At 44.3% G+C, this 240,408-nt stretch overlaps 1 protein-coding gene across 4 annotated transcripts; it reads right to left on the reverse strand.

The window, feature by feature from the left end:
• Positions 1 to 398: 398 nt before the first annotated feature.
• LOC137306415 (spectrin beta chain, non-erythrocytic 1-like) lies at positions 399 to 235,968 on the reverse strand. 4 transcript variants are annotated; one of them, XM_067975592.1, is made up of 38 exons: positions 235,938 to 235,968; positions 215,797 to 215,927; positions 163,854 to 164,045; positions 71,549 to 71,700; positions 66,492 to 66,665; positions 59,125 to 59,216; positions 57,326 to 57,406; positions 56,662 to 56,777; positions 55,512 to 55,624; positions 54,732 to 54,919; positions 52,850 to 52,967; positions 50,781 to 50,939; positions 44,806 to 45,108; positions 43,423 to 43,576; positions 41,046 to 41,916; positions 39,683 to 39,820; positions 36,857 to 37,613; positions 35,927 to 36,129; positions 34,306 to 34,396; positions 31,735 to 31,881; positions 30,357 to 30,620; positions 29,286 to 29,510; positions 27,989 to 28,078; positions 27,389 to 27,667; positions 26,302 to 26,432; positions 25,168 to 25,372; positions 23,903 to 24,277; positions 23,151 to 23,395; positions 20,987 to 21,125; positions 19,952 to 20,036; positions 19,014 to 19,210; positions 17,773 to 17,924; positions 16,196 to 16,268; positions 11,831 to 11,887; positions 7,507 to 7,721; positions 4,703 to 4,876; positions 3,415 to 3,457; positions 399 to 2,029 (listed from the first exon to the last, which is right to left on the reverse strand). In XM_067975592.1, the coding sequence occupies exons 3-38, from the start codon at positions 164,011 to 164,013 to the stop codon at positions 1,811 to 1,813; spliced, it is 7,185 nt and encodes a 2,394-aa protein (XP_067831693.1). In that variant the 5' UTR covers positions 164,014 to 164,045; positions 215,797 to 215,927; positions 235,938 to 235,968; the 3' UTR covers positions 399 to 1,810. The 4 variants fall into 4 exon arrangements, with proteins under 4 accessions (XP_067831693.1, XP_067831696.1, XP_067831694.1 ...); XM_067975595.1 differs by lacking the exon at positions 11,831 to 11,887 and having other exon boundaries at positions 235,938 to 235,967; XM_067975593.1 differs by lacking the exons at positions 215,797 to 215,927; positions 235,938 to 235,968 and adding an exon at positions 180,353 to 180,404.
• Positions 235,969 to 240,408: the final 4,440 nt, after the last annotated feature.

The raw sequence follows: 240,408 nt of genomic DNA on the forward strand, positions 1-240,408 counted from the left end.
CTAGTATTGAGTCCCAGCAACTATTTAGAAACACTTTGGTTACTTAACTCAAACGGATCTCTGATTTGATCAACGGTAAGATACACCTGTTTCTGTAGAGTACCATCTGACAGTGGCAATAACTTTCCATAAAGCCCGTCTCCCTACCTCTTTCTCTTCCTTCAAAAGCCTTCTCACGAAATACCTTTTCGACCATTCGCTCACCTCCCCTAACGTCCCTCCTACTTCCTGCTCGCTGCCCACCGTTCCTCCCGTGAAGCGCGGCAGGACGTTTTGTAAGCGTGAAAGGCGCTAGGTAACTTGTAGCTCGGCGCTGCTGGCTCTCAGCTGGCGCAAAGAGGCAGCCTCGGAGGTATCGCAGCACAAGAAAGAAATGACAAGAGTTAGCGGGACAAAGGTGAATTTAAAACTTTTTAATGGAAGATAACGCAAGGTTTTAACCTAATGTTAAAATGTTCAGAACTGAGCCGAGTGAATAGAAATCCTCTGGAGAGGAGAGGCTGGCCCATCTCCTAACAAACAGCAATACAAGAGCAACCATTAGTGTACACTCACTCCAACACCTCCAGCAGCACATTCTGTAATGTGGTCTACACCAAGCTATGGAGGTTTCCAGTTTTAAATCGGTGCTGGGTGGCAGCTGCTGTTGGCTGTAAAGGTTGAGGGTAGATGCTTATATTGGAAATAAAACTTAAAAGCTATTAAAGAAAAAAAAACCCACGTTGAATTAATCTACAATTTTCACTACAACCACTTAGTAAATAGAATATTTTGACAAGTTTTGTAATGTGTGTATATGTGTATCTGTTTTCCTTTAAAGCAATAATCCATTTCAACACCTGATACAGCACAGGCCTGCGAGAGAGAAAGAAAGAAAGTTTGGCAAGTTGGAGTTCTATTCACATTAAGAGCGGATTTGTTTTTTTTTTAAAAACGTTTCATCAGGTTAACATTGCAGGATGACGATGAGGGAGGAGTGGCTGACACATGCTGTCTAACCATCTAACACGGACAAAGAAAAGCGTCCAAAATCAGGTCTGATGCTCTCCCCTACCACCCCCTTCCCACCATCCCCCTGCATCGCATTTCCTGTTGAAAAGATTCAACAACTTGTTTTCAATAAATACACAAATATTCTAATGTTGTGTTTACCCCCTTTAGACGTTAATTAACAGTTTGTGTCCCCATCCCGCACTCTGGTTAAGTGGGGGGAAAGGGGGGAGGGGAGAGGGAAAAACAGGTGACTGTTTGCTGGTTGCTTGTGAGATACATATTTCCAACTCTGTCTCATTTTGCCTGCTGTTCAGATAGACAGCAGCCACCCTCCTGCTTGGCCGAGCTGGGAGAAGAGACAAGTTAACTGCAAGCTTCTGCTTGGAGGCCCATTAGTCTTTCAAACAGTGAAAAGCCCACAGAGCCATCTCGTCACATTTCAAACCATCGGAAAGCCAGCCAGACACCCGACATATTCAGCTCAGCCGACAGAATTTACACTTCGGTGCTGATAAAAGCACGGCTATTATATGGCTGTGGCGGTTTCTCTCTCTCGACTACCTTAAAGTAATCGAGAATGATCTCTCGTGGTGCTTTAGAAATGTCCCACTAACCATTCCTGAAGTGTTGGCGTTTTGTTTCCCCATTGATAAAATTGAGTGTTTTTTTTTAAAATTTCCCCCCCCATCCCCCGGGAATGTCAGGCACAGAGTCATTCGGAACAAGCTGGAATCGACTGGAATGACTGACGTGCGAAGTGTGGAACTAGTGGTGACTTTAGACTTTTTTTTTTACAATGCAGCTTTTGAATCATTTTCTATTTTTTCTTGAAGAAGCTGAATCTCTTCTCTCGGTCTTTCTCCTTTCCGTCCTTGTCTCGCCGCAGGGTGACTGTCTCACCACTGTTGGGAGATATGGGAGGCATCGTCATCGCTCGGGTCAGGCCCTGGGGACTGACAGGATAGCGGTCGTCTTGATTGGTGGAGCTGGTGGAAATGGATGTTGAGATCCCATCGATCCAGCTACTCATTTCGGCCTGCAAAAACACAAGCAGGTGAGTAGAAGCAATTCATTTGTGCCTGTTCTACCTCAGTGTTCTCCCCTCCTCTCTTGAAGGAACATACACAATTACACGGGCTGGTAGCTCACCCAACCACCTACTGTCTGTGTTGTGAGGCTAGATGGTGAATGTTGGCAGGCTATTTGACCATGGAGATCATCACAGCAGAGCTCAACCCTGTTTCTATCCTATACCCATTCACTTGTACTTTCCAGCAGGAATCACGGGATAGCGATCAGTAGCAAAAGTCCTGACTGATATATTCCCTTCCTAGCCCAAACCGTGGAGCATAATAGTTGTGCTGTCCTGGCTGAGATCAGCTAACTGAACACAAATTGGGAATTCGACGTGGACCGTCCTGGTCTGTATGGCGTGGTGCAACACCAGGGGGGATGCAGTCACCAGTAGTGAACTATTGGAACAGACTACGTAATTCCAGGAATTGAAACCAATGACCACAGTCCCTATATTCAGGATGACACAGAACCGATTATATCTTCTCCCAGCTGTTTGAAAACATGAATAACAGACTAGCGAATACTGAGGAATAACAAGGTGTGCAGTATCACCATCCGTAACATTTAGAACAATGTAATTTCGGAGAATACCCTTCCCCTTTAAATGGCACAATAGCCTCACCATTACTTTCGATCACATCAAACACCCAGTGTCAGCATCAAGCACTCCCAAAGCTCAGGTACAGCACAGGTTAAAGGAAGAATGAAGATTTCTTTGCTCTGTCCCAACAACGTACCTCAGCCCCAACTTCAGAAGAACACCTCTTGCTGCCATCAGTACGTCATTTCCCATCTCGTGGCCTTGAGTCAGATCGCCAAATAATACTGAAGTTGGGGTAGCTTTGCGCTCTGGGTCCATACCCACAAGGAACTTGATCGATATCACCTAAAGCTAATTTCATATAGAATCCCTATCTAAAGGTCCTCAGCAGCCAGAAGAGACTTTCCTTCCGTCAGCCTAGGTTGGATTTGAACCCAGATTCCAGAGGTAAAGTGGTAGTGTCTGATCCACTACGCCGCCCAGTCCCTAAGGGAAAGGGTTAACAAATTTTCATCTTTTCTGCTGTGTAGTACGTGTATGTATTCAGCAGGCTGCAGGTTACATATGCCTGTGGCTCCGTGGTGTAACTGTGCAATGTTCCTGCATATTCAGCAGGCTACAGGTTACATACGTGTTGTGTATCTCCCCCATGTAACTGTGCAACGTTCCTTTGTGTTTGGCAGGGAGAGGGTTAAACGCGCCTGGGTCTCCGCTGTGTAACTGCAGTGTTCCAGGGTGTTCAGCAGGGTCAGGGTTAAGACACTGCCACCGTTTTCATCAAATCGCAAACAGCTGACACTTACCTCGTCCTTGGCCTGGAACAGGAACTCCTTCCCTTCGCTGAGTCTGTGATCAAAAATAAATTTATTGAGCAATCACTGTAGTACTAACAGCGACAATGTCATGATTCTGTACAATTCAATCAAAGTTTTCACCCTTGAGTGTAGCTTTGCCAGATTATGGCTGACATATTGTCATCTACTCATTTCAGTATGTTTGAAGTTTAGTGTTGAGGGCAGCCCAGTGAGTGTAGGGGGTTTTTCCCATGACTATTTTTGTGATTTTTTTTTCTCTCATAGCACTAGAGCTGTCAGTGCTGGTAACAGAACAATTTCCCATTTCACAAGGTAACATGGATGAAGGAGGCCAGTTAGCTCATCCAGAAAAAGAAAATGACATCTAACTGAACCTGAGTCCTCTTCTACTTTCGTGGCACGCCATGAAGTAGTTTTCTAGATTAATCTTTTCTGTATCATTTCAAACCTTATACAGCTCTATAAAGTGCTCTCTCATCATCTCCTCAATAGCCCAAGTTTCTTCAGTCTGTCCTCATACTTAATCTTCAGCCTCATGGCTCTTCTGTAGCATGCAAAGTCAGCGTCAAGTATTCCCAGCTCAGTTAGATGCAGAGTAAAGCTCCCTTTGCTCTAGCCCAACAATGGGGTTGAATTTCTGCGGGGGTTCTCCCGATTATTCATCGTTACTTTAGCAGAAGTCTCGCGGAAACCCTGGAGAAATGGCGTTTGATACGACTCTCCGGGGATCTCCGTGGACCTTCCACCGAAGTTACGGTGGATGCTTGGGAGAAGCCCTGCGGAAATTGAGCCCCAAAGTGACTAAACCCCCAACCCCGAAAGATTGCCACCTTGAAGAGTTAGATGTGAAAGGGACCAATAAACAAGATAACCTTATCCTGGTGTGCAGCAGCCAGCACTGGAAGGGAAGGCACTTCTCGGATGAGGCTTACGTACACAGCAGGAGTAGGGGGAAGACAATCTGACCAGTACGACTCCTGTATGCTGCCAAACTATTAAAGCTACAGGGATCCAACGATTCTCGTCACTATTTGGATGACAGCCTATTCATTTGTATCAGTGTGACTCTGATCTACAATGTTGTGGGTTCGACCTCCACTAATGTACTAGGGTTTCAATGCATAATCCAGGCAGATACTTAGTTATAGTAATGAGTTGCCGGTACACACGTTGTTACATGTGGCTGTGTGCTATACAAGTGTTTGGACGCGCCACTGTGCAATATTGAGGGAGTGGTGCACCATGTTATGGGGACAGTGTGTGACACGAATCTTACCTAAGTTTGAAGACGTTTTTTCTCTTCTTATAATCATGTGCCAACTCACACGTGGCGTCTGTCAGGCTGACTGGAACCTCTCCATGGTATGGGATGCCGCTGCTGGCATTCTTGGAATCTTTATAAAACCCAAGGCTCCTATTCCTTAGTACGCAGTACACGTTCTGCCATGACCTGCAGGTGGAGCAATGCAGCAGTTAGGGCGACTGGTTCATATGTAGCAGTGAATCGTAAATCAGGTTAGAGCAGTGCCTACACTAGCTAAAAGATAATAATTTGGATGTGCCTGGCACTGGATGCCTAGTGGGTATCTCGGCATCTGCTATATACCATAGATATATGCCGTAAACTGGGTGAACTGTGTGCTGGAGAGGGAGGGAGAGTCCATCTGCTGCAAGATACACATATAACTGTTTGGGGTGGGGGGGGCATGGGCAGGGGTGGGGGGGAAGAGTCTGTGTAGATGTTGATAGGTGACCGCACTCGCATGTGTGTTGGACGTTTGAGGGAATTCATGCAATTACACGCATAGAACTATAAATATATAAATTCAAGTTGTTGTTAAATAACTGTTTCTAGGAGCTGTATAAAAGTCTAATATAGTGCATGATGTGTTGTAGACTGGGATATCTTAGGTGCCTTTCTTTTAAGAAGATTATAATAGAGGCTGTGGTACATTAATTCATTTGAGCCAATTCTCAATCTCTCAATTTGAGCCAATTAAACACATACTTTGGTTCGGTCTTCACAAAGAAGGACACAAATAACCTCCCAGAAATGTTAGGGAACCAAGGGTCTAATGAGAGGGAGGAACTGAAGGAAACCAATATTAGTAAAAAAAAGTGCTAGGGAAATTAATGGGGCTAAAGGCTGACAAATCCCCAGGGCCTGATAATCTACATCCCAGAGTACTAAAGGAAGTGGCCCTGGAAATAGTGGATGCATTGGTGATCATCTTCCAAAATTCTATAGACTCTGGAACAGTTCCTACAGATTGGAGGGTGGCAAATGTAACCCCACTATTTAACAAAGGAGGGAGAGAAAAAACAAGGAATTACAGACCAGTTAGCCTAACATCAGTAGTGGGGAAAATTATAAAAGATCTGATAACAGAACACTTGGAGGGCATTAACAGGATTGGACAAAGTCAGCATGGGTTTATGGAAGGGAAATCATGCTTAACAAATCTACTGGAGTTTTTTGAGGATGCAACTAGTAGAATAGATTGGGGAGAACCAGTGGATGTGGTGTACTTGGATTTTCAAAAGACTTTTGATAAGGTCCCACACAAGAGGTTAGTGTGCAAAATTAAAGCACATGGGATTGGGGGGAATATACTGGCATGAATTGAGAATTGGTTGACAGACAGGAAACAGAGAGTAGGAATAAACGGGTCTTTTTCCGGGTGGCAGGCAGTGATTAGTGGGGTACCGCAGGGATCAGTGCTTGGGCCCCAGCTATTCACAATATATATCAATGATTTGGATGAGGAAACTAAATGTAACATTTCCAAGTTTGCAGACAACACAAAGCTGGGATGGAATGTGAGCTGTGAGGAGGATGCAAAGAGGCTCCAATGTGATTTAGATAAGTTGGGTGAGTGGGCAAGAACATGGCAGATGCAGTATAACGTGGATAAATGTGAGGTTATCCACTTTGATTGTAAAAACAGAAAGGCAGATTATTATCTGAATGGTGATAGATTGGGAAAAAGGGAGGTGCAACGAGACCTGGGTGTCCTTGTACACCAGTCACTGAAAGCGAGCATTCAGGTGCAGCAAGCAGTTAGGAAGGCGAATGGTATGTTGGCCTTCATTGCAAGAGGATGTGAGTACGGGAGCAGGGATGCCTTACTGCAGTTATAACAGGGCCTTGGTGAGACCACATCTGGAGTAGTGTGTGCAGTTTTGGTCTCCTTATCTGAGGAAGGATGACCTTGCCATGGAGGGAGTGCAACGAAGGTTTACCAGACTGATTCCTGGGATGGCAGTACTGACGCATTAGGAGAGATTGGGTCGGCTAAGCCTATATTCACTAGAGTTTAGAAGAATGAGAGATGATCTCATCGAAACATATAAAATTCTAACAGGACTAGACAGACTAGATGCAGGGAGGATGTTCCCGATGGCTGGGGAGTCCAGAACCAGGGGTCACAGTCTCAGGATGCGGGATATGCCATTTAGAACATAGAGGAGGAGAAATTTCTTCACTTCGAGGGTGGACCTGTGGAATTCTCTACCACAGAAGGCAGTGGAGGCCAAGTCATTAGATGTATTCAAGAAGGAGATAGATATATTTCTTAATGCTAAAGGGATCAAGGGATATGGGGAAAAAGCGGGAACAGGGTACTGAGTTAGACGGTCAGCCATGATCATTTTGAATGGCGGAGCAGGCCCGAAGGGCCGAATGACCTACTCTTGCTCCTATTTTCTATGTTGCTATGAGAGACTATGATATTTCATAATATCATAATTGGTGAGAGGTTGTGGAATATCAGAATGTCAGTGAATGAGTGGCCATGCATCAGTGTGTTGTGGTGTCTGTGATATATCAAGAGTGCTGCACTGAGTGACTGTCTGCAGTATAGCAGTACTGTGATGAGCTGCAGGTACACGAAGTATGACATGAATATTCCCTTAGTAACAATGGGCAGGGAAGGGAAGTATAGGGAAGGTGCTGCTCCCTGCTTTGATTTCTCTCCCAGACCACTCCTGGTGAGAGTCTGTCGTACGTTGTTACATGTTGCTGTTTGATATACAAGTGTTTGTACATGCCAGTTGATTTTGGTGTCACTAGCCTCTTACCTGCTCGAGGCTTTCTTGTTGTGTGACTCCCATTCGTGTTTACGACACAAAATACCTTCCAGCTGTACCGTAGCTGCGTCCTGTGCCTTGCTGGGCAGGGTGCCGACAGACCCTGGGTGTGGAGATGATTGTGGGATCTTCTTGGCGGGACTGTGGTCCTTTTTTGAATCTGTTGCTGTGCTTGTCCCATTAATGGGCTCTGATGCTTCAGAGAGCTAAGAAAAAAAGGCAGAAACATTACACCCGAGATTAGAGGCACTTCAATCATCAAAATCCCATTGAAGAATCCCGGTTACTGATCTAACTGTGAAGGACGATGTGGCGTCCTCATCTTTCAGTGAATACAAAAAACATTTACTCCACGCCCATCATTAAACACAAAAATAAATCCTTGGAGTCAGGCCACTCATGCTCAGCTTATCCTTTGATGGAATAGTTTATATTCCAAACTATTTATTTTGTTTGACTTTTTTGTGTGAATTTTGTGCTCATCAGGGTGTGTGATGTTAATGCTGGGGAACGAAAGAGTCAATTTCAAGCACTCCCACAGCAGATACAGAATAAAACTCCTTCTACACTGTCCCATCAAACACTCCCAGGGCAGGTACAGGGTTAGATACAGAGTAAAGCTCCCTCTACACTGTCCCATCAAACACTCCCAGGGCAGGTACAGCACGGGTTAGATACAGAGTAAAGCTCCCTCTACACAGTCCCATCGAACACTCCCAGGGCAGGTACAGGGTGAGATACAGAGTAAAGCTCCCTCTACACTGTCCCATCAAACATTCCCAGGGCAGGTACAGGGTTAGATACAGAGTAAAGCTCCCTTTACACTGTCCCATCAAACACTCCCAGGGCAGGTACAGGGTTAGATACAGAGTAAAGCTCCCTCTATACAGTCCCATCGAACACTCCCAGGGCAGGTACAGCACGGGTTAGTTACAGAGAAAAGCTCCCTCTACACTGTCCTATCAAACACTCCCAGGGCAGGTACAGCACGGGTTAGTTACAGAGAAAAGCTCGCTCTACACTGTCCCCATCAAACACTCCCAGGGCAGGTACAGCACGGGTTAGTTACAGAGTAAAGCTCGCTCTGCACTGCCTCAACTATGTTCCTCAAAGCCATCCTCAGCTGAGTGCTGCCTACTGCACCAGTGTGATGTTTTCCCATTTCCCACACTATCTGTGGCCTCTGAGTGAAATTTCCAATTAGTGCCAAATAAGGGCCATGCCAACCAGGAACTGAGTTCAGACCGATTGAGGGCTGTGATGATTTCTGCAGTGAAATACCATGTCGACATTCATTGCCCAGGCTCAAAAATGATGAATGTCAAGGTACTGGAGAGCTGTCAGCACTCGTGGAGCACTCACCCCTTCAGGAGAGGAAGGGCAGTAAATTGGCAACTGTACAATCTGAGGGCAATGAATTGCTGCCTCGTAAAGTGCTTCATTGTATTATTGTTAACTCTTCTGGAGAAATACGTGCTTTAAAAAAAGTAAAAACTATGCTTTCCTTTTGTGTGTACTCTAGCCTGATTTTGCGAGAATGGTGAAATCAGGGTTGAACTGGCCCGAGGTGCGCTGCACCTATGACTGCAGCTCAGATGGCTGACCGGGCCAAAGTCTGCGACGCTAGTTGAAGCTAGAGGCTAGTGATACATGTATGTTCTGCAGATTGGGTGCCCCCTGGGGAAGCTTGGAAGGATGTGGTAGGAAGAAAGCTGAATGCTGTGGGAACCTGTCCCTGTTGCAGACGTTGTATGCCAGCAACTCGTCCTGCAGCAGATGGCACAATTCTGAAATAGCCTCTCTTAAGAGGGCAGGTGATGAAAACAGATCTCGTCTGACATCTCCAGGTCGAGGGTCTATAATGTTGAGCACTGGGGTATTTATGGGTGTTGACCAGAACCCCTCAGGCGGGTCATTGCACCCGCATTTGTTGGCCCCTCATGAACTCCTCTTTCTCATCTAAACCATACAGTGCACAGAACCCCAAAAGAAATGCGCGTTTTCAGTACTTTCAGGTGCGATTTAAATGCCAGCAGCGAGAAAGAACAATGAAGAAAAGTACTGGCAGGAAAAACTCCCCACAAAAATTGAGAGAAGAAGATTTAGCAAAAAAAACTATTGCTTGCAGCAAAATCTAATTGAAACATGAAAAAAAAAAGAAAACTTGTAGAAACGTGGCAACAACCAGAAACCTAAACAAGCAGGCGAGGCCCTAGGATTACCTACACACCCATTTTATGTGGGCCCGGTGCATGCGGGGGTCACAACGTTCTGCAATAAACCTTCCATTCAAATGAGGCTGGCGCTTGCCTGATGTGGAGGAGCCTCACCTATGCATGCGCAGGTGGGCAATATGATTCACTGCGGATCGGGCGCGAGCAATGTCGCGATCGACGCCTTCCACCACAGCAAGCCTCTGTGCTGCTGGCGGAGTATCGGATAATCGGCCCCAGTAACCTGGTTTGGGAATGGTTGTCTGGGATCACCATCTGGTGGGCAAGAAGGAAACTACACCGGAATACTCAGGCTGGTTAAAACAGAAAACGCCTAACAAAAATCACAGCAGCTCCTTTGAAGAAAATGACGAGTGAATCTCCCGAGCAGTTGCTACTGCTAAGTTGGATGATCTGGGTTTTTTTTTAAGGACAGGGGCATTATACGTTGTGAAGTGAAATGTGTGATTCTGCCTCTAAGTTGGAGCTGTGTGCCTTCACGGTCTATTTGCACTGAACAGGCACATCCTGAGGTCAGTCAGAGGATAATTTAGTAACATCTTGAGGTGGTTGCTTCAGGTCAGATTAAAAAAAAGTACTGGGGAGTACAGAACAAGGGAGTGTGCGGGGGGCGGAGGGGAGGGCATAACCTTAAAATTAGAGCTAGGCTCTTCAGGGGTGATGTCAGGAAGCACTTCTTCACACAAAGGGGAGTTGAAATCTGGGTCTCTCTCCCCCCAAAAAGATGTTGAGGCTGGGGGTCAATTGAAAACTGATAGATTTTAATTAGGTAAGAGAATTAAGTGTTACGGAACCAAGGCGGGTAGATGGAGTTAAGATACAGATCAGCCATGATCTAATTGAAGGGTGGTTCAGGTTCGAGGAGCTGAATGGCCTCCTCCTGTTCCCACGTTCCTAAGTAATGACTGGCTTTAAAAGATTGCTTTGCATCTAAGAAAGTATACAGTGACTCAAAACATTTGTACATATAGACTAGTAGATGTACCCTGGCTTTGCTCATGCCTAGTCAAAGGATACATGGTTTTAAAGCAATATGGGTGTTATGTCATGTAAGCTACACTGCACCATCAGGGCCGTTGGTTTTTCTAGACATTTTCCTCACCTTCGGTTCATTTATTTCCTGCTGCTTTACTTTAAGCCCATCAACTAAGTGTGACAGGATGTACAGACGTCATTCAGTCCCCATTTTAAAGTCATCCATTCTGTCTTTATTTCTGTATTTCAATTATAAATTCCCATGTCCACATTTATAATGGAAACTGCCTTTGATTTATCGCCTTTATTGGGGGAAAAGAGTGTAATAACAGCCTGACAAGTACACCCAGTCAGTGTTAAAATCAGGACCTCTGTGTTGGGAGGTGGCATATTTGTGCATTTCCAATATTTTCTGTTTTTATTTCAAATTTCCAGCTGTTTGATTTTATATTAGGCGGGTTATTTAGTAGCTCCAGATTTAATCTGGAATCAGTTACTGCCGTCTCCTACAAAATGATCGCACAGGAGTCTGCAGCCTAGTGCAGGAGGAGCATGCCGGAAACAGGTAACACTGATATGTCTGCAGTCTCCTGCAGGACAGTTAAATAGAATTTACAGCACAGAAGCAGGCCATTCGGTCCAACTGATCCATGCCAGTGTTTTATGCTCCACGTGAGCCTCCTTCCACTCTACTTCATCTCACCCTGTCAGCATATCCTTCTTTGCCTTTCTCCCTCATCTACACATCCAACTTTCCCTTAAAGGCATCTATGTTATTCGCCTCAACTACTCCTTGTGGTAGTGAGTTCCACAATCTTACCACTCCCTGGATAATGAAATTACTCCTGAATTCTGTATTGGATTTATTAGTGACTATCTTATATTTATCACCCCTAGTTTTGGACTCCCCCACAAGTGCAAACACCTTCTCTACATCTATACGCAGTCGAACCCCTTCATAATTTTAAAGACCTCTATTAGGTCACCCCTGAGCCTTCCCTTTTCTAGAGAAAAGAGCCCCAGCCATACGACCAAAATGTATAGCAGAGATAAAGGTAAAATCGAAAGCTAGGAAGAAAAGTAGCGAGGAAGCAGAAAGCACTTACTGTCACAGTCACATGTGATGATACACCATCTCTCAGTTGCCTGAAATCTTCTGACGGCTGAAAGAATGGAGTAACACCCATTAAAATGAAAGAAAGGTGCAATATGAGATTAGAAAACTCCTTCCCAGAGCCTGAGAGAATAAGGTTGAGTTTATATTAGCAAAACAACTGAATAGTCCAGCAGAGTACGTCCGCACCACACTTTTGGCCAACCTGACCCAACTAGCATCAACCTTAAGGTTCAACTTTGTATCTCGCTGTTTCATTATTGGATTTGCCAGTAGGAAAGTTTTGCATCAATTTGCAAGACAATGGGCTCGATGTTACCAGGCCTGCGGGTTGGGTTTCGGGAGCGTGGTCAACACGCTCGGTGAAATTAGTGGGTTGCCCGCGCGATCGTAGCAGGCAACACACTAATAGGAATCAATTACCTGCTCCTCCGGGGTCCGCGCGTCGGGCGGGCTGCACATGCGCAGTACGATCTGTCAGCTGGAGGCGCTCTATTTAAAGGGGCAGTCCTCCACTGACAGATGCTGCAACCAATGGAACAAATTACAGCATGGAGCAGCCCAGGGGGAAGGCTGCTCCCAGTTTAATGATGCCTCACCCCAGGTATCATCAGATGGGGTGAGGAGGAGGGCGAAGACAGAGATCTTCCACCCGGCGGGCGGGAGGAAGCGGCCAGCCTCTGCCACCAAGAAGGCCTGGCTCGAGGTGGCAGAGGGGGTCACCTGCGCAACCAACATATCGCCCACCTGCATACAGTGCAGGAGGCGCTGCAATGACCTCAGTAGGTCAGCCACAGTGAGAACACGAAGTCTTTCCCCTACACTCCATCTGCCACAACACTGCCCCAACCCCACATCTCCTTCGGCACCGCCAACACTACTCTGTCACATCACCCCTCATACCCACTCAAACCCCATCCTCATCTTACCTCCACCTACTCACCTCGCCAGTACTCATCCTGCCACTAACACGCGACCCAATCCTCATACAATCTCATGGCTCTATCCCATACTCACCCTCTCGTGCATCTCCCTCACGGCCAGCCTCACTCAACCTGCCACCACCTGTGCTGCAGCCACAGGGCATGCATCACATATGTGCAGTAGGCAGCGTAAGGCAAATGTTTCGTGAGCATGAAGGGGGTGCACAAGGGTGTCGGAGGGTTTGCCATGGGTGTTACCTATATTGAATTTCAGAGCAACAAACAGCACACATTATATTGGCACCACCACTGCCATGTCTCCGCGAATCCTGTCTGTTGTGTCCAATAATGCCCGCTCCTGGGTATCACTATGAGGACCCACCACTGATGCCACCCATCGTGTTACTGCAGAGTAGGTGCAGGTGTATTTGCAGGGCTCTTCCGCGCAGACGACTGAGAGACATCGGCGGTGTAGCCGGCTGCACCCTGGAAGGATGCGGAGGAGAAGTTGTGGAGGGCAGTGGTGACTTTGACAGCGACAGGTAAGCAGTTGGTGCTGGGACCAGCCAGGAGCAGCTCGGCATGAAAGAGCCTGCAGATCTCCACGACTACATGTCGAGCGAATCTGCGCCTCCGTGTGCACTGCTGCTCGGAGAGGTCCGGGGAGCTGCGCCTCGGTCTGTGGACCCTGTGGCGAGGGTAGTGCCCTCTGCGATGCGTCTCTCTCTGCGGTAGCCCTCCCTCCTGCTGTGCAGGTGGGCGTGCAACAACACCGTGTTGGGGGGCTCCACGTCTCTGCGGCGGACGGCGTGGACTGCGAGGCTGCTGGGGCTGGTCATGCTGTTCGTCCTCCGAGGGTGTCCACGCACCACCCATCTGGCAGGTGTTGGTCTGAGGGGTTGTGCAGGGTAGGTGGGTGGTTCCTCGGACTGGGGCTGCGGTTTCGTGTCGGTCTGTCCTCTGGCTTGGCGGGGGGTGGTGGGGGGCAGGGGTTGCCCTATGTGACGCGGTGGCCTCCTGCGTGGGTGAGGGCTCTCCCCCGTGGAGTGCACCTTGGCACCTGCCACAGGCTGCTGGCTGCAACACGCCTGGTTGGAGGGAGACTGTTTCCCCCAGTGTGTGAAACACTCTGCGACGCAGGTAAAATCCCACACTTCCTGTTTTGACAGCTGATTCAGCTCATTAACTGACCTCAATAAGCAAGGTAAGTACTCTCAAGTGGAACCCCGCTGGCTTTAATTGCCTGCGGGATTCCCACCAGCGGGGGCCACGCACGCAGCCCCGCACGTCATTGGGGAACCCGGAAGTGGTCGGGATCGCGGCGCGATCCGGTCACGTGACCACATATCGGGATTTTCGGGGCCCCCCCGCTGGAAACCCGACCCTAAAATCGAGCCCAATCTGTCCAAATCAGTTTTCTCCCCACCCCAACCCTTCTGCCCTCCTCTCCTGAAGGCACCTCTTAAAGCCTAGCCATTTCAGAAGGCTATTCAACCATGGGGCGCATCACAGCTGAGCCTGGTCCTGTCCTCATGTGACCTCCGCATTTACCCATTTTCCAGCAGGTATTATGATTAGAGGTCGGAAGCGGGAATCCTGGGTGATTTCACCACCTCTCAAGCTCACGGACACAGAGTTTAATTGTACTTCTCCCTACTGATGCCGCAGGACAAAGCAGCTAACTCATAGTAATTCCTCCCGCAACAAAAAAGGCAATGTTTTATAATTCAGCTATAAACGGAGCAATTTGTTGATAAGTTCTAAAAATGCGCAACTTTATATCCATCAAGGAAAGTACAATGGCAAGAATGAAATCCAAATTCCCCAAATGACAAAGCTACAATGTCAGTCACAACAAGGTGGTGTAATTTGTTCCAGGGGACGGTAACTCTCCAGGTAGGTCCTGTCACTGCTAAGAGTCGAAATGTTCTGATGAAGAGTCTCCACCCAGAACGTTAGCCTATCTTCTCTTTGGGATGCCAATGGATCTGTTGTGCAATTCCTGGCACTGGTGGCTACTAACAAGAGCTCCCCCATCACAGATTCTATTATTTCCACCTTAGTTAACTGGTCTTGTTAGAGATTAATTGGAAACAGTTTCTGTGACTGTCCCGTAAATCTTACTGAGTATTACGTACACAGCAGTCTTGAAAACTGAAAAGATTCTGAATAATCTACAAATAGAGAGCTACTCTTTCCCCACAGATGTTTCTCCTGGAGATGCTGACCCCTTGCTAGCGTACGGTTCCACGAGTTTTACCCCTCCCTCCCTCTCCCCCCCCCTGCTTTGATCGGGTCGAGGGGTCGAATGGCCTACTCCCTCTTAATTCGTATGTATACCTCACCCAACTGGCTATTCTTCATGCATGAGCCCAGACGCTGAGTGCTGGCAGGCTGTTCGACTGTGGGGCAACGTTATAGCTGAGTCTGACATGCACTTTCCAACAGTGGTCACTGGATAGTGATCAGGGACAGAAATCCTTGGTTTTCCTCCCTCTCTAGCCCAAGGGCACTAAGGCCAATTGTAGAGGCCCTGGCGGTTTCCTGGCTGAGGCCATATAGCTCAGCACTAGAGAAACCTAGGAATTTCTACGGTTAGATTTTCTGCCCCTTTGACGACGAATGGCCAATAGAATCTAGTCCCAGCTAGTCTGTACAGTTCACTACCACAGATGGTGGCGCATTTAGTCATTAGGGCACTGATGGAGCTCAAGCAGGAAAGGACTTAGTCTCAGCACCTCTCTGTAGAGTTCCCTTGCTCTTTAATAGAAAATATAGCAATGTAACATTGTTAATTCTCATTTGAGGATGAACAATGGCATCTGCGATTGGAACAGAAGCAAATCTCTACCTGTTTATTTACAAGTCTTGGTTTCTGTCCATTCAGCAATTTACAGAAATCGGAAACATCACGACAACGACAAAAACTTGCATTGATATAGCGCCTTTAACTTAGTAAAACATCCCAAGGTGCTTCACAGAAGCGTAATCAGACAAAATTTGACACTGAGCCACATAAGGAGCTATTTGGACAGGTGACCAAAAGCTGATCAAAGAGGTAGGTTTTAAAGAGCGACTTAAAGGAGAGAAAGGTGGAGAGGTTTAGGGAGGGAATGCCAGAGATTAGCGCTAGCCAGCTGAAGGCACGGCCACCAATGGAGGAGCAAAGGAAATCGGGGATGCGTAAGAGGCCAGAATTGGTGAATCTCAGAGGATTGTAGGGCTTGGAGGAGGTTACAGAGCTAGGGAAGGGCGAGGCCATGGAGGGATTTGAATACAACGCCTCCATGTGCTCCACAGCTGTGTGCTGCTGACCACATGGGTCCCAATCGTGAAAATCATAGACTCGTGTTGTCTACAGCTGCCCGTTGCTGCCTTTTGTGGACAGTGGGTCCCACTGAGTGGCTCACGGAGGACGGTTTTCTGTGACTTACCTGCGGTGACTCCATGTCTGAGTGCACTCCGTTCTGAGCGATGGGCTCCAGGTGATTAACCATCTCACCATCCCTGAAAATAACAAATAAAAGCCCAAAATTAATTAGAGTGAGCCATTGAGGAGATTGCTGGTGAATCGGAACCACTCTACATGGTTTCTAGTTGCTGCAATATAAAATCCTCCCACTTTTAGGTCTCTTTACGAAATGGACAATTGTTGGGACATTGTGCGGGCAGACAGCCTGCTCTCGTACTTTAAGGATGATGTGGAGATGCCGGTGATGGACTGGGGTTGACAAATGTAAGGAATCTTACAACACCAGGTTATAGTCCAACTATAACCTGGTGTTGTAAGATTCCTTACATTCGTACTTTAAGGAGGTATGTGATTTGGTGGCTGGGTTGAAGAATCCCCAGTTAATTTCATCTGGAAGCATCCCGGCTGACAGATAGAAGAGATTTTCACCCCATCAGTTTGGATTCAAACCCATGTCCCAGAGTTTGAAAGGACAGAAGAAACACAAAGGAACCATTAAGAGATCATGAAAGGAGAAGCCACTATAGGCCATGCTCATGAACCTGACAGAGGCTGGTAATACATTGGGATTGGCACAGGTCTGGGAGCAAGCTGCCTGCCTGGACTCCTAGACGAGTTAGTGTATAAGAACATAAGAAATAGGAGCAGGGGTCAGCCACACGGCCCCTTGAGACAGCTCCGTCATTCAACAAGATCATGGCTGATCTTCGACCTCAACTCCACTTTCCTGCGCTATCCACATATCCCGTGACTCCCTTAGTGTCCAAAAATCTATCGATCTCAATCTTAAATATATTCAACAACTGAGCAGCCACAGCCTTCTGGGGTAGAGAATTCCAAAGATTCACAACCCTTTGAGTGAAGACATTTTTCCTCATCTCGGTCCTAAACAGCCGACCTCTTATCTATATAGGGGGAGCAAAGTTGAGACATGAGAAGATACGCAAATACCGTTGAAGGATCCTTTAACAGAGTGTGATAATTACAACATGACTAATACCTACTTTAACTTGCAGGGTTGCCTCAGAAAAGGCATCAGAGGTAGTCCTGTAAAATACCTGGCACTGGTACTATGCGAGGCACATGAACCCGCCCTGAGAGGTCATTTTCTGCAGGTACCTTTGTCTGCAAAGGCTGGTAGTACTTGCAGCAGGATCACCTTGATCCTGGCTGTGGGTGGCTTAGCTTTCAGCCTGCCAGTAGAGGGCAAGGATGCACTTTCACCACTGCTGCCTATACGGACCTTCTCCTGACACCGGCAGCAGTCCAGACCCGAATGACAAAGTCACAAATGCTTTTTAACTAATTGCACATGTGTATCATTTGCCCATTTCCTGTTACTTTAAAAGTTGCATTCACAACTTCCAGGCAACTGCGCAGGAACAAACCTTTAGTACGCACAGTTCTGTTGACAAATGTGTAAATGGGGACGATTTAGGAACCAACACAATTACAGAATATAAAAGGGACATTCCCGTTGTCCACATGTGATGGGAACTTCTCCCCAGTGCTAAAGGCCTGACTGGTAGGTGCTATTACCGTGCCAATTCATTCTGCTGTGCCCGACTCCTGGCCTCCGGGCTGTCCTCTGCTATCACAGAGACATGTGGTGTGGGGGGCGAGGGTGGCGGAGGTGGTTTTCTCTTCCGCTCCTCCTCCTCCTGTATGCGGCGAATCTCGTGTTGCTCCAGCTGTAATAAACGATGGAATGCTAAGGCGTCGTTTTCACTAAACAAAGGCAACCAGTATCTCAGGGGAACATTATCCCTATTACAAAGCAAAACAACTACATGGCAGGAAACGAGAACGCTCTAGTAACTCTTCCCTTGTAAACTGCTGCCCAGTCTCTTTACGGGACCCTTGCTAGATACAATTAATCGTTCATTCATTATTTCTCCCGTTTGCATGTGTCAAAGTTTTTCTGCCACCAATTTTATCCTTATCCTTTCCCAGCTCTTCCAACTCTTGCTGGAGTATAGTTGCACAGGTGCCAGCAGCCCTCACTTTAGTGGCCAATCTTCATGTGCAAACATTGACACTGAGCGTCAGCAGGCTAATCGACAATGGACAGGGTCACAGCCATGGCTGTTCCTGTTGTTACCCAACATATATGTACGTTCTTGCAGGAATCCCTGGAAAGCAATCCAAAGTGGGAATGCTGGTTGATTTCCCCCCACTCTGCCCAACGAGGGGATTGAGGCCCCTAACCACTGCCTCAGCTGAGATCAACTAACAGTACAGACTGAGGATCAAACCCTTGGGACTATGCGACTTAGGGTGTATCTATACGGCACTGATTGAATGGAGAACGAATTGCTAGAGTTCATTTTGTGCCTGGAGAAACAACTCACAATTGGTCTTCCTGCTCTTACTTGTTGGGTTTCGAATTACTCTGAAGTCTGTTGATATTATTGATTCATGTTGTATGTGTGTCATCGCGACACTTGCAATGCATGCACACCCGGCAACGTGTAAAATTTTCCAGCAATGAAAAACATTTCATATATATCCCGAGGTGGTTCATCTGATTTGTTATGACTTTTTGTGCCTGTTTTGCTGACTAAGTTCCAGGATATGCTGATAGGGTGAGATGAAGTAGGGCAGGAGGAGGCTTGTGTGGAGCATAAACACTGGCAAGGACCAATTGAGCCGAATGGCTTGTTTCTCTGCTGTACATTCTATGTAATGGCCATTTAGGTGAGGTTCTAGTGGGCAGTCAGCACTTTCAGGAGAGTTGGGGAGAAAACTGGAAGAAAACAACAGAGTAATACTATACTCACTGTCGTCAGTTTTTCCAGGGCCAGGAAACGCTCGTCCCACGCAGCGGCCGACTTCTCAAACCCTTCATGTCGCTTGATCAGGTTCTCGGCATCATCAACACTACTTCCTATGTCAGCTGCTCTGACGTACGGCTCCTGACTTGCCAGCCAGGCCTCTGCAACCGCTGCATCCCTACCAAACTGGAGAACTTCCATCACTGGCGGGAGAGAGAATGCAGTACTGTCAGTTCCAACTCAGTCGATAATATCTTCAATATATTGAAGAAAATTTCATAAAATCTGACGGTTGACTAGTGTTTCAAACTCGATTAATCCAATATAGATATGGATATAATCTCGATACAGGCTCGTGACACGCTTTGCACCGTGTTGGGCCTATCCTGAAGGAAAAAAGCCACCATTTTAAAACCGAAAACACAGCCAGCTTCTACATCAAAGCCATCGCAGGCTGCTCTGGGTGAAAGGACGAGATGAAGTAGGGTGGAAGGAGGCTCATGTGGAGCATAAATATAAATACCGACTTAAGACCAGTTGGGCTGAATGGCCGGTTTCTGTGATGTACAGTCTACGAAAATCCATGAAACTGACATATTAGGAACAGTTTTATGCTGTGGGCCCATCCACAATTGGAACTAGGTTGAGGCTGCCCCAACTCATTTCACATAGTACCCTTACAACCAGTAGATAGGGGAGACTTTCATCCCAGCATTATGGGCTGGATTCACACCTTGCTCCCCAGAGGTGAAAGGCCTGTAATTTCATACATTGCACCACACATCATCTGGATTTAGTGCCAAAGAGCAGTTTTGTACAGTGGAACTATTGTCCTTCAATGAACACAGCAACGCACAGAGCACAAGACAAGTTTTGTGGGTTTGTCAATCCCTGATGGAGGCTTCCTACTGACTACTTCAATACACGGTATTCAGTATTCTCACCCAGCTGCAGCCAGTCTTCCTTCTCCTTCCACTTATCGTTAATTTCTTTCCTCCTTGCCTGGAGCTGGGACAACTTCTCTGCAATCTAACAGAACACGGAAAGAAAGCAGAATAATAGTCTTGAACATATAATGGGTATTTGTAATAAACTGATTGGTGTGTTCTAGTATTTTGACCTTTTTGTCTTATACAACAGTAGAAAGCAGGTCACTTTTGCGGCAGGGAGCTAAGGGACTGTTTCGTAGTTTTAATATTTGTGCCTATAATGTGTATATTAGTAAGGGCATTACTAAGACAAGTGATCTGTTATCGCTCAAATACCAGCCCCATCACTGCCTCTAGGACTCACGTAATGTTGCTGTACTATATGCGGTAAAGAACAATATCCAGCACTTATATCTCCCCGCTCTCCCCGCCCCCCTCCCCAGCTCAGTGTCGCTCATTATCCAGCGCACTGGGACTTCCCTTGTACACGACGAGGACTATAAGAAATGAAAGTTGCTGTTATATATTGTGTGTAACACAGTGAAACATCCCGAGGTGCTTCACAGGGTGGAGGAGGAAACAGACTCCAAGCGGTGGTTAAAAGAGTTGGGGGATGTGACAGAAGGTATGGTCGTTTTGAGGTGTTTTGCTGAAGGTGAGAATGGTGTAGCGAGGTGGTGAGGTTTGCGAAGAGAACTTCAGAATACAGAGGCCCGCTGGCTAATAGTGGAGTGGACGGGGACAGGGGCTTGCAGTAGACCAGAGATGGAAGGCTGCGGGGTCTTAGGTGGGACGTAGGCCTGGAGAGGTGGAGTGGCACCAGCCCATGGAGGGGGTTTGGTAAGTGTAGAGGTTTGCAAGGTTTGTTGCAGGATGTTGTGTCATGCCAAATCACATGCCTTAATTGTTACCATCATGTTTTATCGTCATAGCAACGGGGCATGCAGGAATAACGGTGGAAAGAAAGCGCACAGAAATAACCGCTGTACTGTAATTCAAATAGTGTTAATAACCTTTAGAAATGTCTTTTTGAACGAAGGATTACACTACCTCATCTGAAGCATAGTGGTTCTTGGCCAAGAGGGCATTGCCCATCTCAATGCTCGCTGTAAAGCTGTCGTCCCGGGCATCGATTTCGGACTTGATCCCCTGATGGTTCTTTATGGTCAGATCCGCTGAAGAGACGTCCCTACAAGGTGACAATGCAACGGTTCAGTTAGGTAGAACACGCACTCAACCAACGTTTAACCTCTGCAGTGCCCTCTGCAAATCAAGGCTGGAGATTCCCACTGGTCAACCAGCAGGTGGGGGAAGGAGAGGTACTTTTTGGATTTGGCCAATCTGTAAACCAAAGCAGCTTGCACCAACACCCCCGTGTCCATCCCATCTCTAATCCTTAGCTGTTACTTTCTTGCTGCACCTTATCCTTTGTGGCCGGTTCTGGTATTTCCTTCTCTCCGTCCAACCTCTTCATTTGGACCAAAGGTGAGTTTTCTTTCCTTTTAGTAATTAATTTCCTCACTGGATAGTGATCAGGAACTCTGGCTGACTCTTCCCCTCCCTAGCCCAGTGAGGCAAAATCAGTTGCAGCACCTTCCTGGCTCCGATCAGCTAACTCAACACAGACCAGGGATAAGGACGTAAGAAATACAAGCAGGAGTAGGCCATACGGCCCCTCGAGCCTGCTCTGCCCTCAACTCTCAATCTCACCCAATATGACAACATGATGGCCAATGTGGGAAATGGAAAAATGCTACTCTGTTGTGGTGGAGGGGCACTCCTCTGAGGTTGGGGTTGAAGAACATTATTGGGATAGAATCGAGGGAGTTTTACACTGTATTTAACTGCTACAGCTGATTTAGGTTTGTTTGATGCTGGTACAGAGTGCTTGAAACAGGAAAGTGTTCCGATCCTCAACATTAACAATCTTTGACAAAAAGAAAAACTTATCGTTGAAAAATCTCAAAGCACTTAACAGAATGAATTACTCAGGATCTTTTATTCACTATGGCTCAGTACCATACCACATACCCACTGAACCACTGAGGGAGCCTAACATCACTCATCAACGTTAGTGACAAGGTCTCTTTAAATTACTGATGTTACACTTTACTTCCTACAGTTTGTAAATGGACACTTGCCCATTCTCAGAGGGCACTAAATTGGGCCTAATGTGCAGGAATGAAGTTAGAAAATGCTTCTACACGCAAAGGGTGGGAGACATTTGGAATGCTCTTCTGCAGACGGCAGTTGATGCCAGCTCAGTTGTGAAAGTTAAATCTGAGATTGATAGATTTCTGTGAACCAAGGGTATTAAGGGAAATGGGGCTAAGGCGGGTATATGGAGTTAGGTCACAGGTCCACCATGATCTCACTGAATGGCGGAACAGGCTCGAGAGGCTAAATTCCACTGCCACTTGCTGCCTCTTGATATGGGCCACCTTCTCCTGCAAGAAAGTGGGACGTGTGTCTGGGCGATGCGCCTGTCATGGTTGAATAGATGCCAGTGTGTGTAGCCTGTGAGTTGTGGGTCAGCACCCAGAATCAACAGCTTTTTGGGAAGAGTGTTACAGATTTCCACTACCCTCGTGTGTGAAAAAATGCTTCCTTATTTCATTCCCTGCTCTTCTTCAAATACTGCCATAGGATCTTTAATTTCCACATAAACGGCGTGCCGGCCTCAATTTAAGGATCATCCCAAGAATGGCAGCATTACCTCAGTACCGTGTGGAGTGTCCGCCCATATTATGAGCTCTACGTCTGGTTTGGGGCTCAAAGTGCCAACCATGTGACCCAGAGACGAGATTGCAACCAGCTGAGTGAGCCAAGCTGACCAAATTCAAGTGCACAATTAATTAGAATGTGGAACTTGCTACCACATGGAGTTGTTGAGGCGAATAGCGTAGCTGCATTTAAGGGGAAGCTAGATAAGCACATGAGAAAGGAATAGAATTATATGCTGATAGGGTTAGATGAAGTAGGGTGGGAGGAAGCTCGTATGGAGCATAAAGACTGGCACGGACCTGTTGGGCCAAATGGCCTGTGTCTGTGCTGTAAATTCTATGTACTGATCATAATATTCATAGAATTGTTCTTTAAAGAAATAAACCCCTTCTCATATGCGTGGGGCTCTGGGCATGATTTTCCGAAAGGAACTCAAGGGATCAGCTACCCACCCCATCCCTCCCTTGAGTGCAGCAGTTAATAAAACTACCTCGGCTTCTCCTGGGTATCCATTTGTCTATTGACGTCGTCCATCCACAGCATCAGGGCCCGTACAAGGTTGAAGAAGCGGAACTTTTCGACAGAGTCCGAGAGGAGTTGTTTGCGTCCGTTGCTGGCATTGAGGAGGGCATTCCAGGCCTCCACAACGGTGTCCTCGTGTCGCTGGATGTCCTCGGCCTTTTCGCCAGCATAGGCTGACCGCAGGCGAGCAGCATCGTCCTGAACCTGTTTCACCTGCGTTACAAAAAAATGGGAAACCAACGTCAAAGGGAAAGGCAAACGTGCAAGGAAAGGTAGGGCGCCAAAATGGTCAACAGCGACAACAAACGGAAATTAAGGAATGAGGACGACTGCAGCAGTAGAAGTTGTTTAAAAGTGGCAATCTCTTTCAAGACATCTTTTACAGAGGGAATCTCACCATCAAAACCCCAGGGAACTGGAAATTATAAGTGATTTTTTTAATATTCCTTCCACATCCTTTTAAAATTCAGGCTCTGGGAAAGTATCAAAAGCTTGAAATTGACAGATAGAGACAGCACTGAAAAATGCACCAGAACTGGAAGGTTATTCTTATAGTAGGAACAGACAGAGGTGAGGTAAGAGAAAGGATGAGAGAGATAGGAGATGGAGAGATGGAGGAGAGGTAGAAAGAGAATACGAAAGCAAGAAGGAAGGAGAAGAAGGAGGGAGAAAGATGACGCAGAAAGGAGAGAAACAGTGATCTGCATATTCTGCATGTACCTGCGTGCTCAGAGCCTGTATGTCGTGCTCATACGTGGTGTGCATCCGGTGCATTCTCTCTACCGTGTTTAGATCACGACCCACTTCCTCTGGCAGCTGCTTTTCCTTCTCCTGAATGCGGCCGAGCGTCTCCTTGGCATCGTGGTAGAAGCTGTGCAGCTCATACGAGGCGGCCAGCATCTGCGTCCGGGTGTCGATGAGCTCCAGCAGGTCAGCCCAGGCCTCATTCAGCCCGTCCTTCCACTCAGCAATGGTGGCGTTTTCCGAGTGACCCAGGTCAATCTGCTCGTCCGCCATGCAGTTCACAGAGTCCACGCGCTCCTGGCCGATGTTGCTGGTGTCACGAGCCAATTCACGAAAGTTATCTCGCAACATCTGTACAAAGAATGGCGGGATTCACTCTCGGTCAACGAGCGTGATTCATTTGAACAGACTTAAATCTGGATAGAACTGTTGGCAATATCAGCAGACACACAGTTTAGCAGTTTTGTACAACATTCCTCTGCTATTTTAATGAAAGTGTTCACCCGTTTGTTTATTTGGTTGTATGCTGCAGAAACTCACGCCAAGAATTCTTATCTCGCTGGCTCAGCATGCACAGACCAGAAAGTCCCACATTTTCCTAAGCCAGGGTTAGTAGTATGAGCATTACAATTAGCCTCAGTGCTTCCGACGTGGGGAGAGAGATCAGCCAGGGTTCTTGCTCTTGATCGCAATCCAGTGAGCATTTGCTGGAACCTGTGGATGTGAGATGAGGATCATTGGGCTTGACGGTGATGCACCCCATGGTTGCAAATCGCACCATCACTCATTGTCCAGGCTCACGTGAACCACTGCCATCTGGGCGAGGTACCAGAGTGGACCTGTATCTCAAAGAGGGGATGAACCCTCAAAATTAGGAGCAAGGTAATGAAGAGAAGTTAGAAAAACTCGGACTCTGCTGCACTGAAAAGAAGTGAATGAGAGGGAACTTTATAGAGCTGCGATACTAAGTATGATACTAAGCACTATTTCAAGCTAAACCACAACAGCAAGACAAGGGGATACGGGAAACAGTTCTTCACACACAGCGAGACCTGGAATGGACTCCGGGCACGGAAGTGGATGGATAAACTGTGGAGCCATTCTCGAGGCAGCTAGATACGGCGGTATGGGAATCGTGGGATAAGGAAGGATGAGGTAAATGGGCTGATGGCCGCGTTCATCTGTACTTATTTCAATCTGTTGGTTTACAAGAGGAAAAAAAAGGTAGGCCCTTTACTCACAGTGACGTGCTCATAATCCTGACCCAGCTCATGGGAGCCAGCCACTATCTCCCGCTCCGCGATCCACTGCTCTAGGTCATCCACTTCCCGTTTGAGTTGACAGAGCCGTAACCGCTCCTGCAGTTTTTCCCTCCGTTCCTCCGCCAGATCCTTCAGTCCAGCGTATAATTTATCCACCTGTGACTGCCTCAGAGTAATTCGGTCACTACACAATCCAAAAAAATTAAAAATCATCTTAGGGAGGACGAAAAACCACGAATGCCTAATGCTGCAAATCAGAAATAAATTCTGAGAGAAAGATAGGCTGATGTTTTGGGTGGGACCTTTCATCAGATAGTAATTACTATAGCTCCTTACGGTCAAACAATAAATTGAATCAAATGGAGGTATTACTAAGAGATAATAGGATGGGCTTGCCTCTTAGTTGCACCTCAGGGACGTCAGGGACAGTGAAGAGGAAAAAAGGGGGCTGAGCCCCAATACATCAGTTGTCCGTCCATGCTGCCCCAGCCCGAGAATTCCAGGGGCTTCACCGGGACTATGCATGGATTATGCACAGGCCCAGCATTCACATTTCAATGAGGTAGGTGGGGAGCACTCTTTGTGTGGGACCATTAGGTGTCCCAGAGAAGAGGCAACTGAAGAAACCTGGTGCAAGGGCTTCCGCCTAGCCCCTGCAGATCAGAGGGTTTGTGGGTGTCCTGGGGCGTAGCCTGAAGTGACGATTAGAGACAGGCAAGTGCTGACCGGTGTTTCCACCCCTCCCTCCCACGGATGATCTTCTGGCTGTTGCCAGTCGGAGGAGGGAACCCGACCTGGGGGGCAGCAGCCAGTAGGGCCCAATGCTAACGGCTAGGGACGCAGCTCCTGTTGCATGTCCTCCTCTCCGGCAGTGGCCCTAGCCAGGGGGTGAGCCAGTGCTCAAGCCACGCAATGGCCTGGGAGAGTAAAACCACTGGATCCTCTCCCCTAACAGGCTCAGCACACCTGAGGCACGCTGCACCTGTCAGGAACCCAGAGAGGGAAATAGATACAGGGTAATATTCCACAAAATGACAGGACTCACTCCTGATGCACAGCTCACACATAAATGGAAACACCCACAAAGTGCTACTGTATATTGATGGCACTGACCTCTCAGGATGGTTGCTTGTTACCAGATTCCTGCTCAAGTTGGAAAGTTGGTGAATGGTCTGTGCATAATCCTCCAGCGACTGCTCCACCACCTGGTGTTTCTTTACCATCGCCATTGCACTCTGTTCATCCTTTTTACACATGACAACACAGTCAAACAGAGCATAATAATTCACAAATACAATACCACAATAGAAGTGTTGTAATAAAAATTAAACAGTTTAACCAAAAATGTTCTTTTTGCAGAGACGGTACTGTTTCTCTTTGGGTAGCTGACAGTGACTTTCAAAAATTAAGAGAGGGATTCCCCAACCAGGACGGTGTCTGTATTTGCAGGAGGTCCCCAGGAGTGTGTCCATAGTTGGAAAAGGTCCTTGGGAACAAATCAATAGTTGCAGGGGGTCCTTAACGGTGTTTTAATAGTTGCAAGAGGTTCTTGGGAGTATGTCAATATTTGCAGGGCTCCCTGGGAGTATGTCAATGTTTGCAGGACTCCCTGGGAGTATGTCAATGTTTGCAGGACTCCCTGGGAGTATGTCAATGTTTGCAGGACTCCCTGGGAGTATGTCAATGTTTGCAGGACTCCTTGGGAGTATGTCAATGTTTGCAGGGGATCCTTGGGAGTATGTCAATATTTGCAGGGGATCCTTGGGAGTATGTCAATATTTGTAGGGGGAACCCCCACAAAGAAAAGTTTGGCGGCCTCTATTTGCTAGATTCAGGGTCAAGGAATTTTCATTTCAAATATTAATGGGACAGTCTAGTGACAGTACTTTCTGAGCTGCAACTTCCCTGTCAGTAGTATGATTTCCAGGCTGGTCCAAAGTTGAGCCCCCAGTCACTTTAAACAGAACCACTCCAGGATGCTACCTGTTGCTAACATTATGGAGAGGCTAGGACAGGAGGAAAGCTGACCTGGCTGGCTTCCATAGGTCAGAAAATTAACTCTATTTTAAAAAGAAACGTCAAACATGATTTTTAAAAAATTAACCCACCCCGCAAATACAAAATAGGGGAGTTCACATAATGGCAACTGCTCTCCCTAGACTTTCCTTCATCTTTAATTAAGCTGATAATTCTTTAGCACCTTAGCCCTCTCTTCCGACATCATATGAAGCTCCTGTTCTCCCATCCAGGCCTCAGCTTCAGCAGCATCGAAGTAGAACTGCTGAGCCTTGTGAGACTCCTGCAGACGGACATTACGTTTGTCTCCCTCCTCGATTAGCTCCGTCCACATCCCCTGCAGGTCTCCCAAGCGCGCTCTTAGCACCTCTGAATCTATGCGCCCTGCTTTGGCCATGGTTTCCCCACGGTCCGCGATATCGTCAATTCGGGGCTGGTGTCCCTGGATCTCCTTCTGCAGGGTCTGAGGAACAAAGTGAAATGTTAAGAAATACTGCTAACTGCTTCTTCATTTCATAACTATCTTCCACCTACACACTTTCACAGATATACACATCGCACCACTGTGCTAATAGAGTGCTCGTAATCTAACGCTTCACAGAGTAAAGGTTGTACAGTAGTTTGTTTCTGTAATGGTTGGTGAAACTGCACATGTACAAGACACATTAGGGCTATTATTCAACACTATTACGGTCGGAGCAGCTGTTTAGTGAGTCCTTTGGTGCCCTGTTAAAAAGTGGAGTGTGTGTACAACTAAATGGCCCGTGTCTAGTTCTCGTCTCACCTGGTTCTTTTTAATGAGCAGCTGCACAGTTGGCAGGTTGTTCCCATGGTCCGTTGAGGTTGCCAGTGGCATCCGCTCATTTACCCACAGCTGGAGAGAGAGAGAGAGAGAGAGAGAGAGAGAGAAATGAGATTGGAACAATTACCGCAGTGTTAACTATTCTGCAGGTTTACAAGACTCTAAACTCTTAAAAAAAAAATTGGTGATCCGATCTTCAAAAGCAGGGCTCAATTTTTTTTTTTCGTAGTGCTGTTACAGTCAGGTCAGTGGTGAAATTAAAAACATTCACTCCCCTGGTGTTCAACAGGTAAATGCATCGCTGGTACCGGCCAAAAGGTCCTAGGTTTGATTTCCTGGTCTGCTGATCTCAGTGTCAGTTTGTCTCAGGCCTTTGGGTCAGAACATTGTGGGTTCAAGCCCCCCACTCCAGGCCTTGAGCACTTAATCTAGATTGACACTCCAGCGCAGTAATGAGGGAGCGCAGAGACGTCGGATGAGATGCTAAAGCCCCATTGCCTCTTCCTGCGCACATAAAAAGCTCTTCAAAGAAGTTCTCTTGGTTTCCTGGCCAACATTCTACATTCAACCAACTCCAAAAAAACAATTAACTAGTCATTCATCCCATTTACTGTCTTTAGGACCTGTCTGTGTGCAATTTAGCTGCAACATTTGCCTAAGTAACAACAGTGACTGCATTTCAAAAGTAGTTCAGTGGGACGTCCCGAGGCGCTACATAAATGCAAGTCTTTTCTTTGCTAGTTTGGATGACAGTTGGCCTGTAACTGGCCCCAGTGGAAATAAATCATCTGTGATTATCTCCAGATCAATATCCAGTGACTCCTGATAGAGCGCACGGGTGCGATGCTGTTGGCTGACAATAGGGTTAAGCACTGCTATGATGCCCTACAGTGTCAAACGGTACTTTTTACTCGGCTGAAGAATGGCCAGCTGGACAAGGTACTGGACAAGATGTTGCCACAGGTGAGACTGCAGCCCAGCAAGAGTCACTGGGGCAGAATTCCTTGATCCTGCGTGTTTTGGATTGACCGGGTGCAACGCACAGAGGAAAAACGGGCGGGGAGAGGCGAATGCCCATAAAAGGAGCCTGTCCAATTTAAATTAACAGATGGAAAACCAGATACGGTCCTACCCGTCCAATTTTCCTCCATTCACCATTGGAGGCACAGGCACACAAAAATCTGCCCCATTGCTTTCAGGAAGCCAGTGGCGAAAAGGGAGTACAAGTAGAAATGAGTATGTTTGCCAGTAAAAGATGCATGTTAAGAACGGTACTTACAATTTCGTCCTCCAAATCCCTGTTGAATTGATGGCCCTCTTTGGATGCCATCAGATTGTTGCGTCTCTCTTGGATAGGTTCTAGCAGCTCCTGGAATCTCTCCTCCACTCTCTTCTGTTTGGAGTCCAGCTCCACAATGTTTGTATCCTCCTGCCCTAGGGCCTGCGCCTGACGCTTCAGCTCCTCCACCTCCTTCTGACGGACTTGCATCTGATTCTCCAGCATCTTCAAGGGACGAGCAGGGGGAAATAATTAGAAATTTAGGGATTAGGAAGGGAAGTAGGGCAAAACTTTTCACACAGTTGCAGAATAAGTCGGCAGGGAGCAGTTTTGAAGCAGTATAGTTAAGTTCAAGGGACGACTGGATACGTTTCTGGAGGGAGAAGGGTTTCAATGACATGGAGGAAAAGTGGGGGTGAGCCAAGAAAAAGGGATGCGATTATTTGAGGCTAATGGCTAAACTTCCTAATGCTCTTGTCACATACACTGTACAGATCATGGAGGGAATCAAAGTTTATTTCATGCAAATGGCTATATGCTATATCGTGAAGTTACAGCTGAATGTTAGCAAGGTGCTAAACGTGGAAACAATTAAGAAAGGCCTATTGTTACTCCACACTTTCAAGGTATAACCTACTCACTGAGCACTGATGTGAAATTATTTTTCATTACTGAATATTTTGGGTTGTCTAACCATCAAAGAGGAGCTGACAACTTGGGGCATTTTATGATCCAGCTCAGCGTGTGGTCAGATTCAACTCCCTCAAATTCCTTCCCCACCCGACAAATACAAGGTTAAATATAAAAGATGTACAACAGAGAGCAAGAGAAACTTTACGCAGAGTCGTGAGGCTGTGCAATTCACTTCCAGGATTAGTAGTTGAGGCAGAAACTATGTCAAGATTAGACTGGATAGGTGGACGAAGGAAAAGGGGGTTGAAGGGATATGGGAGCAGGGTGGGTAAATGTGATTAGGACTATTTGCTCACGTGGAGGGTAAATGCCAGCATGGACTGCTTGGGCTGAACGGCCTGTTTCCGTGTTGTAGGACACAATCTATAGCACCCATACCTGCTGCTTTTTCAACAGGATGCTGACACTAGTCAGATCCTTGCCGTGATCATCAGACTGCAGTTGTGCATCCAGGTTATTGAGCCAGATGTCCAGGTCTGCGCAGCTCTGTGTGAAGAGCTCAGTGCGGTTGGCATCAAAAAGACACTGAGCTTTGGTCTTGGTGGTGGATTCCAGCTCATCCCAGAGTCTGTGCAGATTACTGAGTTTCTCCTCCACAATGGGTTCAGTATCTGGCTTCTCAGAAATCAGTTGCTTCCCATCCTGCACAACAAGGTAGATCAGTTAAGAAAGTGTGTCTGTCAGTGGTTTAATGATTACTTAACTAACCAGCAGTCACATTAATATAACAGTGGGTGGCAATCTCCTTAGTAATGGCTGTTGTACAAGTTCTACCCTTGGTCAGTGTTGAATTATAGCTAGGGCTGCAACTAGGGAGCTGTGACTGGTCTCAGTACCTCCGGAGGCAGTGAGGGGCGAACAAAAACTAATCAGCCAGGCTTCCCATTCCCGATCACTCAACAGTGACTCCAGCTGGAAGTGCATGAAGGACAAGGACGAGATCAGGCTGAGTCGTGATGCCATCCACAGTCAAATACTCTGCCGATACTCGCCGTCTGGAGTCACACATGGAGCATGATTATTTGGGACAAAGTGCAAAAGGGCCGCCCACGGCAATGGAATTGTACCTCAGCAAGAGTCAGAACCTTCAGGAGTAAAGGGGAGAAAATTGGCAAATAGGTGATTCAAAAAGAAAAAACAAACGATACAAGGCTAGTTCTAACAAAGGGACATGTATAGTTTATAGTAATATAGACGCAAGTCTGCTGGAAATTGATTTATTAAATGTAGCTTCCTCCCCAACGATGTTGATAGTCCCTTCTCTCTCTAATGCCCCATTCACACACAGAAACCCAGCCAGATGCTCCAAGGAATTTGCCAACCATGCTCTGAGACCAGCTACTACGAGGTACGGCCAAGCATTACTTTGCCTGTTTAATCGTTCAGCTCGCCTCCACTGAGCATGTTTCCCTCCTCACAATCTGGCTGACATTGGGACTGACACTTGTCTTCACCTGGCACAGCAGGTTGGTGCCACCCACAAGCCAAGCTGCCGGGCCACCCACAAGACAGCAGTAGTAAGAGGAAGAATGTGTTGTTTTGTTATACCATATCTGCTGTTTTTATCTCTTCGCATAGCTTCAAATCGTAACTCACTGTAAAAAAACTAACAGACATTGTGCCCTGCCTGAACAGATTTGGATGATCTTTCTTTGGTCCTGGATAAACCATCTTTTCTACCTTTATTTTTACATGTACTTATGGAAAATAAACGTGGTATCTTTGGACAACATTAAGCTTGCTCAGAAATGGTTACCTTGTCTATCTTGTCCAGCCAGTCTTTGTTGGAGGCGAGCTCTGCCATGAAGGCCTGGTGCTTCTGCCACTTGGTGTGAAGATTCCGAGCCTCATCGTACGACATATCTTGGGCCGTCAACATCTTTTCGTTGATCCAGAGTGTGAGCTGGGCAAAACAGTAGAAAGAAAGTAAAACATAGTAACATTCGGAACAGGAGGCCATTCAGCCCCTCAGGCCTGTTCCGCCATTCAATTAGATTGTGGCTGATCTGCACCTCAACTCCATTTACCCGCCTTTGCTCCATAATCCCTTGATACCCTTACCCAACAAAAATCTATCGATCTCGGTCGGAAACACCAATTATCCCCCAGTGTCCGCTGCCTTTTGATGGGGGTGAGTTCCAAATTTCTAATACTCTTTGTGTGGAAAAAGTGCTTCCTGATTTCATTCCTGAATGACCTTTCTCTAATTTTAAGATTACGTCCCCTTGTTCTTGATTTCCCCGGCAAGAACATCAGCAAGGTGCAGAGAGTCAGGTGAATAAAGTTGACTCAGTGTTTGCTCAAGAAATGATTCACTGATTTATGCTGCATTCATATTACAGCGTTGTCACCAGAGACAATGCCCAGTGCAATGGCAGCATATTAAACAAAATTAGTCGATGCTAGTGTCTCTGGCGGCAAGGAGGCCCATTTCAAGATGAGAAGAGTTTCCCCCCAGCATTGCCAAAGGTAGTGCATGCCATGGGTCACCTTTATTTGGCCATTGTCAGCTGCCCACTCAGGCCAGCAATGTAATCTGTACTTTAATGACATTGGAGGCGATCTGCAGGCAGAAAAATTAAAGTCTCAATTCCATCTTTTAAACAGCTGCACACGCACATACATGCTTGCCCCTGCAGCAAAGGGTTAAGTTTTGGAAACGGCAGTGTGTATCTTCACGCCCCTATCACCTCTTGTTCTTTGCCATTTCAGGTACAGGATTAGGGTTGTGAAGGATACATTTTGGACGGACCCGAGTAAGTATTTCTTTATACAGATCAACAGGTTACCAGGAAGGGTGGTTGAGGCCAGGTCACTGGACTCATTTGAGTAACAAATGGATACTGGAATGACAGCATGGTTGGTATTCTGAAAGGATGAGATCAAAAATGCTGAACCTATCTTGTGAATTAAAACCAAAAGCAGGGATGAGCAGTAGAGGTCAGTGACCATAAAACGTACCTTCCGTGTTGTCATTAGGCTCATTTAGTACAATGCTACATTTTAGAGAGATTGCACTTAAGTTAATCCACTTGAATGGTGTGACAATGCACTTATTTTGTGATGTTTTCAATCCATCATCTCAACTTATTCCACCAGTGCCCGACCTGTAGCCACCTGTACTTCACTCTAGTGTTATGCAGCTCAGTACCCTCTCTCCAGACACAATATATAATTCAACTGCTGGGCGATTTTCACAGTTCAAATGGACATGGCATGAAAGTTTCACACACCTTCCACGACACTTTACTGAAACCCTGGTCCTCGCCCCTGCTGCGCGAATGCTGGCTGCCCTTTTAGCCACCAAACCCTTCCCTCTGGGATGTGCTCTTTAAGAGTATGGCATTTCCACCTCCCTACATCAGCCATCGTTGTGCATGTAAGAAGGTGGAAATTTAGGTGGAAAATACAGACCAGAATCATAAACACTATTTAAATATTTAGAAATGCTTCCTTCAATTAATGCCAGACTATGAGCGTTTTATGCTCAGTGGGAACTGGATCGGGCCAAACACACTTGTTCCCTTGATTCACTTTTTTATGTGCACGAACAGGCTCACCTGTAGCGTAGGATTTTTATACAGACCAGAACCATAAGCGCTGTTTAAATATTTATAAATGCTTCCTTCTTTTAAGTCGTTCTTTCGTTATTGCTTTGTAGGCCTGTTCCCAGGGATCTGTCAATGCTGTTCAATAAATGGCCATTCGGAGATGCACAAGAGCAGCTCTTGTCGTAAGAGTTGATTCGTGATTACTCTCAACCACTCAAACTGGCATTTTCTCTGCTTCAGTTTAGGTGAAATTATGATACTCAGGCAGCAAGTCTTGCTACTGTATGAAGGATACTGCACTGAATCAGTTATCATCCAATGTCCGTGAGGAATGCTTGACTTTCAGTGATGTCCCCGGGGTGACTTCAAATTGAGAGCATGGTTCCATGTCTTGTAATTACTCGGTGCAGCAAGCTACTGGATCAAGACTCTGTCCCATTGACCTGGCTAACTTCATACAGCACAGAAGGAAGCCATTCAGACCATCTTGAAAAAGTTATCCAATATCCACTCCTCTGCTCTTTCCCCATAGCCCTGCAAATTTTTCCTTTTTAAGTATATATCTAATTCCCTTTTTAAAGTTACTACTGAATCTGCTGTAAGCTCTGAAGAGCATGATCTCCAATGTTTACGAGATAGACTCAGGTGAGGTGGACCATTTGGCCTGTTCATTTATAAAGACACTAAAACACTCCCATCATGGAATCCATAGTTCAACTCCTGTATGTACTGAGTACCCAGGACTGCACATCCCAGCTAACTGAAATAAAAGTTACCTCCTGGCAATCTTGAAGGAATTTCTGCAGCTCCAGGTTGTCCTTGAGCCGACTGGCAAGCTCGCTGGCAGTTTTGCGATTCCTTCCGTGCCTGAAATCATAACATTTGAAGATAAATTTGAACTTGAATCGACAGTGGTACTAACAGGTAGGAAACCTGCAGAACATACAGGAGCCCCAATTCTCCAAACCTACAATTAAAGGAGAAGGAATACCTAGGGCAAATACTTTCTATTGAAAGTGATCTTAAAAAAAAAAAATTCTACTAATAAAAAAAAAATCTACAGATATATAACTCTTTAATCATGTTGTCAAAATGTCTCAAATCAATTCACATAATGAATTTTCTTTGAAAGCAGTATTTGCTGCACAGACAGAAACAGCAGCTATCTGTGGCAACATTATTCCACCAACGGCAAGGAGCTGAATAACTAGTTAAACTGTATTTTTTTTTAACTGGTGTAGGTTGAGGGAGGATTGTTAGCCAGGGCGCTGGCAGAACGCCTAGCTTTTAATGTCTCATAACAAGGACGGCAACTCTTGACGATGCAGCACTCCCTCAGCACTGCAACGGAGTGTCTGTATAGATTATGCACTCACAAAGGGAAGAAAATTACATGTTTCAACTGGAGCGGGGATGATGGGACAATGACAGAGCTTCGACAGCAATGAAGTCAGAAATACTGTTACAGTACAGTCCTCACCACTTAAAATGTCCATGTTCAAAATGGGCAGTCGCTTATATCGGCTGCTTATAACTGTTAATCATTTGCATTAACGTCAATTTCAAAGTTGCCGGTTATAGTGTCTTAAGTGCTGCGTTTATTTTGTAAACAATCTTACAACACCAAGTTATAGTCCAACAATTTTATTTGAAAATCACAAGCTTTCGGAGGCTTCCTCCTTCGTCAGGTGAATGTCAGGAAATCCTGACATTCACCTGACGAAGGAGGAAGCCTCCGAAAGCTTGTGATTTTCAAATAAAATTGTTGGACTATAATTTGGTGTTGTAAGATTGTTTACATTTGTCAACCCCAGTCCATCACCGGCATCTCCACATCATGGCGTTTATTTTGGGCAGAAATTCCAGGAATTTTGATCTATTGCTCTGCACTGCATGGTTGTGTTTATCATCACTCCTATAGGAGCAACAAATGTTACAAATACCCTTTAAGGGGAAGTATTTAGAGGGGACAGGTAGAGAATTTACTGAAATCTTTTGGAAAAACTAGCAGGACTTGCATCTCGCTTTAGGTACGGCGATGAAAACTAAGATCCCCTGGTTAACAGCACCCCTCAATCAGCTGACAGGATACAGCAAATCCTAACTTTTTCCGGCACTCCGGGTCCCCTGATGTTACATACGTTACACCTGCCATTGCGTATAACGGGCAAATCGTCTTCGAACGAACGTGCTCGCTGTTAAGCGATGGGGAGTGTAATTCAAATCTTTTAACGCTTTACACTAAAATATAGGACGGAATTTTCCAAGGGACCCCACCACCGCCAGCACATGCAGGCAGCAGGTGGCGTATCAGAAGCATAACCCACAGTTTTCCAATACGCTGCCAGTGGTGCAGTCTTGGACAATTCTGCCGATAAAGTATGGGGGCAAACCAACCGTTCATCGATGGAGTCCACTTTCTCCTGGACTTTGTCAGCGTGGACATTCCTCTCGCCGACGAGCTTTTTGCCTGAATCCACCACACTGTTGATCTTCTCCTCATTGGCATCCATGGTGGTCTCAATGTCCTCGTGTTTCTTGATGGCAGCCTCGGCCATCTCCAGGGTGCCAGGCATCTCTGTGTGTGAAAGCATGTACTCCTGAAATAAAGGGAAACAAATCATAAGGAACGGAGCGGCCAGAATTGCTTATTTATTTTTCTCTCCTGAAGGTATGATTCCACCATCAGGCCTCCTGTACCTCTCCTATTATTCATGTGGCGGGGCATCACAGCTGAGCCTCCTCTTGTCCTTGCCTGGCACAATTTCAGCAGGAGTCGGTGGATAGAGATCAGTAGCGGACACTTTGGCTGATTTTTTCTCCTCCCTAAGCCAGGTGCACAGAGGCCAATTGAGACTCCCCAGACCACTGACCCAGCTGGGATCAGCTAACTCAGCACAGATTGGGGATGGAACCTCATCGGCATTCATAGAATCGTACAGCATAGAAGGAGGTCATTCGGCTCACCTTGCCTGTGCCGGCTCTTCGAAAGAGCTATCCAATTAGTCCTACTCCCTGGCTCTTTCCCCTATGGCCCTGCAATTTTTTCCCCTTCAAGTGTACATCGAATTCCCCTTTGAAAGTTACTATCGAATCTGCTTCCACCGCCCTTTCAGGCAGTGAATTCTAAATCATAACAACACGCTGCGTAAAAAAATTTCTCCTCATCTCCCTTCCTGGCTATTTTGTCAAATCTGTGTCCTCTGGTTACCAACCCTCCTCCAGTGGAAACAGTTACTCGCTATTTACTCTTAACACAACCGATATTATTCTACTAATATTAGTCCTGGCTCTGTGGCTGTGCATTCCATTCATTCGCTACTATACCTGATTATTAAGGAACCCTTCCGCTTGTTTGACATCACGCAGGAAGATCTGATACCCGTACACTTGTGCCAGGAGGTTATGCCTGTTCTCCCACATCTGGCTCAGTTCATTCCATCCTGTATCAAGAGCCTGCAGCCGCTGGTGCAGGAACATGTATTGGGCATCGGTCTGGTCTTGTGTCACCACCTCCCCGACATTTCGCATCCTCTCGTAATCATTTTTGTAGTTATCAATCTCATTCTTGATGTTTTCGTGCTGGGTGAGGAGCTTCTCCGCATCTGTCAATGACGTGGCCACATCCTCCGAAGCGATGGCGGTCTGTGTTCGAGACAGCCATGACTGGAAGTCATCCAAGTCCCTCAGGAATTCCTGCAGCTTGCTGGCTTCTCCCAACGACTCCTCCCGTTTCTTCATGGTGTCCTTCAGGTCCTCCCACACGCTGTTGATTTCTGAAAGCTTGGCCAAGATGGCCTCTGCCTGCTCTGGATGTTCTGAGGCCAGTGCTTCAGCTTCTTTCTGCAAGTCGTCCAGTTTGCCCTGAATGGCCTCCAGATCCCGCTCCATGCCAGTCAACTTGCGCTGAAGGGCCATGACTCCGGCCAGGTCGTTTCCGAGACTCTGGGTTGACTCGATGACTTTGGTCTTCTCTTTAATCCATGATTTAGTCTCATTGCACTCAAGGTGGTAATTCTGAATGCTGAGGGCAGAGCTGAGCGCTTCCTTCTTCTGATCCGCCAGGCCACGGAACTGATCCCAACTGAAACAGGTAAATTAGGAAATTATCAAAGTTAGTTTGATTTGGGCATAAACTCAGGATTAGCACTAGAGGACCGATTTTATGAGTGTGTGTTCTCAGTGTGAAGCCTTGTCCGCCAGGCGTGCATGTCAGGAAATCAATGGACCGAAAATTGGGGGCAAGTGTACCTGCGGTTTCCCAATACGTGTGGTTCCTCACAAGGAGCACAATTTCCTAAAGTTGACACACTCCCAGAGACACCCCCTGTAAATACTGACACACTCTCAGGGATCCCCCTGTAAACACTGACACAATTCCGGGGACCCCCTGTACATACTGACACATTCCTGGGGACCTCCTATAAACACTGACACATTCCTGGGGACCTCTTGTGAACACTGACACGCTCTCGGGGACCTCCTGTGAACACTGACACGCTCTCGGGGACCTCCTGTGAACACTGACACGCTCTCGGGGACCCCCTGTGAACACTGACACGCTCTCGGGGACCTCCTGTGAACACTGACACGCTCTCGGGGACCTCCTGTGAACACTGACACGCTCTCGGGGACCTCCTGTGAACACTGACACGCTCTCGGGGACCTCCTGTGAACACTGACACGCTCTCGGGGACCTCCTGTGAACACTGACACGCTCTCGGGGACCTCCTGTGAACACTGACACGCTCTCGGGAACCTCCTGTGAACACTGACACGCTCTCGGGGACCTCCTGTGAACACTGACACGATCTCGGGGACCTCCTGTGAACACTGACACGCTCTCGGGGACCTCCTGAGCGCACTGACACGCTCTCGGGGACCTCCTGAGCGCACTGACACGCTCTCGGGGACCTCCTTTGAACACTGACACGCTCTCGGGGACCTCCTGTGAACACTGACACGATCTCGGGGACCTCCTGTGAACACTGACACGCTCTCGGGGACCTACTGTGAACACTGACACGCTCTCGGGGACCTCCTGTGAACACTGACACGCTCTCGGGGACCTCCTGTGAACACTGACACGCTCTCGGGGACCTCCTGTGAACACTGACACGCTCTCGGGGACCTCCTGTGAACACTGACACGCTCTCGGGGACCTCCTGTGAACACTGACACGCTCTCGGGGACCTCCTGTGAACACTGACACGCTCTCGGGGACCTCCTGTGAACACTGACACGCTCTCGGGGACCTCCTGTGAACACTGACACGCTCTCGGGGACCTCCTGTGAACACTGACACGCTCTCGGGGACCTCCTGTGAACACTGACACGCTCTCGGGGACCTCCTGTGAACACTGACACGCTCTCGGGGACCTCCTGTGAACACTGACACGCTCTCGGGGACCTCCTGTGAACACTGACACGCTCTCGGGGACCTCCTGTGAACACTGACACAATCTCGGGGACCTCCTGTGAACACTGACACAATCTCGGGGACCTCCTGTGAACACTGACACAATCTCGGGGACCTCCTGTGAACACTGACACACTCCCGGGACTTCCTGTAAACACGGACAAGCTCCTGGAGACTTCATGTAAACACTGACATACTCTCGGGGACCACCTGTAAATAATGACACACTCCCAGGGACCTCCTGTCAATACTGACACATTCCCGGGGACCCCCTTGTAATGACTGACACACTCTCAGGGCTCCCTACAAATACTGACACACGCTCAGGGCCCCCCGTAATAATGACACACTCCTGAGTACCCACTGCAAACATTGATTTCGCTCAGGCATTTATGTTTTAAAATTTGTGTTTTTATTGAGAAACCTAAGTGCGGGTTTAGATGTAGCACATTACAACAGTTGAAAGGAGTAGGAGAGAAGGGGAGGTAAATCAGCAAGTATAGAACAGGCAGCTAAATTAAAATAAAAGATGGAAATTGGAGGAAAGTAACCAGAAAAATAACAGGAAACAGTGCACAGACAATGCATAAATGAGTTGTGTACATTCTATTAAAACTGACAGATAACTTGGGTGAGAGTAGACAAAGAAATTCCCTTGGTGTTTATTTCTAGTGGCAGTTCTGCTGTCCTTATTTACAATGTCAGCAGCCTCTGTACTACTGCGTTAGGCTCACCTGCAATTCAACTGGTCTTTCATGCCAATGACCTCGTCTTTGTTGCGATGCTCGCTGCTTAGTAACTGACTGGCAACTTCATTGACCGCTGTGATGCGGGATGCCTGGGTGTTCATCTCTGGCTCAAGTGTTTCAAACCTAATAGTAAAGCAAAACAAAAATCAAACGAAAGTAAGTTTATTCAACTTCAGTGCATGAGAAGAGTAGCGTGCATTTATGTACAACAACAACTTGCAGTTCTATAGCGCCTTTAACGTAGTAAAACGACCCACGGCGCTTCACAGGAGCGATTATCAAACAAAATTTGACACCAAGCCACATAAGGAGATATTAGGACAGGTGACCAAAAGCTCGGTCAAAGAAGTAGGATTTAAGGAGCTTCTTAAAGGAAGAGAGAGGGGTTCAGGAAGGGAATTCCAGAGCTTAAGGCCTAGTACAGTACATAGCACCTTACTGCATCTTCAGGACATCAAAACCAATCAATCACTTTTGAAATGCCGTTACTTGTTGTTTTGTAGGCAAACTCAACAACCACTTTGTGTACAGCAAGGTCTCAGAGATGAACTATCAGTTAATCCGTTTGCAGTGGTGTTGTTGAGGAGGGAAGGAATATTAGCTAGGGTGCTGGGAGAACTTCCTGGCCTCCTTCAAATACTGGCATCCTTTGTCATTTTAAAAGTTTCCATTAAATCTCATCTTAGTCTTCTCTGCTCCAGTGGATATAGTCCCAGTGTCTCAGGTCTCCTTGTAACTAGTTTCCCATTCCCAGCATCATCCTGGTGGACCTAATGGGTCACTCTGGTTTTAATGTCCTGCCCAGAATGGAGTACCCAAAACTGCACACATGACTATATCCACTGGAACGGAGAAGACTAAGATGCGATTTAATAGAAACTTTTAAAATTTCAAAGGATGCCGAATGAGCGAACAGGGCAAGACTATTGGGGAGTCAGTGAAGAGGAGGTCATCAATTTAAAATTGTCACTAAGATAGTAAGCAGCGAGGGTAGGAGAAATTTCTTTACTCAGAGGGCAGTTGGAGCATGGAATACTTTTCCACACAGTGCGGCCAAGGCAGAAACCATCGTATCTTTTAAGGGAAAATTGGATAAATATTTGAAAGGGGCAATGAGGAGAGAGCAGGGAAGTGGGATTAGTTTTGGATTGCTCTAGCAAAGAGCTGGCACAGGCACAGCCTCCTTCTGTGCTGTATACTTCCATAACTCTTTGAACCCCATGGTCTAGTACGAGTCAGTGCCTTGTGGAGGTGAAGAATGCCCATTGCCAGGCTACACTTGCACTCAGAGTTCACTAAATTTATTAACTTTGTTTATTAAAAAACAGATTTACTTTGGCTGTCATACCTGTGCTGAACAACCTCCAAGTCCTCAAGTTTCTGAGGGATCTCCATGGCATTCAGCCACTGCTCTTTCTCATCGATCCAAAGCGTACAGGCATCCGCCTCACTAAACATCTTGTAAAGTGCCAACGCATCCTGCAGCGTCTGCTTCCGCTGCTGTGCCAGGGCAACCAGCTCCTCGTATCCCTGCTCAATGACAGGCAGCCTGCCGTCTACCTCGGGAGAGTGGGCAAAGTCAGCCGGCAGACTGCGGGCCTGCTCGTGCAAGGCATCGATGGTAGGTCTGTGGTTGTGAATTTCCTCCTCCACGTCCTTGTGCTTTCTGGCCAGTGTTTGCGTGGAGTACTCGTCATGGCCAACGTCGCTGCTGGACACGATGCGCAGGGTGTCAAGAATCCAAGCGTCAATGTCATTGGCATCAGCCTGGAATTGGTACAGATTGGAGGTCTCGTCCAGTCTCTGCTCTCGGAGGGCTGCCAACTCTTCCAAGTGTGCCCATAGCTCTCGAATGTCCGTGATTTTCTCCTCGACTTCCCTGGCTCCAAAGTGTCCCTCTTCAATTAGGCCCTCTCCCTCTCTTATTGTTTGCTGCAGGGGACCACTGCGGCCACTCATCTCGTCCTTGAAAGCGTTATGTTTGCTGATCAGCAGCATGACGTTGGTCAGATCCTTTCCGCAATCTTCTGACGACATGATCTGCTCTTTCTCCCGGATCCAGGACTCCTCTTCGCCCATCTCCCAGAAGAACTTCCAAAGGCGGCGGGACTCCTCGAGCTTCGCGCGACGTTCTGCCGCGAGCTTGCACAGCTCCTGATAGCAAAGGTCCAAGTGTGTGACACGGTCACGGACGATCTGAGGGTCACATGGTTTGTAACCTAGCAAAAAAAAGTTTACTATTTTAAATGTCATTTACGGAGAGAAGTGTAAATGACCCTTTTTCACCTGCTGGTTGTTCATTTACAGTTACCTTAATGGACACTTGGTGTAAACTGTGAGGACTATGCGTGCAATGTAACACTGCTCAGAATTGCTTCACCAGATTCCCCTCCCTGTTGTACGACAAGTGATTTGGTACGATGTGACGTACTGCGACAAATCCTGCACATTTTTACACTTACCGTGTACAGTGCCATTTGCTGCCTGAGTACTAAATGTTCCGGAGGTTGTGAAAATGCCAGATTCTGAGTGGATCCGTACAATAATAAAATCACCTGCACTAACCCTCAGCTCAAGCTGAAAAGGAAGTGTACTCGACCATCAGTCAGATCGCTCTAGCTGCTATTAGATAAGGTACGTGTAACACCTCCCCGTCACTGTTCACCCCTCAGTTTTAAGAGACACCCTCCTATCTGACATCATGGATAGATGATGGGACAGAACATTCTCGAGAGGATTTAGGGAAATTGGGATATTTGGGTAGAAAGCTCGTCTCGTTTAATGACAGCAGTGAGGGAAGTGTCACTAGAATCAGCTATAATGAAACCTGTCAATATGGGACCAGATAGTTCTCAATGCAGCTACGACTCTGAACAGGGTCATCAGCAGTCCTGTTCTGAATGGATACTCCTATGTCGGGGGTTATTTTTCAATCATACCCAGGCTACGTTACTGCCGCCTTGTAAAAATGCTCTGTACAGGTGTGAGGGGGCAGGCTTCTCATTCATTCATTCATAGACAAGCACACCCGTTTTGATGCAAATGCAACTTGCAGTTTTGGCCAGCATTTGCTAGGATGCAGCGATTAACCTCAAAAATAGATATTGTGACCACCAAGATGGTGGGTGATAGTGTGGAGCCTTGCCTTTTAGACTGCGGCACCTGACAATTTCAATATCAGAAACACGGATACAGTTGCAACGCTGTCACTAATCCAGCATTGCTTACTAACATCTTGTTGAGGATCACAATCCCAACCAATGTCTTGTTTGAGAGTCACTCTCAGGGATACTGATATACGGAGTGATAGAACACAGGTCTGCAGCTGCAAATGTCCCACAACGATTTCAACGATGTCATTATGGGCCGCATCAGGCACATGCCTGCAGGAACAGAAACAAAACCACAGGCCTAAGAGTTCTATTAACTAGTTCTATTTTGATGGGGTGCTTTCACTTGCTGTATGGAAGTTAGAATAACCCTGCCTCCTACAACAACATATCCTGGCCTTCTTTCGCAGGAGAGCAAGGAAAGGAGAATCACAGTTCGATCAACGTTCCTCAGCGGGGCAGGCTGTGCATGGAGGCCCAGAGGTCTACAGAGAGCCACGCTTGCAGGTAAGACAGGCTGAAAGGGGCCCCGGTGCCACATTCGAAGTATGATCACACTAAGCAAACCATGCTATCTCGGAGGAGTGTGAAACGCTAAGCATGCTTTGACCGTACCTTCCTCGCTGGTGGTGAATTTCTGAGCGCCAGTGTTAACTGTTTTAACCCGTTCGGCCTGGACTGCGATATCTGCCTCCACCAGTGTGTGAGTCTGAAGCAGATCCTCGACGCCATGCAGGTGTTTGCCGTAATCCTGTGACTGCAGGCGGCACTGAAAGAAAAGTTCAGACGCAAGGCTCAGTATCGGCATCGCAATTAAAGGGGCGCACATTCCTTTAACGACACTATGGAGGTGACTGATCATACCAAAAGCTTGTGGCTGTGTCATTTCCAAGCATGTTACACTACCATTTCTATACCATTACAAGTACCAACACGGACCAGTGTTGTCAGTCGGTGTACTTAGTGTATTGGTACCCGTACAATATATGAAAAACCACGCTTAGAACTGTCAAAATCCCAACGGTACTGGCACCAGCCTGAAAGTGGTACAGATTGGAAGAATTCATGAGATTGATACCCCTAGTTTATCACCTCAAACTGTTTGCATCACTACTGCCACCAGTGACAGAACTGTAAGCACCAGTACTTCACCCTAGGGTTACACAGCTGAAAATGTTCTCAGACACAGCCTACATTCGGAAAGGCAGAATTTAATAACAATCTTCAACCAGGTACAGAACTAAAATTGCACAGCCTGTGTGGGGAAAATAGAGGGGTTAATTTTCAACTTCGCTGCCCGAACGCTACCTTGGCCGAGCAGATCGCCCGCCCGTTATAGAACCTGCCTGATATTCATTCCATTGATTTAGTGGATTCTATAAGTAATAAATGATGTATTCCACCAGGTGGTGAAGTGGAAAATTACCCCCATAGTGTGTAGTAGCACCAACCAATACTGCGTTTTTCCAAGGTCCAACCCTCAATCTGAGCGAATCGCGTTAACACCAACCCACCCGCTATAAGCAGTGCGGACTGTACTTATTTTGAAGTATATCTTGGCAGTTAGGAAAATCAGAATCCAGTAACAGTCTCGAATAGAATCCCCCCCTCTCCTCTCCTCTTGATGCTTTAAGATCCTCATTTTCAAATCCCTCCACTGTCCAATTCTAACCTCACTAAGCCATGTCCCGCTGTATGTCCCAGCCTTTGCTTCTCTGCCACTGGATTAACTGCAGGTTCCCTGCTTTCTCCTCCCAACCACCCCTTTAGTCACTGTGTCCCTTGCTCTTTGAAACCCAAACTGCTTCATCTCATCACCTACTCATTCTTGCCTTCAAAAGCCTCTTTGACTGTGCTTTTGATCCATGCCCCATTCCCTTGATCCTTCACGTCTCCCACTTGGCATTCTCCTTGCCCTATTGTAAAGCGATCTCGGAGACAGACATTCTTTGAGGTGGTGTGCGCAGTAAAGAGGCGAGCTTGCTGATGCCGCCATACCTTCATGTCTTCCATCCAGTCCACGATGTGCAGCATTTCCTGAAACATCTTCTGCAGATCGAGGTTCATCATGAGGCGCTCGCGCCGATCATGCAGCAGTTCCCGCAGGTAGTCCCACAGCCGAATGACATTGTCCTTCCTGACTGTGATGCGCTTGATGTCGTAGTAATGCTCGGCCTCCAGCTCCTTGGCCACAGCCACCACTGCCTGTACGCGCTCGTTGTAGGCATTGATATCTGTCTCTATGGCCTCGTGCTTCCTTGTGGCAGCCTCCACTGCTGCTAGATCAATTCCAAAATTGTCCTTAAAACATGAGACAGAAGAAGTTCAATAAAAAAAAGCAACAAAAAAAAAGTGCAAATGCTGGGAATTGGAAACAAAAATCGAAAATGCAGGAAACACAGAAAATCAGTCAGCAACTGTGGAGAGAATGAGACAAGTTAATGTTCCAGGTGCAAACATCCATCCAAAAAATGAACAGCATTTGAACAGGTTAAGAACAAGAAGAGGGAAGGGGACACATACATAAGTGAGGAAGAATCAATTGCATGACCTGTTATTTGTTTGCTAGTTGGCGGAGATAATCTTTACATTAGATGACGGGACGAAGCATAAAAGCAATTAAAAACCCAAGAGAAACAAAAAGCGTGTGAACAGCTGAGATGGTGGAGGTAAATCGGGTCTGAAATTGAAACAGGAGAAGCTGGCAGAACAGAGTGGGACCCAACAGCCCGAAGACAAGAAAAGCAGACCAACACCAAGGGCGCAGACTCCTTCGCCAGCAGCATGTTCTGACCAAGGGTCTCCCTTCCCCCTGATGCCAACAGACCCAGACTTACTGACAAACGGAGGAGGGAAGAAAGACTTTGGTTTTACATACAGCAAAGCTGTGAATGCAATAATTAAGATTTCCTCAGGCTCGCGAAATCGTGAAAGCATACCAAATGGCGGGAATCCTCATGAACGCACTAACAGTATCGCTTCACCACCGACTGGTGCTAATTCTTCTGAGAAAAGTACATGGTTGGGGCATAGCTGTGGGAGCTTTACTTTGCTGCTGGCTGCAGTAAGCTTCAAACAAAAGCAGAAAATGCTGGAAGTAAGCAGCAGGTCAGTCAGTGTGTGGAAAAGAAATGTCAGGCCCACCGTCTCAGGTTGTAGTGAAAGTTTAACCGTCATCTTTTAAATGTTGTGTATTTCCTGTTTTTGTTTCAGATTCCCACTAAAAATGGGAGTGCACCATCTCTCTCCTGGGTGACCACAAAAGCTTCTGTTAATCACGTTAACACGTCTGAATAATCAAAGTCGAAATGCGCGCTGCTGAGGCAGAGAAAAGCCCGGATTGTTTGCTCGCGGCTGTTAAGTGTTCCGCTTTCCACAGCAACAGCGAGCCCCGAGTGTGCAGCACTAGGTTCCACCGTGTTTGCAACTTTGGCTGGAAATTTCCTCTGAACTGCTCCCGCTTTGCTGCCGTAACGTCACCGGATGCACGGCGGAAATCTTGTGCACGCACATAAACAGGGTTTCCTTTGCACTCCCGGTGAAGTTACAGAAGCGAAACAGCAGCAGCTCCAAGGAAATTCCCGGCCTTTATTTCTCACACGGATCACTGGTTTACAAAAACATTGAACTGAATTTTTGATAACATGGCTGCATTATTCAGTCATAAAGCATGACTGTTACAGAACTATGTATTCACTAGCTTATTGCTCACCTCGTGTGTCATGAGAACCAGTTTACTACTCACCCACTGTTTTATACAGAGCTGGCATACTGCCGCCTGCGTGTATTACCGGAAGCTGGTTTACTGCCCCCTGCGTGTATTACCGGCAGCTGGTTTACTGCCCCCTGCGTGTATTACCGGCAGCTGGTTTACTGCCCCCTGCGAGTATTACAGGGAGCTGGTTTACTGCCGCCTGCGTGTATTACCGGCAGCTGGTTTACTGCCCCCTGCGTGTATTACCGGCAGCTGGTTTACTGCCCCCTGCGAGTATTACAGGGAGCTGGTTTACTGTCCCCTGCGTGTATTACAGGGAGCTGGTTTACTGTCCCCTGCGTGTATTACCGAGAGCTGGTTTACTGTCCCCTGCGTGTATTACCGGGAGCTGGTTTACTGTCCCCTGCGTGTATTACCGGGAGCTGGTTTACTGCCCCCTGTGTGTATTACAGGGAGCTGGTTTACTGTCCCCTGCGTGTATTACAGGGAGCTGGTTTACTGCCCCCTGTGTGTATTACAGGGAGCTGGTTTACTGCCCCCTGTGTGTATTACCGGGAGCTGGTTTACTGTCCCCTGCGTGTATTACCGGGAGCTGGTTTACTGTCCCCTGCGTGTATTACCGGGAGCTGGTTTACTGTCCCCTGCGTGTATTACCGGGAGCTGGTTTACTGCCCCCTGTGTGTATTACAGGGAGCTGGTTTACTGCCCCCTGTGTGTATTACAGGGAGCTGGTTTACTGTCCCCTGCGTGTATTACAGGGAGCTGGTTTACTGCCCCCTGCGTGTATTACAGGGAGCTGGTTTACTGCCCCCTGCGAGTATTACAGGGAGCTGGTTTACTGCCCCCTGCGAGTATTACCGGGAGCTGGTTTACTGCCCCCTGCGAGTATTACAGGGAGCTGGTTTACTGCCCCCTGCGAGTATTACCGGGAGCTGGTTTACTGCCCCCTGCGAGTATTACAGGGAGCTGGTTTACTGCCCCCTGCGTGTATTACAGGGAGCTGGTTTACTGCCCCCTGCGAGTATTACAGGGAGCTGGTTTACTGCCCCCTGCGAGTATTACAGGGAGCTGGTTTACTGTCCCCTGCGAGTATTACAGGGAGCTGGTTTACTGCCCCCTGTGTGTATTACAGGGAGCTGGTTTACTGCCCCCTGCGTGTATTACCGGGAGCTGGTTTACTGCCCCCTGTGTGTATTACAGGGAGCTGGTTTACTGCCCCCTGCGTGTATTACCGGGAGCTGGTTTACTGTCCCCTGTGTGTATTACAGGGAGCTGGTTTACTGCCCCCTGCGTGTATTACAGGGAGCTGGTTTACTGCCGCCTGCGAGTATTACCGGGAGCTGGTTTACTGTCCCCTGTGTGTATTACCGGGAGCTGGTTTACTGTCCCCTGTGTGTATTACAGGGAGCTGGTTTACTGCCCCCTGTGTGTATTACAGGGAGCTGGTTTACTGTCCCCTGCGAGTATTACAGGGAGCTGGTTTACTGCCCCCTGTGTGTATTACAGGGAGCTGGTTTACTGCCCCCTGCGTGTATTACCGGGAGCTGGTTTACTGTCCCCTGCGTGTATTACAGGGAGCTGGTTTACTGCCCCCTGTGTGTATTACAGGGAGCTGGTTTACTGCCCCCTGCGTGTATTACCGGGAGCTGGTTTACTGCCCCCTGCGAGTATTACCGGGAGCTGGTTTACTGTCCCCTGCGAGTATTACCGGGAGCTGGTTTACTGCCCCCTGCGAGTATTACCGGGAGCTGGTTTACTGCCCCCTGTGTGTATTACAGGGAGCTGGTTTACTGCCCCCTGTGTGTATTACAGGGAGCTGGTTTACTGCCCCCTGCGTGTATTACAGGGAGCTGGTTTACTGTCCCCTGCGTGTATTACAGGGAGCTGGTTTACTGCCCCCTGCGAGTATTACAGGGAGCTGGTTTACTGTCCCCTGCGTGTATTACAGGGAGCTGGTTTACTGCCCCCTGCGAGTATTACAGGGAGCTGGTTTACTGTCCCCTGCGTGTATTACAGGGAGCTGGTTTACTGCCCCCTGCGAGTATTACAGGGAGCTGGTTTACTGTCCCCTGTGTGTATTACAGGGAGCTGGTTTACTGCCCCCTGCGAGTATTACCGGGAGCTGGTTTACTGCCCCCTGCGTGTATTACAGGGAGCTGGTTTACTGTCCCCTGCGTGTATTACAGGGAGCTGGTTTACTGCCCCCTGCGAGTATTACAGGGAGCTGGTTTACTGTCCCCTGCGTGTATTACCGGGAGCTGGTTTACTGCCCCCTGTGTGTATTACAGGGAGCTGGTTTACTGCCCCCTGCGTGTATTACAGGGAGCTGGTTTACTGCCCCCTGCGAGTATTACAGGGAGCTGGTTTACTGTCCCCTGCGTGTATTACAGGGAGCTGGTTTACTGTCCCCTGCGTGTATTACAGGGAGCTGGTTTACTGTCCCCTGCGAGTATTACCGGGAGCTGGTTTACTGTCCCCTGCGTGTATTACCGGGAGCTGGTTTACTGTCCCCTGCGAGTATTACCGGGAGCTGGTTTACTGTCCCCTGCGAGTATTACCGGGAGCTGGTTTACTGTCCCCTGCGAGTATTACCGGGAGCTGGTTTACTGTCCCCTGCGAGTATTACCGGGAGCTGGTTTACTGTCCCCTGCGAGTATTACCGGGAGCTGGTTTACTGTCCCCTGCGAGTATTACCGGGAGCTGGTTTACTGTCCCCTGCGAGTATTACCGGGAGCTGGTTTACTGTCCCCTGCGTGTATTACAGGGAGCTGGTTTACTGTCCCCTGCGAGTATTACCGGGAGCTGGTTTACTGTCCCCTGCGAGTATTACCGGGAGCTGGTTTACTGTCCCCTGCGAGTATTACCGGGAGCTGGTTTACTGTCCCCTGCGAGTATTACCGGGAGCTGGTTTACTGTCCCCTGCGAGTATTACCGGGAGCTGGTTTACTGTCCCCTGCGAGTATTACCGGGAGCTGGTTTACTGTCCCCTGCGAGTATTACCGGGAGCTGGTTTACTGTCCCCTGCGAGTATTACCGGGAGCTGGTTTACTGTCCCCTGCGAGTATTACCGGGAGCTGGTTTACTGTCCCCTGCGAGTATTACCGGGAGCTGGTTTACTGTCCCCTGCGAGTAATACAGGGAGCTGGTTTACTGCCCTCTGCTTGTGTTATTGGGAGCTGACTTACTGCCCCCTGCATGTATTACAGGGAGCTGGTTTACTGCCTCCTACGTGTTGTTACTGAGAGCTGGCTTACTGCCCTCTTTGGGTACTGGTGGGTGCCAATTTACTACTCACTGTGTGTTGAGAGGGCAGGCACCTGTAGGGTCTCTGAAAACCATAAGTGTTAGGTCATAGCCAGAGCTGATCTCTTAAATAACAACTCTCTTGAACGCTGCCAGCTAACGTACAGTCTCCTTATAAACAGTTACTGATTATAAATCATAATATTTGGAGAAGGATAGAGGAATCATTTTGTCTGCTTGTGCTGCTGTGCCACATTGTAGTGGGATGTCTCATATAAACAAAACACTGAGATGCATTGAAAGTCAGTCAGAACCGATGAAGTGTCCCATACAAATCGTCTTTCCTCTTTCAGATGCTGATGAAGCTGATGTGCATCTACAGTTTTTATTTCGGACTTACAGCGTTTGCAGTTTTTCTTTTTACCAGCAATATGTGTCATGCTATTGTGCGGGGAATTAATGAGTTGAGTTGCCTTGCTCAGCAGATTGGCGTGCTAACATTGTAGGAAGGATTTTATTGCCCTTGAGAGGGTACAGAGACAAGTAACAATGATGACTCTGGGTATCAGGAATTTTAAGCTCGCAGGAAAGGTTAAAGGAGTTTGGGTTTGTTTTCTCTGGGGGCAAAAGAGGCCCTGAGGCGACCTCGTTGAAGGTTTTCAAGATTATGAGGGAAATTGCCAAAGTGGATCCGGGGCAAATTGTTTACTGTGGTGCTGGGTTCAAATCCTAGGAGACACATGTTAAGAATCAGTAAGTTAGGAGTAAGAAGGGAAGTCACGCAGAACCTTTCATCCAAGGGGTAATCGAGCTGCAGAATAAGTTACCAGGGAAGGATATTGAATTGAATAATATAAATGGTATGAACTTGATGTGTTTCTGAAGAAAGGAATTGGAGAGGGGGGGATGGGGGTTGTGTTGTATGCAATGCTCCGCGGTTGCTGAGCTACTTGAACATTCCTCCCCTGTGCTGCTGTAAAGTCCCAGACCCTAGAGTGCACTGGTCTCTGGTTACCTGGGAAACAAGGCGCTGATTTTCACTCAGCCACGTCTCTCTCATGGCTGCTTTGCGATCAAACCGATGAGCAAGTTGTTCCAGTTTCTCCTGTCTGATGAGCTCTGTCCGCAACGCCAGCTCCCGCTCGTGCTCAGCTTTCTCCAGTCGTTCCCAGGCCTGATGAGGGGAGGGAAAAAAACAGGACGTAAAGGACACTGTAACCCCAACGTGGTGTTAGCATTTATTTTCATATACAGGTTCTTTCCATAGAGATAAACAGTATCAGAGCTCCCGGTGGGTAAAGGTACCACCTGCTGTAGCACTAAAGGACTAGGGTTTGATTCCTGGTCTGTGCTGAGCTAGTTGCTCTCAGCTAGGGCAGCAGTACAGGCATAAACAATTGGATTTGGCACCTCAGCGAGGAGGAAAATCAGCCACTGCTCCCGCTCCAGTAATCCCTGCTGGAAAGTACATGTATATATGGGTGTTAAGGGAGGACAGAATCAGACTCAGCTGTGACGGCGCCCAAGACTGAGCAGCCTGTCAATGCTCAATGTCTAGGGTCACATATGGGTGAGGTACCAGAGCTTAGCAAGAGATCATCCCTTCAGGAGAAGAAGGAAATTGGAGGATGAATAAAAGCCACTGTATGATTTAGGTAGTACAATGGCTTTGGCACACTGCTACAGGACAGAGATATTAACAGGGCGCATGTATTAGTGTGGCACTGTGTGATGGATTCACGGTGACAAATGTTCAAACAGTGAGATCCCGATCTCTACTGTGACACTTGAGGAGAGGCACTGGTACAAAATAGGGTGGAAGGGAGAGATGTTGAGCTGCTCTTCAGCTCCTCGCACTACATAGTGCTGCTGATCAGACATAGTAGTAGGAGCACGTCATTTGTGCACCCTCTCAGCCGGAGAGTGATCCATGGTGTACAGGGTCTAAATGGGGGGTGGGGGGGAAGGAAAAGAGAGAGGCAAAAGAGAGCTGGGAAAGTAATACTAACTGTCTGATTTGTTACTGCAAGTGCAATAAACTCACTCCTCCCAGCACAATTCTTCTATGGGTCTAGCTCTAAAGGAAATGGGAATTCGATAAAGTACTGAGGGAATGCTACACTGACGGAGGTGCCGTCTTTCAGATGAGACGTTAAACAGAGACCCAGACTGCCCTCTCAGGTGGATGTAAAAATCCCATGGCACTATTCCGAAGAAGAGCAGGGGAGTTCTCCCCAGTGTCCTGGGCCAATATTTATTCCTCAACCAACATCACTAAAAACAGGTTATCTGGTCATTATCACGTTGCTGTTTGTGGGAGCTTGCTGTGCACAAATTGGCTGCCGTGTTTCCTACATTGCAACAGTGACTACACTTCAAAAGTACTTCAGCAGCAGGCCAAGCACTTTAGGACATCCTGAGGTCATGAAAGGCGCTAAGTAAAAGCAAGTCTTTAAGCCTTAACTTTGGGTTTAACTGAGGGTTTAGATAAAATAAATAAAGAGAAACTGTTCCCATTGGCAGAAGGATCGAGAACCAGAGGACATAGATTTAAGGTGATTGGCAAAAGAACCAAAGGCCACATGAGGAAATACTTTTTTATGCAGCGAGTGGTTATGATCGGGAATGTGCTGCCTGAAAGGGTGGTAGAAGCAGATTCAATCATGGCTTTCAAAGAAGAACTGGATAAATACTTGAAGGGAAAAAATCTGCAGGGCTATGGGGAAAGAGTGGGGAAATGGGACTAATTGGATTGCTCTTACAAAGAGCTGGCATGGGCTCGATGGGCCAAATGGTCTCCTTCTGTGCTGTAACCATTCTATGATTCTAACACAGTGATGGTGCAGGGAGCCCAGTGTTTTTGGAGCTTCAGAGCAGCACTGACCATTGCAAAATAAGTAAAACAGGGACACACAAGGCTGTGGTGGGAAGAGAAAGGTTGGAGGCTGAAGATGAGAATGGGATCATCCAACAGATGAGAAACTTTTTATTGAAACTGGGCCATTTGGAGCAGTGATTCCATGCGGATCCTATCAGAATATTATACATTTAATTGACCATAAAGTCACGAGCAGAGTTCGTCACCTTGTTAATGTCAGAGATGAGTTTGCCCTCTCGTGGAATGTAGACTTTCTGGTTGTTCGCTCTCATTTTGCTTTGAATAGTGAAAAGCAGCACCTCTAGATTACCCTTCTCTGTAAACCTGTCAACGAAGCACCACAAGAATCTCACTTAACTGTTGTTATCGGCTCTGTAAAAGCAATTGCTGAGGTGAAAGAGGACCCTGACTGACTGCACCACCCAACTCCAACTGCACTTTAAAAAAAATGATTGGGCAAAACCTTTCAACTTCGCAGGGGGCATATACAGGGGGGGGTAGCGCACTGACCACGGGTTATACACCCTTAGGTCAATGTAAAGGATAATCGGGCGAGGTATTATGGGCTGCCAATCCACTATCGCCCGTTAGATGCCGAAGTTGAATGTTCCAGTGATAGTGTCCACTTCATTCCAAACCCCAGAAAACAGGTTTAACCTAAACCCTAAGGCGTTGAACTGGGCTGTGCACTATCAATAGGGGGCCTGAAATTCCAATAGTGCCGCTCCACTGGCAGAAAAGTGAAGGAGCAGACTCGGAGTCTGCCTAGGTTGGGAGCTCCACACCCATCCCTCATATATGGGGACGGGCTCATTTGCATCCTCTGTAAGGGAGCGTTAGTGAAGTCCGTCCCAAAACCGCTGCCAGCAAAAATCGGATCGGAGAGGCCAGGAAAGGGCCTAATGAGAAAGCAAAGTTTTTTAAATCTTCAGCTACCAATAAAGCCAATTGAAGATAATTAGTCTTCTCTGGATCGGTCACTTTTGGCTGCAAGACTTTTAGGGCTCTCGTGGGGCCTCAGCAGGACTGACGACAGCTCCCAACTGGCCGAGAGTTCTGCTGAGGCCTTTAAAGGACAAAGTAATGGACAGAATTCTCAGAGTAGTCTGGGAGTTCCTGCAGACACACTTCCTTGATGTGTGTGTGTGGCGAGGGGGTTGGCGGGGGAAAAAACAGATGAAAGAAAACGCCCCACACCCCAATGGGAAAAACGGGATCGATTCCAATACCCTTCCAAATGATACGGTGGGTTTCTGCCCAGTGCTTGATTGGAATCTTGGGCCTGAAATATTCAATGGTGACGTTCCAGTGCACTACAGAGTGGTACAATGTGGATTCAGCTTTGAGCGTTTTCCACACGGTGAGCTCCTAATTCTCAGCTTGGTCTGGCAGTAGAGACACAAAGTTGAGGTAAAAGGAGTAGAGACACAAAAGGTGGGACAATCAGCGAGTCACCCACACGTGCTTTCACGCACTTGCTAACAACCAGTTCAAAAGCAGCACTGCCAGAGACCCGAGTGCAGGTTACCTGCCTATTCTCTTGGTTTGGAAAGGGTATCAAACAGGGACGTGGCATAAGGAGAGGGAGTGGGGTGGAGAAAATACAAACCCTCAGCCCGAAAAAAAACATCTGGAAAACAAATATCAAAACTGTGAGTAACATATCTATCGAAATAAAATTGGGTAGAAGACGATTGCAATATTTAGCTGCTAAGGTGGAGCTGTGTTTAACTGACCTGTCCCTTTACAGGCATTGTTGAGTTACTGCCTGAGGGAAATAGCCACCTCCCGGGGTCAGTTTGAGAGTAATTGCGACTTGTAAATCACCGCCTTCTAGCCCTTGGGGAGAGGCCAAGTTATCAAGGTCAGAAAAACCAGGAGGGAATGACTGGCTTTTCTTCTCTTTTTTAAATAAAGCACTTTTGACACTTTGAAGTGTGATGATTGAAATGGGACACTTGCTAGATGTAAAATTTTTATATTTTTACATAATATGTATATATATATATATATATATATACACACACAGATACATATAGGTTCCATGGCCAATGCCTAACTGATCATGGGGTGCTCCAGCTTACTTACTTAGGTGGTTTCTCCACAGTGCGGTACGTGTTAAATGCCTGAAGCTGGTTCTGAACTCCGCTCAGTGAGTTTGCCAGTTTGCGGTCATTCAGTGTGATGATGGTGTACTCAATCCACTGCAGGAGGTCAGAGGCGAGAGTTTCATACTTGTCGATCATGTTGTCTGCCTCAATTGCATAGTCCAGCACCTGGAACACACGAACAGCAGAACTATTCAGTGGTACACGGTGCATCACAGAATGTATATAACAAACTGACCAACTAACGAAACCCTTGGGTAGTGATTCTGGTTAGTTGTCCCTGGTTAAAAAGTGGATAAGTGCACCACAGGGTGGTCATACTGAGACTTAAGAGACCAGAAATCTCTGCTCTGCGCTTAATTAACTGATCTCGGTTGTTGGGGTGCTACACTTTAATTGTGCCCCTACGCTATAAAGAGAAAAATCATCCAGGGCTCCAGTCCCGATCAATAGTCAGTGAGCGTGTTTGAACAGGCTCGGTTATGATGCCCCTGCAGTCAAATAGCTTGCTGATCAGTGTACAGCTCACAGTGGAATAATGGCCACTTGGGGAAGATACTCATGGAATGGTACCACAGTGAGGAGTCAATTCCTCAGGGGAAAGAGAGAAACTAAAAAATATTAACACTGTAACAGTCATGCAGAGAAAGATTATTTTTGAAGATAATATAGGTGGTGGGTATGATGTTGTCATTACAATCTTTGTTGATAGTACAGAACTCTCGTTTTTATTCCGCTGTATTCTCATCCCTCCTCATACCTTCCCAATACGTTTGCCTTCCACAGCCAGCGCCTTCATCTTGGAGAAATAGTGATAGTAAGTAGCAACATAAGTGATGATCGATTTCTCGTCGGGCTGGTCCACACTAACATCTGCGATGTGGGAGCAAAAACAGCTGGAGTGAGTGTGGCCCCTACACCTCACCAAATGCAACACAGTAAATACCCCCGTCAGAATCAAATCTCCAATGTAATGCAGTAACATTATTTATTGTTTTCTTCTGGTGTGTTACTCGGAGTCGAGAAACGCGGTCCCGTCGCATTCTGCTGTAATCTCTAGGCTCTGCTCTCTTTTTTTTTAAATCGAGATTTCCAAGTCAAGCGCCAAGTACACACTGCAGGATACCTCCAAAGTTGGCAAAAGTAGGAGAACAGATGAGGTATATCAAGCAGTAGTGGTAAGGTGACACATGCTCACTCATTGAGTCTGAGTCCTGTTAGGGTTTGGCAGGAATGAAAGGAAGACAAGTAAAGTTCAAGAGAGATTATAAAAATGAGAGAAAGAACGGAAAGAAAGAAGGAAAGAAGACAGAACAGAAAGCCAGAATAGAAGAAAAAGACAGACAGACCAGAAGAGAACAGAACAGACAGACCAGAAGAGAACAGAACAGACAGACCAGAACAGAACAGAAAGACAGGCAGACCAGAAAGACAGACTTACATTTATATAGCGCCTTTCACAACCTCAGGACATGGGAGTAGATGGCTGATGAGTAAATAAAAGGGCCTGACAACTACCTCAAGTCATGGAATATCCTTGTGTCTCTGAGAGGTGACAGTGATACTACTGCAGGTGATCCAAATCCCTCAATTATTCTCCCCAGTTTTTTGGCACCTTCTCCTTGGCAGGCAGTTGACTCGTGTCCAGGATTCTTCTCTGCCCCAATTTCCCCCTCCCAACCAGTGGGGCAGCATCCAGCCCACATCTTATGCCTCTCTCCCCTCAACGGCATGGCTGAAGCCAAGTTCCCAAAACGTAGGGAGCCGCAGAAACAAACACACAACTTGTCTCACTGGGGGCTAACACACTGCTCAATCACGTTCACTGAAGTTTTAATACAGACCTGTTAAACCCAGTAAATCACAAGCGTTAGGATTGAGTCTATGCCCGTATATGTGCCCCTATGTACCTTCAGGATCCAGTAGCTTGGTGAGTCCCAGCTGCTGCTCTGCCACATTGAAAGCATTCTGTAAGTTGTGGTGAGCATTCGACTTCTTTAGTTTGTCAAAATCAATCAGATCAGACCTGAAAGGGAAAAACAAAGATAAAGGTCCTATCTGTATGTAAAGCACAAGGCCTTATGTCACATGATTAAACTCGATTCTATGTAGGGTTAGACTATACTAAATATGTATTATTCCAACCTGATCTGGTACATGTTTTAATGGTGTGACCAGTGGGACAGGTCCAAGTTCATCGTAAACCTGAGAAACACCACTGGAGTCCCATATTGACATTGGGAATGTGTTCCCCTGTTGACTCAGTTGGTAAAGACAGCGTGTAACTCAGCTACACAGGCCAGGAAGGTCCCAGGTTCGATTCCCACTCTGTGCTGAGTTAACTGATCTCAGCGGGGAAGTGGTAACGTTTTCTACAATCCAGTTGGAAAGTACTCATGTGTGGACATTGGCCGAGGACAGGATTGGGCTCAGCTGGGATGCCTCTGCACACTTCAAAATTGGCATGTGCGATTGCTGAATATTTTACATTATTATATAGACAGTCAGATAATGCTGTCTTGGAGGACTCAGTTCTGCTAAAATCTCTCTGATGTCTGATGAAATGATACATACCTGTGTTTGTGGATAATTGCATTGAAGGCCAGTCCATCCCTCCAGCTTGTAGTGAAGTTGTGAACATTAACATTGGGGTACCTGCAAAATACAGAAAACAACCCAGTCTGTTGAAGAGTTCAGTTGAGTGTTAAATAGCCTTATTTTGGGGGGAGAAGCATCGAACAGGACCGTGGATGTTTGTACTCATCAAGAGGAGTGGAACATTTTCTCATTTTGGGCACCAGTGACAACACCAAACACTCTCAAGTCAGGAATAGCAATGGTTAGATTCAGAGTAAAGATCCCTCGAGACTGCCCCAACCCTACAAGAGTATTCTACCGCACCAGTGTACATTTTTTCCATTTCCTACACCGACCATTGCCGATTTATTACCTATTTGTGCTGACCCGGGGCAGTCTTGTGGTGTGCACTTATGCCCAACGGGAACAGGGTTGCAACAACCTGAACTTGTATCAGGAAGGAATCTTCGGCTGGGAATTTCCTCAGAGCTGCTCCTGCTCCGCCGCCGTAACTTCACTGGAAGTGAGGTGGAACAGGGGCAGCTCCGAAAAAATTCCCAGCCTTAGAGTCAGCAAAGAGAAGACTCTTTCATTCACCTGGTATGGGCTGGATTTGAACCCAGGGTTCTGGGGTCAGAGGGTAGTTTGCTAACCCCGGGCCATCAATCCCCTTGCACTTCTTTCAGGTGTTTTATTTTAATTCACTGTTCCTGATTCCTCACCCCCAAGATACTCTTATGCATCTACAATATCCTTTTCAGTCAGGACATGATGGTTCAGGCCAACCTCTTATGGATAAGTGAACATCGAAACCTTTAAAACAGTGCAGAGAAAGGCGATTAGGCTAATCAGAGGGTTGAATTATTTAAAAAGGTGACCTAATGGTGGTATATAAGATGCCAAGTGGAATACAGAAAATTAATCCTGAGCACTATTTCAAGTCAAACCATGACTGATGGACAAGGGGACACATGTACAAACTGAGAAAAGGCAAATTAAGGAAGCATTTCTTCACACAAAGGGTGACTAATGCCTGGAATGCTCCCCGGGTAGGATAACTGAATAGACGGACCTCCCTGATCAGTATTTATCTTTGTAACAACCTCAATCTTGTTGCCTGACTGGAGGTGTTTGAGTGAAAGAGTATATGCACGTTCTGTAGACGTGGGGACAGGGCAGGAGTCGAGTGACGCAGAAAACCAGAACACTTTATGCAGCTGTCTGACCAGAATCAATAATAAAAGACAGAGGCCAGCTCAGCAGCAATGAGTGCATGAAGGGGAGGGAGCTTTCAGAAATGTGAAAAGCTCCAGAACTGACAATTGCCATACGGGGCACAAGTTTTGAAGATCTCTCACAGGGTGACAGAGCCCAACCTTTCTGTCACTGGTTAGTAATTGTGCTCAGTTCAATAGGTTCAATCTGTCAAACTTGAGTAATATATTTCTGTGAGTGAATTTTTGCATGAGACATGATGGTGTTGGGGAAGGAGCACTTTTCCACCCAGTGTCAGTGCCAAACACTCATAGGACAGGGGTAGCACAGAAAGATACAGCATAAGGTTCCCTATACTCTACCCCAACAGTATGCCTCAGCTTCAACCCCATAACAGCATTCTAAGTAGAAATTTTATAAATGCTGGTTCGAATGAAGTGCCACACTCAAAACATTAATTTCTCTCGGTCAGACACTGATTAACCTGCTATGCATTTCCAGCATTTTCTGTTCTTTTTGGATATATACGTTACAAGGAGCTGCCATTCATTTCCCTTTGGCCTTTTTCCACTTGTGCTTACCCTGCCGTCTTCATTTGACACCAGAGCAGCAGTGCGTCCTTGGCAGATTTCTTTTCCTTGTTATCCTCTGTTTCGACACTGATATCCTGGATCTGTGGAAATAAAAGCCATGATAAGTAAAGTACATATAAGCAAAATCAAGGACTGTGTTACTTATTGCAGAACAAAACAAAAGCAAATCGTTGGGGCCTTCACATAACCTTAAACACTGACTCACTATGGGGAGTTCATTTACCCCTCCATGGCTATTTACCAGAGGGCTGCTGGTGCCTGCGAGGCAGCAAAGAGTCAATGCCTTCAGGAGAGGAGTGGGGGGAAAATAAGAAAACTGCTTTTTCAGTCAAGAGGCAGCACAGCTCAGTTTCCGGACTAACAGAAAAGACTGACTGATGAGGTAAAGCAACTGATGTGTAGCAACTGCATGACTGTGATATTAGTTCCTCCATTAATGCAGGGGAGATGTAGTGAGTGGGGCATGACTTACACAGGATTCTTTTTGACACAGGAATTTTTGATAAATAACAATGAGGGATGCTCACGATATACATGAATCTGAATGCTAGTTAACCTGAACAGACTGTTTAACCCTTTGCTGTCCCTAGAAAACAGCTTCCACAAGGTGAACAACTTTTTGAAGGAAGAAAAGTCTGCTGGGGAGAAGGTTTCAGCTGTTTCCTACTTGTATTTCAGCCCATTTTCTGCTGAAATCCTCATCCATGCCTTTGTCACCTCCGGACGCGACTAGCCCAATGCTCTCCTGGCTGGCCTCCCACCTACCGCACCCTCCGTAAGCGTTAGCTCGCCCAAAATTCTGCTGCCCTTATCCTACCCCACAACCGGTCCTGCTCACCCATCACCCCTGTACTTGCTGACCTACATTGGCTGCTGGTCCAATGCCTCAAATATAAAATTCTCATCCTCATGTTTAAATCCAGTCATGGCCTTGCTCCTCTGTAACCTGCTCCAGCCACACAACCCCTCCCCCAGAATTCTCCGTTCCTCTATCACCGGCCTTTAATATATCCCCTCCTTCCTTTGCCCCACCATTGGCGGCCGTGCCTTCAGCTGTCCAGGCTCCATGCTGTGGAATTCTCTCCCTAAACCCTCCTGCCTTTCCACCTCATTCTCTTTCTTTAAAGCCTTCCTTAAACCCCCCCCTCCCCCTTTAACCAAGCTTTTGGTCATTCCTCCTAATATCACCTTCGATTTTTGCCTGAAAACACCTCTGTGAGATGCCACGACACATTTTTCTATGTTAAAGGCACTACGTAAATGCAAGTTGTTATTGAAATCAGAAACATGTTCTTTTTATACAGGTTTTTGATTTCAGCGGAGAGGAAGTCTTAACCCTAGTGACCAAGCTGCTAAAGGCTGCAATCACCTCTGTGAGCTCAGTGCGATTTCCAGCCAATTTCAGAGTGAACATGGCAGTTCTGAACTTGGCCTGTAGAAAGTGGATGAAGGAAGCTGCAGACACAGATGGTGTTTGGGGCAAAACAAACACGAGGGAGAAATTATCAATGGAATATGCCACTTTCTATTTTAACAGCCATGGATCATAAATCTCCCTTTATGATGATTTTAGGTTACAAAGTGCAGGAATATGAAAGCGTTGATGTGCTTTATTGTGGGTCTTGTGAACGATCATCAGATTTGCCTGGTGCTTGCTTGAGAATGGCACCAGCTGATGGTGCAAATGTGGGGCAGTGGTGGCAAAAGGCCGGTACAAAGCTTCTCTCCCCAAATCAGGGACAGCAAAGTAAACGGGCACGTGGTGCCTCCTAAACCTAGACTCACTCGGCAGGGCAGCTGTACCAGTCACAAAGCTCACCCTGCCTTGCAGGGAATGTTGTGAGACATGCTGAGGCGTAACGCAATTATAATAATGCTTGCCCATCCTTCATGAAAATCTCTGCTCTGATGCGTTTACACAACCGCATGTGTTTCACTTTAGAAATAATCTCTGCCTTAGGGAAAATAACCATGAATTTCCTTTCACAACGTTGTCTGTCAACGTGATCCTATCAAGTTAATCATGCCTCTGTGACCTTTCATTTATCAGCACTGCTTTCACCCAGATGAAGCACAATAATAAGATGGCTTGATACTGGGGATCGAACAGTGTTACCAAATTTAGACTGGAAATACACGGAAGATCTGTCAGCTTCTGAAAGAAGAAAAAGGAAAGTTAAAGGTTCAGGTGGAGGCCCTTCATCAGAACCTTCTGAAGAGTCTCCACCCAAAACATTAACCTGTCTCTTCTTGTTTCAGATGCTGACAGACCTGCTGTTTATTTCAAGCAGTTTCCAGTTTTATTTCAGATTTGCAGCACTCCCAGGTTTTCTTTTTATCTATAACAACAATAAGTTGCATTTATATAACGCCTTTAACGTAGAAAAACACCCCAAGGCACTTTACAGAGGCGTAATCAGGCAAAAAAATGTCTGCCAAGCCAAAGGAGATATTAGAAGGGATGACCAAAAGCTTGGTCAAAGAGGTGGGTTTTAAAGGAGAGTCTTAAAGGAGGGGAGGGAGATGGGAGAGGTGAAGACATATAGGGAGGGAATTCCAGAGCGTGAGGCCTAGACGGCTGAAGGCACAGCCGGCAATGGTGTGGCGGAGGCAAGGGGGGGTAACACACAGAAACTGGTAATCATTTATAAAATAAATTCTCAAATCACTGTCAGTCAATAGATTGAACAGGCTGGGGCTCTTTTCTCTGTAAGAGGAGACCTGATAGTGGTCTTTAAAATTATGACGGCGTTCTATAGGATAGATGTGGAGAAACTGTTTCCACTTGTGGGTAAGTCCAGAACAAGGAAGCATAAATATAACATAGTCACCAACAGATCAAATAAAGAATTTAGGAGGAATTTCTTTATACAGAAAGTGATGAGAATGTGGAATTTACTGCCACATGGAGCGGTTGAAGCAGAAAGGATTCACGTATTTATGGAGAGGCTTAATGCATACATGAGGGAGAAGGGAATCGAGGGATACAGGGGCAGGGTGGGAAGAGGTAATTAGAGTGGGAGGAGGCTTGAGTGGAGTATAAACACTGGCATCGAATGTTGGGGCGAATGGCCTGTTTCTGTGCTGTAATTCTATGCTCTTCAAATCATGCAAGGGTAAATCACTGTCTCCCAGGACATGCTTGCTGGCAAGGGACGAAAATGAAACATCACTAACTTTCTATATGGTTACTCCTAGTGACTCAGTCATTTTTTGCCTGAAAAAAATGTCATTATCCATTGTGCGAGTGAAGTAATGTGAATACAATAGCAAGTTTGCTTTTTGCACAATTAAACTCCAATCGACAGATAATTGAATTAAGAAACGCAGAGTGCATATGACATGAAAAACACACTCTGCACTGCATTCATACACCAGTAACATACTCAGGGTTAATAAACTGATTAAGCTTCGCTTCCAAGATTTACCACATCATCCAAATCTCTTGCTGTGTTACCTCCTTGTAATATAAGTGACCCTACAAATATTAAACAACATCAGTTTCGAGAGGGTGTAGTGCGTTGGCACTTCAACATGTTCTAGATTGAGAGGATGGCACAGAAGGAACTGGGAAGAGCCCAGGCCTCTCCCGTAGGGAGGAAAAACGGGAAAAAAAGTCAGGGAGCAAGGAGTCCCAGTGTGTTCTCATGTACTTGATTTCAGCCAACTCAATAGGAGCACTACCAGATGACTAGGCTGAGGGGAGACCAGACAAAAATGAGGGGAGAAAAGTATATTCAAAATGGAGTGGGAGGAAATAGGTTAAAAACAAATAAATACATAATGATATCATTAAAAAAATCTACGCTTAGTGAAACTGCTTACAGTGAAATTCCCCAAGGAATATAACGCAAAGTGTAGTATTTTTTAAATACATTTTTCAATAACCTCAATTCCAATGCAAAAATATTCGAAGTATATGTAGGTGGAATATCATCGGCTTCTGACCTTGTTAGTTTCATTTCACCTCAGTTACATTCATCAAACATCAGCAGTAGGTTTTGGAATGAAATGTAATTATTACTAAGCTATTTTACAATTACATGCCATCATTGGAATAATATTTATTACACATCCTTCCACTGATATTTTCAGTCCCTGTTTCACAAAAGTGATTAGGAGCTAAAGTAATATTAAGAACTTGTAAGGCTCCCCCGGTGTCTCAGAGAATTTATCCAGGGAGTAGCTGATCTCAGCTGCATTGATGGTGGGGACACTAACCCTGGGTTAGGAAGGGGAAATTCAGCCAAGGTTCCTATTCCTGATCCCTGTCCAGTGAGCACGTGCTGAAAGGTTTGCATGTTTGGATGTCGGGTGACAACAGTATTGGGCTTGGCTGTGATGCCTGCCTACAGCTGAATAGCCCGCAAACACTCACTGCCTGGGTTCACACATGAGGAATGGCCACTCGGGCAGGTGGGGGTGTCTCAGTCTACGAACAATTCCATTTGATCTGTAGTAAGAGATTTAGTCAGTTTTAAATAAGGAATAATATACATTTGGAATGGTTATAAGGTAGTAATTGCATCAGGGGTTCAGGTAACATCATAAACTCAGAACCACAATGTGAATTCTTAGATGATGAAACCTATCTCAGTAACCTCCTCCAGCCCTACAACCCTCTGAAATCTCTGCGCTCCTCCAATTTTAGCCTCTTAAGCAGCTCCGATTTCCTTCGCTCCACCATTGGCGGCCGTGCCTTCAGCTGCCTAGGCTCCAAGCTCTGGAATTCCCTCCCTAAACCTCTTCATCTCTTTCTCCTCCTTTAAGTCGCTCCTTAAAACCTCCCTCTTTGACCAAGCTTTTGGTCACCTGTCTAATATCACTATATGTGATACGGTGTCAAATTTTGTCTGATAACGCTCCTGTGAAGCACCTTGGGGTGTTTTACTACGCCAAAGGCGCTACATAAATGCATGTTGTTGTTGATGTTACAGCCTTAAAGCATGGAATGAGAAACAGCTATACGGCCCATCAAACCCTCTCCTTCCACAGACCATTTACTACCTACTCTATCAAAGATCCCGTCATTTAATCTCCTGAAGGAAAGCTGTGTAAAATTTGCTCCTCATTCCCTAAGGTAAATGAATGAAACTCCAGATTCCATCTATCTGTCCTGTCACATCGGTTATTCGATCCTGACCTGTTGCATTCCACAGATGACTTTGCCAAACTCAAAGCAGCACAGAAACCATCAAATTTATCCCTAGACCCTTTAGTTCCATTCCTAACCAGATATTTATCCAGCTATTTTTTGAAGGAATTAATTTCAGCAGCATAAAATCATTTTACTGGGATCCTATTCCAGATATCCCTTATTTTGTGCAGAAAATACAAATCTTGCTATTCCTAGTTTTGCTTGAAGCTTGATCATTCTTGACTTGTGCCCTCTACTTCTCAGCTCAGAGTCTAAGTCATAAGCCTATATACAACTACATAGTGTATGCTTTTATAAACCTGGATCATGTTCTTTCTCATGTCCTTTCTTCAATGAAAAGTAATGCAGCATGCAAATCTCTCTTCACAACTGGAGGCCCAAGTCCTGGAATCATCCTTGTTGCTTTTCTCTAAAGCCTCTCCAACACATTCACGTCCTTTTGAAGGCAGTATGCCCTAAACTGCACACAATGTTCCAAATGTAGCCTCACTGATGATCTACACAAGGCTGGAATAACTTGTTCTGTTTTACAGTTAAATGCCCTTGAGGTGCAGCATCAGCCTTGTTGATAACAGGTTCACATGTCCCAGATACATCCAGTAAAATGGTCAATGATAGCACCCAAATCTATTTCTCTTTCCACATTTGCTTCATTATGTACATAATTCCTGCTAGAATATACTTCACATTTATCCACATGAAAATATATCTGCTATTCCTTGTCATCAGTTCAGGTTCCTTTGAATGCTATCAATTGTCCTTATATTTGTTACGTGGCATCATCAGCACCAAGTACTCTCCTCTATATTGACTGTGTTTCCAGCATTATTCTGTTAGTCACCAACTCCAAGTCACAGCTCTTTTCATTTGTCACCTTCTGCTTACTGTTGCTAAGCTGGTTTTCAATCCAATTAGATAATTTATTTCCCAAATGAAAACAGAAAATAGTGGAAGTACACAGCAAGTGAGGCAGCATATGTAGAGAGAGGAAGGTAGGGATAACGTTTTGGGTTCTGACAAAGGGCCATAGACCTGAAACGTTAATATTATGTTCACTGATCAATGAACATGTCTGCCACCTGGATACGGAAAGAAACTGTAAAGTAGATTGGAGTTTTCTTTTGTTACTATATGTCAGCACTCTTCAGTGTGATCTGAATAACATCAGAAAGTAAAAGATTGGAAAAGACTGCATTCCATCTAGCCAATCTCAAAAAATTATACCCCTCAATTATCCACTCTGTCAAAGATCTGTCCAATTCTCCCTTAAATTATTCCACATTGTTATTCCCTCAGCAATCTCATCCACGTGTTCCCCATGTATCAAGTAGTTACATGTAAAATGCCTATGTAACTTCCCTCTTGCAAGTTTGAGCTGGCATCACCTGGTTCTAGAGTTTGTGCCAATCTCCAACATAACAGCTAGGTTCAATTTATCTGTTCCGTTAAGGATTTTGAATACCTGAATAATATCTCTCCTGAGCCTTCTATTCTCCAGAGTAAACAATCCCAGGCTCTTAAACCTCTGCTCATCATCAAGTGTCTTAAGCTTGCTATAAATGTGAACACCCTTTTCTGGACTGTCTGCAATACCCGAATATCCTTGCCATAGTACAGCGACGAGAACTGTAAACACTACTCCGGGTGGGACCGTACCAATGTCTTGCACAGAGTTATCATCACTTCCTGGGTTTTGTGCCCTACCCCTGTCTATACATCCCACAATCTAGTTAGCTTTTCTTACCACTGCCAGACGCTGCGCTGTTGGTTTCAGTATCCACCAATATCCCTAAATCCGTCACGTGTTATATCTTATAGCCATTTAGTTTATGTTGCCACTGTTTATTTCCCTTCCATAGTCTCATTACCTTGTGTTTGCCCACACTGAATGCCATCAGCTCACCTCCGCAACCTAACCAGAGAGACAAGCACGAGACAAGCTGAATAGAAGTAGTGATTAGGATACACCAAGTTTGGGTTTCAAAAGCCATTATATTGTCAGAGAAAGGGAAGACTGAGAGAGGTAAGGAGTTCCATGGTTTTGAAATCCTAGGATAGAATGAGTTAGAATTGGAGACTAATTGTCTTTATAGACAACCACTGATTGGGATTTGTAATTCATTCACTATTTATACTAGATTAATTAGCAAGACCCTTCTCGAAACACAGTTGATGTAGCAGCTGTTGCACTAAGTACCTGAAACCGGAGGATGATGGTCCATATTAGGCCCAGAGTGAGGCGATGGTTCCCATCAACAATGTCATGCGAGCCCATGTTTTCCAGATGGACTTTCTGCTCCTTCAAGAATTGCAGGGCCTTATCCACATTCTCCAAACAGTGAATCCGCATCCGGCCTTTGGTGGGTTTGGGCTGGAAATAGAAGCAGAGATCTTACATGTTCAATATCACGAGGTCACTACATGAGTCTAATCCCTAAGGTATGGCAATCCAGTCACTTGCAGGACATGCAAGTTCATCAATGAAAAATGATTCAGTAAAACACCAAGTATTGATCAGACAGCCTCATAGCTTAACTGCGACACATTAGAGATCTGTCCAGTACTGGATGCCTCCCCCAAATCCTGCTTGGTGTTTGTTCACTCGTCCCTCCCCACTCCATTTTGTGATGCACCTTGGGGATATTTTGTTACATTAAAGCTGCTTTTCAAATGCGTGATATTGTTGTGGATTGCCAGGAAAGTACTGCAGGATTGTTGCACATTTGTACAGCTTCCTATCCGTGGGCATTAACACCTTCGGCGGGGGGGGGGGGGGGGGAGGGTGAATTATTAAATTAGTAAAACATTAATAACTGAGTACACAAAAGAGTATGATTTTAAAACTCAATATTTGTCATTAATTCCCACCTAGTTTCACATAAAAATAAATGTGACTTGGATATTATTCCCTGGATTCATCATTACATCATTTTTTCAAAAAAACGATCCATAAAAATAATTCTTCCTGTGCAGTCTGTGGAAGTTAAAATGTTTCATTAGGGATTAAGATATCTAATGATTAAATAGGAAGACTAATTGATATAATACACTCCCCGGTGCTGCTGACATTACATAAATGACCTGCTGCATTCCTGTCCCTAGCAAACACTTGTCATCGAGCAGAGAACACAATCATTCATCTTTATTTACACAAAGAAAGTTCATTTAACATGAGAAGGTTCAGAGCGCTAACGTGTGACTGATCCAGTCTGTAAACTGTAATTAATATGAGGTACACGTTCACTCACACAGGTCCTTTAAAGAGGTATAAATCTGTGTGCCTAATGAATGACTCACTCCATACCCCTGCTGTCATCAACCCACACCGACCTCATATCAGATCTGTTCTACACAGGGGTTCCAAGGAGCCTCATCACATTTAAGGGCTAATTCTGTTATGTTGTGCTCCCAGTGGGAAGACCTGCTTGTAGGGAACGTGCGTTCGAGATTCGGGTTACAGTGTTGTAGTCCTAGCTCTCATCCTTCAAGCACAGCTTTCCTGCAGGGAGCGTGGAATTAACCCTTTAATACCTAATAAAATTTGTGTATTGATAGTTTGCTGGCAGCACTGCCACCAAGTACACTGCCAATATAGGGGAGGTGAACTCTACATCTCTGAAGCCATCTGACAGTTGTCTTCAAACTTTTTTTTATGTGGGGTGCCCCCTGCAGATACTGACACACTCCTTGGGACTCGCTTAAAATACTTCCGGAAATCCCCCCGCAAATGCTCTTAACTTCTAAAAAAAAAATCAGGGTTGGCTGCTCAAAGGAAAACAGCGCTATCACCGCAGAAAGTGTTTTTTTTATTAGTGCACTGCAACAGAAATAACGTGTCAGTACTGTCAACAAATACAGAATTCTCCAGACACTGCGTTCATAAAGCCAATCTGCCCAACTCTAGACAGGCAGAAATCTGATGACCTTTCAGACCCCGGGATCTCCCCCAGGCTCAACCATGGTCTAAAATCTGAAATCACATGTGTCTGGGATCCAACTGTAGCTGGGTCCGAAGCCTGGTGGTCACAGGCAGTGCAAAACATGGACTCCCTTCTATTAGGCCTGATGAGCCCAACAGGGAGCAGCATCACGCTGGTAAGGAAAAACCTGGAATGCACCACTTAAATGGAAGGCTGCAACCTCTGAGCACTGCTCTCCCAGTACCGTCTACATCAATATAAAAACCCGTGAGAGGGAGTAGATGACTAAAAAAGACCAGGGAAATAGCTAGAGAGCGAAGACAGGCAGCAAGCAGAACAGGAACGCACGGCAGGATTTGTAAAGTGTGCAAACAAAGCAGTGTTTCGATGTATCCAATAGCAGTAGCGTAGAATATCTATGCTAAGGTGAAGAGAGAGGTGAACCCCATGCATTTAAGGGCACATTCCATGCTCCCAGGGAGTCCATCACAGGAGATAGTGAGTGCAGCCCGTGATTTTCTACTCCTTGAAATGAATGGTTAGATGAACACAGGCTACTTATCACACGATGCACTACCTGAGGACGGCTCCCCAATGAAAGCACCAAATTGGCCCTCTAAAATCTTCACTTAGTACTGAACCTCCCACGCCGTGGAAAAATAAAAAAACTGCAGTTGACATAGACCAGTTGGGCCGAATAGCTTGTTTCTGTGCTGTAAATTCTATACAATAATGGCGTTGAAACCGTGCTCTGCGATAATAAACACTATTATTATCGTGTTTATTTTAACTAAGATGTCAACCCATTTAAATTAACAGGTTAATATCCTTGTTAAATAGCAGAGAAAGGAAATTTCATACTAGTGCGCTTGCATGTCTGTTACTTTGATACAATAACAGCGGTAACTTGGATCCCCTGCCAATGGTTTACACGGCAAGAGGTGCTAGAAGAACAAATAGTGCAGCAGGCTAGGCCAAATTTTTTACTTGGTTTAGGTAAAGAGATCAAAAAGAGATATTCAACTTGGCAGCAGCTGCAGGTTTGACACATCAAACTGCAGCTTGGGAGGGTATCAGTTCATGAACTTCTCCCAGCTCTCAATTTAGGTTGGTGAAATTGATGTTGGTGTTGATGGGATGGAGAAGGGGTTCGAGCCAGGGGTAACCAGGAAATTCAAGTCTTACTGTATTGTTGATGGAGGAGACTTGCTGGAATCTAGGCATGCAGCATAGAGCATGTGCTACTGATCCTCTGTCGATAATGCTCATCGTTGTGTTTAATTGCAATTGAGCATGCTTACATGAAAAACGACCAGTTACCCTGTTTAATCTCCAGAACCACGTATCCCCAGTCCCGTGGCATGGCACTGCTGCCAAGAAAAACACCAGCAAAAGCATAATGTAATCCAGCTTAATTGAGCGAACATTCTGAATCACTTGGGGTGGTCTTAAAAAGGCTTTTTATTGAGGGGTTAGATGATTGGGGTCCAGTTCCGCTGAGGAGCATGTTTACGAAAATAAGGCCCCTTTTTATCTGATATTTTTAACAGACCTCTGAAATAAACAATCCATAAAAACTGATATCAGGAACAAAATAACCCGCTGTTAAGCAGCACAGAAGAAATATAGATTTCTACTCAGTCCGTAGCTTCCAGCTGATTTGGTATTTTCTCCCCGCTGCTCTTTTACTGTCTCCATGGTACTAGTCATTCCCCAGCCATGAGGGTGAGCTTGCAATTTTATCCATAAGCTCTGCCAATGCTGGTCTGGAACCAGACTCTGAGGAGGCGGGGGGCCGGCCTGGAGTTACTCACCCACTGATTTTCACTTATACCTGATGAGGAAACACTTATATACCTTCCTGCATCCACCCCCCTACCACAAACAGTATGACTGGTGTCGGGAGTATATTGTGTGTGGGGAATCAGACATATCACTCTGTTGTTTGCCATGTCAGTTCTTAACATACTAAACTAACTTAGCAGTCTCACATATCTCTTGTTTAAATTTTCTTTTGGGAGGAGGGAGAACCAAAACCTGCACTAGTGACTATACTTGAGTGCATAATCTAGGCTGATACTCCAGTGCCCGTATTGAGGGAGCACTGCATTGTCAGAGGTGCCATCTTTCAGATGAAACCATAAACCCAGGCTCTGTCGACATGTGAAGATGGATGTTAAAGGTCCCATGGCACTATTCAAAGAGAAGCATGGAATTCTCCATGTGTCCTGGCAAATACTCATCCATCAACCAACATCACCTGCCAACCGCTTGCCACTTTAATTCCCCGTCCCACTCCCACTCTGACCTCTCTGTCCTCGGCCTCTTACATTGTTCCAATGAAGCTCAACATAAGCTTGAGGAAAAGCACCTCATCTTTCATTTAGGCACTTTACAACCTTCCGCACTCAACACTGAATTCAATAATTTCAGATCATAACCACTGCTCCCATTTTTTCAGACAGCAAGTGCTGGTAATGGTTCTGCTGCTGCTATTTACAGCTACTCCTGATCAATCTTTTTGTTTCTTAACCTAGCCCATTATCACCTTCCTTGCCTTGCACCATCATCCCTTTTGTCATTTAATCACTCGTGCCCTCTGATCTTCCCTTTTCTTCTTCCCTCCCCCTTTCCCTGGCTCTGTACCCTCTCAAAAACTTTAATTCTTTTAACATCTTCCAGTTCGGACGAAAGGTCTTCGACCTGAAACGTTAACTCTGTTTCTTTCCCCACAGATGCTGCCTGACTTGCTGAGCTTCTCCAGTATGTTCTGTTTTTATATCACAAAAAACAGATTAACCAGTCATTAATTTTAACTGCTGTTTGTGGGACTTTGTAATGCACAAGTGGACAGCCATGTTTGCCTACATAACAACAGCGACTACACTTCAAAAGTAATTCATTGGTCATAAAGCACTTTGGGATAGCCTAAGGATATAAATAAATGCAAGTTTCTTTCCCTCCAGTAAAAAACAAAGCAATATTATTAAGAGGCAGCAAGTTACACAGCAAGTGAAAGGACCCTATTAATTGAGAACTATTCAATAGAACCAATGAGCTTGTAGTTTTTACTCATCCTGTAAGTAAGTGCCTGGCCAGCTGCCCACAACACGATCAAAATTAGTAGGTCATTCTTGGGAGAATCGCAGGCAGACCCATATCTCATCTCACTGTGCTGCAACGTGTTATAGTATTCTTGACTGCCCCTCAAACAAGACATTGGTTTGGGTTTGGGGTTGTGTTAACGGTAAATTGGTGAGTAACACTGGCCTAAAGCTATCTCGTCATATTGTTCCAACGATAGTCATAACGCTGCGAAGAGTTTTATACTGACCAGCTGTTCGCCAGACAGCACCTCTAGCAACCGGATCAGCATCCGTCCATCCCTCAGGTCCGTGTACAGGTCTGTGATTCGACAGGTCACTCTCGCTAAGTGCGAGTTCACCCATTTTGTGAATGTTTTCTTCTGCACTGCTTCACGCTCATCTGAAACAAAAAGGAGCATGTCGTCAAACTCTTAAACAGAAAAAGAACAGTGAATGACAAGAAAGGGAAGGAAATTAAACCCCATGTAAGGAACCACCTCATTTACAGAGAAAATGTTGGAAAAGGGCAGCAGGTCCATCAGCATCTGAAAGAGAAACTTGACTGGTGATGGCTCTCATCTGAAACATTAACCCATCTTTTCTGGCAAATGCTGGCATTTTCTGTTTTTATTCCAGATTTCTGGTACTCAGTTTATCTTTTTCTCTTGCCTCTATTCTCAGAGTATTAAACTGAACAGAGGAAAAGAAGCATGCAAAATGCAACAAAGGCCAGCAGAGATGTTAACAGAACATAATGTTATACACACGATGAACCTCAGAGACCTCAATCGTCTAAGATCTATGAGCAGTCAGTCAGTGTTAGAACAGAAAAATATTACAAAAGCCCGAACCAGAACTCAAACTCAGGGCCTTCTGACCTGCTGCTACACAGGGCAGTGCCATTAAGCAGTATGCCAGATAGTTGATTACTGGGAAATGCTCTACTTGAATTGAAACCATGGCTGGAAGAGAATTTCCACAATGCAGACAAAATCAGATTTTTGTGCCACTGAATGACTGATTAAATTAGCTGCTGTGTAATCTAAACAAGAACAACAGCAAGCAAATGAACAAAACATTGATTAGATTAGGAGGTGTTGCTTTCTCCAAATGCAAAGTGAGTAATTGCAGAACTTTTTATGCTTGGACCAGGAGTTCTTTACAATTAGAGTAAAGGCAGTTGGTCTATAGGAACTCTGCACAATGGGAATGAATGGAAAGGGATTTGGTCCATAGGGAGTGAATGAGCAACGGTTGATTCATTGGGATTCTACACACTTATCTTTGCAGCCTCGACTGCTTTTCTACTGCTTTGCTCCTGCAGACTGGGAAACAAATTCACCTCAGTAGGTGATGCCCTTTTTCTATGGAGGCAAGTATACCTACATTTATATTAGAGAGCTGCCTTCAACGTCATGGCTGTAATATAAATGGAGTATCAACGGCTTTCAGAGAGTCGATCAGTCATCTGCACAATTGCAAAAGTAACACCTCAGCACATCTGCTTTTCAACACAGAGAGCTCTCTCCACATTTCAACTTGTAATGTTTCTCTGATGTTGTTGAGATGTTTCAAGCACGTGACAACACGTTACTGAATCTGAGCGGCTGTTTATTATCTATGTATACAATTGTGTCAAAAGTTAAAATACCATCTGCTGATGCAAATACTTCGAGCCTGATTCTAAGCAGCATCACCAGACTCTGGTTCGAACCCAGAGAAATAAACTTTGGTAAATTTAGAAAATTCCTCCTCTCGCTAACATATACACCATGAGCACTTCCCCAGCCTCTAAACACTGCTGCTCTGTAACCAGCTGCTAGACAGTGTGCAATATTAGCTTCCAAGGGCGACTATTCTTTTTATTCCCCCCACAATATTCTCCTTTATTAAAGGCACTGGTGTACTAACCAACATCAAATTATCTGGTCATTATCACATTGCAGTTTGTGGGATCTTGCTGTGTGCAAATTAGCTGCAGTGTTTTCTACATTACAACAGTGACTACACTTCAAAAGTACTTAATTGGCTTTAAAGCACGTTGGGACACCCTGAGGTCGTGAAAGGCGCGATGTAAATGTATGTTCTTTCTTTTCTTTCTTTACTAGGGGACAATTCCATTTGTGCTGGGCTCAAGCGGTCCACTATCTAGATAGAGATTGTCCAGATTATTTAACTCTGTGGAGGGGATATTATGGCCTAGCCCGACCCTATCCTCACCTAAAATCCAAACACTTTTTTAGCAGGCACCACTGGCTAGTGCTGATTTTCCTCATTTTGACTGTGGCATTGAGACCAAATGAATCACCTCAACTGCTGTCCCAATTTAGATCAAATAACTCAGCACAGACTGTGCATCAAACCTGAGACCTTCCAGCTCTGTATGCCTTTGTCCCACAATGCACATACTGTCTGAACCATCAGAAAGGTAAGGAATTTGTATAATGCCTTTAACGACCTCTGGATGTTCCAGCGCACTTTATAGCCAATGAATTACTTTTGAAGTGTAGTCACTGTTGTAATGTAGGAAACGTGGCAGCCAATTTGCAGACAGCAAGATCCCACAAATAGCGATGAAATACTCAGGGCCTCGTCTCATCCAAAAGACGGCACCTCCGACAGTGCAGCACTCCCTCAGTGCTGCGCTGAAGTGTCAGCCTGGATTATGTGCTCAAATCTCTGGAGTGGAGATTGAACCCACAACCTTCTGACTCAGGCAAAAGTGCTACCCACTGAGGCAAGGCTGACAGCTCAGAGGAATGAAGAGAGGCAATTATCCTGATGTTTTCTCTGCGCTGTCCCGAGTTTCCAGGAGGGCAAGATGGCCTGGACAGAAAACTTCTAACCAGTATCACCCCATTCAGCAAGAGAAGTAGTTTCCAGGATGGACCAACCTCAGCCCCAAAATTGAGATGATGTACTACAAGGTACTGACATAACCACAAACTCTGTAACCAGGAGAGACAGACTCAAGCTCACAAGAGGGATGGTTTAAATTTAACTGCTTTACACAGAGAATGCAAAGAGGCTCCAATGTGATTTAATCAAGTTGGGTGAGTGGGCAAGAACATGGCAGATGCAGTATAACATGGATAAATGTGAGGTTATCCACTTTGGTTGTAAAAACAGAAAGACAGATTATTATCTGAATGGTGATAGATCGGGAAAAGGGGAGGTGCAACAAGACCTGGGTGTCCTTGTACACCAGTCGCTGAAAGCGAGCATTCAGGTGCAGCAAGCAGTTAGGAAGGCGAATGGTATGTTGGCGTTCATTGCAAGAGGATTTCAGTACAGGAACAGGGATGTCTTACTGCAGTTATACAGGGCCTTGGTGAAACCACATCTGGAGTAGTGTGCGCAGTTTTGGTCTCCTTATCTGAGGAAGGATGTCCTTGCCATGGAGGGAGTGCAACAAAGGTTTACCAGACTGATTCCTGGGATGGCAGGATTGACGTATGAGGAGAGATTGGGTCGACTAGGCCAATATTTACTAGAGTTTAGAAGAATGAGAGGTGATCTCATCGAAACATATAAAATTCTAACAGGACTAGACAGACTAGATGCAGGGAGGATGTTCCCGATGGCTGGGAAGTCCAGAACCAGGGGTCACAGTCTCAGGATATGGGGTATGCCATTTAGAACCGAGATGAGGAGAAATTTCTTCACTCAGAGGGTGGTAAACCTGTGGAATTCTCTACCACAGAAGGCAGTGGAGGCCAAGTCATTAGATGTATTCAAGAAGGAGATAGGTATATTTCTTAATGCTGAAGGGATCAAGGGATATGGGGAAAAAGCGGGAACAGGGTACTGAGTTAGACGATCAGCCATGATCATTTTGAATGGCGGAGCCGGCCCAAAGGGCCGAATGGCCTACTCTTGCTCCTATTTTCTATGTTTCTATGATCAATGTCTGGAACAGACCACCCAGAGCGATGGCGGAAGCGGATAAGTGTCAGCAAATTCAAGAAGGAGCTGGACAGATTTTGGTCAAAGAAATGCGTGGTGGGTATAAGAGATAGAATGGTGTATAGCATTTTTTTTAAACTTAAGGGACTGGCCAGATGGACCACTGTTCCTTTGCTGGTCATGAGCATTCCTCTGTTCTACGTATAACCTCATCTGAGAATCAGAAAAACCTCTCCACTGTTTAGTCAGTACTGGAGCTAGAAGCTAGCGATAACAATAGCCATGTCAGCGTAATTCAGAACTGGATGCCACATTCCAAATTATGGGTGTCATCACAGTACAAACGAGGTGCTGGTGGACTGAACAAAGGCGGCCGGTCTCTCTAAAGCCTCCGATTGAAATGCAAACGCCATTGGTTGCTAATGCTTATTGCACCAATCACGAAAATCTTTTCAGAGTATTAACTTTGATCTTTATTTCAGCGTTATAATGGCTTTGATGAGAAGGTCGGATGTTGAAACACCAGATTATGGTTTTTATTAAAAACTGCTGCACAAACAAATAGCTGTTACAGTGCTGTATTCAGAGCTGCCTGCGGCCATGGGTACTGTAGATAGCATCACTCTTTGAGTAATGCATGGCCCTGGGAGTGTCCTCACTGATGCCATTGCGATAACATTACAAAGTGCTGTTTCCATGGGGGTCTATCTAGGTGGGAACCATGGCTGAAAAAAAATATTAACAGCTACTGAAGGATTAATTCTTGGCAGCTGCACAATTTGCAATTTTCTCCAATTCTTTCCCGACAGCACTGACTCCTTGCCGGGATACGGTTTCACAGGCAGGGCTACCGTCTGCTACCACGCCCAGGTGACCATTCTTCATGTGTGAGCCTAGACAGTGAATGTTGGCAGGCTATTTTATCATGGAAGTCATCATAGCTGAACCCAATCCCATTCACTGCCCAACATCCACAAACATGCACTTTCTAAAAAGGGATCACTGGGTAGCACTCAGGAGCAGGAACTGTGGCTGATTTGCTTTCTCCTAGTCCAGGGGAACTAAGGCTATTTGAAGTACCGCAAGTGAGAACATCTAACTCAGCATAGCCTGGGAATGGAACTTGGGATCTTGTTGTCTGTATGACTCAGTACCAATATATGTGGTGCATTTTTCAATTGGCGCCTTGTGACAATTTTAACAATCAACACACCCATCATACAGCAAGCGGGTTGTTATAGGTTGACATAGAAAGTAGCCGTGAGGTCATTTTAAACCACTACAATGTAAAAAGCCAACTTTCTCCGTAGTTTTAGGGAGCTGATGCTCATTGGGCTATAGAATCTATTACAGTCTTTCAGCAGAGAGGAAGAGTAAGGAGGAAAAGCATCGGGACATACTGAAGGGTTTAGGGGTAAAGCTGTAATATGCTAATTTTGTAGTATGGGGCTGCAATATCAGAGGCAAAGGAGTAATATATTCCTATTCTGTTGAAAAACTGTTGGAATTGGAATGTGGCACATGCTGTACTTATTACATTTTGAAAGCAAAACTGAGCAAGGAAAATTACATTTTCAAAGATTATAAACTGAATATATTATAATAATGAATCAGAATTCTCAAACAGATTTTAATAAGTGAACTTCAGGCCTTTGAATGTGTCCATTTCCCAAATTATACAGCCTACTCCTGGTAATTTAAAATCATTTAATTTAAATTAATGGAATTAGCACTGAAAATGACTGAATTATCAGTAGACTTGCAACTAAAGGACGTGCTGATGAATCAGTACAAGACATAAGTTAGGCCATAGTTGCAGCACTGTGCGCAGATGTCAGCACCTCGTTACAGAAAACACATCGGAGCCAAGGAAACGGTACAACGTAGATTCACTACAATGATACCAGGGATGAGAGGATATACTTATGATGGAAACCTTGAAAATCTACAGCTGTATTCACAAGAGGGAAGGTGAAGGGGAGATAATAGAAGTGAAAGAGCTTGAGAGGGTTAAAAAGTGAAAGATTATTGGTAACAAGGGGGCATGAATAAAAGGGAGGTTAGAAGGAACACTTTCACACAAAGGGTTATTAGGATGTGGAATGCTTTACCATGTAAATCAAACATGGCCTGTGCATTAGTACATATGTTTGACCCATATATGTCAGATGAAGCATTTGTAAACTGCATGTCCATTATGTACTCCGTACCTGAGGCCTCAGGAGTTTGCGTAATATGAAAATGGACACTTGATTTATGCAAAGGGTCTGCACAATGCAGAGTTCCAAACATAACAGGGTGGCCATCACAGCAAGAGTTTTCTTTCTGGCCATTTCCTGTTAAGAGGCAACAAAACTCTTCTATTACCTGCTGCTAACAAAAGCTCTGCTTCAATAAAGGATAACAGACAGTCATGCAGGTCCCTATTTTTTTTCCCCTTATTAGCCCTTTGTGGTAACCACCAGGAGGGGTTGCCATTTACTTAATGTCAGCCCAGAACTTCCATTCCTTTCAAAACTTTCGGTAAATATGTTATTCAGCAGAGTACAAGCATAACCACGGAACACCTCAACATTTAGAAAGGAAAACTTGTATTTATACAGCACCTTATCACATCTTTGAGAAACGGGTCAAAGCGATTCCATAAATTACTTTCACACAAAGGGTTATTAGGATGTGGAATGTTACTGGTTGTCATGTGGGTAAGCAGGAGAAACTAATGCAGACCTTTGGTATAAAGTTTATATTTTAGAAACTTTTGTGCAACCCATTCAAAACCTGACAATCCATTCCAAAATTCCTCTAATGGGTATTTGTTACAGGAGTTAAGTCAGAGTGAGCGGGATGTACTGAGTGGGCTGCCCCAGGGCTCAGTGTTGGGACCACTACTGTTTCCAATTTACATCAATGACTTGGATTCAGAAAGTCAATACAAATTTGCAGAGGATACCAAACTAAGAGCAGTGAAATCAAAAGGAGGCAGCCCACGAATCAAAATCAGTTGGATAAAATATATACGTGGGCAGAGCAATGACAAATCAACATTAACGCAGACAAGCCCAGTTCAAAACTATATGTGGCAAGCCTAACCACATAGTGGTATGGCATGTTAAGTGCAGGCGTCATCGGTAAGTCTGTGAAACATTACAGGATGTAAAATGTACTGATGTCCTTATGTGGAGTAAGTTTCTCCTGAGCGATAGAGGGTTAAATGAACCATACCTTAATGTTTTTTTAAAATGTGAGTGGCACCAGGCAGTCATGCAATAGATCACCTCGTGGCTCCAGGCAGATACCCGGGAGCCTGAAGGACCGGTTCTGCTTCAGAATTCCATTTGATTAGCAATCTTATGGCGGAGTCTAGATCTCAGTGTTTGCGAGGAGGAAAAAAAGATGAAAATAAAGGAAAAGGGGGAGGAGGACAGAAGGACGTAGTGGACGATTCTGAGAGATTTCCCTGAAAGCTACAATACCTCTCGCACAGATCATGCACACAACCTACTTGAAAGATGGTCCTCCCATTTTTTTTTGCCTATGGATACAACTCCTATAGACTGTCTTCTACAGTACATGTCTGCAGGGCTCGTCTGCTGAGTGCTCCTGTGGGATCTAAGTGCAAGCTCTGCTACATTTAATACACTAAGAACTGTTGGCCTTAGCTGGATTAAGCGGTGGTATCTTTAATGGCATCCCCTCATTCCTCCACAGATTCTTGGCTTATGTCCGAATTTATGCTTCACTATCCCTGACTTGAAAATCACTGGTGCAGATGGAAAACTATCAACGTCCATCAAGGTCAAGATCACCTTCACAGCTGGTGACACAGTCCCATGTGGTTATTTAATTCAAGCAAAATAAATATATTCCCACTTTCCATTCTTGGATTCTTAGTGGAGATTTTTTTAAAAACTGCGCTGGAAATCTGAAATAAAAAAGGAGAAAGCAATGGGTAACATTTCAAGTGGATACCCCACATCAGAATGTGACTAATTAAGGGAATTCACTCATTACATCAAATTGTGTTTTTTTTCTGCTGCTAACAGGCCTGCTGTGCATTTCCAGCATTTTCTACTTTTATTTCTCCAATTCTTTGGGTAACAAGCTCTACCATTTGGACTCAGATAATATAATCCTGACCCATAATCCTCAGCAGTCGGTGGTAACCCCATCAATGGGTTAAATACAGAGTAAAGCTCCCTCTACACTGTCTCATCAAACACTCCCAAGACAGGTACAGCACGGGTTAGATAGAGTAAAGCTCCCTCTACACTGTCTCATCAAACACTCCCAGGGCAGGTACAGGGTTAGATACAGAGTAAAGCTCCCTCCACACTGTCCCATCAAACACTCCCAGGGCAGGTACAGCACGGGTTAGATACAGAGTAAAGCTCCCTCTACACTGTCTCATCAAACACTCCCAGGACAGGTACAGCACAGGTTAGATACAGAGTAAAGCTCCCTCTACACTGTCCTAACAACGTGCCTCAGTCCAAATCTCTAGTCCCCTACTGCACTATTGTGACATTTTTCCATTTGCCACGGCAGCTACCCCATTGCCTCTCGGAGTGAGATTACTAAATAAAGGGCAGTTTTGTGCTATGGGACTAGGAACTGGATTAAGACTGCCACTTCATATAGGACCTTTACAGCCAGCAAACAGATGATACTTTCAGTCTGGGCTCGATTTTAACCCGGGTCCCAGACATGAGGGGTCAGAGCCTAACTCACTACACTCCAAGTCACCTCTCTCGACCCTTCCGCTGTCTCTCATTTATCACACGTTTGTCCGTGAGCAAAAATTTCCTCCAACTAAATAACGGGAAGACCGAAGCCATTGTCTTTGGTCCCCGCCGCAAACTCCATTCCCTGGCCACCGACTCCATCCCTCTCCCTGGCCACTGTCTGAGGCTGAACTAGACCATTCACAATCTTGGCGTCCTATATGTCCCGACCAAATATCCGCCCCATCACCAAGACCGCTTACTTCCATCTCCGTAACATCGCCCCGTCTCCGCCCCTGCCTCAGCTCATCTGCTGCTGAAACCCTCATCCATGCCTTTGTTACCTCTAGACTCAACTGTTCCAATGCCTCCTGACTGGCCTCCCATCTTCCACCCTCCATAAACTTGAGCTCTTTCAAAACTGTGCTGCCCGTATTCCAACTCTCACCAAGTCCTATTCTCCCATCACCCCTGTGCTTGCTGACCTACATTACCGGTCTGAGAACGCCTGGATTTTAAAATTCTTATCCTTGTTTTCAAATCCCTCCATGGCCTCACCCCTCCCTATCTCTGTAACCTCCTCCAGCCCTACAACCCTCCGAGATCTCTGCGCTCCTCCAATTCTGGCCTCTTGCACATCCCCGATTTTAATCACTCCGCCACTGGAAGCCGTGCCTTCAGCTGCCCAGGCCCTAAGCTCTGGACTTCCCTCCCTAAACCTCACCGCTTCTCTCTCCTCCTTTAAGACGCTCCTTAAAACCTACATCTTTGACCAAGCTTTAGGTCACCTGTCCTACTGTCTCCTTATGCAGGTTGGTGCCAAATTTTGTTTGATAACGCTCCTGTGAAGCTCCTTGGGACATTTTACTACATTAAAGGCGCTGTATAAATGCAAGTTGTTGTTTTTTAGTCATTTAGCACTAAATCTTTGTAACAGGTATTTCTATTTCCTTCTTCTGGATTCCAACATTCTTACAAACATCGGACGGTAACAGTTTCAGATTTTTAAATGTTTATTGTTTTTGTACTCACATTAATGAGCCGTACTAAGTGACTGGGCCCATACCGGACCTTTTGTTTCTTTTAGTTGAGGATTTAAAAGAAAACAAGAATGAAAGGGGAAATAAGGATACAAGAACTGAATCAAAAGCCAGTTCGTTGGCAAGGCTCCTGAAGGACACACGATCTGGTTAAATTAGTCTATCAATGAGGCTACTGAGTGATAAATCCCCTGGGCAAACCAATTAAACAACAAGCCTCCTCAATGACACTCACTCTGGCCGAGGCAGCCTATCAATGAGCCTCCTGAATATGCTTTCTGGCCAAGCCAGTTCATCACAGAGTCTCCTGAGTGACATTCCTTCTGGCCAAACCCGTTCATCAGTGAGCCTCCTCGTTAACACTCTTTCTGGAACATTTTGCCTCATAAAAATATTGCTATCAGCCTGTCTCTTAGTCTCCTCGTGCCTCTTGATGTCTCCCACCCTCAAGAGGTTTTTTAAAGTGTACTGCCGTAATCAGATTTCCTAATTGCTTTTTCTTAAAATGGTAACAAGGAAAATTATCAGAACCCGGTTTTATTTAGGCTTGTTTTATCCAAAACGAATTTGAAAATGGGAATGATAGAAAACTGAAGCACCTGTAATAATGCCCAATTCACACTTTTGTTGCAGCTAAATTGTCACGTAACTGGCATAAATGATGAATACATCATCCAGCTGGGGTGTGCAGGGCTGAGTCAAAAAGGCTTAAAGATTTTCCAACGCCAGTTTTATAAACCAGAACATAAAAGGTCCTGTCAGATAGCTTGACTGAAATGTGTGGTGTCCTCCCTCGATTCAAGCTCACAAGCCTCAATCTGATCCAACTTTGGGTGGCAACCTGAGCACAACCCATTTCTTGTTGGCAGCTCTGACCCAACACGACTCCCATTGTTGACACGACACAAACCATCTCTCATGGGCAGCTCAACCCAATCCAAACGAACTTCCACTGACGTTGCACACATTCAAATGAATGAACTTCCAGCTCACAAATCAGCCGATCTTAATGAAAGGGCTGTCATATATGGAGTAATATCAATAAAACAAAAATACGTGCACAAAGCAGTGAATTAACTTACGTCTGAGGTAAATCGTAACACCCCAACTGAGCTCAGCTAGCAGCACAGATCAGATATCAAACCCAGGACCTAGAATCATAAAATGTTACAGCACAGAGGAAGGCCATTCGGCCCATCGTTCCTGTGCCGGCTCTTTGAAAGAGATATCCAATCAATCCCATTCCCCATGCCTTACCTTACAGCCCTGCAAATTTTTCCCTTTCAAGTATTTATCTAATTCCCTTTTGAAAGTTACTATTGAATCTGCTTCCATCACCCTTTCAGGCAGTGCAATCCAGATCATAACATATTCTGGTCTATATGACTGCAGTTACACACTGCCTTTACCAATTGAACCATCAGTGCACTCTAGTTTTAAATTTCTTGATCTGCTTTAATCCGCATGTTTCGGAGTGCTGGTAGATGAAAATGATTTGATACAGTGGTAAGTACTGTCCTGTTGTTCTGCTTGAGACTTCCCAATTAATGCTAAAAGTTTTACATAACACTTCACAATTGTATTTTAGCCAAAGTAAAGCTTGGGCTGCAGATTCTGAAAATGCACCAATCCATAGCTGCATGTGAAACCCCAAGTAGTGAGCAGGCAAACAGACCCTGGGGTTTAATCTCTCATCCCAAACTGGTCGTGAGCATCTATCCTGAGCTATGACTCACAGCTTAACTCCTTGGATATGCACTTGAAGTGCCGTAACCTACAAGGCTACGGACCAAGAGCTGGAAAGTGGGATTAGGCTGGATAGCTCTTTTTCAGCCGGCACAGACAAGATGGGCCGATTGGCCTCCTTCTGTGCCGTAAATTTCTATGATTCTATCCTCCTGTTCAATAATCCTGTAATAGGATGTAATGTTCTGTAAATAATATGACAATGGCAGAACAGTGCTGCTCTTTGTTTTCCAAGATGTACAGGTGGAACATTACTTCTTGTTCATGAACCCATGCTCAATATCTGTATTCACCCTTTCAATGTAAAACATGGTCGTGATCAAGTAGCACATTGTTTCCGTGATGGACTACAACCTAGTGACCCAACACACATTAATTTTGGTTCCCTCAGTTATGGAAGAACCCACGTGAAAATACCCTCACTAGGCCACCCCAATAGCTCAGTTCATAAATCAAGTTATGAGCTCCCCTGATGCCCAACTAGGTAAAGCCACCACTCAGAAAAGCACTAAGCTATACAGACCAGGTTTGTGGTTTGATCCAAGCTAGCTGATCTCGAGCACAACAGTAACTGGGGCATTAAAACTGACGCAGTGGATATGTGTGAATGACAAGTGAAGACAGGACTGGGCTCAGCTGTGATGCCATCCATAGTCAAATATCCTGCTGTCACTGTCTAAGCACACACATATTATTCAGGTCACTTGGTCGAGGTACCAGAGAACAAGCAGTAGCCATGGAAGTACACCCCCAGAATGAGTTCGTGCTATCAGAAGAAGGGGAGTGAGAAAATTTGAGAGGGGAGAAAGAATTGCACCCTCTAACACACTCTGTAATACTGAAACTATATAAACCACACTCCTAACTGTATCACAGACAAATGCTATTAACACCAGTCTATGACGCAAGAACCTTAAACACAGGACACCTTAACAAAACAAACATTAAAGGAATGGAGAAGACTTTGCCCTCCCATTTCTACTCATTTCTGCTAAGGCAATGCAAGGTTTTCAGAAAAATAGTCAACTGTGTCTCATTATTTATGGTGTACAATGACGTAATTTACAGGGGCAAAAACCTGATAAGTTGTGACAAGTGCATTTATCCTTGGGAATTTGGAACAGCGACGAGTGCACACCTGTTTGCCAAAGGGCTTGGCTCAATAAAAGGCTTCCTCAGGGAGTTTAATATTACAGATCCAAACTGTTTTTATAGACTGTTTAACAATCAGGGTGCGAACTGGAACTCAGCTTCCAACGGGTTGTAAAGCTGACCAGCTCCATGCAGTATCAACAGTAAAAGATATATATTTTGAACTACTTTGCTGAGTTTCGTATAGGATCATATTGACAACTATAGTTTCAGCATGTTGAGTCCAGTCACGGGTTAGTACAATCTCAGACAGGACAGCAGTTGGGGGCGTGCTCGGGTGGACAAAAAGCTTTCTTACACTTACTGCCTTGGCTCAAATCTGAGGAATAATCATTTGGGCAAGGCACTGCAGAGCAGCAGGTGCCTTCAGGGAAGGAGAGTTCGCAACATCTCCTGTCCTCCTGAAGTCTTTTACACTTCTCCACGATGTTGACCAAAACCTTTACTTTTGTGCTGTGAACAAGTTCCAATATTATGCTCCCTATGTCCAAGTCAAAAACATCTAAATGGACCTCACAATGACCCTTGGGATAAAGAGGCCATTTCCAACCTTCCTCCAATATGAGCAACATCCATTGATCATCACCCTTTGTTTCTTGTCTGTCAAACAACTTTCTATCCATGCTATTACATTGCTCTGTTTTTTCTTGCAACTAATGTCATACATCAAATGAATGTATTTCTTATGCACCACTGTTGGGTCAAGAATACCAAGTTGTTAGAATGTCAAGAATATTAGGTTTTCACCAGTTTATAATGCAGAAATGTTATTTTGATCAAAGACTTTCTTTAAATCTTCCGCAAACTATCTTCCAGAGACAAAACCTTTGAGTTGCAGCATAGAGAGAGAGAGAGAGAGAGAGAGAGAGATAAGTGAAATGGACAGTGGAAGAGAGAGGTAGAAACAAAAGGGGAGAATAAAGAGGAAGAGAATTTAAAAAAGAGGTGGGGAGAGACAGAAATAGAACTGCAGAAGGAAGTGAATAAAGAGAGGGGAAAATGAGCAAAATAATAAGTGTTATGTTACTAAAGAATAACTGGAGAATTAATGTCAACACATCTCTGAACACAGTGCACAAAGCAAGGTGCGAATTGCACCGACAGCAGTAACTTCTGCAGGTTTAGGAACAGGATAATCTGGCAAAGAATCCCATGTTTTCTTGCACTGGGAACAGAGCACAATCTTTTGATTATCACAAAACTATTTAGAACTAGTCAGAAATAATCACTATGCTCATTGCTTGCTTTACATGGAAAATGATCGGGGGTGTGTTACGACAAAAAATAGAGCGTTAAGATCAGTACTATACACTAGTTCTACATTTCAACGTTTAAAGTGTTGCAATACATTAGGGAAGAGTCAAAGGCGACAGTAGCATTGGTTCCATTTCCCTTTTCAGTTAGTGGCTTTTAGGTGGGCGGGTTATTGGAAATCATTCAGCAATGCCAAAGAGAAGTGCATTTCCACATAGCTAACACACAGATTCACTGAACCCTGCCCTTTTTTAAGCAATCGTGTCTGGTAGAAATGGTGTGCCCTAGAAATCCAATGTAGTTTGAGTTGGCATTCAATCACGATGCTGTCTCATTCCAAACTGGTTTAATTATAAGCAGCCTATTCAATAGTTATGGTACAAGATCCAGTCCACTGCTCCCAAAGGTTGGATACCTTTACCATGTTTTTCTTTTCATGAGCAGATAATTGATTTATTTATTCACTGAATTCTCAAGAGGTTACTTTCACCGATATATTTTATGAGGCTATTGTACATTTTGATTACCCAGTGCTCACTGGAGGGCTACCTTTATACATTCAGGTTCCTTGCAATGCAGAGTTGGGTATTGAAGTCATTTGCTTGTTCTTGGTGAGATAAGTGAGCCTCCAAGAACAGACTCCAACAGCAATCTGGTACAGAGGGGTGAAATTTCTGTCTCTTTTTATATGGTCATGGTGTTGTAGCTTCACTGGTGTTTTTCCTCAGTGTTCCAAGCTTATCACAGAATCTAGGTTTGTATTTATAGCGATGCGTTAACACAATAACTAAGCACTACTTTCGTAGCATTTAGTTACGCATATGTCCACATGCCTTGCTCCCGGACCATTACAGCCACTGTAGCGATTACAGATGGAACCAAGGCACGTTTTACAGGGATTCTTTCTGTGGCTAAACAATAGTTGTGCCCCTGGGGTATTACCAGGTCCCCCCACCATCTGCTTTCTCTTGAAGGTGCTGACTCTTGTTGGGAGTATGGTTCCACCAGCACCAGCAGCCCTTCAGTATCCTGCCCAAGTAGCCATTCTTCACGTGCAAGCCCAGACGGTGAGTGTCAGCAGGCTATTCCTCCGGAAGGCACTGCAGCTGGTCCCAATCCTGTCCTTTCCCGACGTGCACACCAAAGCACATTGCAGCAGGAATCACTGATTAGCGATGAGCCTTGAGAACACGGGCTGGGGACAGGGGGGAAATCCACCAGCTTTTTTTTATTTATCAGCAGACTTCAGCTACATTCCCTGGCATACATTATGGAATGCAATCCAGTGACAACAATTGGGGAGTTTCCGTGTTTTTTTTAAAAATGGGATGGAGAGCAATTATTTGAAGATTTTGATTTTTGGCAAATTTGCCAAAATATACAAGGTCAAACCGCACGGGCTGCTTTGCTGTAAGACATTTCATGATGCAATGCCAGGACACGTTCATGGGGCTGGCTGTAATTAAAACCAGTAAAACTCCTGGAATCATTTGGATGGAAGCGGATTGATGTTACTGGGCCCCACCTACAGCCACAAATTGGAACACCTGAATAGTTGACACAGTCGACGTGTGACCCTCGAATAGACATCAACCAAGGTATATCATCAAGGTAGTTCTGCAGCCTCTCAGAAACTACAGGCTACAGCTTGTAATGAATGCTGCACCATCTATAGAATTCAAATCAATCAAGCTGAAGTTGCCAATGCAGAAGTTCATTTTATTAGAATTCACTTTTAATTTGTTTCATTGGATTGGTACAGAGAATAAACAATTTATTTTGTTACCAGCAGGCACCAGAGTGATTAAGATCTTTCAACTTGACACATTTAGCGAAAAATCTAGTTGTAGAGCTATGGCCCGCTGTGCAGGACACACCAGCGAGGTAGGAAAGAATCAAAGAGCAGATAAAGTACATCAGGAAGTAGTGATTAGGTAACAACAAGCTTAAATATTAAATGTCTGTAGATTTAGGAAAGGGAAGGCAGAGGGAGATAAGGAGTTTCATAGTTTTGAGGACCTGGGAAAAATTAGTTAAGAGTTAGTGTCTGCTGGCTGACAAGAAAGAGATGAGTAGTTGCCCAAGTCCCCTCATCAATCGAATTGCATTTTGAAGAAGTGTGTCTTTAGAATACAAAAGACTCATGCACCACAAAATCCCACAAACAGCAACGGGTACTAATGACCAGATGGTGGTGTTGGTTGAGGGAGGAATGTTGGACAAGATACCAGCAGAATCCCCTGCTGTTTTTCACCCGAACAGTCACGCGGGGGCCTCGGCCGATTCTGTGCACTTTCCAGCAGGAGTCACTGGATGATGATCAGGAGCCTGATATTCTAGCCTGCCAACTTTAATGCATCACTGCCTTTACTCACTGAATCAGCGAAGTCAGCACAGAGCCAGGAATCAAACCTGGAACCTTCTAGTCTGTATAGCTCAGTGCTACACTGGGTGGTGCCTTCAATGCTACACAACATTTTAATCCTAAACTCCCATTATGTTTAGCTGGTGGTATTAACATGTCTGTGCTTTGCAGACTCCAGCCACAGGCTCTTTTTTTTTCACAACCTATTAAACCGTTATTGCATTATTAGGGCAACCAGGAAAAACTCTAATCAGGCTACAGTGCAACAGGTCACGGCCAAGAAAATGAGAAGTGGATATGCAGGATTTTAAAGCTGAATCATCATGAAAAGCAATAAGGTTTCAGACCTGGGAAGGCCGGTTATCCTCCTAGTTTCCACCTTGTAATTTTGTGTCTATAACTGAAATTCGTTTCAAATATCCATGACAACAAATATTATTAATGGGAGCTCATTGTTAGGGGCCCTTTTAAAATTCAGTTACAAATAATCAATATTCATGGTTTTCCCAATAGCTTTGTTTACACTGCTGAAGATACCTGCTGGGATCTGCAGCAGGTGGCTGCTGAGGACTTACTGCTTGCAGATAATACTTAGTACTGTCACTGTTGGTATTTTCCACTGCTTATGGTAAACCCTGCATATTTTATAACTTACAAGTCTCTTGATTTATCCGGGAAGATACATTCCTGTTGTAGGCAGTTAGGCAATCCGAAGGCACCGTGCCATTGCAGCACCAGGAGCAAGGGTTGGCAAAGTTGTGATTCTCTGGAATGCCCTACGTGCATTATTCTCGCACTTTTATGGCAGAAAAAATAACCATCTGCAAAAAAAGGCATCCAGCCCAGTGGTGAAGTGTATGGCAGATATTACAAATATACAACTTCCCGACTGCTAGCTTGAATCTTGGGCCAGTAATATTAAGTTATCACCTACAATTTACAAGCTTTTCCCCTTGCTGTGGAGTGTGTATAGAATGACAGAAAACTAGTTGTGTGATACAAGACTTGCTTATTTTTGACTGTATGTGAGCCACAGAAAAATTGCTATCATGAAATATTTTCTTTTAACAGGAGGTCATTTTTCAAGATTTATTACCTATTTTCCACCCCTCCTCTCCTGAAGGCATTCTCTCTCTCTGCTGGTGTACAATTCCATATTTCCCACCAGTAGCTTGGCCAAAGGACCATTATTTATGTCTGAGCCTAGACAGTAAGGTGTTTGCAGGTTATTCATGCATGGAGTTCCTCAGGGCTGAGCTGAATCCTGTTCTAGGGCAGTGTCCTAGGCCCAACCATCTTCAGCTGCTGAGTCAATAACCTTCCCTCCATCATAAGGTCAGAAATGGGGATGTTCACTGATGATTGCACAGTGTTCAGTTCCATTCGCAAACCCTCAAATAACGAAGCAGTCCGTGCCTACATGCAGCAAGACATGGACAACATCCAGGCTTGGGCTCATACGTGGCAAGTAATATTCGCGCCAGACAAGTGCCAGGCAATGACCATCTCCAACAAGAGAGTCTAACCACCTCCCCTTGACATTCAACGGCATTACCATCGCCGAATCCCCCACCATCAACATCCTGGGGGTCACCATTGACCAGAAACTTAACTGGACCAGCCATATAAATACTGTGGCTACAAGAGCAGGTCAGAGGCTGCGTATTCTGCGGCGAGTAACTCACCTCCTGACTCCCCAAAGCCTTTCCACCATCTACAAGGCACAAGTTAGGAGTGTGCACTGCTGCCAAACCCCAACACTGCCACCCAGCTCCATCAAACCCTAGGACCATCCAGCCAGTGTAAACCAAGTCCAAGATCACCCCTACTGCTAACTAAACCCTAACTCGCTTTTGTCAAACTGCTAAATCTCAGTAGATGCTAGATTTACTCTACAGGCTAGATAGACACAGGAGAAATATTCGTTCTATATACTATTATTAGTTATATATATCTTTAAAGGATATATATTGGACAGAGAATATTTGGTTTCGGATAACAATCTTTAAATTACTGCTCAGAAGTTGAGAGACACTGATTTGGCAAATGGCAGTCGTGCACTACAGGAAAATAGGTCACCGTGATGTTGGGATTTTGGGCAGTCCTTTTATGTGCATCCCAGCATTTAAATTATTTTCAGTGCTCCCAAATAGGAATTCTGATCCATACCGTAATATTTGTGAGGTGTAGTAATAAAATAAATATGCAGTTTCATAATACAAATGCTATTGACAAGTCATGATCCCATATCATTCCCTTCCACCAGTACTAAAGTTACAATTTCTTCCCCAATCCTGATTTTCTCTCTTCCTCTCCTAAGGCACAGACTCATGCTGTCGAAGAGTTCCATGGTACCACCAGCACTCAGGTATCTCACTTAATCTTTTACTATGGAAGGCAGCACAGTCCCAAACAATCCAGTTCTCACCTGTCACACACACACACACACACACACACACACACACACACACACACACGCGCGTGCGCGCGCAAAAGTTGATACAGCAGTCACAGGATTGCAAATAGCAGCAATAATTCTGGCTGATACGTTTCCCCTCCCTAGCCCAAGGGCACTGACAACTCCACCGCTGCCGCCCATCTTCAGATCAGCTAATGCGGCACAGAACTGGAATTGACTAGGGGTCTGGTCTGCACAACTAAGTACCAGACCAGGCAGTGTAGCTTACAAATTAAGTAATTATGAACAGCACACAGCACCTCAGATCAACTTCCAATAACTCAATACGTTTGATTAAACATAATAACTTGTGACGTTCTGATTCTACTGGATATTCACTATGTAGCAGCATTTTGTTAAGTACTCTACTGCTGTGCCTATTTTATCCAGCTGCTGACTGAACACCCTGATAAATTAGATCAAATTTTGATTTTTTAAAAATTCGTTCATGGGATGTGGGCGTCACTGGCAAGGCCAGCATTTATTGCCGATCCCTAATTGCCGTTGAGAAGGTGGTGGTGAGCCGCCTTCTTGAACCGCTGCAGTCCGTGTGGTGACGGTTCTCCCACAGTGCTGTTAGGAAGGGAGTTCCAGGATTTTGACCCAGCGAAGATGAGGGAACGGCGATATATTTCCAAGTCGGGATGGTGTGTGACTCGGAAGGGAACGTGCAGGCGGTGTTGTCCCATGTGCCTGCTGCCCTTGTCCTTCTAGGTGGTAGAGGTCGCGGGTTTGGGAGGTGCTGTCGAAGAAGCCTTGGCGAGTTGCTGCAGTGCATCCTGTGGATGGTACACACTGCAGCTGGTGGTGAAGGGAGTGAATGTTTAGGGTAGTGGATGGGGTGCCAATCAAGCGGGCAGCTTTGTCCTGGATGGTGTCAAGCTTCTTGAGTGTTGTTGGAGCTGCACTCATCCAGGCAAATGGAGAGTATTCCATCACACTCCTGACTTGTGCCTTGTAGATGGTGGAAAGGCTTTGGGGAGTCAGGAGGTGAGTTACTTGACGCAGAATGCCCAGCCTCTAAACTGCTCTTGTAGCCACAGTATTTATGTGGCTGGTCCAGTTAAGTTTCTGGTCAATGGTGACCCCCAGGATGTTGATTGTGGGGGATTAGGCAATGGTAATGCCGTTGAATGTCATGGGGAGGTAGTTAGACTCTCTCTTGTTGGAGATGGTCATTGCCTGGCACTTGTCTGGCACGAATGTTACTTTCCACTTATCAGCCCAAGCCTGGATGTTGTCCACGTCTTGCTGCGCGTGGGCACGGACTGCTTTATTATCAGAGGGGCTGCAAATGGAGCTGAACACTGTGCAATCATCAGTGAACATTCCCATTTCTGACCTTATGATGGAGGGAAGGTCATTGATGAAGCAGCTGAAGATGGTTGGGCCCAGGACACTACCCTGAGGAACTCCTGCAGCAATGTCCTGGGGCTGAGATGATTGGCCTCCAACAACCACTACCATCTTCCTTTGTGCTAGGTATGACTCCAGCCACTGGAGAGTTTTCCCCCTGATTCCCATTGACTTCAATTTTACTGGGGCTCCTTGGTGCCACACTCAGTCAAGTGCTGCCTTGATGTCAAGGGCAGTCACTCTCACCTCACCTCTGGAATTCAGCTCTTTTGTCCATGTTTGGACCAATGCTGTAACGAGGTCTGGAGCCGAGTGGTCCTGGCAGAACACAAACGGAGCATCGGTGAGCAGGTTATTGGTGAGTAAGTGCCGCTTGATAGCACTGTCGACAACACCTTCCATCGCTTTGCTTATGAGGCGGTATTGGCCGGATTGGATTTGTCCTGCTTTTTGTGGACAGGACATACCTGGGCAATTTTCCACATTGTCGGGTAGATGCCAGTGTTGTAGCTGTACTGGAACAGTTTGGCCAGAGGCGCAGCTAGTTCTGGAGCACAAGACTTCAGCACTACAGCCAGGATGTTGTCGGGGCCTATAGCCTTTCCTGTATCCAGTGCACTCAGCTGTTTCTTGATATCACGTGGAGTGAATCGAATTGGCTGAAGACTGGCTTTACAATGAAGATTACTTTACAATGGTTACTTCTATCCCTGAAATATCTAAACCTTCAAATTGAAGTACCTATTAGCATCTGTCAGAGATGACAAATTTTATTTCTAAAACTTTCAGAGCTCCCTCACTAGCATTAATATACTTGTCCGCTTATTGGTACCTTTACGAATGCATTGATGCACTAGATACCAGTTGCTGGTACCCAGTGCCTCAATGGAGTTGTAAGTGGTTACTATCATGAACCAAGAAAGAGTTAAATTTCTAACGCACCTTATCGTATATCAGAAACGTCTTAAAACACTTCATGTATACAACTATTTTGAAGTGCAGTGCTTGTTGTTATGGAGGGAAACACAGCAGCCATTTCCGCACAGCAGAGTCCCACAAATGAAGGACCAGTTAATTTTATTTTGAACGTGTTGGTCGAGGGAGAAATGTTGGCCAGCACACACGGTGAACTCTTTGCTCCCCTGCCAACAGAGCCATGGAACTTCTTTGTCCACTTGAACCACTTAAACGAGGGTATCTCTGGCAATGCAGCAGTTCCTCTGAAGACAAACATTACATGCAGTATTGCCCTATACAAAAACTTTATTGCTGACTCATCTTCTGTATGTATGTATTTAATATGCTGCAGCATGCTTCATAAGGTAACAGTTATCAGCCAGCATATTTCTTTATTTTCTTTTGCACGAAATATCAGATAAAGGGTTTAACTCTCTGAAGGCTGTTCCATTGTTGGTGAGACACTGAGCTGACGGGACAAGGCCCATAGTGCAGAAGACCACCAAGGATGTAAAGAGTAGAAGAGAAGATGAGACACATCAAAGCAGTGATTTGGTGAGGCCAAGCTTGGTTGTGAAAAGCCTGTACAATGTAGGAGGAAGGCAAGACTGAGAGAAGGAAGGGATACAAGTTTGAGTAGGAGACAGTGTGGGTTTTGACAATACAATTTTGCTACAATTATCCTAAGTAAATTACAACATCATATCTGCTTTAATATTGTCTAAACTGTAGACTAAAAGTGGGTCTGTCTCAATAGGGGAAGGAGGAAAGAGCTTACAAGGCAAGTTCAGTGGTAGATAGAAGCGAAAAATCAGAAAATTGCGATTGTAGTGTTACAGCTCTATCCCTGACTCGCACTCCCCTCTAGCAAGGTTCCTCTCCAAAGGCACGGTCTCAAAGAATATGCCCTTAAATAGTATGGATGATTCCATTTACTCCAATACTCTAACATATGAAGTACATCCTTACCTTTCTACTACACTAGCTTATATCAACCATATTCTCCAATGCAGGAGTCCAATCTGCCTCCACATTGTCACCATCTATCACAGGCCCACATCACCACCCTCTAATAAAAAGTCAGTCCTTTCTAACTCTATATTCTCACAATCTCCATCTCACTGATACTCCAGATTCTCAGTTTTCTCTTTAGGAAATCTTGCCTGCACCTGAGACTCTGATCCCCTCCTCACTTCCCAATAGGTGCGGCAAATTTTCAAAGACAGTACAAGTGGTTTCTGAACTGTATGCAAGCAGTGTTTGAGGAATCATAGCACGTCTGGCATTAAGGAAAGCATAGTTTCTACCGCATACTTGAAATTAAAAAAACTCACTCAGCCTTAAGATAATCAGCCAGCCTTAAGATAATCAGCCAGACATTAACGTCAGGAATGTAAATAAGCTGAGTAACCCATACTGTGCCAAAGGATCCCGTCCTGGCATGCTGTGAAAGTGCAGTTTCGTTTGCTGCTCTATACAGAAAGACAAATTTGCTGTACAGTTTAACTTCACATAGTCAAAAAACAGTCTGATTTCCCCATCCATAGTCATGGGGTATAAATGTTCACACCTGTTGCAGAAATCAAATTTGGTCCTTATATGCATTTCAAAAGTCTGTCTGATTCAAACACTGCTCACCCATCCTCTGGTATCTAACTAGAATGCAAACCATCCAGAGAAGCTGGGGTTGTTCTCCTTGGAGCAGAGAATGTTAAGGGGTGATTTAATAGAGGTGTTCAAAATCATGAAGGGTTTTGATACAGTAAATAAGGAGAAACTGTTTTCAGTGGCAGAAGGGTCAGTAACCAGAGGATACAGATTTAAGGTAATTGGCAAACGAACCAGAGGCGAGACGAGGAGACATTTTTTTTACGCAAGGAGTTGCTATGATCTGGAAGCGCCACCTGAAAAGGGTGGTGGAATCAGATTCAACAGTCACTTTCAAAAAGGAATTGGATATATACTTGAAGGGGAAAGAGCAGGGGGAGTGGGACTAATTGGATAGCTCTTTCAAAGAGCCGGTACAGGCACGATAGACCAAATGGCCTCCTTCTATGCTGTATCATTTTATGATTCTATGATCCACTGGCTGCATAGCAAGATCTCACACAACTGCATGATAAGCTTTAAAGCTCAACAACTACATTAATATAACACCCATCACATAATGCAATGTTCCAGGATGCTTTACAGGGGGAATAGTGGGATACAGAGCAGGAAGTAGGAGAGAAGTTAAGGTCAAAGAGGTAGGTTTTGAGAAGAATTTTGGAGGGGTGGGGGGGGTGGGGTTAGCGAAATGGCAAGGCAAAGAGGTTTAGGAAGAGAATTCCAGAGTGCAAGGTTTAAGGTGATTGAAGGCTCTGCCACCAATATGAATTGGTAGAAAAGCAAGACCTGCAGTAGACTGGAGTAGAAAAAGCAGTGCGATGAAGATGATTTCAGGGGTAGGGTGGAGTAAGGCCAGGGACCGATTTGAAAACAAGATTTTGAAGTTAAATATCCAACAATTATATCCTTTAAGTAATAAGTAACGATTTGGTTCAGTTGGTAGCACTGTCCCCTAAATCAGAAGGCCATGGGTTCAAGCCCCACTCCAGGACTTGAGCTCATAATTTGGGCTGACACTAACACTTGGGAACAGCTTGAGGATCTTCTCTGCACCACCCTCAGAACTTGAATATCTCAGTGACACAGTGCAGTTTGGCCAGTTGAATGATGTCATCTGACTTGTTTTGGTATCTGCTCCCACACGTCTCGCATTTTTGTGCTTAATTTGTCTGGTACACTGCTACACTTCCCGGGTGTGTCATCGTAATTACAACACAAACTGGTTGCAACAATGAAATGGTTAAATTAAACCATGACACTATCTCTCAGAAATGTGATAATGGCCTCTTGCTCACAGATCTCACAAAAGTCTGTGGGAGCTGCTGCTGATGGCCTGAACGTATCGCTACTCTTTAACGCTGCCAATTTATAACTGAGGCGTGTTCGTTTACACAATAAAATATTGCAAATAGTGCGCATTTTTCACTGTTAACCAGGATTTATGCTAATTAATTGGCTTGTAGGTGAGAAAGATTATAGCACATGGAACTACTGGCAGAGACAAGATAAGGAACATTAAATTTATTCCATCTTCTCACCTATTCTTTTCAATCCTGGTGCTGCTTTAAACCATGGGCCTTTCTCTTTCACCTAGCTTCCTCAATTAAAAAAAAAAGCACAGCAAAGTTACTTTGCAACCTGCAATATTTCACAGTCATTTGATTAAAGGTGCTTTTCTGTTGCTGCTCCAGTTTTGGGAGTCTGCTGCTATATCGGAGTCCCTGCTCCAGTTTTGGCAGTCTGGTGCCATACCAGCATCCATGCTCTGGTTTCAAGAGTCCGATGTTGTATCAGCTCCCTGCGCCACACTCCCCCATTTCCATTTCCATGGAATACCAGGCACACGGTGGCACAATGAATCCGACAGCAGTTCACAGCACCCATAAGAAAAAAAAATGGGTTTCTGTTGCTGCCTGAACAAGGGTGCGTCAACCAAGTTATATTTCCAAATGGCAGGAAGACCATCAGCTGTATCTTCAGACACCACAGGTAAAGTTGCTTATTAAAGCTTTACAGAGACTGTACTGTTGCTGGGAAAGCTTGTCATCCAAAAGAAACTTCTTGCATAATCCCATAAAATGCTTCCTTCATCAAACCTTCATTCTTAGTACATCAAGTGGTTTTGCTGCTCTGCAAAACAAGTGGGTCAAGCGTATCTCAAAAAGTTACTATTATCCCAACAGTCACAACAAAATTCAGGCACAACCGCTGGCCGCCCGTTCTCGCCTGAAAGTCAGGTGATTGGCAACGGAAAATCTGTTGAGCGTCTTGGACACCCATTTGTGCCCGATTCATTTTTCAGGCAGGCCCTTCAAATGGGCGCCCAGCACTCCTGCCCAAAGCAGGCAGACGGCCGTTTAAATAAGCTAATCAGGGTCCTGCACCAGGTGTACGACCCCGATTGCAATTTTCATGTACCAATGGGCAAAGTATGCACTGTGCAAGCTAACAAAGTGATGTTTTCATCTTTTGGAAGGGAGAGGAAATGTGGTGGGCATTCCATGTATTCTCTGGTGATTGTTAAATCATAGATGCATTTAAGGGGAAGCTAGATAAGTACACGAGGGAGAAAGAAATAGAAGGATATGCAGATAGGGTTAGATGAAGTAGGGTGGGAGGAGGCTTGTGTGGAGCATAAACACCGGCATAGATCTGTTGGCCAAATGGCCTGTTTCTGTGCTGTACATTCTATGCATGCTATTCCCAGGTGCTCTGGATGTTGAGCAGCCGAACCAGCGGCCCTTATAGGGACCACTGCACGCTGCTCAGAAAAAGGTACGCCTTCGGTTTTCTTATTAAAGATTTTTGTGGGGCAGGAGGAGCATTCATGAAATTCCACCCATGCCCCTCCTTCCCCAGGATTGGAATTTAAAGTTCTAAACAGGGCAAAATCCTGGTGGAGCCGAGTTCTGGCCCAAATTCCAGGCCCCGCTGAGCAGAAGTGGGACTTGTGCTCTCCGGCCCTAGGAATTTCAGAGGCAGGCGAGCAGAAAAATCTGCCCATGCCACCACCCCCCCCTCCACTCCCAACTGGGTTTTAAAGGTTCCGTTTAATGAGATGGAATCCTGTCAGAGCAGAGTCTCAGCCCATATTCCACCCCACCTCCAGCAGAAACTGGACTTATGCTCTCTCCATCCCCAGGAATTTCCGAGCTGAAGTGTTGGCAGACTACGATGGTGAAGAGCATCAGTCACCCATCACCCACACACCACATGCACCTTCCAGCAGGGGTCACTGGGTAGCAATCAGGAGCACAGAGCCTGGTTCATATTCACCTCTCTAAGCCAAAGGCTAATTGTAGCACCCCAACTGCTACACTGCCTAAGATCATCTAACCTAGCACAGACCGGGGATTGAACTCGGGATCTTCTGGGTGGTCTCTATCGTGACCTTGAGTTTTAAATTAGATCTTTGTGGCCACGCTCAATGCAGTGGGATTTTGTCCAAAACCTGTCACAAGTGGTAGGCTTTATAGAATCAGAATTTCACACAGGATTATCTGATTAAAGTGTTTAATTAAAGTATTGAAATACTTCAGCCATGAGAAGTGGAAGTGTAACTAATATCTCACCGTTTATAAACTAGGAAGTTACTTCATAGTTTGCTGAAAGCGATGCAGAAAAAGCGTTGTCTGAGCCAGTATTGTCCTTAGCATAAGAGTGGAGGGCCAGAAATGCAAGGCCAAGTCCTATTTCTGGCCTCCAACGATTCCTGTAGGGTCTGAGTTTCAGCAAACCGTAAACTTTTTAATTAATTTTTACATCCTATACATTGTAAGCTGTCTCAAGCACTAAACTGCGCATTGTTAAATTTAAGGTATTTATCAATAGAATTCAACAGAACCATTGCAGGTCTCAGAGTCTTGTGTAGCCTCGTGAACACTATTGTGCCTCAGTCGTTCTCCGAATTTAATTAGGGTGAAATTCTGCTGCATGATAGTAGCACACGGACATAGTATCGCAGTGTTAATTCCTTTATTAAAATAACGGACAGATGTACAAACACATATACTCACTTACACGTTGCGATTTCACCTTAAATGCTTTCAATCTTAAGAGCTGTAAAACTGATCCAACTATGATTAATTGAATAATACAGTAAAAGCTGTATGTCTAGCACATGTAGATGTCACACTTTATTACAGATACAAAACTATCTTGAAATCCTGGGTGCTTCTAAGCTGCAGCCTGAAACTGATAACACATTGGAATGTGCTAAGTTTCCTGACCAAACAACAATTAAACACTGACTGGCCTAAGCTGAGCTTACTGAACAGCAATTTGACTTTGTGGTCTTAAAGGGACACAGATCCACACTCGCAGAATAATATTTGTACATTCCTGCCTGTATAAAACAACGTATCATCTGGCCTACCTTCAACAATGCCACGAGAGATCCAATTTATAATGTTGTGCATTTGAAACTAAGTATATATTTTTTAAACCACTTCTGTTCAAGCTTGAGGATTTATATTGAGCGGGGCCATAGGAATGGGATTAAAACCAAAATGGACTATGGCAATGCTGCTTTTGTGCCTAGTTTGAGAACTTACTGAGCAAGTGGGTTGGAGTAGAGTCAGAATTTGACAAAGTTTCAGCATAACTGCACTTTACCTCAGTCAAAGGCCTGAGTTTAAAAATATTAAAGAAGAAAAGCTACGACTCCCACAGTAAGCAGTTTACATCCTGTGATGGACGAGAGATCTAACATGAATGTGGGAGGATTAGTAATTATATTTGATGTTATTTTTGGCAGAGCTCCTCTAGAGTTTATGGACGGACATTTTGAGGATAGTGGCATTTTTAAGCAGCCAATTTTTAAAACAGAGAATAACTAAAATTTAACAAAACAACACTGCAAGTTAATTATGTTGCATAATTTCATTCCCCCCACCCCCCAATTTTTTTTCTTTCGTCTCCCAAAGTGCTGACTCACAGTGGACCACAGTGTCAGGGATGCTGAATTTGCTCTAGTATCTCGTCCAAGTAGCCAGTCTTAATTTTTGAGCCTCGGCAGTGAGAATCATAAGGCTATTTGACTGTGAAGGGCATCGTTATTTGGTGATTTAATTGAAATGTCTAAAATGATAAAAGGATTTGATAGAGTAGATACAGAGAATCTATTTCCTCTGGTGGGGGAATCGAGAACAAGGGGCCACAATCTTAAAATTAGAGCTAGATTGTCAGGAGTGAAATTAGGGAACACTTTTTCACCCAAAGGGTAGTGGAAATGTGGAACTCTCTCTGCCAAAAGGCTGTGAATCAATTGAAATTTTCAAGACTGAGATCGACAGATTTTTATTAGGTAATGGTATCAAGAGATATGGATCAAAGGCAGGTAAATTAAGTTGAGGTACAGATCAGCCATGATCTAATTAAATGGTGGAACAGACTTGAGGGGCTGAATGGCCTACTCCTGTTCCAATGTTCCTATAGCCAACGCATGATCCTGGCCTCACTCACTTTTGCACAAATGTCACTGAATGGTTCAGGAGTAGGAACCCTGGCTGATATTTCCTTTTCCTAGTCAGGGGACCGTGCTGCCAATTTTAGTGTTGTTCCTGCTATATATTTTAAGAATTGGCTGCTTAAAATTAGTAACTGTGCTCAAAATATCCGTCACTAAACACAAGAAGACCAACAGCCAAAAATAACAAAATAAAATCCTGCTGCAAAGAATGTGGACACAGGTCCTGCGTGTCAGGATACTGAATGAAACACAACTAGAGTCGACTATGATGTTCCCTGTAGTGAAACAGCCTGCTAACATACACTTCCTGGACTCGTACGTGACGGACATCCACTTGAGCACCTAACACCCATGGAACCATACCCCAAAAGTCGGGGGGGAGGGGGGCATTATTTTAAACTAACCCAGCTGGGGGGGAGCAAATGAACGAAATTGGATTGGCCGCCCTATTTACACTGACCTCAATGGAAAGTAAACTCGGGCGGGCTGTAAAATGGGCAGCTGATTCAGTCCCGTCAGTTTCCCGCCGGGAGGGTAAGGTTATAATTATCCCCGGCGTCTTCAGGAGAGGAGGGCAGAAATTGGAAGCGGAAGTAAAAAAAAAAATCACAAATACAACATTAAGGGGGTTTGCAAGCGGCACTATTTGCATAATTTAACATTCTGACCTAATAATGACAAGCTGTTGACAAGAGGAGATCCAAGGTTATAAATCTTACCTGGAGCATCTGTGGCAGCTTAAACTACATGCAATTTTTCCTATTTCAAACATGAACATGAAGAAGTGGAACTGTGGGGCCTGTGGGTACAATATGTTTACTGTGTATACATGAAGCTTGCTGTGTGCCATCCTACCTACATACCTGTGCAACTACTGACACCTGATATCATCCTTTCAGGCCATTTACCGGACAGGTTTTATCAACTGCACTATCTGCCTTGCTGCGTAGTGCAGTTTTCAAATGTAACTTTCTCCTTGAGAGCAATTTTTCATTGACTCGTCACTGGCTTGATTTTCTGCCCCCTCCCAAAAGCAGAATCGCACTGAGGTGGAAGATCAGGAAGGATTCTGAATGCCGGCAGCAGGGGGCTGCTGTGAATCTCTCCAGAAAAGAGTACCAGTGGTTCAAATACTGACTAGTATTGGTAAACTGGAAAACTATCAGGTCAATGACAGATAGGAACCAATAGCTTATAGCCCCTTCTTATTTCGAGCTCTCCAACCCACTGAACCCCCTTCAGGTTTCTGCCCCTTGGTACCCATGGTTGTCACTGGGCACAATCAGCATATTGATATCTTTGGAATAGGAAAAATTGCACGTAATCCAAGGCATATTAAATGTTGCTTATGTGATGATATTAATTCTTCAAATTACTCTCCCATACCACAAGTCCTTCATCCTAGCGTTATACAGCTCAAAATGTCCTCTCCAGGAACAACCCAATCTAGGAAAAACAAAGGATTTGAATTTCCAGTCTGTGCTGCTTTTAGTGTACAGGTTAGCGGGTTTACATTAACTTCCTGCCACCATTTAATGCATTTGTTTGAAATGGATTAATGACTGCGAGGAAATAGCAACAGCATTAACCAATGTGCTAAAAATAGCTCACAGAGAGAATTAAACCCCAAAATCTATAATTGCATAGCTGGGTATTTTTCATAGTTCATGTGGATATTATACTTTTCACAAATCTACCATTATGCTTTAGAGGTACCCTTGTGACAAGACCAATTCCCAACACAGTATCAACTCACTCTGCCACCCCACCTCCCCAGAGGGATCTAGTGCCACTGTCCATTAATTCAAGTTGTGGGAGGCCAGCTGCCTCAGTATCTCTGTCACTTCCACAGCAAACATTACCTTCCAGTTAATTGTGACACTGAATAATATTACTTTCAGCCTCACAGACCTTAGAATAAAGCCTCTAATTGCAACAGAAATGCAGTGAAGCTGTCAAGAGTAATGAATGGCACAATTTGAAGATGATTGTTAAAGGCAGTCATTTGCAGTGAATGGCTTTGTACGGTTTGTATTATAATCTCAATGAATGATGATTGGTTACAGTACAGAAAGGTTGGACTGAGCTGAAAGGTTCACTGAACAAGGGTGTGAAATTGAGATTTTTTTTTAAAAGGAGCTGGTAGATTTTAAAATGACCTGCTCAGCCACACTTGCATGTGTTGGGGCTTCGAAGCATAGACTATTGAAGCTCCACTTCAAAACCCTGGAATTTATTTGCATAATTAAAAAATATTTTCCCTTCATAAAAGTTGCCCATCATGTGTAACACTGTCCTGCCTAAAGAGATCCTGCTCTAGACCAACACCACTCTTACGCTGGCTGGTAGGAGGTGTGGGAGCCGCTCTGAGGAAGACTCACCTGCTGATATCCTCATCTGCCCAACAGCATGGCTGAGATTGGAACTGGACTTGTGGGGAATCACAAGAGTAAAAACCCCATCTCACTGTCCTATGCTGCAATTTTAAATCTGCATAGAGATATATAAAATATCATAGGAATATACAAAGTGGCATAACAAAATCTAATTGAGAGTTTGCCTCTGACCAGCAGTTTTACAAGAATCCCCTGCATCATTTTAAAAAGCACTTATTTTCCTCAATCATACCTTCCACTTACTAGCTATATAAGCTGAACTACAAGCATAATATTGGTACAATGCAGTTTCACTTTGCACCAGTATTAAAGTTTTATAGTAAATCCGGAGTTAGAGCATGGCCTGACTCCAGAGTGAAGCAGAGCAGGACTCCCTGGAGGAGGAGGTATCACGTCACTCCACTCCACTCCCACTCCGTTCTGGAATCAGGTCAGGCTCAGACTTGCATCGCAACTTCACATTCAAAGCGATTCAACAAGCTAAATCAGGCTTTACAGTGCCAAAAATTCAACACGGTAACTTTCTTTAAACTTTTCTATCAATAAGTAATAATCACAAGTCAGGATTAGTTAACACCACGAAGAACGCAAATTAAAATTCTGTGTTAAAAGCTTCACATAAATTCAGAAGGACTGCAACAAACTCAGGGGAAATTCCTCTGGTCAATATGTGTAACATCATAAACATGGCAGGATTTCCTACGCTCACTGTTTTGTTTCAAAAGAAGGGGCAGACCGGTGAAGAAAAGCTAGGAGAGCAGTGCTTGGAGTCACTGTCTCCCATTCGGGCTCTGCTATTCTGGTGCCTCAGCATCAACATAAAAGCAGCCTGAAATGTATTGACCCCTAACTGCAACGCAGCACGTGCTTCTGTGAGGCCATAAATGTAATTAGCAACAGTTGGGGCATTCCACTTCCCCTCACACTCTCTCATGGGAAACTCTAATGTAAATATTACTTTCCAATAAACAATGTAATCGCACTTCCCAGAGGGTTTCAGCCTCTCTGTTTACACGCACCAACAGTATTGAAAATCAACAGCAAATTTCAGCGCTGCATTGTTTCCAACTAATGCCACATTCATGATTTGTTTTCACTTAATGTTTTAATACTTGGAAGCTCAAATGTTTGATTTTAAACTCAGGGTGAGTAAGTAGACAGAAGTCAGGCGCTCTTTGACCAAGAGAGCCAACTGAGCTTCTCTTGTGGATCTCACATAAAGTAATGTGGCACAAACCTCCCACCTCCTTGGCTGTAGAAATGATACATAGTGAAGAGAGACAAATGGGGCTCCTGAATATTCAGCGTTGTTTTTATCTGACTTTCAACAGTGAATTTTGCATTCTCAAACCACCCCCCATCCTAGTATAAAATAATCCATCCTAGGACAGACTTCATTCCTGGACCAATTCAGAGGTAGTCCCAGCAATCTGCATCTGACGTCATTTGATTATCCTTAGGTGGCATCTCCTTTCAAGATTCTACGGGATAGAGATAAACTGACACAACCCACAAACTCTAACCCGGGCGCACACATTCAGCTCAGAAAGGAGGAAGGTGAACAGACATTTAACTACTTCACACAGAGAGTTGCAAATGTGCGGATAGTGTCAAGGGGCAGCTGGATAATTTTCCGGCAAAAGAAATGATTACGTGGAACAAGGCACAGACGAGTAGAGTATTTTTTGAACTTTGAGGCCCCAGGAACTTTGGTCCTATAAATTCCTAGGTTTCTACCATGGTGTCAGACTCTGACACTGTGACATCATTCAAAGAGCAAAGGCAGCACTGCAATCACGGGGCTGCCAATAGCATGTGTTTATTAACTGTACTGGGACGCCGTACGAATATATATTACATGCACTGCAATCAGGAGGCTTTGTGCAGTAAGGGAAAGCGATCTCTAGTAGGATTGGATATTACTGGAGTTGATCTTAAGCAGACAGGAACTCATTTTTTAAAATGAAACCCATTTCTTTTTTTAAATAAATATATGGGCTGAAATATTTCGCTCCTGCACTCATCAGCCCACAATTTTGCACTCATTGAAGTGAACGGACAGAAAATAACAAGCTGGTGAGCACTGAGGCCATAAGATCCAAGTTAAGACTGGTCAAACTACCAGAACCTTTCCAACCCCAGGGCTGGGTCTGATCTCCAGGAAGTAACACGCGCTCCAAAACAGGTTCCACTGATGGCTCAGTTGTTTAAGGCAATAAACAAGAGGTTGTCAGCCGAGGTGGCAGCTAGGGTGCGTCACCAGGCTAGTGTGCCCCTGCGCTGGGGGAAATCAAGGCAGGGTTCCCACTCTTTATTACTATTACTTGTTGGTAAGTATATGTGTGCAAACATTGGGTGAGGACAGGATTATGTGGACAGAGCTCAGTTGTGGTATCCTCCATAGTCATACAGTTTGCCAACACTGACTTCCAAGGGTCACAAGTGAAAAGTGGCCATTAAGGCAAGATTGACTGATGCCCACAGAACCATAACCAAGCAGAGTCACGTCTTCAGAAAAGAAGGGGATAAAAGTTGTACAAGAGGTTTTATCACAGATAACTCAGTTTAAAAAAATACCACCAGTTCATAAATCCAAACCACCTAAGCTACTGAAATACTTTCAAACTGTCAGTCATCAATCATATCTCTACCTTTAAGTGGCACTTAAAGGCACAGTCTGACTCTTCAGAAAAGTAACTATCTCAGCACTAGCCACCACATTCTGGAGAGGAGGGATTAGCGAATCATAACCTGGGCTGCAATGGGATGCTAAAACTGGCCTCAATGAGCTGGATAGGAAGAGTAGCAGCCAGGGCTCGTGCTCCTGAACGCTTTACAGGGACCCCGCTGCCTGTGTGGGCAGTGGGAGAGGAGAGAATCGGGCTAAACTGTGACACACCCCTTCTCCCCATGATTAAATGCCAGCCGACACTTAATACTGATCCTCGGAGCCCAGATAGTAAGAGTAATAAAATTATCAATGGTGAAAAGTCTTGGGCAGATATGCATAGTTACAGGATTTCTTAAAAGCCAATCAGATAATGGAATCCTTTCATCCTCAAACCCCATATAAGGAAAACACTTCCAAACAACAATGTGCCAGCCATGCACAGGCTTTTCCTTCACGTTACAAGTGGCAACAGACCAGGACCCAAAGGCGCAGGACAATGTTTAATGACAAACAGTGTTTCTTCTTTCAAACCGCTATTTCATGATATGTAATCACTTTAATTCTGTAATTAAAAATTAGATGTTAGCTGTGGCTCTATGGGTAGCACTCTCACCTCTGATTCGAAAGGTTGTGAGTTCAAGTCCCACTCCAGAGATTTGAACACATAATCTAGGCTGATACTCCAATGCAGTACTGAGGGAGTGCTGCATAGTCAGGGGTGCCTTTAAACTGAGGCCCCATCTGCCCTCTCAGGTGGACGTAAAAGATGCCATGGCACTATTTCGTGCAAGGGTGTCCTGGGCCAATATTTATCCCTCAACCAACAGAGCTAAAAACAGATTATCTGGTGATTAATTCATTGCTGTTTGCGGGACTTTGCTGTACGAAAATTGGCTGCGGCGTTTCCTACATGACAACAGCGACTGCACTTCCAAGTACTTCATTGGTTGTAAAGAGCTTCGGGATCTCCTGAGGTCGTGAAAGGCGCTGTATAAATGCAAGTTCTTTCTTTAATTGATAGGTTCCATGCATGGCACATACCATTCGATAGAGAGCAACCACACACAGGTTTGTCAATACCAGTCTGTAACTAGCTGCTAGTGGACGCTCAATAGTGTCCTTGTGTTGAGCTCATCCAATGGCTAAGCAGATAAATGTAGCACCCAGAATGGTAGTGAGTTGTACAGACCAGGAAGGACCCCATTTTTGATTTCCCCACCTGGACCAGTTGTTGGGCCATTGCATTTGTCCTTGTTGCCACTGGGCTAGGGAGGGAAAAAATCAGCCAGATACGCACTCCTGAACATATCCAATGGTGTGTATGAATGGCAGAGAGGATAGGATTCTCAGCAGTATTATCTTCCACAATCAATTACCCTGAGACACTGGCCAGGTTCACAAATGGGAGTATGGCCAATTAAGCAAAGTACTGGAATGCTGTTAACAACCATGAATCCATAACCCAGCAAGAGTCAGGATTAAAAAATATATATTCCCCTGGGATGATTCTCATACTAGCTTTCCTTCCACCCGCCATGAGGATACAAATTGCCAATGAAACACAAAGTTGGTTTACAAGGGGAGACGGCTATGCAAAATTTGTCATTTTTACCCTTCTCCATTTTCTGCTCATTTGAAGCATTTGAAGACAGCCTCAATTAAAACTCCCATAATCAGCTAATCTCATCCTGATCGCAGGTGCCAACTCGGTGCGTGTAAACCAGACCCACCTTAAGGGCTGGTTTTCCATCAGCATTGATCAGGTGCATGCTGGTAAAACCCATATTTGGAGAGGCTCTTCCTAACACCTCATTTGCACTTGTAGCCGGAAAACAATAAACAGTTTATTGTCTGATATATTATCCCTTCATGCATTTGCATTGGCTGTGGGGCCACAAGACCAGAACCCAGCCCAGACTAACGTATGTGATCCCCCCTGCCTGCCACAACAATATGTCATCCAGGCTGTGTAACAGCAACGTTCTCCCGTCTGACTCTTCACCAGAGACCCACTCCAGAGGTTTAGGTAAAGCACCCAATTATTTTGTCATTCGCCATTCATCTCCCAAGTGAAATAAATTTGCCTTGCAAATAATTATCTCTCAAATTACATCAACAGGTGAATGTACTGAACAATCCCTTATGTGTGTAACTATTGCCTCCTACCAACTTCAAAAAAACACTGACAAAAGGGGATCCAGGTACAGAACCCCTGGTTCAATTCCACATCAAAGCTGCAGTGTCTTCAGATTAATTATTACAGAGGTGCATGGAGGTGGGATCAGTTTCAAAGACAGCCTCAATTCAAACTCCCATAATCAGCTAAACTCATCCTGATCGCAGGTGCCAACTCGGTGCGTGTAAACCAGACCCACCTTAAGGGTTGGTTTCCCACCAGCACTGATCAGGTGCATGCTGGTAAAACCCATATTTGGAGAGGCTCTTCCTAACACCTCATTTGCACTTGTAGCCGGAAAACAATAAACAGTTTATTGTCTGATATATTATCCCTTTCACCTCCAGTCTTTCTCTCTCAACTGCAAACTTTTTGGTGTCGATGGTAGCCATGCTGTGGAGATGCCGGTGATGGACTGGGGTTGACAATTGTAAACAATTTTACAACACCAAGTTATAGTCCAACAAATTTATTTTTAATCCCACAAGCTTTCGGGGGCTTCCTCCTTCCTCAGGCGGTGTGGAAATGACATTTTCGAAAATGTCATTTCCACACCGCCTGAGGAAGGGGGAAGCCCCCGAAAGCTTGTGGGATTAAAAATAAAATTGTTGGACTATAACTTGGTGTTGTAAAATTGTTTACAATTGCAAACTTTTTCATCATTCTTTTGTGCTCCTCTGAACTTTTTGCAGAGGGAGGAGGATGAAAAAGAGCAAGGTCAGAGGGGACCAAAGCATGGTCAAAATGGATGGTCTCATGGACATTTATGAAGGCAGAGAAGGTGGTGGCAAAGCAGAGATGCTGATGTAGGGAGTGCCAGAAGACATTGGCAAGGTGACTGAAGCACTGGCCACCGATGGTGGAGTGGAGGGAGTGGGGAACGAGAACTAAGCTGGTGTTGGAGGATTGGAATATCACATCCCAGTTTTGTAGAAATCAGTAATAATTCACCATCTCCAATTCCAATTCGCATTTATCTAGGATCCGAAACCTGTGGAACTTCTAACTTCCTTCAGTCTTTTCTTCTTCCTACAAACTACAGGCTTTTAAAATACCTAACCACTATTTCATGATTTATCTCGTCTTCTCTTTTACTTATTTTAAAATCTTTATGGAGTCTTGTATTTTGGGTATTGGCGTTTTTCCTGGGCCAGTGCCAGGGCAGGGGGAAGAGAAGTGAAATTAGAAGGGACTTTTTAAAAAAAACTCAAAATAAGAAAATGGTCCAAGAGCTGACTGGCTGACAACGTTATGCCTCGGTGAAGTGCTTGGGAACGTTTTTCTACTTTAAAGGTGCTACATATATGCAAGTTGTTGTTTCAATCATGACGTGATTTTCTGATAAATCAGATGACTTATACAGTACAACTATGTTCCAGCATCTGGGAGTGATTGCTACGCTTGGCTGCTATTATTCACTTTAATTTACTCACGTCATAAATGATCTGGATCTATCTAAACAGAACCATCAGCATCTGGATGCTAAGAGGCACAAATGACCCTATGCCGCAGGAGCACATGTTCACCAAGATTTCTCTGGTGTTGTTCAAAATCCAGACACAACTAGCTGACAGTTTTATCAGCAGTGAAAGCTCGTGTTTCTGCAAAGAAATGATCTTCGTTATCATGTAAATGTACGCATGTATTTTTCAGTACATTTTGCTGTTGATGGTAAGCTTCTTGACATATACAATACACGATAATCAGGGATAAGAAAAGGCTATTTGGCTCATTGAAACGCAGAGCCCTAGCCTTCCCATCGTAGCACCCAGCTGCACTAGACAATCTCTAATACCCTGCCTGGCTGATTATTCCAACCATTTATCATTCTTTAAGTACGGGAGTTTTTAACGATACCCTAAAGGTGGAAATAGAAAGGCTCCAATGCACACAGTGTTAATCAGGTTAGACACATCACAGGATACTGAGCAAAGAGTTCGAAACTGCACAGGACTGGACGGTATAACCTTTGTCTTCTGAAAGAATCCCCTTTTAATCTATTTAATCCTTCAGAGGGGGTGTTAAACCAAGCTCGCAGCTGTATGTTCCAGTAGTTCAGATTCCATACCACTGTCCGAAGGTGAGCACGGAGTTCTCGTAGTGCCCTGACCAACATCCCCTAATCAAGCAATACCACCTGAAAACAGTTTAACTAGTCATTCATGGCATTGCTATGTGTGGGATTCCATGAGCACACAGAATAACTGCTACTTTTATGTACATAATACTTCAAAGTTGTGGGAATCAAGTCTGATCATTATCAGTGCGCTATGTAAAATGCAGATTTTATTACTGTCATTAGACCTTCAACCACCCCATAAACACCCCACTCACCACACACCCACCCCATAAACACCCCACTCACTACACACCCACCCCATAAACACCCACTCACTACACACCCACCCCATAAACACCCCACTCACTACACACCCACCCCATAAACACCCCACTCACTACACACCCACCCCATAAACACCCCACTCACTACACACCCACCCCATAAACACCCCACTCACTACACACCCACCCCATAAACACCCCACTCACTACACACCCACCCCATAAACACCCCACTCACTAACAATAACCACCCAATAAATATGCAAAGAATCAATTGTTAATCACTGTAACGACTAGGGAAACAAACAAGTTATTATTGTGTTGGCATGTAATCCATTTCCCAGTAACACCATTCTATGTCAGCATGCCTTGGTCCTGCACATCAACGCAAAATCATCAAAATCTTTTACTTCGATTTTTGTTCCTTCCTGCCTTGAAGCCTCTTGCTGGGATGCAGTTCATTCTTGTCCCTTCTGATAAGCCACTGTTATGCTGAGAACCATACCAGTGGTGCTAGCTCCCAACATGTGATATAAAGAGGCCTTCCCAACCTTAGCTAATCCTTGTAAACAATTTTACAACACCAAGTTATAGTCCAGCAATTTTATTTTAAATTCACAAGCTTTCGGAGACTTCCTCCTTTAAAATAAAATTGCTGGACTATAACTTGGTGTTGTAAAATTGTTTACAATTGTCAACCCCAGTCCATCACCGGCATCTCCACATCATAGCTAATCCTAGCAGGTTTATTTACAGATTGCAGCTGGTTTATTTACAGGTTTATTTACAGATTGACGCACACATCAGGAGCTGGGACCACCAGCAGAGATCACATGCAACATTAAAACAAGCAGGGTGGGTGTCAGCAGGCTATATTATCATTGCAGCTATGGCTACACCTACACACACACACACTTTCCCACAGGAATCAGTGATCAGTGATCAGGAATGACTTGGACTTGGATGCACAGGGTACAATTTCCAAATTTGCAGATGATACAAAACTTGGGAGTGTAGTGAACAATGAGGAGGATAGCGATAGACTTCAAGAGGTTATAGACAGGCTGGTGGCATGGACATACACATGGCAGATTAAATTTAATGCAGAAAAATGCAAGGTGATACATTTCAGCAGGAAGAATGAGGAGAGGCAATATAAACTAAAGGACACAATTCTAAAAAGGGGTACAGGAACAGTGAGATCTGGATGTATATGTACACAAATCGCTGAAGATGGCAGGGCAGGTTGAGAAAGCAGTTAAAAAAGCATTTGAGATCCTAGGCTTTATAAATAGATGCACAGAGTACAAAAGCAAGGAATAACCTTTATAAAACACTGGTTCCACCACAAATAGAGTATTGTGTCCAGTTCTGGGCACTGCACTTTAGGAAAGATGTGAAGGCCTTAGAGAAAGTGCAGAAGAGATTTTACTAGAATGATTCCAGGGATGAGGGACTTTAGTTATGTGGATAGACTGGAGAAGCTGGGGTTGTTCTCCTTGGAACAGAGATGGTTGCGAGGGGATTTGATAGAGGTATTCAAAGTCATGAAGGGTTTAGACAGAGTAGATAGAGAGAAACTGTTCCCATTGGCGGAAGGGTCAAGAACCAGAGGACATAGATTTAAGGTGATTAGCAAAAGAACCAAAGGCAGCATGAGGAAAAACTATTTTACACAGCAAGTGGTTAGGATCTGGAATGCACTGCCAGAGGGGGTGGTGGAGGCAGATTCAATCATGGCTTTCAAAAGGGAACTGGATAAGTACTTGAAAGGAAAAAATGTTTAGGGCTACGGGGATAGGGCAGGGGAGTGGGACGAGCTGAATTATTCTTGCATAGAGCCGGCATGGACTAGATGGGCCGAATCTTTCTACGATTCTAGGATCAGAAGCTGTGGCTGCTAATTTGATTTCGCCTCTATAACTGCAGGGTGCTATGGGCACTGTAGCACCTTAACAGAGATCAATTAACTCAGTTCAGACCAGGCATAAAACCCGGGTCCTTCCTAGTCTGTAAGGTTCTAAACCACACACACGATGCGGTGCATTTACCCACTGAACCATAGTCGGAGCTAGCTCTTTTCTATTGTCAGAAATTTTGCTGGCTGTCTGTCCAAGGTCGGTGAGCAAGGCTCCATTGTTTAAGTACAGGTGTAAGGAAATGTTACATTTGTCCACCCCAGTCCATCACCGGCATCTCCACATCATAAGTACAGGTGGACAGAGCTCAGCTTTTCCCCATCCAACACTGAGATCGATAGATTTTTGGACACTAAGGGAATCAAGGGATATGGGGATAGGCCAGGAAAGTGGAGTTGAGGTAGAAGATCAGCCATGATCTTACTGATCGGCCTCCTCCTTATGTGAGTGGGCAGAATAATTGCATCTGCCTCCTTCCACCACTCTCACAGAGGCACCTACCCACAACTGCACAAACCACTGCAGTATAAATGGAGGGTCAGTGTGCCAGTAGAACGTCCGCCCTGATGACTTACTTGAAACACTCTTTCAGATTTGCTTTAGCAGTGGCTGATGGAAGTTTGGCAGCACTATGAAGAAACCCAACACTGACTATTTGTTGCCCTGGTATGTTTGTGATTAACCAAGCTCTTGCAAGTTTGTTTTGGATACCAAGTCCCTTGTCCCTGCCTCAAAAGAACGCCAGAGCCAGGGCCAAACACACCTGAGCACCTGCACAGATATGTTAGCTCAGGTTGCAGCTTGGCCTTGCCAGAAAACAAATCTTGAACAACACGTTTCTCTCAGGGTCAGGTGACTGACTCAATATAGCAGAGCACCACACTAACAAAGGACTGCAACAAAGGCTACTCAGGTCATTCTTTTAAAACTTACAACTAGGATTGTGTCGAGCACTTGTCAACCGGGTTACTTTCAGGTTAATTTTATTCATAGAAAAAGACTTGGATTTATATAGCGTCGTTCACATCCTGAAGATGTTCCAAAATGCTTCACAGCCAATGAATTACTTTTGAAACATGGTCACTGTAGTTTTGTAGGCAAACACAGCAGCCACTTTCCATTCAGCAAGGTCACACAAAGTGCAATGAAATAAAAACTAGTTAATCTGTTTTTGGTTGAGGGATGAATGTTGGCCAGAGTACCAAAGCTTCCTGCTCTTCTTCCAATAGAGCCATGGGATCCTTAACAGCCACCCATACAGACAGGGCTTCAGTTTAACATTTCTTCTTAAAAAAAACAATGACAATGTCGTAACCCTTCAGTACTGCACAGAAGAGACAGCCTAGTGTACGTGTGCTCAAGGCCCAGAGTGGGGATTGAAACCATAACCTCTGACTGGCAAGAGGGCCATCACCAAGCCCAGCTGACACTCATAAAACTAATATTTATGAATTCAAACTACTTGATCCTTGTTTACAATTCCCATCACGGCCTCACTCCTCCAAACCTCTGTAAGCTCCTTCAACCCCAAGTCCTAGCCTGTGCCCTACAATCCATTGACTAGTCTCTTATGTACTCTTCCCTCTATTCCTCTTTCAGGTGGCAACATTTTCAGCCATCTCAGTCCTACTCTTTGGAACTTCCTCCCTAATTCTCTTTGCCTTACTATTTCTCTCCCTGCTTTTAAAAGCCATTTAAAAACCTATTTTTCTTCATGCATTCGGTCATCTCACCTAAATCCTTCACTACTGCTCAGAGTCCACTCTTTCCTACGAGGTACTCTACAAGTACAAGTTGCTGTTTCATGGATTCCACATGGGTCCCTATGTTGTGAAAATTAAGCCACTGCAAATTTTTCCATACAGATCTCTCGTGCAACTTGCTCTCGCAAAAATTTGGTTAAGCTACTCACTGAATAAATTCCCTGAGCCATCAGGGACGGCTCTGAAAACTTAAGTAATTGATGAATCAATGTATCTGGCATGAGCAAACAACCAGACTGCACTTTCAGATCCTGTTCCCGACAAGACTGCCGGCATTGTCACAATAATCATATAAAATGTCAGGCACGTACACCATTTATATATTAAGAGATAGATATCTCCAGATCCCACTGCCCTTCTCCTAACCACACACGCACACACACAGGTGGATCTGGTCAGTGTTGTATTTTTTCTTTTCTTCTTTCTCAGCTCTGAGTTGTTCACTTGAATTCTGGAATATTCTGGTATTAATACTCCTTTGTCTCTCTCAGTCAGAGTCTAGCCTGTTGGGTTAATGGCTACTTAAAACAGCGCAAACAGGAAAATGGCACAAGCGGTTTGTATGAAAACAACACCGATCGTAATTTTTGCTCTGCAGTTGCCAATATTAGTGCTTAACATGTTCGTGTCACATTCCTTTGCCCACTATTTTAATGAGGAATTAACCTGAGCCAATTATTTAAGTAGTCAACTATAGCCCACAGAGGAATGGCATATAAGTGCATTAAGTGTACATCCACTAATAGTGTCAACATAAAAATAGGTACTGTGATGTAGGGGCTATGGTACTGGACTAACAACCCAAAGTTCATGGATTCAAATCCCACCACATGAAGTTGTAAAACTAAGTTCAGTAAATCAGGTCATTAATGGGCTAAAAACCCAATGATTCACTAATGTCCTTTAGAGACCTCGGGCCCACATGCATCTCCAATCCCACACTATGTGGTTCACTCTTAATGTCCTCTGAAGTGTCCTAGTAACAACAACAACAACAACAACAACCACCTAGTAAAAACTTCCCAATGCGCCAGCCAGTTGTAAAAATAATCACTAGCGATGGGCAATAAATTTGGTCTTGCCAGTGCCAGTCACATTCGGAGAACAAATTTTAATTTTAATTTCTACGGTTATATCGGCGAGTGATGGGGCTACACACTCAGCCTAGGTATTACCAAAATAAACGGTGGCCTGTATAACCAGAGGCAATACAGGTGGAAAGCCAACTGTTTAGCTGGATCTCAATGCCTCCAGAAGCAATAGGACCACCTCCATTTACTTTATGACCCTGCCACCAAAGTCAAGGCTGAAATCAACAGCACTGCTGTACTGTAAAAGGGCTATAATAATAATAATGAACGAAGTCCGCCTCTCAAACAGCCTCACCGGATTGAAAACTCATCACGGTTTTGGAAGATGCAAAAAAGATTGAAAGGTAGAAATCGCTGTTAGTGATATCATACAAACACTTAATGTTCTTGCATCTAATTCCCCTCTCCATTACTTTAACCGAAGCATTAATCTACGTAAAATAAACAGGGTAATGCCTTGTTAAAATAGTTGCACACAGAATAGAATCATAGAACACAGGAGGAGGCCATTCGGCCCATTGTGTCCGTGCCGGCCGAAAAAGAGCTATTCAGCTTAATCCCACTTTCCAGCACTTGGTCCGTAGCCTGTTGGTTACAGCACTTCAAGTGCACATCCAAGTACTTTTTAAATGAGTTGTGGGTTTCTGCCTCTACCACCCTTTCGGGCAGTGAGTTCAAAAACCCCACCACCCTCTGGGTGAAAAAAGTTTCCTCAGCTCCAGTCTAATCCTCCTACCAATCACTTTAAATTTATGCCTCCTGGTCACTGACCCCTCCGTTAAGGGAAATAGGTCCTCCCTAGCCAATCTATCTAGTCCCATCATAATTTTATACACCTCAATTAAATCTCTCCTCAGCTTCCTTTGTTCAAAAGGAAACAACCCCAGCCTCTCCAATCTTTTCTCATAGCTAAAATTCTCCAGTCCTGGCAACATTCTCTGCACCCTCTCTAGTGCAATCACATCTTTCCTGTAATGTGGTGACCAGAACTGTACACAGTACTCAAGCTGTGGCCTAACCAATGTTTTACAGAGTTCTAGCACACTTCATGCTCTTATATTTTGTGCCTCGGCTAGTAAAGGAAAGTATCCCATATGCCTTCTTAACCACCTTATCTACCTGTCCTGCTACCTTCAGGGATCTGTGGACATGCACTCCCAAGGTCCCTCTGTTCCTCTATACCTCTCAGTATCCTCCCATTTATTGTGTACTCCCTTGCTTAGTTTGCCCTCTCCAAATGCATTAACTCACACCTCTCTGGATTGAATTCCATTTGCCACTTTTCTGCTCACCTGACCAGTCCATTGATATCTTCCTGCAGTCTACAGCTTTCCTCCTCACTATCAACCACATGGCCAACTTTTGTATCATTTGCAAACTTCTGCCCTCCACGTTCAAGTCCAAATCATTAATATATACCACAAAAAGCAAGGGACCTAGTACTGAGCCTTGCAGGACCCCAATGGAAACAGCCTTCCAGTCGCAAAAACACCCATCAATCATTACCCTTTGCTTCCTACCACTGAACCAATTTTGGATCCAACTAGCCACTTTCCCTTGGATCACATGCTTTTACTTTTTTGTCTGCCATGTGGGACCTTGTCAAAAGCCTTGCTAAAATCCATGTACACTACATCAAACACGTTACCCTCATTGACCCTCCTTGTTAATGCTCAAAAAATTCAATCAAGTTAGTCAGACACAAAACAAATCCATGCTGACTGTCGTTGATTACTCCTTGCCTTTCTAAATGATGATTTACGCTGTCCCTCAGAATTGATTCCAATAATTTGCCCACCACAGAGGTTAGACTAACTGGCCTATAATTACTTGGTCTATCTCTTTCTCCCTTTTTAAACAACGGTACAATATTAGCAGCCCTCCAATCCTCCGGCACCAGGCCTGTAGCCAGGGAGGATTGGAAAATGATGGTCATAGCCACCGCTATTTCCTCCCTTGCTTCTCTTAGCAGCCTGGGATACATTTAATCCGGGCCTGGCGATTTATCTACTTTCAAAGGTGCTAAACCCCTTAATATTTCCTCTCTCACTATGTTTATCCCATCCAATATTTCACATTCCTCCTCAACTACAACGTTTGCATCGTCCCCCTCTTTAGTGAAGACAGACGCAAAGTATTCATTAAGAACCATACCCACATCTTCCGCCTCCACAGTGCATTAAATGTTGGTACAGCATCACCAACAGTAATTTCTACCCTTCAAGACCTCCTGCTGGTAACCCAATGGCTTAGTGGGCAAAGGTACTGTCCAGTGTCCAGCCATACTGACAAGAAGGTCCCAGGTTCAATTCCCAGCCTGATGAGTTTGCTGATCCTAGCTGGAGCAGCAGTAAGGATGCCACCATTTGCCTCAGTGCACCTGAAATTAGCCACAGTGTTGGTACCTAGTGGGTATCCAGTAACCTCGTGAATCAAATAGCCTGCCAGTATTTACTGGCTAGGTTTGCACAAAAAGAATGGCCATTTGGCTAAAGGACAGGAGGCTACTGTGGAAGCTACTACAAGACAATCAGCGCCCTCAGGAGTGTAAAGGACAGGAAGAAATTAATGGAAAAAGATGAAGAGTGACAGACAAAAAAATAGCAACAATTCAACAAAATTCAAAAAGAATAAGAGATTAAAACATTGCAGCTATTCCCAAGTCTCCAGTCTCACAGTCTTCACGCAGTTAACTCTACAAGGGTCATAATCAGAAACGTAGCCAAATATCAGATGCTAATCATGCAGGGAACACGTTCTACTAGTCTCCAACCAACTGTAAACCTCTCCTCCATACTTGGCTAAACTGCTACTTGGCAGAAAAGGCCCACCTTAAAACATTAACATATGTGTTAAACAGTTTGTCTCCTATTCTTCATTCCTCTGCCAACAATCACCGGCTTCTGTTTAACAGGGCACAATGATACAAAAACCAGAGAGCTACAGGGCTTTAGACAGCCAATCCATTTCACTTAAAAAGGCCAGGCAGCATCCGTCAAGAGACACACAAGGCAATGTTTCGGGTATTGAACCCTTCCTAGGAAATATTCTGAGAACTGTTCTGAGGAAGGGGCCATTACTCGAAACATCGACCTGTATTCTCTCGACAGATGCTGCCTGACCCGCTGAGTGTTTCTAGCGTTTTCTGTTTTTGTTTCATATTTTCAGCATCTGCCGTATTTAGATCATTTCATTTAAAATTCTGTACATTTCAGTTCAAAGTTACAAAGCTTCAGCAAAACATTCAATTAACAAAATAACAATTGTCCTTCTGTTGTCCCCCGGAGACTCCTTCATGGCTTCTATGGATATTCTGCTTTGGCCAATGAGTGGTTGAAACTCTCACCTAGCTCTAGCTCTGGGCAATGGCATTTGTATTACAAGAGGATAAGAGAATTTGAATCTCACTCAATTCAAATCTGTGCCTCATTAATGAAACTAGGCTGAAGTTTCCAAGTTTAAGCTGTGATGCATGTTTTTGGGTTAAAATCTCTTGGGCCTCACGCTGTGGAGGATCGGGCCATTTCCCATCCACTTCAGCCCCCACCCACACAACTCCCACCGGGGGTTAAAATCTCCCGGGCCTCAGACTGCGGAGGGTCAGACCGTTTCCCTTCAATTTCAGCCCCCACCGACACAACTACTGCTGGGGGTTAAACTCTCCCAGGCCTCACGCTGCGGAGAGTCAGGCCGTTTCCCACACACATAACTCCCGCCGGGGGTTCAAAATCGGGGCTTACGCTTTCTTCGGTTCTGTGCATTTCTCTGTTCTATGACAGAACATGCAAGGTTAGGCATTTACAAATTGTCACATCTTATGTGAAGGAAAACCAGCGTCTTTTGAAAGCTGAACAAGCTTTTCCGAACCTAAAAGTGAGAATGGTCATTTTACCTTTTAAGTGCAAGGCTGCAGTATATCCTCACTGAGACACTGCATTCTAACAATGGGGCCCGCTCACCTTTCTCAAACCCGTAGCAATGTCCAGTTGGCTGCCTCTTGCCAAATGTTTGACAGATTACGTACCGTACGTTCTTTCAGCACAGATATACATCAGTACATCTGTGCACTGAATCAACTCAGAATGCTTTTGTTTCAGGACTTACTTTCATCTGACTGGGAAAAAAAAATTCTTTGGAACCTTCCAAGTGTATCAGCGACGACAGAAACATTGGACAGAATTTTCCCATTTTTGCATCCTGGCAGTAGCAGGACTGCCTGATGCCTGACTTGACACCAGAATATGCACTAAACCTCCAAGAAAGGGAAAACAAGTCCACTATTTTATATTAGGACAGCACAGGGCACTAGAGATCAAGTACACAGTGCCATAGGGTGCTCAGCCACAGGCTCTCTCATGCATTCCTTTCCTCAGTTAGTTAGCGATCTAAAGTTGCGACGCTTTGTGGAACCAGCGAACAGAAGCCAGGTGCTTCCCAAAAGGGAGGAAGGAAAGATCAGATGGAGAGTTACTCCAGGTCATTACTGCACACGTACAGGGGCCAGTTTCAGAGCAGCATCAACTGATGTCTGGGAGCAAGGAAAGGGGTAAAAATACATAGAGCTGAGTGTGTCTCACTTTCAACATAGGGTACTGAAGGGTAACCTGCTAATGCACCAACAATACTTCAACATAATCCACAAACGCATATGAACACGAGCTGGGTTTGTGTTCAGTTCTTCACACAGATTTTGCTGGTATTATTTTGCCTTCAAGATATTTGCCATCTTGGAGCTATCCCAATGGCTCAGCCAGTTTATTCAGCGAGCACATGAGTTATACAGAGCAGAAAAGTGCCAGGTCCAATCCCTGGTCTGCGCTGAGCTCGCAGCATGGGTTGCTACAGTTGGCCACAGCACTCCTGGGGTTAATGAGGAGGAGAAAGAAAACTCAGCCAGGATTTCCACTCCTGACTGTTACCTAGTGACTTCGGTGGAGGACCGGGATCAGGCTTGGTTGCGATGCCCCTTCATCCTCAGTCAATTAGCCTACTGACATTCATTGGCACGGCTCACTTAATAGAATGGAGGATGATGGTGCCTGTATTCCTTTCTGGTTTACAATTCCTAAACACCTTCAAGAGGAAGGAGAGTAGAAAATTAGCAAGAAAATATGCCACCTTATGAGACAGTCCAAAAAAATGGCTGTCAATGTGTTTTGAAATGGATATGCCTGGAATATCGAATTTCCAACTATACCAATATCTTGTAATGTCACTTAAAAGTAGCCCAACTTCTTAAAGTTTTGTCTTACAGAAAAAAAGTCCTATCCATCAAAGAGATATTTTAATTTCCTATATATCAAACATAACAAGAGACAGTAAATACAAGACATTGCTCAGAGCTATGTATTGGACTGATGAATGTGTGCACGAACATACTGAATTTTACAGATTCAAATGCAGGGGTATTAGCAAATTCACCAACATATCAAGATATTCCCACACCTTTATTATTTTAATTGAGGGACTTAATGAAAGGCCAAAGCCCGTAATACAACAGCGGGAGAGAAAATGAAGTAAACGAGAAACCATTAATTTTTAAAAAAATTAATTCATGGGATGTGGGCATCGCTGGCAAGGCCAACATTTATTGCCCATCCCTAATTGTCCTTAAGAAGGTATTGGTGAGCTGCCTTCTTGAAGCAGGATTATACAACTGAGTGGTTTGCTAGGCCATTTCAGAGGGCAGTTAAGAATCAACCACATTGCTGAGAGTCTGGAGTCACATATAGGTCAGACTGGGTAACGATGGCAGGTTTCCTTCCCTAAAGGACATTAAGCTTGGGTTTTAAAAGTCTGGGAAGACTGAAGGAGGTAAAGGAGTGCCAGAGTTTTGGAATCCTGGGAAGGACTGATTTAGAGTAAGTGATGGTGTGGAGAGTCTTAATATAGTGCAGACATAAGCAGGAGGAAGAGTGCTGGGACAGGGTATTGACAGCTTAGGAGGAACAAAACAACAAAGTTCAGAGGAGCACCAACCATAGAGAGAGATTGAAGGGCAGAGGAAAAATGACTGTTTTTGCATGTCTGCTGTGAGAAGTGTTGGAAGGGCGTTCTAATATGAGACAGGCGTAGCCTTTACAGAGGTTATCAGTACTTGAGTGGAGAATAGTGTTTTTCATGAAAGTGTTAACCAAGCATTTTGGAGGCAGCTTTGCTGGCTACATACTGTGAAATCTGGTGTACGAGTTGCACCGTCATGTATTGCGTGTGCTCTGCCATAAAAATTCAAAGGTTTCTTACCAAAAGTCATCCTTTAACAGGAATGATTTATATTGGTGAATTCAGCACATACTGGAAAATGACTCAGAAAATTATCTATACTCAGAAAATTATCCCCAAATAATGGATGTTTTAGTGCTCGGTAGAATTTAAATGAATGCTGTGACGTGAATTGAAATATAGTGAACCTGCCTTAATTGATATTTGCTATTTATTCCCGTTTTATAACCAGTTTCAAAAATGCTTCTACAAAAGTAAAGTATGGTTTAGGGAAATCAGACCAGGGAGCAATCTAGAGTCGAGCAGGAATTTTCCAATCATTAAGTTTTCTGTTTCAACTTTTCAGACTTTGTACATTGACAAATGATTGACTGGCTGAGAAGCAATGTTTTATGTTTGCCAAACCATCTTTTGAAGCCAGGAATGAAGAGCACATTATAGCCAGCAGTGATTGCTACTGAACTAGACTATGGGAGTCTCTGCAGCCAGCAGGGATAAAGTGTGACGTGCATCCCCCCTTCACACAAACCCTGGCATATCACAATGTCGAAAAGCTTCAGGGGAAAGATGAAGTAGAGAGAAACATCCTTTCTCCCTCCCCCACCCTCCCTGCAATTTTTTCCCTCCTTTCCAGCTGACTTGTGCTGGGTACAGTTCCATAAGCATAAACAGCCCACGGATACCATGCACAACTGGCTATTCGTCATGTGTGATTCTGGACAATGGCTGTGGCCAGCTTAGTCAACCATCAAAGCAGAGCCTGATCCTGCCCTCACCCTACACAAACACACTGATATTTGCAGTAGGAGTCAGTGGATAGTAATCAGGAACTGAAACCCTGGCTGGTTCTTCCTTCCCCATCCTGAGGGTGTTGAGGGAATTTTTAGTACTCAAACTATGCCCAACTAAGATCAGCTAACTGACCCTTTAGCCACCAAATGTGGTACTGAGCCGTACAAGCCAGAAATTCAGGATCAGAAGCTACAATATAAATACAAGCATCCCTCTGATCCTCATGACTGTTCACCTTTAAGTATCCTGTTATACATAGTGGGGTTGGCTAGCCTTCCATCTCACACATAAATGCTACTTTCCATTCAAGGAAAGCAAAGCCAACCCAACCCCGCTGCTGCCCTGCTCAGATCACCTAACTCTTTGTCCTGAGATCCGCTGTGTATTTCCAGCATTTTCTCTTTTATTTTTGCAGATTTCCAGCATTCGGAGGCTCTCTTTTCATCCTGGGGTTCTGTCCAGTGGCCCACTAAAGAACACACGAAGACCAAGCTTGCACACTGGAGCGACGGGGAGGCCTGGGGACTCGAAGTGCCACTTTGTGATCATGAATGAAGCACACTCAGGCTGTGTGAACTGCACAATTTCCTAAGATAACAAGACTTCTACAATTGATTCTTCTCTTTCATCGCTGCCTTTATCAAAGAGCTGCTCTGTTTGTTTGATTTTGGGGCATAAACGGCCATTGTAATTTCTGGGGTTTCAGAGCCAGAGGTTTTCAGTCATTTAAAGAAGTACTGGTATTGGCAACAGAAGATACAGCACATTGAGTCACCAGCCTTTGTAACTTGGGCCTACATCAGTTACATTGTTAACCACATTATTGAGGCTATTTGTCTGCCATCACTAGATGTTAATGTAAAACCCTCCGTTGGTATCACTCGCAGGTGCAGCTGAGCAACTCATACTGATTCTGAGCCCTCTGCATCCGTGATGGAGTGACCCATCACATGTTCCAAATGCGATTATGAGATGTTGGTGAAAACAACATCAGGCTTGCTTGTGTCGCCACCACAGTTGAGTGCCCTGCAGATTGTCTGGGCTCACACATTAACAACAGCCACTTGGACAGCCAATGTCCGTGGAACCGCATCTCAGCAAGGGTCAGGAGAAGGGAAGAAAATTGGGGGAAAAGGCAACTAAATTCATTTTTTTAAAATTGGGTCTTCCAGTTGGGGCTCCTCAGTTGGTCAGTGCTTTGCTTAACAACATTTAATGATGAAATGGCGCAGCCAATATATTGCACCCATTGAAATTTATTTCCCACTTACCATTTTAGCAGAAGATATCTGCCTCACCAACAAAAATCCACAGTTGCACCAGTAATGGAAAAAACAGGTTGGAGTAGATTTTCCTGCAATAACCTACTCACTGCAGTATCCAGGGTATTTCAATTACATTTTGCTCCCCTCCTCTGCTAACTAACTGTTGCTTGGGCTCGGTTCCAAGGTCACTGGCAGCATTCTGGCTCGTCTAGTTCTATTCTATGAACAATATAGCAATTCTCCATGTGTGAGCTTGACAATGAGTGTCAATAAGCTGTTTGACTATGGAGGGCATCACAGCTGACCAGATTCTATTCCCCCACAATGTTCACAAACATGCAGCTCCTATGAAGAATCAATAGATGTCGATCAGGAGTAAAAGTCCTGACTGACTTTTGCTCTCCTTTCCTTAGGGGCCACTGAGGCCAAGTTGAGCACTCCTGTTGCTGCCCAAATGAGTTGGCTAATTCAGCACAGACTGGAGGTTGAACACCTTCTGGGTATACAGTGTACTATTATAGCAGGCCATAGCTTTACCCATTAGACAACTGGTAGAACATGGCTCACCTTAATTAAAGGGGACCATCCCATCTCTACTCGCTAAGTTAATGTGTGAAGAATCAAGGGGCAACCCTCAGCCTCGCACGCGACTCCATAGAAGAGTGTCTTGACTATGCCAAAGATTTTTTTTAAAAATATTTCTAGATGCTTCAAAAAAGGTTGCTAAAGACCGGTGAAACAGTCAGTGATTTAAACTAAAATATGTTAAGCTCCTGAAACAGACGGGCTGTAGGCAGGTGCCTCGGATAGGTGTTTAATTGTATTGTACAAAAAAAGTCTTGTGGATACCGACTGTGTGAAATCATGTCAGAATGGGTTTCATGCAGTGAGTGGTTGGAAGGCAGTGTAATGTAAATAAAGAAAGAACTTGCATTTATATAGTGCCTTTCACAATCTCAGGGTGTTCCAAAGCACTTTACAGCCAATCTTTTAAGTGTGGTCATTATTGTGATATAGAGAAACGCGACAGCCAATTTGCACACAGCAAGCTGCCACAGACAGCAATGAAATAAATGACCAGATAATCTGTTTTAGCGATGTTGGTTGAGGGATAAATATTAGCCAGGACACCGATGAGAATCCCCTGCTTTTCTTCGAAATGGTGCCATGGGCTCTTTCATGTCCACCTGAGGGGTCCTCGGTTTAACATCTATCCAAAAGACAGCACCTCCGACAGTACAGTACTCCCTCAGTACTACACTGGGAGTGTTAGCCCGGATTATGTGCTCAAGTCTCTGAAGTGGGGCTTGAACCCACGACCTATTGACTCAGAGGCGTGTGCTACCCACTGAGCAACAGCAGACACATCTCATAATTGTTTGTGCAGCCGCAGAACGGTCATCACCTTTGCCCACACATCATCAGTCACTGTATTTCAAAAAGTAACAGATGATGTTTTGAGATGTTTCGATGTGAACGCTCAATAATTCAACTACTATCATTTTATTACCACCCTACTGGCAAGACACCAGTGTAAATGAGGCAGCTCCAGGTAGGCCAATGCAGCATGTTCAACTGCTGAGCCCAGATTAGCGCACACATGACTCCAAGAACTAGAGAGCACAGTCTCAGGTTAAGGGGTCGGCCATTTAAGACCGAGATGAGGAGGAATTTCTTCACTCAGAGAGTAGTGAACAATTGGAATTCTCTACCCCAGAGGGCTGTGGATGCTCAGTCGTTGAGTGTATTCAAGACTGAGATCGATAGATTTTTGGACTCTAGGGGAATCAAGGGATATGGGGATCGGGCGGGAAAGTGGAGTTGAGGTTAAAGATCAGCCATGATCTCATTGACTGGCGCAGCAGGCTCGAGGGGCCGTGTGGCCTACTCCTGCTCCTATTTGTTATGTTCTTTAACAAACAAGGCAGGACGTCAAAGTGGCAACTTGAATAGCTGGGCTGTATGTAAAGCTCTTGAAAAGTGAACTGGCAGGTGCAACAACCTGTGAAGAACAGCAGCCAGTGCAGGTCGTGTGATTAGGGAATGGGTTCTCATTGATCTTCACGTACAGCAAATCCTACCAAGTTCTTCACCCCTCCTCACACCCTCACTGAGCTAAACCAAGACTCGTTACATGAGACTTATCCCACTGGCTCCTAATTTAATTAATTCTTTCACAGGACCTCTAAAACCACGGCATTCCTGGTCACGCTCAGTCTTCCCTTCTTCCTTCAATCTACAGGCCAAGCTTGGTATCACCTAATCACTACTTCCTGATTTACCTTGTCTTCTCTTCTACTTCTTTCAAACCTTGGTGGTCTCTTGCACTGTGCAGCTTGACCCTTACCTAAGTCTGTCTCTAAATCATTTTATTTTATAAAAATCAGTTGAAATGTTAAAATGTGAACTTTTACCTCTCTCCTAATTTATTGACAGAAACCCTACTGAATTCTGTTACTTGGCACAGAGCAGTAGAGCAGCAAACATTACTAAACTTAATGAACTTTCTGGCCTGGCACAACGAGATAATCTGCAGCAGACATTACAAATGTTTTTACTGAGCTCTATTAATTATGTAAAGTACATTGACATGGCTGCCCAAGGCCAACCAACATTCTTTGTTATAGGAATCAGATACAGTAAGAGGCTCATTAGTTAAACTCATAGATTCGGTCAGTGCAACTTTTGAAAATCAGGCCATTGGAAATCCTTGTATGCATTTTCACAATCCCCAACTATAAACACCATTTTTGCAGTTTTACTCGAAGTGTATTGGAGCATGAGAAATGTGGATGGAAAAACAGTGTGGAGAAATAATGGAACCATTGATAAAAGACATAGGGACAGAAAACATCACTAAAAAACAAAGAGCTCACAACCAACGGGGAAAAAAGTGCAACATGTGGCTATATTAAAAATAGGGAGAAATTGTATAATAAAAGGTATCGAAGCTAGATGAGCAGTACGGATAAAACTTTTTGATAGGTCATGGTTGAAAGAAAAGCCAAGTATTTAAGATGGACTGTCAAAGATCACCAAGATCAGAAGTTGATCACGCTCTAAACAATAGAAAGGAAAGTCACAAGGAGAAGATGATGTCCTAACATGGATGCTGCAGAATATGGGGCTGGTTGGTGAACAGAAAATAGCCCAATTCTATAATTTTTTTTTTATTCGTTCATGGGATGTGGGTCTCGCTGGCGAGGCCAGCATTTATTGCCCATCCCTAATTGCCCTTGAGAAGGCGGTGGTGAGCCGCCTTCTTGAACCGCTGCAGTCCGCGTGGTGAAGGTTCTCCCATAGTGCTGTTAGGAAGGGAGTTCCAGGATTTTGACCCTGCTGCGATGAAGGAACGGCGATATATTTCCAAGTCGGGATGGTGTGTGATTTGGAGGGGAACGTGCAGGTGGTGTTGTCCCATGTGCCTGCTGCCCTTGTCCTTCTAGGTGGTAGAGATCGCAGGTTTGGGAGGTGCTGTCAAAGAAGCCTTGGCGAGTTGCTGCAGTGCATCCTGTGGATGGTACACACTGCAGCCACAGTGCGCCGGTGGTGAAGGGAATGAATGTTTAGGGTGGTGGATGGGGTGCCAATGAAGCAGGCTGCTTTGTCCTCTTGAGTGTTGTTGGAGCTGCACTCATCCAGGCAAGTGGAGAATATTCCATCACACTCCTGACTTGTGCCTTGTAGATGGTGGAAAGGCTTTGGGGAGTCAGGTGAGTCATTCGCCGCAGAATATCCAGCCTCTGACCTGCTCTTGTAGCCACAGTATTTATATGGCTGGTCCAGTTAAGTTTCTGGTCAATGGTGACCCCCAGGATGTTGATTGTGGGGGATTTGGCGATGGTAATGCCGTTGAATGTCAAGGGGAGGTGGTTAGATTCTCTCTTGTTGGAGATGGTCATTACCTGGCACTTGTCTGGCCTGAGTGTTACTTGCCACTTATCAGCCCAAGCCTGGATGTTGTCCACGTCTTGCTGCATGCGGGCACAGACAGCTTCATTATCTGAGGGGTTGCGAATGGAACTGAACACTCTGCGATCATCAGTGAACATTCCCATTTCTGACCTTATGATGGAGGGAAGGTCATTGATGAAACAGCTGAAGATGGTTGGGCCTAGGACACTACCCTGAGGAACTCCTGCAGCAATGTCCTGGGGCTGAGATGGTTGGCCTCCAACAACCACTACCATCTTCCTTTGTGCCAGGTATGACTCCAGCCACTGAAGAGTTTACCCCCTGATTCCCATGGACTTCAATTTTACTAGGGCTCCTTGGTGCCACACTCGGTCAAATGCTGCCTTGATGTCAACAGCAGTTACTCTCACCTCACCTCTGGAATTCAGCTCTTTTGTCCATCTTTGGACCAAGGCTGTAATGAGGTCTGTAGCAGAGTGGTGCTGGCGGAACCCAAACTGAGCATCAGTGTGCTGGTTATTGGTGAGTAAGTGCCGCCTGATAGCACTGTCGACGACACCTTCCATCACTTTGCTGATGATTGAGAGTAGACTGATGGGGCGGTAATTGGCCGGATTGGATTTGTCCTGCTTTTTGTGGACAATTTTCCACATTGTCGGGTAGATGCCAGAGTTGTAGCTGTACTGGAACAGTTTGGTTAGAGGCGCGGCTTGTTCTGGAGCACAAGTCTTCAGCACTACAGCCGGGATGTTGTCGGGGCCCATAGCCTTTGTTGTATCCAGTGTACTCAGCCGTTTCTTGATATCACATAGTAATATGACCTGCTGCTCAGTGATCTTCCCCACGGACTTTCTCAGATCCACAATGTCGTCGTGGTGCCAACTGAGCCATCATCACCCCTAGGTCAGAAGGTTAAACACGTAATGTAGAGGGCTGACATTCCAGCTCATTACTGAGGGAGTGCTGTGTTGTTAAAAGATTCCTAATAAGATTCATGGCTTTGCCATCAGTTGCCAACCTTTGCAGTGCATGTATTAATTTTTCCTGCTTCAGCCTGTCAAATGCTTTCTTATAATCTACATATAAAGTATAGATATACTTCATTCCTAGTGCCCGCTCAGGAATTATTCTCAAACCAAATATTCTCTCCTCAATCATTTTTTAAAATTCTTTCTAGCATGATTTGTAGCAGCACTTTCGAACTGTGGCTCATGATACTGGTTCCATGTTCTCCACAATCTGTGGCCTCCGAATTATTTTGGAGAGTGTTATGAATAAAGAAAGGCTTGTATTTATAAAGCACCTTATCACATTTCTCCAAGAGGTGCCGTCCGTGATGTTAAAGTAGGATCAAGTGAATGTTGAAGATCCCATGACACTATTTGAAGAGCAGGGGGTTGCTTTTTTGCTCACAACCAACACCACTGAAAAATGGTTAATCTCAGCATTCATTCTCATTGACATTTGCCGGATCTTGCTGTGCATAAAATGTCTGTCATGGCTACATAACAAGAGCCTTTGCACTTTTAAGTAACGCATTGTATGGGATCTCTTGGAGAAATGTGATACGGCGTTTTATAAATACAAGCCTTTCTTTATTCATAACACTCTCCAAAATAAATCGGAGGCTACAGATTGTGGAGAACATAGAAACAGTGTCATGAGCCACAATAAGAAAGTGCTGCTACAAGTCATGCTAGAAAGAATTAAAAAAATGATTGAGGAAAGAAATGAAGGAAAGAATATTTAATTTGAGAATAATTCCTGAGCAGGCACTAGGAATGAAGTATATCTATGTTTTATATATAAATTATAAGAAAGCATTTGACAGGCTGAAGCAGGAAAAATTAATATATGCACTGCAAAGATTGACAACTGATGGCAAAGCCATGAATCTTAACTGGGAACATGCAGCAGTAAGAGTTGATAGTGAGTTAACAAAATGGACAAAGATCAGAAGAGGACTGAGACATGGATATGTTCGGTCACTCGACCTTTTGAGCATATAGTCTGAGTTTGTCGCAAGATCAATGGATAATTGATGAACAACTTAAAGGAACACAGATGATATCATGCTGATTGCAGACACTAAGGAGAGATTGCAAGATACCCGAGAAGATAAATCTGACAAGTTTAGAACGTGGACTGAATATAAATGCTAAGATGATGCAGCCACAAATCACAAAAAAGAGCGCTCAAACATGGGACTTCTTGAGTGAATACGGAAACAGAAAGCAGCTAAGATTTTTTACTTGGGTAGTCTAATAACTTTAGATGGATGAAGCAACGAAGAAATTAAATGAAGAAAGCAATTGTAAAAAAGGCACTAAACAACATGAAAGCATTTCCTTTGCAAATGTAAAATCAGACTGTTGCTGAGAATGCTTGAGCATTACACATGTAATCAACAGCACTGCATGGACATGAAAAATAGAACTTGAATGCCAAGAAAGACTGGAGGCGTTTAAATCATGGTTCTGCAGACATATGCTGAAAATGAGTTGAACACGAAGAGTGATTAATAAGAGAGTCCTTGAACTAGTGCAAGAAACGAAAAAGTGATGAGGCTGATTACAGTGAGAAAGATAACACATTGCGGGCACAATATTTAGAAGTCACAAGGAAAATTACTGGGTTATTACTGTGTGGAAAATTGATGCTAATAGTTCAAGAATCAGGCAAAGAAGAGTCCCTCAACCAGAAACAAAAACAGGAAATGCTCAGCAGGTCAGGCAGCATCTACGGAGAGAAGAGATGAATAATTTTTTTAGGTGTAGACACTTTGTCAGAACAAGATATTACAGATGAACAGCATTTTAAAATGAAAAGAACACAAGAAAGGTGGGGGGGGAAATGCACAAAAAATGGAATGACCTGTAAAGTATTTAAATAGAAAAGAGATGGTTAAATGTCAGAAGTGATATTAGCATGAGACAAAAAGGAGGCACAGTGAGAGAAAAGATAGAAATTTACAAGACACAGAGAATATGTAAACAGCTGAGGAGACAGGGGACGAAGCAAATAGAAATGGAAGTACGACAAACTAGCAAAGTTGAGCAGGCTCCAATAATTATGGAGCGTAGGAGAAGGAAAAAAGTTTATCGACACCAAAAGTTGCAGACCACCATGTCAGGATGGTATTCTGACTGAGGGTCCCCGCACCAAGCGTAAATCCATTCTCTCCAACGCAAACACACCTGCCCTATACCACCAGCCGAAGTGAAAGTGGGAGCTATAGCTAAGGTCTGAAGTTATTAAGGCTCATACTAAGTCCAGGGGGCTGCAAAGCACCGGACAGTAAGATACGGTACTTTTTTAAAATTCATTCATGGGATGTGGGCGTTGCTGGCAAGGTCAGCATTTATTGCCCATCCCTAATTGCCCTTGAGAAGGTGGTGGTGAGCCGCCTTCTTGAACTGCTGCAGTCGTGCAGTGAAAGTACTCCCACAGTGCTGTTAGGTAGGGAGTTCCAGGATTTTGACCCAGCGACGATGAAGGAACGGCGATATATTTCCAATTCAGGATGACGTGTGACTTGGAGGGGAATGTGCAGGTGATGGTGTTCCCATGCGCCTGCTGCCCTTGTCCTTCTAGGTGGTGGAGGTCGCGGGTTTGGGAGGTGCTGTTGAAGGAGCTTTGGCGAGTTGCTGCAGTGCATCTTGTAGATGATACACACTGCAGCCACAATGCACCGGTGGTGGAGGGAGTGAATGTTTAAGGTGGTGGATAGGGTGCTAATCAAGCGGGCTGCTTTGTCCTGGATGGTGTTGAGCTTCTTGAGTGTTGTTGGAGCTGCACTTGTCCAGGCAAGTGGAGAGCATTCCAACACACTCCTGACTTGTGCTTTGTAGGTGGTGGAAAGGCTTTAGGGAGTCAGGAGATGAGTCACTTGCCACACAATACCCAGCCTATGATCTGCTCTTCTAGCCACAGTATTTACGTGGCTGGTCCAGTTAAGTTTCTGGTCAATGATGGTCCCCAGGATGTTGATGGTGGGGGATTTGGCGATGGTAATGTCGTTGAATGTCAAGGGAGGTGGTTAGACTCTCTCTTGATGGAGATGGTCATTGCCTGGCATTTGTCTGGCGCAAATGTTACTTGCCACTTATCAGCCCAAGCCTGGATTGTTCCTCAAGCTTGGATTGAACTTCATTGAAACAGTGTAGAAGGAGAAAGACAGAAAGGTCAGCATGGAAGTGGGACAGGAAACTGGAGTGGCAAGTGACAGGGAGTCAGGGTCGCGCTTGTGAATAGACAGAGGTGTTTGGGCAAAGCGGTCGCCTAATCTGTATTTGGTTTCCCCGATGTAAAGGACACTGCTCTATGATTACAGTATATTACACATAAATAGCTGTCTCACAAGGAAAGAGAGGAAGAGAGAGAGAGAGAGGAAGAGAGAGAAAGCCAAGCAAAAGAGGATAGTAAAAATTATTAGCAAAATTAATGAAGTTCTCTAGATCAGGGCAAAAGTGGGTAACAGCACTGAAAGAGTCATCTAGTGTAATGGAAAAAGAGGTCGGGGAGTGGACTCGAACAAAGAGCGTTCAAAATATTCTACAAAAAGACAGGCATCATTAGGACCTATGTAGGTTCCCATAGTGACACTCTTTTGAAGTGAGTGGAGTTGAAGGAAAAGTTGTTCAATGTGAGAACAAGTTCAGCAAGGGGGAGGATGGGAGCTGGTTGTGCCACTGTTCAAGGAAAAAGCGGAGAGCCCGCATACAGCCTTGGTGAGGGACTGAGCTGTGGAGGAGCTATAAATCTATAATGAAAAGGTGGCGGTTAAGGCCAGTAAACTGGAATTCGTTAAAGCGGCACAGTAAATCGGAAAAGTCACTGATGTAGGTGGGTAGGGGCTGGACAAGGGGAGAAAAAAAAGTTAAGATTAGAGTAAAACCCCTCAATCAGTGTGGCCCAATAAAATAAATGTTACTAGATCAATACAGCCCAACTGATCTTATGAACAGAATTCTAACTTTAATCCATTGAATTAGAAATATCTTTCCCAGCTAACCAAATGGTTTAATGGCCCCACCCAGTATGGTTTTGACAAAGACCAGAAGGAACTCGTTCAAACCCAGACTATGCTCAACTAAGCTTCCTTTACATTAGCTTTACAGAGATGCTTGTACCACTGGTTTGTGATATATAGATCTCACACAACTAGCCTCTAATCCGATGTAAACGTTCTAGATTTGCCAAAACTGGTCACGGGCAAGAGTTCTTTATTTATTTTCATCCAACTGGTGCGCAAGACCCATGCACGGGGAGCCAGTGGTTTAAGCATTCCCCTAAGGCCAGCGGAAAAGCATCTTTAGCCGATCTCAGCTGTGTCAGCAATAGGGGTGCTACAATTGGCCTAGCGTCCCAGGGCTAGGAAAGGGAAAAATTAAACCAGGTGCCTGTTTGTATCTTAATCTTACCCCAAACCTCAGGCAAAATTTCAACAAGACAATAATTAATGGAAAAGTAATCAACGTTGCCATTATGGATTCAGTATTTTTCCCAATTAATTTCTACAAAATCCCAAATCGAATTAAAAACAATTGAAAAAAATTCCAGTTGGATTCTATGTGATAATATTTTTCCTACTGTTACAGGACATTTGGATGCACAGTAAAGGACAGGTTAAAATTGAAACTCCACCTAGCAACATTGTGATGATGTAATTACAACAAGATTAGGGCAGCAACTTGACAAACCACAACACATGGGGAAGAGCACCTACCAAGTACAAAGCTCCCACTGGATAGCTATATTTAGCCCAAATATATAAAAGCACAAAAGAACCTTGTTCACTAAGTACAGTGAGGATTGAATACAGAGCAAGAGATAATCAAGGAAAAATTAAGCACGAATTGAAATGCAGAAATGGTCCAGTGTACAAACCAACTAATGTGCCGAAAGGGAGAGCAGGATATCAGTTGGAAACCCTCGCTGATCCTGTTCTTGAACAACTCGTTCAGAGGTTCCCTCTTGAAAGGAGAGCCTCCAAACCACTTTATCCTTGACCATTTATTATTTTGTAATATGCAGCAACGTGTGTTCCCTCCTTTTCTCCATGAAACAAAATGGGCAGCAGCACTTCAGAAATGGCAATGGAGAGGCAGGCAATGAGGAATGAAACAATACAGGCCCAAAAGGACCATCACATCAGAGGTGCAACACGACACACAGATGTAACTTGGGATAATAGGTCATTTATTATCCCAGCTATATAAAAATGAATGTTTAATGTTTACTTACACCAATTATCTGCACAAGTATCATTGGTTGATTGTTTATTCAATCACAAACAATGCAGCGAACCAAGAGATCAGCAGGTTCTTCTAGCACTAAACAACTCAGGGGTCAACTATTCTATGCTGATGACGCTTCTCTTCGGCTAACAGAGGGAAAGTTGGCTGGAACAGCTGACACAGGCTGCAGGATCAGTTTGAATAAAGAGGTCCAATTGATCTCACTCTTTTAGAATGCCAACTTCACGGTCTTCCATTACAGGTTTAGAATCACATGCACGTTCAAAGAAGACCTGTTTAACATCGCATCTGAACGCCCTCGGTGCTGCACTGGAGTATCAGCCCAGATTACACGCTCAATTCCTGGTGTCGGACTCGAAATGGTCTAACTCGGAGATGAGAGTGCTATCAACTAAGCCAAACTGGCACTCAAAGGAGGATGGGGCCCGAGCTGGGTGAAAATTACAGCAAAGTTTCTTTCTCAGAAATAATTCCTACACATAATTTTGCGCTGTGAACTCAAATTGTACATTTGAGGTACGGTCATGTCGGATGTACAGTATCAACCTTTTGATCGATTTAGTCAGGATGGAGTCACAAGTTCTGCTGACTTACCTCAGAAGTCACAGCACCGCTGGTTTTTACCATAGAAACCATTCTTTCCATCATTGTTACAAAGAGGCAAAACATTTTATATTCTTACTCTCCCAAACATGCAAAGTAACACCCCCAGCACAGCTTTTCGTATGTCATCTGCCAACTGTACTGCCCCCACCAGTGATGGTGAACTGGACATTTTTATGATTCAGGGACAATGAGAAGCCTTGACATCAGGGATGAGTTGGGTCTGTCTCTGGTGTTTGGACCAGTTTACTGAAGTAATAAGTAAATCAGTGGCTGGCAAATTAAAAATCTTGTCTTTACTGCGGGATGATGTAGCCAGAATAAATATAACCCAAGATAAGGAGGCAGATAAACATATCAAATATACTCATGGTCTGCAACTAACTGGGTTTGACCAGATTGATGCAAGTGGGGATAGTACCAGAACCAAAAGAGGTACAAGAAACTTTTTTTTAAAGAACAGGAGGATACCAATAAATGACTTTAAAACAAAAAAGGAGAAAACACCGAGCACCGAGGAAGGGACAAACTGTTGACTGGGAAACTGTCCACTCACGTAGCAGATGACAGAATATTTACCATGACCTAGTGCAACCTATAAAACTGTGGAAGTCAAATGTTTGTGCTTTTTCTCCTCCAATTTTCTCACCTTTCCCTTCCTGTTAACAATGCTGGGGGGTACAGTTCCCTGGGCACTGACAGCCATCTAATACCTCACCAAACGAGGCACTCTCCATATGTAAAGCTGGACAAGGAGTGTCAGGAGGCTATTGAACTGCCCAATCCTGTCCTCACCCAACATTCACGCACACAAACATACAATAGTATACCAGGCGGTGACCAGGAGCAGGAAACCTGGCTGATTTCTTTCCCCCTCACCAGACTGGGAATTAGGTAATATGGGGTGTCGTCCTAAATGGACAGACTGCACACCCCCACATCAGGCAAACAGCACCTCTATTGATGTAGATTCCTTAGTAGTTTGGTTTGCAACACTCATAAGGCATTTGTTCAGTTCTGATTCTGTGAGAGTGGTGACTGTGCACTGGTTCCCCAAGTTTACAATGCTAAAACCCGCTCCCTTGGCGTGGTGGCAGAATTGTGGACCAAATTTTCATGTGTTTACGATTCGGGCGTAAACGCAGGCAGCTGGTGCGACTCTCCTGCAATCCGAGCTAAATAAGTACCAACGTGGGGGTGGGTTTCTGGGTGTATCGGATGTTCAGCTGAATACAAAACGGTAACACTTTTGTTAATGATGTGGAACGGTTATTAAATGATCCTGTGGCATCCCCAGTTTACACAAACCTTTATATTCTGGGACAGCGCAAACTCCTGGTTCACAGTGTAAGATTAAAAAAAAATTCTGTTAGTGCTTGTACAACGTAAACAGAGCAGCTGATCTGAACTAGTCAAGCAGTCGGCATAGATTGGGTATTAACCTTAGAGCTGCATGGAATGTTTAAACCTTCAACACTCCACAAGGAATTTAATCCGATTATGTCCTTGGATAGCCTGTAAGGGTCAGAGGTTATGCAACATGTGCTTACATAAACAGGCAGTGCATGTGCATGTGAGAGAGAGGGAGATTCATCACATAATCATAAGCGGGTAGAGGTAAATTTTACGATTCAGTGTTCCCAGTGTAAAAAGAGAGGACTTGCATTTATATAGCACCTTTCACAACCTCAGGACGTCCCAAAGCCCTTTTACAGCCAATGAAGCTCATTGTAGAGCTGTGCTCAACAGGAGTTCATGTCGGAATTCGGGAGCAGAGCTCAGCACGCCCTATTCGCACCAACGTGGTTTTCAAGCCCGTGTAGATGGAAGATGGTGCGGGCTGCAGATCAGCCACATTGACCTCAGCAACCAAATTCCTGATATGCGCTCTCGTCCTGCGAAGAAGCTCTGCGCTGAGAACACTACATTGCAACATTTGCCCTCCTGATTCATAATTGCCGAGTTAGATTCCAAAACAAAACACAATGATGTCTTGTGGGGTGTGCACCATGGTTATAGTGTCCACAGGAAAGTCAGCCCTCACAGAGTTAAAGTGCCTGTAACTGGTATTATTGCAGTGTCCGCGATTACATAGCACTGATAAATCAGGATGCGAGTTATGTGGTCAGATAGCATGGTTGCATGATTCAGCTTCTATTAGGGGGGAGAAAACTGGCTGCAGGTGTGCCTGTGTAGATTACAATGACAGATGCCAAGAGAAACAAGACAGTCAACCATTTCATTCGGGTAAATCCCAAAGTTATTTGAATGCATTTCTTTTAAATGTACTTTGTTAAATAAAATGAGCAGTCTGTCAGGATGCTCCCAAGGAGTGCAGCACAATGAAAATGATAAAATGGCACACACAGCAGGTTAGTCATACTCCACATTAAAATGACACTTGAGCTTCCCCCATTAGTTCGATGGATAAAGGCAATGCCCAATGAGTACAGTGCCATGGACCTGAGGGTCCCACTTTCAATTCCCTTTCCTGTTCCGAGTTGATGGTAGAGAGGCTGCAATAGCCTCAGCATCTCTTGGCTAGGGGTTTAATCCAGTGGCAGAGCGAGGAAGAATTGGCCGATTTGGCAGGAAGGGAACTGAGTTGGGAACTGGGGAATGCCGACTTATCTAGTCTGAAGGCCAAGTCGGGAAACCACTCAGACTTACAGGCTGAACCTGGAGGTCAAAAGGTGTGTGGCAGAGGTTCCTGGGAATAAAATGGAGGCGATGAATAGGAGGGAAGTTATGACCCTCCCCTGACCCCTCCCCAGGGTGTATCCCAGGACCAATCGCCATCCACTGGCATCTCTTGAAAAGTACTCGTGTGGATGTCAGGTGAGGACAGGAATGGACTCATCTGTCATGTCCTCAGTGGTCAAACAGCCTGCCACTCACTGTCTAGGTTCACACCTGAAGAATGGGCACTCTTTGTATGAAGAAACATTAACGGACCTCAGCCTTAAATTTGCCCGTTGCTAGTTTGAATCTGTGCCCCCTTATCCTATTGTCATGGTTTAGTTTGAAATTGCGTTCTGGGTTTACCATTTGCTGCCGTATATACTTCTACAAGGTCACCTCTTTGCCTTCTTTCAAGGATGAGAAGCTTAAGTTTCTCCAGTTTTTCTTTGTAACTCAGCCTTCTGACACCACGATAACAGTCTTATGGCTCTTCTCCCCACCTCATCTAGGACTTGAACAGCTGCTTTAACATTGGGTTTACTGCCAGGTTAGTGCCACTGCCTGCTGCCCAGCTGGCAGCAAACCCAACTGAACTTCGTGTATTCGGCAAGACTGGCGACAACAAAGACCTTTTTCTTTTGAACCAGGTCTTCTTGTCATTGCTATACCATTATAGAACCAACTTTAATCTCAATATACGAGACACTCTATTGTAACCGTCCTCTCTCCACTAGAGAAGCAGTTTCCACACAAGCACCATGTTTGGACCTTGAAATTATGCTGTGTGAAATTGATATGTGAATTCTTAATGCATTCGCACATGAATATTCGCAACAGCGTAATTTCAAGGCTTTTGCATTTTATAAACGAAAACAGCAAACTTAAAATGATCTGAATGACTTCTACAATGTTGAGTTGTAATCGGATGTTATGGTAAATATTATGTGCAGCCACAATATGGGAGCTATTAAGAGAGAATCTCTTATTAAACCCACTCGAGTGTAAGTAATGAAAGGGTTAAGCAGCTTGTCTTTTGATCTCTCAGCATGTGATCTTACAATCAGTGGTGTGTACAGAGCTGTATTTACTGATTCTGTGTCATGTGTCATCCAGAAACCTCATAAAAACACATTAGTGCCCTGAAGCACCACCAGACTCCTATCTACAGCTAAAAGACATTCAGAGTAAAACAGAAGCCATTTGATTTCGGGAGACATCTAGCAAATTATGGTCCTTTATGTATGTTGTTGGATAGGTAGCTTAAGGGGGGGAACAAAGATAACAGGGAAAGCTTGATTTTACAGGAGCAGATGAACTGAGCAATACCTTTCTTTCATTTATTATTTAATTTCCCCGACGATTGAAAGACTTGCATTGTACATAGCAACCTCTCATGTCGCCCAGAAACAACTCAAAGCACGTTATAAATACAATGAATTACTCTGAAGAGCAGTGACTGGTTATCTAAGTCGTCCCACAAATAGCAACGAGATGAATGACCAGTCAGTCTGTTCTCTTTCAGTTGATGGGGGAATGTTAGCCAGGGCATCACGAGAACTGCCTGCCTACTCTTTTTCAATTAGATTTTTATCTTGGGATTTTTAATGTGCAGCTGAACAGGTAGCTCAACATTTCACCCAAAGGATGACACCTCCAGCAATGCTTAGATTATGAGCTCGAACCCTGGTGTGGGACCTGAACCCACAACCTTATGACCCCACGACTCACTGAGCCAAGTGCACTGCAGACTGAATACCTAAAGCTGATGCAATCCAAGTCAGCAGGATTTTACAACACTTTTCACAAAAGCAGTTGAGGACTTTTGTCATTTTATGCCATTTTTATAATTAATGTATGTGACCAAGCACAGCAGTATGAGGTTCCCCAATGATTGAGAGAATTTTGTTGAAGTCTGAATTGTGTTTCTTTCTCGATATTTTCAGTGTTACGTTTCATTGTCACTGAAACAAACAGGGCCAGAGCGTAATGCCATAAAGTACATGCCTCTTTGAGGACATTAATTAAACTCAAATTGTAGATTGGGGGTGGGGGGGGGGTGGAAATCACACTAGTTATACCCCAGCATACATCATTATTAAGAGGTTTTAGCATCAAAGCAAAATTAAAAATTCAACAAAATGTATTGTTATTTTTAAAACCAAACTTTAATTCTGGAAGCTTCAAGGCCAGTAATTTTATTTGAAATCTGAGAAAAGGGCATAATCCAGGGGAGAGGATGCAACAAGTTAAATATGTTAAGGGACTTTTGCATTAGATAGTTGCTTTTATATTGTGCAAAACCATGCCAAATCCCAACACACAGGACAGGTCTCTCAGTCCCCCAGACCCAGCACTCCCATGGTAAGATTACTTTGGGTTATAGCTGGCTGCGTAAGACTGGCACACCAGGAGCTGGCGGTCACTGGCACGGGTCTTGGTGCAATATAAAAGCAGCCGACGACAGAGGCATAGGTCTCCATAATGCAACCGGCCCCAGGCTTCAGGAACTGACAGCATTACAGGCTCACAAAAATATGGGCCTACGATTCCGCTGCTAGGACATGGGAGCCAGGTTAAAGCAGTGTCGTACTGGTACCAAACGTTCCAGACGAGCAAATTTCATACAACTGTTGACAACACCAAAGATAAACTTAAATCAAAAGCAAAATACTGTGGATGCTGGAAGTCTGAAATAAAAACAGAAAATGCTGCATTTTCTGTTTTTATACTAAGGATAAACTTGTTAGGCTCACTGAAGGTGACGAATGACCGCACCGAGTTTTTATAATATATCAGAAACTGGCAGCTCTAGAACAATGCAAAATGGCTGCAGTTATGCAAACATGAGAGAGCCAGTCCCGCATGTTTACTCTCAGTCTGTCTCCCTATAAAATCGGTGCCCAGTGAGCCTGCAAAGACCAGCTTCCCAGTCTGATGACAAAGCGGGAGAGCAGCATATTGGCACCACTTGCCTGAAACAGGATACAGGAAGAGAAGCCTTTAACGTCCTGATAAACCACAGTTCTCTTTGCCCACGCTCAGTCCCACATCAAGAAACCACATGGAAGACTTGGAACAGACTGAACTAGTAAGCTGAGAGGATGAACAGAAGCAACAGCAAGCAAGCAAGCCCCCTTTAATTCTCACTCAGGCACTGTTTAACATAATAGTACTTCTGCCTCTACTACATATTTACAGAGTACACTGACAGCACTGTGCAAACTCTGTTGCTGGTGTCCGGTGTCAGGAGGAAAGGCGGGAAGGGAAGGCTTACCTTGCAGCTGCTTGAATCTTCCCTCCAGGACACTGGAATACTGTGTTGAGTTGACATATGCCGCAGGCGACAAGGGTGGTGTCATGGATCTCCTCTGTACCTCCATCTGATCGAGCTAAACTGAGAAGGTTTCAAATGTAAAAACTTTTTAAAAAAGAGGGGAAAAAAAGAATCCCCTTCAGTCTGAAAGCCAGGATCCTGCAATCTGATCACTGGATCTTTCATACAAAGAACACCAGCGGCTCACTGGTTCTAAAGTCTTCTGATGGCCACTTAGGCTACAATGTTGACTGTGAGCGAAGGATTCCCTCTGGCATTTTTTCCCTCTCCCTCGTGTCCTGACTTCAAAAACCTCTCACAGCCACAAACACAACCAAAAGCTCAATCCACTCTAATCCAGTGGTCGCCTTTATTTTTTCTGTCCTTTTCCTTTAGGTTCCAACGGAGGTGATCATTCCCAAACTCCAGGAGTAAAAAGAGAAACGAGATTCCTTTGCTACAAGCCCCCCTGGAGAACTCTTGTACACCGAGAGCACACCTTGTTGAATATACAAAGTGCTAGTCCCTCCAACCAGCAGCCTGCTGTACTCAGTTGTGACATCACTCAGCTCATTATCACAGCAGTAAGGTAGCCAGGATCAGTCCATTCCACAAGGTGTGCAGGGGGAGGAAGGACGAAGAAATAGTTACTCAAATACTGTAGTCAGTAATCAAAAGACTGCACCGTAAACTCTGGCTGAAAAGCTACTCTGTTTCTGTGCTGCAGGCTTTATATAAAGTATCTTTTAAATACTTGCAGTCAGTCCAAGACCGCCCTTCTATTTAAATAAACTGATAACACCTTGTTGTGAAAGGCTGAATATTTTTGAAATGACAGCATCACAAACATCAAACCCCGATTACACCGCCCACATCTTCTGAACTTGGCTGCTTCCTTTCTTAGCCTCGGTTCTCTGTTGTTCCCCCCACCCCTCCCCCAAGCACTTCCTCCTCATGATCACTTTGACACATCTGCCTGTAGTTAGCAGGGTGGTCAAACGGGCTTTGCAACTTCTGTAGTTACCGTTCAAGACTGCCCCCCCCCCCCCCCCCACCCCACCCCCCAACTCTCTCTGAGAATTACCAAATTTTTACCCTGGCAGCAAATCTACCTGCCATTTTTTTTTACTACTCAAAACTCACTCACATGAACTGCCTGCTGTGTAACAGCCAGTAATAAATGATCTGGCTTCAGATCAGTTTTGCACAGCTGTAACAACTGGCATATCATGGAATGTGGGTCACTGTGCATATGTCACTCAATACGTCAAAGAATCGATGCCAGTATCATTTGTTCCAGTTTAACAGCATCAGGGGAGCCTTTAAGCTCCCCTGATGCCTTAGTAAAGGTACCACCTGGAGTAGCTCTGAGCCATTACACCAGAAGGTCCCAGGTTCAACCCTCAGTCTTTGCTGAATTAGTTAATCTCAGCCATGGTTGCAGCAAAGACCTCAGGGTCCCTGGGGCTACAGGGAGGGTACAAAATCAACCAGGGTTGCTGCTCTGACTGGGCTTTGGCCTGGTTTCTCTACTCTGCGAGATGTTGGCCTGACACAAAGAACAAATGAACTACTGAAGTTGACTGGAAATGTATTTGTTTATTTGATGTCGGGGATTTATGGAGTGGGGTTAGACGGGATCCAATCCCTTTCTGGTCTCTAGCAGAAGCAACTCAGTAGTGGGACAAACCTATAACCTCAGACCTTAATGCAAATGCATTAACCCTGATGGGATTTTCCTGGTGTTCCAAAGTGCTGCTGCACAGAGCAGTACAAAGCATGAAAGTATACATCCATGATTCTCTGTATGGCAGGGCCCCAATAGAGAATCACAAACTTATACTTGTTTGCTGCGTTATCAGAATGGGATAAGGGGCTGAGTGGAAGCCAAACATCGTCCGAAAGGAAACGAGGGAATATCACCAAGGAAAGCACCCTGGCCTGTAATGCCTATGTCCCACCAGTCAACTTAACTGTGACACTAGCAGAGGCAAGGGAGATGCCCATACTCTCAGTTGGTGGTGCAGGACAACTTCAAGAAGGGAAAAGGATTAAAAACATTATACGGATGAAATTTCACGGAGCGCATAATGTCCTGATTAACATGTTTGTGTAAAATTCCTATGCGTGCTATTAACAAAGTCATTAACCCTAACGGGTTAAAATGTCATTAAAAAGCCACAGGAATTTTACACCTATGCATTAACCAGTACGCAAAACATAAAACCCAGTGGAACTTCACCCTATAATTTCTCCAATGGAAAGTACTTCTGTCCAGTTCCAACTAACAATGTGGAGGATTATATATTTACAGAACATCAAATGTTATAGGACTGTGACCCCGAGAAGATTTTGAAAGCTGCAAAGCACATTCGGTAATCAAACGGTCTTGACTAAAGGCCAATTATATTAGTTTGCTGTCACTAGGCTGCCTCAATGGTCTGTATAGACCTTCCTCAACATTTGGAAAGTTACTTGGGTTGGAGAAATAGCTGCTGTTTATGACTTTAAAATAACTGCATATGTTTTACACAATTTTACACAAACACGTTAACCAGGACATTATGCGTTCAGTGGAATTTCAGCCCTATAATTTTTTTTGTCTTCCTTTTTCCTTCTTGAAGTTGTCCTGCACCACCAACAACTCCCTATCTCTGTAACCTCCTCCAGTCCTACAACCCTCAGAGATCTCTGCGTTCCTCCAATTCTGGCCTTTTGCACATTCCTGATTTGAATCACTCCACCACTGGCCGGCGTGCCTTCAGCTGCCTAGGCCCTAAGCTCTGGAATTCCCTCCCTAAACTTCTCTGTCTCTCCACCTCTCTCTGCTTCTTTAAGATGCTCCTTAAAACTTACCTCTTTGACCTAGCTTTTGGTCACCTGTCCTAATATCTCATTATGTGGCTCGGTGAAAATTTTTGTTCAATAACGCTTCTGTGAAGCGCCTTGGGACATTTTACTGTGTTAAAGGCGCTATATAAATGCAAGTTGTTGTTAAGAGATTGTGCAGGTGCAGTTTTAAAGTTGTTCTGGTTGGAGGATGCAGCCTGCAGAGATTTCTACAGCAATGAGCCAATATGGGAGGCACATCAGGGGCGATTCCCCTATGTAAATCCAGCATCAGCTTATCACAGCACAGGAACTAGCTAACACCCTCCTTCAAGAAGAGATTCTGCAATATCACCCAGCCAGTGCTGTGGAATCCTCCCGATATATTGAGCAGCAAATTCTGCAGCTCCAGAGCATTCAGACAAACAGCACACGCACGGCTGTCTTAAAAATCACAATTTGCAGCTTTGTTGTATGGGTATCAGATCGTCCACATGGGGAAGGAGCGCAGAGACAGAGACGGGGACGGGGACGGGGATGGGGGTGGAGAATGCAATGTTGGTTTGTACAGGGAGGGTGAGCATCCAGCCCAGCCAGAAAAGATGGCATTCTCTCCCTCCGGTGACAGCACTTATAATTGCTGCTGAGGTCCTCCCGTCTCCAGAGACACTGGCAAGACCACCTCTTTGGATGAAGTCTAGGTGCTCGCAGAGGAAACCAGGTTTTTCACTTACTTTACAATATGCTATTGAAAGCAAACTACTTTTCGCTGCCAGTGCACCAGACCCAACAGCTAAAAGAGCAGAGCAGCAATGATTATTTTGAAATTCCCCATTCTACTTTCAAACAAAGTCTAATAGAACATTTTAACACCTAAAAAACGTAATAAATTCTGCCGCTGTTCAGCTTTTTAAAAAAAATCACATGAATCTTAAATCACCACCCCCCACCTTTTAATCCTCAATGTTTGAAAGCTTTCTGCCACATTCCGGTGGCCAGCTGCAAAACAGAACAAACAGTCTTACTTCACAATCAATATTTAGGAGTAGATAACAACTCTGACCACATCGCTCACTTTGTACACTTACCAAACAGGAATGAAGTTTAAAAAAATATGTTGCATGTTGCCCACTCTCAGTGTCAGCTGCTGCCAGTAAATTGTCACCCTGTTAATGACCACCTATTAGTGGGTCCATTTATTTAAAATCAGTATCTGCTCAAGTACCATCAATTCACTCCCCAGAAATTCTACAATGGTGCCTCACAGACCTACTATCAACCAGGCTAACTAGTAGTGTGTGTGCTGGTATGATCTAAGACACAATTACATATCACATCTGCTGCCATGGTTTTAAAGCTGCCCTGCTCCCCATATCCTTGCCAAACTCCACTCACTCTCAGTTCCACTCTTCGTTTTCAAATCCCTCCATCTTGCCCCAGCCCACAACCTTCTCTCCTTCGACTTGGTTTAATCCCCTCTACCCTCAAAGGCCGCAGCTTTTCAGTCGCGACATACCTGGTCTTTGAAACTCTCCCAAAAAAGCCTCCTAAAAATCTCTCTTCGACTGTCTATTCCGTTCCCTCCCTCTCCCCATCATTCCCATCTCCTGTTTGACGTTCCCCTCTCCTCCTGTGTAAAGTATTCTCAGATGTTCTGCTATATAAATGCAAGTTGTTAATGCTGGGTGAATGTACCACATTGTGTGTAATACTGCACAATACAGACCAGAAGGTCCTAGGTTAGGTTCCTGGTCTGTGGTGAATTAGCTGATCTCAGCCTGGGCTGCTTACCTGTCAAATGACATGTACTTAGTGGGGCATCACACATTTCCACAGTGGGAAACTCATTATTGAGCCAACCAGCAGGAATATCCTGCACCTGCAGTAGCATCCTAAATGGGTCACCACTATCTCCTCCTTCAGCTTCTCATCACTGAAAAAAATTGCTGTATGATATCATATGCATACCCAATGTTCCTACGGCCAACAGGGAGAAGGCTTTTCGATTTGATATTCAATGCTGGTACCTAAACTTCCAAAACTAGGCACTTTACCCATTGTTTGGCTGGTATATAAAACCAATTTGTTTATCCGGATCCACCATCAATGGTTTGGAGGAACTCAGCCTGAACAAGACACAAGCATCAAAGAGAACCCAACAGGAAGACAAATAAAGCAAAAGAAAGGTGAACCCACAATGCAGCCACAGCAGAGAAACTACAATACTGACACCTTTTGCTTGGAGGACAACATCAGCTATTTGACCATTATTTATTATTTAATGTTATTTTTCTATCTTATGCAATGATTTTTCTTAAATGCCCTTTTAAATAAACTTCAAGTTTCGGCTCAATATATAACTGTAAATTTTCTGAAGGTTTTAACTTTTTTTTGTAACCATTATAACTTTGCAACGATCTTTTTAACACCAGCCTTTTACATGGTTTTCTATGCATTTTGTTTAAATTAAACCTTATCAAGTTTTTGTTAAACTGTTTAAACTAATGGAGGTTATGTTCATTATATTTAATTTTTAAGTGGTATTGAATAGTTTTTTAAGATTTCAGTTTCCTTTTTACCAATGTGTGTATTTTCCATGCTCTTTATTAAACTGCTGCAGACAGTATTACATTTTTTTGTAACTTGCTTCACCACGTTTTTTCCACCAGTTATTCTTGAGTTTTAAACGGATAATGTTTGAATTGAGAGTAATGTTATCATCACCACACAGAGAAAACAGAGGTATAGCAAAGAGGAAGCCAGATATAGTGAAGAGATATCGGTATAATAGAGAAGAGAGCAAGATTTGGCAGAGAGAATAAAATGCAACAGATGGGCAACATTCAAGAGCAGCTGGAACACAGCATTTGACAACATCATAAGAATTATACAGTTTACAGAATGGAAGGAGGGCATTCCGCCCAGCACACCCGGGTTTGCATTTTCTTTTCAACCAATCCTATTTCTCTGACTTTCCCTTTTTTAAAATTCGTTCATGGGATGTGGGCGTCGCTGGGCGAGGCCGGCATTTATTGCCCGTCCCTAATTGCCCTTGAGAAGGTGGTGGTGAGCCGCCTTCTTGAACCGCTGCAGTCCGTGTGGTGGAGGTTCTCCCACAGTGCTGTTAAGGAAGGGAGTTCCAGGATTTTGACCCAGCGACGATGAAGGAACGGCCGATATGTTTCCAAGTCGGGATGGTGTGTGTGACTTGGAGGGGAACGTGCAGGTGGTGTTGTTCCCATGTGCCTGCTGCTCTTGTCCTTCTAGGTGGTAGAGGTCGCGGGTTTGGGAGGTGCAGTCGAAGAAGCCTTGGCGAGTTGCTGCAGTGCATCCTGTGGATGGTGCACACTGCAGCCACAGTGCTCCGGTGTTGAAGGGAGTGAATGTTTAGGGTGGTGGATGGGGTGCCAATCAAGCGGGCTGCTTTGTCCTGGATGGTGTCGAGCTTCTTGAGTGCTGTTGGAGCCGCACTCATCCAAGCAAGTGGAGAGTATTCCATCACATTCCTGACTTGTGCCTGTATCGTTTTATATTCCCCTTTTTCAAATCCTTATCCAATACTCTTTAAAATGATGTTACAGTTTCTGCCACCTGTGGTAAAGCCTTCCATAAATGTCTTCTAACTTTCCTCTTTGTTGTCCAAGTGCTCACCCTTAGAGTCTGCACCCCTTTGTTATCAACTTGCTAACCAGTAAAGACAATCTTTCACTATTTACCCTCTCAAAATCTTTCATAATTTTGAAAACCCTTTTATTAGAGACCCCCCCCAAAAAAAACCTTCTCTGTTTCAATAGACTGGAGTGGCCAAGGGTAAACTTTTGCAGTGGATATGACTTCAGTGTTGGTGACGGTGAGCGCTCAGAGATGCTGCGACACAAGAAAATCAGAGAAACGTCATTGCAGCACAACCTGTCCTTTTCTAGACGAGTTGTAGAGGTGCCACAGGAGCCAGCTGTGTATCGCCAGAAATGTTCTGGGTCCAAAATATCAATCTGTTGTGGCAAAGACGTGCGTGAGGCCTCCTTCTGTGTGTATTCAGACCACAGGCACTGGTGGTGTTAAATTGCTAGTAATCTTATTGGAATGTTTTGATGAGAATCTATGAAAGAATGATTTTTTTTTGGTTACGCCAATGAGCTACATGCTATTTTTAGGCTGTGCATCATCACACAGAGGAACGTGGTATGAGTGCATTTGTACCTGAACATCGCTAATCAGAAAATATATCCCCAAGTGTACGTTCAACTGTGATGAGCCCCACTATTAAAAAGCACGTTGACATTCACTGTCCTACAACCCCACCCCACCACGAGATCTCTGCGCTCCTCCAATTCTGGCCTCTTACCCATCCCCGATTTTCATCGCCCCACCATTGGCGGCCGTGTCTTCGGCTGTCTAGGCCCTAAGCTCTGGAATTCCCTCCCTAAACCCCTTCCCTTCTCCGCCTCTCTCCCCTCCCTTAAGTTGTTTCATAACGCTCCTGTGAAGTGCCTTGGGACGTTTTATTACGTTAAAGGCGCTGTATAAATGCAAGTTGTTGCTGTACCTGACGAACCATATCTCAGCATGAATCAATACCTTCAGGACAGGAGGGCAGTTAACAGAAAAGCACCTGGGAACCTCCGTGACTATTCATGGTGCAGTAGGTACAGTGCCTTGCTGCAGTGTTTGAACTGACTTTTCAGAGCTAAATGGTTCATTAACTGAGGAAAATATCTAATGTGGCAACTCAATAATGAAGAAAAAAGGAGGAACAATGATAAAGAGAAGCACAATGTTTACCACTACAGGAACAGGAAAGAGTGGGGAATTCTTCGAAAAGGATACCATTACATTAGTACTAAACGTTATCGCATATCTGAGCCGGGGTTTACTGTGCAATACTCTAAGGACACACTTATCTCTGGGATAAGCTATGCCTCGTGTTAAGGACTTTAAACTAAAAACTAGCAGTTACATATAATCTGGAGTAAAAGATGTTACGATTTCACATCTCATTATGTACAGACAATATGCACAGTGAGGCTTTTCTGCAAGTACTATTTAACTTCTCTTTTTCTGCCTCTCTGTAATGAACCAAAGTCTTTATTTAATGTAGAAACAATCTTTAATTTCCGAGTCTATCTCATTATTGCTCTGTCCTTCTCTATCTTTAATGGAGAATCTAGATCAAATACCTTCTCTATTTAACATAGCTCATTATAACCAAGACCTCCAATACTCTGCAGCTGCAGATAGTGCCACAGAATTTGTTTCCTGCAGTGGAATTGGAAGCAGGAGAGTCTGCAGGCGCAGAAGAGACGTGAGACTCTTGAGCAAGAGAAACATAGAAAATAGGAGCAGAAGTAGGCCGTTCTGTTCTTCGAGCCTGCTCCGCCAATCAATATGATCATGTCTGATCCTCTATCTCAATACCACATTCCCGCTCTCTCCCCATACCTCTTGATGTCTTTTGTGTCTGGCAATCTATCTAGCTCCTTCTTAAATATATTCAGTGACTTGGCCTCCACAGCCTTCTGTGGTAGAGAATTCCACAGGTTCACCACCCTCTGAGTGAAGAAATTTCTCCTCATCTCAGTCCTAAATGTCCTACCCCATATCCTGTGGCTATGATCCCTCGTTCTGGACATCCTAGGCAGGGAAAATATCCACCCTGCATCAAGTCTGTCTAGCCCTGTCAGAATTTTATATGTTTCAATGAGATCTCCTCTCATTCTTCTAAACTCGAGTGAGGACAGACCGAGTTGACCCAATCTCTCCTCGTACGACAGTTCTGCCATCCCAGGGATCAGTCTGGTGAACCTTCGCTGCACTCCCTCTAAGGCAAGTATATCCTTTTTTAGGTAAGGAGACCAAAGCTGCACACAATACTCCAGGTATAGTTCACTAAGGCCCTGTATAACTGCAGAAATGCATACACTTTTGCAATAACCCTCTTAATTAACACAAAAGACTCCGGCTCTCAGTGAGACTCCCAGATTAACTATTCCCACTGTAAGAACAAACTGTATGTTTCACTTTTCTCCAATTCCCAATTATTCTATCTATTCCGCTCCTACCAGCTCGCCTTGTGGTTCTGTCTCTGACTCTTTAAACCCGGCTGTCACTTCAGGTGATGAACCCACTGCTACAACACCCATCCCCTGGGAAACTTGAAACCTCCCCTCTTGCTGGTGGTGGCTAGATCAGGTTGGCTGCAAACTGGCTGGATGCTGGTAGTGTCGACTAGTAGGTGGTATGGTGGCTGCAACAGGCCGGCTGGTTGAGTTGACTGATTGGCTAGCAACGCATTGACTAGTTGGCTACTCCAGGTCTCTGTAATCTGTCCTGCTGGTTCTCTGGCTCCTCTCCTCCTTGAGTTCATAAACTTGGACTGTTTTCTTTTAATCTAAAAATTGCTGCTGTTATACTTTTCTTAAGACATAAATATGTGCAGACCACTTCATAAAGTGCTGCAGAATCTACATTTTCTTGCTGCAGAAGCAGGTTTCGAGGGTGTGGCAAAATTTTAGCAACCCTGACTACAATACTCTGATATACCAATGGTGGGCAGTCAATGGCAACTCCAAATATAAACTTACAGGGTTCTGTTCAGCTGACAGCAGTGATCTGCTGCAATGGACTTTAAATGCACCGAGCCAGTTCAGTGCAGCATCGTGCTTACTTTGCAACATAAAATTGCATCATGACACGAGCACACACGACACAGAGGGATTGCTCAGCAACAGACGGCAACGCAACACCTCTTGGCGATTCAGACTTTTTAAAAAGTATTGAAGAATCCTCTGTACAGTCCTTTGCCCCTGCTGGGGGCAACGTGGAAAATGGAGACCCAGTGCTGTCTGCAGGAGAAACCCCAGAGAGCAGAAATACAGGATAGCATATAAGTAAGCTCGGTTTGGCGTTGCTTTCCCAACACTCGCGGCAAGTATAAAATTTAGACTACAAAAGATGATTACGTCAGAGCAGAGCTAACCCAGCAACTAAAGTTGCACTTTTGAATTAAAGCAAATTGCTCCTGGATACAAAATTTACTTCCTGCCCCTCTGAACAGATTCCTGTCTGCTCATTATCTTTTTGCCCTCCTTTTAAATCACATTCCTACCTTGGAGAAACTATGTTAACTTCAGAGATTTATATCTACAACAGTAAGAATTTGCAAATCGATGTGGGTGCCCCCCCCCCCCCACAACCACGAGACCTTCTATTTCATCATTGCCCTGATCTGGAATTGCTGATGTCTCCAGAGATATCCTGAATCAGCAAAGAATGAGGATTTGATTTTTAAAAAGGACAGAGCAGGTCCTAATAAAGGACCTGGATAAGAGAACAATCTGGATGGGCTGAATCGTCTTTTCCTGTATCTTACATTTTGGTGGTACAATGTCATTTTTACCTGACAATTGAAAACAGTAAAATGACTGAAAATAAATATATTCAAACTGCAGAACTATTATATTCTGCGGCTCAATAAATGTTCCCAAAGTCATTTCTAAAATGTGTAACAGATAGATATTTTGGGGGTTGAAAAGAAAAGCTGCAAATTCAAGAAATCTGAAATAAATAACAAAAAGATGCTAGAAATTGAACAGTGCTCCACCTAACCCAGGGATGGCCTGCCGACACTCACTGGGAGCAATTTTGACTTTGTGCGATAGTGTAAAACAGGTGGTAGCGAATCGGCAGCCCGTTTTACATCTCTCCCCATTTTTATTTCCACAATGGAAATCAGGAGAGATGTAAAACAGGCTGCTGACTTGCTATCACCCCTTTTACACTCTCACACAAAGTCAAGATCTACCCCACAGTTTCTCTGTTATTACTGCCTGATGTGTGTACACAAAGAACAAAACAACAATGGAGGTACTTACGTGAAGTTGATACCATCTGTTTATCTGTCGACAAGTTTGAATTTGCTGTTAAAAAAAATCATTAAACCAATCTGGTTACATAGTTTGGCTGTCAAGTTTTGAGTTGGTAAAATGTTTATGGGCTATCCTGGTTTCCAATGAACCAGAGAACTCATCAATAAATGCCCATCACAGACAGAATTGGTCATTACTTTATTGATTGGTTTCCATGATTTCTCTGAACCACGTAACTAGAAGCAGCATTTTGTCTCCCCTATTGCAGGTGCTGAATTCCTTACTGGGGTCCAGTTACTCAGGTGCTGTCCACCCTCTAGTATCTCTCCCAAGTGGTCATTCTTTGTATGTCAGCCTAGACAGTGAATGTCAGCAGGCTAATTAATCGTGAAGGGCAACACAGCCGAGTCTGATGCAGTCCTTCCCTGACATCCACAGACGCACACTTTGCAACAAGATCACTGTATAGCAATCAGGGACACTGAGGCCAATTGCAACTGCTGCCCTGGCTGAGGTCAGTTAACTTTGACAGAGATCAAACCCGGGACCTTTCTGTATCACAGTGGGCAATGTGCTTACCAGCGGAGTCATCAGGAGAAGCACAAGTAATTTTTAATGCACAGTTTATGGACAAATTCCTAGATCTTTACTTCACGGCAAGAGGACGCCTTAAGCCACCACATGGTTTTATTCATAGAAACAATCAGCATAATAAAAAAAAGTCAACAACTTTATTGGCAAGAAATTGGTTGAATCTCAATCAGGTGCATAACTTTTTCGCTAATGCCCTTCAACTTGCCCTGTATCCCTGCAGTAAAAAGACTGTTGAACACATAAAATATGGGTAAATGTATTTGCTTCAGCCCTAGTATACACCTTTGTTATACCCATATTTATGGTTATCTCTCTCTGCTCCCAAACCCAAGACATTCATGGAATACTTGTGACTTATTATGTAAGCACAAAATACCTTACAGTACATATGAAATGGCAAAGATAAGTACAGATGAGACCATTCAGCCCATCTAGCTCATCCTTCCACAGAAACCTCGAGATCCCCCCAACTCCCATCATAGCATCTGTCTCTTCAAAGACTCTCGCCTTCACTGTCCTACCCAGGGACCATTCCAGCTATTGAGCACTCCGTGCTTCCTGACTTCAGTTGCAAACTTGCCTTTCTCCAGTTTGTCCCTATGTCCTCTTCTCCTACAGATGTGGTACAATTTTTTCTGTTCCACTATGTATCTTATATATCTTGATAAGACATCCTCTTGTTCAAAGAAATTTCAGCACAGCAGGCTATTTCAGCCCATCAGACCTCTGCTGTTGCTAGGTTGACACTGGAGCTCTCTAATCTCATTGCTCCGTTCTTTCTCCATGCCCTTTAATATTTTTCTTCTTTAAGTGCTTATCCAATTCCCACATGCATGTTGTGATTGACTCGGCTTCAATAACCCTTGTGGTAATGGATTCCAGATTCTAATAACCTTTGGTGTTAAAAAAAAAATTCTTCTAACTCCTCCTTTATTCTTCTAGAAATTCATCAACCAGTGGAAATATTCTTTCATTATTTACCCACTCAAACCCTTTCATAATTTTGAACTCTTCTATTATCTCTTCTTAGAATCACAGAAAATTTATGGCAAAGAAGGAGGCCACTGGGCCCATCGTGTCCGCACCGGCCGAAAATGAGCCACCCAGCCTAATCCCACTTTCCAGCACTTGGTCCGTAGCCCTGTAGGTCACGGCACTTCCTGTGCACATCCAGGTACTTTTTAAATTAGTTGAGGGTTTCTGCCTCTACCACCCTTTCAGGCAGTGAGTTCCAGACCCCCACCACCCTCTGGGTGAAAAAATGTTTCCTCAGCTCCCCTTTAATCCTTCTACCAATCACTTTAAATCTATGTCCACTGGTTATTGACCTCCCCGCTAAGGGAAATAGGTCCTCCCTATCCACTCTATCTAGGCCCCTCTTAAACCTCTCTGCTCCAGCAAATACAACTCATTATTCAAGTCTCTTATCATAACTACATTCTCTCATTTGTCTCCTTTCAATGCTGAAAAGTCTTGTTTATGGAACCTTTCCTCGTAATTCAGTCCTCTGACATCAGAGGTCAATCTCATGGCCCTTCTCTCAAATTGGCCTTTCTCTCAAATGATGCTGCAAAATATTATCCATAAACAGTTTAAAAACATACATAAATATGTAATAAATCCTCTTTTATTTCAGTGTGTTTTCCCACTCTCTTTCTTTAGATTGGCCCTCCCCAAGCACACACCTATTTGGTCATGTCAGCAGACAAGCAGCCCGCTTCGTGGTCGCTGCTACTGCTGATCTATAACTGGCCACTGGGCAGCGTGCAAAAGTAGCCTGGGACGTAAATGGGAGAACCCAAATTTCCACTTGGGGCAGGAGAGTGCTTTTTTTTTGTGGAATTGGAAAATCAGCTGCTTTTTGTCCACTTGGGAGTCTTACACGTTGCGACTGTTTTTCTAGTGAGACATTCCAATTGAAGCTTGGGACAATTAAGAAGGGCAATGGGGTGATTTCACTACCGATTTTCCCTTCCTCCATGTGAGAAGGTGCATCATTACCATTTACCTCCCATCAAGGAACAGCCAAGATTGGAAAATCCGTGTGTGGGGGCTTGGAGCTGGCATGCTGAGCCGCCATGACACCCAGTCTGATTTTTTTTTGATGCAATGCTTCGTGCAAGTGGTGACTTGTTTAATTTACCGTTTTAACTGTGACTGAATACTTCACTTTCACACCATGCTTCAGTTCTGAAAAGACACATGGCACACAGAGTTACATAGAATTTGCAGCACAGAAACAGGCCATTCGGCCCAACTGGTCTATGCCGGCGTTTATGCTCCACACGAGCCCCCTCTTCATCTAACCCTATTGGCATAACATATTATTTCTCCCTCATGTACTTACCTAGCTTCCCCTTAAATGGATCTATGCTATTCGCCTCAACTACTCCACATTCTCACCACTCTCTGGGTAAAGAAGTTTCTCCGGAATTCCCTATTTAATTTATTAGTGACTATCTTATATTTATGACCTGGGCTTACCCCACAAGTGGAAACATAGGCACAAGCGGGATTCAAGATTTTTACCGTGAGCAGGCTCAGTACCTTGACCGAGAAATAGGCTGCAGCAAACCAAGTTCCCACCGACAGCTATTAAAAGTTTAATTTTAGCTGCATTACTCACCTGCTGCTGATTTAGCTCCCTCCCTCACTACCTGAGCAGTTTTAGCTGCTGGTAAAATTCTTGTGCAATCTGCTGTTTTCATCCCTTTAAAGAGAAGGTCAAAGGCTAACAGAGCTAATTTGGATGAAGATGCATGCTGCAACAGGTAACGATGAAACTGTATATTCTTCAGTGTCACAGGACTAGTTACACATAGAATAGCAAATGAGCAGATTACAAGCCAGTTACACAATGAAGCCATTCAAGTGATATCCTAAACCACAAGCGTCTAGGTAAAGTTATTCACGAGATGAAAGCTTGCTAGACTCTGCTCTCAGCATGGATTCTCGCTCAGCACGAGCGCAGATTGAAGAATCAGGCACTGAGGTCTGCCCACCTAATTCACAACACTCATCATTTTTTGGCCATTAAAACCTATGGCTGAAAAATCAGGATGCCACAAATCAGGCATTCGGAGATCTGCGGCAGAATGCGCCTCAACTGAGCAATACCAGAAGCAAAGGCTCGTAATTTTGGGCTTACAATGCCATCTCAACCATAAGGTTTGTGTGAGAATTTTTTGTTGGGAAACCTAGGTAAAGGGCCAGGTTCTGCACTGCAGGCCACCAGCAAGATTGTAAGTAGTAAAAAAGACAAGGTAAATCAAAAAGTCTTGGTTAGCTGACGCCAAGTTTGGGTTTTCAAACCCAGAACACTGTGGGTGAGGAGTTCCACCGTTTTGAGGTTCTGGGAGAGAATGAGTTTGACTAGGAGACAGTGCCAATGATTCTCGATTTCAAAAGAGAGAATACAAGGGAAATGGAACATTACCTTAATGTATAACACAGGTCAAGGCATTTAACATTGACATTAAACGTAGTGAAAATGCAATGCAAAGTGCAACACTAGGTGGAGCCTTGTGAAATCTCAAAGCCCTGAGCATGCTGCCTGAATTCCTGACACGCACTCCCAATAGGCAAAGCTCTGTACCTTGTAGTGCAAAACCTCAAAGTTACCTCTATTGTAATTATTCATCAGTAAACCTTCCTGGAATACACTTTCAATCAAATAACAAAGCAAGGTGTATTAGTTTCTCTGCTTTTATTTTAAAGTTATGCAGGACTCGTTCTCTTCTCTTCCCTTCCACTCCTGAGGGTCTCTCTTTCTCTTCTGTCCCCAACTGTTGCCCCAAGAGCATGTCTCTCCTTCCCCCCCCTCCCCTGTCTTTAATAGGGTCTCTCCCCTTCTCCCTTGGCCCCTCTGTTCAAGACAGCCTCGTTCCCTCTTCTTCCACCTCCCCCTCACAGCAGTGATTGGCTACCTCTCTTTCCTTGGTCCACAATACTGCTGAAGTAAATAAATCAGGAGTTTATTCATCAGGGACGGGCTCCTGCAGATGCTCATGGCACTTTTTCTCTTCCCCGAATCGTTCATGTGTTGCTGGTAGCAACGTTTAGTTATAACTATAGACAGGTGGTCTCTTGGATATGTTTCATAAACTGGGAGGTTTCGAATACAAAGGACGGTTGGCGTTCCAATTAAACAGCACAGTGAGCAACAAAACTAGGCAGCCAGCCAAAAGAGAACACCAGAGATTTATACAGCGGATGTTGCAGTCGCACATTTTCTCACGTCTTATTTACAAAGCGTGTTAAAGACATCCCAGGAAGAAGACCATTAATTTGCCAAATTCAACTCCTTGATCCCAAATTAGATTCCTGCAAAATCAGATGGGGTCACAGAAAGCAGTCCTTTCAGGAGCCTAGATCTGGCAGCATCATGAATGTTGTGTAATGTGCTGCTTAAAATCAGGGATAAAACTAGCAATACTGTTTGTCCAACTGTTTGTTCCCAAGAAATTCTGTGATGATCCTAGTAGGGAGGATGTTCAAAGTGGGTCCAAAGTCACACCAACTGGGTTCAGGAGACAATTAGTTGTCTTTCTGGAGAGGGAAGGGATTGAGGGACATGCATGGGTGGGGTTGGTAGGGTTGATCTTTTAAAAAAAGGGCAAGCTCATGAGACTCAATCATTTCCTGTTCCTAAAAATTCTCTTTCTTAAAATCTGTACTGATGTGAATTTACATTCATTAAGTTGGTACCAATACACTGCAATCTGAAGTGGAATTTGGGTTTATAAATGGGCGCATTACCAATCACAGCTGTGCTGCCTGGTGGAACCGGCAAGTGGAAGTGAGACAATTTCCGACGCAGCCTATTATAATGCTTCTCCTAACAGCCATCTCAACACCCGCACTGGCAGAAACCTTGAGACAAGTCAACAATCAATAGCGTGTTGGGATGGGACCTTAAAATGGAGACAGAAGTTCCCCAATGTCCTGGTAGGTAACGGCATCACCCAGTGTTGTAGGAAGACATAAATCCAGAAGATGCAACACTTGATTCCTAATCTACACTCTTTTGGTTGATCCCTGCTGTGGCAACTCCCTACCTAGCAGCACTGTGGGAGAACCTTCACCACATGGACTGCAGCGGTTCAAGAAAGCGGCTCACCACCACCTTCTCAAGGGCAATTAGGAATGGGCAATAAATACTGGCCTCGCCAGCGACGCCCAAATCCCATGAATGGATTAAAAAAAACAGTACGACACTACAACTTGTGTGAGGACAGGACCAGGCTCGGACATGATGCCTCCCACAATCAAATAGCCTGCCAATATTCACTGCTCACACATGAAGAATAACCACCTGGGTAAGGTATCAGAGGGGACCCAATGCCCATGAAAGCGAAGTGTAACAAGGAGTCAACTCCTCCAGGAGCAAATTGGTGGAAAAAGGAGGGGGAAATAGCTCTCTGGGTATAGAATTATTTGTAATAAACATGAATCCTCTACCCATATAATGGGGCTAATATAATGCACTCATATCATCCGTAGCACTGCTGTGTTTCGGGTTCCAGTACCCCATATTATTGGCTACTCAAAGGCTGATGTGCACTGCAAATGAACAACATAGCTGGAAGAGCTTTCGGCACCCAAAGCCTGCCATAAGGACTGTCTGCGAGGCTCATTAAGGCCCCAAAAGTGCAAAGTGCACCAGAACGGTGCTTCAGATGCTGCAGGGGAAGTTCCTCCCTATATCTTGGATTCTTGGTCTCATGGGGGTGGATGCTGTTGCCAGCAGCTGCTTTGTTTGATTGCAGCTATTGTGTTCCTTTGGTGTTCTCCTTTTCCCTTCTTAATTATATTTATCTGTTTGGCTGCTTTGTAACAATTCCACTTACAGACAGCCTCTTAAAGCTGCAGCCCTATCTGCTTCTGCACCTTTCTAAGCTTTCTGAAATTTTGATGCTGTTCCCCTTCAAGGTGCTGCTGCCCGATAATATACCCCATGCCTACCGCGTTCCCCAGAATGCTCTGTGCCAGGAACACTGAATATTTATTTGAATTAGCTGACCCTGCACTCTGGTCCGAGGGCAACTTCGTGCCCCACAGGCGTGAATAGCGCCCGGACTGCATTATCAGACCGACGGTGCCAAGCAGCCTTTGCCGACGAAAACAAAGCAGGACTGTACAGATTAGGCTTGGAAATAAACACTTAATTGCTACCATTCGTTCAGAGGTATCTAATGTTCCTCAGATACTGTCAGCTCCTTCCATCTGTGCGCATGCAGAGGATTACTTTACAAAGGCAGCAGACCATTAAACCTCCAGAGTTTTACCATCCTGCTCTTTTTTAATGGCTTGTCTTATTCTACACATATGGTTGAATCAGCCCATTCTTTTATAGGTCATGACACACAGGTTTCAAATTGCTGAAACTTGTGTTGGAATCTGAAGCAATTGTAGGAGCCTTCAGCCTCGATTCGTTTGCATGACAGATCATCAATACTGTCTCAATGTTTGGAGGTTCAAAGTGGTTCCTCTTTTTATGTCTTCCCAAACGGGGCAATAATAGAGGTGGGGTGACTACCCATCTGGTTTAAGACAAGACATTCACATTTCAGGGTGGCCGCCAAATAAATTTGATCATTTAAAAAAAACAACAGAAAAGGTCAGATTTTGCACTTAATGAAATAATGTGCGTGAGTGTGAGCAGCACAGTTTCAATTTGATGGATGTGCCAGCAGGCCCACATCACACCTGCTTACAGTAGTTTAGTGCTACGCCCCATCCAGTTTTATACCGGACAAACACCTGTGACCCTAATGGATAGCAACAGCATTTTAAATTTGTAACATTATGGGAGACAGAGGCATCCTTGTGTGACACTATGATATTCCACAAACTATAGTGTACCCACGCTCCTGCACACGGCTACTTTCTGATCTCAGCCATGTCATCTGGGCTGGTACCAACAGAGTCAGTCCACGGGTCTCTCGTGCATCCTTTTGTTACCAGCTAAAAAGTGTAACTGACTACAAATTAGTAAAAAGTTAAAATCCAGCTGTGAAACAAATGGTAAAGTTTGTAAGTCATAGAAATGTCCAAAGTAGCCAAGAATATTTCAAATTTAAGTTGCAAAATTGGGTATCAATTATTCCCATCAATCTCTGCAAACAGGCATCAATAAGGCCTGTTACGCAGACAACAGACCATCTCCTGCAGTTCTCTGTGGGGCAATTAGAAAGCCATTAACACAGCACCGAATGTCTGTCAGCCAGCTGCCCTGCGGAGAAAGTAGTAATCATCTTGTGGGCTGTCAATCAGCGGGCTGTTCTGGTAGGTTCTAACTAACCGGCCACAACAATACCCGAGCAATCACTGCAGATGCAACGAGGCCACTGTCCCCTTTCTTTCTCTCTCTCTCTCTCTTTCATTAAGCCAGTCCCACTCCCTTTCTTCCTAGCAGATGTAAGAATCTATATAGTATAAAGAGTATACTGCCTGACCTGAGGATGCCACTGAACAAAGAAATAAAGGGCATGTTTGTTTCAGGTCCTGGAAATAGTACTGCATTCAACTTGGCTGCTTTCACATTGATCTAGTGCTCCCAACGTGAAGGCTGTGGCGGCACCAAAGTAAATTTACTGGATTGGCTGGCCAGTGTAAACACTAAGTGATAAAATGTGTCTTCCCTACCACTGATTTTAGCAAACCTGGTGAATTTACTTTAGTGTTGCCAGCGTGCTTCAGGAGCTGGGGCATTACATTTCAGTATAAAGCCAGCTTCTGATTTCAAAATGTTTGGAGCTCTGGTATCTAGAGTGGAGCCCTCTGTAGTATTTGGTAATCTGTTGCTGCCTTAATAAACTGCTTTCGTCTTACACCACCTTCAAGCCATCCAAACCTAGTAATATGAAGGGGATCCAGGGAGCCACGCCAAGAGTCAGGCAGTGAACCCAAGCCCAAGTTACAAAAGCAACACTGGAAAAAGCCTGGTGTGCAGATTCTACGATTGTGAAGAAAATGATAGAAATTAAAACCTTGGTTATTTATCCATTAACCTCAGAGAATGAGGTGTTTATATCTACTTAATATATTAAAAAGGCACATGCAATGCACGTGGATATGGCATGCCAGACATTACACTCCAGATGTCATATTTTGTTAGAGATGCAAAACAATCTTAAAACGCTGGGTGCTTTCTAAGCTGCAACCTGAAACTGACCAGCACATTCCAACTTGCTGAGCTCCTTGACAGCAATTAAATTGTGTGTGGAGCATAAACACCGGCATGGACCAGTTGGGCCTGTTTCTGTGCTGTACATTCTATGCAATTGACCTGATCCTTTGTTTAACAAGAATTAGAATTGATGGCCTTCAAGGGACACAGCTCTAGCACAGCAGAATGCATTGTGCATTACATAGAATAACACCTGTAAATATAAGAACATGAATCATCCAACTTTCCACAAGTAACCAACATCATTCTTTATTCTTTTTGGTAGGAGACTTCAGAAACTGCAGAGTGGAAGTGTGGGGTTGCGAAGTGGTCGGCACAGCGCCACATGACAGTTAGATTCATGTCTGCCCTCAATCCTGCACAAACTGAATTACTCAGTTCCAGCTGCACCACAATGGGGAGAGTCTCTGAAGAGACCTGACAGGAAGAGAGGAAATATGGGATTGGGTGTCAAACCTGAGCTACTTTCACAACTCCTAGCAGACAGCTTCAGAGCAGTGTAGCAATAGCTACTACTTTAAGAAACTAATCGTGACCAAGGCAATTGGTCACAGTGACTGAATAAGCCAAGTTACATTTTTATTACATGGAACTCTGGGATTTTGTAGGATTACATTCTACAATTTCTTCCATTTTTTCATGACCACAACAAACTGCTGACCTGATCTCCTGTTAACTCAGGAGGTGGAGGTGTCTATGTAGTGGAATAAGGTACAGAATGTCACATGGTAAATGTGGATGAGGAAGGCCATTTCAACCAAACTAGTGCATCCACTCAGAGGGCTGCTGGCACCATGGAACCACACTCTACCAAGGGTGAACTGCTTCAGCAGAGAAGCAATGGAAAAAATTGAGAGAGAAATAAACTATTGTTCAGCAAATCATATGAATGTAACAGCATGTGATAGCACAATATTGATTCTGTTGCATGTACAAGGATTTAATTCATCTTTTTTCTATTGAAATCCCTTTTTTCATCTCCAGTTTCAAAAGTACTCTCATTTTAGGGTGGTGACAAACATTGCAGAGCTCAATATAAATTAATCCTCTGCTCCACCAAAATATATCAATTCACTAATGCTTAGGTGTGGATTACTGGTAATAAAAAGATTAGTTTATGCTGGTGGCAAAGTAGAGAGTTTAGCCATGTTATTATACGAGAATGTGGATCATTTATAAAATCAACAAAAGAATGAATGATCCCTTTGAGAAATAAAATCTCTGCAAGTTTTTCAAAACTGGTGAGTGCGTTCTGAGGAAGATTTCACAAAAGCAAGATAGGATTTACGTAACTTAGATCATTTGTTGTGATCACTAAAGCTAGCAAACATTAGCATCCTAAACTAAATCGGAACAGCTAACTCATCCTTACAGAGGGAGGCTCTTTCATAGAAATCCACCAGTTAAGCTCCCCTGTGGCCGAGTGAAGAAAGACAATACCTGGTGTACAAATGAGGGCTGATTCCTGCTGAATGAGCTGATCTCAGTTGGGCAGCAGTCGAGGTGCTACAATTGGACTCTTTGCCGTTGAACCAGTCATTTTAGAAACCACAATAGGATGGCTTTCAAGCTTTATTGGTGCTTTGTGAAACTCTTCAACTCTTCAGTGTGACCAGAGGATCTTCCCAAGGTACGTTTAATCTGTGTTGGCCTAGGTATTGTCCCTGATTGTTGCAGACGCCTGGGATGAACTTGTTTATGTATGAACTTGAGCTATCATTGCAAATTTCCCAATGGACCTCACATGAAGCCACATTCACTTGTAAGGAGCTTTGAGAATACAATATTTTGCCCCAGTTGACCACCCTTTTTGACCCCATTTCACACTCGGAGCAACTAACTCCAACGGTATTTAAAATTCAGACCCCTCATTTGAAAACAATGTCCTTAGCGTCCTATGATTTTCTCAGGATCTCAGAAGGGAGTAAATAATCCTAACAAAATTTAAAATTCCTTGGAAAATGCTGAAAAGCATCTAAAATGCAGTGATTATATGCAGTGCAGAACCAGAGGACACAAATACAAAACATACTAGTCCCAAGGGAAACTAAAGATTAGAACATTCTTTTTTTGCAGCAAAAGATTTTAATCCTGTCAATTTTCTCAAATCAAAAAAGAGCTGAATAAATACCTGATTAGAAATGGGATTGAAGATTGTAGGCATAAAAACAGAAAATACTGGAAATACTCAGCAAGTATCTTTCGATTAGGTACTTTACAACCTTCTGGACTCTGCAATGATTTCAATAACTTCAGATCATAACCACTGCTCTCATTTTTTTGGACAGCAGGTGCTGGTAATGGTTCTGATGTTGCCATTTTCAGCTCCTCTGGACCCATCTTTTGTTTCTTTACTTGTCCCATTACCACATTCCTTACCTCGCACCATCATCCCTTTTGTCATTTAATCACTCTTGCTCTCCACCCTACCAGAGACCTTCCCTTCTGTTCTTTGCTCCCCTCCTCTTCCTCCCCGCCCCCCTTTTCCCTGGCTCTGTACTTGCTTAAAAACTGTTTAATCTTCAACTTCTTCCAGTTCTGACGAAAGGGCATGACCTGAAACGTTAACTCTGTTTCTTTCTCCATAGGTGCTGCCTGACTTGCTCAGTATTTCCAGCATTTTCTGTTTTTATTTCAGATTTTCAGTATCCGCAATCTTTTGCTTTTGAAGATTATAGAGATAGGTACAGGCAGGAATGGTCGGATATTCTAGGGGCACAGTTGACCTGGGGCTACTGAAATGTCATCTGTGGAAAACAACTGGCCATGGTTGATTAGTGAAGCAGTAAGTTAGCAGCATATGTAGCATTGCTTTGAGACCTATTTGATTAATACCTGCATAAAAATAGCATATGCGGATTTAGTATGAGCACATCAGCATTCATCCATGGCCTTTTCCATTCAGGAGTTCTATCCTGATATAAGTCAAAACAGTGACAAGCTGCCTACCTTACAAAGCCACTGTATGCTGTATCTGTGCTGTTGACCTTTGTAGTTTGACTGCTTGTATAAGACCTGTCTCACTGAATCTAAGGCTGAGCCAAAGGTCCCAAGTCTGCTTGTGGCTGAAATGCCAACATGCAAAATGAGTAAATCTACTGTTATTTGCTATTCATTCCTATAACCCATGTCCAAAATGTATTCAAATTAAGCACTAATTCTTCTTGTACAGATATGCAGCGATGCTTTATAAGTTTGGCATCAGTGCATATTGTACTTTTTTATCTCCTCACTGGCTGGAACCATTTACCACCCTCCAACCTCCAGTCACTGGGTAATCTTAACACAAACACTGCGCCAGGTCCCAGTTCCCATAGAAATGATGTTTGCAGTCTTGCACGACACACAGACTAACTCAGTCTAGGCAGGTGTACCAATATAGAATTGCTTCTCTATGTTGGTAAGCACAAAAAGGAAACTAAAGCACCAGCATGCAAGCAGTCAATGGGACCAATAATGTAATGGCAGACACTTGCTGTACGGCAGGCACCAGTGACCTGTGTGAGTGGGAACAGAAACAAGGCCTTTAAATTGGCTGATGGACTCAACACAACCCAGTACAGCGAGCCAGTGGAAAGGGCACAGGGAGCTTGTACCCGAACTATGCGCAGGGTTCATCAGGGCTGACAAAAATATTTAAATTAAGTCCTCCTAGCAGTGCTCTAGTTGCACAGCACCCGTTTGGAATGGGCACTGGGGAATGCAGGATTAAAAATTTTCACTGGCTGGCCTTCCCCTTCCTTCTGTTGTTTCTCTCTTCCCCCGCCCCCAACCCATTCCCGCTCCTTATTTTTCTTGTTCAACTCTACAAAGGGGTTTTCAATTTCAGTTCTGAAGAAGGTTCTACACCCGAAATGTTAGCCTTTCGTTTCTTTTTTCAGATGCTGACTGACCTGCTGTGTATCTCCAGCAATATTTGCTTTTGTATCAGGAGCTCGATGGTGGTTAAGCTATCCTCTACAACTCTGCGACTGTAATAAGACACAGATGTTTTTCTTCATAAATCTACAATGTACTAGACTTTGTAGTGATGAGACGCTGTGGGCACTGCAAAGTATCTTGTGGTTTTGCAGCGGGTACAGTGCGGCTGTGTTTCCACTTGTATATTCCTCTCATTACTTTTCTTGATTTTTTTTTTAAGTAGACAAAACATACGATTATTGTCTCGTGTCATGTTATACGTAGATTAGGCAGAAAACTGCAGAGCACGCTTCAGTTTTAATCTTACATACAGACTGTCAAAGAAATGTTTCACAATAAACAAAATGACTGTTCCTCATAAGAACACACACACTAAACCCCCTCAGTAAGGTCAGGTTTTATTAAAGATGCTTATTTCTCAAGGATATGTAGTGACGTTTACACGGAAAACTCGGACGTCAAAGCAGGCGCCGCTAAAACTAAGACAAATTTGGCACTGAGGAGCCTCAGGCCATAAACCAGTTAACTTTAGCCGGCCATGTGATCAGCCACAAGATATCTGTGGCACTTGATGAACAAATAAGTGAATCCCCACCCCCAGTGGCCCATCGAGTTGCTCAGTGAGTAGCTGACTCATACAGACCAGGAAGGTCCCAGGTTTGATCCCCATCTATGTCGACTTAGTGGTAGGGGCATTACCATTGTCTGAGCACCCCTAGGGTAAGGTGGGAAAATGAAACAGGGTTCCTGCACCGGATTGTTATCTGGTGAGCCTTGCTGGAGGGAAGAGGAGAAGAAATTGGAGAAATAGCAGTGCATTCCAGCAGATGTTAGTGAGATAATTGTTCATGGCATCCCACGAGTAAAATGTTGGGCAGAGTGCTGATTCAGACTCCCACAGAGCTCAGAGTCCTCTTCTGGTTGCATACACAGAAATTTAATTTAAACAAATTAATTTCTTTTTAAATGGTGATAGCAGGGAATGTTCAAATCAACATCAATACCTACTTTGCCCTCATGAACTGGAAGTAGAGAGAGACAATAAAAGAAATCCAGCTAACAAGTGAGTGGCACACAACAAAATATTCACAGCACTTGACACAGAAGCTATTTCTCCCCCTCCTCCTCACTTGATTTTAACTCAAGTGCGGGGTGAGAGGGAAAGCCCCATGGACTCCTCGGCATGAGGCCCGGGTAATTTTAGCTCCCAGGATCTCATTTAAATAGTTCTGCTTTGTTTCCGGCACAACACTGGGGTTCCTACATTTGGCCTTGGTGTCCTGGGCTAAGGAGGCGAATAATTAGCTGGGAGACCTACTTCTAATCACTTTCCAGTGAACCCCACTGGATAGTGTGCATGTAGAGATAGTTGAGTGAAGATGGGATTAGGCCTAACTGCAATGACCCGCCATGGTCAAAGAGCACCTGACACAGCTTAGTTTCACTAAAGGAGGATTGTCACTTGGCAATATACTAGCGAGGAAATGACACCCGTAGAACCGCACCTCCGTAAGAATCAACGTTTTCAGGAAAGAAAACTAGCAAAAAGACCCCCCTGAAACAGAAAAAAGGAAATGCTGAATTTAATCCTACCTCTAATTTTTAAAAGAGAGAAGATCTCCTCTTTAATTTAGGCCTCCATTAAGCTGTAGATTTTTCCTTTCCTGCCTTGCAACAATTAGTTTGACCTATCAGTATTTTCTGCCTACCTGCTAAGGCCTTGATACGCGAGCGTTCGAAGAGTCGAGCGGAGCTGTTCTCATTGTCCCACTCCTCCTCATTGGCATCCCAGCGGTTGTTTATGTCATTATACTGCTGCTGAATCTCAATGCTGTCATAGTCTGTGGCTGTTGACATTGTGCTGCTCATTCTTTAGGACAACTTGTGCTCATCGATCACAACTGCAAAACAAAAGATTTGTTTAGTCACTAAAGTGCATGATCACTGGTACAGAGTCAGAACATTCATCTAATAAGCTGCTTCGATTGCTCAAATTGTTACTGGAGTCAGTAGCTGAGGCATATGGAGCAGGTGGGTCCCGGGTTTGACCCCTGATCTGTGCTGAGGTCTCTGCCCCTGCTCACTATCCAGTGATTCTTGCTGGAAACAGCACATGCAAGGGTAAGATCGGTTATACTTGTTATGCCCTCCACAGTTAAACAGCCTCATTGACTAGGTTCATGCATGAAGAGTGGCCACTTGGGTGAGGTACTGGAGGGCAAACATGGACCCCAGCAAAAGTCAATGCGGTAGAAATCCGTCTTGTGCAGTATTGTATCAGCCGCCCGTTATACTCCCCGTCCAATATCAAGCGGGGCGTATAATGGGCAGCCAATGCGATACCCCACGTTTAACACTCCCCACCCCAGATGAATATCTATCCTAGTTTCTTGGGGAGAAAAGGAGAGAACATTCTTTCAAAGAAAAATGACCTATCCAAGCAGTTATGGCACAGGCAAACTTCAGCACTTGCACATGTACACAGCAAACTGTGGTTTGTATGCTGCCTTATCACAATTGTACGAGTAGGATGAGATGTGGGTGTTAAAGAGGAGCCATATAAGAGTGTACATCTCTCATACAAATGGTGCGCATCTCTGTCCTGTACAATTGCTACACTTTACACAGCAATTCAAATCTGGGGATTGGGTGGGGCAGTGGGTCAGTAATACAATGTTCTTTCGGGCCTGGGCCTGAATCTAACCCAGGCTGATGGGACAAGGTTCCTCTCGCTCTCTCTTTCTCTGCTGCCTCTAAATGAAACGAGTTTGGAGCAGTTTCAATCCAATATCAAAAACAGATTAGAAGTCAACACTAATGTCTTTCTCACTCGGAAAAGATTTTAGATTGAATTAGGGAAAGGAAATATCCTAAATTAGGATTAACACACATTATGAACAGAAGGTTTAGTCTGCATCTAGCCTGTGCAACATTTAAACTGGGACACCTCAACAAGCACAAAAGAAAATTAAAAAGTCACAATGCAACTAGAATCCTGTGTTTTTCCATTCTATCCCCTGTGTGGCTCTTCAACACAGTTTAGAGCAAATGGAAGCAGCTACACGTGAGATAACCTTGGAGCTCTGGTCCTTCATAGCATAATTTGAAAACTTGCTATTAGAAACACAGCAAAATAAAAGGCTGAATTAATTGCGTGAACAGCTTCTCACATTTAAACTCCTTAGTGGCTGTTCGACAGAACTCAAAGTCACGAAACATTATCTGGAAAGTATCAGTTTTGCTTTTGCAAAGTCATTTATCATTTTGATGTTGTTGACAGGTCTGCTGTGAATTTCTGGAATTTTCTGTTTTTATTTTGGATTTCCAGAGTTTGTATTCTTTTTTATCTCTGATTTATCATTTTGCTGCTAAACTGGGTGTTACACAGTCCTCTGTGAACCACACAGAGCTGGATCAGGCAAAATATAATTTAATAGGGATGACGATCAGTTATCAGAATTAGGGCCTGGTTATGGTGGTTCGTAGTTTGACTCAAGTACATGTTAGTAGGCCACTGAGATTTAGATCTGATAATTATTAATCCATAGCCACTGGCCACCCACCATGAATAGCTTCTTCTATATGTTAAGAGGGAACCTCACGCTAAACCATCTTTCAAAAATCAAATGGTTACAGAAGATGATTAACTTTAGCATCCTTTTGTTTATTCAGTTACTTTTGATTAAAGGTACTTGTTTAAACAATGACTGCTCCAGACATCATCAGAGATAAGCTGCTTATTTTACTGCTGTCCTGCCGTGTTAGCGACGCCAGCTCCCAACATGTGGGACCTGTAGCCGGCAGCAACACCAAAGTAAACTTGCCTGATTTGCAAAAGCTGGTGGCTGGAAAGACCCAGTAAAAAGTGCGCTTTGGCGACCACAGGCCTTAGTGGTTCCTCAGTAACATCACCTGTCGACACAGAGTCAGCTTTTACATACATGCTGATGACACCCAACTCTACCCCTGCACCACATTCTCGACCACCTCTGTGTTGCACATCGCATGTCTAACATCAAGTAATACATTAGTCATAATTTCCTTTAACCGAATATCGGGAAGATCAGAGTTATTGTTTTTGGCTCTGCTCTCTTACTACATACTCCATTCCTCACTCCACCTACTCATTCAAGCTGAACCAGACCATACATAACCTTTGTATCCTGTTCGGTCCAAAGGTGAGTTTCAAACTCCTCGCATTAGCCATCAATAGGACTGTTTATTTCCACCTGCACAATGTTGCCCACCTCAGTCCCTCCACCACTGAAATCCTATCCATGTTTTTGTTGCATTTAGATTCCATTATTCCTTGCTGCCCTCCTATCTTCCACCCTTCATAAACTCCCAACATGTGTAAAACTCAGCTGCCTGTATCCTGTCCTGCTCACCCATCACCCCTGACCTCTGTGATCTTCCAATAGGTTAAACTGAAAATCATCTTCAAATCTCTCCATGGCCTAGTCCTACTCTACTTCTTCCTCTTCCAGCCTTAAACCCCTTCTCACATACTTCAGTAACCTCTTCCAGCCTTAAACCCCTTCCCACATACTTCAGTCCTCTGACTCTGGCCTTTTGTGTATCCACCTGTTCCTTCACCCCATTATCAGTAGTAGAGCTTCCTGCTGCCTAGGCCTTGCTCTCTGGAACTCTAACCCTAAACCTTTCCACTTCTCTATTCTCCTTTAAAACCTCTCTGAACCAATCTTTTTGACTGTGCACTCTGGCACCCCTTCTACTCTCTCACTCCATGTTTTGGCATTTGTTCCCTATCTATCTCAATTTGTGAAGCACCTTGAGACATAATCTATGTATGAAGTGCTATATAACTTCAAGTCCTTCTGCTGGTAGCAATCTTTTACCACTTGGGCATTAGTGCTAACACCAGAAATCTGACCAATCCCAATTTACCTTCTGAACTAGTTGAAGTAACAGCCGGCAAAGATTAAGACAGCTGCAGAGAGCTCACTCCCAAGGCTGCCATCTCTTTGGGATGCACAAAGAAAGCTTGCTTCATGGGCAAATCGCTGGCCAAACCTGTAGATCAGAGCTTAGAAATTAGAGCCTGGACTTTCAGGAGTGAAGTTAGGAAACACTTCTACATGCAAAAGGGTGGTAGAAGTTTGGAACTCTCTGTTGATGCTAGCTCAATTGTTAATTTTAAATCTGAGATTGATAGATTTTTGTTAACCAAAGGTATTAAGGAATATGAGGATAAGACGGGTATATGGAGTTAGGTCACAGATCAGCTAGATCTCACTGAATGGCGGAACAGACTCGAGGAGCTAAATGGCCTACTCCTGTTCCTATGTTCCTAGATGTAATCCTGGTATGAAAAAAGGCTCCTTTTGACTGAGCGGGCATTAATCAGGTGGCAGAGTGCAAGGCAGGGGGATCACTATGCCCCCGACTGCAGATGTGATCAGGAAGAAGTTTAACAACTTGCATGAAAGTACAAAGATAAGCCAACACTAATTCATAAATGAATCGCCAAAGGACAAGTGTGGATTGTACGGCCATATACGGCATGTAGCCTGAAGTGTAAGTGTCTTGTTGCTATCAAAAGATGATGGTTAAGACTTATGACAGATTAAATGAATGTCCAGAGCTACAAACATGGGCCAAACAACCTGACTTGTGTTGTAAATTTATATTTATAAACAAAGCACATACTGTCCAATAAAGGCAGATGACTCTCTGCAACTGGAGAGACAGCAGACATACGAGCAAGAAATAAGTACATCCACTATCATTCAGATGTCACAGCATTATTGGGCAGAAATGGCACGTCATTCTTGGACTCATCCATGCGGATAAAACAGCAAGATCTGTACTTCCCTTTATCAGCAACATTCATTTGATCTGCGTTGCTTACTTCAAAGGGAAAATTGAGCTTACAAGTGGACTATGGAGAGGTAATTTTACAAACCTGTGCTCTCAATACAGAGCTTCATCCTGCCAGGGTCCACATTCCCAAAATGCACTCCCAGCAGGCGAAGCTTGCAACATAGCCAGCATTACTAACACTACAAGAATCACCTTTAGAACCTGGAAGAACGTTTATTTTTAACTGTTGGAGAGGAGACTGAAGAAGAAGTTTCTATCGTCACAAAGTTAGTCTGGACTCTTGCTGTGTGACATGAAGTGATTTATGCAAGAGCAGTCATTTGAAGTAGTAAATTTAACCCCTTTGTGAACATTACTGTCTTTTATTGGAGCAAAGCTGAGATGAATTTAAAGGACCAGTTTTCCACACCACCATTTCGGATTGAAAATTATGGACAACAAGCCAATGAAATCTCAATATATACTGCTGACAGGCAAGGCTCCTGCCAGAAAAGTGAACTTGGAAAATTGCTCCCTATATGCTGACGGTAAGACAGTGCCTTGTGATTGTTGTATTTTATCTGTTCTTAATATCAATATTTCTGCATTTAATTTATAAACAAACACTGCAGTAATTTCAGCTTGTACCAGATCCTGCATGTAGTTTTTCACTTTCCAATTTGATCGTAGATGCAGCATGAATCTCACAGTTGAGTTAAGGCCTTAGTTAGCCTTTTGAGAGTACAGTATGTAAGATGAAGTTGCCCTGCTCGTGAAAACCAAGGTCTACTCAAGGGAAGCGCTGTGCAACGACTGAAAGAAAAAAGGGTTTTAAATCCCAAACTGTAACATTCATCAACTAACAAGATGGGCATACCAGTCAACCAATCATTCTTGTGCTTTTGAGCACGTCTCTCTGGAAGGAAGGAAGTGTGTGTGTGTGTGTGTGTGTGTGTGTGTGTGTGTGTGTATATACGCGCGCCTCTCTCTCTTTCTCCAGTTTTTATCTGTGTGTCTCTGTGTCAATATATTTCTCAACTGGTCTGATTTAATTTGCATGTTCCGATACAGAGAAAACACCACGGAGAAAGGCAGAAAGGGAATGCAAGACTCCCAACCAAGAAAATTAGCTTTGCTGCTTCTACAGCAACTTATTTGGATCCAAATCCCACACTTTCAACACACTGCTGACTGAGAGGTATGCCTCTCAGTCTCTTTGGGGTTAAAACTGCATTATACAATATTATTAATAAATACATTCATGTGGTCACATGAAACTCCTCTGTCTGCTATTTTAACAAAAGCGTGAACCCACTTTGTGGAAACAGCGACAAAGGTATTTCATGCAAACACATTCGCACATTACTGATGTAATTTCAAGCCCTTTCTGTATATGCATCTCCGTGGCTCTGTCCATGTCTTCATCTTTCTAATGCCTTGGGACATTCGTCCAGCTCCGACACCGAGCTGGCCTGCAGCTAAGTCCTGGAGGGCGGGGAGGTGAGCCTGGGACGGCAGCAGCCCGCAGTATATCTGAAGGGCCAGAAGAAGCACTCCTGCTCCTCTTGGCTCCACAGAAAAGAAAGCCTAAAAAAAGTTAACTTACTCCTTTGTGTAGGCAGACTCTAGTGGTCCCTTTAAGGGCCACTGGTGAGGCAGCTGTAGACCCGGAAAAACTGGCATGTTCCATCCAGTTGATGACGAATTTCAAGCTTAGAACTCTGATTTGCAGTTTCAAGGTAGCCAATGTCTGTTTCAGGCACCCTGGACACTTGGAAATCGCTGGCTTCCAAATTGGCAGCCGGCGCAACTCCAGGGGAGATTGGGCGCGAGAAATCATGACCCGAAATTGATCCCCCCGGTGCAAATTTTGCGCCCAAAAAATGGGAAGCGACAATGACCAATTTCACCCCTATCATGTCCATGGGTTCAGTTGAAACCAGCATCAGCAATTCCTTGGCTTATATCTCAGTACTGTCAAACTGCAGAGCTCCTGTGGTAGCACTATAGACCGATGAACAGAGGGTGAGAAATCAGAGCAAACCAAAGTTTCCGCCATAAATATCAAGACAGTCTAATTTTACTAATCAAACTCCTGGTCCCCATCAGAACAATACTTCCTAAAAAATGCTCGTACTAATTCAAATCACCTGAATAGACAGACAAAGCCTCAATTTAACTGAATGACGGCACCTCCAAAAATGTAGCATTCCCTCAGTGCTGCAATGAGGTGAGACTAGATCATGTGTTCAAGCAACAAGGGTCACAGGTCATTCAACCTTGGAGGGCATTATAGCCAAGACTGATCCTATTCTCACCCGGCATTCGTACACTCGCATTTTCCAACAAGAGTCACTGGATAGCAATTAGAATCGGAAACCCTAGCTGATTTTCCCCCTTCCGAGTTCAGGGACACTGAGGCTAATTGTAGCATGTCTGCTCCGCCCTAATTGAGATCAGCTAAAACAGCACAGACAACCAAATCTGGCACCTCTGGTCTGGATGCCTGAGTACCACAACTCAATCTCCGGAGAGACAAAATAATTTAAAAGAATACATACATATAATTAGATGGTACATAATTAAATAACATTACTTGAATTTGTGCTATTTTGAACAAAGAATTTTTAGCTTTTACATTCTTAGACTGTCAAAGCACTCACAGAACACAGTGAGGTACCAAAGGCAGAACAAAGCTCAATTGCCCACAACAAACTGCACTTGGTATGGCTATTCATTCTCAATCAGCCTACACTCATATGTAACAGTAGCTGGAAGGATGTCGTTTATAATTAAGATGGCTATCCATTGCCTCTCATATTATCCAGATAAAGCCCTTCAAGTCATCATCACTGCTCTACAATCCCACTCGACAAATCAAATGAATCACGAAAAACTACCAACGCAAAGGACATTTGTTTCAAAGTGCAAGTCGAGTTGGAATTGCAGCTTTATCTTATGTAAATCTAGTTTCTTAAATGGTGTGGCTTTACCTATTCCAGGAAAAAGTAAGATTTTAAGAAGTGGCTCAGGACCAGGAGGCGCAAGGTGAAATTGAGACAATTTTTTTTTATTTGTAGCCTCTGTGGTATATTCACAGGGAAACGTGTTAGGTTTTTTAAAAATTCGTTCATGGGACGTGGGCATCGCTGGCAAGGCCAACATTTATTGCCCATCCCTAATTGCCCTTGAGAAGGTGGTGGTGAGTCACCTTCTTGAACCGCCGCAGTCCGTGTGGTGAAGGTTCTCCCACAGTCCTGTTAGGAAGGGAGTTCCAGGATTTTGACCCAGTGACGATGAAGGAACGGCGATATATTTCCAAGTCGAGATGGTGTGTGACTTGGAGGGGAACGTGCAGATGGTGTTGTTCCCATGTGCCTGCTGCCCTTGTCCTTCTAGGTGGTAGAGGTTGCGGGTTTGGGAGGTGCTGTCGAAGAAGCCTTGGCGAGTTGCTGCAGTGCATCCTGTGGATGGTACACACTGCATCCTGTGGATGGTACACACTGCAGCCACGGTGCACCAGTGGTGAAGGGAGTGAATGTTTAGGGTGGTGGATGGGTGCCTATCAAGCGGGCTGCGTTGTCCTGGATGATGTCGAGCTTCTTGAGTGTTGTTGGAGCTGCACTCATCCAGGCAAGTGGAGAGTATTCCATCACACACCTGACATATGCCTTGTAGATGGTGGAAAGGCTTTGGGGAGTCAGGAGATGAGTCACTCGCCACAGAATACCCAGCCTCTGACCTGCTCTTGCAGCCATAGATTTATGTGGCTGGTCAAGTTAAGTTTCTGGTCAATGGTGACCCTCAGGATGTTGTTGGTGGGGGATTTGGCGGTGGTAATGCCATTGAATGTCATGGGGAGGTGGTTAGACTCTCTCTTGTTGGAGATGGTCATTGCCTGGCACTTGTCTGGCGCGAATGTTACTTTCCACTTATCAGCCCGAGCCTGGATATTGTCCACGTCTTGCTCCATGCGGGTACGGACTGCTTCATTATCTAAGGGGTTGCAAATGGAACTGAACACTGTGCAATCATCAGCGAACATCCCCATTTCTGACCTTGTAATGGAGGGAAGGTCATTGATGAAGCAGCTGAAGATGGTTTGGCCTAGGACACTGCCCTGAGGAACTCCTGCAGCAATGTCCGGGGGCTGAGATGATTGTCCTCCAACAACCATCTTCATTTGTCCTAAGTATGACTCCAACCATTGGAGAGTTTTACCCCTGATTTCCACTGACTTCAATTTTACTGGAGCTCCTTGGTGCCACATTCGGTAAAATGCTGCCTTGATGTCAAGGGCAGTCACTCTCACCTCACCTCTGGAATTCAGCTCTTTTGTCCATGATTGGACCAAGGCTGTAATGAGGTCTGGAGCCGAGTGGTCCTGGCGGAACCCAAATTGAGCGTCGGTGAGCAGGTTATTGGTGAGTAAGTGCTGCTTAATAGACAAACTGGTGCAGTGAAACTACTTTCCAAATGTTTAAATCTCAATCAGGTAGAAATTACGATCAGCGCTACCCTGGTAGGAACGCTTGAGACCCATAGCAAATTTCTCTCAACACTATTTAACACACACATTAACCCATTTGAAAGCCCGCAGACCAGAATTTGGTACAAGCACATTGAGGGTAATTCTGATTCTGTGGGATAGTGTAAGACGAGCGATAGCTAATCGGCAGCCCGTTTTACATTTCTTCCATTTTTATTTCCATTGACTTCACCTCAATTATGATCATGACTCTGCGCCCACGATCTGGGATGGGCTCTGCATTTCTAGCTGTGGGCAGACAGGAGTCCCGCTGGTGGAGAGGATTCCAGGAATTTCTGGCCACTTGTCTCTACCACGTTCAATGATGCCAACCTTGCCTATCCATGCAATTAAAAGTACCGTGTCTAGCACACGTCCATCACATTTCAAAATGTCACATCTCAGGCATGACGGGCTCAAATTTAAACTTAAATTGCGGGTGCGTTGGGGGCTGCGAAAATTGCAAAAATGCAGAGCGGGTTCGGAAGCCGGCTCCAACCCGCCGACTTCCGAGTTTCGCACAGACGCATCTGTGTGCGTGCGGGCTTCCCGAATCCGAAGTCCCGCCGGCAATTAAAGCCAGGTGAAACCAGGCGTGAAGGGCCGGATCAGGCAAAAATAAACTAAATAAATTAAATAAAAAACCATTGCACAAGCTTAAAACACAAAATCAACCTATCTTTCCACCCTGTTCCGATGTCTCCCTCTCTGATTTTCCCCTCTATCCCCCCCAATCTTCCCCTCTCCACCCCCCCCCCACCAACCCCGATCTTCCGTTCCAGCGCCGGATGACGTCTCGCTCTCTCTCTTTCTCTCCTCCCCTGCCCCCCACCCCAGCGATGCAGCTTCTGTCGGCAGCCAGCCTGTCAATCAGGGGCCGTCAGGCGCGAAAGCCGGAAAGAACTTTAATCACCATCGATTATATTGCAATCGCGTCGGAAACGATAAGTTTTTTTTTAAATTCGGGTTTGCCACACGCACCTTCACCCCCCCACCCCACTGCCAATCCGCCACCATTTCAAAATTGAGCCCTACTTCTCTGTCAGACATATATCATGATGGCCCAAAGTCACTTGTCTGTTATGAGTCAAATGTCTGAGTGGCTAAATGTGAACAAATTAAAAAGTAGCTAAAAGCATCAATGCGTAACCAGCAGCAACTTCAATTTTTTTCAAAGCTACCATTTACCAAGCAGCAGGTCCCACAAAATCAATCAAATCGTTCAAATGATTTCTTTGCAGAGCTTACATCTGCCATTTCTCATCATCACTGAGATGAGTGCATACATCGAGAAAAAACATTTCCAACATAAAATTTAAAAATTACATCATTCAGGGAAATATCATTAAACTTGCCCCCCCCCCCCACCCCCACCCCCACCTCACCCTCCCAAAAAAATTGGGTTCATTTAAGTTAAAAATACTGCAAGAGGCTGCCTTTCTGTCTGGAAACTGGGAGCTGGAATTTCTAGCTGCTGTGTGCGAAAGTGTATATGTGTGTGTGTGTGTGTGTGTGTGAGTGTGTGAGAGAGAGAGAGAGAGAGAGAGAGAGAGAGAGAAAACTATATAAATAGTCATTATTCTCACCACGTTCCTGCAGAACTGCAACACCTAGAGTGCACCAGGACAGCCCACATTGTATGACAAGCAGGTCGGAAAGGTGTCAGACAGGTGAACCATCGCAGTTGCAGTTTCACCTGCTCCAGATGAACAATGTGTGGATGTATTTTGACAAACCAGATAAAGAATTTACAAATAACAACAATGATGCATGGATGGTGTCCATATTTTTTAAAATTCATTTTGGTTAACTTTTTTATACAGCTAACAACATTGTTTAGGATGCTTTTTGTTGGGTTCCTAAAGAGCACTGATATTTATGGGGCACTTTGATACTGACTTCAGATGCTGTGATCCGAATCAGCCAGTTAGCAACATCTGGACCATGGTGACTGACCACCTGTTCAAGTGGTGGTCACTGGAGGCTCACCATTAGGAACATCCCTGGGCAGTGCTACCCCAACAACAGCTTCAGCAAGAACTGCAAATCTACGATGGGAAGTAAGGTTGAGGGGGGAAAAAAACTTTTATAGTTACGTAAATAACTGAGAAAAGGGAACGGTTTAAGGAGGGAGAAGTAAGTATAAACATACTTGCATTTTGAGATGATCCTGCAAATCCACCATGGGAGGTGGAACAATCGTATTTACAATATAAGCAACTTGCAATCAGAGGTTTTGGGAAGCACACAGGTTTGCTGCATAGGAGGTGGTCATTCGGCCCATCGTGTTTGTGATGGCGAATAACACTGCTACTCCCAGGGAAAAGTAGATATGTTATTGGCATCTTAAGGAAGTTATAGGTGAATAGCATTAGAAATATGCCTGTATCTATCAGTAACAGTAAGGTGTGTACAAATTGACCTTGAGGCAGTCAGTGATCTATTGTTTCAAATAAATTAGCTGTATTCCAGCAATGGGCGAATTGTTCTTATGCTTAAGCCGCAACAGGCCAGCAGTAAACGTCAAAGAACACTCTCTATGTCCCAGAACACACATTTTAAAGAAATAAAGAATTCAATATATATCATATAAAGAGCAAAAAGAACAACTGGCCTGAATTTAAGGCTTTAATTCTGCTGACATTCACAAACTGGTTAAACTTCATTCTCTGAGCTTAGGACGACCTTGACAGCCTTGTAACTCACTGCTAACTATAACACTATACATTTTGTAGTTTTAATTTGTTCTAGTAAATTTTACAGCATAGATTACTGACTTACAGTTTCTCTTAATTAACTCAAGCATATTATAGATTTTGTGGTATAGTAAAATCACTTTATGTACAAACTGCAGTCAGATTCATTGAAGCAAGGGTCATTGGATAGTGATCAGGAGAAGGAATTCTGGCAGATTTTCTCTTCCCTTGCCCAGGGGCAACTAAGACGATTCTAGTCTCTCTACTAATACTTGGCTGAGGTATGTTAACTCAACACCGACAGAAATCAAACCTGGGACTTTCTGGTCAATAAGTCGCTTGCTTTCTCTATCAGCAAAGTCATCGGGAGAGCTACATTAGACACAGGTTTACACACAAGCCTGCTCCCCTCATGCTGAATTCCCGATCTCGTCATTTCTCAATTATTCTGTTTTGATTGGGACATCTGGACATTAAACATCAGCGCTGAGAAAAACACCAGTGGCCGGCGAGATTCTCGAGCCGACAAGTTGATTTGCCCAATTCTACAGAAAATCGCCTTCCGGCTTGAAGCACAGCCCTGAATTCCTCCCTTTCAATACAATACAGGTTGAAACGTATACAATCATACTGCTATGGGGTATCAAACTGCTCCTAATCTGACAATCTCACTCGGAGAGATCACAAGGATAGCTAGCCCAGGAAATGGAAAATTTTAACTTGGTGCAGTAAAGGTGCAATTCTGAGGTGGAGGCTTAGGAAGAATTTTCGATCCAAACCCCCTCCTCCCCTGAAGGCAGTAACTGATGCTGAGTTGCAGGTCCACTGAGAGCAATGGCCCTCCAATATCTCAGTCAATTGTTACCCCTTATGTGTTAGCCTGGACAACAAGTGGCAGCAGGCTATTTAAAAAGCTGTACCTGATCCTATCCTTAACCAATGTACACCAAAATGCTTCCAGCAGGGGTCGCTAGATAACGATTGGAAAAATGAACCCCACCTGATTTTTTCCCCTCCCATGGACATTTATACCAACAATTAACACCCTGAATGAGCTCAGCTAATTCAGCACAAACCAGGGACTCAGCCTGGGACCTGCCTGGTCTGTACCACATCATGTAGTGCATTACCCACTGAGCCATCGGGGTCATTATGATATTCCTGTCATCATAAACAACCATAAAGTGCTCGGTAATCTTCTGCAACCAAACTCCACAGAGGCATAAAGGTTTTACATTTCACCCCTATCAAGTTAGTTTTGCTAACATTGTCTGGAAACAGTTGCAGCCCTAGCAAAAAAAAACCACAATCTATTACAAATAATACACAAGTCTTTCCTGTCCGTTCTCTGGCTACGGACAACGTTGGATATCCCAAAGAAATAGGATAATAATAGGCTCCAACAGCCTGGCATTAATTGGTTACATCCATGAATACTCTGCATAATCCTGGTGTTAATTGGCTAAATCCCCACTGTACTGTCTAATCACTCACAGGGATTGAACACACAGCATAAAAAAGGTAGAAAAGTGCTGGGTTATCAGAATTTTTCAATTATTCTGATCTAAATTGCACAAAGCAAACCTGATTATAGAGCATCTGATTGTCCCCGTTAGATTTAAACCTATTCTCTTTTTAATCCACATTTTAAGCTCCAGGAAGTGTAAACCTGCAACAGTTGGACAATCCTTTTGTTCTGCTGTTTCTCTGTAATGTAGTGTATTGATTTTTTAGACCCATTTCCCAAAGGTTCCGGAGGGACTTTTTTAATGCCCTCTTTACATTACAGGATGCCTGCAATGAGAAAAGTACTGTCGGAGGTAATCTTTTACCACAAATGATCTGGTGCTAGTGCCATCAGTGCCACGGAAACCATCGGAACACTCCCGGAACAGGAGTAGGCCATTCAGCCCCTCGTGCCTGCTCCGCCATTTGATAAGATCATGGCTGATCTGTGATCTAACTCCATATACCTGCCTTAGGCTCATATCTCTTAATACCTTGGAAGGTCATTTCTCTGAGTGCCTCTGACAGCAAATCACCCACAAAAAGGAAGTAAAATAATTAGTAAAACAACCTACATGCCAAGTAACCAATAGTTTCCTGACAATCTTGAGATCAAATAAGGTGCTTGCTATGCAAAATCAACACAATGAGAATGAGTTAATTTAATTATGGTTTTCATTTGATTAATTATCAACATGGTTGACAAGTTGCCAGAACATATATTAATGACACAGGGAACGAAATTCCAATGGCCCTGCTTCACCGGCAGAAGTGCGGCAGAGCAGGACCCAAGTGCACGATGGAGCAAACTCCATCCCAAACTGCGGAGATAGGGTCATCTGCATATTCAGGGTAGGCACCACACACCTATAAAGGACATATCAGCCCAATGGAAGCCCAAATGCAGCAGTGACCCAGAAGGGCCGAAGATAAGAAGGGCAACATTTTTAAGATTCTCCTAAGGGAGTGTTCGGCCACAAAATATAAAGTTATTGATCCCCTCTGGGATCGATTATCTTTGGCTGCAAGACTGCTGGGGCCTTAATGGGACTCATGCCAGCTCTCAGGCTGCTGAGGCTGCACTGGGCTGAATTCCCAGGTTAGCCTGGGAACTCTTCCAGATATGCCGTGACACTGGGGGCGGGAGAGGAGATAAATCCTCTAAGTAGAAAATCTCTCAGGTGTGCAAACGGGGCAGAATCCCAGTGGAATCAGGTTCTACCTCATTTTCCTATCTCTATCCAGCAGTTCCATTGGGAAAGTGCCCAGGCCCCCACAGAATTGCGGGCCCCTACAGTATAATATGCTCAACCTATAGGAGAATACATCTCAGACTGTTGTTTCATTTCACTGTCCTTACAAATGGTTAATTTTCAAATGCATACTGGCCACCCCTCATTCCACCTCCTTTATTGCCATTGTGCATATAAATCCTCCCATCCTGTGTTATGTATACAAAATATTAACTGTCCCCACTCTTCCTCCCAACCCAATCATTTTTTGTAAATGATCTTATGCTTCTTCTTTTTAGGCCTCCTGAAGCCATGGATCACCCTGGCCTAGAGTACAGGCAGACCAACTGCAAGCCTATTTCAATGATTCAGGTCAACATTAAAGATTCCAGGGCACGATTCAAAAGAAGAGCAGGAAGTGCTAATCAATGTGCTGGCCAACATTCCTCCCTCAACCAAAACCATTAAAAAAATCAGATTAACTGGTTATTCATTTCATTGTTGTTTATGGGGGTCTAGCTGCGTGCAAAATGGCTGCCCTAGTTGGCTACGTAACAGTGAATGCACCTCAAGTAATTCATTGTGCGTGAAGCCCTTTTGAGACAGTTCTGAGAGGCATGATAAGGCGCTATATAAATGGAAGTCTTTTCTCTGAGGTATCTGTCAGTGTCTCTCCGATTTCCACCTCCACTCCTGTAGAGGAGCGTATGGCCTACAACTGGCAACTCAGGCCTGCTCAGCGCCGACTCCAGTTTTGGGCCCCACTCAGTCCGACTCAAACCCCCAGCCCATGACAAATCTCACATCCATTCTACTCCTACCCCTCACCAAACTGCCAGTCCTGACCCTGGAGCATTCGCAGGGCAGGATGCACCTGGCCCAGGAGTAGAGACAGAGCACTGAAGTTGGTATTACCTACGTGAACAGAGTGGGGAGGGGGGTGGGGGGGGGAGGCGGGGGGGAAGTGAAGCCTCTACCGGCAGGGGGAAATCAAGTGGGATTCCAGGCTGGGAGCTTGCCCTGCAGCCTTGAGTGGAGCAGAGCAAAGACAGGTCAAGTTCCCTACCTTTTACAGTTCATACCAGAAGGCTTGGTCTGAGCCCAGTATTCTAAATTTCAACTTAAAATAAAACTATTATAGAACAGGGAGGCCAGGGCCTATGGCTCCCGAGGGAGACACCTGCAGCCCTAGATCAGTGAAGTCAAGCCAAGAAGAGATGCTGCTTAAGAGGCACTGGAGAAAAGAAATACTTCAAGACCACACCCCTGCTGATCATGTGGTTGCCAGGTAATCAAACCTTACCAGGAAAATTGGCGTTAGCCAACAGCAAAACAAACTTATCACATGCATGCATATAATTATTAATGAATCTGTCTGAACTTTACGCCACTTCTGCAAATACAAGTGAGTTCAACAGTTCAACTAGCTTCAATTCCCCCATGCTGCAGAGTTCCTGATCCCAACCTTGCTGCTATGGGGACACACTGAGCACAGCCCCATGCTTACTCCAAAGGAATACGGGGAAATGAGAAGAAAACTTGCTCCAGTGCCCTTGCCGTCGCTCTATATCAGCACAAACTAAGGAATCACGTGTGATTCAGTCACGTGCGTTGGGTCCTGCACTGATCCCTGATACATAGGGCTCAATACAAGACCCATTTACCCACTTAATTAGACTTCATAAGCAATCAGCATCTTGACCTGAACTGCAGTTCTTGCATTTTGTGCAACAAATTACCTTTGCATCTCATTATATGCACCAATCAAATTTAAAATCGCAGATTAGAATATGTAAGCTCCAAACACTCCAAGTTGCCAAGTATTCCAGCTCGAATACAAAACAGGATGGTGAAACCAATAAAGTTAACAGCCTCAATAATTGCTTCTGAACAGCGAACAATGGCCCTTTTACCTAAATCAGCTTATTCTGAGGTCAATGCCAGGGGAAAAAAAACACTAAAAACTCTGAAGTAAACAGCAATACCTGTACAGAAAAATAATACGGCACTAGGTCACGGTAACACGCGAAAAGCAAAATGTCCGAGCCAGCAAATGTTCACAAACTGGTGACAAAACCAGCACTAACATTTGGGTTTCAGGGAGCACAATGGGTATTTGAAATTTCCGCACTACATTTACTTGAACAGTGAAAAACATACAGCGGTTCAATTATAGATTTTGTCCATCCAAACTTGGGTTTTGTTTGGAGACATAATTTTGAGATGTATCATACAACGGTGAAGTACTGTTGGTTACACATCTGTCACGGGGCTGAAAGCAATTTAAGGTGATGAATTAAGAGGATCATACAACAATAGTTTATTGGCTTAAGTGCACTTTTTCCTGTAGTATATTGGCACCAATACAATAAATAAACTGAGTGACTACACTGTACAAATCAGAACAAAGAAACTATACAAACCGGAACAGAGCTGAGGGGAGGATTCCATGAGGTGAGGCAGATGCTGTGCACTCTTGAGACACTGAATCAACACACTGCAGACTCTGTACAGCAGAATGGTAATGATTTGCTCAGCAGTTGGCATTGGCTTTTACTTTCAATTTCTTTGCAACATTATTCATACCGCATTAAAACTGATTTATTAATATATTTTAGTTGTTTTGGGAAAAAACATCCTTTTTTATTTCACCTCTTTTCAGTTGCCAAAAACCATTTCCTTGATGAGCCTGGGCTGGCTCTCAGCTCTCTGCCAACCAGCTACACAGAGACATGAGAAAGTGGTGACTGGCTTGCTCCTTACTTGTAAAAAAGCACCTGACCTCTAGTTGCCAACATCCTTTATGTCATGCGGGCTAGATCAGGAACTTGCTATGGGGATTTACATTTGTAAATTCATGCCAAACTTCAAATGAGTAAACCTATAATCACCAGGTCACTCTGCACACCTACACCCTGTACCATAGCTCCTCTATATATCAAATCCCTGTAACGCCAGGTCATTCTGTACCTCAACATCTTTTATTATCTAACCAAATTAATTTTTTTTTCGGCAGCTGCCTTACCCACCTAGAATGATAGAGTAAGGAATGAAATAATGGCCATTTAACAAGACGTCTTGCAATATAAGGCACGTCCTTCAGTAACTGGTAGGCTCAGATCTCCAGCAGTAAATCTCCAGCTTGCCTATTACTGGAGTTGATTACTAATCACAAAGTTGACTGACACCGAAAATCTGTTAAACCTAATGGAAAAGTTTCAATGGTTTCTAGCTGAGCCACTAGTCTATACTTTTGGGCCTGGGGAGGGGAGAAAATCTCTCAACAGGGAGATCAATCCCATGCTGAAAGCAGCTATTCTGTCAGACAATACAGGGCAGCCCTGATACCAGGCATGGGGGAAAGACACGGTCCATGCCAACTCATCCTCGAGGCTGACAGAAGATGGCAGAAAGTAGGCTATGAAAAGAGAAAATTGATACTGCACCATCAAATAAAATAGCACTTTCATTTCGTTTGCTTAGGTTTTGAAGGTAAAAGTTCGTGCTGGGGAATGCAACACTTTCCGTTTTGTGCACCCAGTGTCAGCATCAAACATTCCCATAGGCACAATCTATGGGAGTGGCTGAGGGGGATGTATTCTGTCTTGCCACCAATTTTGTTTTTAGCATGTTTAATGGTCACCTCTCTTCCCCCCCCCCCCCCAGCTCCAAACTCCGGAATTGACTCTAAAGTTTCCCTCACTTCTTTATACATGGTTGCCTTTGAGCACTCCCAGGTTTAGTATAGCACAGTTAAGAGTAAAGATCTCTCTACTACACCCAACAATGTGCCGCAGCACCAACCTGAGAAGAGTATCCGTGTTCACTAGAAACCGGATTAAGACTACCAAAACCCATAGAAAACCAGCAAACAGGGGTGACTTTTATCCCATCGGTTTTGTTTGAACTCAAGTCTCAGAGATAAAAGGAAAATAGCATTTTTGAGGTATAGAAACACAGTGAGCATGGTCACCCCTATACTAAAAATCATAAGAAATCAACTTGTATATGTTCCCAGTAATCTACTGTTGTGGCCCAATGTCATACTGTCAGCCTAATTCCTGGGTCTGAAATTGACTTTGAAAACCCTGAGAAGAAACATAGAAAATAGGAGCAGGAGTAGGCCATTCGGCCCTTCGAGCCTGCTCCGCCATTCAATACGATCATGGCTGATCCTTTATCTCAATACAATATTCCCGCTCTCCCATACCAAAAGAAAGCAGCTCCCAAGAAGGGCGCCAAGAAAACCGTGAATAAAGCGCCAGCAAAGGGCGGTAAGAAGCAGAGAAAGTCGAGGAAAAAGAGTTACTCGATCTACATCTACAAAATGATGAAGCGGGTTCATCCCGACACCGGCATCTCCTCCAAGGCCATGAACATCGTGAACTCCTTTGTGAACGATATTTTTGAGCGCATCGCGGGTGAAGCTTCCCGCTTGGCCCCTTACAAAAACCACTCGACCATCAGCTCCCAGGAGATCCAGACTGCCGTGCGCCTGCTGCCACCCGGGGGAGCCGGTCAAGCAGGCCGTGTTGGAAGGGACAAAGGCGGTGACCAACTACACCAGCTCCAAGTAAAACTCTACAATGTACTTAAAAACATACCTTCAGCCTGACATCACTATCACCTTTATTACCCTATCATCAATGTCATTCTGGCTCCACCTAGTGCAGCACTCCCGCAACATAAAAAGGTGCAATTATTTTTATTTCCTTTTAATAAACTACATGTGATAGGGCAAATTTTACCAATGCACGCTCCCAGCAATAGATGGAAAATCACAGGGAGCACGTCCATGGCTTGCCAAGGCTCCATACTGGGAGCGCACGTTGCTAAAACGTACTCATATTTTATAACAAGTTTAAAGCAGTAATTAAACCTGAAGGTTGTACTGACGTCAGATTTTATTTCCACATTTTACAACTGCATCAGCTTGGCTCAGCTGCTCGCACTCTTGCCTCTGCCTCAGAAGGTTGCGTTCAAGCCCCACTGCAGAATTTGCGCACACAATCTAAGCTTAGTATTGAGTGACTGCTGCACTGTCAGAGGTATCAGCCTTTAGCTGCTAAACTGAAGTGCCACCTGTATGTTCTATGTGGCTGCAAATATCAGATAGTATTATTCAAAGGTGGCATACATTTGGTCCATCAAGCCTGCCCATCCAGAGATGGTGCAGCTGACATACATCAACCTAAAAAAGACTGTTCTTGGAGTGGGGGGAGGGGGGTTGCCCTGGGACCCTCCATAGGCTGGAAAGCTTGCTGAAACTCCGGGAGTACCCCTAAGATTTTTTAGCTTCAACAGGTTAATGAGCTATTTAACCTCCCGGGACGCCCACATGTGTGAGCAAGTTAGAAGTATCAAGCTGAGTGCCGATATTATTTGTCCTGGCAAGATGGTAACGGGTGATCAGAGAGTTTGGCACATCCATTTTAGGATCTCAAGGGCATAGAACCAGAACTTGTAGTGATCACCTGTGAAGGCAACAGCATTAATCTGAGAAGCCATGTCACAGGGTGACATTTCCCTTCAGATGTCCCCTTTTTTAAATATTAAACCAAAGTAATACATGATTTTTATTCATCCTCGCTTGCGCGCACACCAGACGGGGAGAAATAAGGAAATATCCTTCATATAATGCTCTTTACTCCTCTATACAATGCTCAGAGGTAGAAAGAAAAATGAAAAATGCTGGAAGTGAACTTTGAGTTCTGATCGAAATGCTCAAGCTATTTTTCTCCTTCAGGTGCTGACTGACTTTCTGTACATTTCCAGCATTTTCAGTTTCTATGCGATACTCAGGCTATAAACTGCCCTGAATATTGACATCACTGTCCCCACTGAACAGCAGGGAAATGCAATACAGGGGGATTTGCCCTCCTCTGAATGAAACATCAATGCCTTAAATTTCCAACATGCACATTCCATTTACTGTTATCACAGCACAGCAAATATATTTTATGGTGGAGACATCCAGTCCTGAATATAAATGATACCCCAGCTGATGCTAATGGGTCTTGTACTGAAAGAAATGAACTATCCATTACCAGTTTAATGCCCAGAACTGTACAACAGCCTCGTAAATTCTACAGGATGCAGAGGTCCAGCATTAGAAGTTCTACGGGTAAATAATGTACTTCAAACTACAGCAGCCTTTTTCTTCTCTCCCGAAGGTGCTGACTCTTGCTGGGGTACAGCTAAAAAGGCACCAGCAGCCCTCCAATAGAGCCATGTGGCCAATGTGCGAGTGTAATAGTGAGTCTCAGCAGGTTATTCAACAAAACAGGGCGTCGTGATCGAGCCCGATCCTGTCCTCATCTGTTTTCATTCACCCACTTTCCAGAAGGAGTCATAGGACAGCGATGAAGAGCAGCAACAATAACTGATTTTCTCTTCCTGGGGCACTAAAAACCATCATAGCATCACAGCTGCTAATCAGGCAAGCCTTTTGCTCTATATTTCTCAGTAACATCAATCAATCAGAGTAGCTTGCTTTTTTTCTTTCTTCAACAGCAGAAAATAAGAGTTAGACCACTACCTTGCACATCATCTTTGATATTAATTATTTTTTCACATCAACGTTATTACTTCAATGTTCATTAAAAAAAGTTAATGTTAGGACCTCACTTTTCCACCCCCCCCCCCCCAACATCTGTCTAATGTTGCAAAATTAGTATTGATTTCAAAATCCTAATCCTTGTTTACTAGTTCCTTCCATAGTCTCGCTCCATTCCCATTTCCCAGCTCGTACCCTTCATGCTGCCAACTATGGTCTACATATTTGTATGTCCAGGTAAACAATTTAGATTCTTCATATGAGGACACTTTAAACTGAAAACGTTATCCGGGGGACAAAGTAACACACTGAATTGGTAGGTACGCCATGCCGGAGTAGATTCAAGTTTCCCATATGGGAAGTTCCCAATTTTGACCATGTTGCCACGGAAGATGCCAAGTGGAAGCAAGACATAATCTCAAAAGGAGAGAAGAGAAATTGGCTGGGGCGTCACCCAAGTTATTGTAACACAACCACTAGCTGACTTATTGACAGAGGCCAAGGAGAAAAATAACTCGCTTGCTTTCCCAGCCAGGGACCAGCAAATTCATAAAGATAGGGACCTAGAGGTGGGGGTGAGGGGAACAGAGTAATCATATTGCATTATCCAAAAGACAACAGCATTTTTTTGCAGCTTGGACTGGATTTTCTAATCCTATAATTAATAGCTTTAGTCAAGTTTTATATACTACTAATTCATTCAGAACAGCTGTTACTCTGCTCGTGGGGGACAGGCTGTTCAACAGCAGAACCATTCCGTAAACAGCACTGAAATCAATAGAAACAGAATCAGGCCCAAGGCAGCAATGAAATCATTCAATAGAATTATACATGGCAGGCTGGGCACTTTGCACAGGAAACAGATAATGTACATCTTGGTATACAGAACAAATGCAGATTTCACTACTCTCCTCAAATAGCACTAGCATACCACTGTTAGCCTCAGGCTAGTTGTTTGAAGAATGCAGAATTCAAACCATTTGTTATCATATACTGTTTCATAACATGTGTGTTAGAGGGGAAGGAAAGTATAGGGAACAGTACTTTTTGCTCAAACTAATCTCCCCCAGTACCTAATCAAAAAAATATATAAACTGATAAAAAAATACACTTTTTAAATCTCATCTGGGACCTACTGAATCGGGTCTTCTGTTTCTAGGCCAATCCAATGACATCACTGTCAGCGACCCATGAAAGCAACTTCGGACTTACTTGCAAATTGATCCAGAAAACATCCAACCCAGGAACGTATATTTTTTAAATGTATTTATTTTCAACTCAGTCTGATACTATGATGGATTTGTAGGCACATGGTTAATTTTGGTGCACGCATAATATTTTCATTGTTGGTTATTATTTTAACTTCTACTAAAACTGTTATAAACTACAGAATAATTTGTTCTTTCACCACATGGAGATATTATACTGACCATATTCATTTATAACTTAATGATTATCAAATAGATGTGTTTCAATTCTAATTTGTTTTCACTACAAGGTAGCATATGTATAATTTAACAGTTTTTAATTGTTGTGCAAACATCACAAGAATATTCAGTACTAATGACACACATTTTTAAACTTCAGCTTTGCTCTTATTTATCCATCTTGACGTTTATTTTCTGTAACTGTCGAGCATAAGGCAATTTTAAAAAAAGTTTGCAGTCCCTTGAGTTTAGAAAATTGAGGGGTAATCCAATTGAGGTTTTTAAAATGATAAAGGGATTCGACAGAGTAGATACAGAGAAACTATTTCCTCTGGTGGGGGAATCCAGAACAGGGGGACATGATCTTAAAATTAGAGCTAGGCCATTTAGGAGCAAAATCAGGAAGCACTTTTCACAGAGAGGTTAGTGGAAATCCAGAACTGTCTCCCTTAAAACACTGTGGATGCTGAATTAATTGAAATTTTAAAAACTGAGATTATTAGATTTTTGTTAGGTAAAGGTATTAAGGGATATGGAGCAACGGCAGGTAAATGGAGTTGAGGTACCGATCAGCCGTGATCTAACTGAATGGCGTAACAAGCTCAAGGGAGTGGCTGGCCTACTTACTTCAAACTCAATCTATGTGGTTCAGGTGGCCTCTAAAGATCCAATGGCACTATTCCAAGAAGATCAAGGAGTTCTCCCGATGTCTTGGCCAAGATTCCTCCCTCAACCAATACCATCAAAAACAGATTAACTGATCATTCATCTCATTGTTGTTCGTGCAACAGTACTGGTGTAGAATGGCTGCTGCGTTTACCTAAAACATTCACTGCATTTGAAACAGTAATTCATTGTATGTGAAGCACTTTGGGATATTTTGACGTGAAAGGGCATGATTCTTTTTTTTTTAATAACTGGTGAGTTTTGCTGTTGCTTGTACTTGATATGGCAGAAGCACACAAAGCCTTGCCATTTTTCCCAGTGTGTGCTGGTAGCTAAGCTGTGTGAATGAGTTTCTTTCTTATGCCGAACTCGAGTTCATATTTGTTGGCTTCAAAGATTTCTGCAGCTGAGAGTCACCAGGTGCAAGCCTGACATCTATCCAGTCAGCAGCAACAAGCACAAGACTCTCAACAACATGAGAAGTGTGCTACAGACTTAATGTGGATAATTATTGTTAGCCTGATATTAAACATGTATTTACTAGCATTGAAACAGAAATTGCTGGAAACACATCAGCATCTGAAAAAGAAAAAGAGAGTGGCACTTCAAGTGTACGCCCCTTATCTGAACAGAATGGGACCAAATGAAGGAGGGGTGAATAATAAGTGCAGAATCTGGCATGCTAACGAGTCTTATAAATTGACTATTAATGGGTTTAACCCTCTGAGGACAAGGTTTTTAAAAAGCTTGAAAGAGGTAAAAACAAGTACTCAACAATATACAAAGATCATCTCAGTTAGGAAATGAAATGGTAATGCAAACAAAAAGGAAATAAAATCAGTTCTAAAATGGAAGTGAATGAAGTGGAGGTGGACTGAAGAAACAGGCAGTAAAATGGAGCAAACAGCTATGGCCTGAAGTAGCTAAAATCAATGTTCAGACCAGACTGCAGAGTGCCCAGGAGGAAGAGGAGACATTGCTCCAGATGTTTGCATTGAGGGTGGATGCTGCAGTGTAAGAGGCCAAATGTAAAAAGGGCAAGGTGGGAATGGGAGAGGAAATTGGAGCAAGTGCATTCAAATTGATATCTCACACGAAAGGAATATTTGGGTTGCAGGTCAATAGTGTGGGAAGCGGCAAATGGACAGGTGTTGCATCTATTCTTTTCAGAAGCTGAAAGACAAGCTTGTTATAATATTCCCAGTATTTTAACCAATTTCCTGTGGCATTGCTCGGCTTCATCTTTGAACCTAGACATCACAACCATTCTGCGGCCATAGCACAGTTCTGATGTTCAAAAGCTAACAGCTATGTTTAACCTGGCTTGTGCTTTTTAAGACCACTGCTCAGGCAGTTCCTGTGGGGAAATGGTCTAAATAGGCACATTCTGAGATTAATTAGAGGCAATTTTTTTGAGGGAACTTTCTGTAGATTGGCAGCTGATTATAAATCCTTGACTCCTGATCCCAGGTAGCAACCAGATGATCAAATTCAGAAAAACCAGCAGGAAATGACTGGCTCTCTTTCTTTTTATATATACTTTGAAGTGTGACATCTGCAGCGTGATAGATGTGTATTGGATGCAAGACCTTTCTACGTATAGATCGATACATTTCAGATTCCAACATTTGCACTTTTCTCATGTATTTACTAGTGTTGTCCCAATTTTATTATCTGACAATTTATTATCTCTCACTCAGAAGGGTGCCAACCCCCTAACGTGTACATTTCTGGCTAGCTCGCTATCTTCCATTCATTTATAGCTCTGTGATCCTTCCCAGTACTGCTGTGAAGAGAAAATGATCCAAAATCAATAAACCTAGTGGCAATTTTCCTTCATTTCTTTAAGAGACCTAATAATCTTTAAGGGGACAGTTATTTTAATGGAGCGGCTGCCTTTCTGAAGTTAAATGTTTGGGGACATACCTTTTTCTCATGCTCTAATCTTCACTTGCACATCCTGTACTCTCTGTTCCTCCAACATCGGATTATTTCCACCGGTGACCATTCTTGCAATCACTACTCACTGCCCTTTAGAACTAACCCAGAACCCTCTGCCTTGCCCTCTCAATATACATTTTGCCTGAAGACAATAGGTAAAAAAAAAATTGATTTCTACACAAGGAAAAGTAAAAATCAGCTAAAAATCGGAAATGATTTTCTGTAAGTTTCGAATGCTCGTTTTCTTTTTAAAAACTTTTTTGTGTGAATTCTGTACTCAGCAAGGTGAGGGATGTTAGCAATAGGGAAATTAAATATTTTCCATTTCAGGCACCCAGCGTCAGCATCGAGCATTTCCAAGGCAGGTACAACACACGTTTGCTGTATAAAACTTCCTCTATCGTATCCAATTCTGAGAAGGGCACACATTACTGAACCAGTGTGATATTTTTCCCTTTCCCATCCTAGCCATTCTGTGACCTCTATAAATTACAACCCAATTTAGTGCCAATTTGTGCTGAATTAAGGGACATTTTGTGCTAGTAGCTCACACTCCTGATTATTCAATTGCGACTGCCCAAACCCATTTCTCCTTGGATTCTTACAGTCAAAAACAGACTTCATTTCATTCATAATTAACATTTTGGCCTTTACCCTCTAGGATTGAATTGAACCATGACCCTAGAGGTGAACGGCCAAAATGCTAATTATTAAAGTCTACTTGAATAACTTGACGAACATACCCATCACCTGAGCTGATCGGTCAAATCTTTGGAAAGGAATCTCAAGGCTCTTGGTTGAGCAGCTGGGCTGAGTGTCTCACAATGGTGATAAGCTTCATCTCTGGGGAAGGAAAAGTGGCAGATTTGGTGCCTGAAGTGTGCCGCATATTGGTCGATCACAGGATTCAGGCAGACATCTGCATACCAGACTGTTCTGCTCTTCTAGCTGAACGAGACAGTATGATGACAAGCAGTTCCCTTGGGAAAAGCGGGTAATGAGAAAGAGACTTAAGATAATGAGGTGCAATCAGTAGTTCAGAATCATGAAATTTTCACTGATTTCTAATATTCTTGTACTGTTCATTTTTTAATTGTCATTTTCTTTCATTAGTTGAGATGGACAGTACTAAATCCCAGGAGCAGATATCAAGTTACTGCCAGTATTTTCCTGTAATGTTAATGCTGTAAATGTTAAGCCTGCATATCCTGTATCTTGTGATCCAATTTCACTCTACACAGCATTGCTTTTGCAAAGGCAGCAGTACTTTTAAGCGTCTCAGAAAAAAATCATATTTATCTCACTGCAAAATAATCAAGGAAAATTAACACGTGTTAGCAATTGCTTATTGATGTTTATACCACTTTAAATAATATTTCCATAACTGGATGAAATGTGTCGCAGTTGCCAACCAAGAAAAGGTGCTGAGCATAGGCCACGTAAAGGAAGGGAAGAAAAGCCGAGTGCCAGTCACTCCAGGCTGCACATGCATGTCTCCTGGTAGCTCGTTGCTAAGTGGTGATGGTGGAGTCCTGGAAACAGGTGACTTGCCCTCTCTGCCACATACAGTGAGTGGTTCAGGGAGTCCAGAAAAGGCGAAGTGTAAAAAAAAATACACTTAAAATGAGGTTGGGATAGATACAAATGTAAAAAAAACTCCACTGATTCCTTAAAAGTTTTAAATATTTTCAAAGTTTCTCACTGGCAGCTGAAATAATAAGAATTTTAATAACATACAAGAATTTTGAGGAACAGGAAAAGGACATTATCCCAAAAAGCTTCTCCCTCTTGAACTAATCAACCCCACCAATCCTTCTCACCGTACCCCTTCTCTCTCCAGAAACGCGTCTTATTGTCTGGAGCCCATTCATTCTATTCGCTTCAATACCCTTCCCCTATTCCATATGACGACCTTTTTTACTCCCAACTTGCTAATTTTTAACTTGTGTCCACTGGTATTTGGGTCTGACATGTTTGGAGGGATTCCTGTGTGATAAGGGTGTAACAGTGCTGAGCTTTCCATTAAATTAAAGTGAAGAACTGAGGCTTAAAGCACTGCTTCACTGCAGTCTAAATCTACGGGCAGCTTGACTAGAATCAGCGAATTAAAGCAGTGCATCAGTCATCATCTTACCCTTCAGCTCAAATGATCCTGCCACCCAAGCATCGCTCTTCTTGCTTGGTTAGCTAGCATTAATTAAGCAGCAGCAAGAGCTTCACTCCCTTTTAAGGGTCTTTTGTGTGTCTGAATTTGCTTGCTGCATTTTTAATTAAAGAGCATATTGGATCACTGCAGACAGAAATACATTTTCCTTCTGTACACAGTGTAAATCCTGTCGAGCTCCACACTTGCAAAATGTATTTATTTGAATGTGTGTGTGCAGCATTTGTCAATTGTAAGATTGAATGCATTTACTGTTAAACCCACCCTGAAAATCTCTATTTCAAAAGAATTAAGGGGTTAAGAGCTGGAGTTCCAGAATTCTGCTATGGTACCAGAAGAGGTTGCTTCTTCTCTACGTTACGTTACAATTTGCACCAAAAGTGATCTCAGACAGTACCTACTGAATTTGCCTTGCCAGAAACCAGTACTTGATGTAGTGGACCACCTGAATCTGCTATATTTCTTCACAGGTCATTCTTACGAAGAGTGACAAGCCCACTGCTGACCGTCTTGCTGTACGTATGTTCAGATATATTGTAGTTTCAGTACTTGGTGTTTTTGTGTTACATATCATTTATCTGGTTGTAAATATCAGTTGCTGAGTCTGTAAAAACTCTGGGCTGTGCTTAATACTCATCAATACAAAGAGTCTTCAGTAGTGTAGCACACAATTACATTTGATCCAGCAAAAAGTTTACTGCCAAGAGTTAACTTAGTGACTCCTCAGTGATTGCTGCAAGGGGGTGAGAGCATAACTGATGACTTCTCTTCTGTTTAACACAGTCTACCTTTGTGACCACTGCCTTAAGTCCTTCTCCCTCCTTCAAATAAAACCTAATCCTTCAATCCAGTACCCATCCTGGAAGATCACAATACATTAGCCCTCTTTGCCCGTATATAACCATACCAATAATAATCCCGATTGAATGTCAGCACAAAATAAGTGCCCCATTTCCTGTATACGCTAATCTCCATAAATAATACAGCATGACATAAGTGCACCTTCTCCTTTAATATAACGAACTCCGAAGTAAACGGAAGCCAACCTACTCTTTCCTAACACCATGCTTCCCCTGGGTGTCTTAGTGTGCCCTTTTCTTTCTCCTGTTCTAGTCCTTCTCCTAGGTACAACCTGAGGGTCAGTATCGTAAGAAACGGTAGGCTGCTCCTGTCCTACAAAAGACTCATGGGTCTGAGGTGGCCCTCCTACCATGGCAGTTTGCCCCTGGGAGGGAGCCGCTGCTGGCTTGTGGATGGGCATCTTCCTTCATGCCACTAACGTGGTCCTTTGAGGGAGAAGGCCAGATGCCTGGTCTCTGCTGCTGTCCTGAGAGACAGCAGCCTCAGGCAGATTGCCTGCAGCCATTGCCATTCCACTGAGTCCTGGCTCTGTGTTCCCAATGACCTGCAGGATGGCTGGTCTAATGTCAGCTATCAAAACTTGAAAGCCCTGATAGGTAACACCCTGCATCCTGGGTCCCATGGTCTGGAAGCTGATACACAGGGGGCTGTCTATTCTGTCTCCTACTGTCATCACAGTGGAGTGTGTGCTTCCATGGAGATGGAAGCACTGACTGGTCCTTGGCTGCTTCTTAGGTGGGGCATTGCTCTAGATTCCACATGCTCCACTGATGTCCAATGAAGAAAAAGCTTTCCTGATGTTGCCGCAAATGAGGGCTGAAGACTTGAGTCACAGCTGTCAAATGCTGCCCATTCTCAGAGACTGACCTCAGAGCCTGCACATAGGTGTGATGTTCCTTGAAAATTCTCCTTTTCAGTTGAGTACCCATGAGCTCTGGGTCCCATATTTCCAAAGTCATGGGTGGCCTTTTCTTCAACCTCCGCAACTGTGTAGCTGTGCACCCATTAACCTGGCGCCAGCACTGTGCCCCCAACCTCACCATCCCTCTCGGTAAGACCAGAGTGCCTGCCCAGCAGCCCCAATACTTGCCACTCATAGAGGGTGAGCTCCTTAATGTCAGGAATGCTCCTCCAGTAACCTGGCTCCCACGGACATAAGTTTCTCCTGCAACCGATTGAGTGAATTAGGTAAAGGCTAGCAATTGAGGACTCTCTCCCAGGTGACAACAGGCAGCCGATGCAAGAGATGTGGTGGTTAAAGTAAAGGGTTTTCAGGTTTTGCTCGCAAGTAAGTGCCGTTAGGGGAGATGGCAATACATAGTGTAAGATTCTGCGTTACTGCCGCCCTTAGACACAATGCAATCTGAACAGTCAGTTGAACAGATCTTGATTAAGAGTGAAGAGTGTGCTGTTGCCCAAGGAAGTAAAAAGAGAGTGGCCAGTGTGTTGCCTTGTCTGCCTGGTCAGGTCAGTGAACTTCTTGTAACACTGGTCTGCAGTTTTGGGGATGAAAGAATCGGCAAAAGAGACATTTCTCTGTAGCTTTCTTGCGTGAAGGACCTGCAGTTCCTCTCACCACTGCTCAACCACCCTGCATAGGGGTTGACGGTCGCTCTCACTGAAATTGTGCACTCTTCTTTTTTTTCCTCCTTGCAATGTACCAGATCCACCAGTGGAAGACATTCTTGAAAAATGGGACAAAACCACAGATCAGCAATCTAGTGCAGTTACCTGACAATGAACTGAGTGATCCAAGCATTTTCCCCTTTATCTACTGCTGCAATATTCAGCCAGGCATGGCTTTTTAAAGGCTGCACTCTAATTCCTAAACACCCTCAGAACTTTACTCCTGTTTTACACAGGTCCTTCAATGGATATGTAAATGAACGGACACACAAAATTCTGGCAGATTCAGCCCTGCGGAGCATCTGCAAGCCCAATTCCAGACGCATTAGAGCAAATCTGAATTTCGGGGCCTTACTATCTAACTTACTGAAGGACTGATCAGCACCTGTGGAACCATATCACGGTAAAAGTTAGCGTTTTCACAGAGGAGGGGAGAAAATTAGAAAAACAAAACAAACAAAAAAAACCAAGCTTTGCAAGCTGAACAAGATAATACAAATAGAGGCTGAAGTAAAATTGATGTCCTGCCGCTAGGTTTCATTAGCATAATGAGTAATTACCACTTCACCTTAGACTCACAGCAAGAAATCTGTGAATAAAGTCACAGCAAAGGCCAGCAAGAAGCAGAGAAGGTGGAGGAAGGAGAGTTACTCGATCTATGTCAACGAAGTGATGAAGCAGGGTCACCCCGAAACCGGCATCTCCTTCAAGGCCACGAACATCATGAACTCCTTTGTGAATGATATTTTCGAGCACATCGCAGGTGAAGCATCCCGCCTGGCCCATTACAACAAGCCCTCAACCATCAGCTCCCGGGAGATCCAGACCGTTGTGCGCTTGCTGCCGCCCAGGGGAGCTGGTCAAGCACGCCGTGTCGGAAGGGACAAAGGTAGTGACCAAGTACACCAGTTCCAAGTAAAACGCCACAATGTTCTGAAAAACACAAAGCTTGCTAAAGACTTTGAGAGGCAGATTGTCATTAGAGCAAGTGGTCTGTTACCGCACAGATACACCAGAAAACAGCATTTTCACAGCCCAGGGACTTTCTGATACAAAACTGCATTACTCGGGCAGCAAATCATCCTACACGGGGCAATTGTAGGGATGAACGGATGTCATCCCACAATAAATCTCTTACCATAATGGTCATCCCTGCATCAGCCATTTCTCTACTTTTATTCTAGCACCGGATTCCTGAATATCAGGCAGCAGAGTTTGTATGTGCTCCCAGTTTCTGAATATGAGATCTAGCAGTTGGGATTAGACTAACCACTGCCACACCCACCCACCCCCCATGAAACGTTTGCAATAAACTTCAGTATCCACAAAGCCCCATCTACTGGCAGAACACTGAATTAAAAAATTTGACTTTTGGACAAAAAATAAAATTACATTCTTCCACTGACTGTATCTTTGTAAGTGTATAGATACTTTCAATACTTCAGATACATTCCCATCCAGCAGCAGTACAGACCACAATTCCCAGAACTGCTGCATAGCACATGGACAAACGTAATAGCATCTTTCAGGATCTATCACTCCAGCTCTTCTGTAGTTAGGGGTGTAATCGGAAATGTGTAAAAAATATTAACCTTTTTTTTCTTTTAAAGTACTCTCTGACATCATGTATTAATATAAAAAGACTTTCATTTATATAGCACCTTATCACATCCATCAGAAACATCTCAAACCACTTCACATGCAATAAAATGCTTTTGAAGTGTAAGGATTGCTGTTATTTATGCAAAAGTAGCAACATTATGACAGTAAACAGGATCGAGATGAATGATTAGACAGCCTCTTTTCTGATGTTGCTGGTCGAGGGAGGAACCTGGAGAACCCCCTGCTCTTCTCTGAATAGTGAGATCTTTAAAGTCCACCTGAACTACTGGAACAGTCAAACGGGGCCTCACCTTAACACATCATTTGAAAGACAGCACCTCTGACAATGTTGCACTCCCTCAGCACTGCGCTGGAGTGTTAGCCTAAGTCATGTGCTTAAATCCTGGAGTAAGACTTGAATCCATAATGTTGTGACACAAAGGGGATAGTGCTAACAACTGAGCCAAGAATATTATGTGTGCATGTGTACGTGCGCGCGTAGAACAGATGAGAACAGGACCAAACTCCAGTATTGTGTAAATCAGCCACACAGCTCTGTCTATAATCACAAACGAAGAATTGCCACTTGAGTAAATGAGGGGAGGAGAGGAGAGGGGAGGGGAGGGGAATATCATTCCTTGAAGTAGTTCCCTTCCTTCCAGTGATACTCATAATTGAAGGGCTTCACTATAATCTCCATAAAAATGTGAGTGAAGAGAACATGTTCAGTTGGGAAGAATCTACATGATGTGCATCCATTAGCCTCGGTGTAATCGGTCTGTCTACAAAACAATCTAAGGCTGTCTTTTCATATTTTAATTTTCCAATGCTTGATCTCCTCAGCAGTAGATTAAATACTGCACAAACGTTCAAATTACACAGTGAATATACCAACAATAAAACTGTAATCTGTTCCGACATATCTATAGAATTTTACTTTGCATTACAACAGTGCTACAGCATGCACAGAAAATGTAGACGGAACTGGCGAGCAGGCAGAATTACAATACTGCCTTCGTAACCAGATGGTCCAAGAATTAATACCAGGCTTGGCTGTCACTCAAATCCACCTGGAGAATTGAAATAAAGGTTCATTTCATGAACAAACCAGGAATGGATCAATAGAATCGAAAAGATGAAAGATTTCTCATTCGGGCAGATTGTTGTGTAACCACAGATTGCACTGCGGTATGTAGATTAAAAACGTACTATTTGGCCTAGAACCAGAGCAGATTGATTAACTAATGCAATGTATCATCAATTCCCCACACAATGATTAGTTGAGGAAGCACTAAGCAGAGCTGGGAGGGAAAATCCAAGGACATTTTGTTTCCTTCAATTATGTCCCTTCCTTTCCTAAAGGCCATGATTCTTGGTAGCCATCCTCCAGTGCCTCAAATAGTCATTCTTTATCTGAGAGCCTAGACTAGTGATGGGAGGCATCACAATCCACTCCTGTCTTCGCCTGACACCCTCACAGGTGTACTTTCCAGCAGCAGTTATTTGAGCGCTGATATTTTTTTCACTCCTTAGTCCAGGAACAAGAGGCCAATTGTAGCTCGCCCACAATGAATGAGATCAGTTAAGTCAACACAAGCCAAGGATTGAACCTGGGACCTTTGTGGTCTGTATAGCTCAGTTCCACAACAAACAGTACATATGATAACTGAGCCATGAGGGTGTCCTTTAAGCCATGCTGCTACTGACAGTGTTCCTACCTGACTGTCCCTTGACCAGGGACTAGTGCCTGATGGTGAACAGGAATTGCCAGAGAAAAAAAAACACGAGAAAAATAATTCGAAATGATGAAAAAACCTAGCATACTTAAACTGTGTGACTATTTGCTTGAGGGAAACTCCTGTGGTCAATTAAAACGTGAACCCTCCCCCCATATGAGGAATGCAGAAAAGACCATGGAATTTTTCCAGCTCTATAATTCTTTAGGTGTCAGATCTGACTATGTCTAATCCTTTGCATATGCATTTTTCGGAGTCAACCCATAGGTTACTAAACATCAGATTTTTCTCAGCCTTAACAAACATTAACTGGAAACAGATGATTACAAATCATTTTATTTTACATCTTCCACCCCCTTAACACTGCATTTATAAAATCTGCTCTTTAAAAAGGATTTGCTGATCTCAGCTAGGGCAGCGGATAGATGCTACAATTGGCCTCAATGCCCCAAGGCTACGGGGGGGGGGGGGGGGGGGCAGAGAATCAGACAGGGGTCCTGCTTCTGATGCTATTCAGTGACCCCTCCTAGAAAGTGCACATGTGTAGATGTAAGGTTAAGACAGGATCAGGCTTTTCAGTCGAACAGAATTCCCTGCTCACTGTCTAGGAAGAACAACCAGTCACGTTGGGTAGGAAAGGGCTGCCCGAGCCTGTGGAACAGTACCCTAGCAAGAATCAGCACCTCCAAGAGAAGGGAACTGGATAAAAAAGTTGTTGAAGAAGTAACTAGGAATATCACCACTACATTTTCACAGGGGCTCCACACACTCACAGCGCTAATGATTAATGGTATCCCAATGTAAAATTTTTAAGTACCCCGAGCTCCCAACCTTCAAAATGTAAATATTTGCCATTTTATGGTGAATAAAATAAACAGATGTCATGTACATTTTAAAGAACTGTCAGATTTCAGACCCAACTCCTGCGTTATTAAACAAAGCCAGGAGGCTCTTCCTGCCCTAGGCAAAGAAAGGGAGCCTTCACTCGTACAGGGGAGAGTTTAGAGTGCATTCATATATAAATACCAAAGTATGCCAGATGTGATATTCTTTATAACACTGAGATGGTCTGGCGATTGTGGAAATAAATAGATAGCAATCCCACCAGATACAATATTTACAGAGTGCACCCATCGTAATAACAAACAAGCAACAAGGTGACTGGTATATTATGTCGCTCAATCCACAAGCTGTATAAATATCAGATTCATGCTCCCCAATGGCTCAATGAGTAACGGCACTGTCTTTACCAAACAACAGAGATCAAAAGGTCGCAGGTTCACTTACTGGTCTGTGTTGAGTTGGCTGATTTCAACAAGATGAAGCAGGGATGAGAAACTATAGTCACAAGTAGAGACTTACGATACTGTGACTATTTCCACTGGAGCGAAGAAAACTAAGTAGAGAGTCAATAGATGTTTTTCTAACTATGAAGGGTTTTATAGGGTGAATAGGGAATTTATTCTCGTTGGGATCATCAGTATAAAACTGTCACTAAGAGAGTGAGGAGAGAGGTTAGGGGAAATTTCTTTACGCAGAGATTTGCTGGAGAATGGAATGATTTCCCACAGGGAATAGTTGAAGCAGAGGAAATACAGGACCAAGGGGAGATAATTGGACAGGAAGATTAGTTTTGGATTGCTCTTGCTAAGAGCCAACACAGACATAATGGACCAAATAGCCTCATTTTGTGCTGTAAGCTTCTGTGGTTTAACCAGGACACCAGCAGGTCCTTGGAATTGGTTTCAGAGCTTCCAGCTATGGTTCTCATTCCTAAATGTTATCCAATAGCCGCTGAAGGAAAGTGCACATTGTGTATGAGCAGGATCTGGCGTGGCTGCGAAGCCTTAATGATTGAAAAATATGGCAACATTCACTGTCTGGACTCACACCTGAGTGGATATATTCGACTAGATTACAGCATGATTTCTGTTCGCAACAAGATATAGAGAAAGAGGGTTCATGTAGCAATTTACTTTTTATTTTTTAGGTGCTATGTAGAGCAGTGGATAGTGCAGAAATAGCCACTGACTTTCATTCGGGGGAAAGGGTTCTGAGAGTGTCAGCAGCTGGAAATTTAGTGCAGTGTACAGAAGATCATCCTGTGAAATTACAAAGGAGTTGGACTAAACGCCATTACTGGTCACATAGGAAGGAGCATCTTGGAAGGACACTACAATCAGCCGGGAGAGGTGAAGGAGAGCTGGTAAAAGCCAACATTCCTAGATAGGTACCACACGGGTGAAAGGGAAACCATCAGACCTGGAAAGAGTTTGACCTTGTGGGCAACATGACAAAAAAGAATTTATAATGACTGTCACCTGGACAGACTACTGCATTACCTGGTTTTCTTTTCGGTTTTTAAGAGTTACAGCCCCAAGAAGTTGCTCACAAGGCAGCTGATACTACTCAGTTTTATAAAGAAGGAATGTATACCATGTAACACACAATGCACTATTCTGCGCTGTCCCTTTAAGGCCAAAAAATCTAATTGTGTTAAGTAAACGAAGCCTCAGGTCAATTAGAGTTTGACAGCTGTTTTGTCAGGGGATTGTGCAGATTGGAAAATGCCTGTCAGTTTCAGGCTCCAAGTCAGAAGCACCAGGATTAAGTGACTAGCTTTCTTGGTCTTTCCCTAAGATTGATTTTCAGCTGGAATGAAGTGTGATGTCTGGAGTGTGACAGATTAAAAACAATTGTTAAACACAGATTATTTTCAACGTGTTCAGCATCCCTCACTACACAGGCTACTTACACATAAAAATTCTCTCCTCCTTTCCTGAAGGTGCTAACTAATGCTGGGTTACAGTTTCACCAGCATCAGAAAAAGCCTTTGGCACCTCACCTAAGCGGCTATTCTTCCAAGTAAGTCAGTGAGCACTGGAAGGCTGTTCCACCAATGCTAAGCCCAAACCTATTCTTACCTAACGTCCATATTTCCAGCAAATGGATAATTATGTAAAAGGACATTGTAGCACCCCCAGCTATTGCCCTGGCTGAGATCAGCAAATTCAGCAGACCACGAATTGAACCTAATCCCTTCTATTCTGTGTGGCTCTGTACTGCCTTACCCATAAGGTCATCGGGAGTGCTTCCACTATATTTTAAAATGGAATTAAACACATTCTGGATCACTCACTGTGCAGAATAGTCACACATAGTCCTCCTCACAGCACAGATAAATTAAAACAAAAATCTACATTTTTAAAATAAATTTCACAAAGCAGTGTTTCAACAGAATACATGGCAATGGCAGATGTGACACCATACTTGAATTACATCGCTGACTGGTAGATAAAGGTTACTTGCAAATGAACGTACATAAAATTTAAATTAAGTTCAGTGTCATACGCCTTTACTTTAGCAACAGTCAAGGTTTAAGGTCAGTAAGAGCTTCTGAGACCACCCTCCGACTTGCTGTCTTGTATCAGAATGTCTGGGTCAGAATGAGGTCAGGGCATCTGCTCACCAAATATGTGCAAGAGTTTGAAGCTCTTGACCCAAACTCTCCAGAGTCCCAGCAAGTATTTTCAGAAGTCTAAGATGTAGACAGACAGTAAATGAACTTTTCAGAAGTGACCTTTGAGCAATTCAGCATCAAAGAACTCCATTACTGTAGGCTCTCCGGCATCTCCTTGTAAAAATATAAAGGGCCTAAGCTTGGATCCTGAGCCTCAGGCTAGCAAAAATAATAAAGATTTTACTCATCATAAAATATCAGCAATTCCCATAGCTCTTCACTGAATTATTAACTGAACATGCCACACCATCAAGAACTGCTGCCTTGAAATTGTCTATAAAACCTATTTATGGTAAAGGTTTGAGGCAGCCTAAACCCAGTCCCTCATTCAGCAATCATTGGCACTAAGGTGGTAATCTCACTCAGAGGACACAGGAAGGCTGGTACAAGAAATGGAAGTGCTCTTTTGAAGTTGGAGCTGAAGCAATTATTGGGCTAGTTTAGAGGGTTCTTTACTCTGTATCTAACTCATGCTGAACCTGCCCTGGGTGTGTTTGATGGGACAACGTAGAGAAAGCTTTCTCTGTATTCAACCCATCTTGTACCTAACCTGGTAGTGTTTGATGGGACAGAACAGAACTTGCTGTACCCTGTAGCTAACCCATGCTGTACCTGACCTGAGAGTGCTTGATGCTGACACTGGGTACTTGAAATGGAAAGTGCTCCTTTCCCCAGAACTAAAATCCTCCATTTTAATGAACAGAAATTTTACAAAAAAACATTTTTTAATATAAATAACCTGTTTTAAATACCTACTTTTCCACCAACTGTGCTAATTTTCTATAAACAGGACTTTCAAGAAAATACGGTAATTTTGAGCTTACTACTGAATCTTTCATGCCAGATATAATGAAGATCAATGTCCTTGTGAAACGCAATGCCAAATAACAGGAATGAGCACAAAATAGTGCATCTATAGCACTACCTCCAATTGAGGAAAAGTCTAAGCTTACAGTATTTTTTAAAGGGGTAACAACTCATCATGCCCCCTTAAAGGAGAATGCTAAATGTTTTGCTCAACTTTATCACGACTGATTGGGGGCGGGGTGGGGGGGGAGTAGGGTCACAATGGCTACTGCATCACACTGTGCTACTGAAACTCCACAAAAGCTCATTTGGTATAATTCCTAATGCAAAAATCCACTTCCTACATCAATTTTAAACATCCATAATATTTTATTCAAATTAATTTCCAAGTCTTATGCTCTCTGCAATTACACAACTGTGTAACTGCTCTATAATTTTGACAATTTAAAAAAGGTGTTTTCATTATTTTCACCCTTTTATAGTTTTGTGCCAATTCTTGTGCAAGTCTTCCTTCTTTCATATACCATCATTGGCAAAGAAACCTGCTACCAGGCTCCTGCCAATGCTGCATTATAACTGAATGTTGCAAGTGTGGGGGGAGCGTGGGTTCCTGGGCGCCTCACCCTCTCATCTTCTCTTCCCACCCCCCCCCCCACACCCCACCCACCTCGCAACCTGCTCAACATTTTCTAAACTGTGCAGTAGGTTTTGATAATCCATTCAGCCGTCGTTGCCGCCTGTGAATCATTTCTTCTGTAAAATTACTGCATCCTTAAAATAATACTTTGAACAATTGAGTCTTTACCAGTCGCCATGTTACTGTAAATGTAATAACGCCGTGGTTCAGTCCTAGCATGTCAACTGAATTACGAAAACAACATCCTAGGATGAATAATAGCTTAGATTTAATGGTCATGAAGATCATACATAATTTATAACTAAATAGCTTCTGGCTATTGAGACATAAACATCTGCAGTACTTTGAATGTCTCAGAATATTAATTTGCTTTTTAACCTATATATTTTTAAAGGCAACTAATATTTTGCAATTCAGGGAGCCAATTAATTTAGGTTAATCTTGTTTAAAGAGGATGGGATAAACTATTCAAGCTGAATGATGCAGTTCTGTAATTGAGTGAAAGATGTATAAAATGTTGGGGACAAAACTGCAATTAAACACTTTTAGTTATCTGATCTCCACATTTCTGTATTGGAAAGCCTAAAATCACTGGAGTTTATTTTAGTCTTCACCGCCTGGGTGGTGATCTGGTAATCCAATTTCAATGAATCAGGCAGGTTCTGTAACTGGTGGGCAATCCACTCCGCCAGATTACCGCCCATGTGGTGAAGACAAATATTTTCTCCACTGTTTCGTAAACACTGGCATCTCCATTTCAGTGCTTAATGCCACAAATGAGGAAAATGTTGGCTTCCTGATGGTTTGGTGTATAGCTGATCCACCCAGACCAAAGGGTCCCAGGTTGAACTCATTGTCTGTGCCGTTAGCTACTCTCAGAAGGGGCAGGGTAGAGGCATTCTGGCTCAAGGAAGGGATCAATGGTCAGAGTCCCTCCTCCTTATCACTAGGCATTCGATAAGGTGCTACATAAAAGATTACTACACAAGATAAGAGCTCATGGTGTTGGGGGTAATATACTGGCACGAATAGAGGATTGGCTAACTAACAGAAAACAAAGAGTCGGGATAAAAGGGCCATTTTCAAAATGGCAATCTGTAACTAGTGGGGTGCCGCAGGGATCAGTGCTGGGGCCTTAACTATTTACAATATATATCAATGACTTGGATGAAGCAACAGAGTGTCTTGTGGCCAAATTTGCTGATGATAAAAGATAGGTGGAAAAGCAAGTTGCGATGAGGACACAAAGTGTTTGCAAATGGATATTGACAGGTGAAGCGAATGGGCAAAAATTTGGCAGATGGACTATAATGTGGGAAAATGTGAAGTCATCCACTTTGGGAGGAAAAGTAAAAAAGCAAAATATTATTTGAATGGAGAAATACTACAAAATGCTGTGGTACAGAAGGATCTGGGTGTCCTCGTACATGAGACACAAAAATTCAACATACAGGTGCAGCAGGTAACCTGGAAGGCAAACAGAATATTGGCCTTTATTTCTAGGGGGATGGAGTATAAAAGCAGGGAAGTCATGCTACAACTGTACAGGGTGCTGGTGAGACCACACCTGGAGTACTGCGTACAGTTCTGGTGCCCTTATTTAAGGAAGGACATACTTGCATTGGAGGCAGTTCAGAGAAGGTTCACTAGGTTGATTCCGGGTATGGAAGGGTCGTCTTATGAGGAAAGATTGAACAGATTGGGTCTATGCTCATTGGAGTTTAGAAGAATGAGACGAGATCTTATTGAAACATACAAGATTCTGAGGGGACTCGATAGGGTAGATGCTGAGAGGATGTTACCCCTCATGGGGGAATCTAAAACTAGGGGACATAGTCTCAGAATAAGGAGTCGCCCGTTTAAGACGGAAATGAGGAGGAATTTCTTCTCCCAGAGGGTCATGAATCTTTGGAATTCTTTACCCCAAAAAGCTGTGGAGGCTGAGTCATCGAATACATTCAAGGCTGAGTTAGACAAATTTTTGATCAGCAAGGGAATCAAAGGATATGGGGAAAGGGCGGGAAAGTGGAGTTGAGGTAAAAATCAGATCAGCCGTGATCTCATTAAATGGCGAAGCAGGCTTGAGGGGCCGAATGGCCTACTCCTGCTCCTATCTCTTATGCTCTTATGCTGCAACTCCATCAAGAAACTGCACTTGTGCAAATCTCGGGCGAGGGCAGGATCAGACACAGCTCTGATGCCCACACAGCTGAATTACTGGCCAACATAGCTGACAAAGTTCACATACGAATAATGACCACTCAGACAAGGTGGAATCGTACTCCAACAAAGATTCATGCCTTCAGGAGGGGGATGGAGGGGAAAAAACTGGCAAGAAATATAAGCTCTAAAGGTTACTGATCTGCAAAAGCTTAGTGGTTTGGCACTCAAAAGTAGGAGCAGAATAAATTCAGAAATTGAGGAATTTCCTTGGGATGTCTCCCAACGGGCTGTCGTGACCTCAGCGGAAAATGGACAGAAGTCCTGGGTACACCGCATAAACAGGATTTCTGCCAAATGTCCACTGAAGTTACAGCTGCCAATCAGAAGAACCACAAGGAAATTCCTGGCACAGTCCGTTTCAGTGGTGATAGACACATAATGGTCCATCCTTGTACAGGGTGTACGCCCTTGCCATTTGGAGATAAGGAATTAAAATCTTTAAACAGCTTGCGTTTTATCTCTTAATTATATCTGTGTAGGTGCTGAGGCTCGGTACCTCATAGTAGCTCGAGATGCTGTTTAATGCAAATAAATACTGGCCCAAATCTTGCTGGAAAAATAACGGCAAGTTCACAACACACGCCATTATTAATGCGCAAATCGGCCAGCAAGTTCAGGCGAGGAAGAGCTACGCCTCACTCAAACGGCAGGTCACCCTCAACCTCCCCGTTATTTTTAAGAACCTGCCGCAGAAAGTTAGGGTGCGTACTTAACAGCGTAAGTACCCTTTTAACAACGTGATAGTTGTCAATGCAATGTCAATCAACCTCTCCAGCCCAGAAAGGGAACAATTTAAACTGGTGTCCATTGACAATGCCACAGGAGATGCACTAGTACTTCAAAAAAAAGCTTTGTTAAAAATTGAGGCAGTGTTAATCTAATGGGCAAATGTAAAATTGTTGGTGATAATGGCTATGTGCTGCACTTGGCTGGACACTCACCTTGTATACTCACCCCAAATCTTTCCTTTGGCACCGGCAACTTAGTCATAATTAGTATATTAATCAATCATCCAGTTAAGATTGCAAAATTATCTACATACTCCACTTCCTTTACTCGGTCTTGCCCCACACTTAAATCATGAAGCTCATTACCTTGACTGTCTCTACTTGCCTCAATCATAATATGGTCCCTGACAATATTAAATAAGGTGAATGCAAAGGATCAATGTGTTGTATATTGTCTGTTAGCAAGTTTCTTTTAAAGTAACAAATAATGAAGGGTCCTAGAACCTCCAGATCTAATCACCTACAAGAATACAAATCAGTATCAAAAACTTCAGCAATTATTGACACTTTGAGACATCCACGTATTCAAACACTAATGCGTTAAAAGCCCATCACAAAGATACCACCCTCAATTAAATGCTACTCTCCGCGGAATGCTTCTGTGTTCTTTTTTCTTTCTTCACCAATTTTCTCCCCTCTCTTCCTTCTTTCCTAAATCTATTGATTCCTTGCTGGGGAATGGTTCAACCAGTACCCTCCACTGTCTTGTCCAAGTGGTCATTCTGCACGTGTGAGTATCAGTAAGGTATTCAACTGCAGACGGCAACGCAGCCCAGCCTGATCCTGTCCTCACCCAACATCGACACAAGTACATTTTCCAGCTGGTGACACTGGATAGAAATCAGGATCCAACTGTAGCGCCCCTACCTCCACCGTGACTAAAATCAGCTAACTCAGCACTGGCTTGACATTGACCCAGGGACTTTCCTGGATTGTTTGGCTTTGTAGCTCACCGAGGACAAAAGCAAGAGGTGGGTAAGATTCAGGGATTTTTAAAGGAAGGGAAAAAGATAGCGAGGCAAAGTGGTACGGGAAGGTTTCCTAAAGAGTAGGGGTGTACTGAAAAAGTGGTCTTTGATAATGGAAAGAGTTACAACCAAACTTCAGAGAGAGAGAAAACTAACTCCTTTTTAAAAGGCCAAATTGGCATTTGTGCCACAAACCACTGGCTCAATTACCCAGAATCTGTTTATAACTTTAATAAACTTCCACTTCCGCTCGTTTGAATTTTAGATGGACTAACAAAAATTCTGACTCTCTATCCCATAATAAATAGTCATTGTTTCTGACCCAGAGGATTCTGCTGGAACCATAGTTGCAGATAAAACACTCATTATTTGTTTACTGTTAATTGGTTTTATGGAGTTATGTTAAACATACCCTGGACAAGCATGTTGTAAATGAACGGATCAATATCTTGCAACAATCAGTTTCCATTTTCCGCTACCTTCATCTATCTGCCTGTGTGTCTACTTATGCTTGTCACAGGTTTTCAAATCGGGGTTCTCAGACCTTAGGGGGACCACAAGAAGGTACCAGGTGGTCCATGAGGTCTGTTTATTTTTCTGTACTTATTTCTGTTATTTTATACCAATAAAAGGCACTTTCTGAAGCTGGCACTTTTGGTAGTTAGGACAGGAGTCTTCTGGGAGTGGTGTCCATACTTGCTGGAGGTACCCAACAAGTCTGTGTACGTGGCTGTCTGTGTGCTTGTTCTACTCATCTGTCTATGTTTAGATGTATGTGTCTGTCCACCTGCCTTTATGTCTCTCATTGGTAAGGCCGTATTTGGAACACAGTTTGCAATTTAGGGCAAACTGCTTTCATAGGACTGTCTCATCATTTCTATCCTATTTATTGGGAATGGCAGATGGACAGCCAACATCCATATCGTAGGGCAACAACAAAGCTGAAAAGTATAGGAGAGAAGACAAAGTAAATCAAAAAGCCGCAATTAGGTGATGTTCCTTAGTACAGGTGAAACTGCTCTGTAAGGTCATAGATTGATTTCACCTATGCTGTCCTGAACAACATTCCTCCCTCAACCAACACCACAAAACAGATTAACTGGTCATTCATCGAGTTTACAGCACAGAAAGAGGCCATTCGGCCCAACTGGGTCTATGCCAGCGTTTATGCTCCACACGAGCCTCCTCCCTCCCTACTTCATCTAACCCCATCAGTATACCCTTTTATTCCTTTATTAGTGAGTCACTAACAAATCCAATAGGGAATGGAGGAGAAACTTCTTTACCCAAGAGTGGTTAGAATGTGGAACTTGCGACCACAAGGAGTAGTTGAGGCGAATAGCATAGATGCTTTTGAGGGGAAGCGAGACATACACGAGGGAGAAAGGAATAGAAGGTTATGTTGATAGGGTTAGATGAAGGGGGTGGGAGGAGGCTTGTGTGGAGCATAAACACCGGCATACACCAATTTGGGGGGAAAGGCCTGTTTCTGTGCTGAATATTCTGTGTAATTCAAATCTAGTATATCATCTAGACTCCCAAAACTAACATTCTTAAAAGATCTATAGTGTCATTTGAGCAAGACAGTGCTTCCAGTATACATATTTGCTGGATGCAAGCACAGGTCAGAGAATCGGAGTTCTCATTTTATATACCTCCATTTACGATGCTCACGTTCAGAGAGATTGCATGCTGGGAGCACAACCTCCCTGAATTTGCCCATATGTGCCATAATTAAAATCACTAAAGCTTTCTTTATTTGATGTTGAGACCCTACCTAAACATTTTTTTTTTACTTAAAATGAGTCTTGAAAAACAATCCTGTTTTATGGATCTAAAAGTAGATTTTCTGATTGGTGCTGTTCTCATACGAATGCTTAACATGCTTGCACTAAATTCTTCGCTACATTTTTTTTAGCAGCAGAGAGGAATTCGGTACAAGAATAGAACTGACCAGAAAATTTCTCCTGATCTTTCCCCAGACATGACTGCCATTTTAGGATGAGGGCTCCAAATAGCTGGGTTATACCACCATGCATTTAGAAAAAACACAACTTTAACTTGTACTTCTATATTTTTTAAACTATGATTTACAAAGTTGCTGGTCAAATAGATCACGTTGTTGGAAAATGTTAAGCGTATGCATTCATGAGGAAATTAAAATTAATCCGTAAAAGGATAATATTAGTGAGGGCAAGAATATGGCTTGGTAGTTCAGCATGCTGGAGACAGTGGGATGTGTACTTGCTCTCACCATTCTCCCCAGTCTCAGCCACACTGATATGGGAAGTGCAGGACAGCCATTTCCCCATAGAAACAGAAGCCAAATCAGAGGGAAGTTTCCTGAAGCAACAGCAGTAATGTTTGGCACAGAGTAAACCAGTGAGTAACTGCGCCATAAAGGTCCAAGGGTCAACCCGGATCTGAGCTGAGCTTTCTGATCTCAGCTGGTTATAGGGGTGCTACAATTGATCACAGTATGTCTGGATTAGAGTGGGGAAAATCAGCCAGAGTTCCAACTCCTGATCATTATATTAATGATTTGGATGAGAATTTAGGAGGCATGGTTAGTAAGTTTGCAGATGACACCAAGATTGGTGGCATTGTGGATAGTGAAGAAGGTTATCTAGGATTGCAACGGGATCTTGATAAATTGGGCCAGTGGGCCGATGAATGGCAGATGGAGTTTAATTTAGATAAATGTGAGGTGATGCATTTTGGTAGATCGAATCGGGCCAGGACCTACTCCGTTAATGGTAGGGCGTTGGGGAGAGTTATAGAACAAAGAGATCTAGGAGTACAGATTCATAGCTCCTTGAAAGTGGAGTCACAGGTGGATAGGGTGGTGAAGAAGGCATTCAGCATGCTTGGTTTCATTGGTCAGAACATTGAATGCAGGAGTTGGGATGTCTTGTTGAAGTTGTACAGGGCATTGGTGAGGCCACACTTGGAGTACTGTGTACAGTTCTGGTCACCCTATTATAGAAAGGATATTATTAAACTAGAAAGAGTGCAGAAAAGATTTACTAGGATGCTACCGGGACTTGATGGTTTGACTTACAGGGAGAGGTTAGACAGACTGGGACTTTATTCCCTGGAGAGTAGGAGGTTAAGGGGTGATCTTATAGAAGTCTATAAAATAATGAGGGGCATAGATAAGGTCGATAGTCAAAATCTTTTCCCAAAGGTAGGGGAGTCTATAACGAGGGGGCACAGATTTAAGGTGAGAGGGGAGAGATACAAAAGGATCCAGAGGGGCAATTTTTTCACTCAAAGGGTGGTGAGTGTCTGGAACGAGCTGCCAGAGGCAGTAGTAGAGGCGGGTACAATTTTGTCTTTTAAAAAGCATTTGGACAGTTACATGGGGAAGATGGGTATCGAGGGATATGGGCCAAGTGCAGGCAATTGGGACTAGCTTAGTGGTATAAACTGGGCGACATGGACATGTTGGGCCGAAGGGCCTGTTTCCATGTTGTAACTTCTATGATTCTATGATTCTATGATTATCCAGTGATGCCTGCTGGAGATGCACATGTCGAATGCTGACCAGTGGCTGGCTTCAGAATAGTTATACAGGCCTTGGAGTAGATCACCTGTAGCCTCCCCTAGCTAAGTATGATAGTGTGGGAAGACACAAAAAAATATCTGAATCAGAGATTGTAAGTTCGGGTTCCATTATGGATTTGAGCACATAATTCAAGTTGATACTTCAGTGCAGTAGTGAGGGAGTGCTGCGTTGTCGGAGTTGCCATTTTTTGGACGAGATTTTTTTTTTATTCGCTCATGGGATATGGGCGTCGCTGGCAAGGCCAGCATTTACTGCCCATCCCTAATTGACCTTGAGAAGGTGGTGGTGAGCCGCCTTCTTGAATGATAAACCAAGACCCCCTCTACCTGCTTGATAAAAAAAATCCCATGGCAATATTTGAAGAAGAACAAGAAGTTCTCCTGTTGTCCTGGCCAACATTCTTTTATTAACCAACACCACCAAAAATAGATGATCCTGTCACTCATCCACTTACTATTTATGGCACCTTGCTGTGCACAAGCTGGCTGCTACATGTGCCTACATAACAACAGTGACTGCACTTCAAAATGAATTCAATGGATGTGATGATGCAGTAAATAAATGCAACTTCATCCTTTATCAGTACTTTAAGAAAGAGAGTGTTTGTTCTTTGATGGTGCAGCGATTTAAACCAGTGAGTAACTGCGCCATAAAGGTCCAAGGGTCAACCCGGATCTGAGCTGAGCTTTCTGATCTCAGCTGGTTATAGGGGTGCTACAATTGATCACAGTATGTCTGGATTAGAGTGGGGAAAATCAGCCAGAGTTCCAACTCCTGATCATTATCCAGTGATGCCTGCTGGAGATGCACATGTCGACATGGGACAGGAACGGGCTGTGATGCTCCCTGAAGTTCAAGTTGCCTCTGACACTTACACCTGGCCATTTGGGCCAGGCACTGGAGGGTGACCAGTACCCATGGAGCCATAACCCTTCTCATCAGCACCTCCACAGAGGAGGGAGTAGGGAAAAAGAAGGAAGAGAAGAAAATTCACCGAAAACTGAAGAAAAGAGAGTTGGAACCTCACCAAAGCAATACTTCTGGGAGAGCAGAAAAGACTGTATAAGAGCTCACAGCTACTAAATGACTAGCACTCCCTAAAGAAACTCTGGTATTTCAGATTCAAATTCATTATGTGATCTAAGGTTGTAATTTGTCAGTTCTATAGCTGGATTTTGAAATTACTCTGTGCCAAACATTACTGCTGTTGCTTCAGGAAACAGAAAATTTGTAGGGAGAGGAATCGTTTTTTTTGCAAATCTGGTTTAATTTGGATTTCAAGTTCACAAATATAAGAACATAAACACATAAAAAATAGGAGCAGGAGCAGGCCATTTGACCCCTCGAGCCTGCTCCGCCATTCAATAAGATCATGGCTGATCTTCAATCTCAACTCCACTTTCCTGTCCTATCCCCATATCCCTTGATTCCCTTAGAATCCAAATATCCATCAATCTCAGTCTTGAATTTTTTTTTATTCGTTCATGGGATGTGGGCATCGCTGGCGAGGCCAGCATTTATTGCCCATCCCTAATTGCCCTTGAGGATGACTGAGCATCTACAACCCTCTGGGATAGAGAATTCCACAGATTCACAACCCTGAGTGAAGAAATTCCTTCTCATCTCAGTCCTAAATGTCCGACCCCTTATCCTGAGACTATGAGCCCTAGTTCTAGACTCTCCAGCCAGAGGAAACATCCTCTCAACATCTACCCTGTCAAGCCCTCTTAGAATCTTATATGTTTCAATGAGATCACCTCTCATTCTTCTAAACTCCAGAGAGTATAGGCCCATTCTACTCAACCTCTCTTCATAGGACAACCCTCTCATCCCAGGAATCAATCTAATGAAGCTTTGTTGCACTGCCTCTAAGGCAAGTATATCCTTCCTTAGGTAAGGAGACCAAAATTGTACACAGTACTCTAGGTGTGGTCTCACCAAAGCCTTATACAATTGCAGCAAAGCTTCCTTACTCTTGTACTCCAATCCCCTTGCAATATGTGTGTAAATAAATGTGTGATTTCTCTAGTCGGGCACCCTATATATCACAGAGTAATTGTAAGCCAATCACAACAAAGAAATACACCATCATTCTTGCACTGTGTACTCTGTACCTAATCACAATTGATCACTATTGCCAAAATTGAATTGAACGTGATCAAGTTCACCTACCTTGGAAGTGTACTACCTGATGGTACAACGATAAGGAAATGATAGCTCGCATGCAGAGAGCAAGCATGGACACTCTGCACAAGGCATACTCAACAGCTGAAAAGGTTTCACCAAAGAAACTTTCGCAGCTTACTTCATAAGGTGTCAGGACACGATCACTAACAACTGGAAGTACTGGAACGTGCTGACAGCATCAGCATTGAGGCCATGATAATCAGCTCCATTGGGCTGGACATGTTGTTAAGATGGATGTCATGTGGTTACCGAAGTAGGTGTTTTATGGAGAACTGGTGGATGACAGAAGAAAGCATCGCGGAGAACAAAGGCACTACAAAGACACACTGAAGATTCGCTTGAAGCAGTGCAACATGGTCTCTTGGGAAATCCTAGCCACTGACAGACGGCAATGACATGCTGAAGTGAGAGAATGAGTGAAGGACTTTGAGCTATAATGCCGTGCCAGTGCGGAAGCAAGATGCGAGAGATATGGAAAGATAGACAATGTCAGCAGGGTCAACAGGAGAACCCCACCAGAATTGTGGTTATGTGAGGCTCGTGGTGGACAACGTTTAGCACGTATCGCCCTGCAGTCATCGAAGCACATACCTATCATGAACTTCATTCCATTCATTGTTAGCACTGTCATCCTCCAGTACGAGGGGCACACTACCACCAATCAATCACAATCCAAACATGTCACAGAGCCAGAAAGAAGAGCCAGATTTGTCCATTTCTCAGATTAATAAAATATACCAGTCTGACAAATTTTTCCACAAAACAGCACCACAAATTTTAAAAATGATCTATTGATTGATTGAAAAACTCAACCATACATTTGTTAATGAGTCGACAACTTCCCTTTCCATCATAGTTCTCACGCAAACTGTTGGTGGCAATAGCAATAAAAAAAAACAAATGCAGAATATTTGAAATAAACACAAATAAATGCAGTGGGTCCATTTTCTTCTTAAAAGAGAAAAGGTGGCAGGTCTGCTAGTTATTAGAAAGAAAAACAGAAAATGCTGGAAATCCACGTGATTTTGGCCTCCATCGGAAACGGTAACCTGATGCTGGCGGATCAACTGTCAATTTCCAACATTTCTTGGGATGGATGCAGCTGCGTTGCTCTGACTTTGGCCTTTTGTGCATCCCTACCTCCCTTCTCCCACCACTGCTGGCGTGCCTTCAGCCATCTAAGCTCCATGCTCTGAAATTTCCTCCCTAAACCCCTCTGCCTCGCCACCTCCCTCTCCTCCTTTGAGACCCTCTTCAAACCAACTCTTTGACCAAGCTTTTGGTCACCTCTGTTAATATTTCTTTCTTTGTCTCAGCACCCCTTTCTGTCCGATTACATCGTCGTGAAGCACCTAAAGTCATTTCTCTACATTAAAAGTGCCATATAAGTACAAGTTGTTGTTATAAAACCACTAAGGAATTGCGGAGTTCAAAGAAGCTTTATTCTACCAGCCATGTTGGGCAGGAGTGCAATAGCTGAAACAAAACCACACTTTTCCAAAGATTATCGCTTGCATCACAATGCTGACTTTTCTCTTTTTTTATGCAAAATCAATACTTAAACTAGCACTACGCAATGCAAAAAAGAAATTCTACATAATTAAATTTCAACAACTATTTTCTGGGCCCTCTGGACTATTTTTTGCATGAGTGTTTCAATTCCTTCCGTTATTCTCAGGTTGCCTTAGTATGTGTGCTGGTACCCCAGTGCACTGCACTGGGAAGATTCATCGACCAATCATACTTTAGAAATAGAATGAAAGACACTGACACTAGTCAGATGATAGAGAGAGGGAGAGGGAGAGAGGTTAGGGTTAGGGTATGTTTGTTTGTTTGTTTGTTTGTGCAAGACAGAATTAGCTAGCTAGCGAGAGAGAACTAGGTCTGTCATTATACACTCAAGATCAATTCTGGACCAACAGCACTGAGGCATGACTGAAGTCACTCCTGTAGAAAGTACAGTTAACCTTAAGAAAGCAGGACAAACTGAATGGAAATCTGTCAAAACTTAGTCAAATTCTATCCACTAGCAGGGACAATGAGTGGCACAATTTAGTCAACCGGAGTACAAAGGATCAAGCTAAAGAACGGCAAAACTCAAACAAAGGCCAAGATTGTGATGAAGCTGTCAATCAATATCTCTAACATGACCCAATCCCAAAGACAACAGGGGCATCAGCTGATTCATTCCAGCCCTTGGGGCGCACTTTTGGAAAGACAGCCCCGCTCTGAAGCAACCTACATGGAAACCTTTCACATCAATCTGCAGTACTGCCATTGCCTGCAGCATCACCACATTTGATTTTTCTCGGTCAGCCAAAGGTACATGCATTCTCTAGAGCAGAGCATCAAAATCAACCGACATAATCTCAACAGTACAAATTAATTGACTCTGATGCTAGTTCAGCTCCCGTGTTTCTAGAGCTTTTGCTCCACTCTAGACAACACGTTTTGATATTCTCAGCTGAATCACCTGGAGGACAGGAAAAATGTATGGAAGGGATCACATCGCTTGCCACTCAAGCACATCCCCAAGAGGGCAACCAGCAAGCAGCAATGACACAACAACCTCAGTGGACACATCCATGGGCTGGACTGTTCTGACTTCCATACTGTGAAGAATAAAGCAAATAAGGGCAAACTCAGGGATTGTAGGAAAGTGCAGGGAGAAGAATTGTACAATATTTATAACATTTAAAAATTATATTTTAGCAAGTAAATTTGAATCAGGTAAATGTAAGCAGCTTGATTGGAATCCCTGGTTGTCTCTAGACCAGGAGTGTCCAAGCATTCTGTTTTTAGGGGTTGCAGAGATGCATGCGGTGGAGCCTCGGGGTTGTATACAAAGTTTGAAACCATGTTCCCATTAATTTGCACATATCACCAGTTGCTGTTACTAACAGATCCTGGAGTTCTCTGATTTAGGATTTATCCACCAATGAGGCAACAGCCCTAAAAAGTCCTTTACAAACCACCAGGACAATCCAGTAAAAAAATATAAATGTACGGTCTAAGTTGCCTGAGCTTCAAGGGCCAGGTTGCATGGGCTCAAGGGATGCAGTTTGGACACTCTTGCTCTGGACCTTAGTATACCATGCTGGTTGTAATTTCACTTCCTGTGCAGTGGATTTCTGTTATTGTAAAAAAAAGTGATGTAATAACAGTGTTTATGGGAGCTTCCCTCAGACAATGTTCAAAATGAACCGTTCTGCAAATATTCCATTCTTTGTTCGAGGGGTGCATGACTGGCATTTCAATTTTGGATTCTTGGCCCATTCAAAGAGTACTGCAATCGCTTGCATCTGACCAATGGGCAGGAAAATGTTGTTAATTCTACAAATGCATAAAAATTTCAAACATGAGGCTAGGTGCAAGCAGCAGAAACATAATGGATTTTTTTTTAAAATGGGAAACCTGCTGAATGAAATGAGAACCTAGAAAGAAATGTCGAGGCTAGCAAAGTGCACTGGCGTACGGACGTCTTGCACCACGGAATGATCGGATAGGTTTGCGGATAGAATTCCCCACATGGTAGTCTCCTAGGCCACTAAGCAGGAGCTAAGCTGAGGCACCTTTCTATAGAAAAGAGAACACTGAAAGAAGAGGCAGCACTGAAGAGTGGTATAGACAGATGTCATCTACTCGTCTTCTTGTCCAGAAACTGTGCATTGAATGTAAAAAGGAAGAAATCTATAAATAATAATAAAAGATCCCATCAACTGGATTTTACTGTCCCTCACTTTCTATCTACCCTGCCAAAAAGAAATCTGGTTTCACACTAATTGGGAACAAGTTGTGTTAGGATCCACCCTGCCTTATCAAAACTTGATTTTCTGTTAAAAAAAATCCACACAAGGAAAAAAAAAGATCCAGTTATTTTAACAGGGAGGAGATCCTATTGGAAACCATCTAGAAAGGGGTCTAAATGACTGGCTTCTATTGTTTGTGTAAAATGGATTTAAGTGCATTTTGCATAATAGTCCTGACTCTGGAGTATTGATAATCACCGACGCAATTACACAGCAAACACGCTCAGGAGTCGAACTGCCGTTAAAATACTGAGCACTTTAGCTCCAATTGTCTGGCGACCAGCTCTACTAACGAGTAATTCTATAACCTGGAATCCTTTTCAAAGACATAATAATGGGGGAAGCCCGTGTCCGCAGCAAGACTTTATATATTTCTTTTAAAAATATTATGCAGTGAAACTGAAAGGATATCGTACAAATCGCAACGTCTCCAAGAAAACAAATCAGTATATTTAGGCATTTCATTATTCAAGAGACTGATGAGCATCCAGATTATCCTTTGTACCGGCGCTTTGCAAAAATGGATAAAAAATGCAATAATATCCTCGGTCTAATTTTTATGTGCAAGGCAATCTGAACACGAAGGAACCTCGAAAACCGTTATACATGTTCTAAATATCTATTTATATTTCCCGAGCGATCGAAATCCTTGATCACCAATCCTAGCATTACTCATCCAACCCATCACTGGGAAAAACAATTGCAGCAAATTTTAATGAATGGAAACCATCTAACATGATCAAAATACACCTTTTTTTTCTCTCTCGGAGGTTGCACATACCTTTATCCGGCGAAAACAGCCTTCCCACACAATCTGGAGCGATTAAATTTTAAATCCACATATCTCTCGTTTGCCTTCCCTGATCGGAGATTGCAGAGATGCTGCGAGTTACGACATCCACTTTCCCGACCCTGCCAATGCAATAATCCAGGATTAGATATTCTCCGGTTGTTAATATGATGAAGCTTGGGTAACGGTTCAATGGAAGCAGCGGTTCTCCCCGGCAGATGGCTGGATCTGATCGCATTGGATGCTTGCATGCAAGGCGGAGGAATACACACTGAGAGGGGCACACACACACACACTCACACAATGCAGTAAACTGGGACAAGGCACAACAGCACATGGCTGGTTAAGGGTTCCTGCATTAACACTGCATTGTGCTTCACTGATTCAAAATGTTATTTTTAATACATCTGTAATAATGAACGAAGACCCTTCATTTAATCAATTTAAAAAAAGATTGCAGAATCCAATCCTCCCCCCAAAAAAAACAAGTTAGCAACTTGTGAAAGAATATTATTTGTGCTTATATATGTCTGCAAATAGTCTGGGTAATTAGTAGAGTGCATAATGGAAAATAAGTAATTTAGTATTACAGTAGCACCCCAACCTCTTTGGTGCCAGCCTTGATTAGCGTCAAAAGATTTGTTAAGACTGCTTTGTCTTCCGTGTTATTTATCCTGATGTCCACCATCCATTTACCGAGCTGGCTTTTTTAGTGTGCCCCTATTCCCCATCATACATAATGCAACACAAAAGCAAAGTCTCTCCCTAAGGCATCGACTCTTGCTGGTGTACGTCTCATGACGTAAGGTTCCACAGGCCTCAGGCATTTCACCTGAGTGGCCATTCTTTATTGGCGAGCCTACATAACGAGTGTCTACAAGCTATTCAATCGTCCTCCTGCCCCGGCAATTATAAAGCTTTTTTAAAAAAGTTTTCTGGAGCTGTCTACAGTGGCCCTTTCAAGGACTCATGGTTAGATTGCTCAGCATCAAGTACCAATGAGCAGAGCATGTACAATGCACACGCCATCCATTGGTACTTCAAAATGCATTGGGGCCCTATTGACGTCATAGAGCCCGATTTGCATGGACGATGAGGCTCCTGCGGGAACCTGGGTGCCTATTTCAAGACCCCCACCAAACTGTAAGTTGTGCACCACCATTTTTAGTGCATTGCTGCCCCGAAAATGCAGATGAAAAGCGCAGCATAAGGATCAAACCCAGGTCCTTCCTGGCAGGAGAGCTGATAACCAGAGGACACAGATTTAAGATAATTGACAAAAGAACCAAGGGGAATATGAGAATTTTTTTTTAAGGGTGGTGGAAGCAGGTTCAACAGTAACTTTCAAAAGGGAATTGGATATAGGCTTGAAAAGGAAAAATTTGCAAGGCCATGGGGAAGGAGCAGGGGAGTGGGACTAATTGGATAGCTCTTTCAAAGAGTTAGCACAGGCACAATGGGCCAAATGGCCTCCTTCTGTGCTGTAAGATTCTATGATTCTGGTCTGTATGGTTCAGTACCTCAACACACAGTGTTTTTACCCAGTAAACCTTCAGAAGGACTTAACTGAAACTACCAATCAACACAAAGCATGCTTCAAGCATCACTCTGCAACTGGCTGTAGTGCAACAATCATCAAGGGTAAGGAAAATGTAAATTTTCACAGGGTTGTGTAGAAATTTTTATTAGATAACCAGCAGAAACCTTTACAAAAATGCATCAGCTCAGAAGGCACTTGGTAGCACAGGTAGTAGACAGCCTCTTAAGTTGTATGTTTATAGTTTTACGGGCAGCTCATAACTCACATACAACTGAATGGACCAAGTTCTGTCAGGCCTCACTCAGACTGCCAGGCAGGAGTGCCTCACCGCAACAGGCTACATTACAGAACTATAGAAGTTTGCTGCACAGAAGGAGACTTTTGACCTGTCATCTTTGTGCCAACTCTTGTGTGAAATATCAAAAAGACCACCTTAAGCAATTTAAACATGGAGCTCCCCTCTCAGTCTAATGGGTAAAGGCACCAGCCATTATAGCACTAAACCATCCAGACCAGAAGGTCCCAGTTTTGATTCCCTGAGTCACCTCATTTCAGTCAGGGCAGCACTTGGGAGAAGTACTTTTAGCCTCCCAGCTCCTGTCCTGGGGAAGGAAAGAAACATCCAGGGGTTCCGTGTGTGTGGAAATCAGATATCAAGTCAATGTCTGGTTGCTGTCAAGAAAGCAAATGTCAGCTTATATAAAAAGAGGAACAAAGTGTAGATTGAAAGAGGTTATCCTGCCACTGTCTTGAGTGTTGATCAGGCTGCACTTGGGAGTATTGTGTGCAGTTTTGCAGCCCTCACTACAGGAAGGATGGAGCTGAGTTGGAAAAGGTACAGAGAAGAGCCACTAGGATAATTAGGGGAACTAGTGAACTCACTGGAAAAGAGAAGATTGAGAGGTGATATGATTGCTGTTTTTAGGATTCTAAAGGGACTAGATAATGTAGACCATGACAAGCTATTTCACCTTGTCCAAAACAGTGGAACCAGAGGACACGGCCTGCACTTGAGGGGAGTGAATTCAAAACTAATCTGTGAAAACAATATTTCAGTGAGCAAGTGGTCAATCAATGGAACAGGCTCCCTAAGGAGTCGGTGGAAGCAGATGCAAATTTGATAGATTTCTTTCTAGATGTAGAGAAGATATTTCCACTTGTGGGGGAGACCAGAACTAGGTCATAAATATAAAATAGTCTATAATAAATCCAATAGGGAATTCAGGAGAAACTTTTTTACCCAGAGAGTGGTTGGAATGTGGAACTTGCTAGCACATGGATTATTTGAGGCAACTAGCATAGATGCATTTAAGGGAGCTAGATAAACACACAAGGGAGAAAGGAATAGAAGGATATGTTGATAGGGTTAGATAAAGTAGGGAGGGAGGAGGCTTGTGTGGAGCATAAACACCGGCATAGACCTGTTGGGCCAAATGGCCTGTTTCTGTGCTTCACATTCTCTGTAATTCTATGTAACATTTTAGGATCCAGTATATGAGAAATTTGAGACATGATCTGTGGTGAGTGTAGCATGCTTGGGAGGAACAGGTCACTTTGGACCTATGGTTCCCAAAGCTCTCCACCACTGGAGTTTTCCCTCACATCATGTCTGGGTGTGTTGTAGACTCATTGATAGAGATTGATCACTATGATTAGTCAACAACTCCATTATCATTGTATCGTGCGACAACCAGGATGGTAGAAGGTGAACTAGATGGACACTTGGGTGAGGTCCCGGAAGGTTACCAATACCTATAGAGCCATATCCCAGCAAGAATCAGTGCCTTCAGGAGAGGTGGGGAGAAAAATGGAAAAAGATATACACTTGTCATCACAAATCAGCTGGTCATGGAGCGGCACTGACAGGCATTATGGAGAAGAATGCAGCCCGGATCATCCCAGCAAGTAGCTGTAGAAAATTAGTTTTACAACACAATTTAAAAAGTTTAATTGGTGCCAGTACCAGTCTGGCGCCAAATGCCCCACTTTGTACATGAGGGCGTACTTGTTAATTTACACAGTGTTATGCTGCAGTGATACGTGCTATGTGGAGAATCATAGCCACAAACCCACATCAAAATACTCTGAAAGCAACGAAACAGCTCCCATAATAGGTTCACAGGTTAACAGTAAAAGATCTCTGTTGAATGTACTAATCGCCCGAAGATAAGATAATTTTTTTTTAAACTTTCAAAATAATGTTGCCATAAAATGTTGTTAGCTGCCAAGGAGAGAGACAACAAGCACAAGTTATGCTGACAGGAATATTCATAAACAGAAGTAATATTTACCAGCTGCACTGAAATCAGTAAAATTCAAAGCCTTGGGACACAAGCTTTTAATCTAATTTTCAAAGTATATATATGTATGTATGACTGGGGAAAAGGTCAATATTCCTATTAATAAAATGTAACTCAATTTTATATTTTCTCCTGAAGGTGCTGGCTTATGCTGGTATACTGTTCCACGGACACTAGGCACTCTGCAGTACTTCGCATTCTTCACCCGTGAATCTCAACAGTGAATGGACTGCTGTCACAGGGTGCATCACAACCAAACCTGATCCTGCTCTCACCCAATGTACACACACACCTCCCAGCAGGAGTTATCAGGAACGTGAACCCCCTCATTAGCTCAGGATCACTTAGGTGCCTCACCCCCCGCCCCCCCCCCCCCCAACAGCTGCCCCCCAGCTGAGACCAACCAACTCAGCACAAACAGTAAAAACCATAACCCAAATTAAAATACTGTGAATTCAAGACACTATTATTCATCACAACCTAATTATAAGCGTATATCACGCCCCAATTTAATTGCAGGACAGGGGGAAACCAAACCATCGGCTGGGGTGCAGACATGCTCAAGGGCTGCTCATCACTCCAGATTACCAAACAAAATTCTGCAGAGTCTATTACTTTACTCTATAAAATGGGAGAGTACTTTAAACATCACAACTTTACTACTCCTTTAAGGAGAAATGTAACATACCTTTTCTTCTGGATTGTATAACTGTAAAAAGGTTGCCATCACTAGGAGTAAGAAAAAACTCAGATAAGCACAGTGGCCCCAACAATCTTTCCTGCACTGAGTTCCCAATCTCAGTCATGCCACCATGGGTGTCACTGCATGCAGGCCAGACACCTGCACAAGGAGGGAGGGAAAAATGGGGAGCCAATTGTCCCAGGCTGCAATCACATACCTCCCAGTAGTTGTAACACTGGGAAGGGATCTGGCTGCCCAAACATGCTCTCAGCTAGAAACTTTAGAAATAAGAATTGGAGAAAACACCTTCAAAAAGGGAGTAAGCCAACCTGGCTTGCCATTTTGTTTTTCTTGTTCACCCCAACTGGGACACAGTCGCTCGAGATTTCTTCCACCCTCTTGGGGCCTCCTGTTACTGCTGGAGATGTTTCTTCCCAGCATGTTTTATTTTTGTTGGGGCTTATACACGTTTGTTTCAAAAATGAGCATTCTGTGTGTATTTCTCTGAGCCTATCTTTGATGCACTTCTCTGTTATACTTTTTGTACCAACTTTGTTATTTAAGGTGTCAGCTTGGCTCTGTCACTAGCATTCTTGCCTGACTAAGAAGGTTGTAGGTTCAAGGCCTCCTCCAGAATTAAAGCTGACTTGCGCTAACACTCCAGAACAGTACTGAGGGAGTACTTCATTGTTTGAGGTGCCATCCCTTGAATGGGATGTTAAATCAAGGTGCAATCTGCCTTTTCAGGTGTCATTAAAGATCCTGTGACACTTTTTGAAGAAAAGTATGACATTCTCCTGGTGTTCATGCCTCAACCAAGTCCACTAAAGAACAGATTAACTGGTCTGTCAGCTCACAGCTGTTTGTGAGATCTTGCAGCATGTAAATTAACTGCCATGTTTCCCTTCATAACATCAGTCACTGCACCTCAAAAAGTGAGGCACTTGTACTTCTTTTAAGGCTGCAGTTATACTGCCGATCCGATCTGCTGGCTGCGATGCTGAGTCGGTAGACTTTTTCCAAATAGAGAAAATATCCTGGCCAGCATTCATCCTTCAGCCAATATCAGCAAAAGAGATTAACTGGTCATTCATCTCGTTTGCTGTTTGTAGGACTTGCTGTGCACATTTAGGCTGCTGTATTTCCACCAATGTCCAGCCCACCATGATTTTGCAGCGGGCCGAGAAACAGGGAAGCAGCCCTCCCGTCTGAAACAGGCAGGAGTCTACTTACATGTGCAAATCGGGAGTTCTATGCGGTCTGTCGGACCCTAATGCAATTCTGGTGTACAACTGAGTGGATCGCGCACTCTGTGTGCTCCCGCCAGTGGACCTGAGCACTGAAGGGCCGAACAAGTGGCCCTTAAAGGGATCGCCGCAGGCTGCTCCGAGAAACCCCAAACTGAAAGCTGTGCCGCCGACTTTTCCACCCGCTTCCAGTCCCTCCGTGCGCCCCCGCCCCGCGATTGCCTCCACCCCTTTAAGGGCCTACTTCCAGCGGTGGAGATGGATGATTTCGTGCCCCCTCCCCGATTGGCGAGCTGCCCATCAGCGCTTGTTCAGCACAGGCAGTGCACCCAAAGCATTCTAATGAGGCTCAGCCATGAAAATGGTTTGGGGGCCCCCACACTGGCGCCATCGGGCAGGCGGCACCATCGCGCCCGAAACAAAAATCTGCCCCAAGAATGTTTATCCAAACCATGCCCCCACATCGCTCATGAGGGACAACAATCGCAAATTTCCGGTTTATAAGCTGAATTTCGGAATGGCGAAACGCAACTTGAAATCTGTGGATGACAAAATGTTTAAAATCATGACTTAAAATCTTGTCATTTATGTGCATTTTTTTTTAAATTAAAAAATAAAATGAGGGAATGAGGGCAAGGTTACTGATTTTGCTATAAAACTGTGACCTGGTGTGATTTTTGTCACTCAAAAATAAAAAAAAATAAAAACTTCACAAATTGAAGGGGTTTCCAGTCTGTCACACCCCCAAACACCGATGGTGACAGCTTAGTATTTCTCCCACTAAACCGTTAAGTATTTAACAAACTCCCTAAATGATAAAAATTCGACATGTGTCTCCAACGAAAACGGTCCCTTAGAATTTTTTTTTAAGGGGCGCCTCATTTCTCCCCCTTTTAGCTGCAATTTTGTTTTTAAGCACGGCGACGACACGTTTCCACAGAATGTAGAATATTTTACTTCAAAGTCTTACTTCTCCTGTTCAGACACACGTTCCCGTCGCGTATTTTATCAGCTCTTCAATTTAAACCTTTTCCCACTTCGCTCCTCGTCGGGCAGCCGCCGGCCATTTGGGCGGGAAGAGCGTCGCCTCTACCATCTCCCTGAAACGGGGGAAGATCACTCCAACAATTGGACGTAAACATTCCCCGCGTACTTTATACGCATTTATCAGGCGTAAATCGAATAGTAAAACTAATTTTTCACGCATTACTCTTCTTTTCCGTGAGGTGCCAGATTTTTGGAGGAATATTTATACAGCATTGATTTCAAGGGCGCCCCTAAAGTTTGAGTGGTTTGATCCCAAGTGATTGGGATGGAGATGGCACCAAGCTAACGCCATGCAAATTAGAGACTATAGACAGGGTATAATTCTCACTGAAATGTGCCCAGGGCATGATATCCCACTGTAATAAGATATTTTACTGCACTACTGCATTATAAATGCGAGTTCCAATTATAATATTATTTATGTGTTTAAGATGATTAAAGGATTTGATAGGTAAATTGAGAGAAACTATTTCCTCTGGTATGGGGGAGTCCAGAACAAGGGGGCATAACCTTAAAATTAGAGCCAGGCCGTTCAGGGGTGATGTCAGGAAACACTTCTTCACACAAAAGGAAGTGGAATTCCGGAACTCTCGCACCCCCCCATTTCCTCCCCAAAAAACCTGTTGAGGCTGGGAGGAGGGGGGGGGGGGTCAATTGAAAATTTCAAAACTGAGATGGATAGATTTTTGTTAGGTAAGGGTATTAAGGGTTACGGAACCAAGGCAGGTAGATGGAGTTAAGATACAGATCAGCCATGATCCAACTGAATGGTGGAACAGGCTTGAGGGGCTGAATAGCCTGCTCCTATTCTTTTGTATAGATAGAGAGAGAGAGAGAGAGCACCTTTAATGCACGAGGATAAGAATTTTAAATTAGAGCTATGGGGGACCAGGAGCCAGTGTAAGTCAACAAGGACAGGGGTGAAGGCATGCACACTCTCAATTACTAGTCACTCAAGTTGCACAACAGGCTGACTTTCCATCGGATTTTACCCTCACTCTTAAAACAAAATAAGCCAAAGAAAAGACCATTTGGCCTATCAAAGCCCATCCTTCTAAGACCCAACTTCTCCCATTCAATTATATTTTGAACAACCAGAATGTTTTTGCCTCTACTACCGTGCCACATTTTCTTAAACATTTATCACTCTGAGTAAAGAAGTTCTTTCTGATATCTTCAGAGGAAACATGAAGATGAGCTGAGAAACATCATCCTTGAAATGATGCTGCAGAGCACTAGTATGAACTTGAAATCTTCATCCAAAATTCTACTGTCTGCTATTTTAGCAGAGTTGTTCACCGATTTATTTTTAATGCGTTAAAACCTCCGGTAAAATAGTGGCTAAAGGAATTTAAGGCAAACGCGTAAGCATTTGTCCACTATTATCTCACAGCGTGAATTCAAAACCATTGAGAACTCACAATGTGGAGAACTGGAAGAGTGGGCGTAAACTCAATGACCCAGGCAAGCACTGCATTAAGCAAGCTGTTGTTTTGGAGCTGAATAAAATATTATGGCCTTGGAATACAGCTCCTTATTGCTCTTGGCAATGTCATGTGAAGGAAACTTTGGTATCTTGTCAGAGAGAGCCATGTGGACACTTTCCCAGTGTATATCGAGTTCATTGATCTCATCCTGGGAGGGAAGGGCAGTAGAGGGAGCTCCCTAAATCAACCACGGACAGCTTCCACTCCTGATCACTTTTCAACAACCCCGTGTTCAAATAGCCTGCTAGTGTTCCCTGTGTGGACTCACACAACATCTTGCATTTATATAGCACTTTTAATGCAGAAAACATTGCAATGAAGAGAAGCAGACACTGAGGGCTCGATTTTACCATCGGGTTTCCTGTGGGTTTCCAGCGGGGGGGCCCCGAAAATCCCGATATCCAGTCACGTGACCGGATCGCGCCACGATCCCGACCACTTCCGGGTTCCCCGATGACGTGCGGGGCTGCGTGCGCGGCCCCCGCTGGTGGGAATCCCGCAGGTAATTAAAGCCAGCGGGGTTCCACTTGAGTGTACTTACCTTGCTTGTTGAGGTCATTAAATGAGCTGAATCAGCTGTCAAAACAGGAAGTGTGGGATTTTACCTTCAACGCAGAGTGTTTCACACACTGGGGGAAACAGTCTCCCTCCAACCAGGCGTGTTGCAGCCAGCAGCCTGTGGCAGCTGCCAAGGTGCACTCCACGGGGGGGGGGGGGGGGAGAGCCCTCACCCACGCAGGAGGCCACCGCGTCACATAGGGCAACCCCTGCCCCCCACCACCCCCCGCCAAGCCAGAGGACAGACCGACGCGAAACCGCAGCCCCAGTCCGAGGAACCACCCACCTACCCTGCACAACCCCTCAGACCAACACCTGCCAGATGGGTGGTGCGTGGACACCCTCAGAGGACGAACAGCATGACCAGCCCCAGCAGCCTCGCAGTCCACGCCGTCCGCCGCAGAGACATGGAGCCCCCCAACACGTTGCTGTTGCACGCCCACCTGCACAGCAGGAGGGAGGGCAACTGCAGAGAGAGATGCGTCGCAGAGGGCACTACCCTCGCCACAGGGTCCACAGACTGAGGCGCAGCTCCCCGGACCTCTCCGAGCAGCAGTGCACACGGAGGCGCAGATTCACTTGACATGTAGTCGTGGAGATCTGCAGGCTCTTTCATGCTGAGCTGCTCCTGCCTGGCCCCAGCACCATCTGCTTACCTGTCGCTGCCAAAGTCACCACTGCCCTCCACAACTTCTCCTCCGCATCCTTCCAGGGTGCAGCCGGGTACACCGCCGATGTCTCTCAGTCGTCTGCGCGGAAGAGCCCTGCAAATACACCTGCACCTACTCTGCAGTAACACAATGGGTGGCATCAGTGGTGGGTCCTCATAGTGATACCCAGGAGCGGGCATTATTGGACACAACAGACAGGATTCGCGGAGACATGGCAGTGGTGGTGCCAATATAATGTGTGATGTTTGTTGCTCTGAAATTCAATATAGGTAACACCCATGGCAAACCCTCAGACACCCTTGTGCATCCCCTTCATGCTCACGACACGTTTGCCTTACGCTGCCTACTGCACATATGTGATGCATGCCCTGTGGCTGCAGCACAGGTGGTGGCAGGTTGAGTGAGGCTGGCCGTGAGGGAGATGCACGAGAGGGTGAGTATGGGATAGAGCCATGAGATTGTATGAGGATTGGGTTGCGTGTTAGTGGCGGGTGAGTACTGGCGAGGTGAGTAGGTGCAGGTAAGATGAGGATGGGGTTTGAGTGGGTATGAGGGGTGATGTGACAGAGTAGTGTTGGCGGTGCCGAAGGAGATGTGGGGTGGGGGCAGTGTTGTGGCAGACGGAGTGTAGGGGAAAGACTACGTGTTCTCACTGTGGCTGACCTACTGCGGTCATTGGAGCGCCTCCTGCACCGTATGCAGGTAGGCGATATGTTGGTGGCGCAGGTGACCCCCTCTGCCACCTCGAGCCAGGCCTTCTTGGTGGCAGAGGCCGGCCGCTTCCTCCTGCCCGCCGGGTGGAAGATCTCTGTCCTCCCCCTCCTCCTCACCCCATCTGATGATACCTGGGGTGAGGCATCATTAAACTGGGAGCAGCCTTCCCCCTGGGTTGCTCCATGCTGTAATTTGTTCCATTGGTTGCAGCATCTGTCAGTGGAGGACTGCCCCTTTAACTAGAGAGCCTCCAGCTGACAGATCGTACTGCGCATGCGCAGACCAGCAGCGCGGACCCCGGAGGAGCAGGCAAGTGATTCCAATTAGTGGATTGCCTGCTACGATCGCGCGGGCAACCCACTAATTTCACCGAGCGTGTTGACCACGCTCCCGAAACCCAACCCGCCGGAAACCCGCAGGCCTGCTAAAATCGGGCCCTGAGTCTCTGTAAAAGAGTTAGGAGACGTAACTGAAAACCAAGTTGAAGGGATAGGTTTTGAAAAGGCTCTTAAAAGCAGGGAGAGAGATAGAGAGGCAGAAGCATTCCAGGGGAGGAGTTCCAGGGAGTAGAGACAACTGAAGGCTCGGCCACCAATTGTGAAGTGGAGGGAGTGGGGATGCATTTTTTTTTTATTCGTTCATGGGATGTGGGCGTCGCTGGCGAGGCCGGCATTTATTGCCCATCCCTAATTGCCCTTGAGAAGGTGGTGGTGAGCCGCCTTCTTGAACCGCTGCAGTCCATGTGGTGAAGGTTCTCCCACAGTCCTGTTAGGAAGGGAGTTCCAGGATTTTGACCCAGCGACGATGAAGGAACGGCGATATATTTCCAAGTCGGGATGGTGTGTGACTTGGAGGGTAACGTGCAGGTGGTGGTGTTCCCATGTGCCCGCTACTCTTGTCCTTCTAGGTGGTAGAGGTCGCGGGTTTGGGAGGTGCTGTCGAAGAAGCCCTGGCGAGTTGCTGCAGTGCATCCTGTGGATGGTACACACTGCAGCCACTGTGCGCCGGTGAAGGGAGTGAATGTTTAGGGTGGTGGATGGGGTGCCAATCCAGCGGGCTGCTTTGTCCTGGATGGTGTCGAGCTTCTTGAGTGTTGTTGGAGCTGCACTCATTCAGGTAAGTGGAGAATATTCCATTACACTCCTGACTTGTGCCTTGTAGATGGTGGAAAGACTCTGGGGGGTCAGGAGGTGAGTCACTCGCCACAGAATACCCAGCCTCTGACTTGCTCTTGTAGCCACAGAATTTATATGGCTGGTCCAGTTAAGTTTCTGGTCAAGAAACTCAGTAGGCACAGGAGGAGACAAAAGGCTGGAGAAGTTGCAAAGATAGGGTGGCAATAGAAGAATTTGTAGATAGGGACAAGGATTTTAAATTCAAGGTTTTCGGAATAGGAAGCCAGTGTAAACCTGCAAGAAGGGGACAGAATGCTGAGCAAGTGGAGCTTAGTGCAGGACATAATGTGGGTGGCAGAGTTTTGGATGATTCAAATTCGTCATCCAGACTAATGAATCAGTCCATACCCACATGCAACACAATCTGGACAACATGCAGGCTTGGCCTGATAAGTGGCAAGTAACATTCACACCACACAAGTGCTAAGCAATGACCATCTCCAGCAATAAAGAGCCTAACCACCTCCCCTTGATAGACAATGGCATTACCATCGCCGAATTTCCCACCATTAACACCCTGGAAGTCACCACTGACCAGAAACTCAACTGGACCTGCCACATAAATGCCATGGCTACTAGGGTACATCAGAGGCTGGGTATTCTGTGGTGAGTGGCTCACCTCCTGGCTTTCCAACACCTACAAGGCACAAGTCAGCAGTGTGATGGAATACTTTCCATTTGCCTGGATGGGTGCAGCTGCAACAACACTCAAGAAATAGCGACAGTGTCCAAGACAAAGCAGCCGACTTTGCTGGCACCCTATCCACCGGCTTAAACATCCACTCCCTCCACCACCGGTGTACCATGACTGCAGTGTGTACTATCTACAGGATGCACTGCAGCAACTCGCCAAAACTTCTTTGGCAGCACCTCCCAAACGCGCAACCTCCACCACCTAGAAGGACAAGGGCAGCAGGTGCATGGGAACACCGTCACGTCCAAGTTTCCCTCCAAGCCACACACCATTCCGACTTGAGCATGTATCGCCATTTCTTTGACGCTAGGAACTCACTACCTAACAGCATTGTGGGAGCACCTTCACCACATGTACTGCAGTGGTTCAAGAAAAATGCTTGCCACCACCTTCTCCAGGCCAACTAGGGATGGGCAATAAATGATGGCCTTTCCAACAACGCTCATATACCGAGAATTAATTTTTTAAAAAGACCATCTGAATTCACAGTACAACCTTTCACTAAACTAAAACTAATGCATTTTACTTTTTGGAAAAATGGCACTACAGCTATCAGAGGGTTAAATAAGGAATACAGGCCAGATGATTCATAATTGCTTACACAGATTCTCAAAAGACCAGTACCCATGGACAGAAAATGTTAACAAACTTCGAATCGGCATCTGTAGCTGTGAGTGCTTCACAGTATTGCTGAGGAATGGGATTGCTTAGCACATTTGGCTGTGTCATTAGATTCCCAGACAGGGAATGTGTACAGTGCAAACGTAGAATAATTACATTTATATGTAACGCAGGGAATGTCTGCACAATATACACCAGAAAGAAAGGGCCTAGTAGAGAATGTCTGCTGCTCACTATTAGCAACAGTTGGAAAACTCTTGGTTTACTCTCTCTCAGCTGCAAACTTTAAAATGCTCGTCTCAATCTTTCAGGTATAATATTTATGCTGAGAAAGAGAGAGAGAGAGAGAGAGAAGGGAAAGAAGGGAGAAAGTAAAAAAGAGAGAAAGAAGAAAAAGGACATAGAGAGGAGCAGGGGACAGAGATGGAAAAGAACAGCAGAAGAGGGAAAGGACAAAGGCAGAAAAATAGAAAGAGACAGATGGCACAGGACAGGGAGCTAGGAAGGAAGGGAAAGGTCAGAGTGTGAGAGGTAAAGAACATGGACAGAGATGGAGAAAGAACAGGGTGGGAAGGACTGAGAAAGAGTGGAGAAGCCAGGGCAAGAGAGTACAGGAAAGAACAGAGAGAGAGGTGGAAGGATAGAAAGAAAGAACAGGGAGGCAGGGGAAAAGGACAAAGAGAGAGAAAGAATAGACGGCAGAGAAGGAATAGATGAGGGATAGAAAGAGCGAAAGGATAGAAAGATAAGGAAAAATAGAGGAAGAGGGAAAGGACATTCCCAAATCTGAAAAGAGGAAAGATAAGTTAACATGTTGGGTAGGGACCCTCTCAGTACTGGAAAGGGAAGGTAGGTGAGCTAGAAACCTGAAACAAAAAATAAAATGCTGAATATGTCCTGATGAAAGGTCTCCACCTGAAACATTAACGTCTTCCTCTTTCACATGCTGACTAACCTGCTGTGCATTTCCAGCATTGCTTAAGTTTAAGACTAGTTCTGAAACTCCTTGATGCATGCAGATCTTGTTGGCTGGGCAGATATCAACTCAAACTGAGTGTGTTTCAATGCGGTGCAGCCCTCCCACATGGGGCAAGTCTGCTGGTGGTATCAGGAAGGACTCCTCTTTCTCTGCAAAGACACTTTTTGCTCAACTTTCTCTTTTTCTTTTCTTCTGAAGGCGCTGACATCCAGGGGTACACTTGGATGAAGGTTTGGCCACCTTCCAGTATCTTGTTAAAGTGCCCATTCTTCATGCATCAGCCCAGACAGCGAACGTTATCAGCCTATTCGACCAAAGAAGGCATCAGAGCCGAAGCTGATGTCTATGCAATTTCCAGCAGGATAGTGCTTGTGAGCAGGAAGCCTGGCTGATGTTTCCCCCTCTCTAGCCCCGGACGAGCTCAGGACAATTGAAGCACCCCACTTGCTATCCTGCCTGATCTGAGATCAGCTAACTTGTCACAGGCCAAGAATGAAATCTAGGACCGTCTGGTTGGTATGGCTTAGCGCCACACCCAATATACTAGGCCAGTGGGGTGACAAGTCATGCTTGAGGTTGTGAAATACCTGCTGTAAATTGTCTCCATCTCCATCCTGTCTCCATTCATCGACAACTTACACTTACAAAGTGTCTTTAAAGTTATGAAATGTCCCAAAGTGAATCACAGAGATGGAAAATGACAAGGGGAACAAAGAAATGGAGGAATTGAATTAGGAGCGGTGACCAAAAGCAAGATTCACAAAGTACATTTTTAAGGAAGGTTTTAAAGGAGGCAAGAGGTTGAGGTAGGATGGTCCAGTGTGAGGGGCCGAAAAATGACTGAAGGGTCTACAGACAAAAGTGAAGTGAAGAGAGAGGGGGACCTAGAGGGAGCTAGAATCGGAATAGCAGGAGATGCCATCAGGATGCAAATGTTGCTGTGCAAAGATAAAACCTGACGGTAGCCCAGCACTGGATAGAAGAAGTGACAGCCCGAATGTCATGATCCTGAAGTTTAAAGATTGTTTTAATTACTTCATCACAAGGGGGCTGGAGTACAAAGGAGAGGAAGTTATGATTTCGTTTTACGGAGCCTTGGTCTGACCCGATTTGGAGTACTGCAATCAGTTTTGGGCATCGCACCTCAGGAAGGATATATTGGCCTTGGAGGGGGTGCAGCACAGATTCATCAGAATGATACCAGAACTTAGATGGTTTAATTATGAGGATAGGTTGTATAAACTTGGTTTGTATTCCCTTGGGTATAGAAGATTGAGAGGTGGTTTGATAGAGGTGTTCAAAATGTTAAAGGATTAGATAGGGTAGATACAGACAAACTATTTACTCTGGCAGGGGAATCAAAAACAAGGGGACATAATCTTAAAATTAGAGCAAGGCCATCCAGGAGCGAAATCAGGAAGCATTTTTTCACACAAAAGGCTGTGGATGCTGGGGGACAATTGGAGCTTTCAAGATATATATATATATATATATATATACATACATACATATAGCTTTGTTAGATAAGGGTATCAGGGGATATGGAGCAAAGACAGGAAAATGGGGTTGAGGTTCAGATCAGCCATGACCTAATTGAATGGAAAAGCAGGCCCGAGGGGCTGAATGGCTTACTCCTGTTCCTAACGTTCCTATGTTTAGCTAAGATTAGAATCAGCTCATCTCTGTAATAAAGAGCTTTACTCAGTTCTTGTAACATTTTGGCTTCAATATCAATTCTGCAACAATTTAGTTTTGGTTGCGTAGAGGGAGCATTATATTTAACCCGTGCTGTACCTGCCCTGGGAGTGTTTGATGGGACAGTGTAGAGGGAGCTTTACTCTGTATCTAACCCGTGCTGTATCTGCCCTGGGAGTGTTTGATGGGACAGTGTGGAGGGAGCTTTACTCTGTATCTAACCCGTGCTGTACCTGCCCTGGGAGTGTTTGATGGGGCAGTGTAGAGGGAGCCTTACTCTTTATCTAACCCGTGCTGTACCTGCCCTGGGGTGCTTGGTGCTGAGGCTCGAGTGCCTGAAATGGGTAAGTGGCATCCCGCACCTGGATGAGCACAAACTTCACAACAACAAAAAAATCCTCTCAAACTTACCAAAGTTGAACGAGCAACGACCAACTATAATTGCAGCAAAAGGGAGAATGCTGCTGGTCCGGCGGTGGGGGGGTGACAGAGACACTGACTGATCCTGGTACAGCAGGACACATGCTGCCCCCACCACAATTGCTGTTACCAATTTACATTCCCCTCTCAGGAGGGAACATTCAGATAAGAATTCCACCCAAATGACCTATTTCCTGTTTACCAAAAAATGTTTAGATCTGCTGGCTTCAAAAAAAAAACTGATGGAGAAATCATACAACATATTTTAAAAGTAACAGATGTTCTTAGCTGTTCTGAATCTTAGTCCTTTTATCTCACTGCTGGCATTGGTTTATTAAAATTTATAATATTCCATAGAGGCTTGTGGGAATTTTGTTAGAATTCAGTCGACCAAAATGTTGCCATTCAGTTAAATTCTGATGCAAATTATATTGTGTTAGATGTTACTTAAGGAATTAACCTGTTTCATTGTACTGGTAATAGCAATTAAAAATGACAATTCATTCCATATTTACATACACATATTTCAGCCATTAATTCTGCAACATTCCAATAAACCATGCTCATTCTCATTTACTCCCATTTTGTAATCCCAATCAGTCTTCCCATTTATTCCCATTATTTGTAATCACAATGGACCAAATACCCCCTTCCCATTCATTTCCTTTGCATAGAATCACAATGGACGGGAAGAAATTTGAATTAAAAAATACAGTAAGCTTGGATGCAAAAGAAAAAATCAAAAGATTAAAAAAAACACATCCTATTTAAATTCTGAGATATAATTGGTGTGAATAGGTACTGACTGAAGAAGGCCCAGAATGATACCCGGACTTCAAGGGTTAAGTTACGAGGAGAGATTACACAAATTGAGGTTGTATTCTCTAGAGTTTCGAAGGTTAAGGGGTGATCTGATCGAAGTTTATAAGATATTAAGGGGAACGGATAGGGTGGATAGAGAGAAACTATTTCTGCTGGTTGGAGATTTTAGGAGTAGGGGGCACAGTCTAAAAATTAGAGCCAGACCTTTCAGGAGCGAGATTAGAAAACATTTCTACACACAAAGGGTGGTAGAAGTTTGGAACTCTCTTCCGCAAATGGCAATTGATACTAGCTCAATTGCTAAATTTAAATCTGAGATAGATAGCTTTTTGGCAACCAAAGGTATTAAGGGATATGGGCCAAAGGCAGGTATATGGAGTTAAATCACAGATCAGCCATGATCTTATCAAATGGCGGAGCAGGCACGAGGGGCTGAATGGCCTACTCCTGTTCCTATGTAATTGTTTTCCAACCACTCACCATTCATACATAGCACTCTTGTGACTCTCATGTGTTGTTTGTTTCGATCAATAGTTATAAAACAATTCTTTTGCACCCAGTGAGATGCTCATTTGAATTGGTTGTTTCATGTGTGCAATATTTGTTCAAATTTTTCAAAATACATTTTCAAGAATTTACATATTCAGAAACATCTTTTTTTCTGAAGCCACTGTACACTTTGATAGCGCTGACCACTATCCAGTGAGTCCTGCCGGAGAATTTGCGTGCGGGGATGTCAGGTGAGGACAGGTTTGGGCTGTGAGGTCTCCAAAATTGAATAGCCTGTTTCCACTCACTGTCGGAACTCACACAGAATGGGCACCTGGGCAGGGTATTGAAGGCTTGTGGAATCGTATCTCAGGGGGATTTGGCGCTGAGAGGTGACAAGAGGCGAAACTTAGCAATAAATATACAAATTATTAAATAAAGTAAAATGTAACTTCAACATCACGGAGAATTGTGCGTTACCATCAGCACTAACACACTGCAATGGAGATAATCACGTGATAACTATCCCACCCAGAACAATGCAACTAAATCTCTGTGATCGCACTGACTGAACTCTTTTAATGACATGTTTTCAAAGGGTTCAGCGATAGGAAAGAGTTGGGATCACAATCTTTATTTTTGTAAAGCCTACAGTCAGATCCCAGTCAGGCTGAGGACAGAAAATCAGAGAGTCGGAGTTTAACTGCAGTTCAAGGAACAGTCCCAGATCATAAGCTCCCTGGGATGCAAATAACAGCACAAAGTCAGACTCAGGATCACATGTTCATTGTATGTACAGTAACAGTATACAGTAGGTATCTGGGCACAATATCCTTGTGTGTACAGTACCAGTACACAGTCAGTATTCAGTCATAAGGTTGTGTGCACAGTACCAGTACACAGTCAGTATTCAGTCATAAGGTTGTGTGTACAGTACCAGTAAACAGTTGGTATTCAGACACAAGATCCTTGTGTGTACAGTACCAGTACACAGTCAGTATTCAGTCATAAGGTTGTGAGCACATACCAGTAAACAGTTAGTATTCAGTCATAAGGTTGTGTGCACAGTACCAGTACACAGTCAGTATTCAGTCATAAGGTTGTGTGTACAGTACCAGTAAACAGTTGGTATTCAGACACAAGATCCTTGTGTGTACAGTACCAGTACACAGTCAGTATTCAGTCACAAGGTTGTGTGCACAGTACCAGTACACAGTCAGTATTCAGTCATAAGATTGTGTGTACAGTACCAGTGCGCAGTTGGTATTCAGACACAAGATCCTTGTGTGTACAGTACCAGTACACAGTCAGTATTCAGTCATAAGGTTGTGTGCACAGTACCAGTACACAGTCAGTATTCAGTCATAAGATTGTGTGTACAGTACCAGTACACAGGGTTGTGTACAGTAGCAGTACATAGTTAGTATTCAGACACAAGATCCTTGTGTGTGCAGACAGTCAGTATCTGGACCCCGTGTATACAGTCCCAATATACAGTCAGTCACAGGATCAAAAGGTCCCTGTGAGTACAGTTCCAGTATGGTCAGTCACAAATTCATCAATACAAAATGCATAGTATAACTGGCCTATAATATAGAGGGTTATATTTTCCACCGTTTGCTCATGTTAGCAAAAAAAGTAGAGCTGAGTGTAAAGTTCCCTGCTTTAAATTCTTCTACTTTTTTTGCTAAAATTTGTGAATGAAGAAAAATAAGACTAAGAGGAGGCCTTTAAAATCATGAAGGAAAAACGGTTTCCACTTGTGGGCGAGTCCAGAACAAGGAAGCATAAATATAAGAAAGCCACCAACAGATCAAATAAAGAATTTAGGAGGAATTTCTTTACACAGAGAGTAGTGAGAATGTGGAACTCGCTGCCACATGGAGTGGTTGAAGTTGGTGCATTTAAGGGGAAGCTTGATGCATACATGAGGGAGAAGAGAATAGAGGGATACGGGAGTAGGGTGGGAAGAGGCAATTAGAGAAGGAGGAGGCTCATGTGCAGTATAAACACCAACAAAGACCAGTTGGACCGAATGGATTGTTTCAGTGCTGTAACTCTATATAATTCCAGGTAATTATACTCAAGTTTTAAAAAATTAATTCTCAGGATGTGGCAAGGCTGGTTTTTATTGCCCATCCCTGGTTGCCCAGGCCACTTCTAGAGGGCAGTTAAGAATCAACCACCTTGGTGTGGGACTTGAATCACATATAGACCAGACCAGGTAAAGCCAGGTTTCCTTTGCCAAGAGACATTAGTGAACCAGTCAGGCTTTTACGACAACCTGACAGCTTCATGATCACATTTTATTTCCAGATTTTTTTAAAAAACTGAATTCAAATTCTCAAACTGCCCATGATGGGATTTGACCTCAGAGTTCTCTGGTATATTAGACCAGGCTGCTGGATTACTAGGCCAGTAACATAACCACTACACTACCATACCCTATTTTGTGCCTGCTTTCCAGCAACAGGGTCACTGTTATTAGTTGTACCCCTTTAAATTTATTTGATTTTTTTTTAGTTGATGTCATTGGGGCAACCCAGTTCATCCTTACTGGTTGCATTATTAAAAAAAGGGGGACAGTGATCAGGAGCAGGAACCTTGGATGAATTTTTCATTCCCCAGCCGAGAGCTGCCAAGCCCAATTGTTGCTCCCTTTGCTGAGATCAGCCAACGCAGCGCAGACTCGGGACTGAATCTGAAACCTTCTGGTCCGTATAATTTTGATCTACACCAGCTGGTGCCTTCACCTGCTGGGCCATTGGAGCAGCCAAAAAGCCGGCTCTTTAAAAAGGGAAAAAAAAAGGTTTCAGTGAAATTTCTCCCGGCCCCAGAAATTAAACGAATTTGTCTGTCCCTTGATCTTGTGGTGCTTGAGATTTGCAATCACAGCTGATTGGCACTAACATGAGAAAATATCGCAGGTGTTAGAACTAACATTAAAAGACTTTTAACAGAAGTAAAAAGTAATAAATCTTTCCAACCTACGTAAACATTACGCAGCATCTTTGTTTCAAGCTCGTTCCCTGACGGTGCCCCACTCAGTGCAAGGCTGCAAGCCTCAAAGAAAATGTTTTCTTGGCGTCTGAGTTGTTTAGATACAGGATCCGTTCCATGACTGATACCGTCTGTAGGAGAGATAAGAGCCTCACAAAAAAACCACACATATTGAACTGTGGCATCTTTAACCCCGTCGGTACTGCAAACAGACTTCAACAACCTCATAAATTGTGAGGACAGGTTGCACAGACTACCTCGTATATAGAAGATTAAGGGGAGATCTGATCGAGGTGTTTAAAGGGTTAAGAGGAATCAATCAATCGGGTGAATACAAAGAAACTATTTCCTCCGGTGGGGGGGGGAATCAAGAATGGAGGGAACATAATTAGAGCTCGACCATTTAGGAGGGAAATCAGGAAGCGCTTTTTCCACACAAAAAGGGTAGTAGAAATCAGGAATTCTCTCCAGGAAATCAGGATGCTGGGAGACAAGTGGAGCTTTCAAGACTGAGATCGTTAGATTTTTGTCAGGCAAGGGTTTCAAGGCGATATGGAGCTAAGGCGGGTAAACGGAGATGAGGTTCGGATTAGCTGTGGTCTGACTGAATGTCGGAACAGGCTCGAGTGGCTCGATGGCCTCCTCCTGTTCCTACGTCCCTAAATAATTAACTCATTCTTTCCCAGGACCTTGGAACTGTGCAACTCCTTACCTAGCTCAGTTTTCCCCCTTCCTCCTACAATCTACAGCCTTTTAAAACCCAAAATCACCTAATCGCTCCTTTCTGATTTACCTTGTCTTCTCTACTACTTGTCTCAGCCTTTGTGCTTTTCTGTATTATGGATCTCAGCCCTTCACGTGGGCTTCTCAGTTAAAAAAAAAATACAGTGAGGTAGCAAACTCTTTGTGTTGCAATCACAGGAACGAGAGAAGGCCACTCAGCCTCTCGAGCCTGTTCTGCCATTCAATTAGATCATGGCTGATCTGTATCTTAACTCCATCTACCTGCCTTAGTTCCATAACCCTTAATACCCTTGCCGAACAAAAATCTATCAATCTCAGTTTTGAACATTTTCAACTGACCCCCAGCCTCAACAGGGGGAAAGGGTTCCAGATTTCCACTCCCACTTTGTGCAAAGAAGTGCTTCCTGACATCACCCCTGAACAGCCTAGCTCTAATTTCAATGCTGAGGTGGGTTAAGAGAAAGGTTGGGATGGGGCAGAGTGGCATGGTAGACTGTGCCCCGGTAGGAAAACACAGTGGAGGCAAACAAGTACGATTGTTTCCAAAGGGTCTCTGCAGTTAATTACAGAATCCGGTTTGATGCTTACTTTAACCCCAGTTGTGATTCCACTCGTCCATTAACAGCCTGCTGTCTAACCTGCATCAGACAAAAAGCTGTGTGATGGGGATGCTTTCAGCATCTGCTGCTATCACAGAATCATAGAGCACAGAAGGAGTCCACTTGGCCTCTACCTATCGTACCTGCGGCGGCTCTCTGAAGGAGCTAATAATTAGTCCCACAAAAAGCAGTAGATGCTAGCTCGATTAATAATTTTAAATCTGAGATCGATAGATTTTTGCTAGTCAAGGGTATTAAGGGATATGGAGCCAGGCAGGTGGATAGAGTTAGGATTCAGGTCAGGCATGATCTCGTTGAATGGCGGAACAGGCTCGAGGGACTGAATGGCCTACTGCTGTTCCTATGTTTCCACTCCCCTGCTCTTTTCCAATAGTCCTGCAAATTTTTCCTTTTTAAAGTATATATCCAATTGCCTCTGAAGAGTTTTTATCGAATCTGTTTCCAAAACCCTTTCAGGCAGCGCATTCCAGATCATAACAATTCGCTGCATAAAAAAAATTCTCCTCACTTCCACCCCCCCGGCTTTTTTGGCAATTGTCTTAAATCTGTGTCCAACGGCTTTACTGGTTGCCGACACTGCTGCACGCTCGCTGACGATGCAGGGCCCTGTGTTAAAGCCGATACCTCCACAGTCAGCGTGTCTGGGGTTTCTCATTCAGGGGCAGAGCCTGCTGTGCTCTGTGTGAATGGGAAGTGTCAGATGCCGTTTGTCAGAAGCACGGGGCCTGTGATCGCACACAGTAACTGTTCATCCTTCCGCTCCGTTTGCTTTTCCTGCCAGTCAACAGCCTTTATTATTGTTAGGATTAAGCTGACAATGGCCTCAGGGCAAGCATCAGACCTCTGGTCGACCTAGACTGTTTTCACATCCAGTAATGAGCACGCTTTTAACTCGTTTTCAAAAAAAAAATAAAAAATCTCCCGTCCTGCCGTTAACGGGGCTGACTCGGGGCAGCGTAGGGTTCCATGGCTGCCATCGGCCTGCCGGCATCTCACTAACATGGTCAATCACGGCAGGGCTTAGTGTCACCAGGCTATTGGACTTGGCATCCTGTGTCAGCATGGCTCAGTGGGTAGCAACTCTCGCCTCTGAGTCAGAAGGTTGTGGGTTCAAGTCCCCACTTGAGCACAAAATCTAGACTAACATTCCCAGTACCAGTACTGAGGGAGTACTGCACTGTCAGAAGTGCTGTCTTTCGGGTGAGATGTTAAACCAAGGCCCCGGTCTGCCCTCTCAGGTTGAACGTAAAAGATCCCACGGCGCTAATTCGAAGAAGAACAGGGAAGTTCTCCCCGACGTCCAGGCCAATATTTATCCCTCAACCAACATCATTAAAAAAAATAGATTATCTGGTCATTATCACATTGGTGTTAGTGGGAGCTTGCTGTGTGCAAATTGGCTGCTGTGTTTCCTACATTACAACACTTCATTGGCTGTAAAGCACTTTGGGAGGTCCTGAGGTTGTGAAAGGTGTTATAGAAATACATGTCACAGCTGAGCCAAATCCTGTCCTCACCCGATATCCACAAACACACACACCTTCCAGCAGGGGGTCACTGAAGAGCGATCAGGAGCACAAACCCTGGCTGATTCTAGTGTTCCACCACCCTCCTGAGCCCAGGGATGCTGAGGCCAATTGTCACACCTGATGGATGCTGGCGAGGCCGGCATTTATTGCCCATCCCTAATTGCCCTTGAGAAGGTGGTGGTGAACCGCTGCAGTCCGTGTGGTGAAGGTTCTCCCACAGTGCTGTTAGGAAGGGAGTTCCAGGATTTTGACCCAGCGACGATGAAGGAACGGCCGATATATTTCCAAGTCGGGATGGTGTGTGACTTGGAGGGGAACGTGCAGGTGGTGTTGTTCCCATGTGCCTGCTGCTCTTGTCCTTCTAGGTGGTAGAGGTCGCGGGTTTGGGAGGTGCTGTCGAAGAAGCCTTGGCGAGTTGCTGCAGTGCATTCTGTGGATGGTACACACTGCAGCCACTGTGCGCCGGCAGTGAAGGGAGTGAATGTTTAGGGTGGTGGATGGGGTGCCAATCAAGCGGGCTGCTTTATCTTGGATGGTGTCGAGCTTCTTGAGTGTTGTTGGAGCTGCACTCATCCAGGCAAGTGGACAGTATTCCATCACACTCCTGACATGTGCCTTGTAGATGGTGGAAAGGCTTTGGGGAGTCAGGAGGTGAGTCACTCGCCGCAGAATACCCAGCCTCTGACCTGATCTTGTAGCCACAGTATTTATATGGCTGGTCCAGTTAAGTTTCCGGTCAATGGTGACCCCCAGGATGTTGATAGCTTAGAGCCAGAATCGAACCAGAGACATTGTCTCGCCTGTATTGCTCAGCACCGCACTGGGCAGCATATATTTCTTTTTAAAAAGGAGAGAGACAGAAAGAAAGACTTTGATTTATATAGCACCTCAGGACGTCCCAAAGCGCTTTACAACCAGTGAAATACTTTTGAAGAGTAGTCACTTGTAATGTAGGAAACACAGCCGCCAATTTTTGCACATATAGCTCCCACATAAAGCAATTAAATAAATGACCAGATCATCTGTTGAGGTGGTGCTGCATGAGGACGCTTTGAAGACGGCCACCCTCTGTGCTGTTCCACTGCACCACCCCATTAGATCCGCACTGTAGCATGCCTGGAAGGAAGTGGAAGCAGGCTTGAGACCACAACTGACTGGTGCTGTCACTTGCCTTGTCAGCCCTGTGGCGTTTGAAAACTTCAGTACCAGCAGAAAATTAGGAGCTATCCGGCCAGGAATGGCCTACACGCTGTTGAATCAATCTTCTTACTCATCGTTTTTAAGTTTTCTTCTGTACGTTGCTCAGCGCCCAGCAAGTCTAGACAACCACTTGTCGGAGCGGTGATTAGAAGTGGTGTGCGCCAAGTGCAAAGGCCAGGAAACCAGAAAACGTGAAGGGAAGACGTGACTGCATCATTTTCATACCATTTGCAAGCTCCCACCTGAAACAGGTGCCCACCCTTACCTTCTGCCCTCCCACTGGCCTGCTGGGAATGCACATCATGCATAAAAGAGGTGGTAACTTGGGGTTACATCCCTTTTTCCTTGCTGTTACACCCTGTGAATTGG

This window comes from Heptranchias perlo, chromosome 43 (assembly GCF_035084215.1).
Source record: "Heptranchias perlo isolate sHepPer1 chromosome 43, sHepPer1.hap1, whole genome shotgun sequence".
In the NCBI taxonomy this organism is placed as follows: domain Eukaryota; kingdom Metazoa; phylum Chordata; class Chondrichthyes; order Hexanchiformes; family Hexanchidae; genus Heptranchias; species Heptranchias perlo.

What these genes read in the sequence shown, in the direction of transcription:
- LOC137306415 (XM_067975592.1), bottom strand. Translation starts at nt 164,013, where the DNA reads ATGAGCAGCACAATGTCAACAGCCACAGACTATGACAGCATTGAGATT. An exon ending in TTGGAGGTTGTTCAGCACAG is followed by an intron (nt 39,821 to 41,045) that starts GTATGACAGCCA and finishes CTTTACTATTAG; the next exon opens with GTTTGAAACACTTGAGCCAG. An exon ending in CCCTGGAAAAACTGACGACA is followed by an intron (nt 17,925 to 19,013) that starts GTGAGTATAGTA and finishes CGTTTATTACAG; the next exon opens with CTGGAGCAACACGAGATTCG.